The 203,652-nt window shown below is 40.6% G+C and overlaps 3 protein-coding genes and 3 non-coding genes across 7 annotated transcripts; 3 read left to right on the top strand and 3 right to left on the bottom strand.

The window, feature by feature from the left end:
* Positions 1-36,232: 36,232 nt before the first annotated feature.
* Positions 36,233-74,335, bottom strand: NDUFS1 (NADH:ubiquinone oxidoreductase core subunit S1). Of its 2 annotated transcripts, XM_066232863.1 has the most exons (20): positions 74,151-74,335; positions 71,852-71,907; positions 70,469-70,533; positions 69,894-69,985; positions 67,637-67,744; positions 66,295-66,371; positions 65,821-65,902; positions 65,601-65,731; positions 64,561-64,746; positions 61,361-61,495; positions 59,966-60,080; positions 59,061-59,206; positions 58,265-58,393; positions 56,393-56,522; positions 52,689-52,849; positions 42,729-42,883; positions 41,040-41,215; positions 39,917-40,051; positions 39,757-39,829; positions 36,233-37,402 (listed from the first exon to the last, which is right to left on the bottom strand). In XM_066232863.1, exons 3-20 carry the CDS (start codon positions 70,527-70,529, stop codon positions 37,311-37,313), a joined length of 2,184 nt encoding a protein of 727 aa, XP_066088960.1. In that variant the 5' UTR covers positions 70,530-70,533; positions 71,852-71,907; positions 74,151-74,335; the 3' UTR covers positions 36,233-37,310. The 2 variants fall into 2 exon arrangements, with proteins under 2 accessions (XP_066088960.1, XP_066088958.1); XM_066232861.1 differs by lacking the exon at positions 71,852-71,907.
* A 236-nt stretch (positions 74,336-74,571) lies between these two features.
* Positions 74,572-77,295, top strand: EEF1B2 (eukaryotic translation elongation factor 1 beta 2). Its single transcript, XM_066232864.1, has 6 exons — positions 74,572-74,883; positions 75,300-75,422; positions 76,034-76,163; positions 76,415-76,481; positions 76,864-76,989; positions 77,096-77,295. Exons 1-6 carry the CDS (start codon positions 74,804-74,806, stop codon positions 77,248-77,250), a joined length of 681 nt encoding a protein of 226 aa, XP_066088961.1. The 5' UTR covers positions 74,572-74,803; the 3' UTR covers positions 77,251-77,295.
* Positions 76,268-76,345, top strand: LOC136307196 (small nucleolar RNA SNORD51). The gene has a single exon (XR_010725866.1). It is a non-coding gene; the product is annotated as a small nucleolar RNA SNORD51 (small nucleolar RNA).
* LOC136307228 (small nucleolar RNA SNORA41) lies at positions 76,618-76,750 on the top strand. Its single transcript, XR_010725891.1, has one exon. It is a non-coding gene; the product is annotated as a small nucleolar RNA SNORA41 (small nucleolar RNA).
* A 9,871-nt stretch (positions 77,296-87,166) lies between the features above and the next one.
* Positions 87,167-138,031, bottom strand: CMKLR2 (chemerin chemokine-like receptor 2). Its single transcript, XM_066280329.1, has 7 exons — positions 137,836-138,031; positions 135,075-135,166; positions 131,706-131,857; positions 107,945-108,044; positions 106,118-106,286; positions 98,489-98,562; positions 87,167-88,505 (listed from the first exon to the last, which is right to left on the bottom strand). Exon 7 carries the CDS (start codon positions 88,475-88,477, stop codon positions 87,410-87,412), a length of 1,068 nt encoding a protein of 355 aa, XP_066136426.1. The 5' UTR covers positions 88,478-88,505; positions 98,489-98,562; positions 106,118-106,286; positions 107,945-108,044; positions 131,706-131,857; positions 135,075-135,166; positions 137,836-138,031; the 3' UTR covers positions 87,167-87,409.
* A 31,402-nt stretch (positions 138,032-169,433) lies between these two features.
* On the bottom strand, positions 169,434-169,540 carry LOC136307086 (U6 spliceosomal RNA). The gene has a single exon (XR_010725777.1). It is a non-coding gene; the product is annotated as a U6 spliceosomal RNA (small nuclear RNA).
* Between the last annotated feature and the right edge of the window lie 34,112 nt (positions 169,541-203,652).

The following is a 203,652-nucleotide window of genomic DNA, read 5'->3' as shown; positions in this document are numbered from 1 at the left end:
GATTATTAAGGGGAAATCCCTGAATATACTCTCCAGCCAAGAAGGCAGGGCTGCCGGGGCTGCACAAGAAGAGGCAGCAGCCTCCTACAGCACCACTACAGGCACTGCGAGGACATAACACCAGAGAGCCGCTCCTCTGCCCTCCGAAACGACAACTTTCCTACCATCTTGGAGGCAGAGGAAAGGGGGGCCGGGGGGAAAGTGCCCCCGCTCCCGAGAAAGTACAAATTTCTACTTCTCATCTCTGGAGAAAAGTCCACTCCGGCCGTCCACCCCGGCGCCTGGGGGGGAAAGCAGGAGAGAAACTGGGAGCGCTTGAGAAACGTGTTCATTGGCACCAGGGGCACAAATGTTTCTGCATCTTCTGAAGGAAAAGAAATCTTTGCAGGACCCAGGTTTTCCGGTGATTATTGTTTTCTGTATTTTCCATGTGAGTGACGGTGGTATTTAAAAAAAGATTGTTTTTTTCAGTCTCATAATGATTTTTCTCCGTTACAGATGTAAGTTCTGTGTCTGGTGGTCAGTTTCTAAATTTGTACTTCAAGAGACTTTATAAGCCACTTTGTCTTTATTTGCCTATTTATTTAATTATTTATTTATATTTTGTATAGAGAGAGGTATTTGTCTCCTTACATATAAAATTTTTGTGTTATATATTGCCCTCAAAACTGAGATTGCTGAAAGGCAATTGTAAAGGGATGTCTTTTGTCTCCTTTTTCAAAGCAATGTAAATAAAATCTATTGACTGTCCAGAAAGGCATGGTACAGCTGTTTATTTTTCACAGTGCAAATAAAGGCAGAGATCACTGGGGGGAGGGGGGGGCTGTCAAATACAACTTAAGTATAACTGGCCGCGTTTCTGGAAATAATCCGATTTCTGTTATGGTCTGCCCATGAAGAAAGGTTACTGTAAAACTGGAAATAAATTTTAAGGACAATTTTAGATTTTTAAGTAAAATGGCTTATTGAGAGTTCATTATATCCAGGCATTTTATTTCTTTATTTCTTTAAATTTTTCCTAAGGTTTAAATCTTGGGTACATTACACGTGTTGCGGTCCACTTTCCGTTGGGTCACAGAATTGAGAGGTGTGTCTTTTTGTTAAGAGTTGAAATGTTGTTGGTTCAGAACTTCTGGTGTGCTACCAGTTTGGATAAATTACTTTTAATATATTGCAATGGATGTCATCGATCTTTTTTTAATTAGCAAAGCTTAGTAGATAAATAGAATCAGAGTTACCCAATGCTGAGGAAGCACAGAGGTGAGAAAGAGAAAGAAAGGTGCTGCCCACTTGCAACAATTCCCTGGAACTCTTACTAGAGGAGACTAAATTGCACAGAAACTTCTCAATTTTTATGAGAAAGAGAAGAATATTAGAAAATAAACAGAGGATCTTTTTGTTTGTTCTGCCGAGAATGATGGCTCTTACACACAGTTTTTCTGACACACGTTCGCTAACCTAGTGGGAATTAATTTGAAATATTAGTGCCTTGAAGCTCTCTCATTTAAAATTTATTATAAAGCATTTAGAAATAACTGATGACTCCACTTGAAAACATTTATTTTTCTTTTTTGAGCTTACAAATTGAGAAAATGAAAAGTAAGTTCAGACAATGCCTACGTGAGTTCAGCTAGAGCTCCTATTAGATGTTCTTTTCATGCCCACCCCATCTTTATCATCTAAATTTGAATACAGTACCTGAATAGTCTAGATATTCTTTTGTGTGTGTGGATTTTTTTCTTTCTTTGGTAGAAAAATCTAAAGTAATTAAAATTAACTGATTTTTATCATCTTGAAAACCTACTTTTGAAGTTATGTTATATTTACAATTTTAAAAAACCAAATTTGGAGATCAAATATATCGGTCATAACATCTCTAGTGAACTTGAAAAACATGTTTTTGAACAACTTGTTTCTTTTATATGACATAACTTAATAGATATGCTTTGAATTTTTTAAGAAATTAAGTTGGCCTGACCAGGCGGTGGCACAGTGGATAGAGTGTCGGACTGGGACGCAGAGGACCCAGGTTCGAAAGCCCGAGGTCACCAGCTTGAGCGTGGGCTCATCTGGTTTGAGCAAGGGGTCACTCAGTCTGTGGTAGCCCCCCACCCACCCACCCATTTCAAGGCACATATGAGAAAGCAATCAATGAACAACTAAGGCACTATAACAAAGAATTGATGCTTCTCATCTCTCTCCTTTCCTGCCTGTCTGTTTCTATCTGTCCCTCTCTCTCTTTCTCTGTCTCTGTCAAAAAAAAAAGAAAGAAATTAAGTTGTATTTGCTTTAAGCTGGCTGCATTCTTTTATGTAATCCCTGTAGTGACTGACTAATAAACTTGTTTGCGTGATGTGTATCAGGGGACAGGGATATGGTGCATAATCTTAGCATTTCACTGTCTTTCTCTTTATAAAGCTTGACTTGTACATGGCTCTAATCCATGGTGTTTATCCACCAGCTGAGTTAAGCAGCCCAGACTTGGGGAATTATAGCCCAACCAAGGAAAAAATCCCACTTTATTGGCAATGTTGGTGAATTTGATTGGTCAGTGTCTTTTTCAGTTGGTAATTGAACTTATTTCAGTTGCTATATCTCTATAATTCCTAGTAGCTCCAGGTGGTAGCAAAACTTCTGATATAATTAAGCTTCAATAATCCCGTATTTGCCCAATAAAATTCCCAGTACTCAAATTTGGCTAACATTAAGTACCTAATGCATCTTAGTAACCTCATTGGTCACTTTTATGCCTGTGCTCTCATTTTATGCCCCAGGAGCTCTATAAAAAATTGTTTTTATTTCTTTTAACTATCTTCACTTTTTTTTTAAGTGAGAGGAGCGGGAATAGAGAGACAGACTCCCACATGCATCCCATGCCTTCACTTTCAAGAAGAGTAGACATACTTGGCCCTGAAACTTCCAAGATTCCAAACCCTCCTGCTCCCGACTGTCCAAGGCGCCTACCACAGCTCTATGCTCTTATGTCTGGAAATGCTTAGTTCCTGCCATATATTCTTTGCCAAAAACAAACTTTTGAGTACCCAGCTGTTGGAGCTCTTTTTTTAATTTTTTTTATTTTTATTCATTTTAGAGAGGAGAGAGAGAGAGACAGAGAGAGAGGAGAGAGAGACAGGGGGGAGGAACTGAAAGCATCAACTCCCATATGTGCCTTGACCAGGCAAGCCCAGGGTTTCGAACCGGAGACCTCAGCATTTCCAGGTCGACGCTTTATCCACTGCGCCACCACAGGTCAGGCAGGAGCTCTTTTTCATTCATTAGTGGCAACCAGTAGCTTATTTCACCTTTGTGAAGTCCAGTAGCTAAGTCTATTCATTGCTTTGAGGAATGCACAAAAATTATATTTTCTATGGAAATGCGTGCACTTCCTTTATCGGCAAATATTTCCTGACAGAATCACCAAGTGTTAAAAATACACTGGGAAGTAGACATGGTTATACAAATTTATTGGGATTTTTGGGAGGGGGGCAAGGGAGAGGACTAGGGTTGTGAGTATAAACCTTCCCTAATAGTACAAATGTCCTAACATTTCCAAAGGCAGGCTCTAAAGTAATACCAGGTGTCCCTAACTAGTGTAAAAACTCCCAAGGAGGTGAAAAGGTAGCAGTGAGGTGTGTACAGAGGCTAAAAGTTTTTAAAACCACACTATTATGATGGCCATAGACACACATTTTTTTCACTTTAAGCATTTTTGTTTTGAAAACATTATTAGTAATGTTTTTATCTAAAACAAAAATTTTGATTTTATTGTGGTTACTGTGCCCTGCAAGCAAATGTCTCTGAGACAAGTGTTGCATTTGGCAGACATCCACATCATAGCTTTAGATTATTTATTTAAGTATGAAATTTCTGGAAAAAAGATTCAACTGTAGTCAAAACACATGATTGGGTACTCTCCCAAATTCTACCGTCTAACCTAGGTGTTGGGGCACTGAGGCCTAGGAGCTACTACCTGATGCCGAGTTAGAAACCAAGAAAGTCTTTTTGTAAATCCCCATATGAGCCAAAAGATACCCTCCAGGAACCAAATGGGCACTGGCAGCAGCCAGGGCAAGATGTGTTCCTGGTGCTGATTCACTGCCCTCTCATCCTGGTGCAGGCAGATGGTGTGACATCAGAGCCTAGGCTATAAGCATTCTTGGGCTATTCCACTGATTCCTGACCTTAGGCAAAGGAAAGCAACTTTCCAACTGAAGCTGTGTTTTTTTAAAAAAAAAATTTTTTACTTGATTTTAGAGAGAAACATTGATTTGATATTTCACTTATTTATGCATTGATTGGTTGATTGTTTTTTAAGATCTTATTTATTGATTTTAGAAAGAGGAGAGAGAAAAAGTGGGGATGAGGGTGGGAAGCATCAATTCATAGCTGCTTCTCAAGTATGTTACTTGACCAGACAAGCTGGGGGCTTTGAACCAGGGACCTCACATTCCTGCGTCACCACAGGTCGGGCCATTGGTTGATTCTTGTATATACCCTGACCCGGGCTTGAACCCGCAACCTTGGTGTATTGGGATAATGCTCTGAGACACCCAGCCAGGGCAAAGTCATGTTAAAGTAATGATTAGTAAAAAGGAACACCTAAAAGATTGGATTTGGGTAGAATTATAAATGATAACTTTTTCTATAATTTATAATGAAATAACTCTGTCCCAGGAGAGGTGGTTAGCTAAAACATTGTAGTAAGAAGAGAAATCCATAGAGTCCTCAGAATAGGCAGAATTCAACACAAAGGTGACAGTGTTCATTTCTGTCACATTCCTGGTTAAGCAGGCTTTTGTGGGCCCTCTGGGAACTTAACCACTATTTCCATGGGAAAATAAATTCCAGGTTCCAAACAACTAATTTACAGTGACATCTGGAACACAGCCCATTAATAGGTTTGGACTTCCTATACTGTAACATCTTTGCCATGTATTTGTTACAGACTTCCAGAATCCAATAGTAAGGTTGGGAAAAGGGGGGGGGGGAATCTTCTCATTCAATTAAAATAAGGAGTAACTATTAACATAATTCAGTTTGATTTAAATTAAGGTAAGAAAGACTATCAAATATAAAATGGTGAGGTTAGTTGTATACAATGTAGGAAAAAAAGACCTCAGTAACTAAAAATTGTATTCTTTGTTTACACTGGTATTTGTTTTATGCATATCTGGGTGCTATATTATCTTACAGTGGGTATTTGTATTTTGTTTTATTCTCAAGGAAAACTAGAAAGAAATGAGGAGACCAAAATACAGTGTGTCCGTAAAGTCATGGTGTACTTTTGACTGGTCACAGAAAAGCAACAAAAGACGATAGAAATGTGAAACCTGTACCAAATAAAAGGAAAACTCTCCCAGGTTCATACCTATTCAGTTCAATGTATTAGGACTCCTTAGGTAGCTATCCCATATAGCCTCTACAGACTCGTCACTGACTGATGGCCTACCAGAACGGAGTTTCTCCACCAAACTGCCGGTTTCCTTCAACTGCTTATCGCACTGAGTAATGTTATTCCTATGTGGTGGCGCTTCATTATAAACGCACCGATATTCACGTTGCACTTTGGTCGCGGATTCGAATTTAGCGAGCCACAGAACACACTGAACTTTCCTCTGTACCGTCCACATCTCAACTGACATGGCCATGGGCTGCTCCACTGTATACACGGTGTTACGTCATCAACTGCACATGCGCACATGCTGACACATCATCCTACAGAAACTGGGAGGGTTTTCCTTTTATTTGGTGCAGATTTCACATTTCTATCATCTTTTGTTGCTTTCCTGTGACTGGTCAAAAGTGCATCATGCCTGACCTGTGGTGGCGCAGTGGATAAAGCATCAACCTGGAATGCTGAGGTCGCCAGTTCAAAACCCTGGGCTTGCCTGGTCAAGGCACATACGGGAGTTGATGCTTCCTGCTCCTCCCCCTTCTCTCTCTCTCTCTCTCTTTCTCTCTCTCCTCTAAAATGAATAAATAAAAATAATTTAAACCTAAAAAAAAAAAAAAAAAGTGCATCATGACTTTACGGACACACTGTAGATAAGATTCTATTAAAAATCACCCAGCCTCATCCATTAGGCTGATGCTGTTTTTTCCCCAGAAAGCCATGGCTATTCTTGTCTTGATGTCCTCCCCCTACCCCCCCCCCCACCCCCTGTTCTCAGCTCTACCAGTTAAATCCCACCCTGCTTTGGTGCCTTGCTTAAAATCTTGTCCCTGAAGACTTCTGGTGCCAACCTTATTCTACAGTGACCTTATTCTTACTTTAATACCTTATGTTGTTTTGTATACTTTGTAGGGTTGAGAGGGGGTTCTCACCCGTGTTCCTCTTATGCGAGAGGGGCTGTAGTGGTTAAGAACTCTTGGCTCCACCATTTTTCTTGGTACTGTGACCCTGGGAAAGCTACTTAACCTTTTCGTTTCCTCATTTGTAAAAATAGGGGTAATAATAGTACCTACCTAATTGTGCTGTTGTGAGCCTTAAACAGCAAAGTGCATGTAAGTCACAAGGCAGGGTCTCCAGCACATAAGTGCTGTGTTAAGCTCAGCTGCTGTATTTGGTTGTTTGCCAATAAACACCTTACAGGCAGTATGCTCAAGGTCAGGGAGTATTTTGTTTTGTTTTGTTTTGTTTTTAAACAGTACCAATACAGTGGACTTAGCACTAGTCACAAGTTGAATTCAACACAGAAAAAGATGAAAGAAGACTGACTATGGCATACCAAATATCTTCATTGAAACAGAAACAGTCCACTGATCTTTATTTCCAGATATTTAGAATACACAGATAGTTGAAGGTCTGCAACAAATTTTATTTTTTTATTATTTTAGTGAGGGGACTAACTCAGCGCCCCTGGGCCAACTCAAGCCATGGCTGTAGGAGGGGAAGAGAAGGGGAGGTGAAAAAGCAGATGGGTGCTTCTCCTGCTGTGTGCCCTGACTGGGAATTGAACCTGGGACTTCCAGGTAGACACACTACCATAGAGCCAACTGGCCGGGGCCAACACATATATATATATATATATATATATATATATATATATATATATATCTCTATGTTTTTTAGTGAGAAGAGGGGAGACAGTGAGACAGACTCCCGCATGTATGCCGACCAGGATCCACCCGTTAACCCTGGTCTGGGGATGATGCTCAAATCAACCAAGTTATTTTTCGTGCCTGAGGCTGACTGTGCTCAGCCACGATACTCAGTGCCCAGAGTGATGTTCCAACTAATGGAGCTACTGGCTGTGGGAAGTGGAAAGAGAAGGGGGAGAAGGAGGTGGAGAGAAGCATGGGTGCTTCTGTTTGCCCTGACCAGGGATTGAACCCAGGACATCCATACGATGGGCTGACACTCTATCTACTGAGCCAACCAGCCGGGGCCAAAAAATTTTAAGTTTAGCTGAGCATATGGTCCTCAATCATGGTCTTAAAAAAAGATGAAGTGGAAGTAATAGGAAAAGTATAGGCAGAATACACAGCAGGAGAATATTGTGACTTGTTAAGGTCTCTTTCATTAGCCATTCTAAGGAACGAAATGTGTTTAAATTTCAACATGAGGTATTGAAGAAGACTTTTCTGACAATGAGACATAAAAAGGATTATGAAATATCTCCAAAAAGAGTCATCCCACAAAGGGAATAATAAATGTTTGACATGTAATACTTCTAACATTATAGTATTATAGCATTATAACATTATATAAAACATTATAGTACAGGTACTAGTCTCTTGTTTTAAAATGCACATACAGTGTCAAGTTGTAGGCAAATTATGGGGTTTAGATCAGGAAACCATATGTGAATTGCAGAGTTACTATTTACTAGCTGTACAAACTGGGCAAGTTCCCTACCCTCTCAAACCTCAGTGCCCTCATTCTTAACCCAGTTGCTTGAATAAGATGATTTACAGGACCATGCATGTGTAGTATAATATCTGACATATAACAGCCACTCCATAACTCTCAATTTCTATTTCTTTCCTCTCCACTGAATTAATAGTAAGTGCCAGGAATCAGAGTAGGACTTTAATTAGAAAACTGAAAAGGGACCTTGCTCTAGACTCAATTTCTTAAGTGTTAAAGAACAAGAATCAAATTAATTAGAACCCTACTTACATATTTACTATTTTCTTGCATGACTTATGTGAAATTTCTCTTGTTGATTAAAGTTATTAGTGCTCTTGAGTACACGAAAGTTTAACTTTTAAAAACACAATTGAACTGTGTATTTTCACAGTAAGAACAGGCTCAGCCAACACAAAACCACAAGCATTTATTCACTCAGCTATGTGCCAGATTGCTAGGCATTTCCCTAGCACTTGGCTCTAACAGGAAACACTCAGGGGAGTCTTCTTATTCAGGGTGCTAAGTGATACAGTGGCAAAAACATCATCTGAACTCTGTAGCATAGTATGTTTGAAACGGAGGATTTAAGAAATCAATTTAGCAGCTTATGACCTAATCAAAAAGAAGAGAAAGTATCCAAAGTCATTCCACATTCTTGTGGTCAGAGAATTATTTCATGAAATGGTTCTTTTTTTTTTCTTTTTCTTACAGAAACAGAGAGAGAGAGAGTCAGAGAGAGATGAGAAGCATCAATCATCAGTTTTTTGTTATGACACCTTAGTTGTTCATTGATTGATTTCTCATATGTGCCTTGACTGTGGGCCTTCAGCAGACTGAGTAACCCCTCGCTCAAGCCAGCAACCTCGGGTCCAAGCTGGTGAGCTTTGCTCAAACCAGATGAGCCTGTGCTCAAGCTGGCGACCTTGGGGTCTCGAACCTGGGTCTTCCACATGCCAGTTCGATGCTCTGTCCACTACACCACCGCCTGGTCAGGCGAAACAGTTCTTTTCAGTTCTGTATGTGTATATGTATATTTTTATGGTGGGTTGAGACAAAAAGTTGGGAGAGCTATGCTATATATTATAAGGCTGAAATTTGTAGCCGCCTACAGTGGTTAAGTAGTGAACAAGACAGAGGCTCTGTCCTCACTGGCTTTCCAGTCTAGGCATAAGATAAAGGTCTGAACTGGCCTGGTTGAGAAGTATGAAAATGATGGGAGCTGAAAGGAACTTACCACTAGTCTTAAAAATGTTGTTTGTTTCTTTCTTCCTTTTTTTACTCAACTGCTGGCCAAGCTAAACAAGTGTATGGCATATTTGCTGGCTGATGAGAACATGCGCCACTGGATAGGTTATCTCATCAAAATACAGCTTGGCCATGCAGTCTACCTTGCCGTAACTCAGGATACAAAAGAGCCATTGTATGTCAAAAAAAAGAAAGAACATCTAGGAAATGCTAGGAATTTTCTGCTTGGAAAAATAAAATGAACAAGATTGTGATTACAGTCAATGAAGTAAATTTGCTGAACATTAATTAAATTGACTTGTAAGTCAAAGATGACTTGAGCTTCAAGTGAGGTATTTAAGACTAAAAGGAAGTGTTATTTCACACAGCAAGTTCTAACCATGTAGAACTTAATTCAAAAGACAGAATCAGCCTGACCAGGTGCTGGCGCAGTAGAAAGAGCTTCAAATTGGGACACAGAGGACCCAGGTTCGAAACCCTGAGGTCACCGGCCTGAACACAGGCTCATCTGGCTTGAGCGCAAGGTTGCTGGTTTGAATGTGGGATCATAGACATGACCCCATGGTTGCTGGTTTGAGCCCAAAGGTCACTGGCTTGAGCAAGGTGTCACTTGCTCTGCTGTAGCCCCCGGGTCAAGGCATATATGAAAAAGCAATCAATGAACAACTAAGGTGCCACAATGAAGAATTGATGCTTCTTATCTCTCCCATCCTGTCTGTCTGTCCTTATCTGTCCCTCTTTCTGTCTCTGTCACACGCACACACAAAAAGACAGAATTATGTTGCAAAGGTTAACTTTGTTAACAGTCGAAAAGAGGAGACTCAGTCCAATGTGTTAGCCCTCTCAGTTAATGAAGTACTTCTTTTATTTTATTTTATTTTATTGATTTATTTTTCCAGAGACAGAGAGAGTCAGAGAGAGGGATAGACAGGGACAGACAGACAGGAACGGAGAGATGAGAAGCATCAATCATTAGTTTTTTGTTGTGCACCTTAGTTGTTCATTGATTGCTTTCTCATTATGTGCGTTGACCGTGGGTCTTCAGCAGACTGAGTAACCCCTTGCTCAAGCCAGCAACCTTGGGTCCAAGCTGGTGAGCTTTGCTCAAACCAGATGAACCCGCGCTCAAGCTGGCGACCTCAGGGTCTCGAACCTGGGTCCTCTGCATCCCAGTCCAACGCTCTATCCACTGCCACCACCTGGTCAGGCAGTGAAGTACTTTTTGAGTGCTCCCTGGGCACAGTACTGAGCTAGGATCTGTGGGGTGGAGAAGTAAAAGAAAATATAACACACAGTTATGCCCAGAGAGCTTACCATCGAGTTGCAAAGATAAATAAATAACATCCAAGAAGCCTTTGGAGAACAACCAAGAGATCATTGTCAGGAATGGAATGGGGCAAAGAGAAGTTTGCTTTGGATTAGAGGAGATCCAGGCTCTGAATTGGTAACTACGTGACTGTGGGTTGCTCTCAAAACTCGGAGTCTCTTTCACTCCTAAAAACCAATGACAGGGCTTGTGTAGATTCAAGAAGATTTCTAGCACAGTCCTGGCACAAAGAAGATACTATATTGGTGTTCGTTGACCCAAACTAGGGAGAAGTTTTATTTATCTGGGGACAGAGAATACAGCATAATGTAAGGCAGGAGTGAGCATGTCTTCTCTATAGCACAACAGGAGTTGTGTGCTGAGAAATGGTAGAAAGTAAGGAAGTAGGGTAGAGCCCAATTAAGAGGACTTTGAAAGCCAAGCCAAAAATTCAAACAGGTATAACAGGCAATAAAGAACCATTATTTGTATGTAAGCAAAAGAAATCTGCTATTTAATTACTCAAAAAGGATCTTCTACTCTTTATTCCCCCCATTTTGTAGGACCTGATTGAATATACCATTTACTTCTCAGTGTAACTTGGCAGCTGCTAATTGACTAACATTGTTTACAGAGTTTTGTTGTTACCATAGATGATTCTAGGACATAAAAACAAAAGATTTGCAAGAATAGCTTTATTCAAAAAAATATTTTTATGCATTGATTTTAGAGACAGAAAGTGAAAGAAACATTGATTTGATTTGTTGTTCCACTTATTTAAACGTTCATTGGTTGATTTTTTTTGTTTTTGTTTTTGTTTTTTTTTTTGTTTTCTGAAGCTCGAAACGGGGAGAGACAGTCAGACTCCCACATGCGCCCGACCGGGATCTACCCGGCACGCCCACCAGGGGGCAACGCTCTGCCCACCAGGGGGCGATGCTCTGCCCCTCCAGGGCGTCGCACTGTCGCACCAGAGCCACTCTAGCGCCTGGGGCAGAGGCCAAGGAGCCATCCTCAGCACCCGGGCCATCTTTGCTCCAATGGAGCCTTGGCTGCGGGAGGGGAAGAGAGAGACAGAGAGGAAGGAGAGGGGGAGGGGTGGAGAAGCAGATGGGCGCTTCTCCTGTGTGCCCTGGCCGGGAATCTAACCCGGGACTTCTGCACACCAGGCCGACGCTCTACCACTGAGCCAACCGGCCAGGGCGGTTGATTTTTTTTAAGCAAGAGAGAGACAGGAAGGGAGATGAGAAGCATCAACTCATATTTGCAGCATTTTAGTTGGTCATTGATTGCTTTCTCATATGTGCCTTGAGGGAGGGGAACAAGGGTCCTAGCCAAGCCAATGACCCTTTGCTCAAACCAGCGACGTTGGGTTTCAACCCAGTAACCTTTGAGCTCAAGCCAGCACCCATGGGGTCATCATGTCTATGATCCCACGCTCAAGCCGGCAACCTCGGGGTTTCAAACTTGGGTCCTGAACATCTCAGGTCGATGCCCTATCCACTGAGCTACCACCTGGTCAGGCAGATTCTTTTTTATTTTTTTAAAGATTTTATTTATTGATTTTAGACAGGAGAGAGAGAAAAAAAAAGTGGGGGAGGAGCAGAAAGCATTAACTCATATATACCTTAACCGGGCAAGCCCAGGGTTTGGAACTGGCGACCTCTGCATTCCACATTGATGCTTTATCCACTGCGCCACCACAGGTCAGGCATGTACGTGCCCTAACTGGGGATCAAACACACAACCTTGCCATATAGAGACAACATTAACCAACTTAACTACCTGGCCAAGGTACCAGAATAGCTTTCATAGTACAAATTTCCTTTAAATTATAAAGGAAAAAAATATCAATATTGACCAACTAGAAAGAACTAAGTAAATATTTAATATAGCCATCAATCATTTCAGCTTTCACAGATGTTACTAACATGATGTTTTATATATCTTAATGTTTTAAATGTATAAAGCAAGAGCAATTATGCAATTTAATACGCCTGACCTGTGGTGGTGCAGTGGATAAAGTGTTGACCTGGAACACTGAGGTCGCTGGTTTGAAGCCCTGGGCTGAAGCAACTACTACAAGTTGATGCTTCCCGCTCCAACCCCCTCTTTCTCTCTCTCTCTCTGCCCTCTATCTAAAAATAAATAAATTAATTTTAAAAAAAGAGCAATTATGCAATTTAATACCAACAGAATTTATACTTCAAATGGGGAAAGAATGGCCCATCTCAGTTTGTGGTGAGGTACACAGATGCTTCCTGTTGCTCCGCCCAGGACGATGTTAACATTAACCCCAGGGGGGCCGTTAAGCCAGCCTTGAACTATATAGATGGCAAGTACTATGTTATGTTTCTCTCTATGGAAGAAGGAGAGAACAATTATGTTACCTAAACATACTAGCAGCAAAGTCAGGGTACTTCATACAATAATCACTGATGATGTGATGAATTTTTATTCAATGCCATACAGTATATGTCTATTTCTTTGAAATGAAGCTAAGAAAAAAAATTATAGTGAAAGAGACTCCTAACACCATTCTTAGCTCATATAAATCCATGCAGGACATCTGCCCAACCCCCCTTTTCCCTATTGGAAAGAAATCTCTTATCTTGCCTGAATCAATCTGTCCTGATAGTGTTCCTGAATTCTTCTTTGCTTCTATTTTGACTTCATTTCAGAAAACTTTGGAAATGTTTACTCTTTCAAGCTGTTGAAAGATTTTGTGTATAGTTTTAAATGCTAACTCCTTATTTGAAATGAAAGTAAAAAAGCAAACATCAAAGCAACAACCACAGAAAGCCTCCACAATGTACTAAGTCGTCCAAATTTTCAGTTTTGTACTGCATCCATCAATAATATTTGCTTTCATTATTAATTCAGACTACTGCATCAAATTCATTACAATTTTGAAACCTATTAAGTCTCCCAAAACACTCCAACTCTCCCAAATTAAGCTATCCTAATGGAAAATAAAATTGAATTATTAAAAGACAAACAGTAAGCAGCATAACTGTTACTATTTCAGCTAAGAATCTTAAAGCACATTACATTTTTTATGTTACCTAACAAACGGAAAAACAAGTTCTAGCAAGTATTGCTTAAGATCACATAGACTAGCCCAATTTTAGAGAGAAGTATCTTTAGGAGTGTTTTGTTGTAAGTTTTGTTAACAAAATGACAGACTCACATTTCACCAGTTTACCATCGATGTCCTTTTTCTGCCCCAGACACTCTTTCCCTGTCTTTTATGACCTTGATCCTTTTGAAGAGTACTGGTCAGTTGTGGGTTTTTTTTTTTGTTTGTATGGTTTAGTGTGAGAGAGACAGACGGACAGGAGAGAGAGATGAGAAGCATCAACTCGTAGTTGTGTCGCCTTAGTTGTTCACTGATTGCTTCTCATACGTGCCTGACAAGGGACTGGGGAGCTCCAGCTGAGCCAGTGACCACCTGCTCAAGCCAGCGACCTTGATCTTAAAGCTAGTGACCTTTGGGCTCAAGCCAGATGAGCTCACGCTCAAGCTGGCGACCTTGGGATTTCGAGCCGGGGACCTTAGCGTGCCAGTAGATGCTCTATCCCCTGCACCACCACCAGTCAAGATTGGTCAGTTATTTTATAGTTATTTTCCTATTTGGCTGGTGTTTTCTCATGATTGGATGAGGTACTGTATTTTTGGCAAGAAAATATCAGACGAGTTGGGTCTTTCTCAGCACATCCTATCAGGGAGGACGTGATGTTGTGAGGTGTTGACAAGGTTAGTAGTTTTCTACTTCTGCCGTAACAAACCACCGCAGGCCTGGCACCATAAACACCCATTTTCTCTCTCAGTTTCTGGAGGTGAGAAGTCCAGGCAAAGTACGGCTGGGTTGTCTGCTCAGGCCAGAATCAAGGTGTCAGCTGGGCTGCACCTTCTCAGGTCCTCCTCTCCCCACCCAGCTCACTCAGGTTGTTGGCAGAATTCAGTTTCTTGGTTATAGGACCAAATTATATTCTTGGTTATAGGATAGTTTACTTGCTGGGTGACAGCTGGGGATCACTCTCAGTTCCTGGAGGCCACTCTCAAGGTCTGGCGGTGTGACCCCTCCCATCTACAAGGGCAGCCAGGGGAAAATTTCCTTCCTGTATAATCCCACTCACATTTTTAACCTCTGGCTTCTAGGCCCAGATTTTAAAATGCTCCTCCTATGTTTAGGTCAGGCCCAAATCAATTAACTCTTTTTCTTAAAGTCAGCTGTGTCACCTAGTGTAACCTAATCACAGAATTGAAATCCGTCATACTCACTGCATCATGTAGGCATGTATACCAAAGGTGGGGAGGAGACAGCGAAGGGGGCAGTTGTCACACAATTCTGCCTACCACACTAGTGGTGGTGAGCTTGATTATTTGATTAAGCTGCTGTCTTCTACATTTACTCACTATAAAGTTATGTTTTTCTATTGATAATTTAAAATACATGTTGGGGCCGTACTTTGAACTACGTAGATATTCTCTTTCTCCTAGCCTGACCTGTTTCTCCACATGACCTGTGGTGGCTAACGCGCTGACCTGGAACGCTGAGGTCGCTGGTTTGCCACCCTGGGCTTGCCTGGTCAAGGCACATACGAGAAGCAACTACTACGAGTTTATGCTGCCTGCTCCTCCCTCCCCTTTCTCTCTACCGTCTCTCTGAAGTCAATATATATATAAATCTTCAAATATTCTATTTCTCCTCAAACTTTCCTATACTAATTTTAACATTCATCAATGGAACTGCCCATTCTACATTTATTTATTGTCTGATTGTTTAATTCATTGCAGACTCATAGATATATATTTTATTTGAGGAGTTGTCATTCAATACAATCATTATTTTGTTCAGATTGTTCCAGCTTTGGCCATTGACAGCTCTTTCAGGTTAGCTTCTGTGCCCTTCCAGTATGCCCCATTCTTTTTGAGTACTTCTGTACTTTCTAACATCATAGATGATCTAGATTAATTTGTACTTTTTACTGCCCCAACTCCAAAATAAATCACTTTTCCAAGGAAAACTCCAGTTTTAATCCAAGAGAACTAGAAGTAAATTTCAGTTTATATTGGGTACAAATTAGTGTCTCTATAGCTTAAGTACAGATTAATGAACGTATTAGTTTCCACTTACTGTCCTTAAGAAAGTACCACAAATTTAGAGGCTAAAACAACACAAATTGCCCTGGCCAGGTAGCTCAGCTGGTTAGAGCATCATCCCCATACATAGCCAGGGGGCTATGGGTTCAGTCCCCCATCAGGGCACGTAAAAGAATCAATCAATGAATACATAAATGAGTGGAACAACAAATCAATGTTTCTCTCTCCAATCAATAAAAAAAGGTTAAAAAAAAAAGAACATCAAAAAACCCGCAGCCTGACCAGGCAGTGGTGCAGTAGATAGAGCGGCGACCTGGGGTGCTGAGGACCCAGGTTCAAAACCCTACATTTGCTGCTGGCTTGAGCATTGCCTCATCTGGCTTGAGCATAGAGTTGCTGGCTTGAGCATGGGATCCTAGATTTGACCTCACGGGCTGGCTTGGAGCCCAAGGTTGCTGGCTTGAACCCAAGGGGGCTTGAGCAAGGGGTCACTGGCTTAGCTGGAACCCCTGGTCAAGGCATGTATGAGAAGCAATCAATGAACAATTAAGGTGCCGCAACTACAATTTGATTCTTCTCATGTTTCTCCCTCCTGTCTGTTCCTCCATCCCTTTCTCTTTGTCTCTCTCTCCTTCATTTAAAAAAATATCTCACAGTTCTGCAGCAAAGAAGTCTGAAACGGGTTTTGCTGGGCTAAAATTAAGGTATCAGCAGGGCTGCTTTCCTGCTGGAGGCTCCAGGGATAATTAGTCTCCTGGTCTTTTCCAGCTCTTAGAAGATGTCTGCTTTTTGACTCATGATCCCTTCCTACTGTCCTTAAAGCAGGCAGCACAGTGTTATCTAATATCTGACTCTTGTCCTACCTCCCTCTTATTAGGAGGATCCTTCTGATTACATTGTCCCACACAGATAATCCAGAATAATCTCCCTATCTCAAGATTATTAATTTAATGTATCTACAAAATCCTTTTGCCATGTAAAGTAACATATTCACAGGTTCAGGGGATTAGGACATGGATATAGTTGGGGGTCATTATTCTGCCTACCACATGAATATATTTGGACTAATAAGATAATTACTCCATATAAATTAGACAAAAGGAAGACATTCCTTTAATAACAGTTCCCTTTTTACCTTTTCTTCTTAGCCCAGTAAGTCAGTTTTTAAAAAATTGAAGTCTATTTGCACATTTGTCTAAATCCTTCATAAAAGTAAATGTCATTAATCCTCCATTGGTGGAATACTGATTTTGATTTGTGTCCAGCAGCGGTGAAGAACTTCTGCAGATCCATCTGCCTGTCCTCCTCCTTTGTTTGTCACCAACAGCACAGATTTTACAGGATCATGCCCAGTTGTAAAAGTAATGACTACAATTTCCCATGATGCATTACTCTGCTGTCCAAACAGCTCAACTTATATAACCTGTATGCACACTGGTTGGGAATTACATTGTCAGGGCTAAATGAAAATAATTAAATGTTCTTTCTCTTCATCCTCTTGGCTATAATTTTGCATTTACTTTTTATTCATTTATTTATTGAGCAAACATTTATTGAATATTTATCTGATTATGCAAGACACTGCAATAGATATTGGTGATGACCAGTTGTGATTCAAAATATAGGGATATTGCTTTATTAGCTTAATTTTAGGGAGTAATTCAAGTATCTAATATATCATATATATATATATACACACACACACACACACACACACTTATTTTCAGTCTGGGAGGTTGTTTCTAAAACCAAAGTTTCCCCATTCTTATTACTTTTAACTAGAAATAAAATTTTGAGTAAAGTACTACATGTAAAAAGCTATTTAATGCTTTCTATTCTAGTACTAACTTATAGATTGGTTGCATATTAAATAATAGGCTTCTAGGTATAAAAACCCACAACCTTGGCATATTGGGATGACACTCTAACCAGTTAAGCTATCCAGCCAGGGCCTCTAGGTATATATTTCCACTTTTTCTTTTTGAAGGATGAATATCAACAACTAACACCTTTTTTTCTTTTTTCTTTTTTTTTTTTACAGAGACAGAGAGTCTGAGAGGGATAGATAGGGACAGACAGACAGGAACGGAGAGAGATGAGAAGCATCAATCATCAGTTTTTTGTTGCGACACCTTAGTTGTTCATTGATTGCTTTCTCATACGTGCCTTGACTGCGGGCCTTCAGCAGACCGAGTAATCCCTTGCTCGAGCCAGCGACCTTTGGTCCAAACTGGTGAGCTTTGCTCAAACTAGATGAGCCTGCACTCAAGCCGGAGACCTTGGAGTCTCAAACCCGGGTCCTTTGCATCCCAGTCCGACGCTCTATCCACTGCACCTGGTTAGGCAACAACTAACACTTATTAAACACATACTATACCACCCAGTGCTTTCCACATATTATTTAGTCAAGTCTTTGAGGCAGGTGTTACTATCATCACCTTCCCCATTTCAATAGGTAACACAGCAGTAGTAGAGATGACATAGCTGGTAAGTGGTAAAGCCAGGATTTAAATCTGGGGAACTGATTCCAGAGCTTTCTCCCTTGACACACATATCAGTGTGTACAATGTCACATAGTATTGAGACTCAGTAAATAGTGTTCAATATAATGATAGCTCCAACTCCTGTTCAAAACTTGATCATTTTTTCCAACTTTGGAATATAGTTGAAAAACTATAGTCTTAAGTGGGCCCTGGCTCAGTTGATTGGAACATCGTCCTGGAGTGCAAAGGTTGCTGGTGTGATTCCCGGTCAGGGCACATGTAAGAACATGTTGATGTTTCTGCCTCTCTCTCTTCCCCTTCTTCTACTGCTAAAAATCAATAAATTTTTAAAAAATTAAAAAATGAACTATAGTCTAAATGGATTGATACATACAGCAAACAAATTTTAGAAATAGCCTAAATGCTGCACAGACTAAATAAATCAAAGTCCTGTTGAATGCACATACAATAATTAGAGCCCAAGCCATTGCAGACTCAAGTTCAGCGTTGTTAATTTGATGACACAACTTGGGGAGAATGTAGCTCCCAGCACAATTATTCAGAACAAGGTTGAACTATTACTAGTATGTGTTTTGCCATTGGCAATTACTTTCCCATACTTGAGGAGGACTGCTGTCAACTTAGCTATTTGCTATGATTTGAATGTTTGCATCCTGTCAAAATTCATATGTTGAAATCCTAACGTCCACTGTAATTATATTAGGGGGTGGGGCCTTTGGGAGGTCCTTACATCATGAGAGTGGAGCTGTCCTGAATGGAATTAGTGTTTTTATGAAAGAAATCCTATAGAGTTCCCTGGTCCCTTCCACTAGGTGAAGACACAGTAAGAGATGGCAGTCTGCAATCCAGAAAAGTGCCTTCATCAGAACAGACTATGCTGGCACCATGATCTTGAACTTCAAGCCTCCATAACTGTGAAAATCAATTTCTGCTGTTTATAAGCCATTGGTCTGTGGCATTTTGTTATAGCAGCCCAAAAAGACTAAAACAGTATTATTTTTCCAGTTCTTGGAAAAATTCTGGAAGGAAACTCTTGGATAAATGAATTTAGGCTGCCTAGAGACAGATTCTTTAAAATATATTTTATTTATAACTAATAATAAAAACATTTTTTATGTTTGCTTTATTTCTACATTTGATTACTTTCATGTTTCATTTATAGAAATGTGTAACTTTTTCCATTCCAGGACACCCAAATCTAAGTTATTTTCATGTTGAAGTTCATAGATATTTCCCAGCCCAGTTTTTTTTTTTCTTACAGAGACAGAGAGAGGGATAGATAGGGACAGACAGACAGGAACAGAGAGAGATGAGAAGCATCAATCATCAGTTTTTCGTTGCGACACCTTAGTTGTTCATTGATTGCTTTCTCATATGTGCCTTGACCGTGGGGCTACAGCAGACGGAGTAACCCCTTGCTCGAGCCATTGACCTTGGGTCCAAGCTGGTGAGCTTTGCTCAAGCCAGATGAGCCCATGCTCAAGCTGGTGACCTCAGGGTCTCGAACCTGGGTCCTCCACATCCCAGTACGACGCTCTATCCACTGTGCCACCGTCTGGTCAGGCCCAACCCAATTTTAAAAACATATAAATCAAGGTAAGTTTGAAAGAGGAAAAATGCATTCAATTTATATCCATATTTGTACAAGTCTGAAATATGGATACACTCAACAAGAAGGAACATTGTTCAAGATAATTGAAAGTTGGGAAATAAAATAGAAATGAAATATGTGAAATGTGATTTATATTGTCCAATAAAATACATATAAAGTATATTCAAAATGGGTTTATATTATAATTTGAAAGTAAGTTTTGTCAGTGTATCTATGAAGTACATGTGACTAATTTCTACTGAATTGTTAATCACTGAGAAGTGATTTTCATAAATAAGGTCGTTTATCAATAACATTAAAGAAATAGGAGCCCTGGCTGGTGGTGCAGTGGATAGAGCTCATCCCAGAGCACTGAGGTCACCAGTTTGAGCCCTGGTCAGGGTACGTATGCAAAGCAATCAGTGGGTGTAGAATTAAATGAAATGAGTTGATGCTTCTCTCTCTCTCCCTCCCCCCCCCCTCTTTCTGCCTGCTTCTCTCAAATCAATGGGAAAAAAAGAAAAAAATGGGAGGCACTGTCCTAAAGGACCAATAAATTGTAAAGGGTTTGGCAAAAGTAGGTTTACAGTTGTGAGTACACAAAACAGTTAATAAAACTATTGTAATAGCCTGACCAGGTGGTGGCGCAGTGGATAGAGCATCATACTGGGATGTGGAGGACCCAGGTTCGAGACCCTGAGGTCGCCAGCTTGAGCGTGGGCTCATCTGGTTTGAGCAAGGCTCACCAGCTTGAGCCCAAAGTCGATGGCTCGAGCAAGGGGTCACTTGGTCTGCTATAGCCTCCCGGTCAAGGCACATATGAGAAATCAATCAATGAACAACTAAGGACCTGCAATGAAGAATTGATGTTTCTCATCTCTCTCCCTTCCTGTTTGTCCCTCTCTCTGACTCTCTCTGTCTCTGCCAAAAAAAAAACCCCAAAACTATTGTAGTAATCATAACCTGTATGTCTTTTCCATATGAATAACTGTAAACTACTTTTGCCAAGCCCTGTTTAGCATTAGGAAAGGGTTTCTAGTCAATAAATGAATTATTTTTCTACATTTCTGTATTTTACAAATTTATAGAGAGGCAGTTACTCAACATTTGGCAAACTAGATAATCGTACACTCTTTGCTCCAGATGATTTGGTTATTAGCCTTCCTGAGATCAAATTTTCATAATTTTAAACTATTATGGCCTGACCTATGGTGGCACAGTGAATGAAGCGTTGACCTGGAATGATGAGGTCACCGGTTCAAAATCTGGGCTTGCCTGGTCCAAGGCACATACGAGAAGCAACTACAAGGTGATGTTTCCTGCTCCTCAGCTCCCCTTTCTTCTGTCTAAAAACAATGAATAAAATCTTATTTATTTATTTATTTATTTATTTATTTATTTATTTATTTATTAGCATGCGTGCACGAGAGGGGGGGGGAGAGATGAGAGAGAGACAGGAGCATCAAGCTATTCCTATATGTGCCCTGACCAGGGATTGAACCGGCAACCTCTGAGCTTCAGGATGATGCTCTAACCAACCAAGCTATCTGGCCAGGATAAGTATTAAGTATTCTTTTTTTTTTTTTTTTTTTTACAGAGACAGAGAGAGAGTCAGAGTGAGGGATAAATAGGAACGGAGAGATGAGAAGCATCAATCATTAGTTTTTCGTTGCGACACCTTAGTTGTTCATTGATTGCTTTCTCATATGTGCCTTGACCGCAGACTGAGTAACCCCTTGCTGGAGCCAGCAACCCTGGGTCCAAGCTGGTGAGCTTTTTGCTGAAGCCAGATGAGCCCGTGCTCAAGCTGGCAACCTCGGGGTCTCGAACCTGGGTCCTTCCACATCCCAGTCCAATGCTCTATCCACTGCGCCACCGCCTAGTTAGGCCAGGATAAGTATTCTTAATGATACATATGAACAATGTATATACATTCATATTTGTGCCTGTAAAAGCCATTGGTAGATAAAGTAGATGGTATTTCATATCTGCATTTTGCAGATGAAAAAAAATCAAAGCCCCAGTCATTTAAATCAATCACTGAGCTATCATGACTCAGGCACCTGGCGCCTCAGCATAGAGCCCTTTTGCTTCCAACTTACCTGTCTCTATTCCTAATCAAGTAACAGCACTGACATGAGGAAAGGACACTTGTATAGTGACTGTATCCGGTAAAGGACTAAGATGACTTTCTAGTAGTTTTGCTAGTCAAAATTTAAATGTATCAAGAGAACAGCGTGTTTCCTCAAAATGCTACCTACTGGCCCTGGCCAGGTAGCTTTAAATTGGTTTAATGCATTGTCTAGGTTTGCCAGGGTTGCAGGTTTGATCCCTGGTCAGGGCACATACAAGAATCAGTCAGTGAATGCGTAAATAAGTGAAACAAGTTGATGTCTCTGTCGCCCTCCCTCTCTTTCTAAAATTAATCAATACATTTTAATTTAAAATTTAAAATTAAAAAATGCTATCTCCTTAAAACAAATGATAAATTTGAAGAATTTTTTTTTTTCGAGAGAGATACAGAGAGAGAGAGATAGGAAGAGAGAGGGATGAAAAGAAGCATCAATTCTTCATTGTGGCATCTTAATTGTTCATTAATTTCTTTCTCATATGGTCCTTGAACTGGGGGCTACAGCAGAGCGAGTGACCCCTTGCTCAAGCCAGCAACCTTTGGCTCAAGCCAGCGACCATGGCATCACGTCTATAATCCCATGTGCAAGCCAATGACCCTACGCTCAAGTTGGTGAGCCTGTGTTCAAGCTGCTGACCTTGGGTTTCGAACCTGGATCCTCTGTGTCCCAGGCCGATGCTCTATCCACTCACTGTACCACTGCCTGGTCAGGATGGAGAGACTTTTTCTGTTTTAAGAGAAATGAGCTGCTCTCTGACCCCATAATGTCATTTCAAGGAATTTGTACTTACAGATATACTGTACTTATTATAGAAAAGTATGCAAATGTTTATGTACAAGGATATTTATTACTGCATTATTTTAAGAGCAAAACAAAAATATCTATAGAAAGCCCTAAATAGCCCATCAATAGGGAAGCAGTATAGCATTGAGGTTAAGAATTGTCTGGATTCACCTGACCTGTGGTGGTGCAGTGGATAAGTGTCAACCTAGAAAGCTGAGGTCAACAGTTCAAAACCCTGGGCTTGCTTGGTCAGGGTACATAAGGGAAGTAACTACTATGAGTTGATGCTTCCCACTGCTCTCCTTCTCTATCTCCTTTTTCTAAAACTAAAGAAAAAAAAGCCTGACCAGGCGGTGGCGTAGTGGATAGAGCGTCGGACTGGGTTGCAGAGGACCCAGGTTCGAGACCTCAAGGTAGCCAACTTGAGCGCGGGCTCATCCGGTTTGAGCAAAAGCTCACCAGCTTGGACCCAAGGTCACTGGCTCGAGCAAGGGTTACTCTGTCTGCTATAGCCCTTGGTCAAGGCACATATGAGAAAGCAATCAATGAACAACTAAGGTCTCACAACAAAAAACTAATGATTGATGCTTCTCATCTCTCTCTGTTCCTGTCTGTCCCTGTCTATCCCTCTCTCTGACTCTCTCTGTCCCTGTAAAAAAAAAAAAAAAAAAGTTTAATAAAGAAAAAAGAGAATTGCCTAGATTCAAATCCCATCTCCACAGTTCAGCAGCTGTGTGAGTGATTACGGACAGATATCTCACCATGCTTTCAGTTCACCTGCGTAAGTGGTGCTATAACAGGGTCTACTTCCATTGGCTTGTGAGAATTGTTTAGAACAGTGCCTAATCCATCATATAGGCTCAATATATTTTAGTTATCATTATTTCAATGGAGATTGGGATACATTTTGGTAAGAGGCACACATGGAATAGTAGGCAAGTAGTTTAAAAACAGAGCTCTATGTACTCTACTTAACCAGAAGGCAGTCTTTGCCACCTCAGCTTGTCTCCCTCCAACACTCAAGAAAAACCTTAGCGAGAGAGGGCTAAATTTAAATTTGGTATATATATGAACACAGAGCATATTTTTTGAGCTCTGGTGGAAAAAACATTTTGGTTTTTTTTTTGGGGGGGTGAGATGCTTTGCAGCAATGTAGACTGTGAGGAGAGGAAAGTGTATCCAACACTGCTGATGTATTAGTTTGGGGGGTGCATTCAGGGGGAAAAAGGCATCAAGGAAAGAATTATGGACCTTATAGGAAATTGCGATCTGGCATCTTTCTGGTCACTAAATACATATATATGCCTTACTACGCCAGAAACTGTAACAGAGACAATGATTTCTCAACCGTTTATTGTGTGCAATCATGCTGAGTCAGAGGGTGAGTCAACCCTGCTCTCTGGGAGGGAGGTGCTCACGAGGGAACAGGAATGACCTCTTCCTGGGCAGCAAGGCCAGTTTAGGAAATTTCCTTGCCCAGTGCCCTAATCAGTACCTTGGTGCCTGGGAAAAACTAACTGTTCCTCCCAGGGGTGAGCAGCTGACTGGCTCTACTCAAACTTGAGGATCGGGCCTAATTCGAGGTAACATCAGAATGTTCAAATGTAAGAGCACATTGGTTATTGCCCAGGGAGTAAAACAGAGCAGGCACAGTCCTTGCCTGGTACCGTTAATTGTAAAGCATTAAGGATAACAACGGGTAACTGTATTAGAAGCACTGAAGCTCCTAATAGTCTGGTTAGTGGCTCATTAGAGGAAAGTTTTCAGGCCCCCCTTTAGGGTGTTTTTCATTTTCCTTCTCAAACTTGCTTTGCTTATACAGGGACTTAATGGATTAAACATCAAAACATGAATAGAAGAACCAATTCCAATCAAAAAGATCACAGTGGACTAAGAAGTGGACTCTCAAGACTCAAATTTATTATTAAAAATGATTAAATACTTCTTGGCCTGACCCGTGGTGGCACAGTGAATAAAGCGTCAACCTGGAACACTAAGGTCACCAGTTCGAAACCCCGGGCTTACCCCGTCAAGGCACATATGGGAGTTGATGCTTCCTGCTCCTCCCTGTTCTCTCTTTTGCTCTCTTTCTCTCTAAAATAAATAAATAAATAATTTTTAAAATGATTAAGTACCTCTTTTCTGGCAATCAATAGGGTACTACTCTTTCCTAAAACCACTCCTTTTCAAGTTATTTGTCCTAATATTCCAGCCTTGGATGAGAATCATTCCTGTTTTACCAAAGAGCAATCTATTTCATATCCTGAGTCACATAAAGGAAAGGTGCAGAATGCTTGACAATGACCAATCTGAACCTGTTGAAAATGCACCTTATGTATAAGTGGGAATAATGTAAAAGAAAAATAACAAGCCAGCGCGCCTGACCTGTGGTGGCGCAGTGGGTAGAGCATCAATCTGAAATGCAGAGGTCACTGGTTCGAAACCCTGGGCTTGCCTGGTCAAGGCACATAGAAGAAGCAACTATGAGTTGATGCTTCCTGTTCTTCCCCCTTGATTTTCTCTCTGTCTCTCTCCTTTCTCTAAAATCAATAAATAAAATCTTAAAAAATAAATAAATAATAGCCTGACCAGGCGGTGGCACAGTGGATAGAGCGTCGGACTGGGATGCGGAGGACCCAGGTTCGAGACGCTGAGGTTGCCAGCTTGAGCGCGGGCTCATCTGGCTTGAGAAAAAACTCACCAGCTTGGGCCCAAGGTTGCTGGCTCGAGCAAGGGGTTACTCGGTCTGCTGAAGGCCCATGGTCAAGGCACATATGAGAAAGCAATCAATGAACAACTAAGGTGTTGCAACGAAAAACTGATGATTGATGTTCTCATCTCTCTGTTCCTATCTGTCCCTATCTATCCCTCTCTCTGAGTCTCTCTCTGTCCCTGTAAAAATAAATAAATAAATAAATAAATGAATAAATATAAATAAATAAAATAATAGGTAAGCATTAGAGACACACCACTACCATAGAGGTACAGGGTGAAAGGAACACATCCCATCTCTTATAAGGATAGAAGGGAGATGGACACACACAGATGGCTAGTAAAGTACAGGATAAACAAGGAGAGGACATGAGTCACTGTGGATACACACACTGCACGGAACTATCCTAATTTCCCAAGGGAATGCTATCGCCCGGGGATACACCTCATCCCCCTCCAGGTTTGCAAGTACAAAACAAGCCCCATCCCATGAATGGGTGTGGCTCATTAGTTCCTGCTACCAAGTGAAAAGTAAATATCCACTGTATGCTTTATGGGAATTATAGTTTGGGTTTTGGGAGCAACAGGGAGACATATATTCTCATATTATTTCACTGTATACTGGCAATGCTATACCTCACATAAAAACCAGGTTGCTTCTAGGCCTGGCCGGGTAGTTCCATTGGTTCAAGCACTGTCCCCGTATAGCAAGATTGCAGGGTCCATCCCCAGTCAGGGCATATACGAGAATCTCTCTCTCCCTTCCTCTCCCTCTCTAAAATCAATAAGTAAAAAATTTTAATTAAAAACAAAAACAGGTTACTTCCAGTCTTAAAAGAAAAAAAAAGTTTTTGGCCTTTATTCTTGGCTGGGGAAATTGAGATGAGTGAAATTTAGTTATGATTTACTCTCCTTTTATACTTCCAATGTTTTCCCAAAATTTCCCAGCAGCAAAGCAGAGATTCTTCTGTTCTACAACCATGGGCCAAGGTTACCCTACCTACCCCTAGAAATATGGAGAAAATCCCAAAGTCCTGAAAAAGTTTAAAGATCTCAATTAAGTTCAGTTCCTGTCCTAGTTTGATCTTGTGACTTACCAGTTTCTTTTTATTGATTGATTTTTAATTTTTTAATTGATTTTAGAGAGAGAGAAATATTGATTGTTGGTCCACTTATTTATGCATTGGTTTATTCTTTTTTTTTTTTTTTTACAGAGACAGAGAGAGTCAGAGAGAGGGATAGATAGGGACAGACAGACAGGAACGGAGAAAGATGAGAAGCATCAATCATCAGTTTCTCGTTGTGACACCTTAGTTGTTCATTGATTGCTTTCTCATATGTGCCTTGACTGTGGGCCTTCAGCAGACCGAGTAACCCCTTGCTCAAGCCAGCGACCTTGGGTCCAAGCTGGTGAGCTTTTGCTCAAACCAGATGAGCCCGTGCTCCAGCTGACCTCAGGGTCTCGAACCTGGGTCCTCCGTATCCCAGTCGGACACTCTATCCACTATGTCACTGCCTGGCCAGGCCATTGGTTGATTCTTATGTGTCCTGACTGGGGAATGAACCTGCAACCTTGGTATATCAGGACAACATTCTATCCAGCTGAGCTACCTGGCCAGGACCACTTCCATTTTTTTGCACATAGGGATGATGCCCTAACCAACTGAGCTATCCGGCCAGGGCCACCGTTTTTTTGTTTCTGTTTTTGTTTTTGTTTTTTGTATTTTTCTGAAGCTGGAAACAGGGAGGCAGTCAGACAGACTCCCGCATGCGCCAGACTGGGATTCACCCGGGACGCCCACCAGGGGCGAAGCTCTGCCCACCAGGGGGCGATGCTCTGCCCCTCCGGGGCATCGCTCTGTCGCGACCAGAGCCACTCTAGCGCCTGGGGCAGAGGCCAAGGAGCCATCCCCAGCGCCCAGGCCATCTTTTGCTCCAATGGAGCTTCAGCTGCGGGAGGGGAAGAGAGAGACAGAGAGGAAGGAGAGGGCGAGGGGTGGAGAAGCAGATGGGTGCCTCTCCTGTGTGCCCTGGCCGGGAATCGAACCTGGGACTTCCGCACGCCAGGCCAACGCTGTACCACTGAGCCAACCGGCCAGGGCAACCCACCGTTTTTTAATTAAGAAAACAATTGCCCTGGCTAGATAGCTTGGATGGTTAGAGCATAGTCCCAAAGTGCAGAGGTTGCCAGTTTGATCCGTGGTGTGGGCACATAAAAAACAGGTTGATGTTTCTGTCTCTGTCTCTCTCTCCTTCTCTTTAAAGTCAATTAAAAAAATTTTTTTAAGAAAATAATTTATATTAATAATGTATAGTACACTGGCAGGGAGATTACTTGTCCTGCTGAAGAATATGGTAAAACCTGTAAAGTGGAAATGGAATAGAGGACTTTGGGTCAAACTACTGCACTCACACTGTGACACTAAATATGTTACATGAGGACAACTACTTCACTTGGGCCTTCTTCTTAGCCATCTATAGCAACCCAAGCTGGGTAACCTATAAGCAACTTAACAAAAAATCATTTCCTCTAAATTTCCTAAAAATAGCCATAATCCCACAAAGAGCATTTGTTATAGGTATCAATGCTCTTGAGCTATATTTAGAAGCTTAAAGAGCCTGACCAGGTAGTGGCGCAGTGGATAGAGCGTCGGACTGGGATGTGAAAGACCTAGGTTTGAGACCCCGAAGTCGCCAGCTTGAGCACGGGCTCATCTGGTTTGAGCAAAGCTCACCAGCTTGGACCCAAGGTCGCTGGCTTGAGCAAGAGGTTACTCGGTCTGCTGAAGGCCCACAGTCAAGGCACATGAGAAAGCAATCAATGAGGCCCTGGCCGGATGGCTCAGCGGTAGAGCGTCGGCCTGGCGTGTGGGGGAACCGGGTTCGATTCCCAGCCGGGGCACAAAGGAGAGGCGCCCATTTGCTTCTCCACCCCCCCTTCCTCTCTGTGTCTCTTTTCCCCTCCCGCAGCCGGGGCTCCATTGGAGCGGAGATGGCCCGGGCACTGGGGATGGCTCCTTGGCCTCTGCCCCAGCGCTGGGCAGAGCGTCGCCCCTGGTGGGCGTGCCGGGTGGATCCCGGTCGGGCGCATGTGGGAGTCTGTCTGACTGTCTCTCCCCATTTCCAGCTTCAGAAAAATACAAAAAAAGAAAGCAATCAATGAACTAAGGTGTCGCAACGAAAAACTGATGATTGATGCTTCTCATCTCTCTTCATTCCTATCTATCTGTCCCTCTCTGACTCTCTGTAAAAAAAAAAAAAAAAAAAAAGCTTAAAGAATTTCATCCAAGGTCCTGGCCAGTTGGCTCAGCGGTAGACTGTCGGCCCAGCGTGTGGATGTCCTGTGGCCTGGGCACACAGAAGAAGCAACCATCTACTTCTCCACCCTTCCTCCTCCCCTTCCCGCAGCCAAGGCTCCATTGGAGCAAAGTTGGCCCAGGCCCCGAGGATGGCTTCAGGGCCTCCGCCTGGGGTGCTAGAATGGCTCCAGTTGCAATAGAGCAATGGCCCCAGACGGGCAGAGCATCGCCCTCTGGTGGGCTTGCTGGGTGGATCCCAGTTAGGAGCATGCAGGAGTCTGTCTCTCTGCCTACCTGCTTCTCACTTCAGAAAAATACCACAAAAAAAAATTTTTTTTAATAATTTCAGCCAAAGGGCCTCAACTCTATATTATATGTGATAGGGGCTTTACCAACTCTATACTGAAAACAAAAGCAACAGTTAGGTTACGTGGCAAGTAACCAGAAAATACAGATTAATTAGTATATTATAAAACTTCACTTTATTATTATGGTCTCTATATATTTTTCTCTGTATCGACCTTTTCATTACTGCTGTACACATCACAGGGCTTATGGCTGGACCTAACTGTCCCCCAATATCTACCCTTGTAGTGATTTTAATTCTTTTGACTCTCCTCCCATCAAAAGATGGAATGTGTTTCCTCCCCTTGAGTAGGGTGGGCTGAGACTGGCTTGACCAATAAAGTAGAGGGAATGATGCATGTAACCTCTGAGAAGCCTTTTAGCTTCCTTCTTGGCCTCTAGGAAAGCTCTTTTTGTTTGTTTGTTAGTTTGTTTTTTGAGAGAAACAGGAAGGGAGAGACGGGGAGGAGAGAGTGAGAAGCATCAACTTGTAGTTGCTTTGCATTAGTTGTTTATTGATTGCTTCTCATACGTGCCTTGACAGGGGTTGGGGGGATTGTTTCAAGATGAGCCAGCAACCTTCGGCTTCAAGCCAGCAATCTTTGGGCTCAAGCCAGTGACCTTGGGGTCATGTTAATGATCCTGTGCTCCAGCCAGGGACCCTGAGCTCAAGCTGGCAAGCCTGCACTCCAGCCTACCAGTCTGCGCTCTAATCGGTGAACTCAGGGTTTCAAACGGAGCCCTTAGCATCCCTGGCTGATTCTATATCCACTGTGCCACCACTGGCCAGGAGAAATGCTCTTATTCTTGAAGCCCTAAACCATCCTATAAGTACAACTATCCCGAGAGTGTCATGCTGAATAGGCCACAAGTAAATACTCTGGGAGATAATCCCATCTGAACCTGTCTTCCCAGGATTCCAGCCCGGGCGGCAAACATGTCGGTGAAGATGCTATCTGGGGGCTGAGTCCTCCAGCCATAGCTGCCCCAGTCCTCAGCTATTAGTCATCCCCTAATACCTCTGCTGTGTTCTTTCTGTATTTTGGACCCACGGAATCTCTTGAACATAATAAAACGGTAGATGTTTTATATCACTAAGTTTTGGGGTTGTTTGTTTACATAGTAAAAGGTAACCAAAACACCTCCTTCTCTTGTGTTAGTTGGATAGATGGCTAGCCAGTTAAAGGCTGTATTTCCTAGCCTCTTACTTGCAGGAGACTTATGTGGCCATAAGTCTTGCCTATGGAATGTGAGTGGAAACAATGCAATTTCCGAGCCATGTCAATAAAATGTTGTGCTTGTATACTTCTCCCTCTCCCACTTCTTGCTGGCTGAGACAGTGATAATTGAGCAGTTACCTAGAAGCCACACATATTGCAGTTGGCTGTCACAGATTAGATTCCCCAAGTAGCAGACTCAGCAGAATTTAGAGTTCAGAAAATTTATTAAGGAGTTCCCCAGGGGTCAATATCTAAAGGGAGGGGAAGAAAGCACAAGAGGACAGAAGGAAAAGCAGAGCTGCAATGCAGACCCAATGACAGCCTCTGCCAACCCCACAGATCAGGGGTCCCGAAACTGCGGCCCCCTGAGGCCATTTATCCGGCCCCTGCTGCACTTCCAGAAGCGGCACCTCTTTCATTGGTGGTCAGTGAGAGGAGCATAGTTCCCATTGAAATACTGGTCAGTTTGTTGATTTAAATTTACTTGTTCTTTATTTTAAATATTGTATTCCCGTTTTGTTTTTTTACTTTAAAATAAGATATGTGCAGTGTGCATAGGGATTTGTTCATAGGTTTTTTTTTATAGTCCAGCCCTCCAATGGTCTGAGGGACAGTGAACTGGCCCCCTGTGTAAAAAGTTTGGGGACCCCTGCCATAGATAGCTCAGGAGCTAAAACAGCCCTTCAGAATTGTCCCCCATCGGGTCTAGATGGCCTTTCTGCTCCCACATGGATCAGTCATTGGATATAGGTCACTCTGTCATATGCTTTTGTTAGGTTATAATTACATTGCATTAATTATCTATTATTGTATAACAAAATAACCCAAAACTTAGTGGCTAAAACCAGCATTTGCCTGACCTGTGGTGGTGCAGAGGATAGAGCGTCAACCTAGAAACGCTGAGGTCGCCAGTTCAAAACCCTGGGCTTGCCTGGTCAAGGCACATATGGGAGTTGATGCTTCCTGCTCCTCCCCCCTTCTCTCTCTCTCTCTCTCTCTCTCTCCCCTCTCTATAATGAATAAATAAAGTCTTTAAAAAATAAATAAATAAATAAATAAATAAAACCAGCATTTATCATCTTACAGTTTCTTTGTGTAAGGAATTCAGAAATGTATGTGGTTGCAGTTAAACTTTTGGCTGAGGCTTCAGTCATTTTAATTCAGTTGGGAACCAAAATATTTAGCTCACTCACACGGTTGTGGGTACCACAGGGGCCCTCTCCACAGGCTGCCTGAGTGTCCTCACAATGTGCTGGTGGTGATCTGAAAGGGAGAGAATCAGAGAAGCCCAGGAGAGAGGCCAGTCTTTTGAAACCTAATCTCAGCAGTGATATCCCTGAATGAAATCAGTAAGGCCAGCCCAGCCTCAAGGAGAGGAGATTACATAAAGGGGAATCCCAGCCGGCAGGATCGGGGGGCAGGCTCAGAGGCTGCCCACCAAGCAAAGCATACTCACAATTTTGTATCCCATTTTTCAGTTTTCATCCATGTTTTGTTATGTCCTTCATTTAAACATTTTTAAAAATTATGGAAGCCACAGCCTGACCAGGCGGTGGCGCAGTGGATAGAGTGTCGGACTAGGACGCAGAGGACCCAGGTATGAAACCCCGAGGTTGCCAGCTTGAGTGGGGGCTCATCTGGTTTGAGGAAAGGGTCACTTGGTCTGCTGTAGCCCCCTGGTCAAGGCACATATGAGAAAGCAATCAATGAGAAACTAAGGTGCCACAATGAAGAACTGATGCTTCTCATCTCTCTCCCTTCCCATCTGTCTGTCTGTATCTGTCCCTCTCTCTGTCACACACACAAAAAAAATTATGAAAGCCACATATTCTTGTAGAAACTTTCAAATGTCCACGTGATACAGGTGTAAAATCTTTTAAAAAAATATTATTCCAAAAAAAAATATATATATTATTCCTCATACTAACTGAAGAACCCATAAGTATCCACAATTAATTTTTAATCTTCTGGATACTTCACATACATACATACATACATACAAACGGATAGATACATATTATTGTATATTTAATATTCTTAATATATCTTGGAGCTTTCTTTATCACCATATAGAGATCCAGGTCATTCTTTTAAACACCTGCATATTTCATTTCATGATGAAACTAAAAATGTTAAGCAGTCCCCTATTGATATACTTCAAAAATTTTTATTTATCTGACATAAGATGCAATGTACACTCTTGGCCATGTTTTTGCAAATTCATTCTGGCGTATCTTTTTTTCTTTAATTCAGTAAGAGGAGGAGAGGCAGAGACAGACTCCCACCTGCGCCCCCACTGGGATCCTCCCAGCAAGCCCACTAGGGGCAACGTTCTGCCCATCTTAAGCCCTTGCTGTTGCAACCGGAGCTATCTTTTTCTTTTTTTTTTTTAGTGCCTGAGGTGGAGGCCATGGAGTCATCCTCAATGCCTGGGGCCAACTTGCTCCAACTGAGTCATGGTTGCAGAAGAAAAGAGAAAGAAGCAAGAAGGGGAGGGGTGTTGAAGCAGATGGGCACTTCTCCTGTGTACTTTGACAGGGAATCGAACCCGGGACTTCCACACACCGGGCTGATGCTCTACCACTACGCCAACTGGCCAGGGTTTTTTGTTTTTTATTTTTTTAGTGCACGCAAGAGAGATAGTGAGACGGAGACAGAGAGGGACAGATAAGGACAGATAGGGACAGGAAGGGAATAAGATGAGAAGCATCAATTCTTCGTTGTGTCACCTTAGTTGTTCATTGATTGCTTTCTCAATATGTACCCTAATGGAGGGGGGGGGGCCTCCAGCTGAGCCAGTGACCCCTTGCTCAAGCCAGCAACTTTTGGGTTCAAGGTATTGACCATGAGGGTCATGTCTATGATCCCACGCACAAGCCAGAAACCCCGCGCTCAAGCTGGTGAGCCCACACACAAACCTTATGAGCCCGCACTTAAAGCTGGCAATCTCAGGGTTTCCAACCTGGGTCCTCTGCGTCCCAGGCCCACACTGTATCCACTGCCCCACCACATGGTCAGGCCATTCTGGCATATCTTTAGAATAAATTTCTGGGAAGTGGAATTGCTGGTTCTAAAAAATACACTTAAAATTTTGATGAACATTGTAGTACATGAGTATGTCCGTTTCCTTAGATAACAGCTAACACTATTAGTAAATTTAAAAATTTTGTCAGGCCCAGTCATGGCCAACTCTGTATTATGTACATACCTGTATTAGATTGTTAGGACATTACTGTAATTGATGTTTACATACTTTTTATTACATGGTTAGCTTCTTGAGGGCACAAACTTAATCGCATTTCTCTTTGTAGTCCTAGTACTTAGTATCATATTTGACACACAGTAGCTACTCTGCAAATGTCTAATAAATTTCAGAGTTGAATTGAAGGCGGCTTTGAGAAGTCAGAAGGGCTGGTTCAAACCACAAAACCTGCCCCCAGGTTGCCCCTTATTCTCTCTGGCCTCCATTTCCACAATTATAAAATGCACATGTAATACTGGATTTTTTTCTAGTCCTTTTCAGTTCCAAAAGTATATGCTTCTAAGAAGGAAGTTTGGCCTGACCAGGCAGTGGTGCAGTGGATAGAGCGTTGGACTGGGATGTGGAAGACCCAGGTTGGAGACCCTGAGGTCGCCAGCTTGAGCGCGGGCTCATCTGCTTTGAGCAAAGCTCACCAGCTTGGACCCAATGTCGCTGGGTTAGCAGGGGTTACTCAGTCTGCTGAAGGCCCACGGTCAAAGCACATATGAGAAAGCAATCAATGAACTAAGGTGTCGCAACAAAAAACTGATGATTGATGCTTCTCATCTCTCTCTGTTCCTATCTGTCTGTCCCTCTCTCTGACTCTCTCTCTCTGTCCCTGTAAAAAAAAAAAAAGGAAGTTTGTTCATCTTACGATCTCGTTACATACCAAATTAAATATTATAAACTAATCACTAGCCTTAGACCATGCATTTGCTGTATTTTTCAATACCAAAATGTATTGTTTTTCAGTTTAAGTTATTTAAAAAATTTTATGATGTCAAAGATTTTGTAAATCAGTCATAGGTAAGTCAATCTTTAATCTTCAAAATTTTTTGGTGGTAAAAAAACGCAAGAAGCCCTGGCCGGTTGGCTCAGTGGTAGAGTGTTGGCCTGGCGTGCTGAAGTCCCGGGTTCGATTCCTGGCCAGGGCACACAGGAAAAGTGCCCATCTGCTTCTCCACCCCTCCCCCTCTCCTTCCTCTCTGTCTCTCTCTTCCCCTCCCGCAGCCGAGGGTCCATTGGAGCAAAGATGGCCCGGGCGCTGGGGATGGCTCCTTGGCCTCTGCCCCAGGCACTGGAGTGGCTCTGGTCGCGACAGAGCGACGCCCCGGAGGGGCAGAGCATCGCCCCCTGGTGGGCAGAGCATCGCCCCCTGGTGGGCGTGCCGGGTGAATCCCGGCCAGGCGCATGCGGGAGTCTGTCTGTCACTCCCCGTTTCTAGCTTCAGAAAAATATAACACCCCCCCCCCCCGCAAGAAAACACTTTAGCCTAATCAGGCTATGGCGCAATGGATAGGGCGACGGACTGGGATGCTAAGGACCCAGGTTCGAGACCCCGAGGTCGCCTGCTTCAGTGTGGGCTCATCTGGTTTGAGCAAAATCTCACCAGCTTGGACCCAAGGTTGCTGATTTGAGCAAGGAGTTACTTGGTCTGCTGAAGGCCCGGGTCAAGGCACATATGAGAAAGCAGTCAATGAACAACTAAGGTATCGCAATGCGCAATGAAAAACTAATGATTGATGCTTCTCATCTCTTTGTCCCTGTCTATCCCTCTCTCTGACTCTCTCTGTCTCTGTTAAAAAAAAAAAAAAAAAGTTAAAAAAAAAGAAAATACTTTAAACAAAAGGTATTTGTTTCTGAGATCCTTGTTTTCTTAAAATTGACCTCAAGTCTAGGCAAGTTTTTTCATTAACATTTTGGTTTCTTGGGCTAAATTAAATAAGCAAACTAATTAGAGTACTACATAATTATTAATATACTTAAAAATATTGGTTATTAAAATTGTTAGGGAAGGCCTGACCTGTGGTGGCGCAGTGGGATAAAGCGTTGACCTGGGTGTGCTGAGGTCGCCGGTTCAAAACCCTGGGCTTGCCTGGTCAAGGCACATACAGGAGTTGATGCTTCCAGCTCCTCCCCCCTTCTCTCTCTCTGTCTCTCCTCTCTCTCTCTCTGTCTCTCCCTCTCCTCCCTAAAATGAATTAAAAAAATAAAAAATAAATAAATAAAATTGTTAGGGAATTATCAACTATGTTCATCTTTTTATAAAATCTCACCATATATATATACATGCACAATTCTTTGTTCCAACATTTGTATTTTTTCATGTCTACTTATTTCCCAAAATTGAGTCAATCACAGACATAGAATTTAGCTGTGCTAAAATAGGATTAGCCTTATAAAATGCCCTAAAAACTAGTCTGTCATACTCATGTATAGCATTAATTTATGCATGAACCATAATTTTCACAGCCACACCAGGTCTTTCGTAATGGAACTGGAATTAAGTTTACTGGTGACATTTAAACAGTAGTCACAAATGACAATGTTAATATTTGAAAAGAACCTCTTAGCACTGCTTTGGTTGCTGAGCTCTTTAGTTCCTCTCTCCTTGGGAGCTTGAACAGTGATGGGGTAATTTGTTTGGGCAGTAGTAAGGGTGACAGCTAATATTAGCCAAAGCTTTATATTGGCAAAAGAATCCACCTGTCCACTTTTATGCACATTGATAGTTCTAAACCTCCTTCACTAAACTTCCTATTACTAGTATATAGTTTTCCCTCTTCTGATAGTACCATTTATACTTTTGTGCTTTCTTTTAAGGATTAGACTCTTAACAGACTCAATAAATCTTACTTTGGTAAAAATTCCATCAAAATAAGCAGAATTCTGCATAATTAATTTTTACAGCCTTGGTGGATGCTCTGTAGTAACAGTATTTCATTGACTGGGTTGACCCTTGGACAAGTTATTTAGTTACTTTGAGCTTTAATAAAGGAAGGCTCTCCTTGAAAAAATACAACCTGGAGATTATATTAGGCATGACTTTCCCTTATAATTTATCAAACTGAGTTTATATCAGAAAAGCAGAAAATAAAATTATAAAACAAAAGGATTCTGAACATGAATCTTGAAAATATTTAATACAGCTTTAGATTATCTTCTAAATTAACTATAAAATTTGTACTTCCTTTTCTGACAAAAATTATGAAAGCTACTAGTTTATCTTCTATCATTGGAATAACTTCTTTAACATAACACTATTCATGGTGCTAATATAATGGATATGAAACATTAGTGAATACCTACATTATATATCTCAAGACCTCCCTCATTTCCAAGGGTGTGCATGTGTGTCATCTATTATACAAAGAAAAATGTCACATAACCACCATGACATTATATAAACAGGTTCAAGAGAATACAGAAAAATGTTACCCATTAAGTTCAATACTAATTTTTAGAAGTAATAACCTATCGACTATATATAAATGGCAGGGAATTATGTGTAGCAGTTAAGAACAATGAATTTTAGAGTCAGAGAGAATAGGTTGAGTCTGACTTTTTTGCTGTGGCCTTGGACAAGCTACCTAATAGCCCTGGCTTCAGTTTCTTCATCAGTAAAATGAGATAATGCTACCCCATAGGGCTGGAGCAAGGACAAAACAATATAATACATGTAAAATCAGAGTGCTTATACTTAGTAATAGAAAAAGTTGAATAATCATTAGCTATCATTATTATAATTTTCCAAGATAAATTATGTGATATATTTTTTCTATGTACTCAGCCTGACAGAATGTGTAAATCTTTACTTCAGCACTAGAAAAGAGGGCCCTAATAGAAGCTCTGCTTATTTCATCATTTACAAACATAAATTATCTATAAACATAAACAAAAATTCCTATTTTATGGATTTTCTTTGTATTCATCACAAAGATTATCAATGCTTTTACATGAAAGAGCAGCTGTATACATATTTATTAAAGTATTTTATGTTTACACACAATACATAAATGTTTTTAGAACATCAAAGTTATTTGATGATTATAATATTGTGTTTAAATAAGCATGGAAGAACCTTAAATATTACATCATTCCGATTATTTTTAAAGAGAGAAACCTCTCAGAGATCACTCCAACATAACTGTTCATTATGTACTTGTAGCCAAACTGGGTTCCTAACAGACGTTTCAGCATATGGATGGCTCCTCGACCGCCTGAGCACCCTCTGTGACAGCTTTTACACATTTGGCCATAGTCTGTGAGGCTCTGCTAATTGAATCTGAAAGATATTGAGAAAAGGTACATTTAGATAATACAACTTTAAAAAAACACATAGTAAAACTTTCTTGTTTCACATATTTAGGAACACAATAAAGGCTATATGAAACTATGAAATTATATGTACAATAAATTTTGTGAGATCAACACGTCAGAAGGTAAGCCCTTATTAGCTAAATGCTTTTAATAAGTACGCCTAGGTATGATTAAATAATTATATATAACCAAACAATAGACCAGTATGCAACCATTACACATATTATCAAAAAGTATTAAAAACATAGGAAAGCCTGACCAGGCGATGGCACAGTGGATAGAGCATAGGACTGGGATGCAGAGGACCCAGGCTCGAGACCCCGAGGTCCTCAGCTTGAGTGCGGACTCATCTGGTTTGAGCAAAGCTCACCAGCTGGGACCCAAGGTTGCTGGCTTGAGCAAGGGGTTACTCGGTCTGCTGAAGGCCCATGGTCAAGGCACATATGAGAAAGCAATCAATGAACAACTAAGGTGTCGCAAGGCTCAACGAAAAACTAATGATTGATGCTTCTCATCTCTCTCTGTTCCTGTCTGTCTGTCCCTATCTATCCCTCTCTCTGACTCGCTGTCTCTGTAAAATAAATAAATAAATAAATAAATAAATAAATTTTTAAAAAAAGGAAAAATATGTACATACTGTAATTGGAAAAAGGTCACAAAACAAAGTGTGTTAAAATCTAATTAACTGTACATTATGGATGGATTTCATGATATGTGATTTATACTTCAATAGCTGTCAAAAAACCCAGAGTAACAGAATAATCTCAGGGTTTTTTGGTGTTTTGTTTTGTGTTGAAGAGAGAGACAGGAAGGAAGAGAGAAGCATCAACTCGTAGTTGCCCTTTAGTCATTCATTGATTGCTTCTCATACATGCCTTGATGGGCGGCTCCAGTTGAACTAGTAACCCCTTCTTCAAGCCAGCAACCTTGGATTCAAGCTAGTGATCATGGGATCATTTCAACAATTCCCTGCTAAAGCCGGTGACCCCACATTCAAGCTGGTGAGTCTGCACTCATGCCAGTGCCTTGGGGTGTCAAACCAGGGACCTCAGTACGCCAGGTCAACACTCTGTCTACTGAGCCACCACTGGTCAGGGTGAATAATCTGTTTTTGTTAAAATAAATAATAGGCCCTGGCTGGGTGGCTCGGTTGGCTGCAGCAACATTCCAATATGCCAAGGCTGTGGGTTCAATCCCTGGTCAGGGCACATACAAGGGTCAATCAATGAATACACAAATAAGTGGGACAAGAAGTTGATGTTTCCTTCTCTCTCTCCCTTCTTCTCTCTAAAAACAATTTTTTAAAAAAGTTTAAATACATATGTATATATCCCTGAATGATTAACCAAGATGGTATAAATAAATATAGTTATTTCTGGGTAGTGGGATTATAGTGAGTTTTCCTTGCTATTTTTAGTTTAGTTATATATTCTACAATGAACTTTCATAAAATAGCTAAAAATCCTATTAAAAATAATAATATGGCCCTGGCCGGTTGGCTCAGCAGTAGAGTGTCAGCCTGGTGTGTAGGAGTCCCGGGTTCGATTCCCGGCCAGGGCACACAGGAGAAGCGCCCATCTGCTTCTCCACCCCTCCCCCTCTCCTTCCTTTCTGTCTCTCTCTTCCCCTCCCGCAGCCGAGGCCACTGGAGTAAAGATGGCCCGGGCGCTGGGGATGGCTCTGTGGCCTCTGCCTCAGGCGCTAGAATGGCTCTGGATGCAACAGAGCGATGCCCTAGAGGGGCAGAGCATCGCCCCCTGGTGGGCATGCCGGGTGGATCCCGGTCGGGCGCATGCGGGAGTCTGTCTGACTGCCTCCCCCATTTCCAGCTTCGGAAGAATGGGAAAAAAAAAAATCTTAAAATTTCTAAAAATCATCTACCAACTATCTCATAACCTAGATGTTATATCAAGTATTTTAAGATCTGCAGTAAACATGTTTCAGTTGGTCTGCATGCCTTAAAAACATTCCTAACTATTTACATCAGAAGCACCATTTAACATGTTTTACCACTAAGTGTTTTGATTCTTCTACTGTATTTTTCAGGAAACCTTTCACAGAAAAAGTCACCTAAATTGCTACATAGTGACTTTTACATACAATATTAAAATTTTATATTTTAAAATCTATTAACTTTTGTTGAATTTTCAAACTCTGCTCGCATTTCAGAAAAAGAAGTTATAGTAAAATCAGAAATTTAAAATTTTTTTCAAAAATTAAAAATATCAAATACTACCACAAACAGGTTGAAATGCTAAATTAGGTGACCTTATTCCTTACAGCAGTTCATACTCAGCAGTCATGTTGACAATCGCATACCTGTCATGTAGAAGTCTTTGATTGTCAGCTGGGGTGGAACAAGGGGATCAGCAAGAAGTTGCTGGTTCACCAGCTGCAAAAGAGGAGTAAGAGGCTCACTAAAAGTATTAAAAACTACTACTGTTACACTAACGGATAAACTATTATGAAAACTGCATACCTTGGAAAGCTCAATTGCTTGCTGGAAATAATTAGCTCCTTCAACATCATCATATCGAACAAGATTAGGAGAGACTTCTTCCAATCTCTTCCTTACTTGATCCAGAGTATCATATGGAAGAGTTATACCTGCAATCTATAACATATCCGGTCCCAAAAATTGACAAAGAGCTTTAATACTTAAAATTTTCAAATAATACAGGTGTGCACAACAGTAGGTTTACAATTGTGTGTATGAAAAATAATACAGCCTGACCAGGGAGTGCGCAGTGGATAGAGCGTCGGACTGGGATGCGGAGGACCCAAGTTTGAAACCCCAAAGTCACCAGCTTGAGCGCGAGCTCATCTGGTTTGAGCAAGGCTCACCAGCTTGAGCCCAAGGTTGCTGGCTTAAGGGGTCACTTGGTCTGCTGTGTCCCCCCGGTCAAGGCACATATAAGAAAGCAATCAATGAACAGCTAAGGTGCCGCAACAAAGAATTGATGCTTCTCATCTCTCTCCCTTCCTGTCTGTCCCTATCTGTCCCTCTCTGTCCCTCTCTGTCTGTGTCACAAAAAAATCCCCCCAAAACCAGTAATTAATAAATAATACAAAAATAAACTCTGTTCTTTACTCACAGCTGTAAACTTACTTTTGCTCATCCTTATATGTATTTGCAACTATGGTAAATAAAGCAGTATGAATGAAAAATCCACTGGTATCCATTATTGTGTATAATAAGCAAGTGGTTAAGTGGAGAACACAACTGTCAAAAATTTTAATTCATAAACAGCTGTCAGGACATTGGTAACTTATTTTTAGAAAACAGACTGATTATGAAATAAATGATTAGAGATAATGCTATGCCAAACTTGAATGCTTCTGCTAACCTGTTATTGATCATATACCAAGTTTCCAGACAACCTCCTAGATCTCATGATTCTTTTTACAGTAAAGAGTTAAAATATCAAAAGATTAAAATTAAAACACTAATGTCAAATCCCCATTTTTAAACACACTTTTTCTATACAGATTATTCAAATCATCTTTGCGTTTCAGACTTGTACCTTCCTTGACCTTTGAAAACCATTCTGACAAGCTAACATGTCAAACATCCCGTTAATCGCGTAACCAAGAACAAATACCTCTGAGAGGGCTCTTATAATTTTCCAGTCTTCTCTTGCCAAGCCGGGAGGTGTCACGGCTACTTTAGTCTGCTGAGCTCGACCCTCAGTATTGACGTAGGTAGCAGACTTCTCTGTGTAAGCAGCGCCTGGGAGAATAACATCAGCTATCGGAGCTCCGACATCACCATGATGTCCTGTGAAAAGATGGAAAAAAGCAAACCACACTTTAGTAAAAAATTGTTAGGTACTATTATATGAACATAGTATATATCCTTTTTAAATATCATTTTTTAAATTATAAAAGTGCTTTAAAAATTTAAACAAATAGTACTGAAGTATTGGATTAAAAACTAAAGCCCACTTTGCCAACAATTCAACTTCCTTCCAAAAGAAAATTACTGTTAAGCATTTAATATGTATCTTCCCAGATTATTGTGTCCCAATACACAAATATGTGTCACACACACACACATATATAATGGGCAACTAGATGTTATTATTTCTCTTAATTACAAAGTGGAAATGCTCAAATGAACACTAGTGAAATTTTGTAGAGAAGACAGAAATGATGGAGGAACAGAAAGTAAGACAGTAATAATAATGGAAAGGGTTTATAAAGAAAATTATAAAAAATAGTATACTGACTTACTCATTAATAGTTTAACAAGACTATTGGGAATAAAAGAGACGAGTAAAATGAGAGAAAGTTATAGAACAACATATAAAGTTCGATCTCATTTGTGTACGCTTGTACATGCATATGAAAATGAACAAAACATGCATATCAAAACCATCCACCATTGTCTCTGGATAGGACTAGAAATAGAATGAGTTTATGCATTTTGGCTTAACTTTATCAAACCAAAGATACAAACTCTTATATAATGCTTTTTTGTGCCATGAAAAGTCTATTATAAATTTCTGGCATTCATGTGTAAAATAAAGTACAAAGCTATATAATACTTTTCTCTGTAAAATATCCAGGAGAAATCCAGACTCTATTTATTCCAGGGAAATTTAATTATATTTAAAATGAGTAAGAGTTCAAGGAAATGAGTCAAACATAAAAAACCCAAGGAGTTCTGCTAAATATAATTCATTAAAATCCTGTAATACAGGACTCATGATTTTTTTTTTAATTTATTTTTTTATTTTTATTTTTTTTTAAATTCATTATAGAGAGGAGAGAGAAGGGGAGAGAGAGAGACAGAGAGGGAGAGAGAGAGGAGAGAGAGAAGGGGGGAGGAGCTGGAAGCATCAACTCCCATATGTGCCTTGACCAGGCAAGCCCAGGGTTTCGAACCGGCAACCTCAGCATTTCCAGGTCGACGCTTTATCCACTGCGCCACCACAGGTCAGGCCAGGACTCATGATTTTTAACTTTTTACACTATTTCTTTGAAAAAATAAAATTTAATGTTATTTTCATTATATTTAAAAAAACCCATAATTTTACCACTCCTGTTACTTGGAACATTTAGATTTCTTCTAACTCTGTTATTAAATATTATCAAGTAATAATTCTTAATAACAATGTCAACTATGTAACAAATAAAACCTATAACTTGGTTTTAAAAAATATTGGGAGAGTGTGTGTAGGAAACTCCTGAATGGAAAATATTCAATCCACTAAATATATTGCTGTACAGTGTCTAATATACACAGTGTACTATTCTCTTCTGTTTCTGGTGTCACAGATGCTCCTTACCTTGATAAATAATGAAACAATCCTTTGGCAAATCCTGTCGAGTGATACAACCACCATCTGCTCCCAGGAGAAATAGCACTTTGGGAGGGTTCTTTCGAATTGCTTCCACCCCAGGTTTATAGCCAAGGTCTAAAGCAGCTACTTGACTTGCAATCCTGTGAAATTAGGGATTTTTAGCTATACGCAGTGTTTTTACTATAAAAAAATTAAATGTGAGCCCTGGCCAGAGAGCTCAGTTGGTTGGAGTGTTGTCCTGACACACCAGGGTTGCAGGAACATGCAAGAATCAAATAATAGGTGCACAGATAGATGGGACAACAATTGACATTTCTCTCTCTATAATCAATACAAATAAAAATTTAAAATAATTAAATGTGATGCCCAGTATCTTTTCTATTCAAAGCTGTCAAAAACCTTCCCTTTACTTTTTACCCATTTAAAACAGATGTTAAAGCCAGAAACAGCAGTCCTTTACTATTTTAAGAATGGCAAACAAAGAAACAAGACATTGTCTTTCTTCATTAGATATTTAGTTAAACAATTCTGGAAACTTTCTGCCAATTGCAATTGTTTTAAGTTGATGCTTACTCAATATGGTCAAGTCATAAAACACATGATAAGCCTAACTAGGCGGTGGCGCAGTGAATAGAGCGTCGGACTGGGATGTGGAGGACCCAGGTTCGAGACCCCAAGGTCACCAGCTTGAGCGCGGGCTCATCGGGTTTGAGCAAAAAAATAAAACGCTCACCAGCTTGGACCCAAGGTTGCTGGCTTGAGCAAGGGGTTACTCAGTCTGCTGTAGCCCCCCGGTCCAGGCACAAATGAGAAAGCAATCAATGAAGAACTAAAGTGACACATTGAAAAACTGATGATTGATGCTTCTCATCTCTCTCTGTTCCTGTCTGTCTGTCCCTATCTATCCCTCTCTCTCTCTCTCTGTCTCTGTAAAAAAACAACAACAACAAAAAAAACACATGATAAGCCAAATAGTCAATTACAGAAAAATCAGGTGATTTAAAAAACAAAAGGGGTAAATTTAAACACAACTCATAAAACTGTAATTCAGAGAAAACTATAATTAATACAATAGTGTAGGTCTTTATGAAAAAAAAAATTTGTTTCTGGGCACTGAGGATGGCTCTATGGCCTCTGCCTCAGGCGCTAGAATGGCTCTGGACGCAACAGAGCGACGCCCCGGATGGGCAGAGCATCGCCCCCTGGTGGGCGTGCCGGATGGATCCGGTTGGGCGCATGCGGGAGTCTGTCTGCCTCCCTATTTCCAACTTCAGAAAAACACACACACAAAAAAAATGAAGAGGTCTGGAATAATTATACTTTAAATAATTGGGAGTCTTTGGCCTAGTTTCCCATTGCTAACTTTCTTTCTAGAAATAGTAGCCATTTTGAGGCTTTACATGTGTTGTCTACAAGACATTCATTTTAGCTTGAAAGACACACAGACTAAAAGTAAGAGATGGAAAAAGATACTTCTTGAAAATGGAAACAAACAAGCAAGCAAAAAAAGCTGGGATAGCAATATTTACACCAGACAAAATAGACTTTAAAATATATGCTATAACAAGAGATAAAAAAGGACGACTTACTATGTAGAAGGCTAACTGACTGGTCTTTTACATATTTATTAAGGGAGAGGGCAGATCAAACTAACTCCCACTACATGCTTCTGCTCTGTCAAACTCTCTGATGGAGCAACATCAAAAAAATACTTAAGGCCCTGGACGGTTGGCTCAGTGGTAGAGCATTGGGCCAGCTTGTGGAAGTCCTGGGTTCGATTCCTGGCCAGGGCACACAGGAGAAGCGCCCATCTGTTTCTCTCCCCTCCCCCTTCTCCTTCCTATCTCTCTCTTCCCCTCCTGTAGCCAAGGCTCCACTGGAGCAAAGTTGGCCTCAGGCACTGAGGATGGCTCCATGGGCTCCACCTCAGGCGCTAGAATGGCTCCAATCATAACGAAGCAACGGCCCAGATGGGCAGAGCATTACCCCCTGGTGGGCATGCCGGGTGGATCCTGGTCAGCACATGCAGGAGTCTGTCTGACTGCCTCCCTACTTCTCACTTCAGAAAAATACAAAAAAACACACAAAAAAACAACTTAACAAAAGAAGTGCAAGATTTGTATAACAAAAAGTACAAAACAATTTTGAAACATTAAATGGAAGACATCCTATTTTTATGGATTAGAAGATGTAACACTGTTAAGATGGTGATACTTCCCAAACTGTTCTCTAGATTCAAAGCAATCCCTATTAAAAATAATAGTGGGAATCCTTTGAGGAAACTTACCAGTTGATCCTAAAATTCATATGTAATACAAAAGACCCAGAATAACCAAACTTATCTTAAAAATAAAAAGCTGGCCCTGGCTGGTTGGCTCAGTGGTAGAGCGTTGGCCTGGCATACAGAAGTCCCGGGTTTGATTCCCGGCCAGAAGCACCCATCTGCTTCTCCACCCCTCCCCCTCTCCTTCCTCTCTGTGTCTCTCTTCCCCTCCGGCGGCCAAGGCTCCATTGGAGCGAAGATGGCCCGGGCACTGGGGATGGCTCCTTGGCCTCTGCCCCAGGCGCTAGAGTGGCTCTGGTCACCACAGAGCGACGCCCCGAGGGGCAGAGCATAACCCCCTGGTGGACAGAGCGTCGCCCCCTGGTGGGCGTGCCGGGTGGATCCCGGTCGGGTGCATGCAGGAGTCTGTCTGTCTCTCCCTGTTTCCAGCTTCAGAAAAATACAATAAATAAATAAATAAATAAATAAAAATAAAAAGCTGAAGGACTCATAGCTCCCCTCTCATCTCCTCTCCTGCCATGTATATAATAATTTTTTTCTTAATTTCCCTCATTCTAAGCCTTGAGTCTCTCTTTCTCTCTCTCAAAGATCCAGGCAGAGACTCACACTCACTTATAACAGAGCCCACCTCGTCTTGGAAAACAAACTGAGGAAATAAGTCGAAGTTTGCCTCTGGGAGAATGATTAGTACACAATAAAACTACAGGGCCAATTAACAGAATCTCTAAGAATTTGGTCCTGGACAGACAGCTCAGTTCTAAGAGCGTCATTCCCATATGCCAAGGTTGTGGATTCAATCCCTTGTCAGGGCACATATAAAAATCAACCAATGAATGCATAAATAAGTGGAACAACAAATCAATGTTTCTCTCTCTCCCTTCCTCTCTCTAAAATCAATCTTTTTTTAGTGAGAGAGAGAGAGAGAGAGAGAGAGAGAAGGGAAGGGAATGAAGACTAATGAGAAGCCTCAACTTGTAGTTGCATCACTTTAGTTGTTCAGTGACCTTGGGCTTCAAGCCAGTGACCTTTGGGCTCAAGCAAATGACCATGGGATCATTTCAATGATTCCATGCTCAAGCTGGCAACCCTGTGCTCAAGCTGGATGACCTCAGGGTCTCGAACCTGGGATCTCAGCATCACAGGTCGACATTCTATCCACTGTACCACCACCAGTCAGGAACTTAAAAGAAATTTTAAGTTTTCCAAGAATTAGAAAATGTACTTTACTCTGATATAGACTTACAACTTACTACAAGAAATAAAACGTTTTAAATTATGTTTTATGTTCTCAACAAGCATTAAAAGCTACATCCTCGACCTGGAAATGCTGAGGTCGCCGGTTCGAAACCCTGGGCTTGCCTGGTCAAGGCACATATGGGAGTTGATGCTTCCAGCTCCTCCCCACTTCTCTGTCTCTGTCTCTCCTCTCTCTGTCTGTCTCTCCCTCTCCTCTCTAAAATGAATAAATAAAAAAAAACACAAAAAAAAACAGGACCTTTTCTAAAAAAAAAAAAAAAAAAAGCTACATCCTAATAAACCTCAGCAAGTTTTCATTAAAAAGGTATCTTGCCCTGGATGGTCAGCTCAGTTGGTTAGTGCATCATCCCAGTGTGCAAGATTGTGGGTTCTATCCCTGGTCAGGGCACATATAAACATCAACCAATGAATACATAAATAAGTGAACAAATTGATGTTTCTCTCACTCTCACCCTTCCTCTCTCTCTTAAAAACACAAACTCAATCAATAAATTAAAATATTTAATTTAAAAAATAAAGAGGATATCTTGTGGTAAGAATAAAATAAATAAAACAATAAGGTTAATAAATTTAAAAAATAACAACAGTGAACAGTGTCAGTGCTCTGCAAAATGAAAACTCACAAAATGACAGAAGATAATTTAAGGAATTTTCTCTAAACACATGGAAAAAAAGCAGTGAGAAAAATTATGAAATTAAAAGTCAAAAGTCTGAAGGGGCAACCAATGCACAACAAACAGAAACTTCTGAATGAGAGCCCACAATAATGCAAAGTAATCCAGTTAAGGGGTTTCTGAACTTAAAAGATAAAAAAAAAATGTTTCAATTTGAAAAAGGGTATCAATGATATTTCCAGGCAAAGGTAATGACAAATGAGTGTGACTCTGTTATGTCCTAGGACAGGGGTCAGGAACCTTTTTGGCTGAGAGAGCCATGAACGCCACATATTTTTTATTTTTTTTCATTTTTCTGAAGCTGGAAACAGGGAGAGACAGTCAGACAGACTCCCGCATGCGCCTGACCGGGATCCACCCGGCACGCCCACCATGGGGCGATGCTCTGCCCACCAGGGGGCGATGCTCTGCCCCTCTGGGGCGTCGCCATGTTGCGACCAGAGCCACTCTAGCGCCTGAGGCAGAGGCCACAGAGCCATCCCCAGCGCCCGGGCCATCTTTGCTCCAATGGAGCCTTAGCTGCGGGAGGGGAAGAGAGAGACAGAGAGGAAAGCGCGGCGGAGGGGTGGAGAAGCAAATGGGCGCTTCTCCTGTGTGCCCTGGCCGGGAATCGAACCCGGGTCCTCCGCACGCTAGGCTGACGCTCTACTGCTGAGCCAACCAGCCAGGGCGCCACATATTTTAAAATGTAATTTTTGTGAGAGCCATACAACGACCCATGTACATTACGCATTATTCAATAAAAATTTTGTGCTGTCCCAGAGGACAGCTGTGATTGGCTCCAGTCACCTGCAACCATGCACATGAGCGGCAGGAAATGAACGGATTGTACATGAAAATGTTTTATATTTTAACGTTATTTTTTTTATTAAAGATTTGTCTACGAGCCAGATGCAGCCATCAAAAGAGTCACATCTGGCTCATGAGCCATAGGTTCCCGACCCATGTCCTAGGAGAATGTTTTTTTTGGTCAGAGACAGAGTCAGAGAGAGGGACAGACAGGAAGGGAGAGAGATGAGAAGCATCAATTCATTGCGGCTCCCTAGTTCAGTGGTTCTAAAAGTGTGCACCCTAGAAGATTTTCAGGTGCGCCCTATGGTATTCCAGAGAAATATGTGCCTGTTGGGGACCAAAAACCAACAGAGTTTTTGGAGTTTAGATTTTTGGGGGACAGAGGTGTGGGAAATTGGCTGTAAGCTGACAGCTGACAGTCTGCCCAACCTCCCCATCTCACTTGCCTGATAAGGCTGCAAAAGACTGTTAAACTGTGGTGCTGGATTGTTTACACTACCCCCATGTTCCCCGGAAAGCAAGTTTCTTCTATCCTTTGTTTGGTGTAAAGTTAAGATTTGCTAATGGCCTCACTTTGCCCTATAATAAAACAAGATGTGGTTTTTGGGTGTGCTTTGTTCTTGCCAGCAGCAGTTACAAGGCCCTCCCGACCCCATATTTTCTTAATTCTGCCTATTTTCTTAATTCCACAACATTCCCACTCATGACCTGGGATTACTAGCTATGCTGGTTCGCGGCATGTACCCAGATATAAAAATAAATATAGTGCCTGACCAGGTGGTGGCGCAGTGGATAGAGCGTCAGACTGGGATGCAGAAGACCCAGGTTCGAGACCCCGAGGTCGCCAGCTTGAGCGTGGGCTCATTTGGTTTCTGCTAAAGCTCACCAGCTTGGACCGAAAGTTGCTGGCTCAAGCAAGGGGTTACTCGGTCTGCTGAAGGCCCACGGTCAAGGCACATATGAGAAAGCAATTAATGAACAACTAAGGTGTCACAATGAAAAACTGATGATTGATGCTTCTCATCTCTCTCCGTTCCTGTCTGTCTGTCCCTATCTATCCCTCTCTCTGACTCTCTGTCTCTGTAAAAAATAAAAATTTAACATTAACAGAAGAAGAAGAACTGGCAGCTATATCCACTGATTGTGGATTGATGATTAAACATAAGGAATTGTGCCTTGAAGCGTTCTGGATTTCTATAAAAGAAGAATATGTGGCAATATCTAAAAAAGCTTTGAACATTTTATTACAATTTTCAACATCCTATTTATGTGAATTAGGATTTTCTGTCCTCAACACAATTAAGAGTAAAAAGAGAGGAATTCTTCAATGTATTGACGAGGAAATGAGAGTTTGCCTTTCAAATATATGCCCAAACATTGAAGAAATTGCTAGGATACATCAGGCTCATGTTTCTCATAAACACAAGAATGAAAAAAACTTAACACATTTGCGCCGGGACCTGCCAAATTGACTAAATCTTACTAAAAATGTATGTGTGTGTGTGTGTGTATATATATATATATATATATATATATATAAAATATAACTTTTTTGTCGTTTTTTAAAATTTTTTAATCCCTTTTTTACAAATTCTAAGAAGCATAACTCAAAAAAGTAACATAAAAATGTTTTTTAATGTCAGAATAAATTTAATTTTGTCATATTTATTTTGTTTAATTACCATAAAAGCATGACTGGACTTTATATTTATTTTCTTTAATATTTGACTTAATTATTATAACATATTTCTCAGAAATTTGTACATAGTACACCTACAATTATTTGTAGGATTTTAAATGTGCCCCAACTTCAAAAAGTTTGAGAACCACTGCCCTAGTTGTTCATTGATTGCTTTCTCATATGTGCCTAGACCGGGGGCTACAGCAGAGCAAGTGCCTCCTTGCTCAAGCCAGCAACCCTGGGCTCAAGCCAGCGACCATGGGGTCATGTCTATGATCCCATGCTCAAGCCAATGACCCTGTGCTCAAGCTGGGTGAGCCCATGTTCAAGCCAGCAACCTCAGGATTTCAAACCTGGGTCTTCTGTCTAAAGTTCAATGCGCTATATCCACTGTGCCACCACCTGGTCAGGCCTAGGAGAGTATTTTTAACATAAAAAATAAGAAACCCAGCCTGGCTTGTGGTAGCACAGTGGACAGAGTATCAACATGGAACACTGAGAATGTTGGTTCAAAGTCCTGGGCTTGCATGGTCAAGGCACATATGACAAGCAATGAATGAACAACTAAAGTGAAGCAACTATGAGTTGATTCCTCTCGTCATCCCCCACCCTCTTCTTTCTGTAAAAATCAATAAATAGAATTCTAAAAAAAAAAAAAAAAAAGAAAGAAAAGAAATCCAAAGGGTAGGCAGGGAGATAGACACATATGCATGTATAAAATCAGGTTATCATTAGAGACAAACTCAGACTAGCTGAGAGTCTCTCTAAACATAAAATGAAATAATGGGTGAAAAATACTGAGTATTAAACAAAAAAAAGATTGTGATCTTTGTACCTAGCCAAGTGGTCATTTCTGAGAAGAAACCAGAAAAACATGTTAGATATTCAGGAATTAAAAGTAAGAAAGTTGCCTGACCGGGCAGCGGCACAGTGGATAGAGCGTCAGACTGGGATGCCGAGGACTCAGGTTCGAGACCCCGAGGTTGCCGGCTTGAGCGCAGGCTCATCTGGCTTGAGCAAAAAGCTTACCAGCTTGGACCCAAGGTCACTGGCTCGAGCAAGGGGTTACTTGGTCTGCTGAAGGCCCACGGTCAAGGCACATATGAGAAAGCAATCAATGAACAACTAAGGTGTCGCAACAAAAAACTGATGATTGATGCTTCTCATCTCTCTCTGTTCCTCTCTGTCTGTCCCTCTCTCTCTCTCTGTCATTGTAAAAAAAAAAAAAAAAAAAAAAGTAAAGTTATTAATGTAGTACTCATTCAGAAAAAAGAAACAGCCATATGAATAAAGACATGGATGCAAAAGTGAATTAAAAACAAGAAGAAAGTAAAAACTGTGGCTAGGAAGGATCTAGAGGTGGTCAATGAAAATTATTTCTTTGTAAAAATATAAAGTTTAAAAAATATTTATATGATGATCTATGATGCTAAATAAAATCAATAAAAAGAAATATTAACACTGAATGAATGTTTAAGAATGAATGTGGCCCTGGCCGGTTGGCTCAATGGTAGAGCATCAGCCTGGTGTGCAGAAGTCCCAGGTTTGATTCCCGGCCAGGGCACACAGGAGAAGCGCCCATCTGCTTCTCCACCCCTCCCCCTCTCCTTCCTCTCTGTCTCTCTCTTCCCCTCCTGCAGCCGAGGCTCCATTGGAGCAAAGATGGCCCGGGCGCTGGGGATGGCTCCTTGGCCTCTACCCCAGGCACTAGAGTGGCTCTGGTCGCAACAGAGCGATGCCCCGGAGGGGCAGAGCATCGCCCCCTGGTGGGCGTGCCGGGTGGATCCCGGTCGGGCGCATGCAGGAGTCCGTCTGACTGTCTCTCCCCGTTTCTAGCTTCAGAAAAATACAAAAAAAAAAAAAAAAAAGAATGAATGTGAACACTTTTATTTATTTATTTATTTTTCCATTTTTTCATTTTTCTGAAGCTGGAAACGGGGAGAGACAGTCAGACGGACTCCCGCATGCACCCGACCGGGATCCACCCGGCACGCCCACCAGGGGCGACGCTCTGCCCACCAGGGGGCGATGCTCTGCCCATCCTGGGCGTCGCCATGTTGCGACCAGAGCCACTCTAGCGCCTGAGGCAGAGGCCACAGAGCCATCCCCAGCGCCCGGGCCATCTCCGCTCCAATGGAGCCCCAGCTGCGGGAGGGGAAGAGAGAGACAGAGAGGAAAGCGCGGCGGAGGGGTGGAGAAGCAAATGGGCGCCTCTCCCATGTGCCCTGGCCGGGAATCGAACCCGGGTCCTCCACACGCTAGGCCGACGCTCTACTGCTGAGCCAACCGACCAGGGCCTGAACACTTTTAAATGTAAAAATGTTTGCTTGTTTTACTTAAAAAATTGTTTAGCCCCAATCCTTAAAAAAATAGAAGAATATGAAATAAATACTTAAGATAGAAAGGATTATGTGGCATGGGAAAACTCATTCACTAATACACAATGGTACAACCTCTCTAAAACAAGTTGGAAATATGCAGTAAGAACCTCAAATGGCCTGACCAGGCAGTGGCGCAATGGAGAATGTCAGACCAGGACACAGAGGACCCAAGTTAGAAACCCCGAGGTCACCGGCTTGAGTGCGGGCTCACCAGCTTGAGCCTGAGATTGTAGACATGGCCCTACCGTCTCTGGCTTGAAGCCCAAGGTTGCTGGCTTGAGCAAGGGGTCACTGGCTTGGCTGGAGCCCCCCAGTCGAGCCATATATGAAAAACCAATCAAAGAACAACTAAAGTGTTGCAACAATGAGTTGATGTTTCTCATCTCTCTACCTTCCTATCTCTTGCTAAGAAAAAAAAAATGTACACAGGAAATAAAAAACCAGACAAAAGTGCACAAAAATAGCAATAGTAATTATCTACAGATAGTGGAATAATTTTTATTTCATACACTTTCTTCTCTTGAACTTTCTTAAAATAAACTTGCATTATTGATACAGACAACACAAAACCACTTCAGGTATCCTCTCAGGTTAGCTTTTCATCACATAATCAAAGACTTGTTTCCACTTTTGACACGTTATACTGATATAGATTTTCAAGATTTTCTCAGCGTTTAATGCTATTTTGGATATTTTTAATATTATTTATTATCTTGGGTTTTTCTCACAAAGGAAATAAAGGTTTCTATTTCACATCCACTACTGAGATAACGTTATTAAATATTAAGCTGTTTGTAAATCTAAGTGTGACAATGTAATACACATATACACAAAATTACTTGACTTTTATATTATATCAAACAATACTCAACATACCTATGAAGGATATTCATAACTTTCCAGTCACCAGCAACACCACTACTCGTCCGAATCTTTTGAGCAATGGTGGAAACAGCTGCAAGAATTGCTGCCCCATCATTTCTTTGGAGTGCAGAACTGCCTAAAACCACCATAGGTTTTTTAGCTTCCTTTAGGACCTATAGAAAATAAAAATAAACAACCTTTTGATTAAAAAAACATGAAAACTAAACAAACCAAATTTGCATTTACAATATGTTGTCTGCAAATTTTAGTCAGTCAACACATGGGCATACATACAGCCACATTGAATCGAAACATCTTGCCAATGTTACATGGGATGCTTAAATAAGTTCCAGATAAAACAGATTTTCTTAAAAGTAAAGCACTGGGAATCAAAATCCTAGCTGAATACCCTTTGGGCAGAAAAACTACTGGTAGCTCCCCTCAAAATTGGGAGCGTTCGCTACAGAGATTCATGGATGGTACCATGTAACAGGAAACCACGCTAAGGTAACAAGCGTTTGGTCTTCTATCTGTTCGCCATGCTGCAGACAGGGAGGAGGTAGTAGGGAAAGCAATGACAACTAGATCGCAGTGCAGTTTGCTTTCCACCACAGGAACTTCCTGAACGCCAAGAACTAAGGAGAAGTGCATCCCAAGAGCAAAGGAAACTACAGACATGGTGAAAGATGAAAAAATTACCAAGCTGTAAACTACACAGTGCGGCTTATCTATTGTATCACTTTTCAATGAATAGGGGATCCCAATCAAAGAATCAGCATGAGAATTACACCGAAATCTATAAAGAGGAGGACATTCACCGCAAGAGGAATTTCCCAACAGACTGTGAAGAGTTCAGAGAAAGTTTTCAGAGAAAATAGCATCAAACAAAATGAAAAACAACATGCTCTTTTCTCACTTTTGAGAGTTCAAATAAGTGACAGAAATGTTGATATCAGAACTCAGGAAAGACCTGGAATAGAAATTAGATATGTACACCATTCCAGAAACAATAAATATGACTGTAAATACAGAAACAAGACAGGCTATAGAAAATTATATATAAAACAACCTGAAAAAGAAGAACAAAGGAAAAATGACAGAAAAGATAGAAAAAAGGATCTGATCTCGTTAAGAGTTCTTGAAGAGAACAGAACTAATTATGCAATTAAAAAATACATTTAAATCTATGATGAAGCGAATTTTCCAGAAGAATACTAATCACCTTCTGGGGTTTGGGGATGAAAACTAGAGATAAAAGAGGGATACTCTATGAATATTTGTTATTATTTTTGATCACTGTTGTCATGGTAATGTTCTCCCCACTCAGAACAAATAGGGCTTGGCTGCTTGGTCCCTTTGCCCTGACTTTCTTCTTGCCGACACCTGAGGCTATAAATACAGCAATCATCCTGGAACCATGGAAGAGGTTCACACACATGTGGGAGGCAAAAGCAGTGAGGATAGCAAAGATGCTGGGAAACCTGCATCATCTGTCGAACTTCCTTCCTCCAGAACCATTGTTTTGTGAGAAACAAAAACCACTTACATATTTTGAACTCATCACCCCAACTCACAGACTCTCTCACAGACACACTAAAATAAAGAGAACCTTGAATATTCAGACTAACAGGCATACCATGTGAGATAAAAAAGTAACAGAGAACCACCACTATTAAGCCATTTTTCTGGTGAAGTTATTAAATTTCAAAGATGAAGAATCAAGTATAGGCCTGACCTGTGGTGGCGCAGTAGATAAAGCAGTGACCTGGAACGCTGAGGTCCCTGGTTTGAATCCCTGGGCTTGCCTGGTCAAGGCACATATGGGAGTTGATGCTCCCTGCTCCTCCCCCTTTCTCTCTCTCTCTCTCCTCTCTAAAATGAATAAATAAAATCTTAAAAGAAAATTACAAAAGAAAAAAAGAATCAAGGAAAAAGTATCTGGACAGGAAAAAAATTAGGACAGGGCTGGGGAGAATACAGCTGATGTAAGGCTTCTCCACAGCAACAGAAGAGTGTTTATAAGATTCAGAGAAGAAAAAAGTATGCCCTGAGTATTTTAGTATTCTTTCAGGAATACCAGACATTCCCAAGCAAGCAAGAACTGAAAGGGCACCTATAAGCCTCTCCTAAAAAAATAAGAAATAGGCCCTGGCCGGTTGGCTCAGCGGTAGAGCGTCGGCCTGGTGTGCGGGGGACCCGGGTTCGATTCCCGGCCAGGGCACATAGGAGAAGCGCCCATTTGCTTCTCCACCCCCTCCTCCTTCCTCTCTGTCTCTCTCTTCCCCTCCCGCAGCCGAGGCTCCATTGGAGCAAAGATGGCCCGGGCGCTGGGGATGGCTCCTTGGCCTCTGCCCCAGGTGCTAGAGTGGCTCTGGTCTCAGTAAAGTGATGCCCCGGAGGGGCAGAGCATTGCCCCCTGGTGGGCAGAGCGTCAGGGTGAATCTGGTCGGGTGCATGCGGGAGTATGACTGTCTTTCCCCTTTTCCAGCTTCAGAAAAATACAAAAAATAAAAAAATAAAAATAAAAAATGATAATCTGCAGACAGCAGTGAAATAAATGCAAACAAAGAATTCAGTAATGAAAAAGAACTGGTTAAATTTCTTTTAGAAATAATAATTCTTGCAATAAAGAAAGATTTCATTGGAGGTTCAAGTTTAATCCTTTCAATTTGACTCCAATGTCTTTCCTAAGTAATTTCAAGTAAAATTAAACTCTGGTAAATAAAAATAGCACACATAATATCAGCTCATTTTTGTTTTATTTACCTGTGTATTCATTTAACTTGCTTTATAGATAAACAAAGATGATTATGATGTTTTATCAAAACATTATTGGGGTGATAAGATTTATTTATTTATTTATTTATTTTTACAGAGACAGAGAGTGAGTCAGAGAGAGGGATAGACAGACAGGAACGGAGAGAGATGAGAAGCATCAATCATTAGTTTTTCATTGCGCGTTGCAACACCTTAGTTCAGGGGTCCCCAAACTACGGCCCGCGGGCCGCATGCAGCCCCCTGAGGCCATTTATCCAGCCCCCGCCGCACTTCCAGAAGGGGCACCTCTTTCATTGGTGGTCAGTGAGAGGAGCACATTGACCATCTCATTAGCCAAAAGCAAACCCATAGTTCCCATTGAAATACTGGTCAGTTTGTTGATTTAAATTTACTTGTTCTTTATTTTAAATATTGTATTTGTTCCCGTTTTGTTTTTTTACTTTAAAATAAGATATGTGCAGTGTGCATAGGGATTTGTTCATAGTTTTTTTTATAGTGCGGCCCTCCAATGGTCTGAGGGACAGTGAACTGGCCCCCTGTGTAAAAAGTTTGGGAACCCCTGCCTTAGTTGTTCATTGATTGCTTTCTCATATATGCCTTGACCGCGGGCCTTCAGCAGACCGAGTAACCCCTTGCTGGAGCCAGCGACCTTGGGTTCAAGCTGGTGAGCTTTTGCTCAAACCAGATGAGCCCGTGCTCAAGCTGGCGACCTCGGGGTCTCGAACCTGGGTCCTCTGCATCCCAGTCCGACGCTCTATCCACTGCGCCACCACCTGGTCAGGCTATTGGGGTGATAATATTTTGCATGTTTTAATTTCTTTCATGATCTTGTCTACACATAATTTTTAAGGGTAATCACATATTATTACTACAAAAACAAAACAGTTAAAAAATAAAACGTAAAAATCAATGAGTATATATATATAACTTGAGAGCACCTGGCTGAAGGGATGGCTACCCGAGGCGATGTCCTGAAGAACTCTGGGGGAGTCTCCCAGATGGTCATATCTGTAAGTGAGATCCACCTGGCTGCCTATAAGGGCCACTTTTAAGTCATTATGAAGCCAGCTGAAATAAAAACAACAAGGTTTTTAAAGCTAAATTACTGTTATCATCTTAGTGTTACATCTTATATATATATTACAAAACGTTAAAAGCACAAAAGCACTAATAGGACATTTAACCTTAACAGATACAATTTACTGTATACCTTTCAAAATAAAGTGTTGCAAAATATACACAAAGGTAATTCTTTTTTTTCCCTCTCTTAGAAAAGTTTACTTAATTGATTTTCCGGGGCGGGGCGCGGGTGGGGTATGGCTCAAGAAATATCAGCTCATAGTTGTTTCACTTTAGTTGTTCATTAATTATTTGTCCTATATGCCTTAACCGGAAAGCCCAGGGTTTGGAACCAGTGACCTCAGCATGCCAGGTCTGTTAACCACAGGCCAGGCCTTTATTCTTTCTTGCTTTTAAAAATTATTGATTGATTTCAGTGAGAGAATAAGGGAGAGAGAGAGAGGAACATCAAGATGTTCCTGTATGTGCCCCCGATCAGGGATGGAACTGGCAACTTCTGTGCTTTGTGACAATGCTGTAACCAACTGAGATATTCAGCCAGGGCCACAAAGGTAATTCAGTAAATTAATTTTCTCTGTAAGGATGCTAACTCTATAAACCAGCTATAAACAGAGACTTTAATTTTAGGACAAATGATCTATAGTTTTTATTTTGCCATTATTTATACAGTAGTCATTCATCTCCTAATTATCCACTAAAGCCATTTAAATATAGTCGATGAATTTAAAGTACATCATTCATATTTACTCTCTATAACATGGAAGTATGGATCTAGCTCCTAAAATAGTCATAAGTGCAGTGACCATATATACTGATTTGTCTGAGACAATGCTGGTTTTTTCCTGTTATCCTAGAGTAATTAACGACTCCATGCTTCACTCTCAAGTGTCCTAGTTCAGATAATAAATGATATAGCCAACCTATTCATACAGTTCTAAGATATAAAACATGGAGAGCCTGGCCTGTGGTGGTGCAGTGGATAAAGCATCGACCTGGAACACTGAGGTCACTGGTTCGAAACCCTGGGCTTGCCTGGTCAAGGCACATATGGGAGTTGATGCTTCTTGCTCCGCCCCCCTTCTCTCCCTCCCTCTCTCTCTCTCTTTCCTCTCTAAAATAAATAAATAAAATCTTTGAAAAAATGGCCAGTGTTCTTCAAAAAAGGACTGAAGAGTCATGACACTAATTACAACGTGTGACTCCAGACTGAATTCTGTCAGGGAAAAAATTATTCTGAAAGAAACTATGAGAAAAGTGGTAACATCTAAAGATAAGCTCTGGAGTAGATAATACCATATCAATGTTACATACTTGATTATTTAAGAGAATGTCTTTTGTTCTTAGGAAATCCACACAGAAGTATTTAGGGATAAAAGTGCACCATGTTTACAACTAACTTTCAAATTTAGAAAATTACATTTACATATATATATACACAGAACAAGAAAAATAAAACAAGTATGACAAAATGTTCACATTGGTTAATCTGGGTGAACAATATTACAAAAAATAATGTATACAAAGACCATTTCAAGCATCTGAATTATTTAAAAATAAAATAAAAAGATCAATAGGGGAAAGGGAACAGACTTGTTAGAAACTGTCCCCCAATAATCTTTTGAAGTTTCACTTCCACTGATACTATCAGAAATCAGCTATAATTATTTTTCATATATACATAAAACAAGTTATTACATAAATATTTATAAAACCCTGAATATTATTACTACCTCTTTCGAATTCTGGCATTAAACAGTGGTGCCTCAAATCGTGGATTTGTACCAACCAGAAGGACAATATCTGCCTCTTCCACACCAGCAATTGTAGTATTAAGAAGATAATTGGAACGCAAATCTGTGCTAAAAGTACAAAATGAAAAAAAAAGTTTACTTTAATATACACTGCTAATCCACAGAATAGTCTCATGTCAACAAACTCATGGCAATTCCAGGTAAAAAAATTTAGAAAATATCACTAAATTACATCAAAGTTTCAGAAAATTATTAATATTTGGTTTCTCCAATAGCTCCTGGTCTGATTTGGGTCTTCAAGTAAAAATAAATTAATTAATGTGTTGGAGAATTCAAGTTGTCACTTTTTAGTTACTGATACTAAAGATGTGTTCACTTATGCACAAGTTTAAAGACAGAAAAACAGAAAGAAAGGGGGAAGGAGAAGGCGAAGGGGAGGAAGGGGAGGACAGAAGGATGGGAAAGAAGGGGAGGAAGGGGAGGGAGGGAGGAAGGAAGAAAGGGAGGCAGGGGAGGAAAGGGAGGCAGGGGAGGAAAGGGAGGAAGGGGAGGAAAGGGAGGAAGGAGAGGAAAGGGAGGAAGGGAGGAATGAGAGAACGAGGAGGAGGCAGAGGATAGGAGGAAGGGGAGGAAGGGAGGAACGAAGAGAAGAGAAAGGAAGAGGGGAGGAAGAAAGAGGGGAGGAAGGGGAGGAAAGGAAGGGAGGAAGGGGACAAAGGGGAGGGAGGGGAGGAAAGGTGATAGCCAGCTGAGATCCTAGCTTCATATTCCTCACCCAGCTCCTGCAGTGGGGAAGACCTCTTCAGTGCACAGGGTGTCAGAATCCACTCTATTAAGCAAATCTTTGAGAGCTACTAGGGCTTCAGCATCTACCAGGCCACCTGCAATTGCTGCCACATCCTTGCCTTGAAAACTCTGCAACTAGAAAAGAATGTAAAGGATATCACTAAGAAGTCTTCATCAGCAAAGACCACAATGATTGTTCAGAAAATGAAACAATAATCATTTTTAACTGTAACTGAAAAATAAAATTTTTTAAATAATCATTTTCAAGTAGGAAAAAAGCAATAAACTTCTAAAAAACAGTTTCACACCAATTATTAATTCATCTAAAAGTGAGAAGCAGGCGTTTATGTGGCGCCAAGGCTAATAACACCAGTTTGGAGGGAAGCTGTTCGATTTAAATTAGGAACAAACGAGCCTCAGAGACTTGGGAGTTATAGTTAAATACAGCTTTCAAGTATCTGCCATTCCCTCAAGCCCTTTATGTGTGTTGCCCTTCTCTGGCCAGAAAGCCATTTCCTCCTTTTTTTGCTCTTGCAAGCTAGCATTCATTATTAAATTTCATCTCAGCAGTCACCTTATCTAGGCAGGTATCCTTGATATGCTAGCCCTGGTTAGGCATTCCTCCTATATCATTTCTTGCACAACTACCCACAGCAGCATTTGATAATTGCATAATTATGCATCTTTCCCTACAATATTGTGGGAGCTGTATCAGTGATCTCTAAAGCCTTATATCTAGCATGGTATCTGGCATATGGTTCTCAATAAATGTTTGTTAAAAATAATCTTGGTAAAAGGAAAGAAGTGAAGAAATATATACCCCTTCTTCAAAGACTACAAAGATGTCCCTTGAAAAATCACAAATACTATTTATTCTATGTTTCAATGTTTTACCATTCCAGCTACACGAGAGAGTGCATCCTCCCAGGAGGTATAGGTTAAAAGTCCCTTTTCGTTTCTGACCAGCGGCTCGGTGAGTCTTTGACGTTTTAACCCATCATAGGCAAATCTAGATAACAGAAATTATTCCATTTGTGGGATCTTGTTAAAAAGGCAACTATGGTTTGCAAGTCTAAAATCCAAAAGAAATGGTATTTCAATACAGTATTGGTTAAAGTACCAAATAAGAAAATAAAAATACCTGAATACAAGTAATTATTCCAGGTTTTTTTTTTAGAGATGAACTAATGAATATAACTACAAGCTGAACACTAAACCACCATCTAAAAATCTTGAATTCTTTTTTTTAAGTTGTCATTTATTCATTTTAGAGGGGGGAAAAGAGAGATATAGAAGGTTGATAGGAGCAGGAAGCATCAACTCCCACACGTGCCTTGACCAGGCAAGCCCTGGGATTTGAATTGGCAACATCAACGTTCCAGGTTGATGCTTTATCCACTGTGCCACCATAGGTCAGGTGGCTTGAATTGTTATAATTAATTTTCAGTTACCTGATCAACTTAAAATTATAACACAAGCCCTGGCCGGTTGGCTCAGTGGTAGAGCGTCGGCCTGGCATGCAGGAGTCCCGAGTTTGATTCCCGGCCAGGGCACACAGGAGAAGCGCCCGTCTGCTTCTCCACCCCTCCCCCTCTCCTTCCTCTCTGTCTCTCTCTTCCCCTCCCGCAGTCAAGGCTCCACTGGAGCAAAGTTGGCCCGGGCACTGAAGATGGCTCTGTGGCCTCTGCCTCAGGAGCTAGAATGGCTCTGGTTGCAACAGAGCAATGCCTCGGATGGGCAGAGCATCACCCCCTCGTGGGCATGCCGGGTGGATCCCCGTTGGGCACATGCAGGAGTCTGTCTGACTGCCTCCTCGTTTCTAACTTCAGAAAAATACAAAACAAAACAAAACAAAAAAAAAACCCAAAACAAATAAAATTATAACACAAAAATATAATAGGTGAGAAAACTAGATATTTATTTATAAAACTTGAGTACCTATAGATATTTTACCAAAAATTTTTTTGATTGATTTTGGAGAGAAAGAGGGAGGGAGACAAAGACAGAAACATTACCCGTTCCTGTATGAGCCCTGACCAGGGATCGAACTGGCAGCCTTTGCATATCCAGACGACACTAACCAACTGAGCTATTCAGCTAGGGCTCAAAATTTTGTTGTATAAACTCTAACTTAATTTTATCCAATTCTCTATATAAACAGTCCAAATTTTATCAGTCTGTATTCATTAATTAATTTGTAACTCTTAAAAGAGGATTCTTGAAAATTAAAATTATAAAATTTCCTTTACATCAATTGCAAAAAAATTAGAAAGAATGCATAGCATATACCTGGTTTTATCAGAGATCCACTCTTCATTTATGTCCTCATGCATTCTTGGCAAAATTCTCATCACCTCTCCCGTTCTTGTGCTTACCACAATATTACTCCCAACTGCATCCATTACATCAATGGATTCTGTCTTTCTGAGAAAATAAATATGTACTTTACTATGTTGGTTTTATGAATAAGGACAAAGTTTCTGCTATCTGGTTTACCACAACAAAAAATTTGATGGATTACTTTCCTTTCTGAATTTCTAAGGAATGGAACTCAAAGAAAACACTAGAAAAACAGAAAAAAAGAGCCTGACCAGGTTGTGGCACAGTGGATAGAGCATTGGACTGGGAGCGCAGGACCCAGGTTCGAAATCCCGAGGTCACCAGCTTGAGCACAGGCTCACCAGCTTGAGCGTGGGATCATAGATATGGCCCATGGTCACTGCCTTGAAGCCCAAGGTTGCTGGCTTGAGCAAGGGGTCCTTGCTCTGCTATAGCCCCCCGGTCAAGGCACATATGAGAAAATAATCAATGAACAACTAAGGTGCTGCAACAAAGAACTGATGCTTCTCATCTTTCTCCCTTCCTGCCTATCTGTCCCTATCTATCCCTCTCTCTGTCTGTTTCTATCACATACACACACATAAAAAAAAATGGGGGGGGGGAGAGAAACCTCATTCTGTTGAACACATCTCGTAAATTCCGAATGCAAACATGAAGCCTTTAAAACTGTTACCTGATAGAGAAGCCAACATGGGCAAATCTGAAACTCTGAGTATCAAAAGAACAAGAAGGGAGAGATTTCTAGTTTGGGTCAGTTAAGGAGCTTGACAGATCCCCCTAAAAGCAAAAATAAACCTGAACAAAATTAACAAAAACAACCAATTCAGCACTTTGAAAATCTACCAAAGAGATATAACATCATGAGAAACTACTATGCCTGGAAAACTGCTAAACTTTGAGCAAGAACAGTGGAAATCAGTGGGGTTTTGGCTTGGGACTGTTCTTCTCCCATCTTGCACCACCTCGAACTGGAGGGTTTGCAGGGTGAGGCAGGCTGTGTAAAGGCGAGCTTCCTTCCTGCAGATGAAGACTCGATCAGTTTAGAGCAATGAGCCAAGTGGTCTGTAGCGTGACATCAATAGCTCCTTGAACTGAGGGGAGCCAAAAGTACCAGCCTGAAGCTGTAGTCACGGCTGGGGCAAGCACTCCCAGCGGAGACTGTGCATGTATGTGCAGCTGAGACCAGAGCGCCCAGGCTAGTCACACTCCTAGACTACAATGAGATTCTCTGTGCCCAGGGAAACGCACAGGCTGGCTGACTGGAAAACAGCCTCAACCTAGAATGCGCTTCTCTATCCACACACAGATCTACTGGCAGAGCATGAAAGCCTTATTGGCTCAAAGTACACAGTTGAGCAAAATCATTATCTGATTACTAAGCTCTGCAGACACAGGGCCAACTCCTAAGACTTGCTTAAAAATAAAAATAATATTAAAATATGCTCAAAGAACTAAAAAAACTGCATTTAAAGAATTAAAAAGAGGCCCTGGCCAGTTGGCTCAGTGGACAGCCCACCAGCCCAGCATACCGACATCCCAGGTTCAATCCCGTCACAGCACACAGGAGAAACCACCATCAGCTTCTCTTTCCCTGTCCCACCCCCTTCTCTCTCTCTTCCCCCCTCACAGCCAGTGGCTCAAGAGGTCCGCACTTAGCCCCGGGCTCTGGAGAATCTCAGGTGATTTGAGCACTGGGGGTGCTGAGTGGATCCGAGGCGCATGTGGGAGTCTTTCTCCCCTCCTCTCACTTATAAAAATAAAAAGAATTAAAGAGCAATATGACGACCATGAATCAATAAGTATTAAGTCTTAGTAAGACTATAAAAATTATTTTAAAAAGACCAAATGGAAACTCTGGCATTAAGACCTATAACTATAATAAAAAAATTTACTACACAGGCTCAAGTTGGCAAAGGTAGAATGAAATTTGGTGATATATCAATAGAAACTATCCAACCTGAAGAACAAGAGAAAAAAAAGATTCAAGAAAAACTGTCTCAAAGATCTGTGAGACATCAGAAGGAAATAAACTCTAAAAAAAAAAAATCTTAGTTATGTACTATTTTCCTCTCCAATCCTTTTGTACATAAATTCATGGGTTTTTTTGTTTTTTTAAACAGAGACAGAGAGAGAGAGTCAGAGAGAGGGATAGATAGGAACAGAGAGGAACAGAGAGAGATGAGAAGCATCAATCATCAGTTTTTCGTTGCGACACCTTAGTTGTTCATTGATTGCTTTCTCTCATATGTGCCTTGACTGTGGGGCTACAGCAGAGCGAGTGACCCCTTGCTCAAGCCAGTGACCTTGGATCCAAGCTGGTGAGCTTTGCTCAAACCAGATGAGCCCGCACTCAAGCTGGCGACCTAAGGGTCTCGAACCTGAGTCCTCTGCATCCAGTCCGACGCTCTATCCACTGCGCCACCGCCTGGTCAGGTAATTCATGGTTTAACACTTGGAATTTTAAGAATCTCCTATGTATTCTGGTAGAAGTTTAAAAGTGGAGGGCAATTTGATGATATGCTTCTAAAGCCTTAAAAACATTCAAATTTGTTGCACTTACCTACTCCATTTCTGGGTCTAATCAGAAGAATCAGAGATATACAAGAAAATTTATGAATAACAATATTTATCATAGGTTTGTAATAATAAAAAATAGAAACAAACTGTCTAATAATAGGAATTGGTTAAATAAAGTATGATATATCCACATAGTTAAAAACTTAATATACGATAAAAAGAGACTGTAAGTTTTATAAAATGAAGACAATTCTACTCTTTGGAAGATCAAGTGAATAAAATCATTTTGTGGTTAAGAACTTTAGAATTATATAATTTCCAAGAAAACTACAATTAATTTGCATAGGTCCACCCTCTCCTTAGATCTATAACTATTTATCTTCCATCAAAATTTTACTTAAAGCAAATAATAACTTAGCTGACCAAAACACTTAAGACAAAGTGTTTTAAAATGAATGTTAAAAAAAAATTTTGTTGTTGTTGTTGGTTTTTTTTTGGCTTTTCTTTTTAATTAATTTTAATTTATTGTGTTAACATGGATTCAAGTGTCCTACTCAATATAACTCCCTCGCTCCCCCTCCAAAAATTTAGTAGTACCAAATTAAAGGACAAAAAAAGACTCCATTGAGTACCTTGTTTCCCAAGGCCGGGCAGTAAAGGCATAGGGCTTAGAGGTCAGGGCACCTACAGGACAGATATCAATGATATTCCCAGACAGCTCAGACATAAACATCTTTTCAATATATGTGCCAACTTGCATATCATTTCCTCTGCCTGTTGTTCCCAAATCATCCACTCCTGCAATCTCACTTGCAAACCTGCAAGATAAAAATGTACTGTCAAATGGACAAAGCCAGCAAAACCACCTCCTTTCCTACTCATGATCACAAAGAGATAATGATTTTCAAAGCACTAAAAAAAAAGAGATGTGAGTATATTTTCAATGGTGAGCATAGTCTCTAGATAAAAAGTGTTTGTGTTTAATTTGAGGCACAACACATACAGAACATTGCATAAATCATATGTATATAGCTCAGCAAGTTATCACAGAGTTAACACTTATAAATTTTTATTTTTAAATCCAACTGATAATTGGCCCTGGCTGGTTGGCCTGGCATGTGGATGTCCCAAGTTAGATTCCCAGTCAGGAGAAGCACCCATCTGCTTCTCCATGCCTTCACCTCCCACTTTTCCTCCTCCTTCTCATCCTCCTCCACCCCCTCCCCCTCCCCCTCTCCCTCCTCTTCCTCCTCCCCTCTTGCAGTCATGGCTTGATTAGAGCAAGTTTGCCCCGGGCGCTGAGGATGGCTCCAAAGCCTCCACCTCAGGCACCAGAAAATGTCACTGGTTGCAACAGAGCAAGGGCCCCAGATGGGCAGAGCATTGCCCCCTAGTGGGCTTGCCAGGTGGATCCTGGTCTGGGCACATGCAGAAGGAGTCTGTCTCTGCCTCCCCTCCTCTCACTAAATAAAAAAAATAGATAAAAAATAAATCCAACTGATATTGATATTAACTGAAAGTGATCGACTAATTCATTTTATTGGCTGATGCAGAAAACATTAACAACATCCCTCTTCTCCCACCAAATAAAAGTGTTGTTATTCCACCAAATGTTGTAAATATTAAATAAGCATACGAATAATATTCCAGAAGCAAGATGGGGGGAAGTCACCTGATGCAGCGAGTGCACTGTATGCATCTAGTCATGATGGTCTTTACCAACGGCCCGATGTTCTTGTCCTCCACAGCCCGTTTCCCCTCTAAAAATCGGCTCCTATCACTTCCAAACATCATGGACTGATCCTTAAATAGATTACAGAGCATTAATCCAATGCTGCCAACAAAACTAATACTGGAGACAACCAAAAAGGTTATGAAATTAGACTACATACCTGCAGATCACATTCACCTCCCTGATCACAAATAGGACAGTCCAGTGGGTGATTTGCTAATAAGAACTCCATCACACCTTCTCTGTATGAAAAGTAGTTAATATATAAAGTGGTTTTTATATACATTAATTAAATAACCTTCACAAAAGGATGCTTTCATATAGTTAGTATTAACTTTGCATTTGTTATCAGAAATGTCAATGAAACCATGATATGAAGAATACCAAACACAACCTAAAAAATGCTTCTAGGAGACTAGAATTAAATACTAGAAAATTACTTATGACAATACAAAATTACCAAAAGTTGTTGAATGGTCCTCAGAAAATATATTAATTCTAAACAAAATCAAACGCACAAATGCAAAAGCAAACACAACCATAATCAGTCCTTGTACAGTATCATTGTAGCAACCTCTCTGTTCAGAAACTGTCTGCTCTAAAAAACGTTACTAACCAAGTAAGAATGAAATACCTGGCTTTCTTAGATTTCTCTGAGTTTGTTAGAATATTCCAGCCTTTCATTACTGGCATGGCACAAGCAGCTACAACCTGCAATTTCAATGGAAACATCTGTAAGTATTTGTATTTATTTGTAATTATTAGTAACCTAATATATAAAAACATTAAATTATACCTTTGAAAATAAGCAAGAGTACTTATGGAGACTGAATGTTTTAGTTTTCATATTCATAATAGGATAATCTGACACTTTACACATCTTTAAGAAACAAGACATCCTACATCTTAATTTTTTTTTTCTTTTTTCTTGAAGATTTTACTTATTCATTTTAGAGAGAAGAGAAAGAGAAGGGGGGAGGAGCAGGAAGCATCAACTTCCATATGTGCCTTGGCCAGGCAAGCCCAGGGATTCAAACCGGGGACCTCAGCATTCCAGGTCTATGCTTTATCCACTGCGCCACCACAGGTCAAGTACCTATATGTTAATTTTATTCTAATTGTCAAGAAGTTTTTTAGAAGAGGCTCTAAAACAGAACATCAAATAACTGTTGTTTGATTTGCAGGCACTACTGAATTAAAATTGCATAAGCCAAAATAAAAATAAACTGAAAGTGAACCTCTTCCCTACAACCCCTCTCTAGTGAAAATGGCCCAAAACAGAATGACTGCTTGGCAACTCCAACATCCTATTGTGTGTCACACAGCCATTTGGAAATACTGACAGCTAGCTGTAAAACGTCACCTCTGATTTCTAAATCTGTTACAATTATATAGCACTGGTGCTTACAAAGCATTCATCAACGTGTTTCCACTTCTAAAGAGAATCAATCACCCAAAACTAAATTTACAGATAAAAATAAACAGAGCTAGGCTGACCAGGCGGTGGCGCAGTGGATAGAGCGTCGGATTAGGATGCGGAAGGACCCAGGTTCGAGACCCTTAGGTCGCCAGCTTGAGCGCTGGCTCATCTGGCTTGAGCAAAAAAAAAAAAAAAGCTTACCAGCTTGGACCCAAGGTCACTGGCTGGAGCAAGGGGTTACCCCGTCTGCTGAAGGCCCACAGTCAAGGCACATATGAGAAAGCAATCAATGAACAACTAAGGTGTCACAATGAAAAACTGATGATTGATGCTTCTCATCTCTCTTCGTTCCTGTCTGTCTGTCCCTATCTATCCCTCTCTCTGACTCTCTCTCTGTTCCTGTAAAAAAAAAAAAAAAAAAAAAGAATAAAAAAAAAAAGAAATGAACAGGGCTAGATTCTCCACTATGATAATACTGATTCTAAATAAAGTTTGCTGCAAGATTTCAAGTTTTCTACCTTCTACAGCATGGTGTGGAATTTTAGGTATCAAATACCTTAGGAGCTTTCTCAATTTCAACAAGGCACATCCTGCAGTTACCAGCAATCGACAACCTTTCATGGTAACAGAATCGAGGGATCTGCATGCCAACCTTCTCACAAGCCTAGAACACAACAAATAAAACAACTTTTGCATTAGAATAACCTTACCTCTGGTTATTTTGCCTTAAACATGGGGGTGGGGGGCAGGGAATGAGGCCAGCCCCTATCTTATTATTCCTATTTATAAAAACCTGTATGTTCATTTTTTAAGTTTCTTTTTTTAATATTTATTTTTTTAATTGACTTGAGAGAGAAAGGGAGCGAGAGAGAGACAGGAACATCAATTTGTTCCTGTACGTACCCTAACCAGGGATCGAACTAGCAACCTCTGCTTCAGGATCTGGCCAGTCCTTGTCATTCATTCTTACTTCATCCTTGAAGAAATTTCCCTCCTTTGTTCTTGATTCCAACCCCCAGCTGCTCTGAAGCTGTCTCTTTAAGGATCCTCAGCAGGTCTGCACCTTATGTGGAAGAAATTGATGAAGTAGCCTTGACCATGCTGAAGGCTTGACTCCCCATTTCCACTCTGAAGCCCTGTTCACGATTCCCACTTCAAACTCTGTCTGTCCCACTGGTTTCATACATGGACTTCTTTGCCTCATTCTCCTCCTTTGAATCAGAGACTCCTCTTCACACCGTCTAGCTGGCTATGATCTGGCCCTATCTATGGCTCCACATACCCCACTGAGGACTCCCACTCCCACTAGGGCTGAAGCTCTTCCCATGTCCTGTTTGCCTAGCTAGTAAGGAAGATTACTTCTGATCTACTATTCCTCCTTTTCTGAGCCTATAATAAACGTATTAAAATTTCCTCTAGTTAGTTCTTCTAGGCTTAGCCCTAGCAATCTCACCAATGTCCAACGTTTTAACTACATAGTCAGCAAAATGTATGGAGTCTTCCTACATGCTAGATGCAGGAGTGAGGCAGACACTGTCCCTGCCTTTGTACTACCTCACGTTCCATATAGTCACATCTAAACTTTTATTTGCAGCCCAGAGAGTCCACCCTTCTCCAAGATTTGACTTTAACAGGCATTTATGCAAGTGTATGCTCCACAGAGTTAAAACTCAACCTGTGTCTGTCTACTACTAATATATCCCCAAATAAGCTAACAAAGAATCCATAAAAATTCCTCTGCTCTTCATCATTTCTGAAGGCCTATCTATACCTCATTCTCTTTTGACTCAACCGTCTTTTCATTCCCATCGCTAGCATCTATTTTAGGCCTTTCCATTTCCTACTCCACTGATGCAAGACACTTTCCTTATCTCTCTCTCCAGCCTTATTATTCCCTTAGCCATCATTCCACCATCACTGTCACACTGCTTCATAGCATGAGACTCTTGACAGGGCAAACTACAAGCTCTTTAATATGGCATATATCTTTCATGATTGAACCCAGGATAACTTGATTTCCTGTTATCTCATCTACATATACCTTATGTTCCATCAGTACCAACCATAGGAAGCTTCTTTGTCTACATCCTTTAAAATCTCCTCAGAGATCACCTGAGACGCCCCTAACATCTCTTTCCTCCACCTTCTATCCTTGCCAAAATACTATGCACTGTAACCTTGATATGTTTTTGTTATATATTTACATACTGTTTACATGTCTATGCCTGGCAGAGAGTCTAGAAATGTTGGCTAAAATGAATAAAGAGCATTAGCTCTGTGATAACTTGTGCTGGAATGAAGCATCACTTCTGCATGACCAATTTTGTCAGTTCTAGAGGAGTTTGGAGAAACTAAGTATTCAAGAATGTACTACCCTTCATTTTCCTTTTTTTTAGGCAACAGTCCTAGAACTATACTGGAAATAGAAAGGTTACATGAAAATCAAAAGCATCAAGCAGGCTCACAATAAACAAAAGGCTACTTTCCCCCAAAACTTAGTTATTACCCATAATAACTAATAATATAAGTTACTTCAAATGTCTTAATTAGTATTTGGGAGGCAGAAGTGAAACAAGAGAACTGCCATGGCTCACTAAGAAAGTCAGAAACAGATAAATGATAGCTCACTTTCAAATGCCAAGATTTCAAATCAAACTTATTTTCATGTTATTTTACTACCTATAGTTTTTTATGAGCATTTATCAAAGGATATTTAATATTTTGGAGGTAAATAAACTGTATAAAGAAAATAAATAGGTATTTTTTTAAAAACCACAATATACACAAAAACAGAGAATTAAAACATAGCCTACTTGGAGAACGGTAGTTCCTGGTTCCACCATCACAGATTGACCATCAACAAATACTTCAATCAAGTTGCTTGCTGCTGTGGCAGTTGTTCGAACTGACCATCAAAAATATTAAAGTGAAAAATAAATTAGAAGGGGATAATGGATTAATTCCAACCTACAAGCCTAAAGTTTCTCTAGATTCGGACTTCTAAAATATTGAATTAGAAAAAAGCTTTTTCAATACTGTATGCCAAACAGAATAGCTATCAACTTTTAATAGCAATTTAAGTTAAAACTTTTGATACCACTGAAATAATGTTCATGGAAGACCAGTTTTCAAAAGTAGAATGGCTTTTTTTTTCCATTTTGGCACTGTTGGGCAGTTCCAATTACTTTCTATTCTACAATAATTGCCATAAACTGTTTAAGATAAAGTTATAGTTTGCAAATTATTCTATTTGACTTGGGTCATTTGTTTCTATTTTTATTTAAAACAAATTAAGTTTAGGATCTTTCAAGAAATACTCCATAGACCCATAAATTTATAAAAACAGAAAGTCAAGCACAAACAAATAAAAATTTTAACAAATACTCACCATATTCTTTAGGAGACTTAGAAAGGCCTATTAAGGCCCTTCTTACAGGTATCCTTAACATGTTGCTAAGAATAGAACAAAGAGGAGTTATAGAATTGTAGAAAAAACCCTAATTAAAAACTTTTTGGTAATATTTTACAGTTTTAAAGCATTCTATATACATTATCTCACTGAACATTCACAAATCCTGATATTTTCCCTCAAATTCCATAGATGAGAATATTCAATCTGATTACTGACATATACAATGTCAAGGAGCTAAAAAACAGCTGGTATATAAATTTGGCCTTCTAATTCCATATAATGGGAAATTTTGTTGTTTTTAACTATCAGCACGTTATCATACTTACAATACTGCTATACTGTAAAGTAAATTTCAAGAATAACTATTAGCTTATCCTTAATAACTATGTAAAATAAAGCCTACCTTCCTGTCTTCATTTCCTACCAATATGCCTTCTAACATTCTATGTTCTGAGCAGTTACGGTCTGTACTAAATGCCCCTGAGATATTCTGAGCCAGATCACAAGCTCAACCCTTCCCAGTGTCTGGAGTGTCCTTTTCTGTGCCGAGTTGTTCATTTATCTTACAGACTTGCAATTATCCGTTTATATGCCCGTTTTGCTCCTCCTGGATTATGAACATCCTGTATCTGTCCATCTTCAGGGCCTATGCCCACGGCTGACACACAGTAAGCTCTAAAACAGTGCTTCTCGACCAGAAACAATTTTGCTTCCCCTGGAACGTTTGGCAGTGTCTGGACATCTTGTTTGTTGGTTTGTGTCACAACTGCAGAAAAGCTACAGGTATCTAGGGGGCAGAGGCCAGGGTGCTGCTAAACATCCTACAATGCACAGGACAGTCCCCATAGTAAGAATTACTCAAAGTGTCAACAGTGCTGGAAGTTGGAAAACCTTGTTAAAGGTTTTGCTAAATTACTGAAATATATGCAAGTGGATTACATAAATAACACCAATTAAAGACATACATAAGTAAACAGAAAAGTTAGCTGTACTTTTAGATTTTTTGTCCATTCACTTGATCAGATGGGATTAGCTCCTAAACTACAATTTTTCACTTGGAATTTTTTAAAATGTTTATTTTATTGATTTTAGAGAGGGGAAGGGAGAGAGCAGGAAAGACAAGAACATCTGCTCCTGTATGTGCTGGGATCGAACTGGAAACCTCTGCACTTCCAATGCTCCAACCAACTGAGTTATCCAGCCAGGGCTCACTTGGAATTTTTTAAAGTGCAAATTATGTGCCTGACCAGGCGGTGGCGCAGTAGATAGAGCGCCGGACTGGGATGCAGAGGACTCAGGTTCGAGACCCTGAGGTCGCCAGCTTGAGCGTGGGCTCATCTGGTTTGAGCAAAAGTTCACCAGCTTGGACCCAAGGTTGCTGGCTCGAGCAAGGGGTTACTCGGTCTGCTGAAGGCCTGCAGTCAAAGCACATATGAGAAAGCAATGAACAACTAAGGTGTCACAATGAAAAACTGATGACTGATGCTTCTCATCTCTCTCTGTTCCTGTCTGTCTGTCCCTGTCTATCCCTCTCTCTGACTCTCTCTCTGTCCCTGTTAAAAAAAAAAGTGAAAAAAATAAAAGTGTAAATTGTGTGATTAGAATGAATCACCATGAAGACTATCAGAGGTAAGGAGAGTAAAAAATAATATATATACATATACCTAAGTTTTAAGCATAAAGTCTCACGTACCTATTACAGATAGTGTATAACAAAAAATTTCATTAAACCAGATTTCAATAATTCATAGCACTCAATTCTGAATTTGTGATACTGGACTTGCAACATCAAGTTGTCATCTACTGGTGAGTGATTTCTGGTAAATAAGAACTTCTGCTTCTTTAGGTACAGAGTAGAGTAGAAAGAAAATAATACTTCCTAGGCTGTGTTATTAATTGGAGCTCAATAAATGTCAGTTAAAGCTGATTAGCCACTTCAGATCGATTTTAAAGTGTTTTCTTGTGTGCTCCTTCTCTTTACTATCAGCACACACTGTATTTATCTTTATTATCCCACCTAGTAAACTGCAGGCTAGTAATCAATGTTAGTACTACTAAACTGTAAGCTCCTTGACTGGGAATAATATACTTCGGTCATTTCCTTTTCCTGAAGACCCAGCACCATGCCCGTGGGAAAATATCCAAATGGTCTGATCACCCATTTCCAGACTGAGTAGCACCCGTCCTATTAAAATCTACTGATACAGAGGTTACCTTGAGTTTGCTGAGTTCCAGTAATGACAGATTCAAAATCACAAATCAGTATATCATGCAACGATGTAAAAACTTTACTACTATTATTGTCTCCAATACAATTTCAAAGCAGCGCTCATCTACTAGAACTAGGCTGGCTGTTGAAAATTAGCATCAAGTGAAATACTGCATAGCCCCAATCTAAGAAATACAGATTTGCAAAACTCTGGTATTTCATACATATTTAACTGCCATGCAGGAACAACAACACTTTTTGTTACAATTCTACTCCACAGTTTCCATTCTCCACCTCCAATGTACTATCCTATACCAAGCCATCCTCCTTCCTAACCTCCTAACAGGTCTCTGGCTTGCACACTGTTCCCACAGCCTCGCCCTTCTTCCCACCAGGTGTGGCCTCCGACAGATATGCTCCTCCCTCAGATCTTTCTGGCCCCTATCGCATCCTTTCAATTGTCACTTAAAAGCCATTCCTCAGGAAGACTTTCTTCTTGACCCAACTATCTAAATATCACCCATTCAATTTCTTCATGGACTTCTTCCTAATTATGGTAGACGTTCAATAACTATTTGCTAAATGAATTCTGTCTCCACTCTCTCTGTACATAAACGTCCACCTTCCTGGAATTAAACAGTGCTGGAATTAAATACCTCGCTCAACGATGCACACATTTTAGTAAAAAAAAAAAAAAAAAAAAAAAAAAAATCCCGGGGAAAAAAAAGTCACCTGTATGTTTATTCATTTGAAACTGTTCACGTTACATGTTTCAAACCCTCAGTTCCTTTTTGAGCAGTTGTGTCTGATCCATCATCTTACAGTACCTTACAGGCACTAGATTTTAATAACTTTTAAACAGTGTAGCTTTGTTACTCGCAGTGCGAACTTGGGCTAACTTTCTGTCGTTTCCTTCAGTTTCCCCAGAAGTGAAAAGAATAAAAAGTGCTACCCAACGCAATCAACGGGCAAAACTGAAAACAAACAAAAATCGGAGGCGTGGACGGTTGCTAAGGCAATAGCAGCCAAATGACGATGCACTGATGCACTGTACCAGATATACGCGAATTTGGAAGAAAATACTCCGTCCTTAGGCCTAAGTCACCTGACACAGGTCCCCTTCCAGGGAACAAAACGACCTGCTCTCCAGAAAGGGGAATGTCTTGCATTTCCCTTGCACGGGGAAGGTCACCACAAGCCTGCATCGGGCCAGCGCTCCCCGGGGCCACCTCCTCCTTTCTGCTCCAGCTGACCAGAGACCACGGCTAAGAAGCCTCACTCGGGGGGTCCCTGCTAGCTCTCGGGGGTTCCTGCCGAGGCGGGCTGGGACGCGGAGTCCAGTCAAGGACAAGCGGAGACTGAGTCTCCTCGGCCAAAGGAAACAGTGCTGTCATGAAATAAACGCCTGTGGCGAGGCACTACAACCTTCTCACCCAAACACGACCTCACCTTCTTCCTGCTGCCGCCGAGGGTGCCCTGCAGAACTGTCTGCACCACACTGACCCCCTTAGTAGAGGTCCGGTGGTTTATTCAATATGGCGGCCTCGGCGGACTCCGTAAGCCGGGCCTGGAGAACGGGAAGCCAGGAGGGACTAGATACCTCGGATTCGACAACTTCCCGCTCAGCTTGAGTTCGGCTATTTCCGTCAGTTTGACAGAAGGAAGGGTTGAGGGCGTAGCAGCCAGGAGGAGGCGGGGATTGGCAACCTGGACCCGCAGTTCCGCCGGAAGTGACCGGAAGACTGACGCCCAGGTTTTCGGTCATCTCCGGTGCCTCAAGGGGCGGTTCCTGTAGTCTTTGGGGCAAAGTAGTTCGAATTTAAGAAATGCCCCTTTTATTAATTTCTTTCTACACAAAGAAAGGCCCACGGATACCACAAGTATCATTTAATTCAAAGCCCGGATTTTTACGTCGAGGAATATAAAGATTAACGACCTTTGACCTTTAACCTTCGGCCCGGTGCGCCGAGGGAAACGCCTCCGTCTCTATATAAGGAATTTTACGGCTTTTTGCGGCCCTTTCTTTTCCCCTTAGCGCTCGGCGCCGGTGGCCGGCTTTTCCCTTCCCTCCGCTGCCGCCAGCTCCCGGGTCAGCCCCCGTCATGGGTTTTGGAGATCTGAAAAGCCCCACCGGCCTCCAGGTGCTCAACGACTACCTGGCGGACAAGAGCTACATCGAGGGGTAAGCGGACGGGCCGGGGCTGGCCGGGCGGGCTGCGCCCGAGACCACGTGGCGCGGCCTCCGCTGCCGCTGGGGCGAGGCAGCCCGGCCTCGGCCCTCCTGGGGTGGGGGACTCAGGGAGGAAGGCTTATAAATGTGCTTTTTCCTTACTTCCTCTATTTCAACCAGGTTTTTCTGCATCTTGACTCAGTAAATGTAGGTCTGCGTTAGAGATTGCAATCTTTGAGGTCTGTCAAATGTCAGGCATTCCTCAGGATAGAACAGATGTTTCCTTAGGAGTTATTTTGTTAAGTTTAAAGTAGATTAAGTAGCTTGGTAACAAATGGCAAGAATTTGACAGACGCAGCGTTCGTCATTTTTTTGATGGTGTCTGGGTTTTCTGTTAAAGACGTCTAATTATTTTTTGTCACTGGCAGGTATGTGCCTTCCCAAGCAGATGTGGCAGTGTTCGAAGCAGTCGCGGGCCCACCACCTGCTGACTTATGTCATGCCCTGCGATGGTATAATCATATCAAGTCTTACGAAAAGGAAAAGGCCAGGTAAAATCACCTTTGTGTTTATGTGAAGAATAGACTGCTTTCTAAGCTTAAGTCAGGATTTTCACTTGACAGAATTGGACCCAGGCTGCTTTCGTTGTGTTGGGATAATGTACACTACATTTTTTTGTGACTTTAGAAAGCAAAGAGACTGAAGTCCTCCGTTTTTTCGCAGAACAGGTAGAACGTGGACAACAGCAATTCACCTTGTCTCCCCACTGCCCTGCCAGTGTGCCTCACCCTGACCTGGGGGGCCCACCTGTGGGGTGAGAGGGTGGCTCATTCATTCAGTCCTTGGCCATTCTTCTGAAACTGCCAACAAGGGTGGAAGTTTGGGGAAGTGGACTCCAGGTCACTAAGAATGGAATTGAGCATACTTAATTTCAAAACAAGTATTCATTCTCAAAGAGTGAATCATAGTGAGTATTGAACGTAACGTCTTACACACTACATACTAATGTTTGTTGGGTGAGGAGTTAAGACATAAAAGTACTTACTTACCTGGGAGTATTAAATGGGTTCTACTGGTAAATAGTGAAGAAAACAAGTTCTTATGTATTGTCTGAAAAAGGAAGTTGTGTCAACTTAATAGTTAAATTTAATTCTTTTTAAAGCCTGCCCGGAGTGAAGAAAGCTTTGGGCAAGTATGGCCCTGCTAATGTGGAAGACACCACAGGAAGTGGAGCTGCAGATAGTAAAGAAGATGATGATGACATTGACCTCTTTGGATCTGATGATGAGGAGGTACAGCATAAATTGGGATAAGGGTATCATTGTGCGTAAGCACAGACTCTTGCCGGGGTTTGAATCCCAGCCTCATTTTATTACCTGCCTTTTTAAAATCCTCAATGGATACATGATGAATAAAATCGAATCACCATCTTTCGGCTGAGCTCGTGATGGATTTGCTTTTTCTGATAAAGCTGGTCTTTGTTGTGATGGCCCACTGTTTTTAACTACCAGCCTTGTAAACTATATTAAATTTTTTTTTATAGGAAAGCGAAGAAGCAAAGAAGCTAAGAGAAGAACGCCTTGCACAGTATGAGTCAAAGAAAGCCAAAAGTAGGTCATTTTATAATTGTTTCTCTTCACTTTGTTATAGTGTGAACAATCTTCACAGATTAATCCCCAAAGGAATTTCCTCCACGTTTACTGACTAGGTCAGTATTTCAAAACCTGTAGAAGTGGTTCTTAAAATTTCCACAGCTACTGGTCTGCAGCTGTTCTGATGGTGGCAGTTGTGGCATTCCTCTGTGGGAAAGCAATTGTTACGTGGTTAAAGACCTCTTTCTTAGCAAAATGGAAAGTGGGCATATATGTGACAAACACAAGATATAGTCTCTAGTTTTGTGTGGTTAAGAACAAATTAAAATTTGTTCTGTGTCCTGGAGTAGGGTAACAGATATAGTTGAGTGTTTGAATAATGCTGTTTCTTATTTTTTAGAACCTGCACTTGTTGCCAAGTCTTCCATCTTATTGGATGTGAAGCCCTGGGATGACGAGACGGATATGGCAAAATTAGAGGAGTGTGTCAGGAGCATTCAAGCAGACGGCTTGGTCTGGGGCTCTTGTGAGTTTAGTCTTTGTTTTTTGAAATTGGCATTGGGGATTTGCATAGTTACAACCTTTACCAACGAATAGTACTTCTCTAAGATTTTTCATAATGTTCTTTTTAGCTAAACTGGTTCCAGTGGGGTATGGAATTAAAAAACTTCAAATACAGTGTGTAGTAGAAGATGATAAAGTTGGAACAGACATGCTGGAGGAGCGGATCACTGCTTTTGAGGACTATGTGCAGTCCATGGACGTGGCAGCTTTCAACAAGATCTAAAATCCATCCTGCATCATTGCCCTTAAATAAAAGCTTGAAAGATGACCCATGGCTCTTGCCTTTTTTTTTTAATTCCATTTTATTATATATATGTTTGTGCTTTGACTTAAATCTCTTGTAAATGAGATGGGGAAATTAATAAAGGAATAATTTTTTTTTTTTTAGACAGGAGAGAGAGAAAGAAGGGGGGAGGAGCAAGAAGCATCAACTCCCATACGTGCCTTGACCAGGCAAGCCTCAGGTCTTGAAGCGGCAAACCTTGGCATTCCAGGTCTACACTTTATCCACTGCACCACTAGAGGTCAGGCTAATAAAGGAATAATTTTTTTAAGTAGCATTTTTTCAAAGACTTGACTTACTCATTTGAAATAAGAGAGAAGAAGCAGGGAGCATCAACTCCCATATGTGCCTTGACCTGGCAAGCCCAGGGTTTCGAACTGGCAACCTCAGAGTTCCAGCTCGACTCTATCCATATGCCACCGCAGGTAAGGCACTTGACTCCATTTTTATTTACTTTTTTTTCTTTTAATTTATTGATATTACAGAAAGAGGACGGGAGACAAACACTGATCTGTTCTTGTATATGCCCAAATGGGATTGTACTCACAACCCTCCAGGGTCAGGATAATGCTCTAACCAACTGAGCTATCCAGCCAGGGCGGCTCTTGACTGATAGGAGGGTGGTACAATTCTGCCATCAGCAACATGGGAGGCTGGGGTGGCAGCCCCCAACTTGGTTGGAAGTTTTTGTTATTTTTGTATTTTTCTGAAGTGAGAAGCAGGGAGGCAGAGAGACCCTCTCGTATGCTCCTGACCAAGATCCACCTGGCATGCCCACTAGGGGGCGATGCTCTGCCATCTAAGGCAGTGGTTCTCAACCTTTTCTGAGCCACAGACTGATTTAATGTAGAAAATATTTTCATGGACCGGCCTTTAGGGTGGGACGGATAAATGTATCGCGGGACCAAGACAAGGGTCAAGAGTGAGTTTTAGATGGATGTAACAGGGAATCTGGTCATTTTTTAAAAATAAAACATCATTCAGACTTAAATATAAATAAAACAAATAATATAAGTTATTTATTCTTTCTCTGCAGACCGGTACCAAATGGCCCAAGGATCCACAGCCTGGGGGTTGGGGACCACTGATCTAGGGTGTTGCTTTGTTGCAACTAGAGCCATTCTAGTGCCTGAGGCAGAGGCCACAGAGCCATCCTCAGTGCCCGAGCCAACTTTGCTCCAATGGAGCCTTGGCTGCAGGTAGGGAAGAGAGGGAGAGTAAGAGGGGAGAAGGTGGAGAAGCAGATGGGCACTTCTGTGTGCTCTGACCAGAAATGAACCTGGGATTTACACACGCCAGGCAGACGCTCTACTCTGAGCCAGCCAGCCAGGGCCTGGAAGTTTATGTTTAACTTTGTTCCCCCAAAAGATAAGTCCTTGGGTATCCATAGTGGATTGGTTCCAGGATACCCCATGGATACTCAAGGTCCTTACATAAAATGGTATAAAACAATGCATGCATTCAGCCTTTTATATCCAAAAATGCAAAACCTGGGGATACAGAGGACTTTTAGAATCTGCGTATAAGTGGACCCACGTAGATCAAACCCATGTTTAAAGGGCCAACTACATATCTCTTCAATATTGACAAATTCAGTGAATATGTAATTCATAATATAAATTGGGCTCAGTGTTCATGTTAGACATTTACTCCAAAAAAGAGGGAAACTACGTATTACAAAAGCTATAAGTGTTGAGTAGATTTTATAAGCTGATTTAAATAGACATAGTATAATTTCTGTACACACTGGTGATGTCAGCAGTGCATGACAATACCACTTATTAGTATTTTTAAGTTTTTTTCTTTGTCAAGATTTTGATTTTTGAGAAAAGAGAGGGTAGGGGGAGCAGCAGAAAGTATCAACTCTCAGTTGCTTCAGGTATATGCCTTGACTGGGCAAGCCCAGGGATTCAAACCGGCAACCTTAGCATTCCAGGTTGATGCTTTGCTGTGCTATCACAGGTTAGGCAATATTTTAAGTTTTTTGTATTTGCCTTATTTCTAAAAGAAATCAGGAAGCTAAAAACTTCACTTGTGGAATTTATGGATTAAGAAGTTAGCCCATGAGTGACCTGTGCTGGCACAGTGGATAAAGCATCAACCTGGAACACTGAGGTCATTGGTTCGAAACCCTGGGCTTGCCTGATCGAGGCACATATGGGAATTGATGCTTCCTGCTCCCCCCTGCCCTTCTCTCTCTCCCTCCCTCTCTCTCTCTCTCTCTCTCCTCTAAAATGAATACCTTTTTTCTAAAAAAATCTAAAACTAAAGGAAATTAGCCCTGGCCTGCCCACAGTGGCGCAATGGATAGAGCATCGGCCTGGGATACTGAGGACCCAGGTTCGAAACCCCAAGGTCACCAGCGTGAGTGCAGGGTCATCACCTTACACATGGAGTCATACACATGACCCCATAGTTGCTAGCTTGAACCCAAAGGTCTCTGGCTTAAAGCCCCTGGTTGCTGGCTTGAGCAAGGGGTCACTGGCTCAGCTGGTCAAGGTACATATGAGAAAGCAGTCAATAAACAACTAAGGTACCACAGTGAAGAATTGATGCTTTTCTCCTCTCTCCTTGTCTGTCCCTGTTTGTCCCTCCCACCACGCTAAAAAAAAAAGGAAAAGAAATTAGCCCTCTCTTGCCTGGTGGAGGCACAGTTGATAGAGCCCCGACCTAGAGCACTTGAGGTCCCAGGTTCAAAATGAGGTCACCCGCTTACATGTGGGGTTGCCAGCCTGAGCGTTGGATCATCAGAGTATGGTTGCTGGCTTGAAGCCCAAGGTTGCTGGGCTTGAGCCCCTGGGTCAAGGCAAATACAAGCAATCAATGAACTAAAATGATGTAAAACTAGTTGATTCTCATCTCCCTTCCTGTGTCTCTCTCACTAAAAAAAAATAAAGTAAAAAATTAGCCCTGTATGTTTATAACAGTTCAGACTTGGACCTTGGACTTTGAGAGGAGTTGAAGTTATCTGAGCTAGTTTTCTTCAATGGAGTTGGAAATATATACTTTAAAAATTATGCCAAACAAGTCTATAAAGTGCTCAGGACAATACTGGGTACATAGTAATGTCAATTACAATATTTGCCAGATAGCTAAACATTTGGATTTAAAAGGAACTTGATGCTGAGACTCAGACCAGTAACTTAAATGGCTGATGAAGTAATTTGTTGTAACCTAGCATCTTCAAGTTGGGGGTTATTTGTGACTGAAAAGTCATGATTTCAAATGTTAAATGTTGATTCGTGCAAATTTACTACTAAAGAACACCTAACCCAAAAGAAGGTAGTCAGGTAAGAGAAGCGTTTCCAGAATTTTTTCATGAATTCCGGTCATTTGTCTAGACATGCTATACTGCCTCATTGTACACTGTTAAAGAAGAACTTTTAGGAAGTGTTGGGAATGTGTTTTGAGTAGCATCGTGTCCTGGAAGGGAGATTATGTAGGTGATTGATTCCCAGATGACGGTTTGTTCAATAGCCTGGCTGGAGTGTGGAGGTCGGTAGGGACTAAATGGGCCATTCTGTTCGTGTTTGGAAGTCTGAGTGAACCTATTGAGGCAGGAGGACTTTCTATAGGGAGGTAGCGCAGCAGGTAAATGTTCCGAGATGAAGGCAGAGTGTTGAGTGATAGTCAAAATCTGGTCAGTTTCAGCTTAGATATTTTAGGATATATGTACATTTGATTATTTTTATTTTACACTAGATTATATAAAAGTAGAGCTTGGAAACTGCTGACCTGTAAAGGTCTCTGTAGACCAAAGAGATGAAATGATTTGAGGTCAAAAGTTTCCTAGAAGCAGCCTTGGACAATGCTGTCCCCCCCCCCCCAATCTGATTTACCTTATATGTGACTAACATAAGTGTGTGGAATTGTTTCCATTCTAAGGAATATTTATTTAATTGGACCTGTATGTACTGATGATTGAAATCATCTTCACTAAACAATTCAGTCCAAGAGACCCTGTCGACAATCTCGAGAAATTTTCAGGTTGTCAGAATCATGAGAGCCAGCAGATGGCAGTACTTGATTTTCTGGAGACTCACATCCTGCGGGTTCTGAAAAAGCTGCTATGGAGAGATGCAACTAACGGATAGTAGACAAAAATGATCCAGCCATTGACATATAACAGGGATTAGTACTAAAAGCTTGAATAAAATGTTTTAACAAATATTAATGATAAAAACTTGATTAATTAATAATTAAAAATCTGGTTAAAAGTAGAAGACATTTAAAAATTTAGAATGGTTGAGTTCGAGTCACAGCTGTCTTGTAAATCTTAAAAAGATAACCGATGAAAATCATCAAAATCTTGACTCCACAGCCTTGAATAAAAAGCATTTAATAGTATTTTTTAATTTCCTGTGTTGAAAAATAGATAATACATTAATACAGTTCAAAATTCAAGAAGTTGAGCAGTGAAATCACCCATCTTCTATGCCTCCCATTCACTTCCATAAAAGCAAACACTGTCACCAGGCGTCAGGTCTCTCTGGAGCTAGCATAAGCACACTCATATAGACTAACCGTGGCATACAGCACAAACTGCTGCGCACTAACCGTGGCATACAGCACAAACTGCTGCGCACTAACCGTGGCATACAGCACAAACTGCTGCGCACTAACCGTGGCATACAGCACAAACTGCTGTGCACTAACCGTGGCATACAGCACAAAATGCATTTTGTCCATTGAAATAGACATCTTGGAGATCATCTATATCTTGGATACTTCATATTAGTACATGAAAAACTTCATTTTTTAAGTTACATAATCCATTGTTTCGTATCTTACATAACCAGGCTATTTACTGGATTTTTAGATTGCTTTCAATTTTTTGTTATTTATGAGCAATGCTCACATTTGCATGTGAGCCAGGATACAGAATAAACTGTTCTTAAACCCACAAAAGCTCAGAAGGTCTAGGTGTAGAGAAAGAAATGTTTTTTTCCGGCTTCTGTCTTCTCAGTGGAAAACAGGAAAAATTAAAGGCCACCTCGTTTTGTATGCCCTTTAGGTGATGACAAAAACTGAAAGCTTGTTTATTTTTCATATTCAGCATCTCCAGCAGAGAGCTGAGTACAGAGTGGGAGGGAATTTAAAATGATTCATTCAGGATCACCATTAGCTGTTATAAAAATATGGAGAGTTAAAGAAAATTACTATAGGGAGGTGGTTCAAACACTTAAAAGTGTTAAAAAGTATAAAGGTCATTTTGTGATTAAGCAAGTAATACAAAAGTTCAGAGAGTCATGGAAGGCTAGAATTGAAGAAAAGCTTTTTACAGCAATTGAAGGGCTTAAAGTGGATAGACTTGCATCAGTACTTTAAAAAACAAGAGAGACTATTCCAGAAAGAGAGACAGAATGATCTAGGAGGGTCTGAACAGCAGAATGATAAACCCAGAAATGAGAATAGACCAGTTTGGCTGTGTTTTGCAGTGTCTGGCATTAGACAGGGTGGGGTCAGGGTGTAGAGGCATATGAATTATAGGGTGGTTCATTCACATGAAGCCTTGAAGATTTCACAAGCCAGAGAATGGCCACATAAAGGCAGAGCTCTGGTCCGGACATGGTGTGGATAGAAGCAGTAAACAAAAGGACTGTTAAAACCCTAACTAATGGAAATGACTAAATGATGACAATACATACTTAATGGAATATTTTACAAGCTTAACAGAATTACTTTAAAAAATAGTGGAGACTATAGCAAATAGGAAAATGCTTGATTTTTCTTTTTTTAAAAATGTTTATTTTATTGATTTGAGAGAGAGACAGGAACGTCTATCTGTTCCTGCATGTGCCCTGACCAGGGTTGAATCGGCAACCTCCGTGCTTCCTTCAGGACAATGCTCTAACCCGCCGAGCTATCTGGCAAGGGTAGAAAAACACTGGATTTTTTCACTGACTATTATTATCAAAAGATATACTTATAGAAAAAGACAAACACAAAATGTTGCATTAGCATTTTGGGGGGTGTGTATAATTTTTTTGCCCCCAAAAATACAGTTTGGCAATGGTAATTATTGTCCTTAAAATAAAAAAAGAAAAAAATATTGTGTATATATATATTATACATGCCTCACCTACATTGTCTAATTTGAACTTCATTATAAGCCTAGCAGATAAAGAAGGCAAACACTGTTACCACCATTTACAGATTAGACTGAGCTCTGAAAGATTACTTGCCTGATTATTCATCTAGTGAGAGGAGGAGGAACTCAAACCCAGAGCCCAATAATGTATTGGTAACAGAATGGGGCAAGTTCTTCATCCCTGTTTTTATACAATGTAATCCTGTTTCATCAGTGTAACCCTTGCTTCATACCCACAATTAGGGAGGGTGAGAAGATATCACATAAGGGCCAACTTAAATTGGAAACCGAGGCTGATACATTCTCACATTACATGTGTGATCGCACATGCCCTGTATGACCCCAGTTGTGTTCAGGAAACGTCCCAAAAGAGAGTCTGTCATTTGGAATTTCATTGGCTTGAATAGCTTTTGTAGAGTAAAAGTTAGTTTCCATAGACTTCTAAATATTCATCCCCAAAAGACCTACTTGCCCAAAGGTAAGCATAGTAAAGAACTGTGGGTTACTCTTCAAACCTGACACCAATTCTGAATCTCCAGTCTTAACCTTCTCCCTATAAAATGGGACTATTCTCTTTTCTGAACACAGCCCGTGTTTTCCCATCTCTGTACATTGCTCTTGCTGTACCATCTACCTAAAATAGTCTGTTTCCTCACCTGCACTTTATCAAATGGTAGTCGCTATTTGAAATGCAGTTCAAATACCTCTTGCAATAAGTTTTTTTTTAATTCTGCTCCTTCCTGCCCCTTGCAGCTTCCCAGCATATGTATTCTTTCATAGTACTTATAAGCTGTCTTGTTTTAAAGTTGTCTTATTCTTCCTATGTGATTTTTATGTTCATTCAAGAGGAGGAAGGGTTCTAACATTTACTAAGCAGTTACTATGTCAGAACATGCCAGGAGTTTGAGTAAGTATAATACCAGCTCATTTTTATCAGGTATTTATAGGACTAAGGACTGCTTTAAGTGCTTTAGGTAAAGCCCTAGAAATACCTGCATCAACTCATTTAATTCTTACAGAAACTCTATGTGTCAGGTACTATTGCTACTCCCATTTTGCAGACTGGGAAAACTGAGGTCCAGAGATCTGAATTAACTTAGCCAGGTCACAGGACTAGGATGTGTTGGAGTCATGATTCAAATTGAGATATTCTGCCTCTGGAGGCCTTGGGACTTGCCCTCTGATTTCTGAGAGCTTCCTTCCATTGAGGCAGGTCTGCCTCACTGGTCTATGTCCCAGTCCCTGAGCCTCCTGGGGGTTCTTTACTGTCCTGCTAAGAAATCACTGAGCTCCCTCACTCCCTCCCCGTAATGCTGTTGTTCCGGTGCAGCCTGTCTTTTTAGTCATTCATCCTGCTCTTTCTCGGTCATTAGACCCCCTGGAGAGCCTCCCTGACCAAATTCTAACTGCCAGGGGAGGAAGCTTCGAGCCCCCAGTCCTGGGTCGAAGTGCGGGTCCCACCTCACTTACTCTTTGGATCTGCCCTCAAACTGAATAAAATTAACCCCTGTTTCTGCTGCAAAGTGCCTGTACTGGTTGCTGCTTTCTCTTAGTGAATTCCTGTCAACATCCCCATTATCAGTTATTTTAAAGCTGTTAAAACCAAGTTCTTAGCCTGGAGGAACGCCTCCTGACATTTTATTTAAAAGCATTTTCTGTGGAAAGGAACCATACCTTTCATTAGACTCTGAAATGAATTCAAAGTTTCTCTAAGACCTTTGTAGACCTTCCTTACAAGTATTTTTTTCTTTTTGGAAGCTCCACGCCTCATATCAAACATTCAAACATACTGAAATCACAAGTTAAATATGAGTTTTTATATAATTATTAAATACTTCATTGGCCCAAGCGACATAAAGGTGTATTTTATAGATATGTAATTAGTATTCATTTTAACTTTTCAAGTTTTTTGTATTCTGGAGCCCATATTTTTTAAGATCTCAAACACTTTCACTGGCCCTTGGCAAGCTCACAGGCCCGACACTGTGCCCATTGAACCTGCTGGCTCTGCTCTGAGTGTGCTCCTAACTCACTCTGGTTAGGAAGCACTGACTGCCCTGAGATGTAATTTCCAGAGAATACCACCTGCTCCGTTCATTTCTTTCTGCCCTTGGCTGCTTACTGATTTCCTGTTGCCAGCCTTTCTCTTTCTCCCGCCTCCTTGAGACTCTCCATTGGCTCAGAAAGGATGAGACTACGAGGTTCTCTTTTTTTTTTTCCCCCTTGTATTCTCTGGCTTTTCTCTGGGACCCCAGGACCTGTCCCTCAAGGTTCCCGGAGAACCCAGAGTAGAGTATCTCAAACCCCGGTGGTGGAAGGGGCAAGGTCAAAGCTGCACAAAGGGCCAGAAACGCACACAGCGCCTCTCTCTCCCTGCCTTCCCCGACCGATACTGGATCTGGCAGAAACCGGCACGTCTGGGAATGACCCAAGTTTGGGGTAGGCTGAACTGTGCCACACTGTTTTTGGAATAATTTCCAAAACCAGATCTGGTTGACAGGATATTGATTCAAAAAAATAACATACCGCCCCTCACAACTTTCACAATAAAATTGAGAAACTATAGAAAATAAAAAAGATTCTTTAAACTTCAGTGAGCGCAGAGCTTATATTCAGAAGAGACGAGGATGCCAGCGGAGACAAGAAGGTAGGAGCGGAAGCTGCAGGGCAAGGACACAGGTTTCCTGTTTCCTTCCCTCCACACTGGGCGCCCTCTCTTCTGCTCTCTGGGTACCATGGTTCCGCATACCTCTGAGATACTCACCTACTTGCTGAAGGGATAAATGAATACAGGTCAAAATATTGTTCAGTCTAACATGCAACAAATGTGCACCTGAAGTAAAAAATTAGCTTTATTGGTCTTATACTGGTGTCTATATAAAGATGGTTATAGAAATAAAAGGCGTATGACTGCTTTGACCAATAGAGTACAATGGAAGTGATACCGTGTCTGTGTTGGGCCAAGCTTTGAAGAGGACTAGAAATGTCCACCCTGGTCTCTTGGAGCCCTAAATTGCCATTAACGAAGTCTGGCTACTCTGGGTGCCATGCTGGAACAGCTATGTGAAGAAGAGAAAAGAAGGGAGAGGAAGAAAGGAGAGGAGGGGAGGGGTGGGGAGAGGAGAGCAGAGGAGGGAAGGGAAGAGAGCTGCTCGGCCAGCGCCCAGCTGTTGGAAACCTTAGTGGTTTGGGTCCTCCCAGCCCAGCTGAGGCTCCAGGCATTGTGAGGCACAGAGAGGAACCTCCCTTCTGTGCTTTGTTTGAATTCCTGACTCTGAATTGTGAGATATCATAGTAATAAATTGTTTTAAGCAACTAGATTTTTGGGCAGTTTATGAAGCATTAATAATCAACTGCAATAATGTTTTAAACTACTTTAACCAACTACTGGTTTAATTCATAAATGTATATACAAAGATTACATGAAATAGAGTACATATGTTGGATTTTAAGAATTTGTCAAATAGGTTATTTTTGCAAAATTAAAGTGAGCTTTCTGGCCGGGTAGTTCAGTTGGTTAAAATGTCTACCTGATATGCCAAGGTTGTAGGTTCGATCCTTGTTCAGGACACATACAATAATCAATCAATGAATGCATAAATAAGTCAAACAACAAACTAATGTTCCTCTCTCTCAAATCAATTTTCAAAGTGCAATTAAGAAAACTTCTTTTAGCATTTTTAGAGTTAATCATATATTTAATATTAAGACTTAGGATTTAGAGAAAGGTATTAAGATTTAAAAAATCACTGATATTGCCTCAGCAGCTGTGCTTAATCTACTATGGTATAATTAGCAAGAATGACACATAACTTAAATTGCAGAGAAGAAGAAAATGAAGATCTTTCCTAAATTTTATAATCACACAAAAAATGTGATGCCAACAAACTGACCAAAAACAGCAACAAAAAAGATGGTCAGCCCTGTATCTTGGAACCAAAGAAACAGAAAGTATCTGTCAGGGGACCTAGGCAAAAGCCTTAGACTGATTTCTGGAAGAGTAGTATTTCACTGGGCTGTTTCCAGGAGACTCAAGTTCTTGGTTTCAGAGCTCCTAAGCTGTTCACCCACTGTGCCAGAACAGCTGACTTCCCACAGCGTGTACTTTAGTATCTCAGCAACCGAGGCGTGAAAGCGCGCTTGGAACTTCTTACTAATTAGGACATAAAGGATGGGATTCAAGCAGCTATTGAGGAATGCCAAGGCTGTGGAGAGAGGCATTCCAGCCCGCAGCACCTGGTGCAAATAGTTACTGTGGTGAATCATGAGCTCCCCAATGCTGAACAGGTGGTAAGGAGTCCAGCAAATCAAAAAAGCCAGGACCACAGCTAGGATGGTCAAGGAATACTTATTAGAGACCAGGATACTTCGCTTCTTCACCTGGAAAATGAGACACAAGTAGCAAATGCTCATTGTTAGTAAAGGGGAGAGGTACCCGATAATAAATTTCACCCAGGTCAGAACGTGGTGCCTCATCAAAGAGAGATCGGGATCATGCTCATGGAAATTGTTATAGCAAGTAGTGTGGTTATTTAACTCCACAGTGTCCCGGAAGTATAGGTAAGGACCACCCATTACAGAAGCCAGAAACCAAATGAGTGCAATAACAATCAGAGCCTTCCTTATGGTTCGGTGCCGATGAGATATGAAAGGATGGATCAACTGGATATAACGGTCCAGGCTGATCACTGTCAGGAAGAAAACACTGGCAAACATGTTCAACTGGGCAATGAAGGAATTGGCCTTGCACAACCAGGTGCCAAAGGGCCAGTGGAAATTCATGGCCACATAGGAGATATACAGGGGCAGGAAGAGAAGAAAAATGAAATCTGCAATGGCCAGATTGAGGAACCAGAGAGTGGTAACTGTCTTCTTCCACTTGAAACCCACGAACCAAATGACAATGGCATTTCCTGGAATGCCCAGAACAAATGCTAAACAGTATAACACCAGGGAGACCCAGTGAACAACTCCCAGGGGGACTTTCTCTTCCGAATCAGACTCTACAGAGTAATATTCCGTGGGATAGGAGTAGTTCTCAAATTCTCCAAATAATGTTTCCTCTAGATCTTCCATGACCTTGAGATGTGGAGGATGAAGAAATCTAGAGAAGCAAATTTAAAAAGAAAACATTTTTTTAAAATAAGAAGAAATGTTCAGTGAATAGGAATATAAGGGTAAAAATATTTCATCTTATGAACTGGAAATAGTATATTTCTTAGTAGTGATTATACTCTAGATGGCCATGTCTTGGTGGATCTCAGTTTCATATGATTATTCTCAAAGCTGTGAGAATTCAGCTTTGTAAACCATTCAGTAAGTGCTACAATAAAATGTGCAATTCCTCTCTTCATAATATTTCTGGGGTGGACATTCAAAAGCACTTATTAGGTTCTTCCTATGCATCATTTTATGGAAGATGCAAAAAATTTAAAAAAGACAAGTTAATACTTACGTGGTATTAACTTCAAAATCCCTATTTGGACCTTGACTTCTTAAACTATAGATAGAATTGCAACTACTTCCTTGACCCATCCACCTGACCATCACAGGCAAACACTGGAGATTTTTCCCCACTAGCTTGCACCAATGGATGTTTTGATTCTGTGTTTGTGAATGCACACGTGTTCATCAATATTATGTCAATAGGGAAGGCTTTTCAAACAAAAGGTATCTTTTGGAGTAAACTTGACTCTGGTCATTTAATTTCTCCATTAATTGCCTACAGAGTATAATTAAGCTTTATTTAAAATTTTATTTTACTGAAATTCCTTTGTTTTGAATTAATTTCAATTCATTCTTTTCTACATTTACAATGATTTATTAGTTTTATTTTGTTCATTTTTGTCCATAAAAAATTTTATCTATTAGAGTTTTACCCAAAGTTAAGTTTTATATTTCTCCTATCAAGGCCAGTTAAGATTTAAATGTCACCTGACCTGTGGTGGCGCAATGTTAACCTGGAATGCTGAGGTCCCCAGTTTAAGACAGTGGGCTTGCCCTGTCAAGGCACATACAAGAAGTAAGTACGAGCTGATGCTTCCTGTTCCTTCCCTCTTGGTTCCCCTCACCTTTTTCTCTCTCTCCTCTTTTTAAAATCAATAAATAAAATCTTAAAAAAAGAAAAAGAAGCAAAAAAGACTCAAATGTCAGTATTTCAAGCAAAACAAGGTTTACTGGGTGCAATTTTAGCTTAATCAGTTTTGTGTTATTTCTATTAGTAATAAAAATAACTAGAAAAATTATTAATAGTTATATTCATTTCTTAGAACCACAATTATTAATGGGATGACTATGAAATATTTGGGATTATAGAAGGGTTAGAAATGAAGAGTGGGAATATCTTGAGTTGCTTGCGCACTCAATTGGCTAGCACTGAATTCATCATCCTACCTAAAATCATCTGAGGAACCTGGCAGGACATAATTAAAAACCAAATGCAATTCATTAGTGTCTTCCCAAACCCAGACCCAGCCACCTTCTGTTCATTACTCAATATTCAGTTCAAGTGCCACCTTTTCCTGGAAATACAATATTTCTGGTATTAGCTTCCCCCAGATAATTATAATAATAACCTTTATTATAAATAATAGTTAACATTATTGAAAAGTTACTAGGTACCAGGCATGTATGACCTAATTTGATCATCCAAAAACTCTTATAAATCAGGTAAGTGCTTTTATTATTTGCATTTAAAAGAAAGGACACTGAAGCTCGGAGAAGCATAGTGACTTGCCCAGGATCATGCAACCTATAATTGCAGAGTCGAGATCTAAATTCAGATCTGTTGGACCCAGAGCCTGATCTCTTAACCACTACAACATTCCCTTTCTTCTGTCATATGACTCTTATCATATTTAATACACTATGTTGTCATTGATTCATCCTCAATTTTTGCCCTACCACACAGTGAACCCCTTAATAAAAATGACTGTCATCTCTGTACCCTACAGTGTCTAGTAAAAGCCTTAATATATCACAGGTGTTTAACACGTGTTTAATAAATGATTGGCTCTCCAATGAATAAATCCTGTTCAGCCTGACCTGTGGTGGCGCAGTGGATAAAGCGTCAACCTGAAATGCTGAGGTCGCCGGTTCAAAACCCTGGGACTACCTGGTCAAGGCACATATGGGAGTTGGTGCTTCCTGTTCCTCCCCTCTTCTCTCTCTCTCTCTCTCTCTCTCTCTCTCTCTCTCTTTCTCTCTCCTTCTCTCCTCTCTAAAATGAATAAAGTCTTTAAAAAATTTTTTTTTAAAATCCTGTTCAGAACCAATGTAATTTTTTTTTTTATTTTACAGAGACAGAGAGAGAGTCAGAGAGAGGGATAAACAGGGACAGACAGACAGGACCGAAGAGATGAGAAGCATCAATCATTAGTTTTTCATTGCACATTGCGACACCTTAATTGTTCATTGATTGCTTTCTCATATGTGCCTTGACCATGGGCCTTCAGCAGACCGAGTAACCCCCTGCTGGAGCCAGTGACCTTGGGTCCAAGCTGGGGAGCTTTTGCTCAAACCAGATGAGCCCACGCTCAAGCTGGTGACCTCGGAGTCTTGAACCTGGGTCCTCGGCATCCTAGTCCAACGCTCTATCCACTGCGCCACTGCCTGGTCAAGCTAATTTTAAAGCCTCAAGTGAGAGTTTGTGAGTTTGCCCCTAAGTCGATGTTGCTGTCAGAATCTCTTGACCTTGACCCACAGCTATATCTCCAGGACCTTGGGTCCTTCCTTGACACCAGGTTCTTTCCTTCACATATCCTACTCCAGTACGCAAGAATTCGCTTCTTCCTTGCTGCCCTAGTCTTTCTGGCTTGGGATCTTACTCTGCTCTCCCAGCTCCCTCTGATGGTTGGCCCTCCCCAGTGTCAAATCTTTTCAAGTGTAGTTTCCAACTCCCCGTCTTGGTTTTCTGCCTGTCCACTAAGACACACCTTACCTTCCTGTGGCTTTATGGCCTACATTTTTAGACTGTTAGCAATTTTGCAGTTAAATGGACTAGGTAGTGGACTAATCACCTTATCAAACCCTAAACAGTGAGTAGAAGAAACCTCATTCCCCAAGCATGAAAAAGCCTGTGAAAGACCCATAATTGTACACAACCACTAATCTCACTAAAAGCCAGGAGCCTCCCACTTCCAATGTCATTATTGATTCTGCTGAGTTGGAATGATCACAGGGCCTGAAGCAGGACACTACCAGCCCTCTTTCTAGTTCTCCTGAGGCATGGGGAGGTACCTTGAGGATGAGTGATCTATCTCTTCAAACAGAAAACTATACCAGAGAGGTTCCTAACCTTCCAGAAAGCAGATGAGTTGATTAGGTGCAAAGACCAGTTCAGGTTTCGAGAAAGATCTTCCGGAAGAGCTGAATGTTGCCCAGCTGAATCGTTCATGGGAAATATAAGCTAGGAATCCCCCTATGACTTAGAGCAGATGTTTTTGTGTGGAGGTGATAGTAAAAGGTAGGGGTGAGATGGAGAAGAGAGAGAAGTAGGGCAGAATTTAGCACCTGTCTTAGCCAGTCCTTGGGGCAGACACAGTTCGTTCACCCTTAAGGGCATATTCTTGTTTAATTATTATACCATGTTTGCATATTGTTTTACAGTTTATAGGCACCTCCTTAGATTTACACACATGTCTAGAGACGAACTATTAGTTACACAAGGGTTGCTGCAAAAAGAAAATACTCTAAATTGGGAGACTTAAAATAACCAGAAAGTTATTGTCTCTAAGTCTGGAGAAATCAAGGTCAAGGCAGGGTTGTTTCTTCCCGAGGGCTGTGAGGAAGAATCTGTTCCACGCCTCTTGCCTAGACTGTGGTGGATACTGGCAAACTTGAAACTCCTTGGCTTGTACACGCATCACCCTGATAGCTGCATTCATCTTCACATGGTATTTTTCCTGTGTGTGTAGTCAGTCTGCATCCAAATTTTCCTTTATTTATAGGGACTCTAGTCATAGAATAGGACCCACCCAATTGACCACACTTTAACTTGATGACCCCTGCAAAGACCTTATTTCCAAATAAGGTCATGTTGTGAGATACTGGGGTGTAAGACTTCACCATATCTTTCGGGGAGAGTCACAATTAAACCCATAACATTAAGGCAGAGCTGGCAACCGCCATTCCTGAACCCTGGTCACTCATTTATTCAGCAAATATTTAGTAAGTGCCCACATCTATCAGGCACTATTCTAGCTGATTGGGATCCTTTACAAAATAAGACAACTATGTCTTCCCTTTTAAATTTCAGAATCTGGTGGGAAAAGATAAATAGTAAAAAACAAACAATAAAAAGGCAAATTACATAGTATGTTAAAATATGGTAAATGCTGTAGACAATGGGGGAAAGAGCAAGATGAAGGGAACGGGAGAGGTGGCTCTATCTTTCAATAGGGGGTTAGAGAAGGACCCACCACCGAGAAGATGAGAACTGCAAAGACTTGGAGGCGGTGAGGGAGCTAGTCACGTGGGTATTTTCAGATAAGTTTTCCAGGCAGAGGAAACAGCCAGTGCATTTAAGGAACACTGTTTTTAACCATGGAGACTGAAGATGGGAGGTTTTGCCATTGGCTATGGTGGGCTGGGCGGACTCTTGCTTTATAAGAAAACGAAGGGCAGATTCTGAATTGTGATGATCCTAGACCTATGCTGTTTTGGCAGAATTAATATCCCCTGCCTTTTATTTCATAATTTAAATGCCCCCAGGAGCAAGTGGCTTTCATGGGTACAGGAATCAGGTAGGGGAGACAATGGGATTTGGATGAACCAGAGAGCAGCGGATTTGCTTTCGGTGAACAGCAGTTACTCAGTCCCGGCCAACTGTTTCCATGTGGGAAATGAGCACTTAGCGTTGCCAGAGTTTTTGAAGAAATGTTGGATATTTAGATTTGCAATGTGAAAAGTTTCCAACATCTAAATTACTGTTTTAAACAAAATAGCTGTGGGCCACATTTAGCCCAGCTGCAAGTTTGTGACCCTTGGGGCAGGCAAATTCTTAAAAACTCTGAGCTTTTCCATAGGAAAGGGGGAAACTATACATTAAAACAGAAATAGATGCTCTGAGTTGGCCTCTGTGAATGGCTTGCCCCTTGGTCTCAGGGAGGCAAACCATAAGTTTATCGCTCAGAGCCCCCTTCAGAGACCTTCACTTTACCCATCTTCCCATCGATATAGAACACTGACCATAGGAATTGGGGAAACTCTTTTTTCCTCCAGAAAAATAGTTCCTAACTTTACTGGGTTTCTATAAGAGTTATTAAGGAGGACCCTGGTAATAAAAGCAAAATATTCAATCAGCTCCTAGGATCAGAGCTATTCTTTGGAGCAAGGACAAAGCTCCTAGTCCTTAAGAGGCAATAGTGAGTAAACTCCCTAATAAATGACACTCAGCCTGTTTCCTGCCATCTCTGGTTAAAAAACCCCTATGTTCCTGCCTCATCATTGATCCAAACCCACAGCTTGGGTCTTTCAATTCCTATGAACTGTGTTCTGCCCTAAACATGACCTCAACCACATTTCTAGTTCAGAGCATAGCTTGGTAGTCTTCCTGACTCATGGACCTACTTTCTGATTTGAGTGACTGGGTATTGCTTTGCTTTCTGATTTGAGTGACTGGGTATTGCTTTACTTCTAGTCCTTGCCCATGGGTTCCAGTTTTGGATTGCTATATCTTTAGTTTTTTTCTAGTACTTTGGCGAATGCTGACCTCTATTACCACATTTACATTACTTTTCTTGTTTGCTTCTGTGCTCCTAGTTGGTTAGACTCCCTACCTACCAGCCCAGGAACATTGCCCTGACCTCAATTCCCATCTTCTATTACCACCAAAATCTACAACACTGGGTCTCGACCCAAGACAATTTTGCCTCTAGGGATATCGAGCAATGTCTAGAGACACTGCTGGCTGTCACAACAGAGGATGAGGGCAGGGGTGGGTAAGTGCTATGGTATCTAGTGGGTCAAGGCCATGGGTGCTGCTGAACCTGCTAACCATCCTAAAATGGACAGCTCCCCCACAGCAAAAATGATCTTGGTGCCAATACTCGACCTGTGGTGGTGCAGTGGATAAACTGTCAACCAGGCATGCTGAAGTCGCTGGTTCGAAACCCAGAGCTTGCCCAGTCAAGGTACATACCAGAAACAACTAATACATGCTTCCTGCTCTTCTACTTCTTTCTCTCTCTCCTCTCTCTAAAAATAAATAAGTAAAATCTTAAAAAAACACACACACACAAAACAACCAATGGCGCCAAAGTCAAGAAACCCTAATCTACAGACATTGAACTGAGTCTGACCCCCTTTCTTTGCTCCCCTGCTGTGGAATCTGCCCTTTTCCTGGGAGTATTCTCATCTGGGAGTTCTGGCTCATCCTGGGCTAGTCCACCCCACTATCACCCAGTTGTGCTTTATAACCATTGCAAGCTATTGAGCTCTGTGTTTAATGTAATTGAAAAAGTATTTTAAAATATTTGATGTAAATGCTAATATTTAAATATTGGGAGATTTCCTAAAAAAAGATTCCAATGTTTAGCTTCTCTTAATAATTTATATTATCTGCTAATAATGGGCCTGTGTCCCCTACAACAACATTTGCATCATTCCTCTTTAGACAAGATATGTACTCTCTGACTTGCCATGGTCACCACCACTTCCAAATAATGCATTTATGATGCTGCCCAGGATGCAATCTTTGCTAATACTGAGCCTTTTATATGGTAAGAAATGAAATGGTTGAAAAAATTAAGACTGTACACATATGAGAGTGAAAACAAAGTGTGTAAAAATGCAATCTCTAAATAATATCTGCAGCCCTGGCCGGGTGGCTCAGTGGATAAAGTGTCCTCCTGGCACATCCAGGTCACTGGTTCAATCCCCATTCAGGGCACAGATGAGGGGCAATCAATGAGTGCACAACTAATAGAGCAATGAGTTGATGCTTCTCTCTCACAAGCGCTCTCTCTTCCTTTCTCTCTCTCTTAATAAATTGAAAAAAATAAGAAATCTTTTAAATATAATAATAATAATATCTGAAACATCAACATAAAAAATGTGGTCTACAAAGAAAGATTACTACCATTTGCATTTCTGCTAATTTAAATTTATGGGCTTAAACTTAAAGAGATGTATCTTTAAAGTTCTAAAAATCGGACACTACTGTCTGACCTGTGGTGGCGTAGTGGATAAAGCATTGATCTGGAAATGCTGAGGTTGCCGGTTTGAAACCCTGGGCTTACCCAGTCAAGGCACATATGGGAGTTAATGCTTCCTGCTGCTCCCCCACATCTTTATCTCTCTCTTTCTCCTCTCTAAAATCAGTAAATAAAATCTTTTAAAAAACTGATATTCTGCTGTATCATCAGTCATGTTGTTATATTTATTTCCTCATTTTTAGTGAGATAAGAGAGAAAGGGCAACAAGAGGGACAGAGAGAAAAGATGGGGAAAGTTGCCCTTCGTTTAACCATGCGGCACAGACACGTGTTTTAGAGAAATGATGGGGGGAGTGTGTGAAACTAGAGGGATTTCTGGGCAAATGAAAGCCGGGCAGTAACTAGAAATTAGTTCTTTAAATCCAGGTTTGAAGGAAACATTGTCTTTTATTAAGCCAGCTGAGTCAAACTGTGCTGGCTGGCAGTGACATTCCATGGCGACGTTCAACAGTTTTATCGATTTGGAAGTGTTTGAAAGAGCACAGTAACAATGCCAGAATGAAGCTTCTAGATTTGACCAAAAAGAGGAATTAGCTACTGTATTTGTTTTAGACCATATGTGCTGCTGAAAGGCAAATAAAATAATTCTGACTGAAATAAAGACTAATAAAGATCTACATGATCATACAGTTGTTTGAGTTGCCACCGCCACCTCAGTAAGTGGCAGGCTGCACTGTGGACATGAATATATGCAGATCCACCCGCGGCTGTTAGGACTGTGTGAGAAATGCTTGGTGTGGAGCCATGCTCCGAGAACTATCCCTGAAATCTGTGGTTTGGCTTGCAGAGAACATGAGGTGGCTTATTGACTGGGATTCAGCTGCGGTGAGGACCCAAGTTATCACTTTCCTGGGTAACATTTACCCAGCTACTCAAGTGGAGCATAGAACTATTTATTGAGTTAAATAAATTGCTTTCTGATCTATTCAGATTTAATGGAGGGTAAAGCTGAAACTCTTTTCTGAGTAAATAGATTTCTGTGCAAGAGTTCTGGCAGAAAGTATAGTGATAAATAGTCTGAGAAATCCAGATGACTTGGGGAAAGGACATCTGGTAGAAATGTGTATCATTAAACTTTTCAAAGTGGCTTTAAACGAGGCTTGGCCTTAGAGGAAAACATTTTGTTTATCTACCTTGACAAACACAAAGATGCCTTCTGGCAGAACATTTGGCGAATTCAGAGAGGTTTAATCTAGTTTCATAACGTTGAGTCAGATAGGTTTTCACGGACCACTGCAAAAATGTGTACCTAACAGAATCTAAAGAAAATTTAAGCTCCAATCTACTTGGAACAGAAGGGAGGATTCAATGTTACTGACCTTTTTCTACGTGGATTGCCTGCGTAGGGTTCCTCACACGCCCCTGGTAAAAAAAGAACTCAAGAACGGAATGTGTCTCTCATGAAAACAATAGGTACCCTTGAGGGAACATGTATTTTACTTCTGACTGATGGCGGAATGAGCTGAATGAATCAGTGGACAGAAGAGAGAAACTTTGGTGAAAACCACAAATTCATGACCCAGCAAACATATATGGTAAGCAAATTTAATTTTTCAAGAGCTGTCTTCTTTATTTTTTCATTCCTTTATTTTTATTTATTGATTTTAGTGAGTGAGGAAGGGAGAGAGAAAGAGAGAGACAGGAACATCAAGCTGTTCCTGTATGTGCCCTGACTGGGGGTAGAACCAGCAACCTCCGTGCATCAGGACGATGCTCTAACCCACCAAGCTATCTGGCAAGGGGTCAAAAGCTGTCGTCATAAGGAAGAGAGATTTTTAAAAAGCATGTGCATATATGTGTGTGTGGTTAGGGGTTATTTGGGAGCATTATTCAGTATTTTACACTATTAAATATAAACTGTATACCACACCCCAGATTGTACTGAAGATATTTGGCACTAGTAGAATATTTTGCTGCCCTTTGGATGAACAGTCTCTGGAAGGTGTTGAGGCATAGTAGTGTTTTATAAAGATGCCCTGTTTATTGACCCAAGGGAAGCAAAGGAGGTTTAAATGGAAACTGAAGGTTGGGTGTGATATTGACAGCTACTGCTGGTTGGTAGAGAACACTGACTGTTCGATTGCACCTTCTAACCCCTTCTTTGGGCTGAGCCTCTCTTTATGGAGAACTATCTTGCCTATCTATAGCTACTATGTCCTTTATTGCTTAATGCCAGACATTAAAACATCATTATCATATTCCTTAGCAAATTAAGAAGAATGGAAATTTTTTGGTTTGGCTAGAAAGGAGACAACAAAAAAAGGGGAGTGTCCTGGTAATGAAGTCTTGAATGTCTCATACTTAAGAATTTGGATTTTACTTCTTTGCCAGTTGGGAGCAAATAAAAAAGTTTGTAGGAGGGAGTGACATCACCAAACCTTTGTTTTTGTAAATATCATCTGGTAGTAGTTTGGGAGAATGTTGTCACAACTGAAGTCCAAGATGGAAGGGCCTTAGGCAGTGAGAGTGAGAATGGGGATGAGGGAGAGATATTTGAGAGTCATTCATTTAAAATTAGTAGAATTTTTCAGGAAGCTTTGCTGAACTGAGTATATTCTTCACAATAACTTTTTTTTTATCAAGTTGGCATTAAAAATCAACCTCAAATAGAAAAGCTAATCAGCTTTAGGCATAGAAATGTTTTATTCGCTTTTAAAGGCTGTGAGGTTGAGAACGAGTGTTTTTCTTTTATGAAATACAGAGAACAAGTGAATCAAGTAGGAACAAAATGATACCGATTTTCACTCTGCTGGACTCAAGGTCTTTTCATAAAAGGCACTTGCAGGCTGACCCGCGTGTCTAACGCCCATGCTTCACTAGACAGTTTAAGAAGACACAGCACATACTTGAAGTGTCAACGCCTACTTACGTACCGGTTGTTCTAATGCTCCACCCAGAGGTTAATGGAATGTTCCCACTTGTACAATCGGTATGATTCTGTTGACTGCTGGGAGAAACAAGAGTGCATGATTAACCTTGGGTCAGGGGAAACTTTTAGGCTTAATTCCTTTTCAAAACTGTGAGCTCATTAATACAGATGCAATTGAAATATCAGGCAATAGAGTGGATTATGGGCTCTAGAAGCAGAATGCCTGTCTTCACATCTCCTCTCCCCCTCTATCTGGCTGTGGAATCTTAGGCAAATCGCCCACTACTTCAAAATCTCAGTTTCTTCCTCACTTGTAAAATGGGAATAGAAATAGTACTAAGTCACGATGATCGCATAAGAAAATCTTCAAGTGGTCCGCTTAGAACATCAAGTATGCTCAATAATTGCAGCTATTGTTATAAGCAGTTGAAGACCAAAAGCAGCGCACGAGGGAGGGGCAGGTAAAACAGCGGGAGGTTTTTGTGTTACTTCATCAGAAGGGTGAGAAGACTTACGTAGAGATTTTAAAACTTGTTTTGTTTTGTAGGCTTCATATTTCCAAAAATATTGACTCTGTATGGACTTCAGAGATTGTCACATGCCCGCCTTCTGAAGACATTTGAGTTGGGAGGGACCCCTGTGTTTAGCCCCCGAATGCCATTAATATCCCTATATCTGGCCAAGACTAGTGAGAAAATACAATACTGTAAAGCATTATATGCTTATAGTTCTCTTACTTCTCTCTTTCATTTTTTTTTTTAAAGATTTTACTTATTGATTTTACAGAGAAGAGAGAGAGAGAGAAAGGCTGGGAGGACCAGAAAGCATAAACTTGTAGCTGCGTGTTATATGTGCCTTGACCGGGCAAGCCCAGGGTTTCGAACTGGTGACCTTGGTGTTCCAGGTAGATGCTCTATCCACTGCGCCACCACAGGTCACTTCTCTCTTTTAAAGGAACTATTTATTCACCTTTGATTAAAGGATTTAGTCTAGGTATTTATCTCACTCCTGTCCAAATATTGTCTGGAGTATGGGAAAGAATCACCACCATTGACAATATCATGTTTCAAAGCGATGGCTATAGCAGCAAGAAACCCCCAAATCAGTATACCCTTGAAAAAAGATTTCTATGTGTACCTGTAACATTTTAGCAGGAAGGACATGGACACTAAGTTTGAAAACCTTGATGGCACGGGGCTTCTGTAACTTGATATTTGTGAAGCATGGCTAAATAGCTACTAGAGCTCTCAATTGTCCCAATTTATATTTTGGATATTCTCATTCATATAAATACTCAAAATTAAAGCTTTAATTCTTTTAAATGTCTACTGGGCAGTGTTATGTCTCCTGAGGAACTGATTTTGGAAGCAGCAGTCACAAAGGGTACCTAACAGTTTACAAAACATCTCATAAATAAATAGATATCACCGTGGTTTAAAATTTTTTTTTTAAAGATGTGTGTCTTTTAAATTATTTATTTATTTATTTATTTATTTATTTATTTTTTATTTATTTTAGAAAGGAGAGAGAGAGGAGAGAGAGAGAGAAGGGGGGAGGAGCAGGAAGCATCAACTCCCACATGCGCCTTGACCAGGCAAGCTCAGGGTTTCAAACCGGCGACCTTAGTGTTTCCAGGTCGACGTTCCATCCACTGCACCACTGCCTGGTCTAAAGTTTTTTTAAAGGTTGACCATGACTATGTTTGCGTGAATCTAGAATCTTTAACCACGACCTGAAATCTCTTCAGACAGATACATACTTCAGAAAAATCAGGGGCACACAGTAAAAGTGTGTGTGCTCCCTCAATATACCTTTGATTTGTTTCATCACTACTTGGCACTAAAGATGTTTGGGTTCTCAATCACTGTAAAAATCACAGTGACATTTACAGAAGTCTCGGGGCCAGATATTTCCTTCTTAAATTAAAAAAAAAAGAAAAAGAAGAAGGCTCTTCTCCTAAAGGAGAAGGGAAAATTGTAGAATATATTGACATTGTGACCACTTCACAAAACGATAGTGTTCATCATCCAGAGAAGTAAGTGAACTTGGTGAGGGGGCGGATAAGAAACTTGTTTTGATAACAACAGTAATGTATTTTCAACACAGCAGCCAAAAAAGTGGAGGCAGGAGGGAAAGGCAACATTTCTAGAACTTCCCCTCATTTATACAAGATTATGCCTGAAAATATTTTTGCTTTTTCCCCCTAGAAGGAGACAGGAGGCAGTATAGGATGAAATGTACTAGTGGGAAATAAAGCAAGTTGAAAGACTTGCGCACTGGTCAGAATCAAACAATTGGGTACCAGAATTATTATTGTGATGGTTTAGACATTCATCATGAACACTTTTGATTACTTTACGGTAATGAAAACAAGGCTAGCAACCTCAGCACTCCACTTTGTCATGGTCAATCTATATTAGAACTACCTAGCCTGACCTGTGGTGGTGCAGTGGATAAAAGCGTCGACCTGGAAATGCTGAGGTCGCCGGTTCGAAACCCTGGGCTTGCCTGGTCAAGGCACATATGGGAGTTGATGCTTCCAGCTCCTCCCCCCTTCTCTCTATCTCTCCTCTCTCTCTCCCTCTGTCTCTCCCTTTCCTCTCTAAAATGAATAAATAAATAAATAAAATTAAAAAAAAAAAAAAAAAAAAAGAACTACCTAGTTGAGGTCTACAAGACAGATTTTTGAGACCACTGGACTAAAGCAGTGTGGAAGAAAGGACTCAGGAGAATGCAGGGACTTGAGATGGTGTCTTTGTTACCATGGGGAAGGAAGCAGTGAGAAAGAAACACTTAAAAAGCTGATAGTCATCTTCAGATACTTAAAAATGAGGAAAAATAAGGCATTTATTCTGTATGTTTCCAATGTTGGAGCAAAGGCAAAAAATGTTGGCATAGTAGCCAGGAAATTTTTGGCTTATTAGAAGCAGGAACTAGCAGCTGTTCAAACTGGAGAATGTTAAAAACCCACTTAACAACAAATCAAACAAACAGATAGATTGCACTGGGTGAGCACTAAGGGGGTTCAGGCACAGCCTGATGGCTTCTGAATTGGGGACATTCTAGAAGGCACTGATGCATGTGTGAAGGGGACCTTTAATGTTATCCTTTCAGGGCAAGAAACTCTGACAGCCCTAATTCTCCGCTGATCAGAAAATTAAAGGTGAGGAAAATTAAAGCACTTGCAAAACCCATTTACTTGGCAAGCTGGCATGGTTAGAATACTTAGCCAAATTTATAAATGCCCTGGTTCTTAACCGTTAAGCACCCGAAGTCCAGGCATCCTTTTCCAAGAGTGTTTAAAGCAGTAGAGATTTTGAGAATGGCATTGACTTTAGGAATAATTCTACTGGGCATTGTTTCCCCACTAGAGCTGTACCTGTGGCTGAATGGGGGGGGGGGGGATTAACCACTCTTCCCTGCAAATGAGGATGACTAGACAGGAGGAAGCTGAGAATCACCTAAGATGAAGAAAGCTATTTCAGCTCTTGCTTGGACTCTTCCTCAGCACCCCCACCTCCAGGCCCAGTGGCACCAGCTTAAGAGAACAGTTTGTAACTTGTCACAGCCACATATCAGTACTGTGTCAGAGGCCCACATTTATGCAGAATCCATTCTATCCCTGGGTTGATTCCGACTGCTGTTAAAGTCACTGCAAAATGTGAAATAGTAAAGACCCAAATTGCCAGCCCAGGAACCTAAACCCATGTCTGTCTGTCCCACAGCAGCTAGATTCTGAGGACATTCAGGCAAATGCATATTCTCCACTGCTCCATGGCAGGCCAGGCCCCAAGCCCCCTTAGTCTCTCTTGGTGAACTGGACCACACAGGAACCTCGAGGCCTGCATCTGTCCAAGAACCTCCCTTTTCCTCCTGGGATCCACTGTGGTTTCTTCTTGGCCTTTTAGGGCAAAAGGTACTTTCAGGTGGTGCGTTTCCCGGTCCTGACTTAACACTTCAGGCACAGGACATGGAGGAAAGGGAAGAAAATCAAAAAGGAGAAGAACATTTTAGCCCAGTTTCTAGTTTTGATCAAAGCCCTCTACCCAAACTCCATTTTGTTATCTATCTAGCAGAGTCCTTCAAGGGAGCTGGGTGCATTATGGCAACAGTGTCCCTTAGAGGCTCGCATGACTCACTGTCACATCTTGAATTCCCCCCCCCCATGTTCTTCAGTCTCGGCTTCTTATTAAAACAAATGAGCTATTTTATCTCAGAATACAACTGTGGGTGGTTTGTGATCCATCTCTGAACATCTTCACACCTCACTCTATGCATTGTCCTGGTCAAGGGAATATTTTCTTGTTAGCCACCCAAAAGTTTCAGATTGCCTGGCGTGGGACCAAGACTTGGGCCGGGCAAGGGAGGTTGGTCATGCGCACACAGTCAGATCCTGACTTCATTTAAAACTCTGATATGTTGTTCAGCATGGGTTTCTTTTGCATTAAGCGTGATTACTAAGCTTCTCAGCACCTGTGAAAATGTTACCTCAATTGCTTCACCCTTGTTTTTGACCTGCCATGACTCTTAACCCGTGTAAATCCAGGGGTACTAGGTAGCCTGGTATGTTGAAAGTGCACCGAACTCAGGAGAGATGGTTCTAAGTCTTAGTTTTGCACGTCACTAGCTGTATGACTTTCGGTGAGTCACCTTCCCATGCAGGACCCCGAGGGCCTCATCTGGTGAGGGAGTTTTTTTTATAAACTTTTTTTTTTATTATTATTCTTTTTTTTTTTAGAGGGGGGAGAGAGAGAAAGAGAGAAGGGGGGGAGGAGCAGGAAGCTTCAACTCCCATATGTGCCTTGACCAGGCAAGCCCAGGGTTTTTTTGAACCAGCAACCTCAGCATTCCAGGTCGATGCTTTATCCACTGCGCCACCACAGGTCAGGCGGGAGTTTTTAATATTTAGAGAAACTCAGAGATGGCAGGACAATGCCTTCCAGCTCTTTTACTGCTCTCCGTGCCTCCAAGTACCACCGAATCCCGTGCTTTGCATAGAGTTGGCATTCAAAAAAATATCTTCTAGTAATTTTTTTTTTTTACACATTGAGTAAAAAAATATGGACCAAGGTCTAAAAACCAAAGGTCCACACAAATTAAAGACATTCTGCAAATAAAAACAAAACTTCCCCAAACAAGAATATTGTCCCTCCCTCCCTCCCTCCCTCCTCCCAAAGAAAGGAATAAATTTTAAATCACTGCTTTTTTATAATTCATTTAATTAGGGCAAAGTCTTATTGCCTCTTCCTAGGATATATTTTATTCAAACATTTCAGGTTATGAGCAAACTGGACTTATGTAATCATTCGGCCCTCTGGGATTTCTTTTCATTTAAAGATACCAGTACCACCCTAATGAGTCACATTTCATAAAATGTAACATCTGTGAGGAAAGGTTATAAACATGCAGCAGTGCCCAGAACAGCTGTAGAACTGCAGAAGACACAGAACCCCACTGCTAACCAGTTCTTCATTCTGAAGTCCACATAACCAGCAGGCAGGGGGGAGCGAGCTTTTGTGCACAGAGCTCAATCCCCTTTTATTTTCTCCTCTTCCTCCCTTGACTATCAAAAAAGGGGAAAAAAGGAATGGAGGGAGAGAGGGAGGGCACAAAAAGAACTGGTTCAATGGTAAAACGTATGACTATATTTTAAGAGCCCTTTCCTTTATTCTGAGTTCATTGTGTATGTAGTATGCCATCTTTTCCATTTACTTCCTCTGACCCGTGGTAGAAATTCAAGGGAAGAACTACTTCTGAGACCTCTTAAATATATAATTCTGCAAATTGGTTCCGGACACAGTAAATATGCAGTAAATAATTTTAATTTACTTACTATCTTTCTTTCATATTTAATATCACTCAATTTTATCTCAGAAATAGACGTCTGATACTTAAGGAAAATGAAAGTGACCTTCTCAAAGTTATTAAGTGTGTTGTTTCATAAGAAAGAATGGATATAAGCATGTATCTGTATTATTCCTATCATCCTCCTATTTTGGGTAACTCAAAGCCAAGTGCTTCTCCAGGTATTCAAGTCCAAGAAAGCAGTCAGAAAATATTTCTGTGCTTATGCAAGTAATAAAATATACCCTCACTGAAGCACAGTAGTACAAGCAGTTTATCTCCTGACAGGAAATTTGGAAGGAACTCCATAACAAATTACTTACTACAATAAAATTTCTTTTAAAAAAAAATTCTACTTTTAGGGCAGGTTCTTATGTCTTTTCTGCTCCTCACAGATTTCCTCTAACAAGGCAAAGTCAGACAAGCCATTTCAACCTCAAGTCTGATTCCCTGAAATTGTGTGCAATAACTTGTGTGACTCGTTCTTAAAAAGCAAAATATCTCGGCAATTCTAAGCTCACCTTTAAAACCACCTAAAAAGAGCCAGATTAGTAGTAGCCATAGACAGCTTGAATTGAAGACATTTTAATTTAACTTGCATTCAAGGTAATGTTTTGAAGGTTCTGAAAGAATAAATTCACAATAGCCATTCTAATACTTCTTTAAAAACCTAATTCTAACCATACTGACCTGAAAGAAGAGATTAAAAGGCAGTATCCAGTATGTTCTTTAGAAATGACCTGTCCTCTGCCACTTCAGAAGCCACTTGTTAAGCAACATTTGCATTGAACTTTTTAGGCCGGCGACAGTATTAAGCAAATCATCCCCGACAGGTTTTCCTACTGATAATATGCTTAAGCAACAGTTACAGGTAGGCACTGAATTAATTTGCTAAAATGGATTTGGTAAGCCTATATTAAAGAAGTCCACAGTATGGACTAATGGTTTATTCAGTACCTTTTCACCATCTGTGAGAAGAAAGTCGATGTGACGAGCCCGGAAAGCGTGCCAATCGACCACCTTCACTTGCATTTCCATGGGATGAACACTATTATTCACCACAGCAGTGGTTAGTGCCCTTTGGTGACTTGTTCTGTCTGCCTAAATGTAAGCTTTCTCTGTGACCATAAGTACAACATGAGTCAAGAAAGAGATGTGACAGCTTTAAAAAAAAAAGAGAGACCTGGAACGCTGAGATCGCCAGTTCAAAACCCTAGGCTTGCCTGGCCTGTGGTGGCGCAATGGATAAAGCGTCGACCTGGAAATGCTGAGGTCGCCAGTTCGAAACCCTGGGCTTGACTGGTCAAGGCACATAGGGAAGTTGATGCTTCCTGCTCCTCCCCCTGTCTCTCTCTCTTTCTCTCTCTCTCTCTCTCTCTCTCTCTCTCTCTCTCTCTCCCTCTCTCTCTCTCTCTCCCTTCTCCAAAATGAATAAATAAAATCTTTATAAAAAAAGAAATGAAAATTTGTCCTTAGGCTTTTTAATAGAACTGGGGGAGTATTTCTCCAACTCTACTAGAACTGGTCAGACTTCACCGGGGGTACTGTATTCTTTTCTGGGAATTATAATTTAAGGGGAACAATGATAAACTGGAGCATGTCCAGATGAGAGTGAACAGGATGGAGAGAAAGCATTAAACTCCATCATGTGAGGAATGTTGAAGGAACTGGCGGAAGCTATTTATTCTGGGAAAGAAATGGCAGGGTAACTTTTCAAATGGCTCATACAGAAGAGGGAACTGTTTTATCTGCCAGAGAGTAAAACTAAGAATAGAGGGAAACACCTTACCGGGCGGTGGCACAGTGGATAGAGCGTAGGACTGGGACGCAGAAGATCCAGGTTCAAAACCCCAAGGTCTCCAGCTTGAGCGCGGGCTCATCTGGTTTGAGCAAGGCTCACCAGCTTGTGCCCAAGGTTGCTGGTTTGAGCAAGGGGTCACTCACTCTGCTGTAGCCCCCTATCAAGACACATATAAGAAAGCAATCAATGAACAACTAAGGTGCCACAACGAGAAATTGAAGCTTCTCATCTCTCCCCTTTCCTGTCTGTCTGTCCCTATCTGTTCCTCTCTGTAACAAACAACAACAACAACAACAAAAAAGAATACGAGGGAAACATTTTAGCTCAGTGGAAAGGGAAAGCAAAACTTTCTAAAGATAATGTTCTTGAGAACATTATACTAAGTAAATCAGAAAAAGCTAAAAACTGTATGATGTCACACATAGGTGAGATATAAAACTGAGACTCATGGTCATAGATAAAATTGAAGTGGTTATAGGAGGAGGGGGAGAGGAGGAAGGAGAGTAAGAGGGGACAAATATATGGTGACAGAAAATGAGTTGACTTTAGATAATGGGCACACAACTCAATCAACAGTTAAATGCCCTCGAGATGTTCACCTAAAACCTATGTGCTCTTATTGATCAATGTCATCCCATTAAATTGAATTCTAAGTTAAAAAAATATTACAGTTGGCATTTATTCATTTAGTAGATATTTATTGAGCATCTACTATGTGTTGTAGGCCCTGGAGATACAGTAGTGAATAACAGTGAAAAGAACTCCTGGAGTTTTCATTCTCATACAAAGCTGCGTCAGATGATGACGCATTTCGTACACTTGGAGATGTTTAATGAGGCAACTGAAAACTCTAGGTTTTGTAGCAGGAAATCAGGACTTTAAACATGACTGGACTTGATGATGTCTAAAGTTCTGCCAACCCTGAAACTGTTGTGGTTCCTGAAATGTTAGAGTGATGAAGTTTGATGGCCCTACTGGCTGTTGGTCAAGATATACAGTTCTGATTATGTGGCTTAGCCAGTCTTCTACTAATCAATGCGTATACACAGTGATGCCTCCGAGAAGTTTCTTACAGGAACTGGGTGGCATGGAGGATAAAGAGAGAAAACACTATAAAATTTTATCCATATTTAATTACAGAGAAGAAAAACAATTTTCTATCCCAAAGAACTGGTTGCCATTTTTCAACTTGCCATTATTAGTTGGGTAATATGAGTTTTCCCTTTACAAACCAAGTTTCATTCTTTAATCTCTTTGAAAGATGTGGCATCTGGATAGCTAAAGATCATAGACTTGTAGTCTGTTAAAGGGGGTTGAGATGTTAAAGATCATTTAATTTAGTCCTTTCAATTCATATATAAGTTAGCAGAATACTTTAAAAGACCTGAATACTAAAGAAAGAAGCACGAATAACTACAAGAATTATGGGCAGAATATCTACTTCAGGACAGGAAAGTTTTATAAAGAATGAAGTAGAACTTATAGAAATTACAAAGTTAATATTGAAATTTAACTTAATGGATGCATAGAATCATAGTTTAGATCCAGTTGGAGAATGTAAATTAGAAGATATATCTGAAGAAGTTAACAAAAATGTAACAGAGAGACAATAAGATGGAAAATATTGATATAAAAAAAAGCCGAAAAATAAGGAGTACAGGCTTATGAAAGTCTAACAAATATCAAAGTTTCAAAAGGAGAGAAAGCCTGGTGTTAACCAACTGGTTAAAAGTGTATCCGCCTGACCTGTGGTGGCGCAGTGGATAGAGTATCAACCTGGAATGCTGAGGTCGCCGGTTCAAACCCTGGGCTTACCTGGTCAAGGCACATATGGGAGTTGATGCTTTCTGCTCCTCCCTCTTTGTGTCTCTCTTCTCTCTCTCTCTCTCTGTCTCTTCTCTCAAATGAATAAAATCTTTTTTAAAACAAGACATAGGTTTTAAAAAATAATAATAATAAATAAAAAAATGAAAGTGTATATACAATCAGAACCTAGTTTATATTTGGGTATTTTGATCATGTACTAATAGAAAATTAGAAAACAATGCCCATAATTTTCTGATCTGACAGAGGATGACCAATCTGGGTATCATTCAATCTGGCAATTCTCTTGAGGTATCAAATGTCCTCTGGAGTGCAAAAAGACACATCTTTCTATCTCAATAGCATCCATAAGTATGGTCACAGCATTGGTTTGGGAAGAAGGGCCATTTTTGAAAACAGGGCCCTTCTGACATAAAAATGAGACTCAGAGACATGGACAAGAATGTGACGGTAACAGGGGTGGGGGTGGGGGGGAGGGGGGGAGGAAGAAGAGAGAGGGGTGGGGGGAGGGGAGGGGCACAAAGAAAACCAGATAGAAGGTGATGGAAGACAATTTGACTTTGGGTGAGGGGTATGCAACATAATCAAATGTCAAAATAATCTGGAGATGTTTTCTCTGAACATATGTACCCTGATTTATCAATGTCACTGCATTAAAATTAATAAAAATAAGATTTAAAAAAAAACAGGGCCCTTCTGGTTTTCGCCTAAATATAGAACAACTAACTCCATAGGAGAATAAAATTGAAAGATGAGAACTCATCTTAGAATGAAATCAAGACCCTGATTTTAAGACCCTTTGTAGAATTATGAAATGCTTGTAAATTTCCCATATTGGTCATTTTGCTATTATCAGCTTTTCTCTAGTGATTAATATTAAAGGCCTGAAGATAAAAATAAATATTTGTGGAGCAAAGTGTATGGAAGTTAGAGAGGTTTGTGACAAGAGAAGTGAATAGTAGAGTCAGCTGCTGAGGGAGACAGAAGTGTCTTGAGTTCTCAGTGCCCTTCAGATAAGAAGAGAAAACTGAAGCTGGTTGAAGCCTGGCTCCGAGGCTGAATCGTAGAAAAAGACAAGTTGGATTCCCCAACAATGCATTCACTGTAATCTATACAACTCTTTGTTTCTTACTACATTCGGATATGAAATGACGGTACAGGTAGATACTTCCCAAAGACGACAAAAGGAAAGTTATAGCTCAAAAGCCGGATGAAGTTGTGTTTCTCACAATATGATTATCTAGATAGTCTCTAAAAACTCTAAATCAGTGGGAAAGAGGTAAAAATCATTTTTTAAAATGTATGGCTAAGTTGGCAAGAAAGGAAGGAAAATCTTTAGTGGTCTGAACTAAAATGGGAACAAGGGCCTGACCTGTGGTGGCGCAGTGGGATAAAGCGTCGACCTGGAACACTGAGGTCGCCGGTTCGAAACCTTGGGCTTGCCTGGTCAAGGCACATATGGGAGTTGATGCTTCCTGCTCCTCCCCCTTCTCTCTCTCTCTGTCTCTCTCTCTCACTCCTCTCTCTCTAAAAAAAAAAAAAAAAAAAAATCAATAAAAAAAAATAAAATAAAATAAAATGGGAACAAGAATCCAATGAGACATCAAAGCTCATGTGGATTTGCCTTTGCTGTTAACCACCATGCAAAGCACAGAAGGGAGGTCATGTTGGACTTGGGAATTTCCTGAAATGCTTGGAATCAGTAACTCTCCAAGTGCTTAGTGAAGGGTTCATGTGCATATTAGGGGTGTACTTTCAACTCAGCCTTACCCATCATTTTTTTTTTATTAATTTTAAAGAGAGAGAGAGAGAGAGAGAGAGAGAGACAAGCATTGATCTGTTCCTGTACATGCTCTGATCGGGGATTGAACTGGCAACCTCTGTGTATCAGGATGACGCTCTAACCTACACAGATATCTGGCCAGGGCATTTGCAGTCACTTTCTACTTGCACAGAACCTCAAAACATCCAGAGATGAGAGCTAACGGCCTTTTCAGGTTTTGGCAATGCACAGAGTCCTGGACATGAGCACAATGCTACTCATGAAAGTGGCATCCTGGATTCCCAGATCTCAGCTTTTCAAAGCTCCCCTGTATGTCTCATTCTCATTCTCCAATTGTTCTTTCAAAGCTTTTGGATGTTTAATGCCTTCCCCCACCTGGTAATCCATCACCTCAGGCAACTGCAAAGTTAAGTAATTGCCTATAATTATTTTTGACAAATGCTTATGGGTAAAAAGCTTTTCACAGTGGTCGAGTTTTGAGTTAGGTCAAATACAGACAGGGAGCCACTAGACAGGTCATATATAATAATTCTCTGGCAATGAAGCTTTGACGGAGCTCCAGCTCCTTTCTGTTCTTTCCGGTGGCTGCCGGGCTGCTAGTCCTCGCCTAGAAAGCAGGCTGTTCACTTTTAAGACTATCCCAAAGTTTCTACTCCAAAACAAACTAGGGCAAATTAAAAATGCCACAAAGCTCATTTTCCTTACTGAGATTGAGCCCGCCCTTCCTTTCTTCCTTCCTTCCTTCCTTCCTTCCTTCCTTCCTTCCTTCCTTCCTTCCTTCCTTCCTTCCTTCCTTCCTCCCTCCCTCCCTCCCTCCCTCCCTCCCTCCCTCCCTTCCTCTCGCTTTTTAAATAAATACTCCTAGATTGTTGCTAGCCTTTGGGTAATTTCCCAAGTTCCTAAAAAGCTGATTCAGACCGTTTTGCCAAGTTCTTGTTGCTTTTGTGGAGGAAAGAATTTTTTGATGCCCTTACTTAGCAATTTTTACTAATGTCACCTAGATAGATAGGGAGTTTGAATAGGCATACTTTGTGCATCTGCAAATGACTTGGCCCAAATAGCATAGTGTTTGTTTGTTTGTTTTTTAAACATTAGGCTTAAAATTTAAGAGGAAAAATATAGCCCACATAATAGTGAAAAAATGTACTTCTATGGAAAAATGTACACTGTTCTACTACCTCCTTCTCCTTCCTAAACTTGCTTTAGCTCTAGAGATTGTAAAGTTAATGAATCAATAAATGAATGAATAGATCAATAAATCAATTAAATGTGTGGCTGATCAAAGGGTCCCATACAGGAACTTACACAGAAAGGGTATTCAAAGAATAGTACTGAATCAAAACAGATTGGCTTGCCTTACCTGTGGTGGCGCAGTGGCTAAAAGTGTTGACATGGAATGCTGAGGTCACCGGTTCGAAAACCCGGGCTTGTCCGGTCAAGGTACATATGAGAAGCACCATTCTTTGAGTACCCTTTGAGTTGATGCTTCCCACTCCTCTCCCCTGCCTTTCTCTCTCTCTCTCTCTCTAAAATCAACAAATAAAAGTTTGGGGGGGGGACACAATGGCTCAAAATCGGCAAAATTTTTCTGTACTCTATCCTACTCATAACATTAAATCTTTTGTTTTATATTTTCCCCAAATTTTTTCTAATCTTTTATAATAAAAATTTCCCACTTAATTTTTATGGGGTATATCTTAATTTAGGTAGAAAATGAGTCCTGCCCTGATCGGGTAGCTCAGTTCGTTAGAGCATCGTCCCAAAGTGCAGAGGTTGCCAGCTCAATCCCTGGTCAGGGTACATACAGGAACAGATCAATGTTCCTATCCCTCCACCTCTCCCCACTCTTCCCTCTCTAAAAATCAATAAAATAAACATTAAAAAGAACATTTAAAAAAAAAGAGTCTAATAATACAGTTTTAACAGTAAATTCTTTCCAAAGAACAAAGGAACAAAAGAACGAGGAGGGACAAAAGAAAAGGAGAGAAGATACTTACTCTCGCCAGCTGTCAAGGTGGTGGCCACTGACAAATTATAAAAGTATTTTGACCAATATGCAATAGAGATATAATTATTTTCCACTAGAAAACTCTTAACTAGCTCAATTGAAGGACAGTAGTTAAAGAAGCCCATTTGGAAATAATCCAAAAAGATGGTCGTGTCTCATGTCTTTCCTAATTTGTTATAATGAATGAGTCATAATATTTTAAGAGGATTAAAGCTGCTTATAATGAGAGTGTTATGTTTAAAGGACTAAAGAAGCTTTAGGAACAATATAATATGATTGCAACACAATATAATATGATGGGATAAGATAACATGATTCTTTCATTTCCTGTTCTTACTAGCAAATTACCAAAAAAAAAAAAAATACTAAGCAGCTTTTAATTTAGTTTCATTCTTTGTCAGAGAAGATGTGAAGATTAAGTAAACCTGGCTACACACACACACACACACACACTCACACACTCACACACACACACACATATTCAGTTAACTAAATTTTATAAATGTGTAATAAATTACTATAATAAGTCATTTTATGCCTTTACTTCTTTAGTGACTCTATTTAATTAATAATAAATATAAAAGCAGGACTTCAATTACTACTCTAGCAAACACAGTCTATACATCTTACAAAATTGTTTTATCTTCATCAAGTACTTAAAATCATTGAAGAAAAAGCAAATAAGGTTTTTCTCAGTTCTTTCGACAATGTCTTATGACTTTCAAATTTGAAAAACACCCTGAAAAGTAAAAACGTTCTTCAAAACATCAGGCCTGGTCTCTTTAGAAAATCTTTGTCATAGAAAAACAAATAAGGCCTGACCCGTGGTAGGCACAGTGGATAAAGCCGTGACCTGGAATGCTGAGGTCGCCAGTTCAAAACCCTGGGCTTGCCCGGTCAAAGCCCAGAGGAGAAGCGACTCTTAGTTGCTGCTTCCCACTCCTCTCCTGCACCTTTCTCCCTCTCTCTCCTCCCCTCTCTCTAAAATCAATAAAATAAAATAAAAAAATAAATAAATAAAACAAATAAAGGAATATTCCAGATTAAAAGAGAAAAGATACAAAAACTGAATGTAATATGTGATTACTGATTAGATACTGATTTTTTAAAAGCTATGAAAGATATTTTGAAAATAACTGGGGAAATTTTATATGAATTGAATATCACTAAGAAAGTATTTTTTTGCCCTGGTTGGCTAGCTTAATTGGTCAAAGCGTTGTCCCCATATGTCAAGGTTCTGGGTTCGATCCCCGGTCAGGGCACATATAAGCATCAATAATGACTGCATATAAAGTGGAAAAACAAAATCAGTGTGTGTGTGTGTGTGTGTGTGTGTCCCTCTCCCATACCCTCTCTCTAAAATCAATACATTTTTTTTGAAGTATATATTTTTCATTTTCTTAGGAATATTAATGATACTGTTTTGCAGAAGAATATTCTTTTTTGGGAGTGTATGCTGAAGTTTTTAGGGCAGAAGCTTACAACTTGCTTTCAAAAGATTTAGAAAAAATATACAAAACATAGTTGTCAGGCTTGGAATGTATAACCTGATTCTTATCATGAAATATGGTGAACAGAAATACATTTCCTCCTTTAGGAAAAAACTTGTTGCCCTCGCTCCTGGGAAAGCAGTCAAAGACAGCGCCCAGCTGCAGCCCTTAAGGGACTGCTGCCGCTGCACAGAGCTCCCCCTTGCCCTTCACTGATCATTGAAACGAGAGCAGGAAGTACAAAGGCCTGGCCGTTTGGGCCCAAGGGAGGCAATTCTGAGTTCATTTTAGCTTTAGAGTGGGCTAGGACTGTCAGCCCTACTTTGCAGCTCAATTTCTCCCCTAACTGGCTGTCCTTCACCCACCCACCTTTCACACAGATCTGGATCTTAAGGGCACAACCTGGTAAACATCTGATCATTAAACTTCGTCCCAGAATCTGCGATGTTAACTCAACCTTATGACAAGGATGGGCATCAAATAACCTCCAAATGAGGATATATTAAGTTTAATTTTTTTTTAGAATTTATTTATTCATTTTTAGAGTGAGAGAAGGGGGGGGGGACAGGAAGCATCAACTCCCATATGTTCCTTGACCTAGGTAAGCCCAGGGTTTCGAACCGGTAACCTCAGCGTACCAGGTCGATGCTTTATCTACTGCGCCACCAGAGGTCAGGCCGGGATACTTTTTTCAGGCCAGGATACTTTTTAAAGTTTTGTTCCCTTAAAAAATGCCAGTTATCAAAAACAAAGAAAGGCTGTGGAAATGTTCCAGATGAAAAGAAACTAAAGAGACATGACAACTAAATGCAACACGTGATGCTAGACTGCATCCTGTACTAGAGACAAATGTCCAAAAGAACATTATTGGATCAATTGAGAAAATTGGAATATGGATTTTAGATTAGGTAAAAATATTGAATCAATTTTAAATTTCCTGTAATTGATAAGTATACAGTGGTTGTGTAAAGAAGGCCCTTGCCTGGCCTGTGGCAGTGCGTTCGATAGAGCATCAACCTGGAACGCTGAGGTCGCCAGTTCGAAACCCTAAGCTTGCTGGTCAAGGCACATACAAGAAGCAAGCAATGAATACATAAATAAGTGGAACAGCAAATTGCTGTTTCTGTCTCTTTCTCTTTCCCCCTTCCTCTCTCTCTAAAATCAATCAATAAAAAATTTTAATGTCCTTGTTTTTAAAAAACAGACACTGAAATATATAGGGGAAAAAAGACATGATGTATGCAACTTCCTCTGAAATAGTTTGGAAGAACTACATATAAAAACACAGAGAGCCTGACCTGTGGTGGCGCAGTGGATAAAGCGTCGATCTGGAAATGCTGAGGTCGCCGGTTTGAAACCCTGGGTTTGCCTGGCCGAGGCACATATGGGAGTTGATGCTTCCAGCTCCTCCCCCCTTCTCTCTCTATCTCTCTCTCCTCTCTAAAATGAATAAAATAAAATTTAAAAAAATAAAAAATAAAAAAATAAAAACACAGAGAGAGAGAATATAAAAGAAAATGGGGTCAAATTTTAACAATTGGTGAGTCTATGTAAAGGGGATATGAGACGATTCTTTGTCATTTTTTGCAACTTTTCGGTAAATCTTTAAATTATTTTCAGATAAGAAAATTTAAAATATATATACTATATAAAAATAATTACAGATCAACAAGAGATAGCAAAATGTTAACAATCAATCTAGGTTATAGGTATGATTTTTCTCTGCACTAGTCTTTCAACTGCTCTGAATGTTTGCATTTTTCATAGTAAAATGTCGGGGGGGGGGGGGGAGGAGGCCAGTATGTTTGTTATTGCTTAACTTGAAGGTTAGAAGGTTCACAAGCCTATATACCCTTCGAGCACTATGCCTTCATTTCAACCTGCTGCCCCAAGTTTTATGGTTACTCTATCTGTGATTAACTGAGAAAACATACAGTAGCATACCAATTAGACTCTTGAAGTTTCCTCTCTTTAAGTAGAACTCTTTAAATGATTAACTATTTACCTCCCTCGCTCTAAGAAACTCCATTAGATGTACAGCGTAAACTCTCCTGAGTACCAAAATTTTCTCTCATTTTACTCTCTGCTGCGTCTTTAGTTGCTAGAACAATTCCTAGAACATGGAAATATACTCAAGTAAGAGGTATTAAAAGAACAAGTGAGAAAGATCTAAAATAAATATGATTTTGGTATGTTAATAATTTTACCTATTAAACATCTACTCCTACTATTATGACCAAAATTAAATTTGGTTTGACTTTTTGCTGGCTTTCTCTTTCTTACCGCAGGTTGGGAGAATCTGAATTCTAGAATTTTAGCAATCAAGTCGTTAACCTGGGTGGCCCCGAGCCAGGAAGGAGTTGGAGGTAGGCGGCAGTGTTCCTGGCGAGAGCAGCAGAGAGCTTTTTGAATGCAAGCCCTTCTGGGCACTTCAGGGCAGAGCGACCTTGAAGAAAGACGCGAATCTGCAGCTGAGGACCGAGGAGGGGAAGGCTCAGCACTTCCCATCAAGGCGACTGAAACCAGGAGAGCCCGTGCTCTACCACAAGTGAAGGGAAGAGGTTCAAAGGCTATATGAAGCCGCTTGTCATAACATATAGCTTATTTATTAGCCGAGGGTCAATACTAACTCAAAAAGTCAGAAATGAGTAAAACCACAGGAGATGATCAGCCAGGAGTCAGAATGCAGAAATCAGGATTGGAGCAAGAACCAAGAGGAACCTAAACAGATGCAGAAATAGAGTGCCTCCATTTTGTCCTAGTGGATGTTTGGGTTAACCACAAAACAACAGCCTTCCTGGGACCATGATCTCCTGGCAAACTTGGGGGCTTGCTGATGGTGCTGGTGGCTAACAGGATTCAGTCATGAGAGCAAACGTCACCCTAAAACACACACTGAAATGACAGTTTCTGGGCACCTTTTATATTCAACTGTATTACATTCATTGCTTCCACATCCAGCTCAGCAACAGAGAAAGTTGAACAAAGTATAACCAAAAGCCTTCAATTTTTCATTTTTGGCCTCTTCTCTGGCTCGTGCCTTCTCATTTTCAAATCTAGAGAGCTGTTTGCTCCCTAGGAAATTTTCATTTAAAATAAGGTTTAGATTTTTAATTAGTTGTTTTGCATTGAGTAATTTATCAGTTATTTTTATTTTTTTATTGTTTTAGTTTTTTTTTTTTATTCATTTTAGAGAGAGGAGACAGACAGAGAGAGACAGAGAGAGAAGGGAGGGAGGAGCAGAAAGCATCAACTCCCATATGTGCCTTGACCAGGGAAGCCCGGGGTTTCGAACCGGTGACCTCAGTGTTCCAGGTCGAAGCTTTTACTCACTGCGCCACCGCAGGTCAGGCTGCATTGAATAATTTAAATTATCCTTTTAACTAACACACCCAGCAAATATCTGAAGTATTTTCTTAAATTTTTTTTCATTGATTTTAGAAAAAGAGAAACTTTGATTTGTTGTTCCACTTATTTATGCATTCACTGGTTAATCTTTCTGTGTGCCCTGTCCAGAGATCGAACCTGCAACCTTGGCATAGCAGGACAATGCTCTAACCAGCTGAGCTATCTGAGTAGGGCCTGAAGCTTTTTCATTTTCTTTTTTTTTTTTTTTCATTTTTCCGAAGCTGGAAACAGGGAGGCAGTCAGACAGACTCCCGCATGCACCTGACCGGGATCCACCCGGCATGCCCACCAAGGGGCGATGCTCTGCCCCTCTGGGGCTTCGCTCTGTTGCGTCCAGAGCCATTCTAGCGCCTGAGGCAGAGGCCACAGAGCCATCCTCAGTGCCCGGGCCATCTTTGCTCCAATGGAGCCTTGGCTGCGGGAGGAGAAGAGAGAGACAGAGAGAAAGGAGAGGGGGAGGAGTGGAGAAGCAGATGGGCGTTTCTCTTGTGTGCCCTGGCCGGGAACCTGGGACTCCTGCACACCAGGCCGACGCTCTACCGCTGAGCTAACCGGCCAGGGCCTTTCTTTTTTTTTTTTTTTTTTTTAAGAGTTTATTTATTGATTTTTAGAGAGAGGGAGGGGGAGAGAGAGAGAGAAAGAGAGAAAAATGGGGCGGGGGCAGAAAGCATCAGCTCGTAGTAGTTGCTTCTTGTACGTGCCTTGACCGGGGAAATCCAGAGCCTCAAATCAGCAACCTCAGGGTTCCAGGTCAGACGCCTAAAGCTTTTACAAGGTGGCATCTCATACTGGTTAAAAAAGACTACACTACCTAACCTCTTTTTTTTTTTAACATTTTTTTCTTTATATATATATATATATATATATTCATTTTAGAGAAGAGAGAGAGAGAGAGAGAGAGAGAGAGAGAGAGAGAAAGGGGGGGGGAGCAGGAAGCATCAACTCCCGTATGTGCCTTGACCAGGCAAACCCAGGGTTTTGAACCGGCGACCTCAGCATTCCAGGTCGATGCTTTATCCACTGCGCCACCACAGGTCAGTCACTACCTAACCTCTTGATACATTGCAGTGGAACATTCTAACTAAAATCAGTACAGTGGTCTTAAAACAGAGGTACAAGTATAATATATGATATGTAGGTGGTCTAAGAAATATGATTTATAGTTTTATTTCAAATATTTCTCCCATTTATAGTGAGAGTACTATATACATAATGTTTCTTCATTTTCTTCTTAGACTTATTTCATTAACACTCTTAGCTGTAGGCCTGTACTAAGGTTTAAGCTATAACAGGACTTGACTACAGATGTCACCAGTGTGGCAAGAACAAAGTTACAGTGAGGATAGCATTACTCCAAAAGCTGACAAAATTAGACTAGCAAAGCAGAAGCAGGAAAACAGTAACTTCTATGGACTTTTCTATATTTTTTCAATGAGGATTTCTGGAAAGAAGCTGTTTTACTTTTATTATGAAATTTGTGCATTTTGGTTTAGTATTTTTTATATTGAATTATATATGAAGAGGGATAACATAAATTTTCCAGTATATTTAGGGCCTGTTAGGGAGGAAAAAAAGGACTCCAAAATGAGCAAAAAGATTCCTGGACATCTTACCTGATGTGTCTTTTCAGGTGGTCTCTATCTATCATTGTCTTTGAGGCATTTTACAATTGTGTAAGTTGCAGACAACTTATATTACTGCAAAGGATCCTTGTCTATAAAAATACAAATGAATTGTGTCTAGTGGAATGCAATTAATTATTGCCCTGTGAGTACTGGCCAGTGTTGCAACTGTTTATAAACTCATTTCAACATCCTGATGGCCTATATATGTGGGATACTTGGAATTTTCATTTTAACCCATGTAATATTTTACTGAGTCTCTCATTGATTAGAGTTAAATAAAACCTTTGAAATATGTCCATTTCATATTTGTGTGAGTCATGATTTACCTGTTTAAAATTATCTTAATTTTTCTAGTTTTATTTTTTTATTGAGGTATAATTGACATATAACATTCTATTAGTTTCAGATATAGTGCAAAACGACTCGACAGTTGTATATAAATTGCAAAATGATCACCACGAGAAGTCATCACCATAGTTACAAATTTTTTTCTTTTCTCTTGTGATGAGAACTTTCAAGATCTACTCTCTTAGCAGTTTTCAAGTATGCAACACAGTGTTATTGGCTAGAGTTGTTATGCTGTACATAACATCCCCAGGACTTGTTTCTTTTATAACTGGAAATTTGTACCTTTTGACCTCCTTCACCCATTTCATCTACTCCCCACCCTTCCTCTGGCAACCACCAATCTGTTCTCTGTATCTATGAGCTTTGTGTATTTAAAAAATGATCTCTTAATAAGACTTTAGTCCAAAAGTGTTGGTCTGACTTTGAGAGGAGAACTGAGAGTAGGGAGAGAAGGGTGGGGATGTGGTAAGGTTATTTTTTAAAAACGTATTTGAAGTGGCCCATTCAATCTCTAGCACGTAGATTACCTGCCAATTCCAGGATAAGGATGGAACTGAACATCAGGACGGGGGAAGCACTCAAAGGAAGAGGGCAGGACTGTCAGTGTGTGTGTTTTTAAGTGCAACACCACGCCAGCAGCGAAGGGATTAGGGGAAAGAATTCTGATAGCACTCCAAGTGTGATATTGCCAAGGAAAATTCTTTCTTTAGGGATCCTGGACTTTCTTCCCTTCGTCCCTATTTGTTCTCTCTAAAGACTGCATGTTAGAAGCCAGATCCTTAATGTGATTGTTGGAAATGAGGTCCAATAAGCAAGATTAATGTAATTGTTTTGCACAGCTAGAAAATTCACACAGTACTCAAATACGTTCAGCTTTCCTTTTCTTTCTCTCTCTCTCTTTGCAGTTAGACTGAGGCCACTTTAATCCCTGCTGCAGCTACTCAAACAGAGAAAGGGAGCAAAATCAATGTTCCAGCCATCCCCAAACAACAAAATAATTGGTTAGATGTGGCGCTTTGCCTGAGCGCCATTTGAGAATGCGGAATGCTTTCCCCGGCCTGAGGATACTATCTGCCTCAGCAAAGTGGGATAAAGAGAAGTCACAGCAGCCCCAAAGAAGTTACAGCTATATCTAATCTGTAACTGTACTTGCCTCAACTCTCCCTCGGGATATCTAAATATTTCTAGGGTGTTTACAAAGATCTGAGCTTTATTTCTATAACTCATCTCTGTCGCCCTGATCTCTCCAGTTGTTCAAACTCCCTCTTTCCCACCAGTCTCTTCTCACCAAGTGCTTCCATGTAAACAAACAATCACAAGCATTTCCGGCCAGTATTTTATAACACTTAAGGACTAGAGCCCTGGAGTCAGAGAGACCTTGGTTTCTTACTGCAGTGTCGTTTTTCACCCACCGGTCCTGTGGCCTTGGGAAATTAGTTAAAAACACTAAGCATCAATTTATCCATCTGTAAAATTGGGATAATAATATCTACTTTATTGGGCAGCTGTGAGGATGAAATGAGGCAATTAAGTGAAGCTCGGTTGCCTGATACAGTCATCTATTACTAACGTAGTTTTCTTCTGTCTCCTGTTTCCTATTTCACCTCTACTCGTCCTGCTCTTCTAGTTCCTACTTTCTTATTTGTAGGTGCGACTTCACAGCTTTTCACTCATTCTAACGCAGATACTAACAGGTTTCAGAACAGACTACCTCAAACCATGGCACCCTGACCTATTAAAATACTTGATGCTACAGGAATTTGAGAAACCGTGAGTATATGAAGGCCTTTTGACCTTCCCCTGAAGCAGGTCATAAAACCTACATGTGTGAGCTACCTTTCCATCCCGAGAGAAGAAAGGCGCATCCTTCTCTGGAAGCCAAAGAGAGGCGCCAGGAGAGGAATCTGAGAAAACAGGACTTGCGACATTTCCCCCACTGTACTGCCCTTAGCTCTCTTGCATCCCTTTGGTCCCACCGCAGTTTCCCATGACCCTCCGCTTTTCATCAATCCTTGTATGAAAGCACTCACCTTTAACTGTTTCTTCAGGTCTTCACGGTGAAGCCTTTTATGAAGGCTCCCGTGTCATTTAACCGTTTTACTAAAATGAGCTTGTGTGCTTTTCTGTCCTTTAAATAAAAGTGAATATAAAACTTACATGTAATTATATTTATTTGTTATTATAGTTAATATAAATAAATAAAAATTAAAATAAATTTGTTAGTCTAGCCGAGAATTTAGAAGGGGAGGAGGAAAAGATATTTTTTTCCTCTCCTCCCACACTGAAATCAAAGACAGTGTGGTTACATGTACCATATCATCTTTTTTTCTTATAATCAATTTTAGTTTATCATCTACAATCAGGGGGTAAAACCCAGTGCCTGTCATACTCAGACCTGAAGAAGTGTGAGATGTCATTATTATTGTCTTATTTTGCCAGCCCTTTTATTAGGGTGTATTAGGAAATAATTCGCGTAACTAACATATGACTTTGTTGAAAGGTAGAAAATCCTTGGGTTTCCAGCTAATTTAATGACCAATGGCTTCAATCAGAGAGCTTGTTCGATGAATATTATCTGTGATTAGTTTAGATAACATCTCGGATTTATGTTTCATTCTAAGAGAAAACACCAGCTTGAATACCCCTGTGAGGGGCAAAATAGTGGCTTCCTGCTGTTACAGTCAAGCTGCATCGTGCTTAGTCCTCCCTTTCCAAAAGTAGGACATTCCGATCCTGTGATAATGTTCTACTAAAGGAGTTTATTTATCTTGCATCAAATGATTTGTGTCGATGAGTTCATTTCTTGTAAGGAAGATCGGTACCACATAGCTGGGCTTCTTGCTAGCTACCATCTCCCTCCCTGGCTGCGGCAATCCAGCGAGCCACAGAACACATCAATTGTCTGCCTCAGCGAGAAAAAACACCAGCTCTTCCAAAACATTTCTGTTGGGGCATTCTCTTAAATTTGATGAATAATAATAAGTTATTTACCGATTGCTTGAGACAAACATAAAAAGAAAGACATGGTTATTCTTTAGAGAATTACTAAAGAATCGACAGAGACAGTTGAAGCAGGTTCCATTTGCCGCGGCTAGAAAAGATCTGATTTTTTTTTTTTAAGCCAAGCTTTTGTTTATTTAAGGTTGAAAGAAATGAGTGAATGTTTTTGTGAATATTTTAATATAAAGTTAAAATGAAGAAAAACCGCTCTACATCATTTTTTTTCCCTTCCTGTGTTCTGGCAGATATAATACATTTCTGAGGAAATTTAAAATACCACTTTTATAGAGTGGTGTAATATAATTCCTCCTACCAGTCAAGCAGTTTCACGTGTGTGCTTAAATTCCCCTTTCCCATTCAATCTCTCAGAAAAACAAAGGCAAACACTGGCGAAATGCCATGTTTGCAGATGAAATGAAATCGTTCCAGAGCTTAGCCATTTTACTATCTTCTACATTTTCCCCATCTTCTTGGTCAGTGCATGTAAAGAACTGTAATTATGTATATATTTTGCATGTGTGTTGATTATGATAAAAATCATTCCCGAAGCAATGGTTTTATTTTGAATAGTCAATGAAATGAGAGCCCATATGAGGCAGCATGACAATCAAAACAGAAAAGTCATGTTTACTATTATCTTTGCACCTGGACAATGTAATGCATAACTTATATCAACTTAAGTCTTTTCAATGAGGTAACTCAGCAATTGATTTGACTAAGCTTTTATTTCCTGAACTTGCTAGTGGTTTTGGAATTAAGGAGGAAATTACCAACAACTCTAAAAGTAACCTGTATTTATTTTTAATGTTTATTTTACTGATTTTAGAGAGCTGAAGGGAGAGAGAGGGAGAGACAGGGACATCAACCTGTTCCTGCATGTGCCCTGACCGGGGATTGAACCAGCAACCTCTGCATTTTGGAACGATGCTCTAACCAATTGAACTATCCAGCCAGGGCATAACCTGTATTTTTAGATGTTACTTTCCTAAATAAACTCTTCCGTGATCTCCACAAGGCTACCCCACATTTTAAATCTGGATCCTTGCTCTACACTCTTCACTTAAATTTTTAGTTACCGTATTTTTCGCTCCATACGATGCACTTTTCCCCCCCAAAAAAAGTGGAGGGGAAAATGCCCATGCATCTTACAGAGCAAAAACCACGGTATTTTATTTTAACACACCATTTGGTTCAGAATATTTTTTTTTTCTTATTTTCCTCCTTAAAACCCTAGATGTGTCTATGGTCAGGTGCGTCTTATGGAGCAAAAAATACAAATGCTTATTTGATAAAAGTCTCTCTCTCACCAGGCTGTTGTTAGCTTACTTCTATACTCCACAGCCTACCATAGAGTCTAGGAAAGAGTTAATTTCAATAATATTCACTGACTGACAGAAAGACTATTCAGTAGTTTTTGATAAAAGGTATTCATGCTCATGAGCATCTCAACAATAACTAATATTTTGTTTTTGTCAGAGAAGGCAAAGGTGAGTTTGAGAAGGTAATTTAAGTTCTTAATTATCATCAACTCCATTCATTCCTGTGTTCAGAACCTCTTTCAATTAAAGGTGTTAAAAGAATGCTGAGTACCTATGAAAGCTATCTTCACTGCCAAGAGGTGTTAAATTTGTTCAGCTACTTCATTAGACCAGATTTTTGATTGACAACAGGTCCCACTTCCATGGAAAGATAATGGAGAATTTTCTCCAAATTATTATTATTATTTTGCAGTGTGAAAGTCTTTTTCACATATATTTTACAGAGCTGGACACAGCTGAACACACATTTTAGGTGTTGCCCTTAGTGCTGAGATTGTTAAAATCTCCAAGTTATTATGAAGAGCAAACTAGTTCCAACCTGACCTGTGATGGCACAGTGGATAAAAGCGTCGACCTGGAATGCTGAAGTAACCAGTTCGAAACCCTGGACTTGCCTGGTCAAAGCACATATGGAAGTTGATGCTTCCTGCTCCTACCCACCTCCTCTCCTCTCCTCTTTTCTCTCTCTCTCTCTCTCTTTCTCTCCTCTCTAAAAAATGAATAAAATTTTAGAAGAAATTCTTTAAAAAAAGAGCAAACTAGTTCCCTGTAAACCATCTTGGTTGTTTTTATCATATATTGCTTATAATTAAAGCCAGTTCATCTAACCTGACCTGTGGTAGCATAGTGGATAAAGCATTGACCCGAGATGCTGAGGTTGCCAGTTCAAAACCCTGAGTTTGCCTGGTCAAGGCACATACAGGAAGCAACTACTTGAGTTGATGCTTCCTGCTCCTCTCTCCCTTTCTCTCTCTCTCCTCTCTCTCAAATCAGTAAATAAAATCTTTAAAATATATAAATAAAATAAAACCAGTCCACCTAACTACATTCAAAAAGAAGCAAATACCAAGCACACCCTAGTTATCTAATATCATTGAACATGTTACAGTAATACTTAACATTTCCTGAGGACCTGTTAAATGGCTAAGGAACTTTACATGTATTTTCACATTTAATTCTCACAACAATCTTGTGAAGTACTATTATTATACTATTATATTTCCATGAGGCTAAGGGAGGTTGGGCAATTAGCAGAAGTGGTAAAACACAGACAAGACTTCTGGGGCTGTCTGACTTAAGGCATTTCTTTCTTAACTCTTGTATACAACCTCTCTGTTAAAATGCTTATCTCTCTTACTAAATTGTGAGAGCCTTAAGGGCAGGGACTATGTTTTTCTCATCCTCCTATCTCAAGTACAGAGCAAAGTGCAGGGAATATAATAGGTGCTCAAAGAAATTAGTGACGGAAGAAGAAAGTGCTTTCTCAATATCAAAACTATACTATGCTTAATATAGATTTTTAAAAAAGACTTTATTTATTCACTTTAGAGAGAAGAGAAAGAGAGAGAGAGAGAGAAGGGAATAGGAGCAGGAAGCATCAACTCCAACCACATGTGCCTTGACCAGGCAAGTCCAGGGTTTCGAACTGGTGACCTCAGCATTCCAGGTCGACTCTGTACCCACTGCGACTCTATACCACAAATCAAGGTATAGATTTTTTTTTGTATTTTTCTAAAATGAGAAGCAGGAAGGCAGGCTTAATATAGATTTATTGTCAAATAGCATTAACTATATAATGTGTAGAAATAAAATATACAACTCAAAGAAATACTTATATAATAAAAACAATTATCTATTAACATATTTCATGATTTTTATAAATTAGAAATCCATGTTTTATGTTGAAGCATAAGAAATTGCCATTTTGATAGGTTAAAATGGTCAAGGTCAAATAACATCAGTTTTATATGGTACAAACTAGTGAGAAAAAAAATGTATGTCAACTCTTAGTTATATAATTAAGCAGAATGCTCCACTACCAGAAGTTTTCTACTCAAATAGAGCTTTGTCATTATAAACCACCAAAGGGAACCTTTTGTGAAAAACTAAAGATGTCATATCTATAAGCACTTTCTTCTAGGTCCAATGATCTAACTTTATATAAAATTGCTTTTCATGCCGGTAGGGATAATTTGGTCCTATAAAAATTCAATCTTGCACATATTCATTAGACTTGGCTTGGATTCTCTATCTTTTCCAGGCAGCCAAGTTGCGTACAACTCCTTTCAAAGTCCTTCTCCCAGGAAGTCCTCCCTTTTTAATATGAACTCTGCCTTTATCCCAAGCCCTGATGCACCCCCTAGTGTTCCTCAAACACTTTTATAGTAATCATACTACATGTGTCTATAATGATCACTTTTTGTTAAATATGAGGTCTATTGTATTCAATTGTGTAAAGCATTTGCAATGGATGAATTAAACCCAACTGATTTAGTTATTATACTAGATGATTGACTGATTGATCATTGATGGTTCTTTAATAACTTTTTTGCATTAAAAAACCTGCAAAATTAGAACTGCAGAGAGTAGCCCTGGAAACCATTTTAAACACATACGAGATCTGCTTTGCTTCTACGATTCCAAGGACAAGCTATGACCTACCCTGTTGAATTCTTTATGTGTTAAACGTTATGAAGTAAATAACTCTCTTGACTTCATTCACCTTACTTGGAATTTTGTCATCTAGGGATTGTCTTTTGCCAGTGACACCAAAAAGGCTCTAGTTTTTTTTTTGTTTGTTTGTTTTTTTGTTTTTTTTGTTTTGTTTTGTTTTGTTTTTTTTACAGAGAGAGAGTCAGAGAGAGGGATAGATAGGGACAGACAGGCAGATGCAGAGAGATGAGAAGCATCAATTATCAGTTTTTCGTTGCGACACCTTAGTTGTTCATTGATTGCTTTCTCACATGTGCCCTGACGGCAGGCCTTCAGCAGACCGAGTAACCCCTTGCTCAAGCCAGCAACCTTGGGTCCAAGCTGGTGAGCTTTTTGCTCAAACCAGATGAGCCCGCGCTCAAGCTGGCGACCTCGGGGTCTCGAACCTGGGTCCTCCGCATCCCAGTCCGACGCTCTATCCACTGCGCCACCACCTGGTCAGGCAAGGCTCTAGTTTTTGTGTTCTAAGAATGTCTACCTAACCCACTGGTGGGCCTCAATTCTTTTCTGCTCCACTGCAGTCTTAGTTGGGTTAGCCTGGCTTTGAGCTCAGCCATATCATCTTGATTGGTTAAATTCTGAAATACTTTGGGGTAGATTAGCAATACTGGTTTATATGTTTTCAGGACGTAGGTGAAAACCTTCAGTGCAGAATTAAGTTACATGTGGATTCCCTAGAAGAGAGTAGCTGGCAGTGTTGTCGAAAATATCACAGTGAGCCTGACCTGTGGTGGCACAGTGGATAAAGCATGTCGACCCGGAATGCTGAGTTTGCCGGTTCGAAACCCTGGGCTTGCTCAGTCAGGCACATATGAGAGTTGATGCTTCCTGCTCCTTCCCACCCTTCTCCCTCTCTCTATCTTCTCTAAAATGAATAAATAAAATTTTAAAAAATCACAGTGAAAAATCTGAAGTGCTATATAAATATATTTCTATTGTAACCTGAAATTTCCCCCTGTTGACAGTGGACACAAATGGGGGTGTGTTTGGAGTTGTTGTTGTTGTTTTTCATTTATTTTTCATTGATTTGAGATAAAGAAAGAGAGGAAGGGAAAGAGAAGGGGGGAAGAAGGAGAGAAGGGGGAAGAGGGAGAGAGAAAAGCATCAAGTCATTATTTCATTTAGTTTTTTTCATTTAGTTGTGTACTCATTGGTTGCTTTTTATATGTGCCCTGACCAAGCATCAAACCTGTGACTTCCCCATGCCAGGACAACGCTCTATCTACTGAGAAACCTGGTCAGAGCTTAGAGTTTAAAATCAGGATTCGGGGGGGGGGGTCTTCCCACTGGTTGATGGTGGTACCCATTGTGTTTTCCCAATAAATATATCACACTTAAGAAGAGTTCATTAAAAAGTCTTTCCAGAGCCTCTAGGTGGTCAACTGCGTATTTATATACAAGTTTGCTCCTCTTGGGGACCAAAACATCAGGACAGGCCTGCTGCTAGAGCACTGGCTGTCAAAGCTGGAGAAAGCTTTGGGATGAAGTGAGAGTGGGGGCTGGAGGATTCTCTTCTGTCATGATTTCCTTTGTTATATGAGACCCAAAATAGGGCTGTGTTGGTGCCCTGATGTTTTAAGGGAAACAACATTTTGCCTTTTTACTTGCATGCTGTTCTCCAATCTCCTCTCTTCTTAGAGGTGAAAAGCTGTTCTGGGCTCCTCCCTCCGAGTAAGCTCTCCCACGGGCTCCTCAGGCAGCGAAAGACTCCTGATGGTACACCCTGCCAGTTGCTCGATCAAGTCCAGATCTTTTCATCTCACTTGACTCATGATGGGACACCAATGTCCACCTCCCTTACTGTCTCACCTCCCCCCTGAACTGTCTGTTAACTTGCATACTCCTGACCATATCCATCCCCCTCTTTTCTGAACTCCATATTCTATAGGTACTACACACTTTTAAAAAACGTTTTATTTATTCATTTCAGAGAGGCGGGGGGGGGGTCGTGGAGAGAGAGAGAAGGGGGAGGAGCAGGAAGCATCCACTCCCATATGTGCCTTGACCAGGCAAGCCCAGGGTTTCAAACCAGTGACCTCAGTGTTCCAGGTCGACGCTTTATCCACTGCGCCACCACAGGTCAGGCCAGTACACACTTTTAAAATGGTTTAGTTTAATAGCTTAATTTCATTTCCCAGACAGAGCAACTCTAAGCTTAGCTAGGGCAAGACTCTTTCATTAAAATCCTCATGTCTTCTTCTACCACACTGAAGGTTCAGTCAATATTTGCTTGGCTGAATGTGACACATAAAGGTAGCTTCTCTTAGTTAATGAGAAACAACGTCCCTTCCCTCCAAAAATGGAAAAAGTAGACTTCCAAACAAGCAATGACATTTCTTTCTGTGCTTAAACATGGAGGTGAAAACTGATATTTATAAAACAGAACAAAATAATATTTCAACCATTCAAAAGCTCTAATATGCCCTTATTAATTTGATTTCAGGAACTCCTTTTTCACAAACCATGTCTCTCTGTGCAGTGGTCCTGCAGAAAAGTGCTGTATACAGTATTTCATACACTCAGGTTTACAGGGGCTAGTTGATGGTGTTTGCTGAACAAAAGGCCAATGTGACCAAGGTTAGATGACTGGCTCTCCCCGGGTCAGTTTACTTCATACAGTAAGAAACTCGTCCACAAGCAAAAGCCAGATGCCATTTAACCCCTACCCTTCCACCTTCTCATTAATCATTAATCAATATATTCACTTGGCTGAAAGGACAACTATTTACATAATTTCCAGCAAAATGTTGTGCCTGAATCATGTATAGTTTGTTCCTACTGACACCATTTTCTTTAATAATGAAGAGATTTTTCAAATCTTCTTTGAGTATCAATGGAATAATCAGAACATACTATGATAATTGAAGAACATATAAAATCTGAATAATGGGTGTGTCTCACTAAATATTTATTAGGTACCTACTATGTGCTAAGCATGCATTACATATATCACATTAAACAATGACTTAATAAACAACAATTTAAAAAGTTACTGTTGGGGGAATGAAAAACTGGAAGGAACCTAACCTATTGGATATCTTTTAGAGGAAAGAGAACTGAGGCCCAGAGAATTTGTTCTGTATCAAGCCATGAAACAAGTTAGAAACAGAGCTGGAATTAGAGTTCTGGGGAGACAGGAACAATCAAAACAACTGTAAAGAGATTGTGCAAGCACAGATTTGAGGCATATTTGGAAACTGTCCAATTTAAAAGAATACTAGTTTAGTAATCTTCATTTAACCAGTTCTTTTTTTTTCTCTTAAAATTTTATACTGTTAGTTTTTATTTTTGTCTTGGCTTTTACTGGTTTCATTAGAAGTTTTATTTGAAGCAGAAACCTTTACTAAGTCAAGTTAATGTCACCAAAGAAGCTAGGTAAATTAGAACTGGAGTCCCGTACCAGATTGAAAGACTGAACTTTTTGTGGTATATGTGAAAATTGAGACCTGAAGAAAATTCAATTTTCAATGCTACAAAGTTTCTAAATTGTAAAAGTAATGGAGTACTAGAGAAAGTTTGGGGTAAAAAAAGAAAGGACATGTCACCCGAAGGGGTCCAACATATATGCCACTGTGGCATAAACATTATTTTGAGCAGAAGGCATATGAGGTCCCAGAGGAATTCAACTGTCATAAATCCCCTCCTTGGGAGCAACCAGGAAAGATGGCTCTTATCTCTAGAGATAAGACACACACCTAAAGAGACAGTTCATAAAAACTTGCTCATTTATCCTCCTAAGGGTCCATTTATCGTATTAAAAAGTCATGTGTTTTCTCATAACTGCCCTTTCTCTCCCTCCTTTTTCTTTTCTCAGAACTCACTTGAAAAAGAAAAAAAAAGAACTCACTTGTATTCTGTCTGGTAAGTGCCCCTTTGCCCCTTTTTGCCACTATTAAGATGGTTTATACGTCCCAAATTCTAACCCTCCCTTTGAGTCACATTTTCCTGTGAACTCTTCTATGTACATTAATAAAAATATGTGACTAAATTTTTGTGTTTTCTCTTACTAATCTGTCTTCTGTCAGTTTAATCCACAGGACCTCAGGAACTGCGCCTAAGAGGTAGACGAAAAGATTTCCTTCCAGACACACCATCAGCTCAACACAATTATTTTTATTTTTGCTTATTTTCTACTTTTCAACTGCATTTACTTTCTACATTATTAGAATGATTATTAATATTATAATATAAACACATCCACAATGCTATATAACCCTCCAAATTATGATTTCCTAATGACTGCAAAATACTTCATGGAAATGTTAAGAAGTTCCTTACCTAGCCTCCTACTGTTGAGTCTTTAGATTGCTTTTGATTTTTAAAAATTGACTTGAGCCTGACCAGGCGGTGGCGCAGTGAATAGAGCGTCGGACTGGGGTGCCGAGGACCCAGGTTTGAGACCCTGAGGTCGCCAGCTTGAGCGAGGTACTCATCTGGTTTGAACAAGGCTCACCAGCTTGAGCCCACGGACTCTGGTTCAAGCAAGGGGTCACTTGGTCTGCTGTAGCCTCCAGTCAAGGCACATGTGAGAAATCAATCCATGAGCAACTAAGAAACCGCAACGAGGCATTGATGGTCTTGTCTATCTCCCTTCCTGTCTGTCTGTCCCTCTCTCTGACTCTCTGTCTCTGCCACACACACAAAAAAAAATTGACTTGAGAGAGAAAGACTTTTATCTATTCCTGTATGTGCCTTCATTGAGGATCAAACCCACAAACTTCTGTGTCCTGGAATGACACTCCAACCAACCCAGCTATCCAGCCAAAGCAGACTTCTTCTGATTTCTTAAAAGTTATAAACAATTTTTTTAAAAATCTTTGAACATAATACTTTTCTCCTTTTAAAATTACTTCTGTAAGCTCCAAGTGCTGTGGCCTTTGAAAAGGGAATGTTGAGTTAAATATCTATCAGAGGGAGATGACAATTAGTGGTAAAGTAACAAAGGAAGTGTATGTCATTCTTGGATAAACTAAATGAGTCTCAGGTAAAATGGTAATAAAAGGCCATAAAAAACAAAAACCATTTTGTGTCTGGGAGATGTGCAGATATGATGAGAATTAATCAGGAAGAGGGGGATTACTTGAACTAGGTCATTTGAAACCCAAAATAATAGTCCCTTGGCCTTTTTTTCCACAAAAGAAACAAAAAAATAATAATAGTGGATTAATTTAGCAACAAGTTTGTGAAAGCTTGGGTGGACGAAGTTTGTTTTAAGTGAAAAGGTCCAATTTAAGAGAATAATTGCTGATGAAGTTTCCGTTATCAAACCTTCATTGGGTTTTCATTAGCTTTCCTCTGAAGGAAATGATAAACTAGTAGACAAAAAGCAATTGTCGCTTGCAGTTACCCGACTACCCTAGGAACAATCGAGTTAGCTGAACCCTTCCTCCCAGCGACATCCCTGCACTTAGCCATTTGTCCTTCATTAGGAGGGCCCAGGTACCAACTATTCTTACAGGCAATTGATTAGGAGTTTTCAGATAGCACCAACAAAGAAAATGTTTGTTTTGAAGAACCACAAGCTCTCCACCTTTAAAAGAGAGGGGGGGAGAAAAAAACAACCAAACTACATTACAACTCAATTTAAAACTTTTTTCTTACCTTGTAATCTAAGGAGAGCACAATCTATTTTCATTTCAGAGTACCATTTTCTCCTATTATAATAATTTCTCTACATTGGGCTTTGCACAAATGATGCTTGATTATTTCTGAGTCACAACTACTTAAATGCCACATCTATGAACCGTCATTTTCTAGGTAAAAGCGGAGGAAATTACAGCAAGTTCTTTGTGCCCTTATGTTCTCTCTTTCAGTGTTTTAGATTTAATCAGCAGCTGTAGCAAAGCCTGTTATGATTTTCCCTCAACACTTTTGACAGGACCAAAAAATATGAACCTTCACATAAGAGTTTTTCATAAACTATCAGGAGTCTTTTTTTTTCCTTGTTGCCAGCTGGTAGTTAGTCAAAATACTGTTTTGGAAATAAATTGTCTGCAGGAATCCTCATCAGGTCAGCTGCAAATGTGTCAGTTTGAGAAAAACAAAAAAGAAACACTTACCAGTTGATTTTCTGTGAGGAGACAAGTTACTGGGATGCCTGGGTGTAACCTCCCGGCTGCAGTATGAAATGGAGGGTGGTTTTCAGAACAGCTACGTTATGCACTTTTTCCCTGCTTCCCCGTTTGGCTTTTATCTGGCTTTTGAAATGACACTGTGGAGGAGAATGATGTGGGGTTTCATTTGAATGTGGTTCTTCCCTTCCTCCACCACCCTCCATAAAAATGCATCACGTATTCCAGGAGAAAAGGAAGCAATGCGCATACTGCACAAATTAATTCTTTTGCTCAGCATGTTTGTGTGTGTAACAGATTTGTTTTTTCTGAATGGAAAGCATTGCTGTTGGTGGCAGTGCTGCATGCAGGCTGAAGACTGTTGGGGGAGGCGACCGTTCCTCCTTTGTTTGGGTGGGCTTTTGCTAATGAAAAGTCCTGTTAAGTTTTATTCCAACGATGGAATGCAAAGAACCTTAGCCGTGTCAAAGGAGAGCTCTTCAAATGCACTGGGTTTCAGTGTATTTCTAAGAGGGAAGAGCTGGAATCACATTATTAGCTAGTATGCATTTTAGTTTTTATTTCTTACGGAGGCCGCATGAGCGACAATTTTGCAGCCTCTGAGGAAATTAAAGGCTGCATTTTTATCTCCCATCTCACCTGTAGGCCAGGCAGATACGGGCTCATCTATGTATCTAAACCAGGGCTCAGAATTAGAAATTTGCAGGCGGAGATTTGTGGAAGCTGAAAGTAAAAAGGCCTTGATGCGTTTAGCTTCCTTCTGCGGGGCTAACTTGATTATTTGGGGGAAGGTCTAACATCAGCTTGACCGTGTGATATTGGAAATCGAACATTATTAGGTCCTGAAACATTGTTAGGCCACCTAATTGAACACTGTTTGAGGAGCACACGACTTTGTATCTGACTGCAGGGCAAGACTGCCCGGGAGCACCAGGTGCCACCCCAAAATATGCCTCTTTAGTTTAAGGATTATTTTGAGCTGATTATTTTTTAAGGAACTGTAGAAACAAAAGTAGCTCTGAAAATAGACGAGAAGTTACCCTTTTGTCAGGGAAATCTACATTTACAAAATAAATTTACATTAGAAAGGGGAATTGTATCAGGAAGAGAGTTACTACTGGAGAGAATTTTGTTCATTTGAGGGGCTTATCTGCTTCTCAGGGCAACCTTTGTTTACCAAACATTTCCTCTTCTCACCTTCCTGTGAATTGCCTTCTCTCTCCCTTTAAATCCCAGGCCCCTCTCCCTTTCCTTAGCTGAGGATCCTATATAATCCTCAGTCTTCTGGCCACCATTGGAGGCTCCTATCTTTGTGGGCCTCCTGAATGTACATAATTAAAGTTGTTGTTTTTTTTCCCCCCTCTTGCCCATGTCTCTTTACACGGGGTCTTAGCCAAGAACAATGGGAGATAGAGGGGACATTCTTTTTCCTCCTCTCCAAGACCAAGACTAGACAATTTAAAGCATTTCCCTCTGTATAGTGGGTAAGGGTGGGGTCGGAGCAAACGAATGACCCTGGGAGGTGGGGTGGGTAAGCTTTTTCAAACTATTATACAAATACCCCTCGGCCTGTAAGAATACAGTTGCCCCCAACCCCTCCATTTCACAGAAGTAGTTTCCTTCCTGCGCGTTTAGAAGGTAGTAGCACTCTCAGCTGGAGACTCTTATCTAGTCAGCAGCTCCCGCCGCTTTGCATCAGCGATATGAGTATTTACCAATACAGTAGTTATTTGCTATCTTCGGTAATCACACAAAAGCACAATTTCGCTCACAAAAGATATTTTGAGGAGAATTACAAGTTTTGGTTACTGTACAGGCTTTTGGTGTTGTTCTCATTGTTTGTTTGTTTGTTTTTTTAAGAGTAAATTTATTATGGCTAGGAACAGTGAAACAGGGAAGGGCTTAGGCTAGAGGAAGCAACAGATGAGAACCTAGGCGGGGCTGCCTGAGCTTTCCTAGAAATGTTAGAGGATAGAAACGGGGCCCCGGCCGATTGGCTCAGGGGTAGGGCGTCGGGCTAGTGTATGGACATCCCAGGTTTGATTCCCGGTCAAGGCACACAGGAGAAATATACAGCCAGATACAGAGAAGGTCACATCTCTAGAGATAACATCTAGGCCTCGGTTGTATTTTAGCTCCAGGCCCAGAAAAGCAGCAAAACCAGACAGGTGATGCCAGGACCAGATACAAGACTACTGACCCTGCCTTGGCACTGACCAATCAGTGGAAACTGCAGCCCTGAAAGGGCGCACCTGGCAAAGCTGATGAATATTCTATTGAGATCCTCTCCTAAAGCCCCAGCCTTTGAAACCTTTAAAACCTTCAGGACAAAGGACACAGCATGCGCTCTCCCTCCCTGCCGCAAGCCCCTTCCTTTCCTTTCTCCTGGTCTTTTCCCACAGGCGGGCGTCTCCTGAACGCGAAGGGTCCCCACCACACTTGCAACCAAGGGAGCGATGAGCGGTGGCTGCTCGTCCCAGACTAACCGCCGAACCTGTCTCCGAGGCCCCCTTTTCTCTGACTTCCCCGTAGAGTCTCATTTCTTCCCCATAAGTTTTCTGGAAAGTCAAGGCAGCCCCGCCGAGGCTCTCCCCTGTTGCTTCTCCTAGTCTAGGCCCTTCCTTGTTTCACTGCCCCAGCTTTAATAAACTCCCTCTCAAAATCCCCTGGACTCACTTTGTAACATTTCCCCTGCTCGAAGTCAAGAACCCAGACGCGACCAGTGGCCCTAGGCAGACCCAGAGCGCCAGCTCGCTTTCCCAGTAACACTTCCGGGAAGGAGGCCACGTTTACTGTGCATGGTTTTGAGTTAATTTTTTGGTGTTATAGTGGGACACATTGAATAGCAAAGGATAGAAATAGACAAGAAATGACCTTTAGCAAGCATTTACTATGTGCCAAATATAGTTTAAGCATAATACACACTGAAACTCAAGAAAGTATACACATACATGCCTCGGCTGGGTAGCTCAGTTGGTTAGAGCGTTGACTTGAATTACTCCAAGGTTGTGGATTCAATCTCCAGTCACAACACATGCAAGAATCAACCAATCAATGCATAAATAAGTGGCATAATGAATCAATTTTTTTCTTTTCTCTCTCTCTCTTTAATCAATCAATAAAAGAAAGTGTACTCATATTTATGTTTTAGTTACCACCTAAAACAATAAAGTTGATACATATGATTACTTAGCTTTGAAATTGGTCCCCCAAAATTAGGAACAGTAAATAAAATCTCTCAGCTGAGTATTTGAGGAGCTCCCCTAAGATATATACATAAATCCTAAACCTTAAAGTTGATCCATTATTCAAAAGTAGTTCAAACTGAAGTGCTCAGAGGTGCTAAGAATAACTTACCTGCCACCCTGGGCTAGCAATGGGAGCAGTGGACATCAGCCAGGCTTTTGGGTGGTGCATTGGGTAAGCCAGTGAGTCAGTTCTTTGGAGATCTGTTAAGAGAGCCTCTATTGTAAGTTGCAGAGTTGGAATTCAGTCCCAGGGGCTGACTTTAGACACCACATTTACAGCACGTAGAGATGGTATTCAGGGAACAAGATAAAAATGAGGGGCTCTGTGTGATCACTGCGCTGTGGGTGGGCCCTGAGGGGCCTGGAAAAGCAGATTACTCTGACATTTCAAAAGTGATGTTATCTTGGATGCAAAAAAGACAATAGACAGGCTCACTTAAGTTAAAGATTGACCTTTGTCAGGGAAGCTACAGGTCTAAGACGTGACTATTGACCATCACCTGTTTTTAGTTAAGAGTTACGTTAAGACCCTCCTGTGCAGTCTATGTTTGCAGGGTCCACCATACTGACCTCTTGGTTGGATAGGATAATGTGGTCCCACAGTGCTAAGAAGGCTCATTCCTAGGAATTTTTTTCTCTTCATTAATTGTTTGTTCTTTCAAACAATTAATGGTAATTAATTTTACCATTAATTACCATTAATTTAAAATTAATGGTAATTAATTTTACCATTTCTTCAACCAGGCTCCAAATTTTAACAAAAACGATCCTACCCATCCTTCCTTCTTTCCCACCCTGTCCCTCCCACCCCAGTAATAGCTGAAAACTACACACATGCCATGCTGCAAACATGCAGAGGTAACACTGTCAGGAAGAAGGCTGTGGGTTGTAGAGATGCTCTTTGAAGATCTATAGTATCTCTTTGCTTTTTCACACGCCCATTCTGTAAGTTTTGTCCTTGGCTTTTCTCAGCAAAGTAAAGATGGGTTGCCTTGAAACACATATCCTTCCCTTCCACTGGGATGAGTGTGCAAACTACTCCATGGAACAGCTTTTAAAGCCCCTGGGTAGCTGTATGGCATAGAAATTATAACGGCTCTTCAAAGAACATCTTAAACCACTTTCATGGTGTCAAGACAAGTAGAACTCCTTCCATCCCCACTTGAAACCCAGTCAGATGTGACAGAGGCTGGTACTCAGGAAAGTTAATTCTCATCATATTTTTTGTCATCATCCTCCAAGTGGCAGGAATGCAATGTCAGCCCTTCCTCATAGAAGGATATGACAACCTTGACATTGGTTTCCCTGGCAGGGTCCAGGTCAGCCTCATAAAGTTTTTCCATTTCATTAGGAACATGAGTTCTTTATTGGAGTCTGTAGCTCCAATAATCTGCTGCAGCTCCAAACCCCGGGCAAAGTCCTGTTGCTTTTCTGATTCCTTCTTTGGTTTGTTCTCCTCTCCCTCGTCTTTGGAATCAGAGTCAGCTTTGTGTTTGCCTCCCTCCGACTTATATCTCTTGTACTGTTTTCTGTGATGCAGAAACGCAGTAATAAATTCGGGGCAATTTAGGTTTCATTCCTAGGAGTCTTAGTGTTATCATTTGTCTTGCTGAAATGACCGACCATTAGCAATGGGGTAAAACTGCATCGTTGTATGGAAGTCAAGCCTGTCTGTTGTCTGTTTGCACCTAAGATAACATGCCTTTAAAATGTCAGAGTAATCTCTTTTTCTAGAACCCTCGGGGCACACCCACAGCACCCGAGCTTGCAATCACACAGAACCCCTAATTGTTATCTTGTTCCCCGAATACCATCTATGTGCTGACAATGTTAATTATGAACTGTCCTGTACCACCAATGTAAAAGAAGTATGTGCCTCTTTGTTTTACTCTTTATAAAATCCTAGAGATTCCCTCCTTTGCTATCTCCTGTCCCCTTAATCTTCCACCAATGGATTTCATATAACCCTCATGTCTCTTCCTTTTATTCTAATACATAAAATAAGCTGTAAAACTGCCATTCTCTGGAGCATTTTCTTAATCCTTTGAGATTTTGCTTCTCAGTTTTGGACTTTTCTTACATCAACAATATTTATTTTTGTTAAGATCATGTTTAATTATTTTGTTGTTCCTTTTCCAAAATGAAAAAAAAAAAAAATCAGTCCAGAACATAACCACTTGGAAAAGAAGATAAGGTACAAATGAACGATTTTTAAATAAAAAAAAAACAAAAAAAACTGACTTGTGAAAAATATAAAGATCTCACTACTTTTCCATTTTTTTTCCATTTGTCATACAGGGAGGTGGCCGTCTCCTTGTGTAAATGCCCTTCTCAGACGGGAGAAGGATAGACCGGGTTGGAGATTAGGCTTGGGTCCTTGACTGGGTTGCACAGTGAAGCTGGAACCATGCACAGCTTTTCCTAGGCACTGAAATGGGCCTTGCAGTCACAGGCTTGTTGGCCCTGAGAAGTCACATGAAAGAGCCATGCCAACCTGGCCATACAGGGCAGCGTTCATGCCTCTTAAACCAGAGAATTTCTAAAGACCACTGAGGGACAAAGCCTTTTCCAAATTGTTGCTTTTAATTCTGCACGGCCCCTGCAGGAACTGAGACTTAAGGATGCTGAGTAAATCTGTTAGAGGTTTTTTAGCTCTACACCTTTTTAATTAAGATACACAAAGCTCTAATTATCTGCGGAAATGTGGGGAACAGCTCCTATTGTTATCTCTGATTTGACTAAACCTTCCCTTTTACTTTGCCAAATGCCAAATCAAATGAAGTTCATGTAGGAGGATTTGGACTGGTTTTCTTAACTAAATCTCAGATGCTCGGTGCCGGAAGCTTTCAGAAGGCAAAGCAAACACTCACCTCTGGAAAGGTGCCTGTGCCAGCAGCCGGCAGCCGCAGGAAGGAACGTGGGCAGGGGCTTCACACTCTGTTCTCTGATTCTTTGTAGTTAATCATTTCTCTGGGAGGACTGGCAGCAGGTACCCTGAGTCTTGGAAAAAGTATTTCCTCTTTTTGTAACCAAGGGAGGCAATGATCTTTTAACTTACTATCCTAGAAAAAGAACTGTGTTTTGCCAGTGGTTAAATAAATCTGGTGTATATCACTTAGTCAACAGGCATCTGGGTGACACCATCCTTGGCCCTGACTCAAGAGAAAGGATTTCTCTGGGAGTTCAGGCCGCTCCCAACTATTTACACTAATTATATTACTTTTCTTGTTAAACTGCAAATTATGGATATGATGTAAGTGTATCTGGATTTTTCTAAAATGTCATATTTTGGGACAGGAAAAGGTTCAGAGAATAAAGCATATTTTCTCAACTTCTTGAACTGGTTTGAGCACTCCTTGCATTTTTCATTAGGGAAATGGTAGCCTGGGGCATACTGCAGCTGCCCCTGTGTTTCATTTGTGCTGCGCAGTTTTCCTAGTGTTTGAATTAATTTCCATCATTTAAAAATCAGGAGATCTTACAAAGCCATCTGGATGAAAAACAGCGCCAGGACTGTGCCCCACAAGGACCCAGGTGGAGGAGGGTGAGTTCGGGCAGCTGCTTGCTAGTCCCACCTGACCGCCCCGGCAGACACTGCCTTCCAGCCCACACCTTTCTCCTCTGCTCCTGTCACTCAGCCGCGACATCCACTTGGACCCTCCGGGGTTCTGCACTTTCAACCTTCGTGTCCTTTTTAAAATTCTTTCCCTGTTGAGTTTTTTCAATATGTGCAAACTGAACACACAGAAAGCTAAGTCATCGGGCCATCAATTTTATTACATAAAGAATTTGAGGTTTGCCTGACCCGTGGTGGCGCAGTATATAAAGCATTGACCTGGAATGCTGAGGTTGCTGGTTTGAAACTCAGGGCTTGCCCGGTCAAGACACATATGAGAAGCAACTACTGGTTGATGCTCCTCCACACTCCTCCCTTTCTTTCTCTCTACTTTCTCTAAAATCAATAAATAAAATCTTTTTTAAAAAAGAATTTGAGGTTTGCTCACTTAAAAAATATGAATCCCCTGGTGAAAGCTGAATGCATTTTACAATATGATTAAATTGACAAAACCAACTTAACCAGCTTACCTACGGAACAGCAGTGTAGTAAAGAAGGTGCAAGGAGTACAACCCACCCAGTGCAGGCAGTAGGGGAGCGCAGTGTTCGTCCGTAGGGAATTTCAATAATATAAACAATAATAAAACCAAGTAAAGCCCTTCTGCTTTTATGTATCAGCAATTCTAAACAAATTCAGTGATGAAATATTCTTCCCCTCAAAAACTTTTACTAGCTTAAATTCTAAAAGTACTGCTGTGATCACTACGCTTAAAATTTTTATTTTTAATAGACAATGTGTGCTACATAAAAGTTAATTTCCTATTTTTATTTTAATTGTTGTTACTGATTCTTTAATAGAAAATGTATTTGACGTGGAAGAGCGTTGAAAATATTTTCACTTATAGAGTCAGTCCCATACCATACTCAGTTAACCCTTCTTTTGTGATTAAGTTGATAATGGTTCCAATCATTGGCACACTTTAAATTTCTCTACATTTAAGCAACAGACTTGAAATACACAGTGATAGCACAATCATGGTAGAAATGAAGAAACAGAACCCAAGGCCTTTTAACTTCTTTATTTTTCTTTTTTAAATATTTTTATTTATTAATGTGGTGTGTGGGAGAGAGAAAGAGAGAGGGAGAGAGAGAGAGAGAAGACAGAGAGGAGAGAGAGAGAGAGAGAGAGAGAGAGAGTAGGAGAGAGAGAAGACTGAGAGGGGGAAGGAGCAGGAAGCATCAACTCCCATATGTGCCTTGACCAGGCAAGCCAGGGGTTTTGAATCAGTGACCTCAGTGTTCTAGGTTGACACTTGATTATCAACAGCACCACCACAGGTCAGGCCTTTCAGCTTCTTTATTCTATGCTACCAATTGGAGTTTTTTGTTATATTTAAAATGTAATGTGGTGGAAGGCCTGGCCAGGTAGATTGATTGGTTAAAAAGTCATCCCAATGGGCCAAGGATGCAGGTTCAATTCTGGGTCATAGCACATAAAAGAAGCAACCAATGAATGCATAAATGAGTGGAACAACAAATTGATGTTTCTCTCTCTTTTTCTTTCTCTAAAATCAGTAAATTAAAAAAAAAGGAATCAGCCAGTGAGTACATAAATAAGTGGAACAACAAATTGATTATCTCTCTCTCTCACTCAAATCAATTAAAAAATTTTAAATATTAGCCTGACCTGTGGTAGCGCAGTGGATAAGGCATTAACCTAGAATGCTGAGGTTGCCAATTAAAAAACAGTGGGCTTGCTCGGTCAAAGCAGATACAAGAAGTAACTACTATGAATTGATGCTTCCTGTTCTTCCCCCCACTTTTCTTTCTCTCCTCTCTCTAAAATCAATAAGTAAAATCTGAAAAAAAAACTTTTTAATTAAAAATAAATTGGTCTTAAAACATGTAAAATGGTAAAACCAATGGAAGCTATATAAGATGTACTATCTTTTTTTTTGGCAAATGTAAATTTAGTGCACAACTTTTTAACAATGAATTTGGATATTTTTAAAATTAAAATACATGTAAAAATTGTTTTTAAAATAAAATAGCAATTCAAGAAGAAAAAGCATTACAGCAATGACGTGATTTAATAGTTGCTTCAATTGTGTCTTCTGCAGTTATATTACTTTTCTTAAAATTCAGTTATTAATAGCTGATGCTGAAGAGAAAAAAACATCTTTTCCCCTTATTCATCTAAGTGAAACCCTATAACAAAAAACAGACTAACAAGAGAAAAGCGGCCTGTGATAGGCACGGTGCATGGAGCGTCGACCTGGAACGCTGGGGTCACCGGTTCGGAGCCCTGGGATCGCCCGGCGAAGGCACATACGACAGGCAAACAATGAAGGGCTGAACTGAAGCTACTGTGAGGTGATGCTTCTTGTTCCCCCTCCTCTTTCTTTTCGGAGCCCTGGGATTGCCCGGCTAAGGCACATATGACAAGCAAACAATGAACGGCTGAACTGAAACAACTGTGAGGTGATGCTTCATGTTCCACCCCGTCTTTCTTCTTTCTGTAAAATCAATAACTAAAATCTAAGGAAAAAAAACAAAACAAGAGAAAATCATAAAAATTTATTTAACATACATTTTACATGACACAGCCTTCATAAGGAGATGAAGACCTGAGGAAACAGTTAAACCAAAGTATTTTTATTCTAGGTTTGATGGTGAGAGGAAAGGCATGACAAAATATGATAGGACAGAAAAGGGTCTGAGCTAAGTGTAGCAAATTGGGGAAGACAGCAAGGCCTGCTTGTTCAAGTTCCTCTGGAATCTTTGAGATAAGGATAGTCCTTTCCTTGGGTACAGGTAGGGCACCTCTCACATGGGAGTTTAAAATCTGCTTCAGGAGAAGGTCAGAAGTCTCTTTCTGCACTTACTGTTTCTCAAATTCCTTCAGCTTAAAATAGTGAATATGCCAAGGTGCCATATTTTGAGATGCCACTGGACAATTATTTGAATAAAATAGTATTATATCAGACTGTAACTAAGGGATCTACAGTCCAATTATTAAATATAAAAATGCTAAAGAGCTTGACCAGGCAGTGCTGCAGTGGATAGAGCGACAGCTGGGGACACAGAGGACCCAGTTTCAAAGCCAGAGGTCGCCGGATCTAGCACTGGCTCATCCGGTTTGAGTGCGGGCTCACCAGCTGGAGTGTGGGGTCGCTGGCTTGAGCATGGGATTATGGCTATGACTCCATGGTCACTGGCTTGACCCCAAAAGTCGCTGGCTTGAAGCCCAAGATCTCTGGCCTGAGCAAAGGGTCACTTGCTCTGTTGGAGCCCCCCAGTCAAGGCATATATGAGAAAACAATCAATGAACAACTAAGGTGCCACAAGGAAGAGTTGATGCTTCTCATCTCTCTCTCTCTTCCTGTCTGTCCCTATTTGTCCTTCTCTCTGTCTTTCTCTCTCACAAAACAAATGTTGAAAAGATAATTATTCATTTTTCACTTTTTATACTATATTATTTACTGATTTTTAAAATTTTATCTCCTGGCATAATTGCATATAGACAATGTTTCAATAAATATAAATTCTCACTACCTGCATTTCTTTCTGTTTCATTTCATGATATTCCTGAGATTACCTTGGTCATATTGAAGTGGGGAGCTACTAAAAATTGATCTGCTTTGGGTGCCAATGTACAAGTATGCCACTGCTATGGCACACAAGGACCAACTGTCAAGGTAATGCAGGAGAGGAAAAACTTTTCCTCTACCTTCTTAGCTTCTGTAGTTGGGACCTGTAAACTAAACTGGAAAAAAACCAAAACAGATTAAGAAGAGAAACGGTTGATTTTTCATGCACAAAGGAACTTCACAAAGAAGTTAAAACCCAAAGAAACAGGTCTGGGAGCTTACAAACAATTTTAACAAAGGGCAATATGTAAATTGTGGAGAAGTCACTAGACTAACAAAAAAGGGGGTGGTTGTGCTTCTAGGGGTGATATATTATGGGAAGGTAACAACTAGGAAATGTATAGTAGATAAAAGTTTTTAGCCTGACCTGTAGTGGCGCAGTGGATAAAGCGTCGACCTGGAAATGCTGAGGTCGCTGGTTTGAAACCCTGGGCTTGCCTGGTCAAGGCACATATGGGAGTTGATGCTTCCAGCTCCTCCCCCCTTCTCTCTCTCTGTCTCTCCTCTCTCTCTCTCTCTCTCTCTCTCTCTCTCTCTCCCTCTCCTCTCTAAAATGAATAAATAAAAAATTAAAAAAATTATATAAAAAAAAGAAGTTTTTAGTAGGTGCTATTGTTAGTGTAAGTAGCTAAATATTAACAAGGGAAGGGAGCAAAAAGAATCAGGCATTAAAAAGCCTGCTTACTTTACTAGGAAATGACAACTCACACACTCTCCAGGGCATCTTCTACTGCCACTGGACCTAATCCCCCCAAACGTGGGCGGGATTGTTATCAGTCACTACCCCAGGAGGGATAAAAACAGCGGGAGGGATTCCTAGGCTGGGCACATGCCCAGCAGAAGTCAGGAATGCACAAGGAAGGTGCTTCCACTTGGAGTCTTTTATCTGAAGTAGAAACTAAAATAGTGGCCACAGAAACCTGGCTTTCTGGCCTCGGGAAAGAATCAGATTGGATAGTGACATAGACCCCTGGAAGATCTAGGAATTGGATCGGTGAAGGGGAAGATCCAGCACGGCCCATGAAAAACTAAGAAGTTGATTGGTTAGTTTAAGGAAATGTAAGCTTGCCTGACCTGTGGTGGCTCAGTGGGTAAAGCGTCGACCTGCAATGCTGAGGTCCCCAGTTTGAAACCCTGGGCTTGCCTGGTCAAGGCACATATGGGAGTTGATGCTTTCTGCTCCTCCTCCCTTCTCTCTCTCTCTCTATCTCCCTCCGTCTTCTCTCTCTAAAATAAATAAATAAACATTTAAATTAAAAAAAAAAAAAAAGGAAATGTAGGCTTGACGTGTGGTGGTACAGTGGATAAAGCGTTGACCTGGAATGCTGAGGTCACTGGTTCAAAACTCAGGAGGCTTGCTCCATCAAAGCACATTTGAGAAACAACGAGTTGATGCTTCCTGTCCCCCTATCTCTACCTACCTTTCTCTCTCTGTTTTTCTCCTCTCTCTAAAATCAGTTAATAAATCTTTTTAAAAAAAAAATAAATAAAGGACATATAGATTTTTCCAAAGCTGGAGGCACTATAATCCCCTTCACAAAGAAGCTCTCTTTCTTCTTTCTCTCACTTGGTAATGTGCTGGCCCTTTTGTTAGTGAGTTCTCCAAGTAGCCATGCAGTTCTAGGATCTGCATGGGCCAGCAGCCATTTGGGGGCTGAGAGCCTCATGCACTCCCAAGTACAGATGTGAAGCTTGGACCAGGGCATAGTGACAATAAGAGTGCAGCCAGGGCCTGACCTGTGGTGGCGCAGTGGATAAAAGCATCGACTTGAAATGCTGAGGTCACCAGTTCAAAACCCTGGGCTTGCCCAGTCAAGGCACATATGGGAGTTGATGCTTCCTGCTCCTCCCCCTTCTCTCTCTTTCTCTCTCTCTCTCCTCTAAAATGAATAAATAAAAATAATTAAAAAAAAAAAAAAGAGTGCAGCCAGGAATGTAGACTATATTAGCTTGCAAAGGACAAAGGTGGGACTGGACCAATCTTTGAAATAGTTTGAATCATGGCACAGAATATCTGGCCACCAGTTACGTTTTGGTCCTGTTGAAGACCAGGCTATGCTTTTTCTGTGGCAGGATGGACAGAGATGAGACATTGGGAACCTGAGAGCAGCCTTCTATCTCCACTCAAATAAACCATCTTATCATAAAACCTCACTTCTCTATATGTGAGTCCCCTGGAATGCTTTCTTTCAACTCCATGAAAGAACATCATTTCCACTGGCAACACTGGTATGAATGTTTGTGTTTCTCCTAAATTCCTATGTCAATTCTTAGCCCCCTGAAAAGGGGGAGCAGAGAGTTCCTCTTATGTCTGCCTTTTCTTAAATTACTTTCAGTTCAAAATAATCTTTATGCCAAATATGCATATTTTGGGGTGGTATATGCTGATTCCTTTGACTAACCTCCTGAACTCAGTGAGAAATGTTTATATTCACTGGGTTTATTCTGTTGGGTGGAGTTCTCTGTACTGAATTTTTAAATGTTTTAAAACTTTTTGAAATTGTGGTTTAAAAAAGAACACATAACATAAAATTTATCATCTTCACCATTTAAAAAAAATTTGTTTATTGATTTTAGAGAACGAGGAAGGGTGAGAGAGAGACAGAAACATTGATCTGTATGTGCTCTGACTGGAAATCGAACTCATAACCTTTGTATAAGGGGGCAATGCTCTAACCAAATGAGCTACGGGGCCAGGGTATCATCTCCACCATTTTTAAGTATACAGTTCAGTAGTTCAATGTTCATATTGTTGTAAAATACATCTCCAGAACTTTTCAGTTTTCCAAATGTACAACTTTATACTAATTAAACAAGAACTCCTGTTTTTGTACTGAAATTTTAAAAGAAATTTCAACTGACAGGTTAGTCAAGGAAGAACACCATGCTAAGCATGCAACATGAGGAAGGGCGGTGTGAGGAGTAAAGCAACAAAGTTCCCAGTGAATAGAACGTGTAGTACAAGCTGGTCCTGACAGGGCTATCCTGATTTGCCAGGAATGCAGAAGTCCAGGTGGAGTTAGTTCCTGGAGAGGCTAAAAAGGAGCCCAGGCCATTATTTTTACCTGTTCTTAAAGAAGTCTGATATCCTTGCACTAAAGCTGTCCATGAAATAAGATTGCCAGCTCCTTGTTTGGGCTTTATTGCTCCACAGTCAAGGTCATGCTGTAACATCTTCAACCCACACATTCAAAATAACTTTTTTTTTTTAAAAAAAGTTTATATTATTAGTTTTTAGAGAGAGGAAGAGACAGAGCAGGAGAGAGACAGGAACATCTATCTGTTTCTGTATGTGCTCTGACTTGGGAATAGAGCTGGCAACCTCTGTGTCTAGGGACAATGCTTTAACCAACCAAGCCATTTGGCCAGGGCAAAAGTAACTTTTAAAATGATAATATTTTTCAGCCTGACCAGGCAGTGGCACAGTGGATAGAGCGTCGGACTGGGACGCAGAAGACTTAGGTTCGAAACCCTGAGGTCACCGGCTTAAGCGAGGGCTCACCAGCTTGAGCACAGGGTCACTGGCTTGAGTGTGGGATCATAGACATGACCCCATGGTCACTGGCTTGAGCCCAAAGGTCGCTGGCTTGAAGCCCAAGGTCTCTAGCTTAAGCAAGGGGTCACTCACTCTGCTGTAGCACCCTGGTCAAGGCACGTATGAGAAAGCAATCAATGAGCAACTAAGGAAACTAAGTAGCCGCAAAAAAGAATTGATGCTTCTCATCTCTCTCCCTTCCAGTCTGTCTGTCCCTGTCTGTTCCTCTCTCTGTCTCTCTCTTTCTGTCTCTGTCACACACACAAAAATAATAGGAACATTTTTCAGTTAAATTTATTATTTTTTATAATAGACTATTTAGAAAATACAAAGGAGCATAACATGACAATTAAAATCACTCTTACCTCCACCATTTTGAGAAGCTAAATCCGAGCATAACATGACAATTAAAATCACTCTTACCTCCACCATTTTGAGAAGCTAAATCCTTGGCATTTTGGCATATTTCTGTATCTTAAAAATATTTATGCAAGATTAATTTTACTTGCAATTTTATAACTTGCCCATTTTGCCTACACTATGAGCAATTTTCCATGTCATTATATATTATTTAAAAACATGTTTTTAATGACTAAATAATATGACATTCTACAGCTGTTCTTTAAAGCATTTTACAAAGTGGCAACTTTATTGCCATCCTTGAACACAAAAGTGGAGTGTTGTCACACCTGTTTTCCAAACAACTCCTGGTACATTTTATGCTGAAATAAAGCATCATCAAGCTGGATCCCAAAGATAAGCACACTTTAAGAAACGTTAAAGTGGAGTTTAAAGCCCTAGCACAGGTTGTTATTTAGGCAGATAGGAGCAGAACGTGGTTGTATCTGTCAACAAACAACTTAGAAAGCTTTTCCATAAAATTAAGTAATAATATGATGTGTTATCCACTACATTTGTAGCAATGTAATTACAATAATGAGACATATTTAATATAATGAGACTCTATATTTTAAAAATGTTAAGTCATGCCAAGCATGCTATTTGGTGTTGCTCAGCCATTAAGCCATTTTATATTTTCCATTTCAATTTTATGAGGCCCAGGAAACAAAGTGAGGAGGAATGTTTGTTGAATGATAAGCATATTGAAATAGAAAAAAGAAAGCTTCTCCTGCATCCTCCCGACTAGTTAACAACAGAGTTGCAAGTTTATAGCTTCAGTTATAGTCCACTAACCCTCTCCAATGAACACAAATTTATGGCATTTTAAGGCATAATACTTAATTATTTTATTTTCTTTACTGTCATTTTGGCCATCAAAACATTGCGATAAATGTAACACTTGGAAATTTATCTAGAAACCCCCCCCTCCCAAATCATTATGGTATCAATGTACAGAAGGATGATAAAGACAAAGAACAGAAAATGAAAATGGCACTGAAGAAATTACTCTATAGAGGTAAAGACAGAGTCAGATTGACTAATTAGCATTGTTCTTTGCTATAAAAGGACCAGTCTCGAAAAGGGCTCTGACCACACGGTTTTCCGGGAGAGGTCTTTCCTCTCAATTTTGTGATTAGTCATTTGTTCCAGAGGAGAAACCACCACATATTGACTGCAACATCTTGGCATTAGGAGAACCTGGATTCTAATTCCAACTGCACCCCCCCCCCAACTTTCTCAATGACTTTAAACAAATTTCTGAAATCCTCCAAGCTCAGGTTTTGTTATCTGGGGATAATGATTGTACCTACAACATAGTGTTGTGGTGAGGTTTCAATAAGACAGCACAGGTAAAACACATAAAGACTAAGGTCTCAATAAATATTTATGTGATCATTACTTGCCATGGGATCACTCATAGCGCTTTCCAGTTGTACTGACTATTAATGAAGAGCCATTATTTCCTATTCACTTTGTGGCAGGGACAGTTGCCTACTCAAAATCCATTTCTTCCTTCTTTCAGACTGTCAGAAACACAATTTTATTTCAGATATAATGTATCTAGACAAAACACCGTATTTCCCAGCTTTGACTGGTACTGAGAATGGTCCCTAAGATTTATGGGGAGAATATTGGCTGAGGCTTCAAGGAAAGCTGGCTATATGCCTTGGTGGGATGCCGTAGAAGGTTGACAAGATGACTGAAACTTCAGCAGCTCTTTTGGAATTATCATTTTATGGAGAAGTTACAAAGCAAAGAATCATAGCAATCTCAGCCTTGAAATTATTGAGCCACTGAAGTAATACCAACAACGTTCTACCTCCAATTTACTATTTCTTGAGAGATATAAGCCTTTATGTATTTAGGTTACTATTACTTAGAGTTTGTTGTTATCATATGTTGCCGAACCAAATTATACCTCACATGCCCTCACCATGTTAAAATCCATGGAAAATAATGACAACTTCATCGTTCAAGGTATCATTATAATACTGCCTCATTGTGTGTGGTAACCTAGGTAAATTTGTTTCTAAAACAAACAAACAAACAAACACCACTGACTGAGACTCTACCTCACAGTGTTGTTATAAGGATGGAATGAAAAGAAAGAAGCTGACTTGCTCAATACAGTCACTGGCATGTAGTGAATATTTGGTTGACAGTTGCAAACATTATACAGCTATCACAAAGAGAAACAAACTGAAGAAAACCTGGTTTTGTCCTTGGAGTAGAAACCGGGGACAATCATTTTTATAACTTACCAGTTGACATTCAGTATTATTATTATTTTTCTAAACTCACTGTCTGATGAATTCATTTCTTAGGAGGACTTCAGCTCTCAAGTGATTGAAAAGGCAAGGCATAAAGGAAAGTCAATAAACCTCATAACATTGAAAGCACAAAAGGAGCGGTCTTCAACTCAAAGAGAGTTCCAGACAACAATTTGTAATCTGATGTGTTTCTGGGATATAAAAGAAATCATATCATTGTATCCTGTATCTAAGTTCTGAACAGATGTCATTGTTCAATGTGCAAGTTAGATGTACATTTAGAAAAATGCGGCCTGACCAGGCGGTGGCACAGTGGATAGAGTGTTGGACTGGGATGCGGAGGACCCAGGTTCAAAACCCTGAGGTCACTGGTTTTAGTGCAGGTTCATCTGGCTTGAGCATGGGGTCGCTGACTTGAGTGTGGGGTTGCTGGCTTGAGTGTGGGGTCGCTGGCTTGAGCGTGAGATCATAGACATGACCTCATGGTTGTTGGCTTGAGCCCAAAAGTCGCTGGCTTTAGCCCAAAGGTTGCTGGCTTGAGGCCCAAGGTTGCTGCTGGCTTGAAGCCAAGGTCACTGGCTTGAGCCCAACATTGCTGGCTTGAGCAAGGGGTCACTCACTCTGCTGTAGCATGCTGGTCAAGGCACGTATGAGAAAGCAATCAATGAGCAATTAAGGAGACTAAGCAACCACAACAAAGAATTGATGCTTCTCGTCTCTCTTCCTTCGTGCCTGTCTGTCCCTATCTGTCCCTCTCTCTGTGTCTCTGTAACACACAAAAAAAGAAAAATGCAGTGGTGCCTGGTCCTGTGAGCTTGACTCATCATGTCCTGACTCTCTACTCTTATTTGCAGGTGATACAACTAATGCACCACAATGTGGAATAAGAATGAACGTGGAATAAAAATGTGTGAAGTTTTTAAATGGTAAAAACATCTACAAGGAACTTTATCCTAACCTGTGGTGTTCAGTGTGACAAATGGGTGACTCTGAAATTGTCAGATGGATGTCATTGCCAAAAGTCCAGAGTGAAGCCCTGGCTGGAGAGTTTGGTTGGTCAGAGCATCGTCCCAATGCACAGAGGTTGCCAGTTTGATCTCGAATTAAGGCAAATATAGGAAGAGATCAAAGTTCCTCTCTCTCTCTCTCTCTCTCTCTCTCTCTCCTTTCTCCTCTTTTTAAAATCAATCAATAAATTTTTTATAAAAGTCCTAAGTGAAGTCACAATTCACGTGCTGAGGAGAATTTTTTTATTGGCTCAGTCTCTTTCAGCATCACACTGTTTTTAATTAAACTGTAAAAGAGCAATAAAATGTCAGAGACAGCTCTCAGGCAATATATGTTTACCTCATCCTAAGTTTATTCTCATGGCTTTAGGCGAGAGGCTAATCTCAAAATTGTTGGCAGTATTCTAAGACATCTTATTGTACACCCACCGTGTCCAAAATGATGTGCAAAACACATAAAAGATAAGATTACTGCTTTCCCAGCATTCTTTTCTGCTTATCCAAACTATGACCTAATTTAAGTGGAAGAAAACACTTTTTCTATGGCAGCCATTTATAGATGTTATACATACATAGTGTAGAACTGGTAACCACATCCTAAAATTGTAAATTGTTTTATGACATTAAGAAAAAGCTCAGATTTATGCTATATATGAGACACAACTAAATCAAACAGATTATGATACTTCCATAAAATGGGGTCTTCTTCAGGTGTAAAAGGAACAGCCCTGGCTGGATAGTTTGGTTGGTTAGAATGTCATCCTGAAGAGCAGGGGGTGCTGGTTTGATCCCCAGTCAGGGCACATACAGGAACAGATCGATGTTCCTCTCTCTCTCTCTTTCTCTCTCTCTCTCTCTCTCTCTCAAATCTCAATAAATAAAATTAAAATTAAAAAAGAATAAAGAATAATATATCTATATACTGATGTGAAGTGTCAGCAAGATATATTTTAGTAAAAATATAGGGGTCCAGCTCTTTATAGTATATTACCTTGTGAGGGTGTATGTATGTATGCATGTGTGTGTGTGTGTATATTGACAAAGATCGTTTGTTTGACCAAACTAACTCAGGCTTCCCTGACCCCTCTTTTTAATAAGAACTCTTCCTTGTAGAACCAGTTTTAGCAAGAATCTTGCTAACTCAGTTTAGAAGAATTCCCCACAGTGATAACTAGCTGATAAATTTGCTCTAGTGGCAGTTTCTTCCCCAACCACACAAGAGATCCAAGTAGTTTCCTTGGAACGATGCCCCGAGGTCCCATTCCAAGGCCTTAGACCTCTGGTGGGATAATTCACCCTCCCTTGAGGGAGAGAAATTCTGTAGGATGACATGTCAGGAAATTAAAGAGAACTGCACGGTCTAAATAACAGCTTCAGGCTCAGAAAGAATTGGACGGAAAAAGCTGAAAGTGTAATCCACATGGACTTTAGCAATGAGATGGCTGCGTGGTAGCTCCTAAGTCTATCTCCCGGGTCACTGTATATGATTTATACAGCATGACTCACCATGGACTGGACAAAATGAGGGAGATATCAGACATGTCAATTGAGGGAGATATCAGACATATGAGGATTTGAACCCTGCCCATGGAGGATGGGGCACTCTTGCTAAACTTAGTTGCTAATATCTGATTTTTATATTTTAATTTATTGATTTTTAAATTCAAGGAGAGGAAGAGAGAGAAACAGAGTCAGAGGAACATTGACTTGTCTTTCCACTTTTTCATACTGTCATTGGTTGACCATTGTATGTGCCCTGACCGAGTATCGAACCCACAACCTCAGTATGTTGGGCTTATGCTGTAACCAACTGAGCTATTGAAATACATGGCCAGGGCTGCTAATATTGGATTTTTAAGGAAGTGCACAGATAGGCCTAGGATCAGGTTCAAGAGCCTGACTACAGTGGTCAAAGAAGACTTTGTCAGTAACCATATTTGTTTTAAATAATTTAGAAAAACCTATTATAATCAAATTTAGAGAACATAGGGGAAGACAAATTCTCCTGTACTTATTTTGGGTCTCCAGCTGGGGGGGTCTGAGATTTAAACTGATGTAATCTTGATAGATTAACAGGAGAAAAGTGTCAACTTTTATTAAATGTTTACATTACACGGGAATCTTCAGGAGAGAATGAAGATTCAAAGAAGTAACCAGAGGTGGAAGCTATTATATTCTTAGACAAAGTAACAAGAAATGTGTGAAAAATTGGCAAGACAAAGGGGGTTGGGCTAGTGGTAGTAAATGAAAAAGTTACTAGGAAGATACTTTAGTTTAACAAAGTTTGTTTGGACCTTGACTTGGTGGCTCCAAATTTCTTGTTGCCGGTGCTAAGCATGTCTTCCTTCCTCCTGAAATGGGGAGGGCACTTCTCACAGAGGATATTTATTTTTTGCTTTCAGGACAAAGGAGGGTCAGAGTGTCCTTCTTGTACCAGCTCTTTCTTCAATGCCTTAAATCAAAGTAATCATCATGTCAAAGTGGCATATTTTGGGATGGCACATTCTGGTTTTCTTCCAGAACAAGCCTTAATAATTGAAAACAAATGGAAGCTAATGAATCTAACTATGGATCAAGTTGGTAGCATATCCATGCAAAGAAAAAAAATAACTTTAAAATACAATATTTTGCCTGTACATCTCAATGGGCATATAATTTAAGGGAAAAGAACTGCAAAGAAGTTTTAAATTGCAGTTGATTTGTTACTGTTAGTAGAGATATTGACACAGCATCACATATGGAATATTCTTTGCTAAAATAAATTGAATCAAACCTAATCAAGTCTCTAAAACTATCATTGTGCAGGAAATGGAGAAAAAGTTAAATGACATGAGAAAGCAATCAGCCACATTCAAAATGAATCTATCTGAAAGACAAAAGATATATGATTCTCCAACAAATCTATGGTGTAGGAAGAAAGGGTTAAAGAGAGGCATTATAAAAGAGATTTAAGAAACATCATAACCAAGTAAATGTGTGGACCTTATTTGAATTCTGATTTCCTTTGTGGCAATCAGATAAATTTTAATATGCATTGGGTAGTAGATGAGCCAAGTAAAAGAATCATTAATTTTATCAGGTATGACAATGGAAAGGTGGTTATGTTAAAAACAAAATTATTAGCTAGCAATGCATCCTGAAATATTTATGGATTCAATCATATGATATGTGGGTTTTTTAAATGCTCCAGTGTCTTAATGCTAAACAAAAAGATTTAAAGAAGTGTATTACCATTAGATGGAAATGCTTCAGAGATGACTACTAGGGCAGAATGGGAAAAGTATTCTTTGGTTTAAGCAAAAGGAAGTCATTGGCAACCTTAAGAAGTACCAGACTAGCCCTGTGTGATTAGCTCAGAGTATCACCCCAAAACACCAAGGTTGTATGTTCAATTCCTGGTCAGGGCACATACGTGATCAATGAATGCACAACTAAGTGGAACAAAAAAAATGAATGCTCCTCTCTCTCTCTTTCTCTGTCTCTCTAAAATCAACCAATAAAAAAGAAGAGCCAGACTAAATGATCTGGTGTTTAATTAGAGAGGTAGGGGTTTGCAAGTGAAGACAGTGAGATTTTACTTTCAAAGGGTTGAAAAAGTACTAATAGATGTAATAATAGTAATAGTAACTAGAGGGGCCTGAGACGTTTTTCTTTTTCTTTTTTTTTTTTTTTTTAAAGTGAAGCAGTGCTATTGGGAGGAGGAGATTCCTTTTTCTTTTGCTTTCTTTCACAACTTAGTCCTAACATCCTGTTTTCTCTTTTCCCTCTGCCAGAAAGACAGGCAATATTCCAGAGACTGTCTGCTCCTTCCCCTGGGTCCTGGAGGGCGTCAACTTGGAATAAAATATCCAGCCATTGTACAACGGATGTATAGTGACAACAAGAAACAAACCTTTGTTGTTTTAAGCCAATGATATTTTGAGGTTGTTTATTATAATATACTTTAGCTCATCTGACTTAAAGATATATATTTTTAAAGTATTTATTACTCCTGCTACTACCCCAACTACTTTTTCTTCGACAACCATCAGCTTGGTTCACTGCATCTGTTTTATTTTTTTAGATTCCACCACATATAAGTGAAGTCAAACCGTATTTGTCCTTCGTCTAACTTATCTCATTTAACATAACATTTTATACATCTATCCATGTTGTTGCAAATGGCAAAGCTTCATTCTTTTTTATTGCTGAGTAATATTCCAGTGTGAGTGTGAGTGTGTGTGTGTGTGTGTGGTCAACATTAGAAATGTTGATACTTGTTGAGAATTTTTATGAGTTTATTTGAGCCAAACTGACAATTGCCAAGAAGCAAAATCTCAATGGATTGAGAAATGATCCAGAGAATGGTAGTTTGGCACTTTATTTTATACATTACAATCAAATGAAGAGCTGAAAGGGGGTTATGTGAAATCCATTAGTGATAGATTAGGGAAGAGGGAGAAAGCACAGTGGGGAAGTCTCCGGGATTGGATAAAAAGTAAAAGGAATAGACACATACTTCTTTTACATTTGTGAGTATAAGATAATTAACAGTTAACAATTAACGCGATTACAATAACAATGAGGGGTTTTGTGGTCTCTGTCCTAGAGCAGTAAGGGGTCCAGAGAAAAAGGAAATTACCCTGACATTCCAAAGGTATGTTATCATAGATGCAAAAAAGACAACAAGCAGGCTCAGTTAATAAAAACTGACCCTTGTCAGGGAAGATACTTGCTTGGGATATGACCATCTACCATGACTTACTTTTAGTTAGAAAGTGTTCATTTTAGACCATCTTATGTAGTTACTTTAGGTCTCTCAGTTTGTAAGGCTGCAAAACAGGGCTCCCCTGAGCTTGTCAGGTTTAGTATATGGCTCCTTTATACACACACACACAGCCCTACAACATTTTTATTATTCATTTATGGCTAAACACCTAGGTCCATATTTTGGCTATTGTAAATAAAGCTGAAATAAACATAAGGGTGCATATAATTTTTTTGCATTGGTGATTTTTGTTTTTTGTTTTTGGGTAAATACTCAGAAGTGGAATTGCTGAGTCATATGGTGGCTCTACTTTTAGTGTTTTGAAGAATCTCCACATTGTTTTCCGCAGTGGCTGCACCAATTCACACCCCCATCAACAGTGCGCAAGCGAGCCCTTTTCTCTGCCTCACCAGTTCTTGTTATATATTATATTAATTTTTGATGACAGCCAAGGTTCACTTTTTAATATAATAAAATATAAAAGTTGTTTAATAAATTCTGATAGTAGTTTCTACTCAGTGAAACATGGGTGATATCACCTTCCCAATGTTACTAATGAAGAAATTGATGTCATCCAGTGTGACTTCACATTGCCACATCTTTGGAGTTCCATAGCTTTCTGTATCCCCTGTGGCCAGCCGGGTTGCAAGTGATTGTTGACTTTTGTCTGCTAACTCCAGGAATAGCTGCATTTGTTTGCTGAGTACTTGCACCTCTGTTCTTCTGTGTTTCCAGAGGTTTTGCATATGTTTTCACAGGAATAGAAATAATTGCAAGATGAGACACTCTAATGTTTCCAAAGCCTGTAGAAGACTTGGTAAGCATTCAAAGGACGTGATAAAGTAAAGTGGTTGAAAAATTTGCCCCAGGCCAGGCCTGAAAACTTTGAGAACCAAGAGTGGTGGAATATTAGTAACTCCTTCCCCATCTTCACGCAATTGCTGGAAGCTGTTACCTGCCTTAATCTTGATGCCATCATTGAGGCACTGCAGTGGTAACTTAGCAACTCTCTCCGTTTTGTCTGTGGAGCCCCACTGAGCAGGAATGTGATTAATTTGCCCATGGCATAAAATCCTAGCTAATGCTTCAGAGGACCAGGCTTTGTCTTAGAAATATTTTCCAGTGGATAGAAAAACAGCTCCTTCTGGCTCACTGCAGGGTCTGTGTTTAAGAGTGCTGATAGAACTGCTGCTATAGCCCTTCATTTCAGCTGCAACGTTTGCTAGCTACTTGAGGGCTGAACCCATTTACCCATTAGTAGGTTTGCTAATAGAGCAGGGATCCTTTCTTATGTATCAGGGACCCCTCCTTGATAGCCTAAATTGTGTTCATTCAGGATTCAGACTTGCTGTAGCACGATCTGCAGGCTGATGTGTGTGACAAGGGACTGGTTCTTTTGCATAAGAAGCCTCATGGAAAATAAATCATTTTAAGGGAAGAAAGGGTTGAAATCCACTCTCTTTGATTTGGTTCAAAGACAGTGAGGGGAGAGTAGTGGTGGGCAGAGGATTCTGGGGACAGTATGATGGGTGTCTGTCTACTCAGACTGCCCTCTGTGCCCGCTGCCTGGGCTGAGTCCTGGGAGAAGGAGTTGTAATAAGCATCAAGTGAAAGTTGAAAGAGCTGTTTCACTTATAAGCTGAAAAGGACCAGGAGACTCGACTCGGAAGCCTCATCTGAGAGCACCCTGTTCTTTCCAGGTCCTGGGTTGCTCCTGCGGTCCCCTCTGGCTCCTGCTTCCATTCATTGCTCTCCGTCTCCCTGTCCCCGCGGGGTCCCCTCCTCCAGGGACCCTGATTTCGAACTCAGGAACTTTCTCACCTTTCTCAGGTCTTTTTTCAAGGATGACCTCATCTAAGGTATTTATATATGTAGCTGATTTGACTGAATGTTTAGAACCCAGAAATTACATCAACATGTTGCTTAACCTCCTCTGAAAAGAGTTTTCCTACCTCACTGCAGAGCAGTCTGCCCACTCTGAGGCCACCTGCTGCTTGGGTGGCTAGAAATCAAGCATGCTGACACTCTTCACCACAAGTCCTTGAACGTGCACTACCTAAGGCTTCCTCGGGCATCCGGGAGCCTCCTCAGGCCCAGAACATGGGATTAATGCACAGCCACCAACTTTTAACTGACAAGAGACTCAAGCAGATAAACACCCCAGCTTTCCAATCCTGCAGCGGGACAACAGTGTGGCATGTTTGTCACAGGGTCCCCAGCAGGACCAAGCCAAAGGTGTCCACACCATAATCCCCTCATTACCATGTCTTTCCCAGGCTTCTCTCTCTTCCCTGGGTCTCACTTTATTCACCCCTAACTCGAGCTGTGAGTAACACCTCCCAAACAAACTGTTTGCGCTCAAAGCCCTTCTCAAGGGCTGCTTTTGGGGAAAATCTAAACCAAGACACCCAGTCTCTTATTTCCTTCCTTGCCACTGATTTAAAGTCTCTACTCTGTCTTCATTCTTCAGGCCTTTCTTCTTTTTTTTTATTTATTTATTTTTTTTATTCATTTTTAGAGAGGAGAGAGACAGAGAGAGAAGGGGGGAGGAGCTGGAAGCATCAACTCCCATATGTGCCTTGACCAGGCAGGGCCAGGGTTTCGAACCGGCGACCTCAGCATTTCCAGGTCGACGCTTTATCCACTGCGCCACCACAGGTCAGGCAGGCCTTTCTTCTTATAGCTAACATTTCATTAATATCTCCGCTGAAACGACGAACCATCTACAGTACTTTTTAACACAAAGGTTAGCAGCATAGAAAAACTATGTCTTTGAAATTTGTCTTCTTTTTGCTGTCTCCTCCACCAGCATCTGTATGCGAAGAGAGCCAGTGAAGACCTTCCAGGTCCAGGCAACCATCATTCTACTTTTTGTTTCTATGGTTTGGCTTTTTTTTTTTTTTTTTAAAAAAATTCTACATAGAAGTGAGATCATACAGTTTTTGCCTGCCTCTGGCTGACTTATTTCACTCAGGGTAATGTCTTCAGGGTCCATCCAAGGTGTTACAAAAGCAGGATTTCTGGCTGAATTGTATTCCACATTTTTTTCAAATCAATTTATCCATTCATAGATGCTTAGGCTGTTTCTATGTTTTGGCTTTTGTGAATAATGCTGCAGTGAACATGCGGGTACAGATGACTCTTCAAGATAATGACTTCATATCGTTCATTTATATAAATATATCCAGAAGTGGGATTACTGGATCATATAGTAACTCTATTTTGAATTTTTTGAGCAATCTCTATACCAGCGGTTCTCAACCTGTGGGTCGCGACCCCAGCGGGGTCGCCTAAAGCCATCGGAAAATACATAATGCATATCAGGTATTTACATTCCGAATCATAACTGTAGTAAAATTACAGTTATGAAGTAGCCACCAAAATTATTTTTTGGTTTGGGGTCACCGCAACATGAGGAACTGTATTGCGGGGTCACGGCATTAGAAAGGTTGAGAACCACTGCTCTACACTCTTTTTTGTAATGGTTGTATTAATTTACATTCTTACCAATAGTGCACTCTTAGTCCATTTCCCTTTTCTCCACATCCTCACCAGTACTTACTCTTGTCTTTTTTATACTAGCTATTCTCACAGAGGAGAGGTGATACCTCATTTTGGTTTTGATTTGCACTTCCATGATGATTACTGATGCTGAGCATCTTTTCATTTATTTGTTGTCCTTTTCTGTCTCCTTTGGGAAAATGTCTATTTAGAACCTCTGTCCATTTTTAATTGAATTATTATTATTTCTGCACTTCAGTTGTATGAATTCCTTATGTATGATATTTTGGTTATTAACCTGTTACCTGATATATACCCTGCAAATATTTTCTCCTATGCCACAGGTTGCCTTTTCATTCTGTTGGTTGTTTCTATGCTGTGCAGCTTTTAATTTGAGATAGACCCACTTGTTTATTTTTGGTTTGTTGCTTGTGTTTCTAGTTATCATATCCAAAAAACTATTGCCAAATCAAAGAGCTTTTTCCCTATGTTTTCCTCTAAGAGTTTTATGGTTTCAGGTCTTACATTCAAGTCTTTAATCCATTTTGAGTAAATTTTTACAAATGGTGAAAGATAGAGGTGGATTTTATTCTTTTGCATGTGAATATTCAGTTTTTCCAACACCATTTATTGAGAAGATGATCTTTTCCACATTCAGTAATCTTGGCTTTCTTATTTAATGTTAGTGGCTGGTATATGTCTGAATTTATTTCAGGGCCCCTGAATCTGTTCATTTGTCTATGTGTCTGTTTTGTTTTAAGTACCATTTTGATTATTACAGCTTTGTCGTATAGTTTGAAATCAGGAAGTATGGTACCGTACCTCCAGCTTTGTTTTTCTTTTTCAGTATTGTTTTGGTTATTTGGTTCTTGTGGTTCCATGTAAAATTTGGGATTGTTTTTATATTCTGTGAAGAATGACATTAGAATTTTAATAAAAATGTCACGGAATCCATAAATGACTTTGGGTATTATAGGCATTTTAACAATATTACTTCTTCCCATTCATGAACATAAGATATCTTCCCACTTATTTTCATCTTCTTCAAATCTTCCTCAATTTCTTTCATCAATATGTCACTATTTTCAGTGAACAGATCTTTCACCTCCTTGGTTAAATTTGTTAGTGGTTTTTAAAATTTTTTATTCTAATGTATTAATAAATGGGATTGTTTCCTTTATTTCTCATTCAGTTATTTTATTGTTGGTGTACGGAAATATAAGTAACTTCTGTATATAGATTTCGTATCCTCAAGTTTTACTTAATAATTTGTTGATGTGTTCTAACAGTGTTTGGGTAGTGTCTTTAGGTTTTCTATACATAAGATCATGTCATCTGAAAACAGACAATTTTATGTCTTCCTTTCTGATTTGGACTCCTTTATTTCTTCTTTTTCTTTTGTTTCTTTTTGCCTAATTGCTCTGGCTAGGACTTCCAGTACTGTTTGAGTAGGACAAAACTCATCATCTCTGCTCATTTCTCCATTAGGATCAATTTTCTCCCAGGAGAAAATTGACTCATTGCTTACATTTTTTGGCAAGAATCACCCTATGGTTTTCCAGATGTGCATAGGCCTGTATGAATCAGACCAGAAATGCACTGATGAATCTCAGAAGGTGTGTTCTGCTGTGTAAGTAAAGCATCTAGCCTTTGAAATTGATGACAACCACTAGTCCCGAGCTTGACTCAAATCATCCTTAAATGAGGCACACAGAGTAGGGCAGTTTTGAAGTCATTTACACCTGGATTTGCATTCCAACTCTACTGAATACCTGCTTACATTTCATTGATTCTTTTTGCTCTAATTCTTTTATTTATTTATTTATTTATTTATTTATTTATTTATTTATTTATTTATTTTTAGAGAGAGAGAGGAGAGAGAGAGAGAGAAGGGGGAGGAGCAGGAAGCATCAATTTCCATATGTGCCTTGACCAGGCAAGCCCAAGGTTTCGAACCAGCGACCTCAGTGTTCCAGGTCAACACTTTATCCCACTGCGCCACTACAGGTCAGACCTTGCTCTAATTTTCTTTTCTTCTACTTACTTTGGATTTAATTTGCACTTTTTTTCTAGTTTCTTAAGGTGGAAACTTAAGTTGTTGATTTCAGATCATTCTCTTTTTCTAATACATACATTCAATAGTACAAATTTTCCTCTAAGCATTGCTTTTATTGTCTCCCTCACATTTTGGTAAGTTATGTTTTCATTTTCACTTAGTTCAAATATTATTAAATTTTCTTCTTTGTTAATCAGAAGTTTAGTTTCCTCTCTCCCACCCTCTCCCTCCTTTTCTTCTTTACTTCCTTTTCTTTGAGACACTTTATTTTTTGTCAACCATATTTCTATTTTCTTTTTAAGAGTCTGTAGAAGTCTAGCTTAAGACCACTCTGTGGCTCTTCCTACCCATTCAGTGGCCTGAGAGTGGGGGCTGTAGACCAGTCTGCCGTGGTGGGCTGGGTGCTCCAGGCTTCAGTAGAACACTACTAAACAAGCACAGAGGGCCTCTGCATGCCTTCAGATCAGTTTGTGACCTTGGGTTGAGAAGCAGTAAATCCAGGAGCTGGAGCACTTCACTCACTGTGAATTTTTTTTTTTTTTTTTGGTCACAACCTTTATAGCAGCAGTCTGCTTTTCCTTTTCAGTCTCTATAGGAGCTCTAAGAAGTGGAGATCAGGCGTGACCTCCTACAGAAAGATGATACCATGTGTGCGCAGAACTTCTGGGACTGGGGTCCACCATATCAGAGTCACTGAGTGAGCTCCTCCGTTGTTGTACTTGATGGCAATGTTCACATAGTCTGGGACCCCGGGAGTTGGTAGGTAGGTTAATATAAGATGCCTCTGTGATTCATAACCATCAGAAATTGTGTCTTCTAGAAGGCTGCCTGGACCTGGTTAGCAAAGGTGCAAGTAGTAAAGTGGCAGCAATAGAAGTGGCTCCAAAGGCAGCATCAAACTTCAGCACAGCCTGCAGGCCATTATTTCTGAAGGATATGACGCTGATATCAGTCAAAATTTCAATGGCATGAACTGCTGGAAGAAGCTTCTCTCAGGTTCTCTTCAGAATGGTGAAGATGCCATCACTTTTCCTTCTTCTGTTGATGTATGTTCTATTTGGAAGTCAAGATTGGTGCCACCCAAGTGAGTCCCTGCTACAAGGAATTTAAAGATATCTTCCGCCTGACCTGTGGTGGCACAGTGGATAGAGCATTGACTTGGATGCTGAGGTCGCCAGTTCGCAACCCTGGGCTTACCTGGTTAAGGCACATATGAGAAGCAACTGCTATGTGTTGATGCTTCCCACTCCTCCTCCTCTCTTCTCTCTAAAATCAGTAAATAAAATCTTAAAAAAAAAAACTTCCTCCTCTATCTGTAGGATATTGAGGGCTCTAGACATTGTAAAAGTTTCCATTTATGTTGTGATGGGAACCCAGAACAATCATATATGGATACTTTCCTGAGTAACACAGAAAAGGCTAGAAGTGCATTTTTTAAACTTCACATATTTTGTAATTTGTCAGCTATCTTTATGTTATGGATTTCTAGTTTAATTCCATTGTAATCTGAGAGCAGACACTGAACAATATCTATTTTAAAAAGTTTGTTAAGATGTGTTTTACAGCCTGATCAGTCAGTGACGCAGTGGATAGAGCATCGGACTGGGATGCAGAGGAACCAGGTTGGAAACCTCAAGGTCGCCAGCTTGAGCACAGGCTCACCAGCTTGAGCGTGGGGTCGCTGGCTTGAGTGTGGGATCATAGACATGACCCCGTAGTTGCTGCATTAAAGCCCAAGGTTGCTGGCTTGAGTGTGTGGTTACTCACTATGCTGTAACCTCCTGGTCAAGGCACACATGTGAAAGCAATCAATGAACAACTAATGTGCTGCAACGAAGAGTTCATGCTTCTCATTTTTCTCCCTTCCTGTCTGTCAGTTCCTATCTGTCCCTCTCTCTGTCTTTGTCTCTCTGTCTCTCTGTCTCTCTCTCTCTCTCTCTCTCTCACACACACACACACACACACAATGTGTTTTACAACCTAGAAATGGTTCTATCTTGGTCAGTGCTCCACGAGAGCTTGAGAAGAATGTGTATGCTGCTGTGGTAGATGTCAGTTATATCCAATTGATAGATGGTGTTGTTGAGTTCAATTATGTCTTTATTAATTTCATGTCTGCTGGACCTGGCCATTTCTGATAGAGGGGTGTTGAAGTCTCCACTTATGTTAGTGGATTTATCTGTTTCTCCTTGCAGTTCTATTAGTTTTTGCTTGACATAGTTCGACAGTTTGTTATTATGTGCATACATGTTAAGGGTTGTTATGCCTCCTTGGAGAATTGACCCCTAATACCATTCTTTAACCCTGATAAATTTTCTTGCTTTGAAGTGTGCTCTGTCTAAAATAAATATGGCTATACTTGTTTTCTTTTGATTAGCATTCGTTGGGATATTTTTCTTGATCCACTCACTTTTTATTTTGTTTTATTTTTCACTGAGGTACAATTGACACACAACATCACATTAGTTGCAGGTCTACAACATGATTCCATATTTATGTATATTACAGAATGATCACCACAATAAGTCATATTAATATCTATCACCATACATAGTAACAGATTTGTTTCCTTATGATGAGAACTGTTAAGATCAACTCTCTTAGCAATTTTCAAATATGCAACACAGTAATATTAATTATAGTCGTCATGCTGTATATCACATCTTCATGACTTATTTATTCTGTAACTGGAACTTTGTACCTTTTGACTCCCTTCACCCACTTTGCTCCCTCCTCCCTTTGGCAACCACTAATCTATTCTCTGTGTCTATGATTTTTTTTTAAGATTTCACATATAAAAGAGATCATACAGTATTTATTTTCTCTGTCTGACTCGTTTCATTTAGCGTAATGCTCTCTAGGTCGACCTATGTTGTCAGAAATGGCAAGATTCCTTTTTTATGGCTGAATAATATTAATATATATATATGAATATTCATATATATATTCATATATATATATATACCACATGTTCTTTATCTATTCCTCTGTTGATGGACACTTAGGTTGCTTTCATAACTTGGCTATTATAAATAATGCTGCAATAAACATGGGGTTGCATATATATCTCTTTTTTGAGTTACTGTTTTTGTTTTCTTTGGATAAATACCTAGAAGTGGAATTGGTAGATCACATAGCAGTTCTATTTTTAATTTTCTGAGGATCCTCCATATGTTTTCCACAGTATTTGCACCAATACCAATTTGCATTTTTAATGACAGTGTACAAAGTTTCCTTTTTCTTCACATTCTCACCACCACTTGCTATTTCATGGTTTGTTTTTTGTTTTGTTTTGTTTTTGGTAAAAGTCTTTCTAACAGGTGTGAAGTGATATCTCACTGTGGTTTTGACTCACCTTTCCCTGATGATTAGTGATGTCGAGCATCTTTTCATGTATCTGTTGGTCATTTGTATATCTTCTTTGGAAAAATGTCTATTTAGTCCTCTGACCATTTTTAAATTGGACTATTTATTTTGCTATTGGTTTGTATAAGTTCTTTATATATTTTGAATATTAACTCTTTATTGGATATACGATTTCCAAATATTTTCTCCCATTTAGTAGGTTGCCTTTTCATTTTGTCAATGGTTTCCTCTGCTGTGAAAAGGCTTTTTAGTTTACTATAGTCCCATTTGCTTATTTTGGCTTTTGTTGCTCTTGTTTTTGTTGTGAAATCTAAAAAAGAAAATCCCTGTGAAGACCAATGTCAAGGCGCTTACTGCTTATATTTTCTCCTAGGAGTCTTAGGTCTTACGTTCAAGTCATTAATCCATTTTGAGCTAATTTTATGTATGGTGCAAGATAGTGGTTTAATTTTATTCTTTCGCACGTGGCTATATAGTTTTTCAAACATCATTTGAAGAGACTCTCTTACACTTATTGTATATTCTTGGCTCTTTTGTTATAAATTAATTGACCATAAAAACATGGATTTATTTCTGGGTTCTCTATTTCATTCCATTGATATATGTCTATTTGTGTGCCATTACCATAGTGGTTTGATTACTACAACATTGTAATGTAGTTTGAAATCAGAGAGTATAATGCTTCCAGTTTTCTTTTTTTTTAAAAAAAAAGAAATAGCTTTTCTTTTTTTAATAAGTTTTTTTTCCATTTTTAAATTTTTATTTATTCATTTTTAGAGAGGAGAGAGGGAGGGAGAGAGAGACAGAGAGAGAGAATGGGGGAGGAGCTGGAAGCATCAACTCCCATATGTGCCTTGACCAGGCAAGCCCAGGGTTTCGAACCGGCGACCTCAGCATTTCCAGGTTGACGCTTTATCCACTGCGCCACCACAGGTCAGGCCAGTTTTTTTTTTTTTTTTAAATTTCTCAAGATTGCTTTTGCTATTTGGATTCTTGTGGTTCCATACAAATTTTAGGATTATCTGTTCTATTTCTAAGGGGGGAAATGTCATTGGAATCTTGATAGGAACTGAATTGAATGTGTAGGTTGCTTTGGCAGTTAACAATTTTAATTCTTTCAATTCATGAGCATTGTATATATTTCCACTTATTTGTATGCCTCTGATTTCTTTCATTGATGTCTTAGAGATTTTAGTGTACAGGTTTTTCATCTCATTTGTTAAATTTATCCCTAGGTATTCTACTTTTTTTTAGTGCAGTTGTAAATAGGATTGTTTTCTTAATTTATGTTTTGCATAGTTTATTATTAGTGTATAGAAATATAACAGATTTATGTATATTAATTTTGTATCCTGAAACTTTACTGAATTCATTCAGTGTTGAATGAAGTCTAAGATTTTTGGTAGCATCTTATAGTTTTCTATGTATAATATCATGTCATCTGCAAATAGTGACATTTTTACTTCTTCCTTTCCAATTTGAAAGCCCTTCTATCCATTTACTTGTAATCTATATCTGTATTGATATATTTAAAACATTCTTTTTCATTTTAAAAATGTATTCATTGATTTGGGAGAGATAGATAGAGACAGAAACATTGATCTGTTCCTGTATGTGCCCTGACTGGGGATGGAGCTGGAAACCTTTGCATATCAAGATGATGCTCTAACTAACCAAGCTATCCCATCATAGTTTATATTTAGAGTGAGTTTCTTGAGCTTTTGGGTTGGTGAACACATACAGACTTGGGGAGTGTGGTGTGCCTAGAGAAGGCATGGAAGCTCCTTGTTCTTCCCCCTACTAGCCCTATGCAACAATTCCATCTGGCTGTTCTTGAGTTATCCTTTTATAAGTAACTGATGATCTAGTTGGCTATTAGAAAGACATGCGGCCCTGGCTGGTTGGCTCAGTGGTAGAGCGTCGGCCTGGTGTTCAGGAGTCCTGGGTTCGATTCCAGGCCAGGACACACAGGAGAAGCGCCCATCTGCTTCTCTACCCCTCCCCCTCTCCTTCTTCTCTGTCTCTCTCTTCCCCTCTCGCAGCAAAGTTGGCCCAGGCACTGAGGATGGCTCTATGGCCTCTGCTTCAGGTGCTAGAATGGCTCTGGTTGCAACAGAGCAATGCCCCAGATGGGCAGAGCATCACCCCCTGGTGGGCATGCCGGGTGGATCCCAGTCGGGTGCATGCGGGAGTCTGTCTGACTACCTCTCCGTGTCCAACTTAAGAAAAATACAAAAAAAAAGAAAAAAGAAAAAAAAAAGAAAGACATGGAATAAAAAGATGCAGCAGAAAAAGTCAAAACGAGAGAGAATGAGTCATCTGTCATCCTGACAATACGAGAAGCCTGCAGTCACTCACTCTTTCCATGTCTTCGTTATCAGTAATGGTGATCTTGACATTGATGATTCCTTCAACCTCTTGGTGAAAACTACAGACTTAATTTGCCTTGCTTTAGCTTGATAACACTAGTGAATAGAATGTAGTGTAAGTAGAGACCCAGGATCTTGAGATGAGCTATAAAAACTTGGGACTATATATATAGGTACACTTACAGAAGTTGGGGGAAGGGGGGAATATTACTTATTCATCAGGTTTCTCTTTGGTTTTTATAAATGGAGAGGACAGTTCTTAGCCCAATAAAACTATATTGGTTGTATGTAATAAATTTTTGTAAGCAGAGTTTATTTCTTTCAAATGAATTCTCTATTTTTTTAATAAGTTAGAATTTTATTTTTTAATCTGATGACTCCAAGTGTGTATTACGCATTCATTAAATAAGTGGTCTCTAGCAGATCTGTTTCAAATGCAAATACAACAACAGAATGAAAAGTTTGCTCAAGAACCTGAGTCTAGAGTTTTTCATTTTCTCTTGGGTTGACTATTCAAATGAACAAACCAGCAGGAGATATTAAAAAATACGTAAGTCGTATGCTCCATTATAGGATAAGTACACAGAAATTTTCTCAAAAGTTATTGTATGTTTGCATAGCAAAACAGCAAAATTTACCCATATACTATTCTATGTGTATCTGTAGAGTAAGTTATTAGAGTAAGGCATAAGCTATTTACATTAGTGCAAAGGAAATATAAAGTGAGTCCAAATGAACTTTTTTTTTTTTTTTTTTACAGAGACAGAGAGAGTCAGAGAGAGAGGGACAGACAGACAGGAATGGAGAGAGATGAGAAGCATCAATCATCAGTTTTTCTTCGCGACACCTAAGCTGTTCATTGATTGCTTTTTCATATGTGCCTTGACAGTGGGGCTACAGCAGACCAAGTGACCCTTTGTTCAAGCCAGCGACCTTGGGTCCAAGCTGGTGAGCTTTTTGCTCAAACCAGATGAGCCCGCACTCAAGCTGACGACCTCGGAGTCTCGAACCTAGGTCCTCCACATCCCAGTTTGATGCTCTATCCACTGACGCACCACTGCCTGGTCAGGCTGAACTATTGTTCTTCATCAAATACAATGTTATTTAGGTGCAAATGCAGTAAATGTGTATTTTTTTTAATAACAAAAGATAGTTTAAAGTCACAGTAAATATGATCACTAAAATCTGCAGATACTGACATGTTGTCAATAATGCTAACTTGAGCCTGACCAGGTGGTGGCTCAGTGGATAGAGCGTCGGACTGGGATGCGGAAGCACCCAGGTTCGAGACCCCGAGTTCACCAGCTTGAGTGCGGGCTCATCTGGCTTGAGCAAAGAGCTCACCAGCTTGGACCCAAGGTCGCTGGCTCCAGCAGGGGGTTACTCGGTCTGCTGAAGGCCCACGGTCAAGGCACATGTGAGAAAGCAATCAATGAACAACTAAGAAGTTGCAACGCGCAACGAGAAACTGATGATTGATGCTTTTCATCTCTCTCCGTTCCTGTCTGTCTATCTCTGCCTCTGTAAAAAAAAAAAAAAAAAAAGAATGCTAACTTGAAAATGAAGTAAGTATGGGACATAGCTTCTACATTTCCCCACCTGCTCCCAAAATAGAAACTAAGTTAGGTCCAAGATTTTCTTCTAATTGCAAATAATTTTAAGGACAATGAAAACTTGCTGTGCAAATAATTATGCATACATATACTGTGTGGATTAAAATGAGTCAAGCATAAGAAATAAATTTTGGCCTGACCTGTGATGGCACAATGGATAAAGACTCAGCCTGGAATGCTGAGGTCACCTGTTTCAAAGTCCAGGCTTGCCTGGTCAAGGCACACTTGAGAAGAAACTAGGAGTTGATGCTTCCTGCTCCTCCCCCTTTCTCTCTCTTTCTGTCTTTCTCTTCTCTCTAAAAAAATCAATAAATAAAATCTGAAACAAAAGAAAGAAAGAAAAGGTAGAAAGGAAAGAAAAGAGAAAAGAAAGAAAACAAAAAAGAAAGAGAGAAGAGAGAGAGAGAAAGAAAAAGAAGAAAGAAAGGAAGGAAGAAAGAAAGAAGTAAGGAAAGAAAGAAAGAAAGAAAGAAAGAAAGAAAGAAAGAAAGAAAGAAAGGAAGAAAGAATAAATTTGGCATCAGGCATATACCTGCAAGGCCAGGGCGCTCTTGTGGAGGGCACTGCTGTCGCTGATGCTTTGCACTGCCCCTGCCCAGGGCTCTGGCTCTGTGGGCCCACGGCCAAAAGATACTCAAGAATGATGGCAGCCCCGAAGTGGAACCTCATGCTCACTTGAATAGATCTATTAGTCCTTTTTTTTTTATTTTATAATTTTATTTTTTTTAATGGGGCGACATCAATAAATCAGGATACATATATTCAAAGATAACAAGTCCAGGTTATCTTGTCTTTCAATTATGTTGCATACCCATCACCCAAAGTCAGATTGTCCTCTGTCTTCTTCTATCTAGTTTTCTTTGTGCCCCTCCCCCTCCCCCTTTCCCTCTCCCTTTCTCCCCTCCCCCCATAACCACCACACTCTTATCAATGTCTCTTAGTTTCACTTTTATGTCCCACCTACGTATGGAATAATGCAGTTCCTGGTTTTTCTGATTTACTTATTTCACTTCGTATAGTGTTATCAAGATCCCACCATTTTGCTGTAAATGATCCGATGTCATCATTTCTTATGGCTGAGTAGTATTCCATAGTGTATATGTGCCACATCTTCTTTAACCAGTCATCTATTGATGGGCTTTTTGGTTGTTTCCATGTCCTGGCCACTGTGAACAATGCTGCAATGAACATGGGGCTGCCTGTGTCTTTACGTATCAATGTTTCTGAGTTTTTGGGGTATATACCCAGTAGAGGGATTGCTGGGTCATAAGGTAGTTCTATTTGCAGTTTTTTGAGGAACCACCATACTTTCTTCCATAATGGTTGTACTACTTTACATTCCCACCAACAGTGTATGAGGGTTCCTTTTTCTCCACAGCCTCTCCAACATTTGCTATTACCTGTCTTATTAATAATAGCTAATCTAACAGGTGTGAGGTGGTATCTCATTGCAGTTTTGATTTGCATTTCTCTAATAACTAAAGAAGATGAGCATCTTTTCACATATCTGTTGGCCATTTGTACTTCCTCCTGGGAGAAGTGTCTGTTCATGTCCTCTTCCCATTTTTTTATTGGATTGTTTGTTTGTTGTTGAGTTTTATGAGTTCTTTGTATATTTTGGATATTAGGCCCTTATCTGAGCTGTTGTTTGAAAATATCATTTCCCATTTAGTTGGCTTTCTGTTTATTTTGTTATCAGTTTCTCTTGCTGAGCAAAAACTTCTTAGTCTGATGTAGTCCCATTCATTAATTTTTGCCTTCACTTCTCTTGCCATTGGAGTCAAATTCATAAAATGCTCTTTAAAACCCAGGTCCATGAGTTTAGTACCTATGTCTTCTTCTATGTACTTAATTGTTTCAGGTCTTATGTTTAGAGCTTTGATCCATTTTGAGTTAATTTTAGTACAGGGGGACAGACTGTAGTCCAGTTTCATTCTTTTGCATGTGGCTTTCCAGTTTTCCCAGCACCATTTATTGAAGAGGCTTTCTTTTCTCCATTGTGTGTTCTTGGCTCCTTTATCAAAAATTATTTGACTATATATATGTGGTTTTATTTCTGGACTTTCTATTCTGTTCCATTGGTCTGAGTGTCTACTTTTCTGCCAATACCATGCTGTTTTGATTGTCGTGGCCCTATAATATAGTTTGAAGTCAGGTATTGTAATGCCCCCAGCTTCATTCTTTTTCTTTAGGATTGCTTTGGCTATTCGGGGTTTTTTATAGTTCCATATAAATCTGATGATTTTTTGCTCTATTTCTTTAAAAAATGTCATTGGAATTTTGATGGGAATTGCATTAAATTTGTATATTGCTTTGGGTAATATGGCCATCTTGATTATATTTATTCTTCCTAATCAAGAACAAGGAATATTCTTCCATCTCATTATATCTTTTTCAAAAATATGAAACACTTCACGAATTTGCGTGTCATCCTTGCGCAAGGGCCATGCTAATCTTCTCTGTATCGTTCCAATTTTAGTATATATGCGGCCAAAGCGAGCACAGTCCTTTTTTTTTAAATAGAAATTTTTATAGTATAGAGCTAATCGTTTAACTTTCCATGAAGGAATCAACAGCAAAGAAACCAGGTGTTAAAATTCATGATTGAATGGTTATGATTAATAATGAAAAGAGAAGAACTTTTGAAGAATGTTTTTTGATGTTTCAGGTTATCCATGAACTTCCTACTGGCCCTGAAGATACTCTAGTTGTCACAAAGAATTTGTAGATGATGGTGTCAAGTACCTGAAACTAAGGGGCACATCTTGATGAGAAAATGCTGCAGAAATGACTGAAAAGACTTATATACTTGAGGGAATGAAACAGTCCAACAAGAAAACTTAAACACTGATGTTAGGTATTTGATATCAAGTGACAGAAGAAGTGGCCCTTCACTGACCAAAGAAACTATTAAATTTCTGAAGAATTCTTCCTTTCTACTGAAGATACAGTTCTTGGCTTTGACCTCACTGAAGACCCTACAGTAGGACAAGCAAAAGATTTATTGGAATCTCTTTTAGAAGTAAAAAAAGTTCTAAAGTTGGCACTGCATCTTCTAGAGCAGTGTTTTTCAACCAGTGTGCCACGGCACACTAGTGTGCCGTGAGACATGGTTAGGTGTGAGTATAAATGCATTTAGAAACTATATTATTAACTATATGTATAATATGTACTGTGTTAGAGTGTCATTTTGGTAGGTGGTGTGCCCCAGGATTTTTTAAATGTAAAAAATGTGCCACGGCTCAAAAAAGGTTGAAAATCACTGTTCTAGAGATTCCAAACCCCCCAAAAGAAACACAAGTACTCTTGGATCCGCTTCTTGGCAGAATTGGGCATGGGGCATTTCTCAGCGCCTCTGAGGGAGGATTTCTGGATTTGGTGGACTTCGTGAGGAAACACCAGATACCGATGGAACTCCGTTCGACCTCAGATATCAACAGTCAGACTGTTCAGTCTTATCCCAGCATCATTTTGGATTCCCACAGCATTGCTCATCCTTCTGTGATCTGTACCAATGATAAGGGTGGTTTTGCAACACACTCTTTCCAACAGTACCAGCTAGCAGCTGAAAATTTTGATCTGACCCAGTCTCAGGTATGGGTTCTGTCTTATGAATCCACCAACTATATCTTTGCTTCTGAAAGCACAAGGTCTGAACTGAGGAGGAAGTAGAATCATCTGAAACCCAAAATGTTATACTTTTTTTTTTCTTGTGACAGAGACAGAGAGACAGAGAGAGGGACAGACAGACAGGACAGGAGAGAGATGAGAAGCATCAGCTCTTTGTTGCAGCTCTTTAGTTGTTCACTGATTGCTTTCTCATATGACCGGGGGCCTACAGCAGAGTGAGTAACCCCTTGCTCAAGCCCTGGGTTCAAGCCAGCGACCTTGGGCTTTAAGCCAACAACCTTTGGGTTCAAGCCAGAAACCATGGGATCATGTATGTGTATGATCCCACGTTCACTCTCAAGCTGGTGAGCTCAGGTTTTTGAGCCTGGGTCCTCTGAGTCCCAGTCTGATATCCTAACCACTGCACCACTGCCTGGTCAGGCAAACAGTGTTATACTTTTAAAGCTGTAGTGAGGTGAATTACTTTGAACATGTGTTTCAACCAAGATCTTCCTGCCATATTCCTCTTAGTAAAACATCCACTGATGTCTCTGAAAAGCAGTCAAGTAGCATGGGCTCTATCATCAATACCTTCCTCATGGTGGCTGCTCAGTAAATATATTTTAAATAAATTTAAAAAAGAAATAAGTTTTGATTTTTTAAACAGTTCCATGTATCACATACCATTTATAAATATTTTAACAACTATTAAAATAATGAGAACCTCTTGAATAATTTGAATTTTAAAAAACTAAGCTATAGAAACATGGCCTCAGGACAGGGGTTCAGCCAGTCTAACCAGTCATACATTGCTTGAGAGGCGATCCACATTTGCTATTTTGAGAAGTCAAGTTGAAACTAAGTGATCCTAGATAGTTGTTGGAAAGTGAGGTGAAAGTTTTCTACTTGATATCTTACAGAAATTCTAACAAATATGAGAATGTGTCAGAATTCACATTATAGCCAAGAAGATGCCTGAAGGGATAGTTACTGCAAAGCTATATGCCAAAAAGAACCTGGAGAAACTACAGTTTTACTGGTGATGTTAATACAAGATCTAAAAGTTTCTTTCCTTCCCTTTTCTAAATCTAAACCTGTTAATTATAATTGCATCTTCAACAGCAAACAAAGGGAGCAATATTGAGCTCAAACTGCTGGTTCTAGGGGTTAATCCCTGTAAAGTCAGAGGAGAGATGAAAGTTTCTGTTCTGAACACCCTAAAAGATTGGTTTCAGAGCCACAGTGTAACTATTTATGTTGGACATTCATTCTCTTTAGGGTGAATTACAGTATGTATGAGATACCCCTAAACAAACAGGAGTGATTTCAAGATTGTTCTCGTTAACAGATAATTATAATAAATTACTACAGTTGGTGACTAATGAAGTCTTTGAATACTTAATACCAGGTAGCCATTCTTCAGCACTTTCTGTGGAGTGGGAGATGCTAGAGTTTGCACATATAGGGACACTGTTTAGTGGGTTGTGAGCTCTCTTGAGTGTGGTGTGGCTTGTGGGAGCAAATTGCATATCTGAAAAAATGCAGCAAGAATATTCAAGAACAGGCATTAATTTTTACTTCATTTTTGATGACTCAAACCATTTTCTTCATTTTCCATCATGTTTTATAGTAGATTTAGTGAAAGACTTTAAGAATTAAGTTTAACTGACAGTCATAAAACAAAGCCCAATGCAGTATAATGTCACTATGTGGCAAATCCAGATTAACTAATATTTCCAATATATCTAACAGAAACTTACATATGGAATGTCTGATGTTGTATTCTTATAGGAATCAGAGATATGGGATGGTTTTACTCAAAATGCACAGAATAGAATTTTGTGTCATAAACGTATATAAATAAAATGGGTTTTAAATGTTTATATACTTATGTATTCCATACGTGTTACTTTTAGGAAGCAAAACAGCATTCTTTATCAAGGTACATTAATTTTCAACTGCAGTACTGAGTTTTTCTTGGGGGAAGAATAGTAAACTCACAGTCTTAAATCACTACAGTCTGTATTTTTTACTAATGCCAATTAAACTATGAAGAAAAAAAACACTTCTCATAATTAAAAATTTCCTGAAAGTGAATGTTTGCCTACCCAAATGAAGATATTGACTCCATGTCAAACCATTAAATATATTGTATATAGTCAGTATACATACTATGTGTAATAGTATATATCATGTGGAAGGCACAGCCAGATTATAGTTCTGTGTACTGTTCTTGTACATTGATGTTTCTAATAAATAATTATCTTTTAATTGACTTTAAACATTTTTTGAAAAGTGACTTTCTTATAGACAATATACAATTGGGTCTTTTTATTTGTTTTAGTTTTTGAGTTTGAGCCAAACCAATATCAATTACCAGGAAGCAAGATCTCAATGGATAGAGAAAATGATCTGGAAAATGGCAGTTTTAGTACTTATTTAATACATCAGAATCAAAAGGGAGGACTGGAAGCGAGTCATAAACGCCATTGGTGATAGATTAGGGAGGCAGGGGAAAGCAAAGTGGGAAATCATCAGGACTGGATAAAAAGCAGAACAAATAGACACATACTTCTTTACATAGGTAGGTATAGGATAGTTAACAGTTAACAATGAACATGATAATAATAACAAGGAGGAGATTTGTTGTCTCTGCTCTGGTGCTGTGGTTGTGCTTTGGTATTCCAAAAGTATGTAGTCAGTTACGTTATCTTAGACGAGAAAAAGACAACAGACAGTGCCAGCTAAGCTGAAGATTGATCTTTGTTAGGGAAAAAATACCCCCTAAGACATGACTACCTGCTATGAATTGCTTTTAGTTAGAAAGTTTTAATTTTAGACTATCCTATGTGGTTATTTTATGTCTCAGAGTTTGTAAGGCTGCTATATAAGTCTTCCCTGAGCTTGTCAGGTTTAGTGCGTGTCCTCCCTTTTCACCCACACTTCCCCTTTCCAAAGGACGCATTGATAATCAACTTTTTGGTTGGATAATGTGGTCCCCCAATGCTAGGAAGACTCATTCTTAGGAAGCGTTAGTGCAGCATTTGTCTTGATGAACAATGAATCACTGGGGATGGGGCAAGACCATAAACTTGGCTGGAAAGTGAAAGGCAGGTAAGTGGGAGGCAATTAAGTCCCATGGACCTTCTTTCATTAAGAAGAACACTTTGGCCTGGCCTGTGGTGGCACCATGAATAAAACACCAACCTGGAATACTGAGGTTGCCAGTTCAAAGCACCGGGCTTGCCCAGTCAAGGTCAAGGTATATACAAGCCCAGTCAAGGTCAAGGTATATACGAGAGAGTTGATGCTTCCCGCTCCTCTCCCCTTTCCTTCCTCCTTCCCTCCCTCCCTTTCTCTAGCTCTCTCTCTCAAAAAAAAAAATCAATAAATATTTTTTTTTTTTTTAAAAAGAGAAGAACACTTTGGCCTGGTCTGTGGTGATGCAGTAGATAAAGTGTCCACCTGGAATGCTGAGGTCAACAGTTTGAAACCCTGGGCTTGCCTGGTCAGGCACATAGGACAAGTAATCAACAACTAAAGTGTAACAACTATGAGCTGATACTTTTTGCTCCCCCTTTTATAAAATCAATAAATAAAATATTTAAAAAAGAAAAGAACTCTCTAGAATCTAGTAGATCATTCCTAACCTATAAGCTATGATGATCAGTGTTGCTGTCAGTCTCATATTTCTGTTATTTTTGCATCTAGTATAACATTTACTTAGAGTTTGAGGACATACTATACACCTACCTCTTCAGTTTTCATAATCTGACCATGAAATGAGTTCCCATTGACTATGGCCCATCTACTTCCCCTTGGAAGTGCTCACGTGCTCTTCATTATCAACCTGATTCCTGCTAGTTGTGCAATTGGAAGCGGTAACCTTAAGGTTTAATCAGGGCCAAGGGTGTAAGAACACAATGCTGTAAATTACAATAACCATCTAAAAAATTACAGTGGCCAGGAGGACAGTAAGAGTTTGATAAATAAATTTCCTATGTCTTAGCATAGTTATAGAGGACCATGTCTTCACAGCCACGTCAGCTTTTATCTGAAGTAACATAGTTACTAGTCCTTGTTGGGTTTGGGGGTAAGCATATTCCCATAATTGGGTTTTGGCATTTATACATAAAATTCCTTTCTTAATATTCATTTTCCATTAACTTTCTACAACTTCCTTTGTTCTTAGTTTGTCTCTTTTTACTCATTCAGAAATAGCCAACTTATTAGGACGAACTACTTCCTTTTAACTTCTCTTAAACACACACATCCCTTTTCTTTTTACAATGGCATTTCTTCTCAATTTCCAAAGAGAAAACTTAAAAATAGTAGTATTGAAAATACAAATGTTATCATATACACTTTTAGCAATTATTTATAGTTGGGCTATAAATTCAAGGTTTGAGAAAAGCCCAAAGAACTGTGTAATTATTATTATGATGATTAATATTATTAGCAGACAGGTTAAAACAAATAAAGTTCAACATTAAATTGTAGGCATAAGCTTTGTTGATGTCTTCGGAAAGCTGTCTATCTCAGACGTCTGGGCTTCTCATCCTTAAGAAGTCTTGGATCTCCGTTGTAGGTGGAGGCAAGTGTCAGAGACAGAGGCAGATGTCTATTCACAGTTAGGCATCTGATAATGTCCCTTCCAACAATGTCCGAGTCTTTAATTACTGTCTTTTTTCAATGTTTAAAAATCTCCTGGTTGTAAGTCATAATCTTTGAAATCTTTGTCTCCCAGGAGCTCACTGTGAAATGAATGTTACTAATTTGACAGTCCCTATACGTTGGTTAATGAGCCCTTAATAATAATGCAGAATGTCTCTTTTTTAGTAGAGTAGAGTTTATTCATATGTCTATCTCTTCATCTAGATTCACAGGGTGGCTGGTGACCATTTCACAGACAGGATATGTTTACCAAAGGTAGATTTCAGGTTGAGGAGCATTATATAGAGAGATTTTGGCCAAGGGAGATTAAAAACTTCTAAAAATGTACCTAGTTGAGTTTTTATTTACCATTTGTGTTTTCTACACAATCCAGAGGCCTGGGGTGATAGGCATAATGACAATAATGTCATTAAATGTAAAATTAGGCAAATATTATAAGGGGATTTCATTACTTGTCCTGCAAAATGACTCTTTCAGTCACCATAACTCAGAGGAATGCCTCAGTTGGAAATGAATTTTTCCCAGTAATAATTTACCTGCCTGTAAGGTCGTTGCTCTCATGTGAGAGAAAGTCTCAACCCAGTGAAATAAAAACACCAAGTTATAACTAACATTTTGGGTCTTGTTTTTTGATATACAGTCTGACAATCTCTATCTTTTAATGGTGTATTTAGGCCAATGATATTCAAAGTGATTGTTGATATAGTGGATTAATATCTACCATATTTATTACTGTTTTCTATTTGTTGTCATTGTTATTTGTTCCTGTTTTTGTTTTCCACTCTTCTTCCTTTTTTGGTTTTAATTAAGCTTTTTATATATTTCCATTTCTTTCCTTTCTTAAAATATCAGCTACACTTTTTTTAATCTTTAAATTTTTTATTAATTATTTAATTATTTTCAGATCTTTCCAGTGAAAAGTTTATTGGTAATATTAGTCCTTTCCTAGAACCAAGTTTTGGTTCCAGGATGTTACATGTACATTCAGATATAAGCAAGACAACCCACCAGCTACCAAATTTACATAGAAACTAGTTGACTCCATGGCTGAGGAGCTCAGTTGGCTACAGCATCATCTCCATACATTAAACACATATGAGAATGAATCCATGAATGCATAAATGAGAACAAGTTGATGTTTCTCTTTCTCTCTCTCTCTCTAAAAATCAATAAATAAAACATTTTGAAAAAGTTAATATTATCACACATCATAGAATAAGAACGTTAATCACATGAATTTTTCATTTATGCAGATGATTATTTAAATAGCACAGACTGTGTGTTTTTTTTTTATTCATTCAAAAAGTGTTTAGGAGCTGCCCTGGCCGGCTGGCTCAGTGGTAGAGTGTCAGCTCAGCGTGTGGAAGTTCTAGGGTTGATTCCTGGCCAGGGCACACAGGAGAAGCGCCCATCTGCTTCTCCACCACTCCCCCTCTCTTTTCTATCTCTCTCTTCCCCTCCCGCAGTCAGGGCTCCTCTGCCTCAGGTGCTAGAATGGCTCTGGTTGCAATGGAGCAATGCCCCAGATGGGCAGAGCATCGCCCATTAGTGGGCTTGCCAGGTGGATTCCGGTTGGGCACATGTGGGAGTCTGTCTCTCTGCCTCCCTGCTTCTCATTCAGAAAAATACAAAAAAAAAACGTATTTAGGAGCTATTATATACATACACACATTTCTATTTTCAATGAGACCTTCAAAAACAGACCGCCTTGCAAACAAGTCAATTTAACATCTAATTTGATATCTTAAAAATTGTATTTAACGATTGTCTTAGACTTTAGAATATATATTTCCAACTAATCCAAGTTTACTTTCCAATAACTTTATACAACTTTGGGTAGCACGAGAACCTTATAATAACAAAATAATCCTAATTGCTCCCTCCTATCCCTTGTATCATTGCTGTCATTCATTTCACTTATACATACATAAGCACTCATACACACACACAAACTATATATACCAAAGCATACATAGTTGGATATACTGTTGTACACTGTTGATATTAACATTTTAAACAGTTCAATTGAAAATAAGAAAAAACAAAAATTTTTATTTTACCTTCACTTACTCCTTTGATGCTCTTTCTTCCTTTCTTTATGCTGATCTGGTTTCTGACACATTTATTATTTTTTCTCTGTAAAGAACATCTAGGCCTTGACTGGTGGCTCAGTGGATAGAGTGTCAGCTCGACATACGAATGACCCTGCTCAGGGCACACAGGAGAAGTTACCATCTGTGTCTTTCCTCCCTTTTCTCCCCCTTCTCTTTCTATTCCCCTCCCGCAGCCAGGGGCTTGATTGGTTCAAGCGTGGCCCTGGGCACTGAGGATGGCTTGGTTGGTCTGACTTGCACCAGCCTCAGGTGTTAAAAAAAGCTTGATACTCGAGCATGGGTGCCAAACGGGGTTGCCAGGTAGATCCCGGCCAGGCGTATGCAGGAGTTTGCCTCACTATCTCCCCTCTTCTCACCTAAAAAACAAAACAAAACAAGACAAAACAAAAACAAAAAAACCACATCTGTTCACAATTCTCACAGGCAGCTCTGGTGGTAATGAATTCAATCAATTTTTTTTTCTTTGAGAGTGTATATCTCCATGAATGGGATGCCCTATGTACCACTGGGTTGGGGTACAAATTGTAATCGCAGCAAGGTCTGATCCCATGAGGAGGGAGCCTGCCCACTACCACAGCAATTGTTCAAGACATTTGAAGGAGTGTTCTAGCAAAGCACTCTCTCACCACTCTGCAGAGGTTATTTGACTCAGAAAATCTCACAGAGAAAAGGGAAAGTGGGTTATTAAGTGCTCATGGGAGCATATTAGTTGGAGAAACCCAAGGTATAGAGTCCCAGAATCTTGATATCTGTCCTACACACCACGTATGGCAATGTTTGTGGCACATTACGCAGGTCCATGCACAGTACTGTTTGGTACTAGAAGTGGCTCTCTACATGACAGCTCAAGGATGACACAATTTTTTGAACATCCCAGTTTTAGGCTGGAGAATAATGGCAATACCTGACAAGAAACACCACACTGCAGTAGCCATCCAACAGCACAGTGCCCTGGCCAGGTGCTTAACCTTTGGTTAGTTAGAATGTTGTCTGGATAAGCCAAAGTTGACCTTTTGATCCCTGGTCAGGGCACACACAGGAATCAACCAATGAATGCATAAATATCGTATTCCACCATGTATAAAGCACACCTTTTTTCTAAAAATTTGAGGTCTAAAAACTGGGTGCCTTTTATACAGTGGTTGTATTTTTTTTACTTATATGTCCTGCTTTTTCGCGCTTGTTTTTGTACTTATTGTTGAAGAGAGTGATTTGTCGTCAGATGCAGATGGGGACAAGCTAATGGATAGGAGTTTTGACAGTGATGAGGAGTTGTATGAATTTTATGATGAATAAAACTTGAGTTCAACAAAAATATGTATAAAAATTAAAAAAAAAAAACTTGAGTTCAATAACTTTATGTAATACACTTTTTTTCAAATTTCGGGTCCCCAAGTTAAGGTGCGTCTTATACATGGGAGCATCTGGTAAGCATTTTCCCATATGGGAAAATATGGTAAGTGGAACAACAAATCGATGTCTCTCTCTCTCTCTCTCTCTCTCTCTCTCTCTCTCTCCGTCTCCCTTCCTAACCCTTCCTCTCCCTCTCTGAAATCAATCAAGCCCTGACTGGACAGCTCAGTTGGTTGGAGCATCCTCCTAAAGTGCAGAAGTTTCCGGTTTCTCCCTTGTCAGGACACACAGGAACAGATTGACACTCTTGTCTCTTTCTCCTCCACTCTAAAATCAATAAAATAAACATTTTTTAAAAGGCAAATAAATTCATTAATAATAATAAAAAAAGCAGCACCATGCTTCTGCTTTGTAGGCAGCCCCCTAGGTGCTGTCGTATCTCGGCATCAGACCAAGGCATTTTATTTTAAGATTTTAGTTATTGATTTTAGAGCGAGGAGAGAGGGGGAGAAAAAAGGGGGTAGGAGTGGAAAGGATCAACTGGTAGTTGTTTCTTATACGTGCCTTGGGGGGGGGGGGAATGTGGGGTGCGGGAGTGTTCCAACCAGCGACCTCCGCCTTTCACATGCAACGATTTATCCATTGCGTCACCACAGGTCAGGCCCAAGGCATTCTTCGGTGCCATGTTAGTTGGGCTGCTGAAATTTCTCCTTGGCTCATCTGTGCACTTCCTTATAAAATATTGTTTTAGCAAGAACGCTGCTATGTCAGTTTCCCCAGAATTTCCACCCCGAACCGTGGGTGGACCTTGAACCATCCCGCGAGTGCACTCCCCCATCAAACCTCAGATGTACCTCCACACTACCACAGACACAACTCAGCACCAAATGGTGGTCACACCTTGGAAACTTACGGTTCTACCTCTCCCCTTAGGGTGGAGGCACCTGGGTGCCTGACCACGGGCGAACCTCAGCGCTTACTTCCAGGTCTTATCTTGGCGCTCTTTTGTGACGAAGGTTCTTGGCTTCATTATGCTTTTTAGCAAGGCTCGCCACCTAACCTCGTGGGCTCATTTGTGCACTTCCTTGTAAAATCCACTATTAGCAGGAACCCTCCCTTCCCACACTCATCTCCAATAACCCTGGATACCCTACGGGACGCTGCCATAACTCGGCACTGGACTCAGACGCATCTCCGCACCACACGCGGTTGGACACCGGCACTGTGCGAGTGCACTGCGCTGCCTAGGCCAGCTCAGACTTATGGCGGACGCACCTCAGCTCGGTACTGCGACCACATCTCATACTTTCTTATTTACCACAACACTTTTGTGATGATGATTCTTTGCTTCATTATACTTTCTAATCAGGCTAACTTATCCTAAGATCATCTGTGCCTTTCTTGTAAAATCCAGTTTTAGCAAGAACCATGTCAAGTAAGTTTCATCAGACACCACCCCTTTCCCATATCTAATCACCTTGGATATCTGAACAAGGCTCTCCTCCTTCACCATCCCTTGGGTGACATTTAATCACCTTGCTACATCTTCAGAAAGACTTCTGTTAGGTCCATGTAGCCAGAACCCCCCTTTTCCCTGGGCGCACCTCCACACGTAGTATCCCAGTAGCTCCATTCTTTGGCTTCCCCTAGTGGTACCACAGAGGAACTACAACATGTACCTCGGTAGGTCGGATGAACCTCCGCACTTCCTTCTAGGTCTTTCTGTGGCATTCTTTTGTGACATTTTTTTGCTTCATTATATTTTTCAGTCAGTTACATTCCCTAACTTTCTCCTAGGTTCATCTGTGCACCTTCTTGTAAAATCCAGTTTCAGCAAGAATTCTGCTAAGTCACTTCAATCAGAACGCCATACCGCCAACCGCGTCTGCCCTCCACACCTGATTATCCCGAATACCTGATCAGATCCTCATCCTTTGCCATCCGCGGGGGTTATTTGATCACCTTGTTCTGTCTTCAGCAAGAACTGTGTTAAGTTCGTTTCGCCAGAACTCCCCATTTCCCCTGATATTTTCTCTTAGTAATTTCCCCTCCATTGTCCCTGTAATGCTGGTGGCTGAGGCCATGCAGGTTCCCACTGGATTCGGGCAAACGGTAGAGAAACTGCAGAGCCGAGAAGTGCGGGCCGTACCGGTTTATTGGAGGCTCGCAAAGACAGGTGAGCAAACAAACAACAAAAGCGAAAGAGCTAATAAAGGAAAATCTGCTATTGGCAGTAAGGGCAAAGGAGCAAGGAAAACCGCACCTCATGGTGGCAAGAGAGTGATTTGGAAGAATGGCCCCTCAGGGGAAGCACCCATAGCCTTATATAGGCTATGCCCACATGCCTCTGCCAACTGTACTGCGTCTGCAGACCTCATGCACTATTCAAGGGAAGTGCTCACACCTGGTAAACCCTGGTAGCCGCGAGCAAGCCTAACACGGCTGCCACGGAGTCCCCAACTCTGCTTCATGGTTTCATAGTCTCATGTGCTTATGCTGTATTGGGTATTGAGTCCAGTTTCTCCCCAAGTTTTGACTCAAGTCCCAATTGCAATGGTCCCTATACTAATGCTATGGTCCTGACTGATGTCTGTCTTACCATTTTTAGTAAGTGTCATTGAAGATCTTTTTCTTTAATAGTGGCACTGTGAGACATCACCTCAACATTTTAGTTGGTGAAGAACCTCACCCAGTGCTAATAATCTCCATACACAGCATCCTAAGCATCACTGTCCTTTGGCTGATCCTAGTGGTACCATAGGTAGTACTGCAGCATGTACCTTGGTACCGAAGGGCAGAGGTACTTCAGCACCATACCTGCAGATAGATGACCCTTAGTACCCTACTAGGAGACAGATAGCTCATAACTATACAAGTAGTTGTACCTCAGCATCATACTAGGAGACCTTACTCTGGAACTCTTTTATGACAAAGATTCTTTGCTTTATTGTACTTCAGTCAGGTTTCTATACCTTCTCCTAAGCTCCTCTGTGATCTCTCTTATAAAAATCTAATTTTTATAAGCTACACTGGCTAATTAGCTCAGTTGGTTAGAGCTTCATTTGCTATGCCAAGGTTATGGGTTCCATCTCTGGTCAGGGCACATACAAGAATCGACCAATGAATGCATAAATAAGTGGAACAACAAATCAATTTTCCCTTTCTCGTCCCTCTTCCTCTCTTTCTAAAAATCAATAATAATAATAATAAAAGAACACAGTTAAGTCAGTTTCTTACAGACCTACCAGCCTCCATTTTGAGGGTGCTGGTACTCTTCACCGCACTTTCCCAGGGCTGAGTAAAGAAGGTCTTACCATCTCAACAAGCGTCACTGCACGCTGCGTAGACCTGCGTAGACCTGCGTAGACATTGTGCGGCTAAACTGTACTGCGTCTCCAGACCTCAAAGCCAAACCGCATCACACATGGCATCTTGCGCGGCACTGCGCAGAGCCCACGTTGAGCTCCTGCGCAGTCCGCGGTCTCAGCAGGGTTGGAAGCTCTTCTCTGCTCTCTTCCAGGCCGGGAAGTGGGATTCCGCTACAGGAGCTCACCCCTCTGCTGTCCTTTCTTATCTGGGGTTCCACTGTGCCCTGTAGCGCCAATGGTTTTACAAACATATCCGGGACTTGTTTTAAGCAGAAAGAGTAAACCACAGAGACGTGAAAATAATTGCCACGACGATAGAAGTTTGTATTATACTCGCTGTCTCTTGGAAACAGGAGCATGGCAGGCCACACAGGGCCACCTGGGGAAGTGGCTGCAAGGCAGACAGGAGAGAACTGCGAGCCAGAGGGAGCCCTTGGGGAAGTTTTTCTCCGGAAGGAATGTATGAAGTAGAGGTACGACGCTATGATTTATCCATTTCTTATAGGTTATCTAGTTTGTCAGTGTATAATTGTTTTAGGAGTCTGTTACGGTTCTTTGTATTTCTGTGGTGAGAATTGTAATGTCTCATCTTTCATTTCTGATTTTATTATTTGAGTTTTCCCTCTTTTTGTCTTGGTTCCTCTAACGAAAAGCTTTCAACGTTGTTTATCTTTTAGAAAGGCAATTCTTATTTCGTTGAATTTTCCGATTATCTTTCTAATCTTTATTTCATTGATTTCTGCTCGAATCTGTATTATTTCCTTTCCTTTGCTAACTTTTAGTTTAGTTTGTTGCTGCTTCTGTTCCTTGGGCCCAGATAAAGTTAGGTTACTTGAGATCTTTCTTAAGTTTTTCTTTTTTTTAGAGAGAGGAGAGGGAGAGACAGAGACAGAGAGAGAGAGAGAGAGAGACAGAGAGGAGAGACAGAGAGAGAGAGAAGGGAGGAGGAGCTGGAAGCATCAACTCCCATATGTGCCTTGAGCAGGCAAGCCCAGGGTTTCAAACCGGCAAACTCAGCATTTCCAGGTCGACGCTTTATCCCACTGCGCCATCACAGGTCAGGCTCTTTCTTAAGTTTTAATGTAGTGTTTTCCATTATAAACGTTTCTCTTAGACCTACTTTTGCTGCATCGCGTAAACTTTGTTATATTTGTGTTTTTGTTTTTGTCAAGGTACGTTGTGATTTCTTCTTTGATCCATTGTTTGGTTCAGAGTTGTGGTTTAATTTCCACATGTTGTGAATTTTCCAGTTTTTCTTCCATTAGTAATTTCTGTCTTCACATCACTGTAGACAAAAAAGATATTTTTGTGAGTATAGTCTTGACACTTTGGTCTACCTTCCAGTCCCTCGACGGTGCTCCGTAGGAAGCACTCTATTGCAGTTGTATCACTGTATCAGGAGCAGCCCTCTGCATGGCAGCTCAGGGATCACTCAGCTTTACAGCTTCTTAATTGTAGAATGGAAATCATGGCAATATTCAGCAAACAGGCACAATGCAGTAGCCATCAGGCAGCTAGTATGTCGAAAGAGCAGTGGTCCCTTTTAGGCAATGACTTATCTGTTGGGTCCAGTTGGTGAGTCAAAACAGTCTAAGAATGTATTATCTTCAGGTGTGATCTACGGTGTTGGCGGCGGCAGTCATTTCAAAAACATACCCTGGACTTGTTTCAGCAGGGGGACACGTAGACACCTAAATGATTGTGATGAAGGAACACGTTTACTAGTAATTTCACAGTCCTCTAGAAACAGGAGGAATGTGTGCCACGCAGGAAAACCAGAGGAAGTAGCCTGCAAGATCAACAGGCAGAGAGGGGGAGGCAGGGGGACGGGAAACGCGGGCGGGACACTTTATGGAGGTTTTCTGAAGAAGGAATGAGCAAGGCAGAGTAAGGCTGGTGTGTAAACTTATGGTTGAATAGTTTAAATAGTTTTGGTGAACTCTGGCCTGTATATAGTGATATCCCTTGTTGTCTAAAATCTACTGGAGGAATGTCTGCAGATCACTGAGAAAACCCTGAATCTTAGAATCTTGTGCTATGGCAGCTATTTGCTGCTTTCCCAGCTCAGAGCCAGTAATAGAGACCCTTTGTCTCCCCTTCTCTAATTTTTTGCTTTCCCCCCTCATTGTGTGTGTGTGTGTGTGTGTGTGTATAAATAAATAACTCTTACATATGCAATCTTAAGTATTTATAAGTGTATAGTTAATGTTAAACATTTCCACATTGCTGTTCAGCAGCTCTCTAGAACATTTTCTCTTGTAGTCCTGAAATTCTATAAGTAGTAAAAACACTAATATTTCCTCCTACATCCCCAGACTTTGGTAATCTCTATTCTACAATTCTTTCTTTGATTTAACTACTTTAGATACTTTATATAAGTGGGATAATGATTTTTTTGTCTTTATTCTGATAGGTGTATTTTGCATAGCATAATGTCTTTGATGTCCGTTCATTCAGTAGAATGTGACAGGATTTTACAAAAAGACTCCATAATGTACCATTGTATGTATATATCTTATTTCCTCTCCTCACCTATGCTTGCATGGATATTTGAGTTGGTTCTATTTCTTGGGTATGATGAATAATGTGATGAACATAGAGGGCCAAACATCTCTTTGAGATTCTATTTTTAGTAGTTTTAGATAAATACCCAGCAGTAGGATTGCTGGGTCATATATTTTTCTTTCTTTTTTATATTTTTGAGGAATCTCCATATTGTTTTCTGTAATGGGTACAGTATTTTACATTCATACCCAGTGCTCTTAGATTCTGACTTCTCCCTTTTACCAGCAACAATTGTTATTTTCTGTTCTTTTAATAATAGCCATCCTGATACATATGAGGTGATATATCATCGTAGTTTTGATTTGCATTTCCCTGATGATTAATGATATTGAGCAACTTTTCATATATAATTGGCCATTTATAAACTTTCTATGAAGAAATATCTGTTGAAACCTCTGCTCATATATTTTTTTAGATTTTATTTATTCATTTTTAGAGAGAGAAAGAGAAGAGGGGGGAGCAGGAAGCATCAACTCCCATATGTGCCTTGACCAGGCGAGCCTGGGGTTTCAAACAGATGACCTCAGCATGCCAGGTTGACACTTTATCCACTGCACTACCACAGGTCAGGCTCTACTCATATTTTAAATGAGTTATTTATTTTTAGTTCTTGTTGAGTAGTCGAGTTTCCTAAAATATGGTAAGCAAAGAACCCTTTATCAGATATATGATTTACAATTTTCTCTTGTAGTATAAGTTGCCTTTTACTCTATTGATAATTTCCTTTGATATGTAGAGGTTTTAAAGTTTGGTGTCCGTTTGCCTGTTTTTTATTTTCAGAAATTTACAGGGAAAATGTATTTGTGTATTTCTTGCATAATAAATATAATAATTGAATTCACATTAATCATTGTAATAGTTTTCCATTGCTGTTGTACAGATTGTCCCAAACATGGTGGCTTAACCTAAACCCACTTATTAGTTCTCAGTTCTGTAGTCAGAACTGCCCATGCTGTATTTGGAGCTGAGCCCAGTCTCTCTCCTGCTCTAAAATCCCAGTTGTGAAGGTTTCTACACCTATTGTATGGTCTGAATAAATCCTGTCTTACCGTTTTAAGTGTCAGTAAATCCTTTTTTCCCCGTATGTCGGAACTCTGCCCCAAACAGTACGGCTGCACCTCACTCCTGTCCTATACCAGTGGTTCCCAACCTTTTTTGGGCCATGGACCAGTTTAATGTCAGAAAATATTTTCACGGATTGGCCTTTAGGGTGGGACAGATAAATGTATCACGTGACCAAGACAAGCGTCAAGAGTGAGTCTTAGACGGATGTAACAGAGGGAATCTGGTCATTTTTTAAAAATAAAACATCGTTCAGACTTAAATATAAATAAAACGGAAATAATGTAAGTTATTTATTCTTTCTCTGTGGACCGGTACCAAATGACCCACGGACCAGTACCAGTCCGCGGCCTGGGTGTTGGGGACCACTGCCCTATACTATGGCAGAGGAAGGGAGACAGAAAGAAACAACAATCTATTCCTGTATGTGCCCTGACTAGGGATTGAACTCACAATCTTTGCATATAAGGATTATGCTCTAACTAATGAATATCTGGCCAGGGCACACTATTTTTAATTTATTGCTTTTAGAGAAAGAGAGGGAAACATCAATTTGTTGTTCCACTCAGTTATGCATTCACTCGCTGAATCGTGTATGTGCCCTGACCAGGGATCATACCCACCACATTGGCATATAGGGGTGATGCTGTGAACTGCCGGCAAGGGCCACAGTGACACTCTTTTGTGATGAAGATCCTTTGCTTCACTATACTTTTTAGTCAGGCTCACTCCCTAACTCATGTCTCATCAGTGCACATCTTCATAAAATCTACTTTTAGCAAGAACTCTGCTAAGTCAGTTTCACCAGAATCTCCACACGGAACCATAAATGGATCTTGGTATGGTTTTGGGTGTATCCTGGAACCATACTACGGGTGGACCCTACGCTGTGCCCTGGCTGTCCCTCAGGACTGTATGACAGCACCGTATCTTAGATGCACTAACTTTGGGATCACACACTGTGTTCGTTCGTCAGATCCTCACGGCAGATGCCCTTGGGCACTGTACTTGGGCACCGTACCTCGGCAAACACCAGCTCTTACGGTGGCAGTTAAAATTTTTTATTTTTTAATTAAATGATTTTAGATAAGGACAGGTGAGAGAGAGAGACAGAAATATTACTCTGTTTCTGTATGTCCCTCACCAGGGACGAACCTCAAACCTCAAATTTCGGTGCACCAGGATGACACTCTTAACAAGTGAAGCTATCTGGTCCGGGCAGCATTCTTTTTTTTTTTTTTTTTTTTTTTTTTTTGGTGACAGAGTCAGACAGAAGGACAGATAGGGACAGACATACGGGAAGGGAGAGAGATTAGAAGCATTAATTCTTTGCTGCAGCACCTTAGTTGTTCATTGATTGCTTTCTCATATGTGCCCTGTTGGGGAGGGGGAGGAGAACTACAGCAGACCAAGTGAATCCTTGCTTGAGCCAGTGACCTTGGACCCAAGCTGGTGAGCCTTGCTCAAAACAGATGAGCCCGTGCTCAAGCTGGCGACCTCGGGGTCTGGAACCTGGGTCTTCCGCGTCCCAGTCCGATGCTCCATCCACTGTGCCACCGCCTGGTCAGACAGCATTTTTTAAAAAATGCATTGATTTATTTTAGAGAGAGAGAGAGAGAAATATTGATTTGTTATTTCAATTATTTTTGCATTCATTATTTGATTATCGTATGTTCCCTTACCAAGGATCAAACCCACACACAAACCTTGACGTAAAACGATGGCACTCTAATCTACAAAGCTACCTGATAGGCTTAAGTACGGGGGGGGGGGGTAGCTTAGCACATCCAGGTCTTATCATGACAGGCCTTTTATTTTTTATTTTATGTTCTTTCTTCTGGAACAAGCGACAGAGGGGATGAGGGCGACAGGTCTTTTATTAAAAAACATGAGCATATTAAGAAAAATTATTGATTTATAGTTTTTTCTGAAGCTGGAGGAACGGAGAGAGACAGAAACAATGATCTATTCCTTTATGTGCCCTGACTGGGGATTAAACTGGCAATTTATGCATAATGGGGAGGTGCTATAATCTGTAGGAACTCCAGCCACGGTGCACTCATTTTTCAAAACAAGTAATTGAATGATTTGAGAGAGAAACATAGATTCCTTGTTCCACTAATTTATGCATTTATTGGTTGATCCTATCTGTGGCCTTTCTGGGGAAGTGAATCTGCAATCTTGGCGTATCGGGAATTGGCTTGAACTAATTGAGCTACCTGTCATAGTTACCATATCGTGGCGTCCTGTGGCACTTCCCTATCTTATCATGGCACTGTTTCATCGTTGTTTTTTACTTATTTATTTTGGTAATTTTCTGACGTGAGAAGCGAGGAAGCAGAGAGACAGACTCCCGCATGCGCCCCACCGGTACGCACCTGGCCTGTCCACGAGGGTGCAATGCTCTGCCCATCTGGGGCATTGCTTCTTTGCAACCTGAGCCATTTTAGTGCCTGAGGCAGAGGCCATGGAGTGGTACTCAGTTCTCAGGCCAACTTTGCTCCAGTGGAGCCTTGGCAGCAAGAGAGGAAGAGAGTGATAGAGAGAAAGGAGGGAGGGAAGAGTGGAGAAGCAAATGGATGCTTGTCCTGTATGCCCTGGCCGGGAATCAAAACAGGATATCCACACGCCAGGTCAACACTCTACCACTGAGCCAACAGACCAGGGCCATAGTTTTAGAATAAACAATTTAAACGTATTTTTATTTATTAAATTCTTATTTTTTTTTATATAGCTAGATAGAGTGGGGGATTGAGAGACAGAAATGATATGCTCCTGTATGTGCCCTGACAGTGGAGAGAACCTGCCACCCACTGTATCAGGATGGTGCTCTGAACTACCCGGTAAGGTCACCGAGGCACTCTTTTGTGATGAATTTCCTTTGCTTCATTATACTAAAAAACAGTTTTAAAAAGATTTTATTTATTGATTTGGAGAGAAGAAAGAGAGGAAGAGGGGAGAATAAGCGGGAAGCATCAGAGTGTAGTTGCTTCTCATTTGTGTCATAAAGCGGCACACTCGGGGGTTTCCGCGATCTCAGCATTTCCAGTTGACGCCCTACCGGACTGCAACAATACAGGACAGGCTCGCTCCCTGTCCTTCAGGTTTTATCAGTGCACTTCTTTGTAAAATCTCGTTTTACAAGCACTCTGCTAAATCACTTTCAACAGAATCTCCACACGGAACCACTGCTGGGTCTTGGCATGGTTTGGGGTGTATCCTGGAACAATACTGTGAGGGCACCCCATGCCATGCCCCTGCTGTACCTCAGCACTGACATTAGACCACTGTGTGTTATACATGCCCTCACTTTGGAATTGCATACTGCGATTGTTCATCACCTTCTGGGAGATGCACCTGGGCACCGTGCCTCACTTCGGCACACACTTCAAGTTCTTACTGTGTCCTTTAAAAGAAAATAGTTTTTAAATTTAATGATATTAGGTGAAGACAGGAGAGAGACAGAAATATGAATCTGTTTCTTTGTGTCTGTAATCAGAGATGCACTGCCAATCTCTGTGCTTTAGGATGACACTGTAACCAACAAAGCTATCCTGTTGGGCAGCATTCGCTTTTAAAAATATGCGTTGATTATTTTAGAGAGAGAGAGAAAGAGAAACATTGATTTGTTATTCCACTTATTTATGCATTCATTATTTGATTCTTTTATGTTCCTTTACCATGCATCAAACCCACAAGCCCTGGGTATAATGATGGCATTTTAACCAACAAAGCTACCCGACAGGGTAAAGTACTGGGGTGTGAACCTTGCACTTCCATGTTTTACCATGTCATTTTTTTCTTTTTAAAACATGAACAGAAAAAGAAAAATTATTTATTGATAATTTTTTTAGGGTGGTAAAGGAATGGAGAGAGACAAACACAATGATTTATTCCAGTATGTGCCCTGACTGGGGATTGAACTTGCACCTTTGCAAATCAGGATGATTCTCTAACCAGTAGGACCTCAGGGCAGGGCACACGCTTACTTAAAGCAATTTATGGACTGATTTAAGAGAGAGTGGAAGTGAAGCATCTGTTTGTTGTTCTCCTTATTTATGCATTCATTGGTTGATGCTCTATGTGGTCTTTACTGGGGATTGAATCCGTAACCTTGGCATATCAGGATTGCTCTAATTGAGCTACTGGTCAGTTACAGCAGTGGTCCCCAACCCCCAGGCCGCGGACTGGTACCAGTCCGTGGGCCATTTGGTACTGGTCCGCAGAGAAAGAATAAATAACTTACATTATTTCCGTTTTATTTATATTTGTCTGAACGATGTTTTTTTTTTTTAAAAAAATGACCAGATTCCCTCTGTTACATTCATCTAAGACTCACTCTTGACACTTGTCTAGGTCACGTGATACACTTATCCGTCCCACCCTAAAGACCGGTCCGTGAAAATATTTTCTGACATTAAACCGGGCCGTGGCCCAAAAAAGGTTGGGGACTACTGAGTTGCAGTACCGGGGGTGTATGTACCGTGGCACTGCCAGGCCTTATCCTGGCACTGTATCTTTGTTTTTTAAATGAACAAAGTAAATTTTTTTATTTATTGATTTTCTTTCTTCTTTCTTTTTTTTAAAGGTAAGATTTTCTTCTATATTTATTTATTTATTAATATTTTATTCATTTATAGAAAAGAGAGAGAGAGAATGAGAGAGAGGCAGAAGTGGGGAAGGAGCAAGAAGCATCAACTCTCATATGTGCCTTGACCAGGCAAGCCCTGGGTCTTGACCCAGCTCTCTCAGCATTGCAGGTCGCCACCTCATCCACTGTGCCACCACTGTGCCACCACAGGACAGGCTTTTTTTTTTTTATAAAAGAGATAGAAGAAGGGATAGAGACAGAAACAACAATATGTTGCTGTATGTAACCTAACAGGATCGAACCTGCAACCCTGTGTATCAGGAGGGTGCTCTGAACTACCCGGTAAGCGTCACCACAGCACTCATTTGTGATGAATTTGCCTTTGCTTCATTATACTTAAAAACAATTTTTAAAAAAGTTTAATTTATTCACTTGGAGAGAAGAGACAGATGAAGAGAGAAAATAAGCGGGAAGCATCAACCTGTGGTAGCGTCTCATTTGTGCCTTACCGCGGCCCACTCGGGGTTTTCCTGGATCTCTGCATTCCCGGTGGACGCCCTGCCCACCTCACCAGCACTAGTCAGACTCGCGCTCTTACTTTCAAATTTCATCTGTGCACTTCTTCGTAAAATTCTGTTTAGGCTAGAACTCTGCTAAATCAGTTTCATCCGAATCATTACATCGCACCATAGAGGGATCTTGGTGCAGCATTGGTTGTATCCCAGAATCACACCGAGGGCGTACCCTTTGCCGTGCCAGCTGTACCTCAGCGCTGTGTGCAGACAACGCTGTCTCCGATGCACTCACTTTGGAATCACACACAGTGTGTGCTCGTCAGGTGCACACACAATGGGTCTGATGGTGGCATTTAAATTTTTTTATTTTTTAATTAAATGATTTTAGATAAAGACAGGTGGGAGAGAGAGACAGAAATATTACTCTGTTGCTGTATGTCCCTCAGCAGGGACGAACCGCAAATCTCTGTGCATCAGGATGCTACTCTAACCAATGAAGCTATCTGGTCTGGGAGCATTCTTTTTTTTTTTTTTTTTTTTTTTAATGTATTGGTTTATTTATTTTTTTTTAAATTATTTTTTATTTATTTATTCATTTTAGTGAATAGAGACAGAGAGAGAGAGAGAGAACAGGGGGAGGAGCAGGAAGCATCAACTCCCCCATGTGCCTTGACCAGGCAAGCCCAGGGTCTTGAACCGGCGACCTCAGCATTCCAGGGCGACGCTTGATCCACTGCACCACCACAGGTCAGGCTGTATTGGTTTATTTTAGAGAGAGGGAGAGAGAGAGAGAGTAAGAAACATTAATTTGTTATTCCACATATTTATGCATTCATTATTTGATTCTCGTATGCTCCCTTACCAGGGATCAAACCCACAAACCCTGGTGTAAAATGCTGACACTCTGAGAGCTGCCCGCGGGGCTAAGTACTGTGGGCGTACCTTGGCACACCAGGTCTTATCATGACAGGCTTTTTCTTTTTAAAACGTGAGCATCTTAAGAAAAATTATTGATGTATAATTTTGGGGGGGAGATAGAGGAACAGAGAGAGACAGAAACAATGATCTATTCCTGTATGTGCCCTGGCTGGGGATTGAACTTCCAACCTTTGCATAATGCGGAGATGCTCTAACCTGTAGGAACTCCGGGCAGGATGCACTCCATTTTTAAAATAATTTATTGATTGATTTGAGAGAGAAACATAGATTTGTTTTTCCACTAATTTATTGGTATTTTTATATGTGGCCTTTCCCATGGATTGAACCTGCAATCTTGGCATATCGGATGTCGCTCTAAGTGAGCTACCTGTCATGGTTACCATCTTGCGGGCGTACCATGGCACATTCTTATCAACACAGTGATATATTTCAGTATGTTCCATGACAGGAGGTAGAACTTGCACCTTTGCATATCAGGATGATGCTCTAACCAGTAGGATCTCAGGCCGGGGCTCACTCTTTTTTTAAAGCAATTTATGAATTGATTTGAGAGAAAGTGAAACATCTGTTTGTTGTTTTACTTCTTTTTGTTTTCATTGGTTGATCTTGTATGTCAGGGGTCCCCAAACTTTTTACACAGGGGGCCAGTTCACTGTCCCTCAGACCGTTGGAGGGCCGGACTATAAAAAAAACTATGAACAAATCCCTATGCACACTGCACATATCTTATTTTAAAATAAAAAAACAAAACGGGAACAAATACAATATTTAAAATAAAGAACAAGTAAATTTAAATCAACAAACTGACCAGTATTTCAATGGGAACTGTGCTCCTCTCACTGACCACCAATGAAAGAGGTGCCCCTTCCCGAAGTGCGGCGGACCCAGATAAATGGCCTCAGGGGCCGCATGTGGCCCGCGGGCCCGTAGTTTGGGGACCCCTGTTGTATGTGGCTTTACTGGGGATTGAATCCGTAACGTTGGCATATAGGGATATCGCTCTAACTAACTGAGCTTCCTGTCAGTTACAGTACCGCGGGCGTACCTGTCAGTTACAGTACCGCGGGCGTACCTGTCAGTTACAGTACCGCGGGTGTACCTGTCAGTTACAGTACCGCGGGCGTACCTGTCAGTTACAGTACCGCGGGCGTACCTGTCAGTTGCAGTACCGCGGGTGTACCTGTCAGTTGCAGTACCGCGGGCGTACCTGTCAGTTACAGTACCGCGGGCGTACCTGTCAGTTGCAGTACCGCGGGTGTACCTGTCAGTTGCAGTACCGCGGGCGTACCTGTCAGTTGCAGTACCGCGGGCGTACCTGTCAGTTGCAGTACCGCGGGCGTACCTGTCAGTTGCAGTACCGCGGGCGTACCGTGGCTCTGCCAGGTCTTATCATGCACTGTGTCTTCGTTTTTTAAATAAACAAAGTAAATCTTTTACTTGCTGATTTTTTTTTTTACTTATTGATTTTGTTTTTAGGATCATAGAAAAAAGGATAGAGAGAGACAGAAACAACGATATGTTCCTGTATGTGCCCTAACAGGATCGAGCTTGCAACCCTGGGTATCAGGAGGGTGCTCTGAACTACCCGGTAAGCGTCACTGGTGGCACTCATCTGTGATGAATTGTCTTTGCTTCATTATACTTAAAAACAATTTTTAAAAAGTTTAATTTATTCATTTGGAGAGAAGAGACAGAGGGAGAGAGAGGAGAATAAGCGGGAAGCATCAACCTGTGGTAGCTTCTCATCTGTGCCTCACCGCGCACACTCGGGGTTTCCGCGGTCTCTGCATTCCCGGTGGACGCCCTCCCGCCGCAGCCCAAGTCAGACTCAAACCCTGTCAAGTGTCGTCTGTGCACTTCTTCGTAAAACTCCGTTTTAGCCAGAACATGTGCTAAATCAGTTTCACCAGAATCTGCACACTGCCCCATAGCTGGATCTTGGTGCGGTGTTCGGTGTATCCCGGAACCACCCCGCGGGCGTACCGTACCGGCGCCGGGCCCTGGCTGGATCTCAGCGCTGTGCGTCAGACAGCGCTGTGTCTCAGATGCGCTCGCTTTGGAATCACTTACTGTTTTCTGGTGGTCAGGCCCTCGGGCAGGTGCACTTCGGCACTGAACCTCGGTACACACTTCAGGTCTTACAGTGGCGTTTAATAAATTTTCATTTTTTAATTAAATGATTTTAGATAAGGACGGGTTGAGAGAAAGAGAAATATTACTCTCTTTCTGTATGTCCCTCACCAGGAACGAACTGCCAATCTCTGTGCATCGTTGGGATGACACTCTAACCAACGGAGCTTTCTGGTCCGGGCAGCATTCGTTTTTTAAAAAAACTAATTGATTTATTTTAGAGATAGAAAGAGGGAGAGAGAGAGAGAAAAAAAAAAACCACATCAATTTGTTATTCCACTTTTTATGATTCATTATTTGATTGTCGTATGTTCCCTTACCAAGGATGTAACCCACAAACCTTGGCGTATAACGACATTCTAACCAACAGAGGCACCCAGCAGGGCTAAGAACTGTGGGTAGAGGGGTGGGAGTGGAGCGGAGCTCGGCACATTCTGGTCTCAGCATGAGTTTTTTTCTGTTTAAAACATGAGCATATTAAGAAAAATTATTGATTTATAATATTTTTAGGGAGTTAGAGGAACGAAAGAGAAAAAATATTCTATTCCTTTATGTGTCCTGGCTGGGGATTGAACTTCCAACCTTTGCATAATGCGGAGATGCTCTAACCTGTAGGAACTTCGGCCAGGTGCACTCCATTTTAAAAATAACTGATTGATTGATTTGAGAGAGAAACATAGATTCGTTGTTCCACTAATTTATGCATTTATTGGTTGATCCTATCTGTGGCCATTCCTGGGGATTGAATCTGCCATCTTGGAGTATCGGGAATTTGCTCCAACTAATTGAGCTACCTGTCAATGGTTATCTCGTCGCGGGCATACCGTGGCACTTCCATATCTTATCATGGCACTGTATCATAGTTTTACATGAACAGATTCTATGAATTCTGTATTAATTGCTTATATTTTTAATAGCTAGATAGAGTGGGAGATAAAGAGAGAGAAACGATACAGTCTGTATGTGCCCTGACAGTGGAGAGAACCTGCCACCCGCTGTATCAGGATGGTGCTCTGAACTACCCGGTAAGGGTCACTGTGGCACTCTTTCGTGATGAATTTCCTTTCTTCATTATACTTAAAAACAGTTTAAAAAGATTTTATTTATTGATTTGGAGAGAAGAAAAAGATGGGGAGAAGAAATAAGCGGGAGGCATCAAAGTGTAGTAGCTTCTCATTTGTGCCATAAGGCGGCACACTCGGGGGTTTTTCGCGATCTCAGTGTTTCGGGTTGACGCCCTACCAACGGCAACAATACCGGACAGGATTGCTCCCTAATTTTCAGGTTTTATCACTGCACTTTTTTGTAAATTCTTGTATTAGCAAGAACTCGGCTAACTCAATTTCACCAGAATTTCCACACCTCTGCATATCAGGATTATGCTCTAACCAGTAGGACCTCAGGCCAGGGCGTACTGTATTTTAAAGCAGTTTACGGATTGATTTGAAAGAGAGAGAAAGTGAAAGATCTGTTTGTTGTTCTACTTATTTATGCATCCATTGGTTGATCTTGTATGCGTTCTTTACTGGGGATTGAATTCGAAACTTTGGTGTATTTGGATATCACTGTAACTGAGCTTCCTGTCAGTTACAGTACCGCGGGCGTACCTGTCAGTTCCTGTACCGCAGGCGTACCTGTCAGTTACAGTACCGCGGGCGTACCTGTCAGTTACAGTACCGCGGGCGTACCTGTCAGTTACTGTACCGCGGGCGTACCTGTCAGTTACAGTACCTCGGGCGTACCTGTCAGTTACAGTACCATGGGCGTACCTGTCAGTTACTGTACCGCGGGCGTACCTGTCAGTTACAGTACCGCGGGCGTACCTGTCAGTTACTGTACCGCGGGTGTACCTGTCAGTTACAGTACCGCGGGCGTACCTGTCAGTTACAGTACCACGGGCGTACCGTGGCACTGCCAGGTCTTATCGTGGCACTGTATCTTTGTTTTTTAAATGAACAAAGTATATTTTATTATTTATTGATTTTCTTTTTTTTTTTAGAGAGAGAGTTTGAAGAAAGGCTAGAGAGAGACAGAAACAATATGTTCCTATATGTGCCCTGACAGGATAAAACTGTGACCCGGTGTATCAGGATAGTTCTCTGAACTACCCGGTAAGGGTCACTGTGGCACTCATTTGTGATGACTGCCATTCCTTCATTATACTTAAAAACAATTATAAAAAAGTTTACATTTATTCATTTGGAGAGAAGAGAGAGAGTGAGAGAGGAGAATAAGCGGGAAGCATCAACCTGTGGTAGCTTCTCATCTGTGCCTTACCGCGCACACTCGGGTTCCCGCGATCTCTGCATTCCCGGTGACGCCCTCCCCCCCGCAGCAGCCCAAGTCAGATTCGCTTCCTAACTTTCAAATCTCATCTCTGCACTTCATGAAATCCTGTTTTGGCCAGAATTCTGCTCAATCAGTTTTACCAGAATCTCCACATCGCACCACAGGTGGATCTTGGTGCGGTTTTGAGTGTATCTCGGAACCACACCGCGGGTGAACCCTTTGCCGTGCCCCGGCTGTGGCATAGCAGCACTTAGTTTGGAATCACATACTGTGTTTGTTTGGCAGGCCCTCAGGGCACACACTTTAGATGTTCCTGTGGCATTTAAAAAAATTTTATTATTTTAGTTTAATGATTTTAGATAAGGATGGGTGAGAGAAAGAGACAAAAATATTAATCTGTTTCTGTATGTCCCTCACTTGGGGCGAACCGCAAATCTCTGTGCATCAGGATGACACTCTAAACAACGGACCTATCTGGTGCAAGCAGCATTCATTTTTTTTTAAAAATGCACTGATTTATTTTAGAGAGAGAGGGAGAAACATTAATTTGTTATTCCACTTATTTATGCATTCATTATTTGATTCTCGTATGTTCCCTTACCCGGTGTCAAACCCACAATCCTTGGCGTAAAATGAAGACAGTTTAAACACCAGGGCTATTCTGCGGGGGTGTTAGGGGGCGTTCCTCGGCACATCCAGGCCTTATCACGACAGGCCTTTTCTTTTTAAAACATGAGCATATTAAGAAAAATTATTGATGTATAATTTTGGGGGGGAGATAGAGATATGGAGGGGGACAGAAACAGCGATCTCTTCCTGTATGTGCCCTGACTTTGGGTTAAACGTGCAACCTTTGCATAATGGGGAGATGCTCTGACCTGTAGGAACATCGAGCAGGGTGCACTCTATTTTTAAAACAATTTATTGATTGATTTGAGAGAGAAACATAGATTTGTTGTTCCACTAGTTTGTGCATTTATTGGTTGATCCTATATGTGGCCTTTCCCGAAGATTGAACCAGCAATCTTGGTGTATCGGAAATTCTCTCTGACTAATAGAGCTGCTGTCAGTTACAACACCGCGGGCATACCATGGCACTGCCACGTTTTATGGCACTGTGTCTTAATTTTTTAAGTGAACAATGTAAATATTTTTATTTATTTCCTTTCTTTTCTTTTCTTTTTTTTAGAGAATTAGAAGAAAGAATGGAGAGAGACAGAAACAACGCTGTGTTCCTGTATGTGCCCTGACAGAATCGAACCTGCCCGGTAAGGGCCACCGTGGCACTCATTTGTGATGAATTGTTTTCTCATATTAAAGACAAATTTTAAAAGGCTTAATTTATTCACTTGGAGAGAAGAGACACAGGAAGGGAGGAGAATAAGCAGGAAGCATCAATCTGTGGTAGCTTCTCATTTGTCCCTTACCGCGGCACACTTGGGTTCTCCGCGATCTCTGCATTCTCGGTTGACTCTCTCTACTCACGACACCAGCACACGTCAGACTCGCTCCTTAACTTTCAAATCCCACCTGTGCATTTCTCATAAAATCCTCTTTTAGGCAGAACTCTGCTAAATCAGTTTCCCCAGAATCTCCACATCAAACCATAGGTGGATACAGGGGCGGTTTGGGGTGTATCCCGGAGCCATACGGCGGTGTACCCTTTGCCAGCCCCGACTGTACCTCAGTGCGGTATGACAGACGGCGCTGTGTCTCCGATGCACTCACTTTGGAGTCACATTCTGTGCTTGGTGGTCGGGCCCTCAGGGCAGAGGCACTTGGCCACCATACATCGGCACACAGATCGGATCTTATGGAGGCATTTGAAATTTATTTATTCATTTATTTATATTTTATAGAATGTTTTTAGATTTATATATTTATTTATTTTTAGTGGAAAGAGAGAAGATAGGGGGGGGGGATGGAGAAATAGAGGGAACGGGGGAGGAGCAGGAAGCATCAATCCCATGTGTGCTTTGACCAGACAGCCAGAGTTTACGACCGGTGACCCAGCCTTTCGGGTCCATGCCTTATCCACTCTGCCACCAGAGGGCGGGCTAAAAATTTTTAATTTTTTAATTTAATGATTTTAGATAAGGACAGGTAAGAGAGAGAGAGAGAGAGAGAGAGAGAGAGAGAGAGAGAGAGAGAAATATTATACTGTTTTTCTGTACGTCACTCACCAGAATGATCCGCAAATTTCTAACCAATGAACAAATCTGAGCGGGGCACCAACCATTTTTTTAAAAAAATGCACTGATTTCTTTAAATGAGAGAGAGAGAGAGAGAAACATGGATTTGTTATTCCGTTTATTTATACATTCATTATTTGATTCTTGTATGCTCCCTTACCAGGGATCAAACCCACAAACGCTGGCGTATAACGATGGCACGTTAACCAACTGAGCTACCCTACGGTACAGTACCTGGGGGCGCACCTTGCCCTTCCAGGTCTTACCATGACAGTTTCTTTCTTTTTAAGACCTGAGCAGAAAAAGAAAAATCATTGAATGATAACTTTTTTAGGATGATGGAGGAACGGAGAGAGACAAACAACGATTTATTGTAGTATATGCCCTGACCATGGATTGAACTTGCACCTTTGCAAATCAGGATGATACTCTAACCAGTAGGACCTCGGGCGAGGGCACACACTCTTTTTAAAGCAATTTATGGATTGATTTGAGAGAGAAAGTGGAACGTGTTTGTTCTTCTACTTATTTATGCATTCATTGGTTGATTATATGTGCATTCTTTACTGGGGATTGAATCCGTAGCCTTGGCGTATGGGGATATCGCTGTAACTGAGCTTCCTGTCAGTTACAGTACCGCGGGCGTACCTGTCAGTTACTGTACCCCGGGCGTACCTGTCAGTTACAGTACCGCGGGCTTACCGTGGCACTGTATCTTCGTTTTCTAATTGAACAAAGTAAATTTATTTATTTATATTTTTTCTTTTCCTTTTTTTAGAGAGATTGAAGAAGGATAGAGAGAGACACAACAAGGATATGGTCCTGTATGTGCCCTGACAGGATCGAAACTGCAACCCCGGGAATCAGGAGGGTGCTCTGAACTACCCGGTAAGGGTCACTGTGGCACTCATCCGTGATAAAATCCCTTTCCTTCAGTATACTTAAAAACACTTTTAAAACAGTTTAATGTATTCACTTGGAGAGAAGAGAGAGAGGGAGAGAGGAGAATAAGCGGGAAGCATCCACCTGTGGTAGCTTCTCATCTGTGCCTCACCGCGCACACTCGGGGTTCCCGCGATCTCTGCATTCCCGGGGACGCCCTCCCCCCGCAGCAGCCCAAGGCAGACTCGCTCCCTACCTTTCAATTCTCATCTGTGCATTATTCATAAAATCTCGTTTTAGCCAGAACTCTGTTAAATCAGTTTCACCGGAATCTCCACACCACACCATAGGTGGATCTTGGTGCGGTTCTGAGTGTAACCCAGGACCGAACCGCGGGCGTACCCTATGCCTTTCCCAGGCTGTCCCTCAGCGCAGTACGTCATCTAACACTGTCTTAGAAGCACTCACTTTGGAATCACATACTGTGTGTGTTCATCAGTCCTTCAGGGCAGATGCCCTCGGGCACCAATCTCGGCACACAGTTCAGGTGTTACTGTGGCATTTAAAACATTTCTAATATTTTATTTTAATGATTTTAGATAATTTCTGTCTGTTTGAGAAACAGACAGAAATATTACTCTGTTTCTGTATGTCCCTCACCTGTGATGAACCACAAATCTCGGTGCATCAGGATGACACTCGAACCACCGAACCTATCCGGGTGGGGCAGCATTCGTTTTTTAAAAAATTCATTGATTTATTTTAGAGAGAGAGAGGGAGAGAGAAAAATTGATTTGTTATTCCACTTATATATACATTCATTATTTGATTCTTGTATGTTCCCTTACCAGGGATTAAACCCACAAACGCTGGTGTATAACGATGGCACTTTAACCAACTGAGCAACCTGACAGGGTAATGTACCAGGTGGTGTGCCTTGCCTTTCCAGGTCTTACCATGACAGTTTCTTTCTTTTTAAAACATGAGCAGAAAGAAAAAAATCATTGATAATATTTTTAGGTCAATGGAGGAACGGAGAGAGACAAACAACGATTTATTGTAGTATATGCCCTGACCATGGATTGAACTCGCACCTTTGCTAATTAGGATGGTACTCTAACCAGTAGGACCTCGGGCGAGGGCACATTCTTTTTTAAAGCAATTTATGGATTGATTTGAGAGAGAAAGTGAAACGTGTTTGTTCTTCTACTTATTTATGCATTCATTGGTTGATGTTGTATGAGTTCTTTTCTAGGGATTGAATCTGTAACCTTGGCGTATGGGGATATCGCTGTAACTGAGCTTCCTGTCAGTTACAGTACCGCGGGCGTACCTGTCAGTTACAGTACCGCGGGCGTACCTGTCAGTTACTGTACCGTGGGCGTACCTGTCAGTTACAGTACCGCGGGCGTACCTGTCAGTTACAGTACCGCGGGCATACCGTGGCACTGTATCTTCATTTTTTTAAATGAACAAAGTAAATTTCTTTATTTATTGATATTCTTTTCCTTCTTTTAGAGAGGTTGAAGAAAGGCTAGAGAGAGACACAACAAGGATATGGTCCTGTATGTGCCCTGACAGGATCGAAACTGCAACCCCGGGAATCAGGAGGGTGCTCTGAACTACCCGGTAAGGGTCACTGTGGCACTCATCCGTGATGAAATCCCTTTCCTTCAGTATACTTAAAAACACTTTTAAAAAGGTTTAATGTATTCACTTGGAGAGAAGAGAGAGAGGGAGAGAGGGGAATTAGTGGGAAGCATCATCCTGTAGTAGCTTCTCATCTGTGCCTCACCGCGCACACTCGGGGTCCCGCGATTTCTGCATTCCCGGGGACGCCCTCCCCCCGCAGCAGCCCAAGGCACTCTCGCTCCCTAACTTTCAATTCTCATCAGTGCAATTCTTCGTAAAACCTCGTTTTAGTCAGAACTCTGCTAAATGAGTTTCACCGAAATCTCCACACCGCACCACAGGTGGATCTTGGTGCGGTTCTGAGTGTAACCCGGGACCGAACCGCGGGCGTACCCTTTGCTTTGGCCCAGCTCAGCGCTGTGTGTCAGACACACTGCTTCTCAGAAGCGCTCACTTTGGAATCACATTCTGTGTGTGTTCGCCAGTCCTTCTGGGCAGATAAACTCGGGCACCGATCTCCGCACACACTTCAGGTGTTACTGTGGCATTTAAAACATTTTTATTATATTATTTTATTTTAGAAAAGGACAGGTGTGAGAGACAGAAATATTACTCGGTTTCTGTATGTCCCTCACCTGTGATGAACCGCAAATCTCGGTGCATCAGGATGACACTCTAACCACCGGACCTATCTGGGCGGGACAGCATTTGTTTTTTTAAAAAATGCATTGATTTATTTTAGAGAGAGAGAGAGGGGGAAGGAGAGAGAAAAATTGATTTGTTATGCCACTTATTTATGCATTCATTATTTGATTCTTGTTTGTTCCCTTCCTGGGGATCTAACCCACAAACCCCGGCGGCAAGCGAGGACTGAGAGCTACCCGCTGGGTTAAGTGGGGGGGAGGAGGGGTTCCTCCGGGCATCCAGGTCTTACTTGACAGGATTTTTCTTTTTAAAACATGACCATATTAAAAAAATTATTAATTCGTAATTTCTTTCGGGAGAGATAGAGGAAAGAAGAGAGACAGGAACAACGATCTGTCCCTGCTTGTACTGTGACTGGGGATTGAATTTGCAGCCTCTGCATAAGGGGCACTTGGTGTAACCTGTAGGAACTCCGGGCGGGGTGCACTTTTTTTTTAGACAGATAGAAAGTCAGAGAGAGAGGGATAGACAGGGACAGACAGACAGGAATGGAGAGAAATGAGAAGCATCAATGATTAGTTTTTCCTTACGACACCTTAGTTGTTCATTGACTGCTTTCTCATATGTGCCTTGACTGTGGGGCTACAGCAGACCGAGTAACCCCTTGCTCGAGCCAGTGACCTTGGGTCCAAGCTGGTGAGCTTTGCTCAAACCAGATGAGCCCGCGCTCAAGCAGGCGACCTCGGGGTCTTCAACCCGGGTCCTCCACATCCCAGTGTGATGCTCTATTAACTGTGCCACTGCGTGATCAGGTCAGGGTGCATTTATTTAAAAAAATTTATTGGTTGTTTTGAGAGAAAAACATAGATTTGTTGTTTCACTAATTTATGCCTTTATTGGTTGATGATCTTATATGTGGCCTTTCCCAGGGACTGAACTTTCCATCTTAGCGTATCAGGAATTATCTCTGACTGAGCTACCTGTTATGGTTACCATAACGCGGGCTTATCGTAGCTCTTTTGTAATTTTTTAAAATTTTTATTCATTTTAGAGAGATGACAGGAGAGAGAGAGAGAAGGGGGGAGGAGCAGGAATCATCAACTCCCATATGTGCCTTGACCAGGCAAGCCCAGGGTTTCGAACCCATGATCTCAGCATTACAAGGTCAACACTTTATCCATTTCGCCACCACAGGCCAGGCCACACTTTTGTATCTTATCATGGCACTGTATCATAGCTTTTAAATGAACAGATTATATGTATTCTTACTTACTAATTTCTTATATTTTATAGCTAGAGTGTAGATAGAGAGACAGAAACGATACGCCCCTGTATGTGCCCTGACAGTGGGGAGAACCTGCCACTCGCTGTGTCAGGATGATTCTCTGAACTACCCGGTAAGGTCACCGTGGCACTCTTTCGTGATGAATTTTCTTTGCTTCAGTATACTTAAAAACAGTTTTAAAATATTTTATTTATTGATTTGGAGAGAAGAGAGAGAGGTATAGAGGAGAATAAGCAGGAAGCATCAGAGTGTAGTTGCTTCTCGTTTGTGCTGTAACGCGGCACACTCGGGGTTCCCGCGATCTCAGCCTTCCCGGTGACGCCCTACCGACTGCAGCAATACAGGACGGGCTCGCTCCCTGTCCTTCAGGTTTTATCAGTGCACTTCTTTGTAAAATTCGTTTGGAAAAGAACTCTGCTAAATCAGTTTTACCAGAATCTCCACAGCGAACCGCTGCTGGGTCTTGGCATGGTTTCGGGTATATCCTGGGACAGTACTGTGAGGGTCCTCGTGCCGTGCTCGGCTGTCCCTCAACCTGTACATCAGACCACACTGTGTCAGAGATGCACTCACTGCAGAATTGCACACAGCGTTTGTTCGTCAGACCCTCGGGGCGGATGCACCTGGGCATCGTACCTCACCTTAGCACGCACTTCAAGTTCTTACTGTGGCCCTTAAAAAAAATATTTTTGTAATTTAATGATTTAGGTAAAGACACTAGAGAGACAGAAATATTAATCTGTTTCTTTATGTCCCCCATAAGAGATGAA

The sequence above is a fragment of the Saccopteryx bilineata genome, chromosome 5 (assembly GCF_036850765.1).
Source record: "Saccopteryx bilineata isolate mSacBil1 chromosome 5, mSacBil1_pri_phased_curated, whole genome shotgun sequence".
NCBI classification, from domain to species: Eukaryota; Metazoa; Chordata; class Mammalia; order Chiroptera; family Emballonuridae; genus Saccopteryx; species Saccopteryx bilineata.
Note: the sequence above shows the minus strand (reverse complement) of the source record. Positions and strands in the feature narration are given on the sequence as shown.

Bases quoted from the DNA above. Each gene is read 5' to 3' on its own strand.
- NDUFS1 (XM_066232863.1), bottom strand. From the start codon at position 70,529: ATGTTAAGGATACCTGTAAGAAGGGCCTTAATAGGCCTTTCTAAGTCT. The intron at 40,052-41,039 runs GTATTTGTTCTT...GATATGTTATAG, and splicing joins TTATAAGAGCCCTCTCAGAG to ATTGCAGGTATAACTCTTCC. The intron at 37,403-39,756 runs GTATGCGATTGT...AATATCTTTCAG, and splicing joins CAAAGACTTCTACATGACAG to ATTCAATTAGCAGAGCCTCA.
- EEF1B2 (XM_066232864.1), top strand. From the start codon at position 74,804: ATGGGTTTTGGAGATCTGAAAAGCCCCACCGGCCTCCAGGTGCTCAAC. The intron at 76,164-76,414 runs GTACAGCATAAA...TTTTTTTTATAG, and splicing joins TTGGATCTGATGATGAGGAG to GAAAGCGAAGAAGCAAAGAA. The intron at 76,990-77,095 runs GTGAGTTTAGTC...TGTTCTTTTTAG, and splicing joins CGGCTTGGTCTGGGGCTCTT to CTAAACTGGTTCCAGTGGGG.
- CMKLR2 (XM_066280329.1), bottom strand. From the start codon at position 88,477: ATGGAAGATCTAGAGGAAACATTATTTGGAGAATTTGAGAACTACTCC.